Source organism: Saccopteryx bilineata, chromosome 2, assembly GCF_036850765.1.
Source record: "Saccopteryx bilineata isolate mSacBil1 chromosome 2, mSacBil1_pri_phased_curated, whole genome shotgun sequence".
Lineage (NCBI taxonomy): Eukaryota > Metazoa > Chordata > Mammalia > Chiroptera > Emballonuridae > Saccopteryx > Saccopteryx bilineata.
The window spans coordinates 7,170,745-7,447,208 of NC_089491.1; the positions used below are offsets into that span (position 1 = coordinate 7,170,745).

General features: G+C 51.5%; 11 protein-coding genes, 2 long non-coding RNA genes, 2 other non-coding genes and 1 pseudogene across 48 annotated transcripts in view; 10 read left to right on the forward strand and 6 right to left on the reverse strand.

The window, feature by feature from the left end:
* Nucleotides 1–222: 222 nt before the first annotated feature.
* Nucleotides 223–29,481, reverse strand: LRRC8A (leucine rich repeat containing 8 VRAC subunit A). 6 transcript variants are annotated; one of them, XM_066256003.1, is made up of 5 exons: nt 29,337–29,470; nt 26,074–26,160; nt 11,606–12,154; nt 8,972–11,136; nt 223–2,340 (listed from the first exon to the last, which is right to left on the reverse strand). In XM_066256003.1, exons 4-5 carry the CDS (start codon nt 11,126–11,128, stop codon nt 2,065–2,067), a joined length of 2,433 nt encoding a protein of 810 aa, XP_066112100.1. In that variant the 5' UTR covers nt 11,129–11,136; nt 11,606–12,154; nt 26,074–26,160; nt 29,337–29,470; the 3' UTR covers nt 223–2,064. The 6 variants fall into 6 exon arrangements, 5 of the variants coding, with proteins under 5 accessions (XP_066112100.1, XP_066112099.1, XP_066112101.1 ...); XM_066256002.1 differs by having other exon boundaries at nt 26,054–26,160; XM_066256004.1 differs by lacking the exon at nt 29,337–29,470 and adding an exon at nt 28,347–28,371 and having other exon boundaries at nt 26,054–26,160.
* LOC136322723 (large ribosomal subunit protein eL15-like) lies at nt 18,187–18,845 on the forward strand (annotated as a pseudogene).
* A 66-nt stretch (nt 29,482–29,547) lies between the features above and the next one.
* Nucleotides 29,548–59,888, forward strand: KYAT1 (kynurenine aminotransferase 1). Of its 5 annotated transcripts, XM_066256018.1 has the most exons (15): nt 37,048–37,164; nt 37,405–37,438; nt 38,908–38,989; nt 51,305–51,363; nt 53,875–54,022; nt 54,688–54,837; nt 54,918–55,004; nt 55,207–55,335; nt 57,501–57,621; nt 57,930–58,006; nt 58,134–58,223; nt 58,316–58,502; nt 58,582–58,661; nt 59,165–59,251; nt 59,349–59,888. In XM_066256018.1, exons 4-15 carry the CDS (start codon nt 51,311–51,313, stop codon nt 59,412–59,414), a joined length of 1,275 nt encoding a protein of 424 aa, XP_066112115.1. In that variant the 5' UTR covers nt 37,048–37,164; nt 37,405–37,438; nt 38,908–38,989; nt 51,305–51,310; the 3' UTR covers nt 59,415–59,888. The 5 variants fall into 5 exon arrangements, with proteins under 5 accessions (XP_066112114.1, XP_066112111.1, XP_066112113.1 ...); XM_066256016.1 differs by lacking the exon at nt 38,908–38,989 and having other exon boundaries at nt 37,046–37,164; XM_066256017.1 differs by lacking the exons at nt 37,048–37,164; nt 37,405–37,438; nt 38,908–38,989 and adding an exon at nt 29,548–29,689.
* A 4,143-nt stretch (nt 59,889–64,031) lies between these two features.
* On the forward strand, nt 64,032–75,982 carry SPOUT1 (SPOUT domain containing methyltransferase 1). The gene is made up of 12 exons (XM_066256019.1): nt 64,032–64,117; nt 69,391–69,436; nt 69,729–69,854; nt 71,675–71,834; nt 72,051–72,140; nt 72,259–72,308; nt 72,478–72,608; nt 73,635–73,707; nt 73,804–73,902; nt 74,392–74,494; nt 74,660–74,807; nt 75,843–75,982. Exons 1-12 carry the CDS (start codon nt 64,082–64,084, stop codon nt 75,909–75,911), a joined length of 1,131 nt encoding a protein of 376 aa, XP_066112116.1. The 5' UTR covers nt 64,032–64,081; the 3' UTR covers nt 75,912–75,982.
* ENDOG (endonuclease G) lies at nt 75,980–79,811 on the reverse strand. Its single transcript, XM_066256020.1, has 3 exons — nt 79,095–79,811; nt 77,938–78,047; nt 75,980–76,324 (listed from the first exon to the last, which is right to left on the reverse strand). Exons 1-3 carry the CDS (start codon nt 79,611–79,613, stop codon nt 76,042–76,044), a joined length of 912 nt encoding a protein of 303 aa, XP_066112117.1. The 5' UTR covers nt 79,614–79,811; the 3' UTR covers nt 75,980–76,041.
* On the forward strand, nt 79,456–81,179 carry LOC136323956 (uncharacterized). Its single transcript, XR_010729032.1, has 3 exons — nt 79,456–79,592; nt 80,076–80,164; nt 80,964–81,179. It is a non-coding gene; the product is annotated as an uncharacterized lncRNA (long non-coding RNA).
* On the reverse strand, nt 80,202–120,339 carry TBC1D13 (TBC1 domain family member 13). 5 transcript variants are annotated; one of them, XM_066256008.1, is made up of 12 exons: nt 119,738–120,339; nt 101,011–101,084; nt 98,388–98,428; nt 97,383–97,444; nt 97,128–97,227; nt 96,220–96,302; nt 92,882–93,041; nt 87,620–87,830; nt 86,910–87,073; nt 84,738–84,898; nt 84,486–84,543; nt 80,202–83,640 (listed from the first exon to the last, which is right to left on the reverse strand). In XM_066256008.1, the coding sequence occupies exons 1-12, from the start codon at nt 120,337–120,339 to the stop codon at nt 83,575–83,577; spliced, it is 1,782 nt and encodes a 593-aa protein (XP_066112105.1). In that variant the 3' UTR covers nt 80,202–83,574. The 5 variants fall into 5 exon arrangements, with proteins under 5 accessions (XP_066112105.1, XP_066112106.1, XP_066112108.1 ...); XM_066256009.1 differs by lacking the exon at nt 119,738–120,339 and adding an exon at nt 102,082–102,467 and having other exon boundaries at nt 82,110–83,640; XM_066256011.1 differs by lacking the exon at nt 98,388–98,428 and having other exon boundaries at nt 82,110–83,640; nt 119,738–119,775.
* ZER1 (zyg-11 related cell cycle regulator) lies at nt 120,069–153,131 on the forward strand. 5 transcript variants are annotated; one of them, XM_066255999.1, is made up of 16 exons: nt 120,069–120,195; nt 131,829–132,078; nt 136,543–136,693; nt 136,892–137,328; nt 137,649–137,825; nt 139,053–139,167; nt 139,311–139,457; nt 139,810–139,983; nt 142,660–142,875; nt 143,520–143,561; nt 143,719–143,838; nt 144,905–145,020; nt 145,354–145,542; nt 147,367–147,464; nt 149,504–149,606; nt 151,521–153,131. In XM_066255999.1, the coding sequence occupies exons 2-16, from the start codon at nt 131,921–131,923 to the stop codon at nt 151,576–151,578; spliced, it is 2,301 nt and encodes a 766-aa protein (XP_066112096.1). In that variant the 5' UTR covers nt 120,069–120,195; nt 131,829–131,920; the 3' UTR covers nt 151,579–153,131. The 5 variants fall into 5 exon arrangements, with proteins under 5 accessions (XP_066112096.1, XP_066112095.1, XP_066112098.1 ...); XM_066255998.1 differs by lacking the exon at nt 120,069–120,195 and adding an exon at nt 120,344–120,475; XM_066256001.1 differs by lacking the exon at nt 120,069–120,195 and adding an exon at nt 120,441–120,529.
* Nucleotides 153,132–159,004: 5,873 nt separating this feature from the next.
* Nucleotides 159,005–162,336, forward strand: ZDHHC12 (zinc finger DHHC-type palmitoyltransferase 12). Of its 2 annotated transcripts, none has more exons than XM_066256025.1 (5): nt 159,005–159,142; nt 160,609–160,739; nt 161,073–161,150; nt 161,348–161,514; nt 161,699–162,336. In XM_066256025.1, the coding sequence occupies exons 1-5, from the start codon at nt 159,043–159,045 to the stop codon at nt 162,270–162,272; spliced, it is 1,050 nt and encodes a 349-aa protein (XP_066112122.1). In that variant the 5' UTR covers nt 159,005–159,042; the 3' UTR covers nt 162,273–162,336. The 2 variants fall into 2 exon arrangements, with proteins under 2 accessions (XP_066112122.1, XP_066112121.1); XM_066256024.1 differs by having other exon boundaries at nt 161,677–162,148.
* Nucleotides 162,337–162,547: 211 nt separating this feature from the next.
* Nucleotides 162,548–176,241, reverse strand: PKN3 (protein kinase N3). 3 transcript variants are annotated; one of them, XM_066256021.1, is made up of 22 exons: nt 175,835–176,241; nt 173,684–173,915; nt 173,382–173,527; nt 172,622–172,733; nt 172,132–172,259; nt 171,732–171,915; nt 169,749–169,895; nt 169,553–169,662; nt 169,299–169,442; nt 168,821–168,896; nt 168,566–168,734; nt 168,270–168,372; nt 168,098–168,165; nt 167,734–167,797; nt 167,522–167,613; nt 166,949–167,125; nt 165,194–165,256; nt 165,013–165,089; nt 163,314–163,456; nt 163,130–163,237; nt 162,874–162,954; nt 162,548–162,763 (listed from the first exon to the last, which is right to left on the reverse strand). In XM_066256021.1, the coding sequence occupies exons 1-22, from the start codon at nt 175,856–175,858 to the stop codon at nt 162,551–162,553; spliced, it is 2,661 nt and encodes an 886-aa protein (XP_066112118.1). In that variant the 5' UTR covers nt 175,859–176,241; the 3' UTR covers nt 162,548–162,550. The 3 variants fall into 3 exon arrangements, 2 of the variants coding, with proteins under 2 accessions (XP_066112118.1, XP_066112120.1); XM_066256023.1 differs by having other exon boundaries at nt 162,548–162,785; XR_010729033.1 differs by lacking the exons at nt 162,548–162,763; nt 162,874–162,954 and having other exon boundaries at nt 163,314–163,476.
* A 9,758-nt stretch (nt 176,242–185,999) lies between these two features.
* Nucleotides 186,000–191,465, reverse strand: SET (SET nuclear proto-oncogene). Of its 2 annotated transcripts, none has more exons than XM_066256027.1 (7): nt 191,013–191,465; nt 189,458–189,515; nt 188,721–188,863; nt 188,251–188,354; nt 188,032–188,145; nt 186,833–187,003; nt 186,000–186,242 (listed from the first exon to the last, which is right to left on the reverse strand). In XM_066256027.1, the coding sequence occupies exons 1-7, from the start codon at nt 191,083–191,085 to the stop codon at nt 186,015–186,017; spliced, it is 891 nt and encodes a 296-aa protein (XP_066112124.1). In that variant the 5' UTR covers nt 191,086–191,465; the 3' UTR covers nt 186,000–186,014. The 2 variants fall into 2 exon arrangements, with proteins under 2 accessions (XP_066112124.1, XP_066112123.1); XM_066256026.1 differs by lacking the exon at nt 191,013–191,465 and adding an exon at nt 190,279–190,694.
* A 5,392-nt stretch (nt 191,466–196,857) lies between these two features.
* Nucleotides 196,858–200,712, forward strand: LOC136323961 (uncharacterized). 2 transcript variants are annotated; one of them, XR_010729035.1, is made up of 3 exons: nt 196,858–196,990; nt 197,796–197,932; nt 200,442–200,712. It is a non-coding gene; the product is annotated as an uncharacterized lncRNA (long non-coding RNA). The 2 variants fall into 2 exon arrangements; XR_010729034.1 differs by lacking the exon at nt 200,442–200,712 and adding an exon at nt 198,274–198,533.
* LOC136327643 (U1 spliceosomal RNA) lies at nt 199,056–199,219 on the forward strand. Its single transcript, XR_010729823.1, has one exon. It is a non-coding gene; the product is annotated as a U1 spliceosomal RNA (small nuclear RNA).
* A 29,755-nt stretch (nt 200,713–230,467) lies between the features above and the next one.
* On the forward strand, nt 230,468–243,844 carry DYNC2I2 (dynein 2 intermediate chain 2). 3 transcript variants are annotated; one of them, XM_066256042.1, is made up of 9 exons: nt 230,468–230,669; nt 236,633–236,881; nt 239,519–239,628; nt 240,855–241,012; nt 241,527–241,636; nt 242,083–242,253; nt 242,416–242,648; nt 242,947–243,104; nt 243,514–243,844. In XM_066256042.1, exons 1-9 carry the CDS (start codon nt 230,484–230,486, stop codon nt 243,687–243,689), a joined length of 1,551 nt encoding a protein of 516 aa, XP_066112139.1. In that variant the 5' UTR covers nt 230,468–230,483; the 3' UTR covers nt 243,690–243,844. The 3 variants fall into 3 exon arrangements, with proteins under 3 accessions (XP_066112139.1, XP_066112138.1, XP_066112140.1); XM_066256041.1 differs by having other exon boundaries at nt 243,540–243,844; XM_066256043.1 differs by lacking the exon at nt 236,633–236,881 and having other exon boundaries at nt 243,540–243,844.
* A 464-nt stretch (nt 243,845–244,308) lies between these two features.
* The window catches only part of SPTAN1 (spectrin alpha, non-erythrocytic 1), a 79,617-nt gene continuing 47,461 nt past the window's right edge, over nt 244,309–276,464 (reverse strand). For 4 of the 10 annotated variants that reach the window (XM_066256032.1, XM_066256035.1, XM_066256029.1 and 1 more), the window contains 35 exons: nt 276,462–276,464; nt 274,444–274,548; nt 274,031–274,054; nt 272,957–272,992; nt 270,119–270,166; nt 269,266–269,357; nt 268,833–268,977; nt 268,538–268,719; nt 268,047–268,146; nt 267,687–267,884; nt 267,446–267,592; nt 266,631–266,734; nt 266,366–266,528; nt 266,000–266,014; nt 263,924–264,055; nt 263,592–263,729; nt 261,740–261,844; nt 259,029–259,237; nt 258,231–258,351; nt 257,543–257,664; nt 257,080–257,212; nt 255,266–255,364; nt 251,650–251,809; nt 250,957–251,033; nt 250,371–250,580; nt 249,683–249,979; nt 249,152–249,264; nt 248,817–248,834; nt 247,654–247,716; nt 246,374–246,428; nt 245,514–245,710; nt 245,357–245,410; nt 245,120–245,266; nt 244,889–245,036; nt 244,309–244,679 (listed from right to left, as the gene is read on the reverse strand). The exon at nt 276,462–276,464 is cut by the window's right edge and continues 196 nt beyond it. In XM_066256032.1, the coding sequence (XP_066112129.1) occupies nt 244,554–244,679; nt 244,889–245,036; nt 245,120–245,266; nt 245,357–245,410; nt 245,514–245,710; nt 246,374–246,428; nt 247,654–247,716; nt 248,817–248,834; nt 249,152–249,264; nt 249,683–249,979; nt 250,371–250,580; nt 250,957–251,033; nt 251,650–251,809; nt 255,266–255,364; nt 257,080–257,212; nt 257,543–257,664; nt 258,231–258,351; nt 259,029–259,237; nt 261,740–261,844; nt 263,592–263,729; nt 263,924–264,055; nt 266,000–266,014; nt 266,366–266,528; nt 266,631–266,734; nt 267,446–267,592; nt 267,687–267,884; nt 268,047–268,146; nt 268,538–268,719; nt 268,833–268,977; nt 269,266–269,357; nt 270,119–270,166; nt 272,957–272,992; nt 274,031–274,054; nt 274,444–274,548; nt 276,462–276,464 (4,086 nt within the window). In that variant the 3' untranslated portion in view covers nt 244,309–244,553. The remainder of the gene's footprint in view (nt 244,680–244,888; nt 245,037–245,119; nt 245,267–245,356; nt 245,411–245,513; nt 245,711–246,373; nt 246,429–247,653; nt 247,717–248,816; nt 248,835–249,151; nt 249,265–249,682; nt 249,980–250,370; nt 250,581–250,956; nt 251,034–251,649; nt 251,810–255,265; nt 255,365–257,079; nt 257,213–257,542; nt 257,665–258,230; nt 258,352–259,028; nt 259,238–261,739; nt 261,845–263,591; nt 263,730–263,923; nt 264,056–265,999; nt 266,015–266,365; nt 266,529–266,630; nt 266,735–267,445; nt 267,593–267,686; nt 267,885–268,046; nt 268,147–268,537; nt 268,720–268,832; nt 268,978–269,265; nt 269,358–270,118; nt 270,167–272,956; nt 272,993–274,030; nt 274,055–274,443; nt 274,549–276,461) is intronic. The other 6 variants (XM_066256038.1, XM_066256036.1, XM_066256039.1 and 3 more) reach the window with 4 other exon arrangements.
* On the forward strand, nt 273,421–273,496 carry TRNAA-GGC (transfer RNA alanine (anticodon GGC)). Its single transcript has one exon. It is a non-coding gene; the product is annotated as a tRNA-Ala (tRNA).

Below are 276,464 nucleotides of genomic sequence, written 5' to 3' on the forward strand. Positions count from 1 at the left end.
CAAGGGCCTGACCCACAGTAAACCAGGCCAGCAGAGAACGCGCTGGCTGTGGGAGCCCTGGCGGGGTCCACGCCCGACATGTGACAGGTGCTCTTTGCAGCTCCTGTCCACAGGGTGGTGAGAGTTCACTGTCTCGTAGGTACCCAGGAAACGGTCCACAGGCCCAGTTCACCGCAGAGAGCGGGGAGAAGGGTGCCCCACAGCATCGAGACCTCCAAAGACTACTTTCTGTTATAGATTTATTTGATATTTGAACGAGTCTACAAGTTCAGACCCACGTGTAACAGATTGCTTCGTGGTTGTCAGAGGCTAGTGTGCGTTATTTTTCTGAGGATTACATCTGATGACACGACGCAGGAAAACACAAATGGACAAATAGACATAATCGTTAAGACGAGAGACGCTAAAATGTGCCTTAGTGTCCAAGTGATTGAGATAGGGCGGGGTCCCTTCTAAGGCGGGGACCCCGGTGACGGATCTAAAGTGAGGTGGCTTCTCACCACCAGGCGCTGAGTGGGCCCTGCGTGCCAGGCGCCTGGGACAGACACTGGAACAGAACCTGGGGAGCCTGCTCTTCCAGGGACGACCTCCCCAGCCGCGCCCCTGCCTCCCACAGTCTTGTTCTGAAGGACCAGGTGGTGACAAGGCTGACGTAAGCAGCAGAGGCTAGTGATGGCACCGGGCAAACTCATGACACATGAGGTGGGAAAGCAGCGTCTGGGCGAGGTAGCTCCTCTCAGCTCCTTAACACTGTGATGAGGGACAGGACGGGGAGGATGGAGCACCGTTCATCCGGGGATTAGCCAACCCGAGTCTCCTCCCCTCTTGGCAGCTCCAGAACATTCCCTTTGGCCAACAGCCACAGAAAGGAGTGCCTGCCAAGACACATGGAGAAGGAAAACAAGACACCAAAAACAAAACAGAAAAGTCCTCACCGGAGGGGAGGAGCGGAACAAACAGAACTCTGGCCCAAGGTCACACCAGATTTGGAAGACACCCCGAGAAAGGAAACGCCCCGAGTCCTGCTGCTCTGCTCCAGGGGAAATGCACCCACCCTGAGACTCTCGACTCACTGGCCTTTTAGTGTCTTTTTTTTTTAATTTTTTTTTTTAATACCCAAACCCTCAATTTCCAAAGCTTAAAAAATTTTTTTACTTAAAAAAAAAAAAAAAAGTCTGAAACTCATGAGGCAAGCCCCAGGTCTGGCCTTTCTACCTGGTGGCCTATTCTCCCGCGCTATGCCGCCAGAGCCCAGCCCAGCACTCGGGGTGACAGTCCCACAGCTGGTTCACCCCGGGCCACCCTGCTCAAGTCCAGGTGGGCACGAAACGCTGGCGGCATCGCCATTACAGGAAAAGCAGAACAGCCCACCCTTCCTTCACACCCCCAGGAGAGCGGAACTTTCTGGGAATGTGGAAGTTGTCAGAAGGGAGGGGGCGGGAGTTAGAGAAAAATAAATACCAAGAGCTAAGTCGATGTCCCTGGGCGCCTGGCATGGGCTCCACCGCCGGGGCAGGGACAGCCTCCAGCCTCCGGGAGGAGGTTCTGATTGTCCAAACACAGCCTCTGAGACAGATTATAGGTCTCGGATCTCCCCAGCAGGCGCCTGCCCTGCGGGCATGAGTCTCAGGGAGCAAAGGGGCCAGCCCTCAGTACGGTCCTGCCGCCCTGGCCCAGCTCCCATCCACCCTCGGGCTCTGGCCCTGGCCGAGAGGCGGGGCCCGTTGGCCCAGGGTTTCTGGGTGCCTGGGCCGGAGGACCCACGTGGCGGTCCCCCTGCCGGCCGCTGCGGCCAGCCCTGTGTCCGTGGCCCCCGTGGCTTAGGCCTGCTCCTTGTCGGCCCTCCACAGGTGCTCCTTCACCTCGGGGGGCAGCGTGGTGAACAGGTCCTCCCCCACCACCAGGCCGCTGCGGCCAGCCCTGTGTCCGTGGCCCCCGTGGCTCAGGCCTGCTCCTTGTCGGCCCTCCACAGGCGCTCCTTCACCTCGGGGAGCAGCGTGGTGAACAGGTCCTCCCCCACCACCAGGCCGCTGTGGCCAGCCCTGTGTCCGTGGCCCCCGTGGCTCAGGCCTGCTCCTTGTCGGCCCGCCACAGGCGCTCCTTCACCTCGGGGGGCAGCGTGTTGAACAGGTCCTCCTCCACCACCAGGCCACTGCGCTTGAGCAGCGGGCACTCGCCCAGCTCCACAGGCAGGCACTCGAGCCGGTTGCCCCGCAGCTCGATCTGGGTCAGGTTGGTCAGCTCGCCCACCCGCGAGGGCAGCGACTGCAGCACGTTGTTGCCCAGGTGCAGGGCCCGCAGCTTCCGGCACTGGAAGAGCTCTGGGGGCAGAGCCTCGATCTGGAGAGAGAGGAGCAGGGGATGGTGAGTTGGGCATAGCTCAGACCTGAGGGCCTCTGGGTCCAGGGCTTCCCTCCCCTCCCTCTCCCTCCCCTGGGCACTGACACCTTCTCGGAGGCCCATTTCAGCGCCCTTGGGCCCCAGCACCAGCACAATCTGGGCCAAAGTCTGGCTTACTTTCACCTGTACTTTACGACTCAGCTCTGCAGTCATATCCTCCAGGAAGCCTTCCCAGACTGGATAATCAATGGCACCCACGTGCCCCCACCAGCATTGATCTCTCAATGGTGAGACCGTCTGACTGCCTGTCACCCTGAGACTGAGCCCTAGAGGGCAGGTCTGGTCCACCTCGCTCCGCGCTGTTTCTCGGCACCTGGCACCCTGAGGCACATCACGCCAGCCAGCTACCACCACTCCACAGCCCCATCCACCACCCAGGCTCATCAGGAGCAGGCCGCTGGTCCTGTCTGGTGTGAGAACACCTTATGAAAGTAGAGTGGCACCACTGGGAAAGTTCCACGCCCTTACATGTTGCTGAGAACTGGGAGCATTCACCCACAGGAGTGAGAACCCCAGCTGTGTCACTTTCCCTTCCTAGGGCCTCAGTTTCCTCATCTGTCAAGTCACCAGTGGTTCATGAGTGCAGGGAGCCCCATAGTGGCCCTTCGGAGTCCCCTCCTTCTGACTTTTCAAAATTAGAACAACAGACAACACCCATTAGCAGCTTACTACACAGGCAGGCTCACTCTGAGCACTGAGACTATTAACTTTTAACTTTGAAACAATCTGTAAATACTCTGTCAACACTCTTCCCATTTTACAGGTGGGATAACTGAGGCCCTAGAGAAGCTAACTTGCCTAGCAGTTCACAGCTAGTAAGTGGTGGAGCCAAGTTTGAACCTGGCCCAACAGCCCACGCTCTGCTAAGTGTCCGCAATAAGGAGTAAACATGGGGCCCGAGTGGGGACACATTGTCTCCTGGCACACAGGATGGGCTCACTAGTGCCAGCTTCTTCCTTGCCCTTCTGCGAGTGTCAGTTATAAATATGAGTTCCTATTGAGCCAGTCTGTCCTAAAACAACCTACTTCAGATGTGACAGGCAGGAGGAACCTTCCCAGCTCTGAGGTTGCTCTGTCACTGTCCCCATTTTCCTGCCAAAAAGGCTAAGGCTTAGAGAAGTAAAATGCAACGCTGCAAGCTGGAAGGGTCAAGGCTGCTTCCTCTGTCTCCCACTATCATTCCAGTCTGCCAAATAGGGCACCTGTTGGTAGTGTAACCCTGGGCAGAGCCCATTCTCTAACTGGGCCTCAGTTTCCCCATCTGTAGAATGAAAAGGTTGGACTAGAGGCCCTGGCCAGCTAGCTCAGTGGTAGAGTATCAGCCCGGTGTGTGGAAGTCCTGGGTTCGATTCCCGGCCAGGGCACACAGGAGAAACGCCCATCCGCTTCTCCCCCCTCCCCCCTCTCCTTCCTCTCTGTCTCTCTCTTCCCCTCCCGCAGCCAAGGCTCCACTGGAGCAAAGTTGGCCCGGGCGCTGGGGATGGCTCCATGGCTCAGGTGCTAGAATGGCTCCGGTTGCAACGGTGCAATGCCCCAGATGGGCAGAGCATCGCCCCCTGTTGGGCGTGCCTGGTGGATCCCGGTTGGGAGCATGCGGGAGTTTGTCTCTCTGCCTCCCTGCTTCTCACTTCAGAAATATACGGGGAAAAAAAAGGTTGGGGCCCTGGCCGGTTGGCTCAGTGGTAGAGCGTCGGCCTGGCGTGCAGAAGTCCCGGGTTCGATTCCCGGGCAGGGCACACAGGAGAAGCACCCATCTGCTTCTCCACCCCTCCCCCTCTCCTTCCTCTCTGTCTCTCTCTTCCCCTCCCGCAGCTGAGGCTCCATTGGAGCAAAGATGGCCCGGGCGCTGGGGATGGCTCCTTGGCCTCTGCCCCAGGCGCTAGAGTGGCTCTGGTCGCAACAGAGCGATGCCCTGGAGGGGCAGAGCATCGCCCCCTGGTGGGCAGAGCGTCGCCCCCTGGTGGGTGTGCCGGGTGGATCCCGGTCGGGCGCATGCGGGAGTCTGTCTGACTGTCTCTCCCGTTTCCAGCTTCAGAAAAATAAAAAAAATAAAAATAAAAAAAAGGTAGGACTAGAAATGCCTCTTGGCTGAAGACCTTTGGGCAGACTTGGACCTCCACTTAATGGCTCTTGCTCTCTCTGGCCATTTTGGAAGAAGATGCACGTTCTGGTTGAGGAACTTGTCCTTGCTAACAGGGAAATCACTGTGGCTATGGCTGGGCAGAGGCCACACTATGAGGGACACTGTGGCCATTTTAAGACAGACTCTTGAAGTGGGCTTCCAAAACTACCACCCCTGTGCCCAATGGCCAGGATGATTCAGAGCACATGCAAGAGACAACCAGTGAGTGTACAACTAAATGGAACACCTAAGCAGAACAACAAGTTCTCTCGTGGATGCCTCCCTCCCTCCCTCCCTCCCTTCCTCTTTCTTTCTCAAATCATTGGGAAAAAAGATGCCTTCAATGGCTCAGTGCCCTGCTATGGCCACACTGTCCTTTGGACCTGTCTTTCCTCCCGGGGTGTCACTTGTCCTCTGAAGGCTTGAAGTTCTCGTCACCCCCAGCCTTGCTCTCTCCCGCCTCCTCAGGGACCTCAGAGGCGCCCCTACCAGCACTGAAGCAGCCTCAAGTCGACCTGATTGTTGAAAAAGACAAACTCCCAGGAGCCTCTGAGACTGCTCCATCATTCTCCAGCCATCCCAAGCAATATCTAGAAAGACGCCATCTCTCCTTAGCCCACTGTGATCCAGCTTCCGCACCCCACCCCCAGCCTTGACACCCTGGCTAAAGTCACCAGCTGTCACTCCTAATCCACTGGACCTGAACTTGTTTTTCTTACACCTGACTCCCTCGCGCGCCGCGAGCCCACACTCCTGCCTGGCCTTGCTCTGCTGCTCTCCACCCTGAAGGCTTCAGCCAGACTTCCTTCCTCTCCCCTCCTTCCTCTCTCCCTGGTGACCTTGTCAAGGACCCCTCTTACCCATGAGCCCTGCGGCGATGACACCCTGACCTTCAAACCGACTCAGTATGGCCTCTTGGGACATCCTAGGGCCCTAGACACCCAACAGAGGATATACAATCTCCTCTTTGAAAAGCTGTGCCTTCTCCTGTGTCCTGTCTCAATGACCATCCATCTACCGAGGCAGCCAGGTGAAGCACCTCGAATCACCCCAGACCGCTCCCTTACCCCCCCCTCCTCCTGGGCCAACTCAGTGTACATCCTGTGGGTTCTGCCTCCACAGTCTCCTGGAAATCCTGTCTTCCCCTCCCTGGCAGCCCTGCCGGGGGCAGGCACGCCCCTGAGGCTGCACCCAGGTTTCGGTCGCCTCCTGCCTGCTTGCCCTGCCCCTCCTGCCCACCCCTCGCCCCGCAGCAGAGCAGTCTCTAAACTGCGAGTCAGCCTGCATCTCATCCGCTCAGCGCGAGTGCGGCGGACATGCACAGTACACGGAAAGAGCCAAGGTCCTTGTCCTGAGAGTTTACAGCCTGGAAGAAGAGTGGACATGAAACAAACAAAGACTGATCACTGAAAGGGAAGTGGGAACACAGGATGCCCCTCCCAGACCTGGTGGACAGCCTGGCCCTGGCCTCAGGGGAAAGTCCAAACTCCAGGGCGGCTCACTGCGCATCCCCACCGCCTTCAGTTCCTCCAGGGACAGAACCTACTTGGAGCCCTGTTTGCTTCTCCCCCCTCCTCATTCTGCAGGGCCAGGGGAGATGTCCCTCTTCCGGGAGGCCTGCTAGCCCTGGGGTAAGCTGGGTCCCCAGGAGACATAAGCCCCTGTGGAGCTCATCACACTGTACTCATTGTCTTTCTTTCTTTTTTTCTTTTTTTTTTTTTTACAGAGACAGAGAGTGAGTCAGAGAGAGGGATAGACAGAGACAGACAGACTGGAACGGAGAGAGATGAGAAGCATCAATCATTAGTTTTTCATTGCGACACCTTAGTTATTCATTGATTGCTTTCTCATATGTGCTTTGACCGCGGGCCTTCAGCAGATCGAGTAACCCCTCGCTGGAGCCAGCGACCTTGGGTCCAAGCTGGCGAGCTTTGCTCAAACTAGATGAGCCCTCGCTCAAGCTGGCGACCTCGGGGCCTCGAACCTGGGTCTTCCGCATCCCAGTCCGACGCTCTATTCACTGTGCCACCGCCTGGTCAGGCTGTACTCATTGTCTTTCCCATGAGATAGTGGGCTCATGATGGGCGGCCCGTGGGCCTTGTCTGTCCTGTGTCCCCAGCACCTCATTCCACACCAGGAGTACTCAGAACACCCTTGCCAAGGCAACAAATGAATGAGTAATGGACAAATGATCGTCTGCTTTTTTCAAGGTACTCCTGACCATGAGTTTAAACTGGAAAAGCGAAGGTCAAGGGCCTGAGCCGGACCATACCCGGCCCTGCCTTTCTACCTGCAGCCAAGGTGGCTCCAAGGAGCTGTCAGGCCCCTGAGGAGGGAGCGGGGCACCAGCTTAGAAGGAGGAGGCTACTAGGACTGGCCCAAGTGAGCTATTTTCCCTATAAGGCCTCTGGCATTCCAGGGTGGGGACAGGATGTGATTAAGCAGTACAATAAACAGGGTGTCAGGGGGTCTCCTTCCCAGGGACAGTGTGAATGCCTGCGCCAGCTCCTTTCCTGAGGGGTGACCTCAGCCAACAGACGTGACCTAACACGTGTGCTTGGGGTGAGCAGCTAGGGGTGGGGGACAGGATGGGGAACCGCCTGGCCATACCCTCCAGCTGGTAGGAGGGCTCATCAAGCTGCACGCCCCCACACAGCTCCCTGGACGGAGCAGGCTGTCCAGAGTGTCACGGGATGGCCACGTCTGACCTAGCTCCAGGGGCAGCCTGCCTCAGGCTGTGTTCTGGGGGAGCCACCTGGGCCCCCCCCCCCCCACGTTACAGAAGGGGCTGCAGGTTTGGTGCTCTCCAAACATGGCCTCTCAGCTGGAGTCCGTCTTGTCAGTGGCCTGTGCCAGGCTCTGGGGGTCGGTTCTGCAGCGTGAAGCACCCTTCTCCCTTGTCCCCTCTCACAGGTGTGCACAGTTCTAATTTAGGGAAGGGAAACAGGATCTGTCACCATCTCTGATACGCGGACACAGGCTGGTTTGCAGTCAGAGAGGCTTAGGGAAAAGGAGAGGGGAGCTTCTAAGTGGCATGCCTGGACCCTCCCATCTGAGTGACACTGGAGAAGGTGGTCCTTCCCTGGGCAGGGGCATTTCCGGGGCAACTGCCGCTGCGTCTGGGCTGCTGGAAACTGGGGATGCAGGGAACGCCGTGCCCTGCACAGGGCTGACACACAGCAAACGCTCTCTAACCAGCGGGGCCGCTCTATGCCACTACCTTTGGTGGAGGCCGGGAGGTCGTGGCTGAATCGGCCTCTCCTGGGTGTCCCAGCCCTGGGCCCTGGAACTCTGTTACCAACTACCTCACTACGAGTCTTCACCCTGAAAGTAGGGACCCAGCAGACCTGATCTTTCCATTGTCAACCTCCCTGAAGGTCCCCAGGAGGGGTGGCCAGGGGAGGTCCCCCAGTGGCTGTGGCTTTGCTTTTACTGCAGAGGCCTGACCACAAAGCCACAGGAGCACTCTGCCCTCGACCCCACCCACCCGTCTCTGTGGAGGGGCCAGGGGTGGGGGGCTTCCCAGGCCAGCCAAGAGACTGGCAAACGTCTCTAGGGTGTGGCCTCCCACAACACGCCCCAAACCGTTTGCACCATTTCCTCTCCACAGAAGCAGGTGGTACGTCAGCCCTCACCAAGCCCTACACTGCCCTCCACTCCACCCCCCCAAATGCAGCGGGAGAGGAGTGAGAGCAGCACGCCAGGGGTTGTGGAGACGGCCTGGCCTTCCCTCAGGGGGCAGCAGTCACCAACACTTCCTGTTTCTATGAACTCAGACTGGCACTTCAGCTCCAAATCTGGTCTGGGACAATACGTTTAGCTCTAGGTTAAGTCCCAACTCCCACAACCACACCAACAAGAGAGAAGGAGAGAGGGGGGGAGGAAAGGGAGAGAGGGGGGGAGGAAAGGGAGAGAGAGGGAGATAGAGGGAGAGGAGAGAGAGGGAGAGAGAAGGAGAGACAAGGAGAGAGAGAGGGTGAGAGAGAGGGAGGGAGAAAGAGAGAGAGGGACAGAGAGGGAGAGGGAGGGAAACAGAGGGAGAAGGAGAGAGGGAGAGGGGGGGAGAGAGGGCGGGAGAAGGAGGGAGAGAGAAGAGAGGGAGAGAGAGGGCGGAAGAAGGAGGGAGAGAGAGAGAACCAACCACAACAGTTCCTTGGCTCTGCTGCCCCTGCACATCCCTGCATATAAAGAACCTGCACAAAGACACGTTGGGGACAGACTGCACCTGACCACCGTGTCCCTCCTGGCCAGAGAACTCTGTAGCATTCTGTGGGGGAGACAGGCTCCTCCCAGCCCCAAGGACCCTGGTGTGGCAGGTCTGGAGTGGGGCCCAGGAGAGCTGTATGTGTAAAAGCTCCCCTTCTGGGGACACAGGTGAGGCTCCGAGACACTGGGCCTCCCGAGCACCCCTCCCACGGCTGCACGCGGAGCCAGGGCCGGGCCACTCACCCGGTTGGCGGTGACCGCCAGGTTCTGGAGGTTCTGCAGGAGGCCGATGTCGGCGGGGAGGAAGGCCAGGTTGTTGTGGCTGAGGTCCAGGTAGCGCAGCTTGCGGCAGTAGAAGAGCTGGGGGGGGATCTTCTCGATCTTGTTGCGGTTCAGGTAGAGGCGCTCCAGGTTGGTGAGGTTGCCGATCTGGATGGGGATGTAGGCGATGTGGTTGTACCACAGCTTAAGGCAGGTGAGGCGGTGCAGGTGCTGGAAGCTGATGATCTCCTCGATGGTCTTGAGGTTATTGTCCTTGAGGTCGATCTCCTGCAGGTTGTGGAGGCTGAAGATGGAGTGGGGGATGCGCTCCAGGTCGCAGCGGATCAGCTCCAGCTCGGTCAAGTTCACCATCTTCTTGAGGCTGTTGAGGACGATGAGCTTCGTGCCCTCGTTGTTGATGGACAGCTTCTGCAGGTGCACGCCCACGTCCGTGACCACCTGGGGCAGCTTGCTCAGGTTGCTCTTGAGCCGCAGCACTTTGAGGCGCTTGAGCTCCCGCAGCCCGTCGATGACGATGTAGCGGTTGTTCTCGGCGCTCAGGTTGCCCGTCAGGTGCAGCTCCTCCAGCGTCTTCAGGCTGTAGATCCACAGCGGGATCTCCTTGATGTCCGTGAACTTGATGTGCAGCGCCCGCAGGTTCTCGCGCAGAAAGGCCAGGGCGGGGGCCTCGATCTTGGCCGCCGTGTGGTACAGCCACAGCTCCTTCAGGCCCGTGAGCTGGGCGATGCTGGGCGGGATGGTCACGTCCGGGATCAGCTCCAGCTTGAGCACCTCCAGCTCCACCAGGTCGAACACGGTGTCCGGGATGCCGCTGAGCATGAAGAGGTGCAGCTCCAGCTTGTCCTGCGCGTTCTTGGTGAGCCGCTGCCGCAGCTTGTCCAGCGTCCACTCGTTGTTGAGGTTGAGCTGCCGGAGCTTGTTCTCGCTCACTTCTGACAGGAAGACGGCGAAGCGCTTGGAGTAGAGGGGGTCGTACTGGTCGATGAGGTGCAGCATGAAGGCGAAGTCGTTCTTGACGTCGGGGATGTCACTATAGCTGCTCTCCTCGCGGATGGACTCGAACGAGTACTTCTTGAGGGAGCGGCGCAGCATCCACCACAGCGTGTACATGCAGATGAGGCCGTAGAAGATGACCAGGCTGATATAGAAGGATGCCAGGATCTTGAAGAGCGTGGCCAGAGGGTGGGCGCACCGGTAGGTGCGGTAGCCGGTCAGGCTCTCGATGTCTACGGTGCAGTCCACGTCGAACTTGATGTTGTGCACGTAGTAAACGGTGTAGCAGATGATGAGGATGAACTTGATGACCTTGATGATGGTCTGCCGCATGTAGAGGCGGTACACGATGTCCCCCTCCTCCACGTGGGTCCGGAACTTCTTCACCTTCTCAAACAGCGCCTTGGCCTGCTCACCCTCCTTCTTGTCCAGCACCCCTGTCTCCGAGCGGTCCACGATGCCCTGCTCAATCCGAGACTTGGTCCGCTGCAGCATGGGCACGGTGGCCTCCACGTCCTCGCTGACAGTTGACGACTTCTTGTCCATGGAGCCATTCATCTTGCTGAAGGCTGGCTTGGGGTCGCTCTCCTCCACCACCGTCTCTGACAGGGCCCGCGTGGTCCACGGCGAGTCGAAGCACTTGAGCAGGATAGAGACAAAGTGCTCCAGCTTGGAGCTGGTGCGCGGGAACTTGAACCAGAAGTTGCTGCAGGCCAGGAAGATGAGCGTGTGCAGGAGTACCAGGTAGGGGAAGTACTTGGCGAACCAGTGCAGGCGGTTCTCATAGCACACGGCGTCCACGTAGTTGTACTGGTGCCGGTCCAGGTCGTACTTGATGCCAGTGGGGCCCGTGTCAGGGACCGGCAGGATGGTGGAGTTGGGGTAGGTGGGCTCTGGGCTGGGGGCCGCCCAGCCCCGGAAAGAATCGTTGCATGAGTCCTTGGTGACCCACTTACAAGGGAGACAGATCATCTTGTCCTGGGTGACCTGCAGGGTGCCCCCAAAGACCGCGATCATGAGCATGACAATGGAGATGTAGTCGGTGAACACGTCCCACCATGGCTTCAGGATCCGGTATGCTGGCTGTGTGTCCGCAAAATAGCGGAGCTCTGTCACTGGAATCATGGTTCAACCTGAAAGGGACCCACATGAGGGGGTTACTGCAGGGCAGCCTGGCTTTCTGGAACCCCAGGGCTAGGAGAGACAATAGACCCGCTGTCCAAAATTCCACCTCGAGTCTATCTGAGTCAGAGCCTCGCCACACGCAGGGCAGCCCACAGATCAGCTTTTCTCCAGGAATCGTGTGGTCACCGAGTGGCTGGGAAACCACTGTGGGGAAGGCAGGCAGCCTCCCCGCTTAGCAGACGGGAGACTGAGCACTGCGGTCAGGACCCACACTGACAGGTGGCTAATGCGGCCTCACAGGAGCCCCCTGCATTCCAGCAAGATCCCTCAGGACTCTCAGCTCAACCCCAGCCTCTTACTGATAAGACTGACCCCGGTTCACTCGGAAGCAGCTGCCGTGAGGCGCCAGTGACTGGAAGAGATTTCTGCAAAGTGTGAGTAAAGCCAAATGGAGAAGAGGGCTGAATAGGAACTCACTTTCGTAAACCAAATAGGGAAGCTGGGAAACGCCTGTGCGCGCGCATGTAGTTATGCTCATACAGGGTTCCGAGAGCACTGGGCGGGCCGGAGGATGCACACAGAGGAGGCGTGGCGATGAGCTCCCGGGGGAGGGGACCAGAGAACAGGACCGTTCTCTGCCCGAAGCAGGATGATGCGATCGCGAATATGCATTTAGGTAAAATTATCTCTGGCTGTGTCCATCCACGCGTGTGCATAAAGAGATTAAAGGCAGCAACAACAGGTCCTCTCCTTGATGAGTCCCATTCGGCAGGTCCCGGGTAAAGCCAGGAGTCTGAATTTTTAACACGTGGCTTCAGTGACACTAATGATTGGCCACGTTTGGAGAACAGGAGATAAGAAGCCACATTCAGGAAATCCAGCCGGTAACATACAGGAGGTGTGCCACACAACAAACGTGGGTAAGGAATCTCATCTGCAGACGCTCCGCCAAGGTACGGCGTTCTCGTAAGGAGCAGTTTAAGATGAATGGGATGAGGACAGGACTAGATGCTCATGGGAGAATGCCTGGGGAAAAGAAAAAGCGTTAAGAACAGAAGTAAAAGCCCCTGTGAAAACGCCACCCAGGATTGCCCGCTGTTAACTTTTCAGTGAGTACTAAATAATCTTCTAGTGCTTTCTGTATATTTTTTTTCATTAAAATTGTGATTTTAGCCTGACCTATGGTGGCGCAGTGGATAACGCGTCAACCTGGAAATGCTGAGGTCGCCGGTTCAAAACCCTGGGCTTGCCTGGTCAAGGCACATATGGGAGTTGATGCTTCTAGCTTCTCCCCCCTTCTCTCTCTCTGTCTGTCTCTCTCTCCCTCTCTCTCTCCTCTCTAAAAATGAATAAAGAAAAAAAGAAAAAAAATTGTGATTTTACACTTTATTTTTCTATAATAGACTTTAAAAAAAAATTTATTGATTGAGAGAGAGAGGGCCTGACCAGGCGGTGGCACAGTGGATAGAGAGTCGGACTGGGACATGGAAGATACAGGTCAAGACCCCGAGGTCGCCAGCTTGAGCATGGGCTCATCTGGTTTGAGCAAGGCTCACCAGCTTGAGCCCAAGGTCGCTGGCTTGAGCAAGGGGTCACTCGGTCTGCTGTATCCATCCCCCCACCCCCGTCAAGGCACATATGAGAAATCAATCAATGAACAACTAAGGAGCAGCAACAAAGAATCGATGTTTCTCATTTCTCTCCTTTCCTGTCTGTCTGTCTGTCCTTATCTCTGACTCTGTCTCTGTCACAAAAAAAAAAAAAAAAAAAAAAAGAGAGAGGAAGTGAGGGAGAGAGAAAGAGAGACAGCAACGTGGATCTGTTCCTTTACGTGACCTGACCAGAGATTGAACTGGCAACCTCTGTACTTCAGGACGAAGCTCTAACCAACCAAGCCATCTGGCCAGGGCCTAACATAGACTTTAAACCAAGGTTTAAGTACCTATGCTTTGACAAATGGGTCTGTTTCTCTTGGGAGAGAAACAAGAGTACCCAGGTTAGGGACTGGGCCAACTTATTGTGATTACTGATAATATGACAACTGGAATAACCACTTCACAGAACAGGGCCTCTGCAAACTTCACATCCCGTCCTTCTAGGGCATGCTGGGATGGGACGGGCGGGAGGACAGGAGGAAAGAGACACAGAGCCCTGTGAAGGAACTGGGGCAGAGGTGGGTGTGTGCTTGGCACCGAGCTACCCTTACTGTGGGGGCCCTTTTATGGAATTCCTTCAATGCCCAAATGCAAGGCCTCTCTTCAGCCTCAATCCACAGGTGGGGGATCTAAGGCCCAGAGGACAGTCACCTGCCCAACGTCACTCTTATTATGAACTGAGGGCAGAGCCGAGACCAGACCCCAGCATATCTGTCCACCTCCGCGCTAGGGTCCTTACCACCGTTGGGCCTTCTCTCCACCTGCCCAGGGGTCTCCCACACCAGTAGCACCGAGAGACTGACCACAGGAGTCAGCTGCCCCCGCCCCCACCCCCACTGGGTTTCCAGAGCTCAGGTCACCGCAGGGCCAGCAGACACCAGCACTGCCCTGGGCAGGTGGCTGCAGCCCAGGGATCGGCGTCCTGGTGAGGCCAGGAGGCACAGGCCACACACCCCACAGGAAAGCCCAGGCCCTCTAATGACCAGCTGGCTCCTCACACCACCTACACTCCTGAGAAAGTGGCACTCCAGGGGACGGCCTGCTGAATCAAGCAGCCAGCTCACAGCTGAGACGCTGACAACGGACATTTGTCCCTCCCTTCCTGGCTCCCCAAGTCCACATCCAGCGGATACCCAATAACTGGGGACAGGAAGGGAGGAGAACCGAGGGGAGAGGGCCTGAGGGCCAGCGACAGCCTGCCCTGGAGAATCCAGAAGGAGTGCGCCACGGCAGGATGCCAGGCACGGGGCGGGGAGGCAGTTTATGGCCAGGCAGGATGTGGTTGCAACCTCCTGGTTTCTGAGGGGGATCGGGTGTGTCGAGCCTGGAGAACACCGCCCGACAGTGAGGAGGGGCTTCGGCGCCCCTGCTGTCCTGAGCTCTGCACAGGCAGCCGCCTGACTCGGGCACTAAGGTGGGAACTGCTCATAGCTGCATCTCCAGGTGAAGGAGCTGGAGGCTGAGAGGCAGGAAACAGTCCAGTCCGTCTGTCCCAGCATGCCTGGCTGACCCGCCCTCCACGCACACATCTCCAACATCTGGTGTTGAAGCACATCCTGAACTCTGCTCAGCCTTGGCTCGGTCCTATGGGGGCCATACAAGTAACCACGGTAATCCCCTACCTCAGGGGCCTCTGGGTCCAGTGAGAGTGTGTGGGAGAGGGTGAGGGGACACAGTGCCCAGATAACTGGGTCGTGTGCAGGGAGGCACGGCTGCGGCTGCGGCTGGAGAAATGGATGCAGACGTTGTGCTGGGAAGTGCTTCAGAGAGGCGTGCAGCCTCGAGCTCTGCACAACACCAGGGGCAGGACGTCATGCTGGGCTGCTGGAAAGGTGCATGGAACTTCAGGCTTCTACAGAGCTCAGTGCAAAGGGGGGCATGCAGTCAGTCTCGGCTCCTGCCAACTCTCCTCAACCTCTTTGTCACGTGGGAGAGGACCAGATGCTCCTCGGGGACAGGAGTCTTCTGCACACAGTAGGTGGTCAACAAATTGAGAGGGTCTCAAGAGAGCCTGAGATGGGGAGAGGGCCAGAGTGGATGCGGCAAAGGCGTGGGCCGCAGGATGTGGCGTAGAGGAGAGGGAGCCTGTTGCCTGTTTTGAGTGAACCTGGGCTGGCTGGGCTGTGGGGCCAGAGGGGGAAGCTGTCCAACCCTCAGGGCTCGGAGGAAGGGTGGGTCCCCCACAGGCAGGGGGCTCCAGTGCAGCTCCTGCCCCGCCCTCGCCCTCGGAGCGGGGCAACTCAAGGTGACTGCACACTGAAGCACCCACAGTTAGAGCAGCTCCCCACTCCCAGGCTGATGACTGAGGGCCAAGCCCAGACACTTCGCAAGCCCAAAAGGTGCATATTGTTTCAGTGCCCATTTTTTTCTCAAAAATTTTTATTGTATTAAAATATATATAACATTAAATTTACCATTTTAACCATTTTTAGATGTATGGTTCAGTGGCAGTGAGTCCATTCACACTGTTGTACAGCCGTCACCACCATCATCCACAGAACCCCTGTCATCCTACAAAACTGAAACTAACTTACTGAACACTAACTCCCCATTCTCTCCCTCCCCCAAACCCCTGGCCACCACCATTCTCCTTCCTGTTTCCATAAATTTGACCACTCTCTGGACCTCCTATCAGTGGAATCACATACTACCTGTCCTTCTGTGACTGGCTTATTTCACTTAACATAACAAGCTCAGGTTCACCCATGTTGTAGCAGGTATCAGAATTTCCTTCCTTTTTAGGCTGAATAATATCTGTCGTGCCCATTTTATAGACAGGGAAACTGAGGCGCAGGGAGAGAAGTGTGACTGCCAATTTTCCGTGCCTGTATGTGACAGAGGACACCTTCATATCACATCTCCCCCAGGGGGCCCATCCCGTGAAGCAGACCCTACCCGACAGCTGCCCCTGAGGCGCCCTGGGTGTGGTCAGGAGGGCATGGGAGGGAGTGGGGATCCTTTCCTCTAGTTACGGAAAGGCCTTTCCAGGAAGTGTCCTGCAGACAGTGCATTCACCCTCTCCTTGCGCCCAGCCCTCCAGAGCCAACACCTAGCAGAGGTCTGGGAATGGCTTCTCCACCCTGGCCTCGGTTTCCCTGTCCAGAAGGAAGCAGAGAATCTGCCACGGATGTGCCCACGGTTTGTAAAAGGTGGTTAAGGTACCAAGGGCCATGTGGTCATACAACAAATACAGAACTCCCAGAAACATAAGTAAAAGACATTCCAATATGAGAAAAAAATGGCCAAATATATGAAGAGACAATTCAAAGAAAAAAAAAAGCAAGTGCAAATGAATGTATGAAGTAATTCTCAATCTCGTTACTAACAGGGAATGCAAACTGAAATCATCAGATGCCAGTTCACTCCCCTGCACTTGGCAACCATGCTGAATTCCCAGAGGAGGAGTCAGGTGCACAGGTCCTACAATCCAGCAATTTCTCTCCGAGTTACAGATCTCAGAGTCGCTTTACACATACATGTGAAGCCACGGACAGGGATGCTCACAGAAGAGTTGTTCCTAACAGCAAAAACTCAGCAACAAACTAAATATCCTCTAGAGAAGGATAAACTACTCTACTTATAGCAATAGAATAGGAAAGCAAAGAAAGTAAATAAACTGTAGCTACATGGACAAACCTCAAAATGATGTTGAACAAGCCTGACCAGGCGGTGGCGCAGTGGATAGAGCATTGGACTGGGATGCGAAAGACCCGGGTTTGAGACTCCAAGGTCGCCAGCTTGAGTGCGGGCTCATCTGGTTTGAGCAGAGCTCACCAGCTTGGACCCAAGGTCGCTGGCTCGAGCAAGGGGTTACTCGGTCTACTGAAGGCCTGCGGTCAAGGCACATATGAGAAAGCAATCAATGAACAACTAAGGTGTCGCAACAAAAAACTAATGATTGATGCTTCTCATTTCTCTCCATTCCCGTCTGTCTGTCCCTATCTATCCCTCTCTCTGACTCTCTCTGTCTCTGGAAATAAACAAACAAAAAACGATGTTGAACTAAAAACAAGCTATAGACCGAACATATACATTATTATTAGGTTTTCTACAATTATATATCCACATGTAGTGAAGGAGGGCCCCCAAATCAAGGTAAGAATTGCCTGACCTGTGGTGGCACAGTGGAGAAAGCATATAACCTGGAGTGCTGAGGTTGCCAGTTCGAAACCCTGGGCCTGCTCCATCAGAGTCAAGGCACATATAGGAGTTGATGCTTCTAGCTTCTCTCCCCTTCTCTCTCTATCTCTCTCTTTCCCATATAAAATAAATAAAGTTTAAAAAAAAAAAAATCAAGGTAAGAATTTCCTTAGAGGGGGAAGAAAATGGGATTGGGAAATTGTGCCTGAATTTATTTGAGACAGAGAGAAAGAATCTGAAGTCATTATTGCAAAAATTAAGGTCTGACACCCTTGGCCACCTGACTCAGTAGATAAAGTGTCATCCTGGACACAGAGATGGCGGGTCTGATCCCCAGTCAGAGCACGTGTGAGAGGCAAGCAGTGAGCGCACAGCTAAGTGAAACAAGGAGTTGATGCTTCTCTCTCTCTCTCTAATCAATGGGAAAAAAAGTTTAAAAAACAATTAAGGTCTGACAAAGCTAAGTCCTGGATACAAAGACATCTGTTTTAGTTTCATAGTTTTATATAAACTATTTCATACAAAATGTACCAAAACAATCATCCTGGCTGGCCTTCTCTGGTCCTCACACCTGCCAGGCTCGGCTGGAGGCAGCGGCAACTGGACTGGTTGCCAGGGCCGCAGTCAGCTCCTCCTTCCCGCCGGTCTGCTGCTCACTGGTTCAGTGGCCCCTGCGGTCTCTGAGGACCCTGCAGATTCAGTATCACCCCTTCCTGGTCCTGCCCTGCCCCCGGGGAAATGCAGACGCGGGTTGGGGGCAGCCAAACCTTTTCCACGGGGTGGCACACACCTGCTGGCACACACCTGCAGGGAGCAGTGGGTCCAGGTTCCTGCAGCAGGGCTAGACCATCCCTGTTCCTGGGAGTCAGATAAGCAACTCAGAGGCCCGCATCTCCCCTTGGGGGCAGGCAGATCTCAGGGACTGAAAAAAACAAGAGCTTTGGAGTTGTGGAGACACAGGATCAAATCCAGCTCTACCATGAAACTATTCCATGACCCCAGGCAAATAATTTAGTCAAGCCTCTGTTTTTGCAACTTTAAAATAAGAATAATGGCCCTGGCCGGATAGTTTTGTTGGTTAGAACATCATCCCAAAGCCCAGAGTTTGCTGGCTTGATCCACAATCAGGGCACATACACGTCCTCTCTCACTGAAATCAATAAATAAAACTTTAAAAAAGAATACTTCCTGGAGGAGCCCAAAAGGGATTGTGGGAGAAAGGCTCTTCCTTTCCTTCTGGCCGCAGCCAGTGGGTAAGCCAAGATGGGCGCTTACAAGTACACCCAGGAGCGATGGAGGGAGCAGCAGTCCGATGGGACGCGCTCCCTTCTCAGGATGGCCTGCAGTTGCGCCAGCTCTCCGCGCTCCACTGCCCCCCCCCCCCCACAACCTGGCTGACCGGGACAAGAGGCCAGGCAAGGTCAAGTCCTAGATCAGATTCATGTGCGCTGTGGCCACCGCAAACGCCCTGTTCCTAAGGCTGTGACCCACGGCAAGCCTGTCCATATCATGGCGTTAACCAGCTACGTTTGCTCAAAGCCTTCGGTCTGTTGCCAAGGAGCGAGATGGACGCCAATCACTACAGAGGCTCTGAGAGTCCTGAATTCTTCCTGGGTTGGTGAAGATTCCACGTACAAATCCTTTGAGGTTATCCTCACTGATCCATCCATAAGCTATCAGAGGGTCTGACACCCAACGGATCGCCAACCAGCCCAAAGCTCAGCGAGACGCGAGGGCTGACACCTGCAGGCTGCAAGAGCCGTGGCTGTGGGAAGGCTGCGAGTTCCACCTCACTACTGGTGGCTCTCGCCGATGGAGCAGGCACGATTCTTTCCAGCTCCACTGTTACTGCTCATAGAAGTAATGCTCGTAAAACTGTTACCTAATAAACAATTTAGGACAATCGTATCTGCTTGAAAGTGTTCTTTGTTAAAACTAGTTGTCCTGACCGTGGTGGCGCAGTGGATAAAGTGTAGACCTGGAATGCAGAGGTCGCCGGTTCAAAACCCTGCACTTGCCTGGCCAAGGCACATATGGGAGTTGATGCTTCCTGTTCCTCCACCTTCTCTCTCTCTCCTCTATAAAATGAATAAATTTTAAAAAAATTAAAAAAAAAACAACTAGTTGTCCACAGATTGTTTCATGAATGCATTGTCAAATTACGAAAGTTCAAGTGCAATAATGTTTGAGGTCATAAAAAATGCATCATGTGCCTGACGTGTATGAAGAGTTGACCTGGAATGCTGAGGTTACGAGTTCGAAATCCTGGGCTTGCCCGGTCAAGGCACATAATCCTACTATGAGTTGATGCTTCCCACTCCTCCCTGCCCTCGCCTTTCTCTCTCTATGCTCTCAAAAATCAATAAAACAAACAAACAAATCATAATGTTAACTACCCCAGAGATCTGTATACAGTAAACCAAAAGATGTCCAAGTGATATTAAGCAATAAAAAAAGATATGCTGGCGAGCATAAAATTTATGATCAGTGAAAGAAGCCAGTCATAAAAGGACAAACCCTGCACGATCCCACTGATGGGAGGTCCCGAGAGTGTGAAACTCCGAGAAACAGAGGGGAATGGCGCATGCTGGGGGGAGGGAGAATGGGGGTTCGTGTCCCACTGGGACAGAGCTTCAGTTTGGGAACAGAGCGCTCTTGAGAGGGATGGCGGCTGCACCATGTGAGGTAACTTAACGCCACTGAATGGTACACTTAGAAAAGGCTAAGAGACTAAGTTTTACATTGTGTATATTTTACCATAATTAAATATATTAGGGAAAAAATGATCTCATTCTTGTTTTAGAAAATTATATCAATAACAAACTTATTACTGTATGTATAGAAAATCTGGAAAGCTATACACAGAACCATATGTGGTTAAATCTGAGAACGGGTAGGAATTTAGACAGTTGTCTACATTACAGATTCTTGTATTATTAAAAAAAAATTTTTTTTCACCCTGCCCGGATAGCTCAGTTGTCATCACCTCAAAACATAGAGGTTGCCAGTTTGATCCCCAGTCAAGGAACATATAGGAACAGACTGATGTTCCTGTCTCTCTCTCTCTCCCTTCCTTTGTCTAAAATCAGTAAATGTTAAAAAAAATTTTTTTATTAGAGCTGGAGACAGTGAAACAGGAAGGGCCTAGGATAGAAGAAGCAACAGCAGAGCCCCGCGGGACTGCTCTGGCTCTCTGGGAAGTCAGAGAAAAGGGGGCTCGGGACAGGTCCAGAGGGTCAGCCCGGGACCAGCTGCCCACTGCTCCCCTGGTTGCAAGTCTCGAGGGGTCCCTTTAGGAGATGCACACCTGTGGGGGAAGAAGAGGGGGAGGGAAAGGCATGGATATGCTCCCCTGAGGGAGAATATGCTAAATGTGGTTCTTTTATAACTTGAGGAAAAGCGAAAAGGCCTCCCTCGCTGGAGCTGGATCGTAAAAGAGTTTACAAGAAGTACCTGCCATCCACTATGTTAGGAAAAGGTCAGTCCACCCCTGCCTGCCCTACCCAGGTAGAAGGCATATTTCCACAGGGCACAGTCCTCACTGCAGGGAAGCAATGTCTCAGAGTGAGTGAGCTTAGATCCACAACTTTTCCTCTTGGAGCCTCAGTTTCTCCAACTATAAAAGGGGACTATTATGGTACCTATCTCAGAGGCTTATTGTGAGAATTAAAAGACAATGCATATTGTGTCGACCCAATGTCTGGCTCAGAGAGAAGCACGCAATAGTTACCACAGCCCTGCTGCCATGGCAGAAAACACTCCCAGAATTCAGTGGGGAGACACCCAGATGAGGGCTGAGCAGAATCTAGCACACACACCTACAGCCCAGCCCAGACACCCACAGGTCCCCGGACCCTCCAGGACTCCCAGAGTCATGAGCTGCTGGGGCCCCTCCTGGCTCAGGACCCCAGGAACAAACAGAGGGCGGGGAAGAGCTGACATTCTGTTCACAGCAGCACCCCTGGGGTATCAGACCTGGTCGGCTCAGGACCCCAGGAACAAACAGGGGGCGGGGAAGAGCCGACATTCTGTTCACAGCAGCACCCCTGGGGTATCAGACCTGGTCCCATTGTTGATTTCCTGCTGAAGCTTCTTACAGACAGAAAAGGAGTCAAAGTAATGACAGGCTGCCCCTGAGGCTCAGTTCCAGAGGAAGACCACCCAATAAGCTCCAGCCCCACGGAGCCCTACAAAGACTTGGCTTCCACACCTGAGCGGTGGCAGCAGGCAAGGCCGTGGGTAAACAGGGCACAGAGAGCCCTTTGTTGAAACCCGGAGAGGCTGGGAAAACTTCCCAGGCGGGAGGGGAGGGTGAGGCTGGCGGCCCTCCTGTACCCAGCTGGAAAAGCTGTCCCTCCAACACTCTCCCAGGGAAGGGGGCAGGGCCGTTCCCAAGAGGCCCTGAAGAAGACACTGGGTCACTGGTCTTGTCTCAGGAGGGCTCTGAGCCTGTGAATCTGCTCTGTGGTCAGTGCCCCCAGGCCTCCTCTGGTCCCAGAGCCAGGAGGGAGAGGAGGTGGCCCTGTCACATGGTGCACAAGCACAGGACACTGCCCTCCAGGCCCCCCACACCCAGCTACAGTGAGTCAGCGGCTGGGGGCGCTGCCTGGCTCGCACACTCCCTGCAGAGAAGGGCACACCCTTACTTCCTGGGCAAGGGAAAGGGGGAGACAGTCTGGGCCACCGGGGGAGGGGAACAAGTTTCAGCTCCAGACTGCTCTCACATTCGGGCTGGGCCTCCCAAACAGGCTTGTCTTGCAAACTTGCAAGGGCAGGACCTGCCTTCCCAGGTAAAGGGTGACGACAAGGGACACCCACCTTGGATTTCCGCGGCTGTGAGCCAAGCATACAGAAGCAGGAGGCTAAGCTGGAGGTTTGCCCCCCCCCCCCCCAGGCTGGCATCAGAGTGGCTGGTTACCGACACTGCCCTCAGCACTTCCTGTGCCTCAGCTCCCAGTCTGCACGCAAACCAGTAAGGTGGCTAGGTGTGTGACCTCAGCCAAGTTCCTCTGCCCCCAGGGCTCCAGATGCCTCAGCTGTAAAATGGGTGATGAGTACATTCCTTGCAGGGTGGCAGTGGTGATGACAACTGAAGAAGGCCATCCACAGAAACTTTTGGCCCAGTGCTTGCCACACAGTAAGTCTGCAGTGTTAGCTGCTGTTACTAACATGGTTATGTTTCATCAGTCCCTTCAAGGGTCTGAAGCCTGAGGCCCAGAGAGGTTAATTATCTGCCCAAGGCTACAAAAAGCCAGATAGTGGGAAAGATCACCCCAGATCTGACTTTTCCACTGTGCCAAGCCACCTAAAGGTAAGCTGATCTCCTGGGCCGACCCAGGCACCCAGACTTCTGCTGATGCTTCCTGGGACAAGACCTCCTTTCCTCGAGGGGGCACGGAAACAGCCTCTGCAGGGAACCCTTGCGGGCCATACTCAGATGCTTCTGGGTCTCTCGGGTACTGCTGTAAGAAAGGCCCTGGAAGGGAGCCCAGCTCTGGGTTAGGGCCCAGAAGCCAGGTGTTGGGTCTGGGCCTGTGGGGACAGAGAGGCCTTAGAGACAGGGGAGACAGGGCATGATCTGCTATGAATATCAGCACTGCTTTGTGGACAGGTTATAAAACGTGGGCAGGAGCACCCAGGGCAGGCTGTAGATGCACCTTCTGCTGAGATCCCAGGGGACGGGGACAGAGGGGGCCTGGCCACAGGCGAGACGCCTGCTGCTGGGCACTCTGTACTAAAGGGGGCTGCCCCCGGGATGCTAACCCAGGGCACCAGCTGGGAGACATAAAGGCCAGGGTTCCCACGCCACCTCGCCCCGGGTCAGTGCCTGTTGACATGCCAATACTGTCCGAGGGCGTGACTTGGCAGTGGTGCCTCGAGTGTCTAGGAACGTTACTCCAAGCACGAGGCTCTATGGCAGCCGTCTACTTAATTTTGAGGTTTTAAGCCCTGAAGAGACGTTTAAGTGCAGAACTTGCTGAGACGCCGTAGAAACACATCGGGAGAGACAGGAGAGGATGTCTGTGGCTGGAAGCAAAAGCTCTTCCAGAAACCTCAGCCCCACAGATCCTTGCGGAGGGAAGGTTAACGGTCCCCGCACTGACACACACACACTGGAGGTCACTACGCCCCAGGTGTGAAGGGGGCTCAGCCGGCTTCTACATCAAGGGCAGCAGTCCTGGTGGCAGAGGTCTTCTGTGACCAGAGGTGGGGACCAGAGCGGAAAGAGTCATCCGGGTCAGTGTCTCCCAGCGTGGCCTGCAGCCCATCGGCCTCATGAAGGCCTGGGGAGCCTCTTCAGAGTGGTGGCCCAGGGAACAGCACTGTCACCCAGCTCAGAGCAGACTCGCAGGACCCCAGCCTGAGGTCCTGGAGAATAAGAGTGGAAGGCAAGGTACGAGCATGGGTGCCAAGGCAAACAGGACTGTGGTGAGTCCTGGCTCTGCCACTAAGACACCTTTGGGCGAGAGCTCTTGTCCCTCGGGGCCCTGGTCTCCCGGCCTGCAAGGTGGTGAAACTACCTCACCTGGGGCAGGTGAGGTGACAGATGTATGTCATGACGCAGCATGGTGCCGAGCGCTCGGACCATGGCCACGGACATGACCACAGGCCCTGAAGGCCTGGCTGCTGGAAGGAGGGAGAAGGCGGAGGCCAGCCCTTGGTGCCCTCTGCCAGTGTCTCTGCGAGAAGGAGAGACTCCAGGGAGAGGAAGGGAGGGAGAAATGAGGCAGAGGGAGAGGGGCCGGCCACTGAGCCTGAGCACCCCACCAGGTGAGGGCGACTTCGCACGGACAGACCTCGTCTCTGGCCTGAGCCTGCCAGACCACTCTCCCAGCTCCACAGATCCGGCTGCCAGGCCCGAAGTCCCTCCTGCCGAAACCCACCCTGAGGTGGTCAGTGTCCCAACAGAGCACCTTTGGACCCAGGTCACAGGGCAGTCCGTCCACCTTCTCACCTGCCTACCCTCAACGGGCTGAAACCCGCAAGGAGCACTGCAAGGGAATCAAGACCGAGGCTTCTGCCGGGAGCTGCCTGGGTAAACTGAGTCAGGGCCAGGCTCAGGCAAACGGGATCACTCACATGGGTCTCCTCAACTGGCCTCTGCCTCAGGCAGAGCAGCCAAACCTCTCCGGCCAGCCGGGGTCATTCCTCCCACGCCTCCCCTGGCACGGAGGAGGAATTCGCATCTCAGATAGTAGGCCCTGCTGCTTCCTGCTCATCGCTGGCCCGAGACTCCGGCTCAGGCATCGCCTCTCTGCAGGACAGAGTTCTTCAACGCCAACAGGAACCTCCCACAGGGCAGGGCCCTGACTTGCTGACCTTGTCCCAATAAACAGGAGAGTCAACGAAATCACTCAGCAGGCATTTCCCATCCGTCTCTGCTGCCGCAAGTGCCCCACTACCGCTCAAAGCCCCCACACAGTGAGGGAAGGGGGCCACGGGGGTGGGCACCCCAGAGTGTCAGGCGTTCTGACAGGACACACACTCCAGGAGGTCCCCTTGCCTGGGGAGAGGTTCAGAGATGACCATTAACGAGGCAAGAGCAAGCTGTGAACAGCAGCTGTAACAGCACTTGCTTTTGGATCAATAAGCAACTAGTAATAACACATGTGAAAGACTACCCCCCCGTTTCACATCTTTCTCCCTTTTTTAAGCAAAAGAGGGGAGATAGACTCCTACATGCACCCTGACTGGGGTCCACCCAGCAGCCCCCGTCTGCGACCTCTGTTCAAATCAACCAAGCTACCCTCTGTGCATGGGGCCGCCACTCGAACCAACAGAGCCACTGGCTGCAAGAGAAGAAGAGAGGGAAGGGAGGGAGGGAGGGGAAGAGAAGCGGAAGGTCACTTTTCTTGTGTGCCCTGACCGGGGAATCAAACCCGGGGCATCTGCACCCCGGGCCGACGCTCCATCCACGGTGCCAACCGGCCAGGGCCCCATTCACATCTCCTGAGAGGGGCTCATGGGACACTTTCACCTTCTATATGACATTAAAACCAAACATTATAAAAACATAATGAACATTCTACTATGTTGGTAGTTAGAAAAAAGAAAAAATAAGGTATTTATTTCTTTTAAAATCCAGGCTAGAGAGGGCCAGGCCTTCCTTAATAAAAAACAGAGGTAGGAGGTAGATGCAGGGAGGCCTCAGGCATGGAGCAAAGGACCCTGGCCCAGGATTCCAGGATCGGGTTCAAGTCGCAGGTCCTGCCTTCCTTCCTGATGAGTCTGGGTAAACTGCTTCCTCCCTCTTGGCCCAGTTTCCACATCTGTGAACAGGAGATAAAGGCCACTGCCTGCGCTTCCTCAAGTGATCAAAGGAGATCACTGAGAAGGGGGTGTTTTCCCAATTATAAAGCAGTCTATAGTGCACCTGCTGTGACTAGGGAAAGTGTTCGGGGACACACTCAGTTACACGCCTTTCCCCTACGTCAGCATATTTAATCTTCTACAAGGAGGTCAGGTACAGACCCCCTTTTATCAATGAGAAAACAGAGGCTCACAGGGGTACAGTGACTGCTCCACAGTCACTCACGGAGCAGGAGACAGCTGGAACGCAAACCCAGGCCTGACTAGAGTGCTGGTCCTAACGAGCGCACTCTCCTGCCTTTGGGAATCGTTTTCTACAGCGTAAGCCGAGGAACCCCCGTCCTCAAAGAGGTCCATCCACATTATCAAACACGTGTGGGAAACACGACTCGCTGGCTCCCTCTCAGACTCGTCATGCTCACTTCCATGTATTCCAGGCTCTGAGAAGTGCTGTGGCAAGGAAAAGAAGCTGTTTCCCACTGTGACCGAAGTAACTGGTGTTCCACAGAACACACCTTGGGAAATGCGGCCATGAGACAGCATCCACAACCCCGACTGACGAGACTGAGCTGAAGGTGAAAACCACAGGTTGGCAACAAAACTCGACATTCGAGCAGCACAGCCACCCACCACATGCCACTGAAATGGCCACAGAGTTGGCAGGAGCAGGAAGAATTCTGTCCTGCCACCTCTGCCCTAGAGACCCTGGACCTACAATGAGAAGAGCAAAGGACTGCAGAGACAGAGCAGACCCTGCCCTTTGCTCCCCAGGCTGAGGACGGCCGTGGCTGGCCTGCGGGGAGAGGGGTCCAGACCTTACCCCGGGAACGGCTCTGCTACCTGCGTGCTGGCTCTCGGTGCTGAGGCTGGCCCACTTCTGTCTGGGCAGGGTCCTGGCATTTCTTTCGCTCCATGGAAGCTGCCTCCCTACGAGGAAGCAACAGCTACTGTCAGCAGGGATGTGTGTGACTATCAGAGTTACCTGCCGTGCTGCCAACATTTTCTGAGTGCCTGCTTGATGCCAGGTCCTCAGCTGGGCTCTGGGGTGACAAGAGGGAATCAGATCGTCGACTGGGGAGATGCCAAGTCAACAGTTACAATTGGCTCTTGAGGGCTCAGGGCTCTGCTGCAGGGAATCCAGAAGCTATGGGAACATGAGAGAAACACTAGAACTATGCTGATGGGGTCAGGGAAGGCTCCCTGAAAAAGGGGTTGCCTGATTGACTGCTGAGGAAGAGGAAGAGTTGGAGAAAGAGCATCCCAGGCAGAAGGGACAGCATATGCTTGCCCAGAGGAAAGAACACAGCATCTAGAGAATGCTGAGTGGTTCACCTGGCTAGATCCAAGGCTGGGGGCAGGACGTGGAGAGAGGTGAGCTAATGTGGCATGAGCGGATCCAGACAAATCCTTAGCCCAGACACATGACTTTGACTCAAACACAAAACCCAGCCATCCTCTATCTATTAGTCAAGAAGCATTTACTGAGCATCTACTATAGGCCAGCACTCTGCTCGGAAATGTTCACAAGAATGAACGAGTGAAAAAGACAAGCTAGCAGAAGTGTGCTCAGACTACAACAGGGGTGGGGGGAGCACCTAAATCAGCCAGGAGCTGGGAGTGTGGCCCAGCCATCAAGCCAAAGGATAATCAGGGGTTAGCAGGAAAAAGTGAGTGTGTGGGGGGGGGGCCATGCCGTGCCGGCAGACAAAGGAACCTGAACAGTTCTAGGAGGGACGGTGGAGCCTTTAAACAATTTATGCCATGGAGCATTTATCTCACCTCCTCAGTGCTAGGCACTGTGCTGGGAGGAAAGAAGACGCTCTCCAGCCTCACGGGGAAACAATAACCCAGTAATCCCACCACTAGGCAGAAGAACACCTAGAGCTGTGAGGCCACAGAGGCCACCCAAGCCAGCCTCTACCCCAGCCCCGCCCTCCTCAGCAAGGAATATCCACGAGGCAGTCTAGACACTTGCCTATGGCAGATCCAGGACCAGCACTCTGGCCCCTGGACTTCTTGTAACTGATTCTTCTCCTCCTTCCTCTTCTAGGAAACACATAGTGACCAACACCTACGTAGATACCCAGAGCTAAGGCCTCTTTCCTCTCAGCTGCCTCTGTAATATTTCTATTATTAAACTGTATCAATGTTTTCCTGTCTGTTTGTCTTCCAAGACCGCAGCTCAGAGGAGGCCAGGAACTGTGTTCTCTATCGCCATTCCTGGACCAGGCCAGGTACTTACTAAAAGGATGGATGAATGAGTGAGTGAATGAATGAATGAGTCAGGATGGAGTGATAGTGTGCTAGGCTCTAGGGTCCCACATCCATCCTAACTGACTCCTCGCGAGGTAGGTCTTAGACCATTTGCTTGTGCCTCAGTATCCCCTTGTAAAAACCTGGGATCACCTCCACTCTTAGAAAAAGAAGCCAGGAATCAGACTGACTCCTTCTCCGCAACTCCTACACCAGCGAGGTCCAGGCCAGGCAGCAACCCGATGCCCAACAATGTCCTTGAGTTCTAACCTATAGGGTAACCCTCACTGTCCAGCCATTCAAAAACTATAGAGGAAACTGCTTCCTCCTGGGTGTGTCCAAGAAATGGAGTACAAAAGCATCTGGTTGAGTCCCCTATGGGAGTCACAAACATTTCTCAAGCCCCTGCTCTGTGTCCCACAGCCTCCAGAAGACAGAGGGGCACTAGACCCAACACTAAAGAAGCTCTAAAACTGGGAAGACAGGGAGACAGAGGCCATGTCATTCATGTCCCAGCATCTCTCCAAAGCCAGTCCTCCAGCACAAGTCATCTGCCCTGGCCTCCCCTAGTGAGCCAGAGGAAGGCTTGACCTTCACGAAGGCAATGCCAATGTGAATGAGCCATGGGTACTGCCCAGTCCCTCTGAACAAACTCCCACTCCTCCATCTCCTCCTACATAGGAAATATCACCAACAGCAGACCTCCCCTTTCTGCCTCCAGTCTGTCTGCTTAGAGGGCAGATACAGTCTGGCAGGGGTTATAGGGACTTCTAATGGAAAAGGTGAGAGAGGCCCTTGGGAGGCTTTCAGCACCTCCAAGTCCTTGCTCCAAAATTTTGATCCAAATTACTTTCCCTTACCAAGATCTGTGCCGCCTAATCCTCACAATGCATCCTGGGGTAGAGTAGGGAAGAGATATGTCAGGGGAATGTGGTCACCAAGGGCCCCACCCTTTCAGCCAAGTCCCCACCAGGAGGAGGCTGCCAGACACCCCCAACCACCTCTCCTCCCTTCCAAAAAAGGCAGCAGTTGCATCAGCTGAGAACCAGCCCAAACTTGGTTCGCTCCAGTCCAGATCAAGGGGAAGAAGCAGTCAACAAAAGGAGCAGAATCATCACGAACCACAAGGATCCGGGCTATATTTTCCAGCCTGGGCGCCAACACTGTGGATCTCCAGCTCACCCATAGCGGTACCAGCCCGGACCTAATTAGATCTGGCCTTAGGCCCATCTGGATATCCGCACAGGGCATAGGCAGACTCCCGAGCCCCAGACCCAGGACCGGTCTTCCCGGGGACCCCCAGTCCAGACAGTCCCCCAAAATCCTAGCCAGTAACACTGCCCCCAAGTCGGGGCACTGTTCCCGCCGGATCAGGAGGAGGGAGGGGCCCAAGGCGAAAGGAGGGGTCCGGAGCCCAGGAGAAAAGAGCAGGGGGAACCTTTGAAAATGAAAACGAGCTGGCAAGGAGAGAGCCCAGAGGTGGAACGTGTACGAAGGGGGGAGTGTGTGTGTGGAGGGGTGAGGTTCTGGGGGAACCCAAGGGGTGACAAGGGGACCTGGAGGAGCCGAGGCGGAAACTCCCCGTCTGCGGAGTGCAGGGAGGCACGGGGTGCCTGGGAGGGGGCTCGCGCGCCGCGGCGCCGGGGAGAGGGTGCGGCCCCAAGACCCGAGGGATGGAGGACCCGAGCCGGACGGAGGCAGAACAGGACAGCCACGGGAGGCCCCAGGTAGCCGGCCCCAGAGTGCGGAGCCGGAGCTGCCGCGGGGGCCGGGGCAGCTGGTCGCCGGCGTGTAGGAGTGAGTTTTGAGAGGTGACAGCTGGCGCCCCTTTCCCCACCTCACCCACTCACCTGGGCCCGCCGCGCCCGGCCGCCCAGCAGGCAGCCCCTGGGCCCCCGCCGCTCAGACCCGCCACCGGCCGCTGCGCCCCTCCGGCGCCTCCTTTTGTTTGTACCTCACTGCACCACTCAGCCTCCTCCGCCCCGGAAGTGACGTCACCCCCGAGGCGCGAACGCGGCGGCCAGGGCGTCGCCATCTTTTTGAGGGGAGCTGTCTTCGCGTCCTCACCCCTTCCTCTCCCTGCTGATGCCGTGTAGTTTGGGGGCGGAAGTAGCGGAGCCCTGGCTCAGCGCCGTTAAAGAGACAGGAAGGCTCTAACCTTCGAGGAGTCCTTCGTGACCGGGGTGAGGTGACCAAGGCGGAGGTGAGTAGCAGCTCTTGCTGAGCGTTGCTGCCCCGACGACGTTAAGTGCCGAAGACCGGGAGTCTGGTAACGGGTTCCGAGCTGGATTGTGCCAAAGTACTCGCAGCATTTGGTGCTGCTGTGATAGCAGAGTGGGTACCGAAGCGGTTCCTCTCCCGTGGGGATAAATTGCGCGTGCTTCTCGCGCACCCGCACTCTGACACCGGGACCTGCCTGCACGCACAGCCTCTCCCTATCCCACGATACTCCCGGTCGGGGTGAGGAAACCCGAGGTAACTCGGTCAATTCTGGGCAGAGCCGGCGTCAGCCCTGCAGTTTGTGGGTCGCGAGTGCCCTCAGTTCCCAGACTGATAATAATGGTAACCGCAGCCACGTTAATCAGGAATCCGTGCAGTGGCATCCTGTGCAACACTAACACGAGAACTGTTGCATACGCACTAATACGGAACGACCTCCGAGACGCCTTAGATGAAAAAAAAGAAGGGGCAGAAAGAACAGCGTTGATCGGAGCCCTGCTGTTTGTGCAAAAAGGACGTGTGTGGGGTTGAGGTGTCACTGGTGTGTGCACCAGTCGTCTAGTGAGATGCACAAGTTGTTAACTGTAGTGGCCCCGGAGAGAAGAACTGGGACCCTGGGTACTCGCGCATGGGGGAAAAATTACTACCGTGTGTACAGGATGGATAGTTTAGAAATAGGATGGTGAAGGTAATAACAGTTCTCATCTATCAGGTGCTGAGCCAGGGCCCGGTTTCAGCTCTCCTGCGGAGGGGGTCTTACTTTTCCTATTAGAAGAGGAAACGGGCAGGGAGAGATTAGGGACCTTAAGCAATATCTCATAGCCAGCCAGCAAGTGGAGAAGTCGGAATTTGAGCTCTGGAGGATTTTACTGGCCTGCCCACAGTTCTGGTTTATCCATTCCCCGCTGAGAAACTTTTGTTATCAACCCATCCAGCACTGGGCCTGGCACACACAGGTGTCCAGTAACTTTTTTTTTTTTTTTTTTTTATAAATTTTTTTTTTCGTATTTTTTTTTTTAATATTTTTTTTAATTTATTTTTTTAATTTATTCATTTTAGAGAGGAGAGGGAGAGACAGAGAGAGAGAGAGAGAGAGGAGAGACAGAGAGAGAGAGAGAGAGAGAGGAGAGACAGAGAGAGAGAAGGGGGGAGGAGCTGGAAGCATCAACTCCCATATGTGCCTTGACCAGGCAAGCCCAGGGTTTTGAACCGGCGACCTCAGCATTTCCAGGTCGATGCTTTATCCACTGCGCCACCACTGGTCAGGCCGTGTCCAGTAACTTTTTATCATGCGTTTACTGACCGAACAAATGGAGCAAACAGGATGAAGAGAGGCAAACACTGGACTCCGGATTTCAGACTGGAGTCCAAGGTTCGCCCCTTTTCAGCCTTGACGCTGGACCTGGCAAGTTCCTCCCTGGGCTTCCATGTCCCCACCTATAAAATGGACAACCATGGGCCTGGCCGGTTGCTCAGTGGATAGAACGTCAACCCAGTGTGCAGATGTCCCCGTTTCGATCCCCGGCCAGGGCACAGATGAGAAGCAATCATCTGCTTTTCTTCCACTCCCTCTCCCCCTTCTGTCTCTCTTCCTACTCCCAGCCAGTGGCTCAGTTGGGCCAGCCTCAGGCGCTGAGGATAGCTCAGTTGATTTGAGCATCTGCCCCAGATGTGGGTTGTTGGGTGGATCCTGGTTGGGGTGCATGCAGGAAGGAGTATGTCTCTCTATCTCCTCTCACTTAAAAAAAAAAATGACAACTGCGACCTATGGCTGACCCAGAGTGCTCCCATCACTCCTGCTTTGTGCTTTACATGCAGATGAGCCCCATTTTACAGATCAGTAAATAAAGCGCAAAGAAGTTAAGAATGTTTCCCCAAAAGGGTCCCCACAAGGCCTCACTCCCACAAGGCCTCACTAGTCTAGTTCAGGCCTTAGGAGCAATCATGAAGGAAGCACCTCAACCTTTGGTGGAGTTGAAGAGGGCTTCTCAAAGGAGGTCACTTTTAATCTGTGACTAAAAGATGCATCGATATCTGGAAGGAGAAATGATGAGGCCAGAGTAGCAATTTTCAACCAGTGTGCTGCAAGAATTTTTTATTATTATTTATATATTGATTTTACAGAGAGAGGAGGTGGCAGGGGAGCAGGAAGCATCAGCTCAGAGTTGTTTCACTTTACCGTTTTATTTTTATATTTTTTTTTGTATTTTTCTGAAACTGCAAACGGGGAGAAACAGACAGACTCCCGCATGCGCCCAACCGGGATCCACTCGGCACGCCTACCAGGGGGCGATGCTCTGCCCCTCCAGGGCGTCGCTCTGTTGCGACCAGAGCCACTCTAGCGCCTGGTGCAGAGGCCAAGGAGCCATCCCCAGCGCCCGGGCCATCTTTGCTCCATTGGAGCCTTGCTGCAGGAGGGGAAGAGAGAGACAGAGAGGAAGGAGAGGGGGAGGGGTGGAGAAGCAGACGGGCGCCTCTCCTGTGTGCCCTGGCCGAGAATCGAACCCGGGACCTCCGCACGCCAGGCCAATGCTCTACCACTGAGCCAACCGGCCAGGGCCTTTTTTTTTTTTTTTTTTTTAATAGGGACAGAGAGAGAGTCAGAGAGAGGGACAGACAGACAGGAATGGAGAGAGATGAGAAGCATCAATCATCAGTTTTTCGTTGCGAGACCTTAGTTGTTCATTGATTGCTTTCTCATATGTGCCTTGACCATGGGCCTTCAGCAGACCAAGTAACCCCTTGCTCAAGCCAGCGACCTTGGGTCCAAGCTGGTGAGCTTTTGCTCAAACCAGATGAGCCCACGCTCAAGCTGGTGACTTCGGAGTCTTGAACCTGGGTCCTCTGCATCCCTGTCCGACGCTCTATCCACTGCACCACCATCTGGTCAGGCTCACTTTAGTTGTTCATTTCTTGCTTGTTGCTTATCATATGTGCCTTGACTGAGCAAGCCCAGGGTTTTGAACCAGCGACCTCAGCATTCCAGATTGATGCTTTATCAACTGCGCCACTACAGGCCAGGCAAGAATTTTTAAAACATTCAATACTTGACTATTTAGACAGGGGCACTGACTTCTTTCCCCTTGTATTGTCAAAAAAATAACAACAGCCAACACAACAATGTCCATTTGGGTGAATAAGTCAAAATTATATAAAAAAATACATTTTTGGTGTGCCATGGATATTTAAATAGTTTCTTTGTGCCCTGAGATGAGAAAGGTTGAAAATCACCAGCGTAGAGGCTCACACAGAGGCTCGCTCATACCTGCAGGTAACTGACATGATAGGCGATAATGCCAGTTAGAAACACAGTCTGGCTCCCGTGTGAATTTGCTCTTTCTTTCTGGAGAATTACTTCCCCTGTGGCTTCCCACCCTCTACATTTAACCTGCCATATCTACAAGGAATAGGAGTTCCCGATTTTTTATTCATTGGCGATGACACACACTGGAGAGTTAAGAGCCCTGAGGAAGTCCTTCTCACTGATGGCTATCTGCCTTCACTCCTTAGGCCCTCAGAGTGGCAGTCGACTTGCTGACACTCTACCCATGTGAGTGAAAGTGTCAACACCGGAGGCTCCAGGCTGTCTCTGTCTCCCTGGCTGGCTGCGCTCACCTATGCTCTCATTTCCCTGCTCTGAGCCTCAGTTTCTCCATCTGTGAAACCCGTGTGTGAAACTGCCCTGAAAAGTGAGATTTCAGTTTGGGATCTGGGTTCTGTGCAGGAGGAGTAAGGAGTGGGGTACCTACTGTGTGTCTCACTTGGGGTCCCCACCCACAAACGCTCTGCGGGCTGGGAACCTGCAGTCTTGGCTCCAGAGTCATTTCTTCTCTGCCAGTTCCAGCTCCAGGGAGAACTGTGTATAAGTCATTGTGCTTGTTAGAGCTCCTCCGATAGACTGGCCACCTCCCTTGGGAGAGAACCATTGACTCGACAAGTTTTCACCAAACACTTTTATTTTATTTTATTTTTTATTTTTTTATTTTTTTTTACAGAGACAGAGAGTCAGAGAGAGGGATAGAGAGGGACAGACAGACAGGAACGGAGAGATGAGAAGCATGAATCATTAGTTTTTCGTTGTGACACCTTAGTTGTTCATTGATTGCTTTCCCATAATGTACCTTGACCGTGGGCCTTCAGCAGACCGAGTGACCCCTTGCCGGAGCCAGCAACCTTGGGTCCAAGCTGGTGAGCCTTGCTCAAACCAGATGAGCCTGCACTCAAGCTGGCGACCTCGGGGTCTTGAACCCGGGTCCTCTGCATCCCAGTCTGACGCTCTATCCACTGCGCCACCACCCGGTCAGGCCACCAAACACTTTTAGACCCCCCATTCCCACTCTCCCCCTACCCCCGGCAAAAAAACAAACAAACCAGGATTCATTATTTGACAAGAGATTTTGTTATTCTGCTCGATTTACTGATTTTTATGGAAAACCTTATAGGTTTAAATATTAACCGTGCATTGTTATTACAGGCTATTGTGACCAAGATCTGTGCTAAATGCTTTCTGTGGATGATTGCATTGTTACTGTCCCTGTGCCACAGATAAGGAGGCTGAGCTTAGAGAGGAGCAAGGTCCTGTCACTAGTCTCACCGGAGCTGGGATTGTTTTGCCCAACTCCAAGTCAGAGTCGAAGCTCCCATCTCTGTGATTGTTTGAGTAGATTGTTGAGACTGGCCTTCCAGGCTGGCCACGGTACCCTCCCCAGGCCCCTTCTCCAGAGGTGCCATGATTGGTATTTTCTCAGTAACGGGGAAGCCCCTGGCATTTTGAGCCCAGGAACACAATGTGTCCTTCTAGGCACTGGATAGATTGGGCCAGTATGGAACTGACATCCCAAATACCCGGTGTGCTGCTGTTGAGAAATGCTAAAACCAAACATCTCATTGCATGGAGTTGGTTAGGTGATGTGGGGCTAACCTGCAAAGCCAGAAGCTTCTTGCCTGTCCTTTCAAGCTGCCGTGCAGAAAGGAAGCTGGACAAGGCACGGCTCCTGTCCCCGAGGGCTGATGGTCTGCAGGCACGGGAGCAGACAGAGGCAGCTCCTGCAAGAGGGATTTTTGGGGAAAGAGTTTGAACTTTGGAAACAGGCAGCCCAGGGTTTGAACCCCATCTCAGGCTCTCACTGTTGAGTGAGCTTTGTTCTCCTCTGGGGGATAATGGAGGTACTAATGCCTTCCCAGTAGACTGTTGTGAAGATTAGAGTTTAGCACAGAAGTCAGGCGTATGGTGGGTACTCTGTGAGTTCAGAAAAGTTCCCAGGTGGACGAAGACTTCAGAGAGGAGGCAGAGTTGGGGCTAGGCCCCGCCAGGGGGGATCGATTGCAGAGTATGCTAGGCAGGGGTACAGCTTTAGCAAGGGTGGGCGACGTCTATTCAAAAGCAAAAAATTTATGTATTTGGAAGAGGAGAGAACGTGGAAACTGCAAAGTCTGGATTCAGGCCTGCTCCAAAGGCGAGGCTGAGAAGCCTTTACACTTTATCTGGTGTCCATGCAGGCCGCTTGGCAAGGCCCATCTGAGGGGAGGGAAGCTCACATCAGCGCATTGATCACTGAGGCATTTCCCTAGGGGTCATTCTCCTGTTGGTCACCAGACCTGGTGCCTTCTGGCCAAGAAGGTGGACACCTGCTCAGGCTGCTAGAGGCATGTGCTGGGGGAGGACACTGGCCGCTGGCCACCAGCCCCTGTGGCCTGGCAGCAAGGACACCTGGGCTCTCAGATGCCTGGGAAGCTGACTGAGAAGGGGTCCTGAGGGTCACTTGTCGCCGTCCAGGCAGCTTGGCCTCCTGAGCCACCTGCATTGTCGCACTTCTCCACAGACTGTTGTTGAAGTAGTAATAATGATGATGACATTTGTGGAACAGTGACTGCTGGGCACCACGCTGATTGATTTCATATGTGATCTTGTTGACTTCTCGCTACAACCCTGTGACGCAGGTAGTATCATTATTCTCATTTCAGAAATTAGTCTCTGGCCCTGGTTGGTTGGCTCAGTGGTAGAGCGTCGGCCTGGCGTGCAGGAGTCCCAGGTTCAATTCCCGGCCAGGGTACACAGGAGAAGCGCCCATCTGCTTCTCCACCCCTCCCCCTCTCCTTTCTCTCTGTCTCTCTCTTCCCCTCCTGCAGCCAAGGCTCCACTGGAGCAAAGTTGGCCCGGGCGCTGGGGGTGGCTCTATGGCCTCTGCCCCAGGCGCTAGAGTGGCCCTGGTTGCAACAGAGCAATGCCCCAGATGGGCAGAGCATCGCCCCCTGGTGGGCATGCCAGGTGGATCCCAGTCGGGTGCATGCGGGAATCTGTCTGACTGCCTCCCCATTTCCAGCTTCAGAAAAATACAAAAAAAATTAAAATAAAAATAAATAAAAACAACAACAAAAAAAATTAGTCTCTGAAAGAGTTTGTAATTTGCCAAAAGTCACACTAGTAAATGGGTTCAGCCTAATTTCGTTTCCAGATCTTCAGAGCCTTGTTAAAAAAATAAATAAAAAATCAAACTGTATAGAAGTTTATGACTCCAGCCCCACAGAATGTCATGGTTAGTAATGTAGTGGTGTCCCGAACACCTCCTTATGCACAGATGTATACGTCATCAAGCAGCCCTTGCTCTGCACAGTTCTGATGTAGGCAAGTTTCAGGCACCACCATTTAAAATAAATTTGAACTTTAATTTTTTTTTTCTTTCTGAATTTTAATTTTTAATTAAAAAGTTATTATCTTTTTTTTTTTTGCATCAAATGACACCAGACCCTCAATAACTTGGCTTGAACTTCAGCTGCCATGTTCTACTAACCATGAGTACTTGCATGAAGTGTGAATTATGCTGCTTGTTCTTTGGTCCACAAATCGCCATGGCGCAGACGTGCTTAATGATTTGGTGACTGATCACGGCACTTCTTTCAAAGCCTGTCATTGATTGGTCACCATGCCTGTCATTCAGTTCGTGTCCAGACGGCAAAGCATGTGGCTGCATTGCCACCTGTCTCCCAGAGATAAAACCCAGGTGGACATTCTACAGAAAGAGATCATCCACGGAGGGGCATTGGCCACCAAAGATGAATGTGCCCCACAGAAAGGCAGGGGGGTAACCCAGAGGGAAATGGGACTCCAGCGTGAAAGGAGGGCTAAAATAAATAGCCGACTCCTGTTGGAACATGGGCACTGAGCTGTTCCCTGTTCCAGAAATTCTCGACCAGAGAAACGTGGTGCAGGCAGATCTATCAACATCGGTGACGACAGTGGTCCTGGCCCAAAGAATAAAGTGTACAAATCAGTGGCATTCTAGTGTATTCACAGTGTTGTGCAACCACCTCTCTAGTTTCAAAACTCTTTCGTTACCCCAGAAAAACAACCCATACTTGTTAAATAAGCATCCCCCAGTCCTCCCTTCCATTGCCTTATAGCTGCTAATCTGCTGTCCGACTCTATGGAATTGCCTCTTCCGAATGTGTCCTAGGAAGGTAATCACACAATTCGTGACCTTTTGTGTCTGGCGTCTGTTTTTGAAGTTCAGCGTGGATGGGAGCATGTTGCTCTTTATGGCTGAATAAACATTGCATCGTATGGCTGTCCTACAGTTCGCTCATTCATCTATTGAAGGACATCTGAGTTACTTTTACCTTTTCACTATTATGAATGACGCTGCTATTAACATTTGTGTGCAAGTTTCTGTGTGAACCTATGTTTTCATTTCTTTTCAGTATATCCCTAGGAGTGGAATGGCGAAGTCATAAGGTAAATTCAGTGTTTGGACTTCATAAAAACTAAAAACTTTTGTGCATCAAAGGACATTATTGAGAATGTAATCAAGGCCTTTGATTTGTTTTGAGTTACTTTTTGGAGATGGATTGCGGTATAGAGGTCTAACTTCATTCTTGGTGTCCGGGCACCATTTGTTGAAGAGGTTAATTTTTTCCTCCTTTGAATGGTCTTGGCACCCTCGTGAAAAATCAATTGGCCAGAGGTGTCTGGGTTTATTTCTAGATTCTCAATTTTATTCCATTGGTCTATATGTCTAGCCTTATGCCAGTGCCATACTGTTTTGATAACTAGCTTTGTAGTAAGTTTTGAAATTAACATGCATTTTTTATGTAACTTGAATATCTCTTCATGCTAGGGGCAATCTCATTTCTTTTCATGGCTTCCCAATATTCCATTGTGTGGGTAAATCATAATAAGGTTCAACATCTTTTCAAATTGATTATTTTCTTTTTGTGCGAATTTATATCTTTTGTGTACTTTTTTAACCCTATTGAGATTTGGTCTCTTGATTTGTACAAATCTCTTATTTGTTAAGGACTAAGATGGCCTGGATACTTGCTTATCTCCTTAGATTGTGCACGCCTCGAAGGAAAGGGTGGTGGTGTGTCCTATTTATCCTTTCCTACCCGGTGGCTAGCACAGTGCCTAGCACCTAAAGGAAGCTTAATAAATATTTGCCAAAGTGATGTAGAGGTGTGCACCTACTATGCGGCAGGCCCTGAGCCAGGTGTTGATGACAAAAAGATGGAGTTCACAGACTGGTGGGAGTGACACGTTCATTCTTTCATTCATTCAACAAAAGTTTATTGAGCAGCTTACTCTGTGCCAGGTACAAAATGGCCATTGGGAGAGCCAGCCTGCCGGGATGAGAAGAGTGTCAGGATTGTGACTGAGGTGACCCGGTCCCAGTGGAATCGGTTTTCCTCCCTGTCATCAGTACCACTATCCATAAGACGTTAGTGACTGGACCAGATCCTCTCGTTTCCCAGTGAGCCCCCATCGGTCTGTGTTTCTCTGGCTCTTTCTGGAAGTGGGAGTCAGTGGCCCATGGAGCTGTCATGTCACCGCTTAGAGCCTCCCCTTGTCCCACGGTGGCACTGAGTACAGGCTTCGAGGTCAGTCTTAAGTTCAGATTCCAACTCTGCTATTTGCTAGCTGTGGCCTTGGGTGTGTGACTTAGCCCTCTGATGGAACCTTTCTGTAGGATTAAAAGAGATGGAACAACGCTGGCCAGATATCTCGGTTGGTCAGAGCATCATCCCAATGCGCAGAGGTTGCCGGTTCAGTCCCCGGCAATGTTTCTGTCTATCTGTCTCCCTTTCTCTCTCAAATCAAGAAATAAAGTTTTTAAAAAAGTGACGGGACTTACCTGTAAGGTGCATGGCAGTCTGCCTGGCGCAGAAAAAGTGTACAGTAAATAAAAGGCCATTGTCGTTACTTAGAACAGACCACAGGGCTGTAGAGAACTTGGCCAGGGAAGACCTGCTTCTTGGAGGACTGAGACTGAGGCACCAGGAGTTGGAGGTAGGTGTGGCCTGGGAAAGGCTGCCCGCCATGTTCCCCAGGTGAGAGCTCCCAGGTGCCAAAGAATGAGGGTCCCTGGTTCAGCCCCAGTCAGTGGGAGAACGCTGGACTGAGAGGCCAGCTGTCCTGCTTCAAGGTGGGTCTGGACCAGCACACTCGGGCGAACTAGCCCAAGGGTGGCTTTCTCTGCCTGCCCCCTGCTGGCAGTTTCAGGAACTACAGCCCACAAAAACAAGTCCTTGCCTATAAATGCCAGAGTCAAGGATCTGGCGGTGTTGCTGGAGGAGGGCAGCCCACGTGGCCACCTTTGCCCTTCCTGCCCTTTGCTGGGAATCCCAATGGTTTCTTCCTCCCCTTCAAATTCCTGGAAACTGCCCCCGCTACACCCGCATATTCACAGACAGATGTTTGCACATGCCCAAGTGCAAACGCTCATATTTGCACATGAAGTCACAACAACACGTGGTACCCATGGTCAAGGTCTTGGACCTGACCAGTGGCGGCAGAGTGGATAGTGTCAGCCTGGGATGTTGAGGTCCTAGATTCGGAACCCCAAGGTTGCTGGCTTGAGCACGGACTCATCCGGCTTGAGTGTAGGATCATAGACATGATCCCATGGTCGCTGGCTTAAAGCCCAAGGTCTTTGGCTTGAGCCCAAAGGTCGCTGGCTTGTGCAAGGGGTCACTCACTGGCTTGACTTAAGCAGTCAATCTCCTTGTCAAGGCACGTGTGAGAAGCAATCGGTGAACAACTAAAGTGCCGCAACTACAAGTTGATGATTATCTCTTTCCCTCCCTGTCTCTCTAAAAAAAAAAAAAAAAAAAAAGACTTTCTTGGCCCCTTTCTCCATTAAAAAATAGGTAAAAATTTTTTTAAAAAAATAGGTAAAAAAATTATATTTTACAACTGTGTTGGTATATAAATTCATTCAGGCTGAATTCATTATTATATATTCATTATTATTATTATATTCTCTCTTTTTTCTTATTTTTAAAGTAAGTTAAGATTAAAACATTTTTATGGGCGCCTCTAAGTATGGTGGGCCCTTGGCACTATGCCTTCTGAGAAAATCTGGTGGAGAAATCAGCGCTGCCTGCAAGCATGAGTGTGTTCACACACGTCTAGCCCCACGTGCTGTGTTACATTAATTCAATGAGTACTCAGAAAGTGCCCACTCTATTATTAATATCAGTCGTTTCCTGGGTACCTTTCTGTGCCAGGCACTAAGTGAAGTGCTTTCCATGGATTATATTATTTCTCTTCTATAGATGGGAGGGGACTGACATTTGAAGAGGTGAAGTGACTTGCCTCTGATCAGATAGCCAATGTCTGCACAACACCAAAGGCTGTGTCCTGATCACCGACCCCCCGGGTCTGCTTAGATCTGGTCCTGGGGCACGGGGTGCCAAAAGTTCAGTGTAATGCTCACTGCTGTGTGCACAGACTGACCTCGGTACACACACCACCCCTGCCCTGGCAGTGTCCGGCAGCAAAAGCCCGACCCTGGTTCCCACCCTGTCTCGGGGCAGTGAGACTGGTCAAGCACATCCTTAGGCCATCCTTGTCTTCTATGGCCCCAAGAGCTGGCAGTGCCCAAAGAGCGTGAGAGGCTGAGGTTGTGGCAGAGGAGGGGGGAGGGCCACGAGCTGGGATCTTGTCCAGGTGAGTGTGTGTCTGCCTTGTGCGGGCACTGGGTGGTGCAGACCCTCCTCTGACCTCTAGGAGCTCAATGTGAAGATCAGTTATTTTATCGTTTTTACCAGTGTCCTTGCTCACTAACATGGGTGAGAATCTAGGGCTGTTGAGAGGATCTGATGATGTATGTACAGTCCTTAACGTCAGTGCCTGCTGCAGAGTGAGGGTAAATTAGAGCTGAGTGTACTCACGTTACTCCTACCCCTGCAACCCAGAGAGATGATAAAGGTGTGACTGAGGACAGAGGAGGTATAGTTGCTTTGGAGAAAGGACAGAATGGGTAGACGTGGAGTGAAGTGGGTGAGGGTGTCAGAGAGGGTCGGCCTACTGGGCATCTGCAGATTTTGAACCAGGGGTTTACGAGGCAGCAGAGGAGATCCTTGTTGGATTGAGTGTTTCTGAAGGAGTCAGCAGGACATCAGGCCCAGGACAGGAGCAGCAACCCCTGCATTCTCCTAGCCTAAGGGAGCCAGCCACCCCTGTTTGTCCAGCATGGTCCCTGTGTTTTGTTTTGTTTTGTTTTTTGTGACAGATATAAAGAGAGACAGAGAGGAACAGATGGAGACAGACAGACCAGAAGGGAGAGAGATGAGAAGCATCAATTCTTCATTGCGTCACCTTAGTTGTTCATTGATTGATTTCTCATATGTGCCTTGACTGTGGGCTACAACAGACCGAGTGACCCCTTGCTTGAAACAGCGACCTTGGGCTCAAGCTGGTGAGCCTTGCTCAAACTAGATGAGCCTGCGCTCAAGCCCCGAGGCGACCTCGGGGTTTTGAACCTGGGTCCACAGCATCCCAGTCCGTTGCTCTATCCACTGCACCACCATCTGGTCAGGCTGGTCCCTTTTTTAGTACTGTAAATCCCATATCCCGAGGAAGCCCTCTTCTGGGCAAGCAAGCCAGTTGGTCCCCCATGCAGCGGGCTCAGGGCACTGACTGTGGCCAGCACTGGGCTCAGACCTGGCCTTGGGCTTTGAGTCCCCTGGCTGAGTGAGGCTCAAGCACCCCAACACCACCTTCTGACATGACACACTGTGGAATGTCCCTCCTTAGGTGACCATCGCACTACCCTTTGCTGCTCCAAGCTCTGAGGCGTAGCCACAGGGACATCCCCGGGTACTGACTCGATTCTGAGAAATGAGAGAGTGAACTCCAGCCAGAGTAACTGCTTAGTTCCTGGAATCTTCCTCGCTCCCTCCCACTCCAGGGGCCTTTGTACCGTTCTGTCCACCTGACCTGCTCTCCCCTCCTGGACCGAGCATCAAGGCCGCCTTCTCCGGGGCTGAGCAGGTGCTCACAGCGCCCTCTAGAGCAGGCCCCTGACCTTAAATGCAACTTCTTTTTCAGGGCTTGGGCCTGATGCCCTTGGTGGAAAGAGGAAAGAAGGCTGGAAGGGAACATCTGCCTGCAGTGCAGTTCTCAGAAGTTCAGCAAAGCCAGCTGGAGTCCTTGAGAGTGTGTCTCCCAGCCACAGCCGGCCTCGCTGTCCTTCGGCCACTGGCTGGGAGCAGCGTGGAGGCTTAGCCTCAGCCTGAGGGCACAGCTGTCCCCTCAGTCAGGCCCCTGGCATCAGAGAGACACATTCATAAGGCCACCACAAGAGCACTGCCTTTTTTTTTTTTTTTTAACCATAGCAATTTTTAAAAACAGCTTTATTGAGCTATAATAATGCATGCACCATATAATCCAGCCATTTAAAGTGTACTGCTTGGTGGTTTTCGGTGTTATTCATACTTGCGCAGTCCTGACCACAAACTAATTTTAAAACGTTTTCATTGGGCAAAAAGATACCCCAGACCCATTAGCAGTCATTCCTCATTCCCACCCCCACTGAGCCTCTCTCTGTCTCTACACCTTTGTGTGTTTCACGTAAATGGAATCATATCATTTGTACTCTTGTGACTGGCTTCTCTCACTTAGCACAATGTTTCAAGGCCTATCTGTGTTGTAGCGTGTACACCATTCCCTCTTACGGTTGGTTGATATTGATTTACCACATTTTATTCATCTATTGATGTCCATCAGTTGATGAGCATTTAGGTTGTGTCCACTTTTTCTGGCCATTGTGAATAATGCTGCTTTCAGATAGTCACGTGCAGGTTTTTGTGTGGATATGTTTTGTTTTTTGATGTGTTTTTCTTTCTCTTGGGCAGATACTTAGGATAGGGATTGCTGACTCCAGTGGGAGCTCTGTGTTCACGTTTTGAGGAACTTCTAGAGTGTTTTTCATTTTCTACTCCTAGAAGCAGGTATACAAGCATTCTGATAGCTCAGCACCTTCAAAACACTCTTAATTATTCATCTTCTCTGTTATAGCAGCCATCCTAGAGGGTGTGTGGCCATGTCTTAATGTGACGTTTCCCTAATGACGAATGATGTTGAGCATATTTTTATATGCTTATTAGCCGTTCCTATATCTTTGAAGAAGTTCAAATTTATGACTTGCAAATATTTTCTTCCACACCATGGGTTGTCTTTTCACTTTCTCGATGGTATCCTTTGAGGCACAAAAGTTTTTAATTGCGACATCCAATTTATCTCTTCTTTCTGTGTTGCTTGTACTTTTGGTGTTGGATATAAGAGATTATCTTCTAACTTAAGGTCACAAAGACTTACTCCTTCCTGTTTTCTTTCTTTTTTAAAAGATTTTATTTATTTATTTGAGAGAGAGAGAGAAGAGGTGGGGGAGAGGAGTGGGAAGCACCAATTTATAGTTGTTTCTTATATGTGCCTTGACCGGGTTTTGAACCGGCAACCTCAGCATTCCAGGTGATGCTTTATCCACTGCGCCACCACAGGCCAGGCTGCTTCTGTTTTCTTCTAGGAGCTCTATAATTTTAGCTCTTACATTTAGATCTCTGATTCACTTTAGGTTAATTTTTGTGTATGATGTGAGGTAACGTACACTTGAGCACATGGCTACCCAGTTGTCCCGGCATGGCTTGTGGAAAAGGCAATTCCTTTCTCATTGAATTTCCATGGCACCCTTGTCAAATAGCAACTGACCGTGAACGTGAGCGTTTATTTCTGGACCCCCAGTTTTATCCCATTGGTTTATGTCCATCCCTGTGCCAGCACCACATTTTCTTGGTTCTTGTAGCTTTTTCAGTAAGTATGTGCAATGAGTCCTCCAATGTCATTCTTCTTCAAGGCATTCATTCGCCTTCTAAATTTTTTTTATTAATTGATTCTATTTATTTTTTAAGATTTTATTTATTGATTTTTAGAGAGAGGAGAGAGACAGACAGAGAGAAAAAGGGGATAAGGAGAAAGGGAAACATCAACTCATAGCAGTCGCTTCCATATCTGCCTTTTCAGGCAAGCCCAAGGCTTCCAACTGGCAACCTCAGCATTCCGGGCCAGATGCTTTATCCACTGCGCCACCACAGGCCAGGCTATTAATTGATTTTAGAGAGAGAGAGAGGAAGTGGGAGAGAGAGAAACATGGATTTGTTGTTCCACTTATTTATGCATTCGTTGGTTGATTCTTAAACGTGCCCTAACCCGCAACCTTGGTATATCGGGACGATGCTCTAATAAATCAAGCCACCTGGCAGGGCAAGACATTCACCTTTTGAATTTATGTCTGTTAAGTCTCTTTTAATTTCTAATGCCCCAGACTTTTATTCCCCTTGTATTTAATTTGTTGAAGAAACAGGCTCATTTGCTCTGTAGAGGTCCCATCAGTCTGAACCCGTTGGTTGCATCTCTGTGGCTCATTGGACATGTTCTCCTGATCCCTGTATTTTAGTGGTCCAGAGGCCTTACTTGGTTTAGATTTGGTTTTAGCACAAGAATAGTATGCAGGTAGTATGTGTGCTTCCAGAGTCAGAACGTAATGGAGGGTTGACTCTGATGGTAGGGGCTACTCACGATCTGCACCTGGACCAGTTACATTTTTAAATGGTCATCTGGTCACTGGGGTGGGGAAGGGGTCACAGGGTGGTGTGAGGACTGCAGGATAAGCCTGCAGCAAAGCACTTAAGCCTGGTGGCCTCCATCAATATGAGCCCTGATTGCTGTTATTGTTACTAGAACCGTGTGTGTGGCACTGAAGTCCTGGGCTCAGAGCCGTTTTCTGGCCAGGGTGTCTGCTCCCTTCTTCTCTGCCCCCAGAGGAGAAGTCGTCAGTGCCCAAGGCTCTAGGAGGCATGTTCAGGAATTCAGCAGCCACCTGTTTGCACCTGGTGGGGCCCCTCCAGAGAACGAAGGCTGGAGCTTCACTGAGTCGGTGCTTGCACCAGACTGTAAGTGCACTGTGCCGCCTGCCTGCATGACCCAGGGTCCCTGGGATCTACCTTGGTCCTGGCTTCAAACCTGCGCATGAGCCTCTTTCAGGAAGCCTTCCCTGACTGCACCCTGAATGTGGGTCCCTCCCTCGCCTTTGCCTCTAATCTAGAATGTGTAGCTCTGCATCTGCATGGTGGTTTGGTAGCGCTGCCTTCCCACCCCCCTCTCTGCCCAGCCCATGCTTGGTACACAGGCAGGGCTCAGTCATGCTTACTGATGAATACATTATGCATAAGTCCAAGAACAGGCTGCTGCCTCACTTACCCAGGTTACTCCTTTCAGCACCCTACGTTTCTGTGGTTCCCCCATTATTTTTATCTCCTTTCTTTTTTATTTATTTATTTTATTTTTTTATTTTCCTGAAGCTAGAAACGGGGAGAGACAGTCAGACAGACTCCCGCATGTGCCTGACCGGGATCCACCCAGCACACCCACCAGAGGGCGATGCTCTGCCCCTCCAGGGTGTCGCTCTGTTGTGACCAGAGCCTGGGGCAGAGGCCAAGGAGCCATCCCCAGCGCCCGGGCCATCGTTGCTCCAATGGAGCCTCGGCTGCGGGAGGGGAAGAGAGAGACAGAGAGGAAGGAGAGGGGGAGGGGTGGAGAAGCAGATGGGCGCTTCTCCTGTGTGCCCTGGCCGGAAATCGAACCCGGGACTTCTGCACGCCAGGCTGACGCTCTACCACTGAGCCAACCGGCCAGGCCCTCTATCTCCTTTCTAAATTTGTTCACCTCCTTGTTCCTCTCTGTGTCCTGTACGCCGTGACTCTTTCCCACTCAACCCTCCTCATATTTACCCCACTCCAACTTCTCTTGCCCCCCACTGCTCCAGATTCACATTTTGTTTCTTTTTTGTGTGCTGAAACCCGGGATCGAATCAGATTCACTTTTTTAATATGATGCATCTCCAGTTCGAAATGATGCCCTCAACTGTGAGATTCGTTATTGTTTGGACTAGTAAAGGGGAAAATGCTGATTGAACTCGAGCTGTAGATGTAAGACATCCAAATTTAGAGAAGGTGCAGTGTAAAAAAAGCACATATCGGAACCCATTGAACATGGTATGATCTCCATATAAAAAATTTGGAAACAGGCCCTGGCCAGTTGGCTCAGCGGTAGAGCGTCGGCCTGGCGTGCGGGGGACCCGGGTTCAATTTCCGGCCAGGGCACATAGGAGAGGCGTCCATTTGCTTCTCTACCCCCCCCTCCTTCCTCTCTGTCTCTCTCTTCTCCTCCCGCAACCAGGGCTCCATTGGAGCAAAGATGCCCGGGCGCTGGGGATGGCTCCTTGGCCTCTGCCCCAGGCACTAGAGTGGCTCTGGTCGCAACAGAGCGACGCCCCGGAGGGGCAGAGCATCGCCCCCTGGTGGGCAGAGCTTAGCCCCTGGTGGGCGTGCCAGGTGGATCCCGGTCGGGTGCATGCGGGAGTCTGTCTGACTGTCTCTCCCCATTTCCAGCTTCAGAGAAATAAAAAAAAAAACCCAAAAAACAAACAAACTTGGAAACAGAGAAGACACACGTGAAATTAGATCACCTATAATGCTGCCATTCGGAGAACCTTTGTTAACATTTTGATATACTTCCTTACAAACTTTTTTCTATTTGTATATGGTCATAGAAAAAAAATGTATATACTGTATATACAAATATATGCTAGGATACGTTTTTTACAAGAAATGATAGATTACATATTATTTTGTAGCCTGTTTTACTGATACCAGTATGTTGGGCGATTTTGTGTGTTTTTTAAATTATTATTTATTTATTTATTTATTTTTTCATTTTTCTGAAGCTGGAAACAGGGAGAGACAGTCAGACAGACTCCCGCATGCGCCCGACCAGGATCCACCCGGCACGCCCACCATAGGGCAATGCTCTGCCCACCAGGGGGCGATGCTCTGCCCATCCTGGGCGTCTCCATGTTGCGACCAGAGCCACTCTAGCGCCTGAGGCAGAGGCCACAGAGCCATCCCCAGCGCCCGGGCCATCTCTGCCCCAATGGAGCCTTGGCTGCGGGAGGGGAAGAGAGAGACAGAGAGGAAGGCGCGGTGGAGGGGTGGAGAAGCAAATAGGCGCTTCTCCTGTGTGCCCTGGCCGGGAATCGAACCCGGGTCCTCCGCACACTAGGCCGACGCTCTACCGCTGAGCCAACCGGCCAGGGCTTAAATTATTTTTATTTATTTATTCATTTTAGAGGAGAGAGAGAGAGAGAGAGAGAGAGAGAGAGAGAGAGAGAAGGGGGGAGGAGCAGGAAGCATCAACTCCCATATGTGCCTTAACCAGGCAAGCCCAGGTTTTGAACTGGCGACCTCAGTGTTCCAGGTCTACGCTTGATCCACTGCGGCACCACAGGTCAGGCTGTTTTTTTTTTGTTTTTTTTTTTACAGAGACAGAGAGAGAGTCAGAGAGAGGGATAGATAGGGGCAGACAGACAGGAACGGAGAGAGATGAGAAGCATCAATCATTAGTTTTTCATTGCGACACCTTAGTTGTTCATTGATTGCTTTCTCATATGTGCCTTGACCGTGGGGCTACAGCAGACCGAGTAACCCCTTGCTTGAGCTAGCGACCTTGGGTCCAAGCTGGTGAGCTTTGCTCAAGCCAGATGAGCCTGCATTCAAGCTGGTGACCTCAGGGTCTCGACCTGAGTTCCCTGCATCCCAGTCCAACGCTCTATCCACTGTGCCACCGCTTGGTCAAGCAGTATGTTGTATTGGTGGAAAAAAAAAATTTTTTTTTTTTTTCATTTTTCTGAAGCTGGAAACGGGGAGAGACAGTCAGACAGACTCCCGCATGCGCCCGACCGGGATCCACCCGGCACGCCCACCAGGGGCGACGCTCTGCCCATCCTGGGCGTCGCCATATTGCAACCAGAGCCACTCTAGCGCCTGAGGCAGAGGCCACAGAGCCATCCCCAGCGCCCGGGCCATCTCTGCTCCAATGGAGCCTTGGCTGCGGGACGGGAAGAGAGAGACAGAGAGGAAAGTGCGGCGGAGGGGTGGAGAAGCAAATGGGCGCTTCTCCTGTGTGCCCTGGCCGGGAATTGAACCCCGGTCTTCCGCACGCTAGGCCGACGCTCTACCGCTGAGCCAACCGGCCAGGGCGAAAAAAATTTTTTTAAGTGAGAGGAAGGGAGTTAGTAGTATAGACTCCTGCATGTGCCCCAATTGGGACTCACCTGGCAACCCCTGTCTGGGGCCAATGCTCAAGTCGACCAAGCTAACCTCAGCACCCAGGGCTGACACTCAAACCAAATAGAACCACTGGCTGCGGAGGAAAAGGGGGAGCAGAGAAGCAGATGGTCAGTTTTCTTGTGTGCTTTGACTGGGAATTGAACCCAGGATGTCCACATGTCAGGCCAACATTTATCCACTGAGCCACTAGACAGGGCCAATATACATTCTTCTAAAACTTGATTTTTCTCCCACTTTTTTTTTTTTTTTCTGAAGCTGGAAATGGGGAGAGACAGTCAGACAGACTCCCGCATGCGCCCGACCGGGATCCACCAGGCACGCCCACCAGGGGGTGATGCTCTGCTCCTCCGGGGCGTCGCTCTGCCGTGACCAGAGCCAGTCTAGCGCCTCTGGGGCAGAGGCCAAGGAGCCATCCCCAGCGCCTGGGCCATCTTTGCTCCAATGGAGCCTTGGCTGCAGGAGGGGAAGAGAGAGACAGAGAGGAAGGAGGGGGGCGGGGGTGGAGAAGCAAATGGGCACTTCTCCTATGTGCCCTGGCCGGGAATTGAACCCGAGTTCCCCGCACGCCAGGCCGACGCTCTACCGGTGAGCCAACCGGCCAGGGCCTCCCACATTTTTTAATCATTAAAAAAACTCTCAAAAACACTTAATTTAGAAAACTTGGAAAATAAAGAAAATATAAGGAAGAAGAAATATCTATTAAACAACCAGCCAACCGAAGAGAATCACTGCTAACTAACATGTTGATGGTAGCATGGTTTTCCTTGGCAGGGATCTCCCTCATTGCACTTTATCAGTCAGCCCATTGTTCCTCATTGTTCCACTTAGTTGTTCCATTTTGTTGTGTACTCATTGATTGCTCCTCGTATGTTCCCTGACTGGGGATCAAACTCGTGACCTCAGTGCCCCAGGACAATGCTTTATCCGGTGAGCCACCTGGCTAGGGCCAAGATCATCCTCATTTTAAACTATTTTGATGTGTCCTGAGTGCCAGGCCTGGTGACAGGTTTCAGGGACAGGGCTGCCTATGTTGGCAAAGCACCCACTAGTGCCAGTCCCCATGCTGGGGTCTCTTCGAATCACTCGTGTTGGCAGGACTCCCAGGCCATGGAAAAACCTGGTCCATATACAGACAGTCCTCGGGGCCCTTGAGGACAGGGCCCATTGCTAGCAACCCTGCTGTTGCTGCTGCCGTGACCAAGGGGCCTGTCTGGCTCCTCCTCTGACCTTGAGCGGGTTCTTGAACCTCTCAGCCTCACGTCTTCATCTTCAGATGGAGACTCCCACAGCCCCTGTGTTGGGAAGCCGCGGGGACGGAGCAGACCGTGAGGAGCAGGCAGGGCCCACTCCTAGCCACAGCACTCCTGGTGCCCGTGCCCGGGGAGAGCATTCGAGGCCTGGAGCTGCCCCTGCCAGCCAGGAGACCCCAGACCTCTGAGGGGCCACGAGGCTGTGCTCCTGTCACACTGATGGGGAGACTGAGGCCAGGACGAGCTGAGTCACCTGTCCAGTGTCACCCAGCCAAGGCAGGCTTGCGACCCAGGTTTGATGGCCCTCGGGCCTGGCCAGTGCCCCCACACCTGTGGCTGAGGGGGAGCTGTCCTGGAAGGAACACTGGGGAGGGAAGCAGTAGCGAGAGGAGGGCCTCTGAGCCCCCCCCCCCAGAACTGAGCAAGTCCACGCAAGTCAGAACATGGCCTTATCTGGGGCAGGCCCGAGTCTGGGTGTATTTGTTGTGTGACCTGGAACGCAGCCCTCCCCATGCCATTTCCTTTTTTTTTTTTTTGTATTTTTCTGAAGCTGGAAACGGGGAGGTAGTCAGACAGACTCCCGCATGCGCCTGACTGGGATCCACCCAGCATGCCCACCAGGGGGCGATGCTCTGCCCATCCGGGGTGTCACTCTGTCGCAACCAGAGCCACTCTAGCGCCTGGGGCAGAGGCCAAGGAGCCATCCCCAGCGCCCGGGCCATCTTTTTTTTTTAAATAATTTTTTATTTATTCATTTTTATTATTAGAGAGAGAGGAAAGAGATAGAGAGAACAGAGGAGGAGCAGGAAGCATCAACTCCCATATGTGCCTTGACCAGGTAAGCCCGGGGTTTCGAACCGGTAACCTCAGGGTTCCAGGTCGACGCTTTACCCACTGCACCACCACAGGTCAGGCCAGATAAGATTTCTTTTTTTTTTTTTTTTTTAGAGACAGAGAGAGGGATAGACAGACGGAACAGAGAGATGAGAAGCATCAATCATTAGTTTTTCGTTGCACGTTGCAAAACCTTAGTTGTTCATTGATTGCTTTCTCACATGTGCCTTGACTGCAGGCCTTCAGCAGATCGAGTAACCCCTTGCTCGAGCCAGTGACCTTGGGCTCAAGCTGGTGAGCTTTTGCTCAAACCAGATGAGCCCGCACTCAAGCTGGTGACCTCAGGGTCTCAAACCTGGGTCTTCCGCATCCCAGTCCAGCGCTCTATCCACTGCACTACCACCTGGTCAGGCATCGGGCCATCTTTTGCTCCAGTGGAGCCTCGGCTGCGGGAGGGGAAGAGAGAGATAGAGAGGAAGGAGAGGGGAAGGGGTGGAGAAGCAGATGGGTGCTTCTCCTGTGTGCCCTGGCCGGGAATCGAACCTGGGACTTCTACACGCCAGGCCGACACTCTACCACTGAACCAACTGGCCAGGGCCCCCATGCTATTTCCTCATCTGTAACGTGGGCCCTGCCAGCCTGTTCCGAGGAGTGGACGGAGGCCTTAGCCAGTCCTCTGGACACTGGAGCTGCTGCTGTCGTTGCTGCTGGGATCCTTCCCCTTCTCCCCATCGCCCCTGCCACCTGCTCCTCCCTCTCTCCCTGTCCCACGTCAGTCTTCAGCCCGACTGTGTCAGGGCTGTGTCTCGGGACACATGGAGCCAGGCAAGTGGCAAATCGAGGCCCGTGGAATGGGCAAGGGCCAGGCACAGTCTGACAGAGGCGGGCGAGGGTGCTGATGGGCACAGGCTGGAACCCTGCTCTCTGGGAGCCCTGATCTTCGCCTCCTCCCTGGGAGCGGACAGGGTGTTGCAGAGACGGATAGCTGCCCGTCTTTCTAGAGGCCCGAGTTGCAGCACCTCTGACCTTCCTTCCATTTGCTCTGTTTCCAGGGCACCATGGCCAAAATGCTGCGGGCTCGGAGGTTGGATGGGATCGAGCACAACCCATGGTGAGCTGCCTGGGCCAGGGAGGGGGCGCGTGTGTCCCCTCGGATGTGGGGGGCGGGACAGGGCTGGTGGCCCCTGGGTCTGCAGAAACATAGTGGTACCCAGGAGGGTCACATTTGCAGCCACAGCCCATGAGAGGCAAGATCTGAAATGGCAGGCTTGGGTTCCAGTCTCAGCTACACCTCACTGGGCAGTGACACTGGGGCCAGTGACACCCGCCTGGAGCTCTAGGTCCCCAGCTGCAAAATGGAGATAATTGTATTTCCCTGGAACGGCCTTGGGAGGATGAGACAAAATACTATATGATAACAATAACCATCACCGGGCACAGGCTGGGGGCTTTCCGAGGCTGTTTCATTTCACACTTAGTACAGAGTCAGACAAGCGGAGCTAAGAAGGTAAGATACAGGCGGCTCTTGGCTGGGTGCTTGCCAAGATTAATTTCTTTTCTTCGCTGACTTGTTCGAAATACGAAAGAGTATGTGCCCCTTGTCACTGGTGACAGGATGGATGCAATAGGGAGATGTGTGAGGTTTCCTGATCTCTGGCCCACACACAACATCGGCCTGGGGCATAGCAACACCTCTATACTTGAAAAAAAAATTCATCGGCTGTTTATACAAAACATGGGACAATTATTTTTTTTTTTTTTTTTTTTTTTTTTTTTTTTTCCCAGAGGCAGAGATAGACAGGGACAGACAGACAGGAACAGAGAGAGATGAGAAGCATCAATCATCAGTTTCTCGTTGCGCGTTGCGACTTCTTAGTTGTTCATTGATTGCTTTCTCACATGTGCCTTGACCGTGGGCCTTCAGCAGACCGAGTAACCCCCTCCTGGAGCCAGCGACCTTGGGTCCAAGCTGGTGAGCTCTTTGCTCAAGCCAGATGAGCCCGCGCTCAAGCTGGCGACCTCGGGGTCTCGAACCTGGGTCCTTCCACATCCCAGTCCAACGCTCTATCCACTGCGCCACCACCTGGTCAGGCGGACAATTATTTCTTTCAGACTCCCCTCATGTACAGTAGTACTGTGCTTTGAGATCTTCCTCCTCCTCCTGCTCCTTCGATGCTCCACGGGGTTTGGGATGGGGGTGCCAAGGCCAACGCCCTGTAGAGTCTAGCCGGGGTCTAGGTTGGGGCTCCAGGTTCCCAATCCTTAGACTGCCACCCTCTGTCCTCTCTGTGAGGCAGGCTGGGCAGCCTGGTGGCCCATTCTGCAGGTAAGGTAAAGTGCAGCTCAGAACAGGGAATGACAAGGAGACAGTCTCATAGAGGAGGCAAGACTCCTTCCTGACTCATAGACCTGGCAGGCTCTCAAAAGCAACCGCGCCCAAGATTCAGAGGGAAGACTGAGGCCACGAGGGGAGACTAAGTCTTGTTTAATGGCTGAGCAGAACGGGAGCGGGCCTCGGAAGATTACACGGGACAGGAGGAGAGTGTTAGAAGTCAGGGCAAAGAAGGGCTCCAGGTCCCTGCTGACCACGGGTGGTGGCCTGAGGACCAGGACCTGACAGGCCCAACTGAGAGGGCAGGCAGTCTCTGTAGGGTGTTTGAGCCTGGCTCCCCTGTTCTAGTCACCACGGGCATCCACCCCCTGATTTTGCACCTTAGCACGGCCATTAGCTGCTGTGTGACTGGGCAGGGCACTGCCTGTCTGAGCCTCACCAGCTCCATGTGTCTTCAAGTGCATTGCGGGGCTCTGGGGAGAAAACGTTTGTCATGCAAATTTCAGTCAGCCAAGCCCAAGGCCGACTCCTCTGCCTCCAGCCAGCCTGGAGCCCCATACCGCATCCGGCCTCCCCCAGTTTTCCCTGAACAGGGAGCCACCAGGCGGGCCTAGAAGAATGGTTGTCGAGGACCAGAGATGGCAAATGGAAGGGCTGGTGGGGACCTGGTGTGTCCAGGGTGACGGCTGAGAGCAGCAGCTTTGCTCCGGACAGATGTGGAGTCACGGGCAGGCTCTGCCACGCACTAACTGGGCGGGTGCCTCCGGAGGTCAGCTTCTCCATCCCCGCTGTGATTCAGAGACACTGGGAAGCTTACATGAACCAGCATTTCAAACTGGTGCTGACAAGTTGCACAAATGGGTCATGAAATACATTTGGGGTGGGGTGTCGCTCAGTGAGTATTTCCGAAGAACTGAGTAGGAAAGGATAGGATGGCACAGGACAGGACAGGAGTGGAGCTAGATCACAGCAGGATAGTGTGATCCCATGTTTGTGCTCTACAGGCTTTGTGGTATGAAGATGATTCCTCATAATGGATCATGCTCAAAAAGTTTGAAAGTTTCAAAGCCCCTGAGCTGAGACGTGCGGTTGGCACAGTGCCTGACCCACCTACTGGAAAAGCCTGGGGCCAGTAATGAGCCTGACACAGATCCTCAGGCCAAGGCGGGGGCTAGTGGTCCAGTGTCTGTAGAACAAGCCCAGTGCCTTGCTAACCGGCTCTGAAAGGAGGCGGCAGTCCAGGTTGGGGTGGAGGGATGGGCTGGTGCCGAGTCTCCATTTGTTGTCCAGGTTGGAGTTCACCAAATTGGCCAGCGACTATAATGCTGTGAACTTGGGACAAGGTTTCCCTGACTTCCCGCCCCCAGACTTTGCTGTGAAAGCCTTTCAGCATGCGGTCAGTGAGGACTTCATGCTCAACCAGTACACCAAGGCATTTGTGAGTCTCCGGCGCGTCCCAGCCCCTCCTGGCCTGGGAACCGGCCTCTGAGAGGCCGTGGGGGAAGGAGGCAGGAACCCAAGGAGCTCAGTCCAGACATCGATCAGTGTTCACCGGTTCCTAGTTCAGTATGTCCTCTGTTTCAGGCCCTGAGACAGCTCGGGGGCTGGGGAAAGGCAGGCCAAAAAAAAAAAAGAAAAAAGGAAAGGAAAAATCCCAGAAAACAAAGACAGTTGATATGCTGTGATGGAGGAGAATGGGGCAGGAAGAAGGGGAGATCAGGGAAGGCTTCCTGGAGGATGTGACAGCTAAGCTTGAGCCCTGAAAGACAAGCTATTGATTTGATTTGACTCTGAATTCAAACTTTCTGTAAAGTGTCACAGAGTAAATATTTGCCAACCCTTGGAGTAGTCCAGTGGTTCTTAAACATTGGTATGCATCAGAGACCTCCTGGTGGGGACCCCTCCACACTGGGTTCATGTCCCAGCCCTGGGCACTGGGCCTGGCACAGAACAGGGCTTTTAGCAAATGTTGTCAGAGAACTCACCCTGCAGGAGCCGACTGGCCCGGGGCCTGCCGCTGGAAGGTGCTAGACTTGCCTGGAGGCAGCTGAGCCGGAGGGCGGGCCCAGGCCTAGGCTGGCGGCTGACCCTGCTGCCCCGCAGGGTTACCCGCCGCTGACAAAGGTCCTGGCAAGTTTCTTTGGGAAGCTGCTGGGACAGGAGATAGACCCTCTCAAGAACGTGCTGGTGACGGTGGGTGCTTACGGGGCCCTGTTCACAGCCTTCCAGGCCCTGGTGGACGAAGGAGACGAGGTAAGTGGGTCAAGGTTTGGACTGGGTCGGGGTGAAGGGTCAGGGTGATACTGACCCAGCTCATCTGACTTTTGTACCAGGTCATCATCATCGAGCCTTTTTTTGACTGTTATGAGCCCATGACATTGATGGCAGGGGGTCGTCCTGTGTATGTGTCCCTGAAGCCGGTGAGAATGCTGACTGAGATGTGGGTGGGCAGAGGGGTCCAGGGAGTGCTGCGTTGGACCCTAGGAGATGCGAAAGAAGGAAGGAAGTGAAGGAGGCCAGTTTCTCCAGGGTGGGGAGAAGGTGGGGGCAGATGTCTGGGGAGAGGAGGGTCCAATCTCCAGCCTTGAATCAGGTAAGTAGGTATTACCCCTCCTCTTGCAGACGCCCACCCAGAATGGGGAACTGGATTCCAGCAGCAGCTGGCAGCTGGACCCCACGGAGCTGGCCAGCAAGTTCACATCTCGCACCAAAGCCCTAATCCTCAACACACCCAACAACCCCCTGGGAAAGGTACCTGAGAGACCTCCTTCTGGGGACCCCCCCAGACTGGGTTCAAGTCCCCACTCTGTTGCTGATCTGCTGCCTTGGGGCCTCGGCCACCTGTGATGAGCTGTGAGGACGAGGCTCCCAGGGGCCCCAGGGACAGGGGCAGCAGCTCCCAGGGAGGGGAGGAAGGCTGGTGGTTGAGGATGCTGGGGACCTCCCCACTTACTGCCCCATGATCTGAGGCTGTGACTTTCCCTCTCGGAGTGTTTCTCATCTGTAAAAGGGGAACATGACACCCCAGTGTGAAGGAAAGCTCCATCTTCCTTCTGCGGTCTCGAGCCTTCTCAGACTGCCACACTCACAACACTCTGACACCAGATATATGGGGGCTTCACCTACGCAGTAATTCTGTGACACCAGCTGCATATTGCATAATTTAACTCATTGAATTCATTCTGACCCTGTGTTCCTGGAGTTAGAATCCAATCCTACTGGTTAAGGGCTCAGTCCCACAAAACTGCCTCCACCCGCTTCAGGTGCCAGTCTCAAGTCCAAGTTGTCCCCCATGCTGTGAAGCTGAGCTTCCCACAACCCCTTCCTCGGGTTCAGTGAACTTGCTAGAGGAGCGCACGGAACTCAGGGAAACACCTTTACCGGTCTGTTCAAGGGCATGGAAAAGGAGTCCCGTGGACAGCCAGAGGAGCTGCACAGGGCGTGGACCGGGAGGGCCCCGAACACGGGGGTTTCCATCCGTGGAGTTGGGGTGGGTGTGCTCATTAGCCTGGGAGCTCTCTGAACCCCATGCTGGGATTTTATGGAGGCTTCATCATGTAGGCAGCATCAGTCATTGCCTCCACTCCAGCTCCTCCAGAAAAGAGGGGTTGAAAATATGAGCTTCTCATTACAGTTTGGTCCTTTTGGTGACCAACCCCATCCAGGAACCCACTCAGAGTTGCCCATTAAAACAAAAAGTGGAGAAAAAAAAATACAAAAAGTGTTCCTAGTACTTTTTTTTTTTTTTTTTTAGAGAGAGAGATCGGTGGGAGGTGGCAGACAGGGACAGACGGGAAGGGAGAGAGATGAGAAGCATTAAAACTTCATTGCGGGACCCTGGCTGGTTGGCTCAGTGGTAGAGTGTTGGCCTGGCGTGCAGAAGTCCCGGGTTCGATTCCTGGCCAGGGCACACAGAAAAAGCACCCATCTGCTTCTCCACCGCTCCCCCTCTCTTTCCTCTCTGTCTCTCTCTTCCCCTCCCGCAGCGAGGCTCCATTGGAGCAGGGATGGCCCGGGCGCTGGGGATGGCTCCTTGGCCTCTGCCCCAGGCGCTAGAGTGGCTCTGGTCGCAACAGAGCAACACCCTGGAGGGGCAGAGCATCGCCCCCTGGTGGGCAGAGCGCGTAGCCCCCTGGTGGGCGTGCCAGGTGAATCCAGGTTGGGTGCATGCGGGAGTCTGACTGTCTCTCCCCGTTTCCAGCTTTAGAAAAATACAAAAAAAAAAAATTCTTTGCGGCACCTTAGTTAATGATTGATTGCTTTTTCATATGTGTCTTTTTTTTTTTTTAAAGATTTTATTTATTCATTTTAGAGAAGGGGGGAGAGGGAGGAGGGGGAGGAGCAGGAAGCATCAACTCCCATATGTGCCTTGACTGGGCAAGCCCAGGGTTTCAAACCGATGACCTCAGCGTTCCAGGTCAACGGTTTATCCACTGCGCCACCACAGGTCAGGCTCATATGTGTCTTGACCTGGGGGTGGGGTGGGGAGGGCTCCAGCCGAGCCAGTGACCCCTTCCTCAAGCCAGCAGCCTTGGGCATCAAGCCAGCAACCATGGGGTCATGTCCAGTGACCCCACGCTCAACCTGGTGAACCCGCACTGAAGCAGGCAACCTCAGCGTTTCGAACCTAGGTCCTCAGCATCCCAGACCAATGCTCTGTCCACTGCGCTACTGCCTGGTCAGGCTAGGTGTTCCAGGTACTCTTACCATTTAGGCATTTGCAGCGGTTTCAGGAGCTCTGTGCCAGGAACTGGAGGCAGAGACCAAAATATGTATTTTTCTGTGATCTCCCAGCCAACCTCACAGGCTCATTGTTGCAAGGATTCAGGATGGAGCAGAAAAGCCCTTAGTGCTAGGTCGGGCCACATCCTTCCACCTCTCTGAGCAGGCCTCTCGTTTGGGGATGGTCCTCACAGGTATTCTCCAAGGCAGAGCTGGAGCTGGTGGCCAGCCTGTGCCAGCAGCATGACGTCATATGCATCACTGACGAAGTCTACCAGTGGCTGGTCTTCGATGGGCACCAGCACATCAGCATCGGTGAGCCCGGTGGGCCAGGCGGCCCCCATTCCCCTGGACATTTGTGCCAGGGCCTTGGGTCCAGACTGGAAGCCCGCGCAGGCCTGACGATGAGGATGGAAGGGTCTGGAGCCACCCACCCGGGTCGTGTGATTAGGAGTAGTGAGTACAGGGATCACAATGGCGCCTGCCTCGAGGGTTGTCACGAGGACAATCTGGAATAAGTCCTGAAAATAGCTTAGCACGAATCAGAGCGCCACTGGTGTCAGGCAGCACCCTCCCCTGCCCTCCACCCTGTCTCCAACCGCTGCTCTCTTGGCCTTCGGCAGCCAGCCTCCCTGGCATGTGGGAACGCACCCTGACCATTGGCAGCGCTGGCAAGACCTTTAGCGTCACTGGCTGGAAGGTGAGTCGACAAGGCTGGGGGATGACCCCTGACCCCTATGACCCTTGGCAGGAAGGGTGGCCTGAGGATTAAGGAAGCCTTAGGCTGGGTCCTGAAAGGCCGCACCGGCTACCTGCGTCTGACCTAGGTGGGCTGGGTCCTGGGCCCGGACAGTCTCATGAAGCACCTGCATACCGTGCACCAGAACTCGATCTATCACTGCGCCACACAAGCCCAGGTGAGGAGAGGCAGGGGGCCGTGCCTCGGGGAGGGGGCCCGGCCGGCCGCAGGGTCAGGTTACCTGACCTGCCTGCCTCTCCCGCCCTGCAGGCTGCAGTAGCCCAGAGCTTGGAGCGGGAGCAGCTGCACCTCGGCCAGCCCAGCAGCTACTTTGTGCAGTTGCCGCAGGCCATGCAGCTCTGCAGGGACCACATGATGCAAAGTGTCCAGTCTGTGGGCTTGAGGCCCGTGGTCCCGCAGGGCAGCTACTTCTTCATCGCAGACATCTCGGACTTCAGTGCGTGGGACGGGCAGGCTGGGCAGGGTATGGGGCGGCTGGAGGCTGCTCAGGGCTCAGCACGGCCTCTGTCCCCCAGAGAGCAAGATGCCTGACCTGCCTGGTCCTAAGGACGAGCCCTATGACAGACGCTTCGTCAAGTGGATGGTGAAGAACAAGGTGGGCTGTCCCCTGCCAGGGCCCCTATGTGTGGTTTTCCAGGTTGTGCCCTGATCAAGGGTGCCCGACCAAGGAGCTAATGCGTCAGCATCCATCCCAGCCTCTGCCATGGGCCCTCGTACAGGGTTGGATCCATTTCAAGGAATGGGGAGCCTGTTTAATTCACACAAAGGTGCCACGTGGGCCAGCAGGACTGGATTTCTGGCATCCCTGGGCCTTGGTCTTGCCGTCTGTACAGTGAGGAGGTGGCCTATTACCTGAGATCGACCAGCTCAGAGCTGTGATTCTAACATTTCTTCTCCAGCTCTGCCCTGACCTCTCTCTTGGCCTCCATGTCTCTCTGTACACAGGAGGGACTTGGGATGGTGTTCTGGGACTCTTTTCCTCTGACCCTGCATAGCACTGGGAGGGACTGCATTGCAGCTAGCTCTTTCCTCCACGCAATCGTGGGGCCTCTCTGCCTCCCAAGAGCCGAGGCCTGACATGGGCTTCCTCCTCCCCAGGGCCTGGTGGCCATCCCAGTCTCCGTCTTCTACAGTGTGCCACATCAGAAACAATTTGACCACTATATCCGCTTCTGTTTTGTGAAGGTGAGAGGCAGGGCCAGGGGAGGGAAGGCCTCTTCAAGCTTCCCGAGGCCCGCTGGGAGTGTGGGGAGGAGAGAAGGACCAAGCTGTGTTGGTGCAGGACGAATCCACGATCCAGGCCATGGACAGGAAGCTGCAGGAGTGGAAAGATGAGACCAGGGCCTGACGTCGCCCCCTCGGCCCTGCCTCACCCGACTGGTCCCTGCGTGCTCTGTAGGGCTCTTTGTCACGGACTCAGCCACTCCCAATTTGGGGATAGATGTACTAGTGAACCCCTTCTCTGTGACAGAATGTCCCCAGGGAAGAGCCTCCTTCTTAGTCTTGGGGGAGTCAGGAGCGCCTCCCCAGGGCGCCTGCAATCCTGTGGCAGAGGTAAGGGAGGCTGACCTGGGCCTCTTCCTTGTCCCTCCCTGGGGCAGGTCATACGGCCTTGGGTCCCTTCTGATCTCGCCAGACTTGTCTAGCAGTGTACTGGCCCTGAGTTCAGCTCCGGCGCTGGCCCGCACGGGCCCAGCTGTGGCTCCACCAGCTCTTCCTTTCCTGATCTAAACTTGACCTTGGGAAATTGCCTGAGGCTTGAGTACTCAAGCCATAGTTTTTGCTCATAATAAAATTTTAAGTTATTTGTTTGTTGGTTTCACTCTGCTTCCCACTGGTGCTGATGGCTGATGGGGACTGGGTCAGAACGGTAGACACGTCAGTGAACCTCGGATCCGAGCCCCTCTTTGTGCATGCAGATGTGTTGTGTAGAGTAAAATTGAGGCCCAGAGAAGGGCGGGGACTTGGAACTTGTTTAAAGTCACAGTTAATCGTAAAACCAGGTGTAGAAGCCAGGGCTCAGACGGTGTGTTAGTGGTGGTGGTGGTGGTGGTGGTGGTGGTGGTGGTGGTAGTGTGTGTGTGTGCGCGTGTGCGCGCGCGTGCATGCTTAGGAGATGGGGCCTTGTTTGAGTGTCAGACAGGGAAGATACAGACAGTCCCTTTCCACAGGGATCAGAGCACAGGACAGGAGGACCAGGGCTTATACAATTAGAGGAGAAGGAAGTAGCTTATATTTATTGTGGGCCGTTGCGTGCCAGGCACTTGAGTACCCATCATCTCATTAAACAACCCCTGACACGGGAATTACTTCTCCATTTTATTTTATTTTATTTTAATTTTTAAATTCATTTTAGAGAGGAGAGAGACAGAGAGAGACAGAGAGAGAGAAGGGGGGGAGGAGCTGGAAGCATCAACTCCCATATGTGCCTTGACCAGGCAAGCCCAGGGTTTTGAACCGGCAACCTCAGCATTTCCAGGACGACACTTTATCCACTGCGCCACCACAGGTCAGGCCTACTTCTCCATTTTATAAGTGAGGGAACCACTTTGGAGGTGAGGTGACTTTCCCAAGGCCATCTGGCTGGCAATTGGCGAGTGGGATTTGATGGGGGGGGCTGTCATCCTAATGGAAAGCAATGACAGCTCCTGCATTCATTTGAAAGGTGGTGCGAGAGACTTGTCCTGAAGTTGTATTTACCTAGCAAGCCCATGGGTTTTGCTTCTAAATATAACTGGGGGAGCTGATGGGTACATAAATAAAATATGCTAGATCTTTGTCACTGGTTCCTGGCACAGAGCTCCTAAAGCACTTGGAATGTACTGAATGATAGGAGTATCTTTTGCTATTTATAACAAGTCCATCTGACTATGTGATTAGAAGGCGGAACTTCTAGCACCAACCCAGACCCCCAAGGAGGGGGAAGGGGCTGGACATTGGGTTCAATCACATGGCCAATGATTTAACTGATCACGCATCTGTAATAAAATCCCACATAAAACCCTGAATCTGTGAGTCTTAAGGAACTTCAGGTTGGTGAACACATCCATGTGCTGGGAGGGTGGCATACCCAGAGAGAGCAGAGAAGCCATGCATCCCCTGCCCCCAGTCCCTTAGTCTGTGCTACCAGTCCAAAGTCCACGGGCCCAAGGCTCCGACGTGCAGAAACTAAAAACGTCAAGAGTCCAGAGTAAAAAAAGACTTATTGATCAAGAAGCACCCCTTGGCCCTGGCCGGTTGGCTCAGCGGTAGAGCGTCGGCCTGGCGTGCAGGAGTCCTGGGTTTGATTCCCGGCCAGGGCACACAGGAGAGGTGCCCATTTGCTTCTCCACCCCTCCCCCTCTCCTTCCTCTCTGTCTCTCTCTTCCCCTCCCTCAGCGAGGCTCCATTGGAGCAAGGATGGCCCTGATGCTGGGGATGGCTCTGTGGCCTCTGCCTCAGGCAGTAGAGTGGCTGGACGCAACAGAGCGACGCCCCAGAGGGGCAAAGCGTCGCCCCCTGGTGGGCATGCTGGGTGGATCCCGGTCGGGCGCATGCGGGAGTCTGTCTGACTGCCTCCCTGTTTCCAGCTTCAGAAAAAATGAATAAAAAAACAAAACAAAAGGCAGCACCCCTTGAGATTTGGTTGGGTGGCTCGGTGAATAAAGTGTCACAGTGTGTCAAGGCCATGGGCTTGATCCCTGATCAGGGCACATGCAAGAGGCAATCAATGAGTACACAACTGAATGGAACAATGAGTTGATGTTTCTCTATTTCTCTCTGCCTTGCTCTCTAAAATCAATGTTTTTAAAGTTTTTTAAAAAATAAAGCAGTAAGGCCCTTGCCAATTGGCTCAGCAGTAGAGCATCGGGTTGGCATGTGGAAGTCCCTGGTTTGATTCCTGGTCAGGGCACACAGGAGAAGCGACCATCTGCTTCTACCCTCCACTTCCCCTACCTTTCTCGCAGCCATGGCTTGAATGAGCAAGTTGGCCTCAGGCACTGAGGATGGCTCCATGGCCTCACCTCAGGCACTAAAATAGCTCAGTTGCTGAGCAATGGAACAGTGTCCCCAGATTGACAGAACATCAGCCCCAGACAGGCATTGTGGGGTGGATCCTGATCAGGGCGCATGAAGGAGTCTGTCTCTCCACCTCCTTGCCTCCTACTTGATGAAAGAAAGAGAAAGAAAGAGAGAAGGAGGGGGGGAGGGGGGAGGGAGGGAAGGAGGGAGGAAGGAAGGAAGGAAGGAAGGAAGGAAGGAAGGAAGGAAGGAAAGCAGGAGCTATTAGTCTGAGGGCCATGTTAACAACACAGGATCAAACAAGATGGAGTTAGAGACATAAAGCATTTCACTCTGTTACAATCCCCCCACCCTTTTTGTTCATTCCTCAATCTTTTTTTGTGTGTGCGACAGAGACAGTCAGTGAGAGGGACAGATAGGGACAGACCGACAGGAAGGGAGAGAGATGAAAAACATCAATTCTTTGTTGTCGCACCTTAGTTACTCACTGATTGCTTTCTCATATGTGCCTTGACCAGGGAGCTACAGCAGAGCTAATGACCCCTTGCTCAAGCCAGCAACCTTGAACTTCAAGCCAGTGACCTTGGGCTCAAGCCAGCAACCATGGGGTCATGTCTATGATCCCACGCTCAAAGCCAGCAACCATGCAGTCAAGCTGGTGACCTCGGGTTTCAAACTTGGGTCCTCCACATCCCAGTCCGATGCTCTATCCACTGCGCCACCGCCTGGTCAGGCTCATTCCTCAATCTTGAGGGAAGCAGAGCAACTGGGTCCAGGTTCAATCAAGAGGAAGGAAAAATAAAAATAAAAAAGAGGAAGGATTAGCTTATAAAATGGAGCCAGATTTGTCTGCTCATGGTGTCCCTCTTACAATCCCACACACTCACCTCTTCTGCAGGAGTTTCTGAGCCTTAGAGGGGGCTTTCTGGGTATTCAATTTACAATTAGAGACTACAGAAACTGTAGAAGTAGCAGCAGGCCAGGATGCCTACAACCTAACATGAGACAAAGAATAAAAAGTAGCTTTTGTTATTATGTCCCCCAGGACCCTAACCATGATGAGCTGGCCACTGTACAAACTACTCCTTGTTTACCTAACAAGTAATCTAAAGCAATAGTACTATTGTCTATACAGGTTAAATTCCATAACATCGATATTGGATAAGATTTATGAAAACAAAGGTCAATGATAAGAACAAACCATAAACTAGTCTCTGAGTCTATAAGGCTGCCAGTTGAGAAGGCCTTCAGAAGCGAGGCTCAAGGCTAAATTTTTGCTGGCGTGAAAGCAGAAACGGACCATCCAGCAGATTGTCCCCTTCGCCAGTTAGAATGTCTCTGATGATGTCATCAGGCAGTCAAACTCTGTGGTCCACACAACATCAGTCACTGAGACTATACAAGCGTGAGCTGTTGTGAGTTTCTCCAAAGTATACATGATGTTGTCTAGCTGCAGTCTGGAATTGCAAGGCTCAAAAATAAGTTTTTGTTTTCAATTCCAAGACACAGAAAGGATGGGAGAAAAATGAAACACCAGTTAAGAGCAGAGGCGGATTTAACGGTGGGCACACCAGGCCCGGCGCCCTGGGCCCCGACTTCCGAAGGTCTCCGCAAAACCTCAATTTTACACTATTTTCTAATGTAAGGGACCCAATATTTTATTCTGCGGCCGGGATCTTAATCAACCTCAATCCTTCTCTGGTTCAGAGGGTTGCAACCAGACACTTTCACTAGGATAGCTCGTTGTTTAGTGTGTCGGTTGGAAACACTAAGATTGAGGGTTCGATACCAGGTCAGGGCACATACCGGAACCGACCTCTCTGTCTCGTTATCTCCCTTCCCCTCTCTCTAAAATCAATTTAAAGAAAGATCTCCGCTAGAAAAGAAAAATTCAGGATCCAATTCAGTCCCGCGCCATTGCCTCGTCCGATTGGACGGCTCAAAGGAGGTGTGACCGGAAGAGGTGAGTCTGATTGGCAGGGCGTGGCCCACGGATTACGGCATGCGGCGAACATGGCGGAGCGCGGTAGGAAGCGGCCCGGCGGCCCGGTAGGTGGCGGGAGGTGGGAACCACCCCACCCCCAGGGCGGGACAGGGGTTGGGGGAGTGAGAACGAGCAGCGTGGGGGCCCAGGCCGGCCCGCGCTGTACCTCCCGCTCCTTGCGTGTCGCGGATCCGAGGCAGGAAGCCCCGCCGTGCTGCATGCTAGTGGCCGGGCGCGCCTCTGTCCGGATGGGAACCGGATGAGGGAGCCGGGTAACCCGCGGCCGAAGCCCCCTGCGGCTACACTGGCTGGAGCCTTGATTCAGGGAGGTGGGGTCCTGCTCGCAGTCCCAAGCCCTTTTGTGGCTATCTCTTTTTACTCCCAGGGCCCGTCCCGCTGAGCCTCAGTTTCCTCTTCTCTCCAGTGGGAATTTTTTCATAAAGTGACCAACTGTGTTACAATGAAAAGGAGGACAAAAATAAATTGAAAACAATATTGTAAATAATAGAAACATTTTATTCATTGCAACAGTAATACACTATAATATGATAAATGCATAATAAAAACATTTGTAATATTTTATATTGTCATTATGCTTACATGCCTATTAATTTTTAATAATCATTGTAAGAAAAAATGGGTCCAGGTTCAAACAAGAGGAAGGATTAGTTTATAAAATAGAGCCAGATTTGTCTGCTCATGGTTTCCCTCTTAAAATCCCACATACTCACCCCTTCTGCAGGGGTTCCTGCATTTAGATAATATTATCTAAATGAGTACTTCTTCACTGAATAAATATTTTTTTGTCAATGTATCATCTTGTAACAATATGTTGGAAATATCTGAACAAGAAATAGCCTTCGTATTGAATTTTACTGCAAGTGCTGCAGCTAGAGTATCAACATTCAATCTCAATTTCTCACTTGTCCAAAAATCATTAGCAATTAAAAAAACTCTTTCAACTGCTGCATTAGTTCCAGGGCAGCACAATGTAAGTAAATTTTCACATGGAATATGTTCATTTTTGAAATGGCTGAATATTTCCACCCATCTTTTATCAATTTCGATGTGTTCATTTTCCCATTGTATTAGTTTTTCAGAAATTAAATATACATTCAGGCTTCTCATTTCTTCAAAGAGACAATTGTCATCTATTTTGATGTCTGGCATTTCTTTAGAGAAAAGCTCAAGACAAGATTCAATATCTGTCCAATATACTTGTGATGAAGTCAAAAAACACCATTGAAAACTGTTATTTCCCATGATGTTTGTTTCAGACCATTCTTTGATATATTGAAAACATCTGGTAAAAGTTCTGCACTTCTCTGATAAACTTTTCTGTTTTGCCTGGATTTGATTCCTCTAAGTCTGACAATTGTCTTTTTATAATTAAAGGAGAAATTTTTCTCCAAAACGAGATTTATAATTGAAGGATAAAGTCATTCAAAATAAGACTAACTTTTGTAGCTGAAATGTGTTCACCTTCAATCTTTTGAATAGTTTTGTGAAAAATAGGTGCTTGATTATGTACAAAACACATTAATCTCTCAACTATTTTTTTTTATTCATTTTTAGAGAGGACAGAGAGAGGAAGAGAGAGACAGAGAGGGAGAAAGAGGAGAGAGAGACAGAGAAAGAGAAGAGGGGAGGAGCTGGTAGCATCAACTCCCATATGTGCCTTGACCAGGCAAGCCCAGGGTTTCAAACCGGCGACCTCAGCATTTCCAGGTCGACGCTTTATCCACTGCGCCACCACAGGTCAGGCCAATCTCTCAACTATTTTATTATTGAAAAATGATTCCAGGATTTTAGGACATTTGTCTAAACTTTAAAAATATGAATGGAGAGGCTCAAATAATTGTAGAACACGCTTTATAGCAGGTGTTAGAGCAAGCCATATAACTTGAATATCCTGAAAGTTTTTTTGTAGTCAACATTTGCTTCTTCACAAAATTGTTTTAAAGTAGCAACACGAAAGGTAAAATGACTAAAATGCAAATAAGTTGTAGTATTGTTACTTCTACATCAGTTGGTATGGCACATGATGCTGTGTTGATTGCGTTTGAGAAAATATGTGCATTACAACCTATTTCTAATATTTTCTTTTGGAGTAACTTGTAATTTTACATACATATTACCCCTTTTTGTCTTCGCCCACCAAAATTTGTATTTGTATTATCAGCTGTTAGTGCAACAACTTTGGATTTCAAATTGTTTTCATTTATTACTCTGTATAGGTGGTTTGACAATTTCAGAAGTTTTGCCCTCAATGGATTCTAAATTTAAAATTTTTACTTGAATGCCTTTGGTAACATTAAAATATCTTACTATTATTGGATATAATTTAATTTTATTATGATTTGATGCATCAGATAAAATTATTACAAATGCTGCAGTTTCCAAGTCCTCTGTAAGTATTTTGTCACAGTAATTTTTAAATTTTTTTTTGTATTTTTCTGAAGTTGAAAAAGGGGAGGCAGTCAGACTCCCACATGCGCCCAACCGGGATCCACCCGGCATGCCAACCAGGAGGCGATGCTCTGTCCCTCTGGGGCGTTGCTCTGTTGCGACCAGAGCCATTCTAGCACCTGAGGCAGAGGCCATGGAGCCATCCTTAGCGACCGGGCCAACTTTGCTCCAATGGAGCCTTGGCTGCGGGAGGGGAAGAGAGAGACAGAGAGAAAGGAGAGGGGGAGGGGTGGAGAAGCAGATGGGCGCTTCTCCTGTGTGCCCTGGCCGGGAATCGAACCCGGGACTCCTGCACGCCAGGCCGATGCTCTACTACTGAGTCTACCGGCCAGGGCATAGTAATTTTTAAATACTGATTTCAAAATAGCCTTGCATTTTGTCCTGGCACGTGCAAATTTTGCATTGTGAAACTTTTCCAATAATTTAGTTGTACAATCCATACTACGAAAACGTTGATTGTGAATTATGGTTTGAAATGCAAATGTTCTCTCCATTGTAGCCAACTGTTTTTCATCTTTAGAATAATTTGAAGTTTTAAAACAACTTGTATTATTTTCTGCCCAATTTCTGTGATTTCCAACCAACATGAAATGACTATAAAGGGTTTTTTTTAACAAATAAAAAAACCCAACAACTTATTACTTTACAACTGGAAGCTGATGCATTTAATGATTGTTTATGTTTGTTGGTGGTCAAGTGTTTCGTTATCGCTGCTCTCCCCCAACTGCAATACAAAATTCTCTGCTGCAAATATTGCAGAAAGCAATGGTATCTTTCTTTGATATGAGGAATGGAAATTCCTTTTTAAATTTATCATTGAAATGGCATTTTCTCTTTTTTGATTTTTCCATCTCTTAAATGAAATTAAAAATTAAAAATAAAATATAGAGCTACATGAACGGTGTAAGCACATTATGAACTGAAAACATTAGTTCATAATCAACATTACATCATGGTAAATGAATTTTCTGGAAGCTAAATTAACAAAACTAAATATCAAACAAAACTAGTAATTTGGAGTGCTATTCGGGTGTATTTAGCATTTTCTAATTAAAAACCATCTGTTTTATGCAAATATTTATTTAAAAATTTTTTCATTTTTCTGAAGTAAGAAGGGGGGAGGGGAGGCAAACATTCCTCCATGCACCTGACCAGGATCCACCCGGCATGCCCACTAGGGGGCGATGCTCTGCTCACTTCAGGCGTTACTCTATTGCAGCTGGAGCCATTCTAGCACCTGAGGCAGAGGCCACAGAGCCATCCCCAGCGCCCTGGCAAACTTTGCTTCAGTGGAGCCTTGGCTGCAGGAGAGGAAGAAAGAGACAGAGAGGAGGGAGAGGGGGAGGGGTGGAGAAGCAGATGGGCGCTTCTCCTGTGTGCCCTGGGCAGGAATCAAACCCGGGACTCCTGCACACCAGGCTGATGCTCTACCGCTGAGCCAACTGGCCAGGGCCCGTTTTATGCAACTATTTAATCAAAATGCGTTACTAATAGATATGGTTTGAGGTTAGATTTTCACTTTAAAACTCGAATTTTGGGCTTGACCAGGCAGTTTTGCAGTGGCTAGAGCATTGGACTGGGATGCGGAGGACCCAGGTTCAAGACCACGAGGTCGCCTGCTTGAGCGCGGGCTCATATGGTTTGAGCAAAGCCCACCAGCTTGGACCCAAGGTTGCTGGCTTGAGCAAGGGGTTACTTGGTCTGCTGAAGGCCCATGGTCAAGGCATATATGAGAAAGCAATCAATGAACAACTAGGGTGTCGCAACGAAAACTAATGATTGATGCTTCTCATCTCTTTCCATTCCTGTCTGACTGTCCCTATCTATCCCTCTCTCTGACTCTTTGTCTCTGTAAAAAACAAAAACAAAAACAAAAAAACACCTCGAATTTTGGGAAAATACTTGTAAATAAAATTATACGTATTTGGAAATTATTAAATAGATAATGAATTAGTAAAACGTGAATTGTGCTTATCTGTCTATGATTGAATATTCACCGAGAAAAAATAATCATGAGTCGACAGTGTTGTATGTGTCGTGTTGTGTTTCAGTAAGAAGTACACAAAGCCATTTGCACACTTGGTATATCGCGTGCTCTCTCAAGGTCTCCCGTGCGGAGCGCATGCATCTCATAATCACATCTCACCGCACTGTACTGATCCTTGACGAATCGTCATGTCAAATACAAATACGTCACATCACACGCAATGGATTGACTCTGCATCATCAAATACGGACATTTATAGATTAGTCTTCCAATATCAAAAAGGAGGACATGTAGGGGGATACTTTTCGAGGGAGGACGGAACTTACAAAAGGACTGTCCTCCCTAAAGGAGGATGATTGGTCACCTTATTATTCAGCAATTTTTCAAGCGCTTACTATGTTCCAGGCCTGGTCTCAGGCACTGGGGCACAGCAGTTCCCTGCTCTGACGCTCTTTGGGGCAACGGGGTGTGTGGCTGTGTGTTAGGGCTACGGGGTGTGTGTTTTGGGACAACCAGGTGTCTGGGTTTGTGTTGGGGCTACGGGGTGTAGGTGTGCATTGGGGCAATGGTGTGCGTGTGTTTTGGGGCAACCGCGTATGTGGGTGTGTGTTTTGGGGCTACGGGGTGTGGGTGTGCATTGGGGCAATGGTGTGTGTGTTTTGGGGCACCAGGATGTGAAGGGGTGTCGGGGTATGGGTTCCCAGCGGCAGCAGTTGGGGCAATGGGCTGTTTGGAGGGTGTGTGTGTTGCGGCAATGGGGTGGGGGGCACCAGGCTGTTGAGGGGTGTCAGGGTGTGGGGGTGGGTTCCCAGCAGTAGCAGTTGGGCCCCCAATAAGTGTAACCATTCAGCCTCACTCCTATACCTCTTTCCATATTTCCAGGGTGAGCATGGCCAAAGGATCGAGTGGCGGAAATGGAAGCAGCAGAGTAAGGGGCTCCCCCTCCCCAGGCCGCCCCAGTCAGTAGTGCACAACTACCCTTGGGGGAAAGCCATCTGGTGTGCCCCCTGTGGGCCCCACAGCACTGAGGATGGGAGGAAGCTGTTGGGAGCGCAGGGAGGGCCCCCTGGCTGCTGCCCCAGCATCCCTGGAGCAGGCAGGCTGCTGACCTGCGTGCGAACCCTGACCCCACTGAGAGGCGGCCATCTCCAGACGGCTTCAAGCCCCTCCCTCTCCGAGCCCCTCTCATCCCTACCAACCCAGCACATCTTCTTATCCAGAGAAAGAGGAGAAGAAGAAGTGGAAAGATCTTAAGCTGATGAAGAAACTGGAGCGGGAGCGGGTGCAGGAGGAACAGACGAAGCGCCAGCAGCAGGAGGAGGAGGCAGCGCAGAGGGAGGATCGAGGTTTGCGGACGGGCGGGATAGACTGGGCCCTGGGCAGGGCAGAGAGGGCGTGCTGTCAGGGACCTTAGAGACCGGGGGCTCCAGACAACTTGTCCTGATGCAGAAACTGAGGCCCAGAGAATGGGAGAGGCCCAGAAAACAGTCCTAACCTCCTGCTTAGGTAGATTTCAAGCCTGTGGATGATAAGCATCATGTATTATAACTTTATGCCCCCAAAACCTCATCATCGTAATAGTGATTTAAATTTTTTTCAAGATTTTATTTTTTTATTTGAGAGAGAGAGAAGGGGGTGGGGGAGGAAACATCAACTCATAGTTGTTTCTCATATGTGCCTTGACCAGGCAAGCCCAGGGTTTCGAACCAGCGTCCTTAGCATTCCAGGTTGATGCTTTATCCACGCCACCACCACAGGACAGGCTAGTTATTTTAAACTTTTTATTGAGCACTTTCTGTATGCTTTAATTCCATCTTTCATTTGATTACTTTGATTTCATAATAAGAGTGTTCTTTTATTTATTTATTTATTTTTGTCATTAAATAATCTGTGTTCAAAACAAAATACCCCACACTGGCTGGATATCTCAGTGGGTTAGAACATCGTCCAGAGGTTGTGGGTCTGGCCCTGGGTCAGGACACATACAAGAATTAACCAGTGAATGCATAAATAAGTGGAACAACAAGTCAATCGAGCTCTCTTTCTCTCCCCTCCTCTTTCCCTTCTTCGCTTTTTAAAATTACAAATTAAACAACAACAACAAAGAAAACCCAGCCTGCTCTTCCTCTGGAAGCCCAGGCTTTTCTTGTCTTCTTCTCCCTCCAGGTGTGTTACCTTTACCTCCCTCCGAAGCTCCAAGGGCCCTTCTTTTATCTCTGTGACTTCTTTCCTGAGCCCAATTCTTCTACATCTGTGACTTTCTAAATAAACTTTCTCTTATACTTTGAAAGGAACAAGCAATGCAGAAAACCATAAAGAAGAAAGGAAAAAGGCAGCTGCAAAACTTACTCCAAATGTTATGTTAAACCCACTTAAACATGCAGAGAGATGTAGAGATACCATTTTAGATGTAGAGAGACATGTGCTTCTGGACCTGGTTTTTCTTGCCTCAAATTGTGAGCTGGACGTCTTTCCACACCAGTACATGTGGAGCTACCCTAACAAATTGTATCTTTTTCCTTTAGCCAGGCCCTCTGGAGGCTTGAGAACCCTATCATATCCTGTAATCCCACTGTTTAACAGTGATGATGGTGACAGTGGGAACAGCAACTGAGCATGTCAGCTGTTTCAGATACCAGGGAGGCCCTATGTGGGCATTATCGCATGTGGTGGCCCTTCTGGAGCCAGACGGCCTGAACCCGTATCTCAGCTGTCCTGCCTTTTGTGTGACCTTGGGCTGTTTGACTTCTGGGCTGCAGGTCCTGCACCTCTTGATGGGGATCATAGCTCCCTAGGGTTGCTGGGTAAATGTGTACACATAAAAGGCACTACTGATACATAATAGGTCCCCTAATTATCCCATTTGACAGCTGGAGTACTGAGAGTAGGTGATGGAGCCAGGATGGAAACTTAGGCCAGTGCCTCTAACCACACCCCAGCCCTGCTTGGTGGTCCGCCCTGCTCTTGGGAGCCTTAGAGTACACAGGCTGTTTTCTTTTTGGGGAGTGTAAGGCCCAGGGAGGGGAGGTTCAATCTGTTTTGCTAATCTCAAAATTCCTCCTAGTAGGAAAATTCTCTATCTCTGGGCCCTGGAGACAGGAAGGAAGTAGGGGAGAGCTTGGGCCTGGCTGCTCAGACTTACCATGAACACCTCTCCCCTGCCCAGGGCGACCCTACACCCTGAGCGTGGCCTTGCCTGGCTCCATTCTTGACAACGCCCAGACGCCTGAGCTTCGCACCTACCTGGCTGGCCAGATTGCCAGAGCCTGTACAATCTTCTGTGTGGACGAGATTGTGATATTCGATGAAGAGGGCCAAGATGCCAAGTGAGGGCATGCTACAGGGTACTGGAGCTCAGGGAGAAGGGAGGGGCTGCCAGAATTGGCTTGGGCTTGCCTGGGCTGAGAGCCCTGTCTGAAATGCCCCCATTGTAACCTAATGGGTAGAGACGCAAAGCAGGGCCCTGCAGAGGTCAGATTGGATGCACGAGCTTTCAAAGGGAACATAGTAGGCTCTTGAGCCCTATCTCTCTCTCTCTCCAGGACTGTGGAAGGGGACTTCAAGGGAGTCGGCAAGAAGGGGCAGGCCTGTGTGCAGCTGGCCCGGCTTCTGCAGTACCTGGAGTGTCCACAGTAAGGGGTGGGGGCAGACTTCCTGAGCACCAAGCGGGGGAAGCAGGGGAAGCGGACGGGCAGGTCAGGCAGGAGGTGGTCTCCCTGGGAACTTGCTGAGATCCCTGTCTTTTACTAGGTACCTAAGAAAAGCATTCTTCCCCAAGCACCAGGATCTACAGTTTGCAGGTAAGGCTTGAGGGTCTGACCCCCTTCCCCATGGATCACCCCCAGACCCTGAGAAATAGCTGTAGAGTTGGGGAACAGGCCCAGGCAGAGCAGGTCCGTGGACCGGGGTTCCCTGCCATACCCCCGCATGCTTCTGTACCTCCCAGACCCCTGCCCTGCTCCCCCACAGGGCTCCTGAACCCCTTGGACAGCCCTCACCACGTGCGTCAGGATGAGGAATCTGAGTTCCGAGAAGGCATCGTGGTGGACCGGCCCACCCGGCCAGGCCATGGCTCCTTTGTGAACTGTGGCATGAAGAAGGTAGGCATTGGAGTGTGGGCCGAACCACACTGCCCAGATGTACCCTGACAGTGGAGGGCAGGCGGGGCATCTGAGTGGGGAGCCTGGGACCCAGCATCTCTGCCTGCCAGGCCCCCACTGGTGCTGCTTTGGACCAAAGAAGTGGTTAGGTCAGGAATCCGTAGATAGAGCCAGGAGCACATTTACTGTTTTGTGGGTTTTTTTAAATATCCCATCAGTTTTTTGTTTTTTTTTTTTTTTTTTTTTTTCTTTTTTCTGAAGCTGGAAACAGGGAGAGACAGTCAGACAGACTCCCGCATGCGCCCGACCGGGATCCACCCGGTACGCCCACCAGGGGCGACGCTCTGCCCACCAGGGGGCGATGCTCTGCCCATCCTGGGCGTCACCATATTGCGACCAGAGCCACTCTAGCGCCTGGGGCAGAGGCCAAGGAGCCATCCCCAGCGCCCGGGCCATCTTTGCTCCAATGGAGCCTCGGCTGCGGGAGGGGAAGAGAGAGACAGAGAGGAAAGTGCGGCGGAGGGGTGGAGAAGCAAATGGGCGCTTCTCCTGTGTGCCCTGGCCGGGAATCGAACCCGGGTCCTCCGCACGCTAGGCCGACGCTCTACCGCTGAGCCAACCGGCCAGGGCTATCCCGTCAGTTTTAAAAAATTATTTTTATTTATTTTAGAGAAGAGAGAGAGAGAGAGAGAGAAGGGGGGAGGAGCAGGAAGCATCAACTCCCATATGTGCCTTGACCAGGCAACCCCAGGGTTTTGAACCAGCAACGTTAGCGTTCCAGGTCAGTGCTTGATCCACTGCGCCACCACAGGACAAGCCAGAGCATTCCTTTTCTTTTTGACCAGTGACTTGTATAGTCATTTTGCAGGAATGGTGTCCTGTAAGCAAGTCTGGCCCAGGTGTGGCAGCAAAGGTTGACCTAGACCTTGTGGGTCCCTTGTCAGCCACAGAGGTTCCCCCACAAGTGGGAGTGGTGGCCCCTGCTGGTATTCAAGGGAACTGCACCCATTTCTGGCTTCTCTCTAGGAAGTGAAGATTGACAAGAACTTAGAACCTGGGCTTCGGGTGACTGTGCAACTGAACCAGCAGCAGCTCCCAGGTACCTGAAAGCTTCCCCAGCCCGAGGGCTTAGAGCCTCCTCTTTCTACCTCCTTGTCCCTTCACCATCTTCACAGCCTCTCTGCTTTCCCTCCAGAAAGCAAGACCTACCGTGGAAAAGTTGTATCATCTCGGGACCCTTGCACCAAAGCTGGTCTCTACTGGGGCTACACGGTCCGGCTGGCCTCCTGCCTTAGTAAGGACAGAGCTTCCTTCTATGAATCTCCTTCTTCTCTCTGTGTGGCAGGCCACAGGGAGCCCTGCTTGACCCAAAAGTTGGACCAGAGTCCTTGTCCTGCCAACTTGCTCTGTGTCCTTGAACAACTGCCCTTCCTGTTCTAGGCCTTTGTCTCCCTGAGTATGCTGCCTGGATGTTGTTAAAGACTTCTGAGGAAGTCTCTTGATCCATTAATGATGTCTGCTGTGGGCTTAGGAATGGGGGTAGAAGGACCAGACAAGTCAGAGGAGCAGTACATCTTAAGCCCCTTCCTCCCCACCCTCTGCACAACCAGGAGCTGGTTCCCTGGCCTCGCACAGGCGTGCTCTCTCCCTGATCAATCCCCGACTCCCCAGGAGCAGTGGAGTCCCCTGTCCTCCACACCCACCCCACCCAGTATGCACATACACAGCCAAGTAGCTGTGGCTGCAGAAAACAGGACCCGTACTGAGCTGGCCTCGCCCCCAGGTGCCGTGTTTGCTGAGGCCCCCTTCCAGGATGGGTACGACCTGACTATTGGAACATCAGAGCGAGGCTCAGATGTGGCCTCTGCCCAGTTTCCCAGCTTCAGGTGGGCATACCCTGGGGCAGGGGCTGGGGGAAGAAGGAATGGTCATCAACGTTCAGATTACCAATCTGGTGGCAAAACTGGAGACTGGGTGCCTGCTGTGTGTGGGAGCTGCTTCCGGTGTGGCCTTGATGAGCAGTCAGTGATTCCCCCTCCTGTGGGTGCCAGGCATGCTCTCGTGGTGTTTGGGGGCCTCCAGGGGATAGAAGCTGGAGTGGAGGCTGACCCCAACCTGGAGGTGGCTGAACCCAGTGTCCTCTTCGACCTATACGTGAACACCTGCCCCTGCCAGGGCAGCCGCACCATCCGCACCGAGGTGAGCCTGTATACCTCCCCCTGCTCCCAGCCTCAGGCTGTTTTCAAGGTTCAGCCACCAGCCAGGGCCTTTGAAATTCTCCCTGTTGCCTACCCGGCCCAAGGCTGCTGAGCCAGCCTTCTCTTGAGATGGTCGCCTCCTCTCACCACCGCAGATTTGTGGCAGGGACAGGATACGAGGAAGTCAACACTTCTGGATGCTGGTGCCAGTGTAGCTGGTGCCAGTGTAGCTGCTCCCAAGCTGGAGGACCCAGGAGACCCCGCCCACTCCTGCTCTGGGCCTGCATTTCCTTCTCTTGTGTGCTCAGTGGTCCACATTTCTGAGTGTGACCGGGCAGCCCTCTCTGTGGGAGGATGTAGCCAACTGAGAGCCTTAGTCCTGGGCGTCCAGAGAACCTGTGGCCCCGCTTCTAGCTCAGCACAGAGCGCCATGCCTGTGGGCGCTGCTTCATTGTGCCATTAGTCTCAAAGGGTGGTGACTACACAGGTGGCCTACCTCAGTCTGTCCCTGAGGGCGCTGCTAGGACAGCTGCAGCCTCAGTCTGTCCCTGAGGGCGCTGCTAGGACAGCTGCAGCCTCAGTCTGTCCCTGAGGGCGCTGCTAGGACAGCTGCAGCCTCAGTCTGTCCCTCAGGGCTCTGCTAGGACAGCTGCAGCCTCAGTCTGTCCCTCAGGGCGCTGCTAGGACAGCTGCAGCCTCAGTCTGTCCCTCAGGGCGCTGCTAGGACAGCTGCAGCCTCAGTCTGTCCCTCAGGGTGCTGCTAGGACAGCTGCATCCTCCCAGTGGAAACCCCAGCTCCCACCCTGCCAGTACCTCTACCAAGCGCTGAGCCCTTCCTCCCACTGACCCCAGACCCAACCCTGATCCTAGGAGGCGGGTACTGATTACAGTCATCCCTGTTTTACAGAGAGGGAGGCTGAGGGGCGGGCAGTGAGGCCCTTCCTTGGCAGGACACACATAGCCAGTGGCCAGTTGACAGGATGACACGGTCTGTCGGCCTCCCGGGCACCAGCCCACTGCTGCACTTCTCTTCCAGGAAGCTATCCTCATCTCCCTGGCCGCCCTGCAGCCGGGCCTTGCCCAGGCCGGTGCCAGGCATGGCTGAAGGTTCTGTGAGGCACGTGACAGTGAAGAGGCAGTCACCTGGGACAAACACAGCCAAGACTTTCTCCAAACAGTAGCCCACCTTTAATGTGACCCAGCCTGCACACCCTCAGTCTGGCCGGGCTGCTGCCTCACTTGCTGCCCGCTGTGACGGCCTTCAGGCTGCCTGCCCTCGCCAGGATATTCGGCACGAAGAGGAGCCCTGAGGCCCGCTCAATGCTCTCGATGGGCACCAGGAAGCGCTCCAGTGGTATGGCCTCATCCACGGGTGCGTTAGGCATCACATAGGAGCGGAGTTCAATTTGCCCGCCTGCTGCCTCCAGGATCAGCACCTTGAAGAAGTGGGTGGGCACTGCCACATGGTTCTTGCCGATCACCTGGTACTTCACGTAGGACTTCCCGTCGGCCTCCGTCCTGCGGGCAAACCCGCACACATGGCCTTTCAAGGCTCCCAGCGAGTCTGGTTCAACCCAAAGCTGTCACCTCCAGGAAAGCATTCCTTGACCTGACCCCCCAGCTTGTGTCAGTCCATAGGAAACCCCACCCCCCATGAAGCTTCTGTGCTCTCCTTGGCTCCACCAGCCGACTGGGAGCTTCCTGAAGGTACACTCAGTCTTGCCCTGCTGCCCTCGTGCCCAACACTGCTTTAGGCGGAGTGAACACTGCCAATAAATGCTGCTGAAAAAATCCAGCCGCCTTTTTTTTCTTTTTTTTGTATTTTTTCTGAAGCTGGAAACGGGGAGAGACAGACTCCTGCATGCGCCCGACCAGGATCCACCCGGCATGCCCACCAGGGGCAACGCTCTGCCCACCAGGGGGCGTTGCTCTGCCGCAACCAGAGCCACTCCAGCGCCTGGGGCAGAGGCCACAGAGCCATCCCCAGCGCCCGGGCCATCTTTGCTCCAATGGAGCCTTGGCTGCGGGAGGGGAAGAGAGAGACAGAGAGGAAGGAGGGGAGGGGGTTGGAGAAGCAAATGGGCGTTTCTCCTGTGTGCCCTGGCCAGGAATCGAACCCGGGTGCCCCGCACGCCAGGCCGACGCTCTACCGCTGAGCCACCGGCCAGGGCCAAGATCCAGCCTTCTAAACATCCACTATCCAGGTGGATCCGACCGCCTGGCTCTCCCCGTGGAGGGTGAGCACCACGCCGGCAGGGCTGTGACAGCTGGATTCCCTGAGGGCTCTGCCAGTTCAGGGCTGGGTGAAGAGCAGGTGCCCAGACACTGCCCTCCCTGGGGTGACCTCAGGCCAACCCTCAGCAGGTCTGCTCCACTAAAGCAGGCCTTAGGTTAGGGAGCATCGCTCCCTAAAGTTCATCAGTGCCTCCGTCAGCCCATGCTGAGCCCTTATCATGGTGACATCCACCATCCTACTTTGTCCCCTAAGCAACCATGAGGTAGGTAACAGGCATTATCCCTATTTCGTGGGAGAGGATGTTGAGGTCATCTGCCCATGGCACCAGACACTAGGTGACAGGGCCTAGATCCCATCCCAGCCTGTGGACTCCAGAGCCAGCTGCTTCGCCATAACCACTTATCCAGTCTTCAGTGGGCCAGAAAAATCACTGAGCATGCCCAGAGAATTCTCAGGCCCTGCACCTGGGAGGCAGAGCTGCAGGGGACAAGAGTGAAGTCTCAGGGTCAAGAGCAGAGTGTGAAAGGGTGGCTCCAAACAGGAGGGACTGGCGTCGAGAGCCTAGCGCAAGGGACTCGTCTGGGCAGGACCCGGTGTTGGCTGGGTGGGTATGGCAAGAGGTGACATTGGAGAGAAGCAAAGAAAAATTGCAGAGTCATGCCAATGGACAGAGTACGTGCTGTCTAGGTGAGTACATCCCAAAAGTCTCTGGCTCTAGAAGTGAATTCAGCAGTCTTGAGGCAGGGAATGGACAGGCTTACTAAGAAGCCAGATGACTAGCGACTGGACAGGACTGACCCAGAGCCTGGAACAGGCCTGATGGGGTGAGGGGGAGACCCTGATATCCCAAGCCCACCTCCACACCGCCCCCTCCCACCCCCCAGTCTAGCCTTACCTGGGCAGGAAGAGTGGCCCTGTGCAGACATAGACATTTTGGTAGGTACGGGTCAAGCTCCGGCTATACTTCTCCAGGTTGTTCCAGGCGTTCTGGTTGAGGTGGGGTACCTGGGAGCGAGGGGGCTTAGAAAGACTGGCTGGGCCTTTCCTGTCAGAGGGGCTACCCTGGGCCCTGAGGGGTAGGCACTGTCACCAAGCCTGGATTCCAGCGGGGTTGGTGGGGGACAAGCATGCAGAGGAAACTGGTTCAAAGTAACTCCTTTAGGCCACCTGGCCATGAACATAGACCCCAAACAGCTCAAGAGAGTGCTACCCGCCTCACACACAACAGAAGGACGCATCCCCCATCTCGAAGCCCTTCCTCAGCTGCAAGGAGCCACACTAAGGAGAGGGGCACATATTCCTCCTCAGAGGTCAACCCCTGCCCCCCAGGGACTCATGGAACGCCATTCTCAATCTGTCCTTTTCCCCCTTTGAACCACAAGCAGAGCCCAGCCCAGACCATCATGAATCTGCTCCCAATTCCACCACTTGAGTGCTCCCATCTTCGGTACAATGTCCAGTTAATGGGTCGGAGACTATAGCACTGGGAGAGCAGAAGACAGGTCAGAGGCTCAGGCCCCACGGGGCTCACTCGGCCCCACATACGTCTCCGTTCAGTGGGTGCAGGCCCTTGTGGGCACAGGACTAGACTGCTATTAACAGTTGACTGCCAGTGGTATCTCCTTTTACTACTGGAAGGCAGGCAGGGTAGGACAATGGCTGAGCCTACAGCCTGCCCTCAGACTCTTCCCAACGTGTGACAGTGCGGCAGTCACTGCCTCTCTGAGTCTCAGTTCCCTCATGATAATTAATGTTTACTGAATGCCTGCCATGGGCCAGGACGTTTGCTCAGTCCCTTTTTAGCACCAGGTTTATAGCTGCTCAGCGCTAATGCAAAAAAGTAGCTTAATAACTAACACCGCCTTTTACAGGCAAGGAAAGAAGACCAGGGCCCTCGGGTCAGACTGCAGCGCAGGAGCTGGGGCCCAGGGCTCGTCCCCCAGCCCACGGCGCGCCGTGTGATCAGCAAGCACCTGGCCTAGCTCGCGCCCGCGGCGGCTTCCCGGCTCCGCGGAGGAGCGAACCGAGGTTCAGAGAGGCGAGGGCTGCTACCTGGGGCGAGACGTTGCTCAGGTAGAAGGTGTCGTCCATGGCTTTCTGGCTCCAGCGGTGGTTGGCGGCGGCAGCCAAGTGGCCGCGGTCGAAGCCGCTGCCGCGGTAGTCGGCATTGGTGGCGCGGTGGTACACGTGCACCGACTCGTCCTCGCGGAAGTCGCACGAGCGGCGGTCGCCGTCGCCGCGCAGCCGCTCGGGCCGCAGCTGCTCCACGACCCAGAGCGCGCCGCGAGTGCGCGGGTCGTAGCACAGCACGTACGACTCGCGGCTCTTGAGCTGCGCCAGCCCGGGCAGCCCGTACTTGGCCAGCTCGCCAGGGCCGCCGCCCGCCGGGGCCCCGGGCACGGCAGGCACGGCGGGCAGCTGGGCCGCCGCCGCCGCCACGGGCAGCACGGGCAGCCGGCCCAGCAACCCCGGCGCCGGCCGCGCGTCTGCCCGCCGCCGCCGCCACCGCTCGGCAGCCGCGCCCAGCCCCACACCCAGCACCAGGGTCAGGCAAGTACGCAGCGCCCTCATGGTCCGGGAGCGCGGCCGCGGCGCAAGTGGAGGGCCGCCCGCGATACCGACGCGTTACCGCGACCTCCGGGGTCAAACCGATGAGGTTCTTAAAGGGGCCGCACTGGCCTCCCCGGCCCAACGCAGGGAGCCGGCCGGGTGGGGGCGTGGGCGGGTGTACTGTCCGTCCCTTCCACCCACAAAGGCTCGGACGGGCTTAGGTTAGGACTCTTAAACCTAAGGGGTGGGTACCAGGCGCGTGTGGACGACCGGGTTCCCTTTGCTCTTTAAGACGCGGGCCTGAAGGGCGTGGCGATACGTTTTATGATTGAACCCCGCCAGGCCCGCTCCACTCACTCCACCTCCTTGCGGGTCTCCAAGGTCCCTTCGGCGCTTGCGTAGAGAGCTCCTACTTTACGGGCGCCAAGGATTCAGTACCAGTCTAAAGCACTTAAAGCACTACTTTCATTTAATCCTCAACAGAACCTAGAGAAGCAGCTCCTAGTTGGCAGAACAAGGACAAGACCCCAGAGGTGTCTGACACCGGAGCCTATCTTCCCAGCCGTTACACAGTAAGCCAAAAGTTTTAGATTGGCCAAGGTTGTCTTGAACACCCAGGGTGATAACAAGGATGCAGTCGGCCAATCCTAACTGCTGGTTGGAATAAAAACTGGTACAATTCCAGAAAGTAGTTTGGCAGTACGTATGAAAAGCCTTAAAAAGGTTTATACCTTTAAACTCACTTAAAGCACTGAGCTGGGGAAATAAATGGAAATGCAATGATTTCAAACGGAAGCTTCCTCACAGTATTATATTCAGAAATATAAACAGGTTTCCAACACTGTCAGCATATTAGAATAGTACATAACCTACGAGAAAATTTAAAGTTATACAGCAACTTGCTCACCACCCAACGTGAGGGGGTTGACAATACACAAAACTACAGTATCTATCAAGAAGACAATTCTGCATTTCAGGGGATTCTGGGCATGAGATGAGATTTGCAAAGGCCTTAGAGAGGCTGGGCAAGGAAAGCAAGGGCTGTTTGCACGGGACCCTAAAATGTACATGGACTAGATGTCTTTAAGGTTCAGAAGTTGTCCAGCTATAAGTTCATTTGAGTAGCAGACCTAAAGTCAAAACCCTACCATGCCTTAAAGAAAAAAAACTACCATGTTAATAAAGGTATTCATTTGCTTGAAGAAAAAAAGACAGTTATGTAACAAAAGTTCTGTCTACAAAGACATTATTACCAGGGATTGACTCTGGATTGTGGGGTCTGAATGACTTGTTTTATTTACATTTTTGAATTTTCAGTTTTCAATCTAAAAAATAACTTGTGAATCCATGGTGTATTTCCTCCTCCCCCAGCTGCAAATCGAACAACTGAATGCAGAGTTAAACAAATGAGGCTCTTCCAACAAGAATGTCCTGGCCTTTTTCTTAGACAACTTGAAGAGCCTCCTGACTCCATCTCTGCTCAAACCTTTTTTCCTTGCTCTGATATCTCAAAGTTTGCATCCCATTACAGCACCAATGCCCATGGCAAAGAACACATGATTTATTAAAGACAATTTGTCATCAACAGCATCGACTCAAAAAACAAAATTGATTTAAAAAGCAAAACAAAAGCAGACTAATACTCTGACGCTCTGGAGTGAGACCTGCTGAATTCACACAGCCCGATCAGGTGTGTCTGAATCCCTAGGGGCAGCTTCCCGAACAGGAAGCTGGGCGCTCAGGCTGTCTGGGAGCCCCCCTTGGAGGGCTTTGGGGAGAAATTGCCGAGGGCAGGTCCTTTCCTCAGGCAAACCTGGATGAATATGGTCCCTGTGCTTTTGACCTTCATCCTAAAGTCAAGAAGAGGGCACTGTTCTCGGGCTTGCCGCTGAGACAAATTAGATGCACTGGTTCAAGTAGTATGGCCCCAGAAGGGAAGGCAAGGGGACAGGCAAGAGGGCAAAAGATGCATCAGGTGTCCTGGGAAGTGTCTGCTGGCTCAAGGCTGTGGCCCAAGCCTCAGGCTGCGAAGGGGCTCAAAGTTGGAACTGAACAACCAGCCAAGCTCTGGGAAGGTGGGCTAGGCTGGTGGGAAGCAATCTCTCTGCCCCGTGAAGGTATTGGAGTTTCCCTTACACGCCATTCCAGTACAAAGATCTGAACGCTCCTGGCCAGGAGGTACTGGACCACCGACCAGGAAGGTTCCAGAGACAGGGAGAGAGGATTCTTAGTCTGACCTCAGAAGGTCAGTAAGACCATGTTTCCAACTCCTTTCTACCTCCCCAGCCCCCACCCTCATCCTCAAACCAAGCACTTGCCAATCTGCAATAAATAACCAGGAGTCTAAATAAATAGTAAAAATCTCCCAAAAAACTGTGTGTTATGAGGAGGCAAAAAAGGCAAGTGCAGAAAATCCCAGCGGCACCCAAGGAGAGCCTGGTAAAGGGCCATCCGGGAGCAGCTGTTCTCTGCCCATAGCCTGGCCCATGAGGGCAGCAGAACTCCTGCCTGCCAGACTCAGGAAGGCTTTGGGGCAACAGGGCACCGACAGGACGGTCTGAGGAGGATGAAGACCCTTGCTACATTATGCAGCCTTCCAGACCCAAAGCACCTGCCTCCTTATAAACGGAGGGAAACTGATCAGTACAAACCCACTCCTCCCACTACCCAGCAGTGAGTAGCAACAGCTGCAACTCGCAGTGCACCTGCCCTGAGTCCCGGGAGCAGCCTGCAGGTGACCAGAGAAGGGCCGGCACCCCCTTCAGCTTGTGCGGGGACCACCCAGCTTCCGACCCTGACCGGACCCAGGGCCTCTGAGCGCAGCTCTCCTGGCTCAGGGAGGCTCCCTTTGGTCCGTAGCCCTTCATGGGACCCACCCTACTTGGGATGGGCCCTGGAAGCCATGGGAATGACTACTCTTCTGAAGCACTTGGGTCCCAACCCCTGGCACAGCCCCGCCTCCATGTCCTTTTCCTTAGGAGAGATCGGAAGACTTAGCTTTCCCTCTTCTCCCTCCTCCATCCCTGGGCAGAAAGGAGGGTAAGAGGCTCAAAGCTTCATGGACCGTCATTTCTCAGCAGCTTTTGGTTTCCAAGATTTCTGCGGTGGGGAGCAGGTTCAGGGCCCTCTGTGAGGCACTGGGGACCCCCTCTCAATCTGAGGGACTGGAAGCCTAGGGCTGGGCTGGGAGCAGGGTGCTGAGTGAGGCCAAGGCTGACTTCCAGGGGCTTTGCTGTGCCAGACTCCTCGTTCCGAGTTTCACAGTAGAGGGGACAGGGAGGGGAAGAGGCTGGGGATAAGGCACCCCAAGAGGAAGGGCAGAGGGAGAGTAACAGAGAGTAGACAGTCACACAGCCTCTGTGAAAGAGGTGGAGAAAAGGGAGAAGGCGGAGACAGAAGCCGAGATCACGGGGGTTTCAGACACCCTCCCCCCTCACATCCACACAGAGACACCACACGGAGGAGAGTCACACTCAGTGAGGGAGGGACAGAGGGTGTGGCCTGGGCCTGGCAGCTTCTTAGCTCCCTCACAGTGTCCCTTCCCCTGTGGAGAAGCCTAAGCACCAACCCCCAGGAGAAGTGATTTCTGGTTCATTTGCCAAGCACCTCCTCCGGACCAGGGCAGGAGCAGGAGCAGCAGCAGAGTGAGGCAGGGACGGCCCTTTGCCAACCCCCCGCCACCGTGCCCCCGCCTGCCCCAGCCCCAGGAAAGCACTTCAGGAGCCCCAGCCTTGCTCAGCACCTGGGGAAAGGATCCCAGGGGTGAAGAGCGCAGAGGAGCCAGGCGTGGTGGTCAGGAAGAAGCATGACACAGTGTGCCCCCAGTGGGCGCGGCGTAGGGGCGGAGCCAGGTGAGAAGGCCCGAGCAGGCTGGTCCTGCAGCTTCCCCTTGGGCTGTAATCGCACAGGCTCCTGAAGTCCCAGAAGGCAGGGCACAGGGACTGGTGGCTTCTCTCCCAAACCTGGGCCACTTGCTGCCAGGCTACTTTGAGTCCTGGAGTTCCTTGGCTTTCTGTAGGATCTGGCAGACATCTGTGATGGGGTAGTCCTGGGTGTGGGAAAGGCCAACAAGATGCCTCTGAAGTTAGCTCACCCTTTGCCATCTCTGCCACACCTGTGCCCTTCCTGCTGGGACCTGTCACTATGCTGGACCTTGGGCCTCAGAAGCAGGGATCCCAGGTTACCAGACTCCCCCATTCTGCCCCAGTACCCACATGTAGCTAACACAACATTCAGTGTAGCCTAAAGTAACCAACCCAACCAGAACCACCTAAAGGGTCGCACAGCCCTTCTTTAGGCCCAGAACCACCCTGCCTCACCTCTCCCCACCTGGCACTCGGCTGGATGCATTAGCCCACTGGGGCACATCAAAAGCCCAATGGGGGGTTACTGTGATTATGCTTATTTTACAGATCTACTGGATAAAGTTATGAAAACCAACCCCAGCCCAGGTGTTAGGTGAAGAAACTGAGGCCTAGAGAGATTGTCACTTGGTTCAAGTCACATGACTACCATAGCAGAACGAGGATGTGAATCTAGTGCTGTCTGGCCCTGGACCCATGATCTTAACCACTGAGCCCCACACCTTCCTGCTTCAAGTCCGGGCACGATTACCAATGAGCAGGGCCGCCTCCTGGATGCCGCTGTGCTCCAGATACATGACCTCAGGCAGAGCACTCGGTCCACAGGCTACGTCGACCCCTCACGGCCACACCACACTCAAGGTCGTGGTCAAGTCAGGAATTCAAACCCAGATCTGCCTCTGGGGTCTAGACTCTTAAGCACTGCTACACTCCACTGTCCCTGTTCCAGCCTGTCACAGCAGCTGGCACTGGGTGGGTCGTTGTGTCTGCGGATGGCTAAGACTGAGCTCACTGCTCCGAACTCCATTACCTGAAGAAGGCGCATGTTGACAGTGAAGTCCCCCTCCAGCAACTGCTCCCGGATCAAGCTAAGGAAAACAAGCAGCAAGACGCTGGGACCTGGGGCCGCTCTGCATGCAGGCCCAGCTGGACCCCTTTCCATTCTTTCCTCACCACCGACAGCGAGTGGGTTTGCCACTCGCCCGAGGATCCATCCATCCCAGAGGTTCCTTCCAGCCTGGGGAGAGCAGCCCCACCTGCCGTTCTGCTCACGGCCACTCACATGAGCATGGCGCAGCAGACGAGGAGGAGGAAGTCAAAGCGGCTGTCATCAGCAAAGAGGGAGTCCCAGATACGAATGACGTCAGGAAGCAAGAACTCCTGAGACAGCAGCAGTGTCAGCCAGCGGAAGGCGAAGAACTGGGGCTTGATGTTCTGCTCTTGCTGGGGAGAGAGGCGCGGGGTCGGTGCGAAGACCCGTGTTGCCGTGAGACACCATGCAGTCTTCAGATGTGAATTCAGATAAAGCCGCCCGAGGAGGCAGCAGCCAGGGCTGAGTGCCAGGCACACGAGGGGGACGGCGCTGAGCCGCCTGGGCAGCCGCGCTCAGTTAAACAGGCAGCTGCTGCTCGCTGCCAGCACCGCTGTCAGATCTTCTGATTTTTTTAAAGAGAAGCCATAGCCCCGAACTTTTATATAAGCTCTCTAGATTTATAAATGATAGCTCAGAATCATTTAAAACACTGTTCAGATTATACAGAGAGACCATTAAGTAGACACTAACTGCAAACCTGGCCTTGTGCTTAGCATGTTAAATATTTTGTCTCACTGATTTACTCATATTATCTCACTTATTTCCTCCATACAGCAACCCTACTAGCCAATTATTCCCAGCAGAGTTGAGCCCTCTGGTCAGCCATAGTGAATATTAGTAACTGAAAAAACATGTTATAAAACAGCAAAAACAGCTTGGCCTGCAGTGGCGCAATGGATAAAGCATCGACCTGGAATGCTGCGGTGGCCGGTTCAAAACCCCGAGCTCGCCTGGTCATGGCACATGTGAGAAGCAGCTACTATGAGCTGATGCTTCCTGCTCCTCCCCAGCTTTTTCTCTGTCTCTCTCCTCTCTGTAAAATCAGTGAATAAAATCCTCACAAAAAAAAAAAAAAATTTTTTTCAAAAAATAATTTTAAATATAATTTAAAAAAAACAACAGTAGGCCCTGGCCGGTTGGCTCAGTGGTAGAGCGTCGACCTGGCGTGCAGAAGTTCCGGGTTTGATTCCTGGCCAGGGCACACAGGAGAAGCGCCCATCTGCTTCTCCACCCCTCCCCCTCTCCTTCCTCTCTGTCTCTCTCTTCCCCTCCCGCAGCCGAGGCTCCAGTGGAGCAAAGATAGCCCGGGCGCTGGGGATGGCTCCTTGGCCTCTGCCCCAGGCGCTAGAGTGGCTCTGGTCGCAACAGAGCGAGGTCCCGGAGGGGCAGAGCATCGCCCCCTGGTGGGTAGAGCGTCGCCCCCTAGTGGGCGTGCCGGGTAGATCCCGGTCAGGCGCATGCGGGAGTCTGTCTGTCTCTCCCCGTTTCCAGCTTCAGAAAACAAAAAACAAAAAAACCCCAGTAAAACATAATTCCATTTGTTTAAAAAAATCTTTACATATATTTTCTTATTCCCAAAACTGTTTAGTCCATGAAATAAATATGGAATACCACTATCATAATTTTTTAAAATTATTCTTAGCTTTTTTATTTTAGCAGAGCAGGGAGATAGAAAGGAACATCTATCTGTTCTTGTATATGCCCTGACCAAGGATCAAATATTCTTTCTTTTTTCTTTCTTTTTTTTTTTTGCAAGAGAGAGACAGAGAGACAGGAAGGGAGAAAGATGAAAAGCATCAACTCGTAGTTGTGGCACCTTAGTTGTTCACTGATTGCTTTCTCATATGTGCCTTGATTGGGGGGCTCCAGCTGAGTCAGTGACCCTTGCTCAAGCCAGCAACCACGGGGTCATGTCTGTGATCCCACATTCAAGCTGGTGACCCTGCACTCAAGCTGGTGAGCTCCAGCCAGCGATCTTGGGGTTTCAAACCTGGGTCCTCAGCATCCCAGGTGACGCTCTATCCACTGCACCACCACCTAGTCAGACAGGATCAAATATTCTGAACTTTTAAAAATGAAGTTCACCCTTCTTTTCTCAGAGGACGATGGTGAATGCCTCACACTGTGGCTGGCACACAATGGGCACTACATCAACTCCCCTTCACTGCCAGCTTACCGCCTGGTCCCTCGGCACTGGGAGTGCTCCCTCGGCACTGGGGAAGTGCTCCCCAGCAGCACAGCCACTTTCAGTCCCCACACGCAAGCCACAGCTTGCCCAGGACCTGGGATGCTCAGCAAGTCGACCATCCTCTGCCCCTTTGCATCCATCGGCCCTGGCCCATGTGGTCCCGGGGTCCTCACCAGTTTCAGGTAGAGTTCCACGTCCTTATCCTTCAAGGTGGAGTACACCTTTTCCATCTTGTAGGTGATGCCACACTGAGAGTCGTCCAGGCTCTTGATGAAGTTGTCCCGGATCTCAGCCATGAGGTTGGTGAAGCAAAAGAAGGTGTCTGCCTCGGCGTGCTCTGGGCAAGATGGGCAGGGTGAGGGCAGCCAAAGGGAGCCTGTGTCCTCCCAGGTCCCGCCCCGTCTCTCACCTACGAGATCGCCCTTCACCTCTGTCTCACCAACTCACAACCCCACCATGGTCAGGTTCAGAACCTTCTCTGACCTTGACCACTCTCCACCCCACAACTAAAGACATCACTTCCTTCTCCTCACATCTGCTGGCAACACTACTTGCTTAGCAACTGCTCACATGCTCTTCTGATACCATTTCTCATATCGTTATTTATTTAAATTCGTTCTATCATTTGGCTTCCTATATAAACCTCTCATCTCCTCCGCCAGAAATTCAGTTACAAATATCAAGAGATCAGTCCACTTCCAACATTCTAGAAAATCTGAGCCTGAGCAGATCTCAGGGAGGACCCGCTGATCTGATGGAGGGAAAATGGAGGCCCAGAGCGGGCGTGTGAGCTGTACAGCCTGATAAAGACCACTGGCTTTCCTTGGTCCATTTCTTCAGGGAGCTGGCAACAAGGGCTGTGGACAGTCAAGGGCCCTTTTACCTTTCCACTCATTATTGGGGTCTGTGGCAAAGGTATAGTAGAGGGGCCCCACGATCTCGTTCATGCCCTGCACATAAGCAATGCCAGGGTTGAGCTTGGCATAGATGAAGAGGATCCGCTCCACCACTTCCCAGTGGGCCTCACAGCCATTGGGCAGCAGCTCGTATTCATTCAAGGCTGATGGCGCCAAGTTCTTGTGTGGGGAGCTCATCTGGGGAAGAGGAGGAGCCCATTAAGATGATAAATAGCATTATGGACAATATGTCCTCACCAGCAGTGTCTACCACAAACCTACACTTAACTTCCAGTCTCTGGGAAATACAGGACATAGAACGGCCAACCCCACCAGTGGGAAATAGCAGACAGACGAGAATCTGGGACATTCTACAGGACAGCTGAACTACAATCTAATTATGGGGATAAAAGCCAGAACAGCACTTCCCTCAGAGGAGAGGGTACTGGGGGGCAGGGGCGCTTTCTGGGCGATAGAAATATTCTCTCGTTCTGGCTGGCAGTTGCACAGCTATATATACTGCTCATAAAAATGAGGGGGTATTTTATCGCTTCATATTCATTTTGAAATATCCCCTCATTTTTGTGAGCAGTATACATGAGAAAAAGCTCATCTAGTTGTATACCCAAGATTTGTGCATTTTACTGTATGTCAGTTATACTTCAATTTAGAAAAGAAAATTTAAAGTATTTCAAAAACAGACAATTGGCTAAGTCTTCAAAAAGTGAAATGTTGTGGAGGCTGGGAGAGAGTGGAGGTCTGCTCCAGATCAGAGACTAAAGAAATATAACATCCCACTGCAACACAGAAACCTGGACTGGGTCCCAGTTTGGAAGAAAAACAAAAACATTCTTGCCTGACCTCTGGTGGCGGAGTGGATAAAGCGTCGACCTGGAAATGCTGAGGTCGCCGGTTCGAAACCCTGGGCTTGCCTGGTCAAGGCACATATGGAAGTTGATGCTTCCAGCTCCTCCCCCCTTCTCTCTCTCTGTCTCTCCTCTCTCTCTCTTTCTCTGTCTTTCCCTCTCCTCTCTAAAATGAATAAATAAATAAATAAACATTCTTAGCACAACTGAGGACACGTGATCGTGGACTGGATGTTAGGTGTTATGGAATCACTATTCATCTTCCTAGACATGTTCGTGGTTAAGAGGATGCCTGTTGAAGTACTTGGGTGTGAAGGACACCTATAACTACCCTCTATAATACACCAATAGGCAAAATGCTAACAACTGTTAAAATGGTGGAAAGTATATAGGTGTGCGCTGTACTTTTTGTCAACTTTTCTGAATGTTACAAAATTTTCATAAGAAAAAACTGGGAGATAGAGATGATAATCCCGGCTTAAAACTCATGCAATAGCCTGACTGGTGGTGGCACAGTGGCTAGAGCACTGACCTGGGATGATGAGGTCCCAGGTTCAAAACCCTGAGGTCACCAGCTTGAGCATGGACTCATCCAGCTTGAGCGCAGGGTCGCTGGCTTGAGCATGGAATCATAGACGTGATCCCATGGACATTGGCTTGAGCCCAAGGTCACAGGCTTGAAGCCCAACGTCACTGTCTCAAGCAAGGTGTCACTGGTTCAGCTGGAGGCCCCCCGTCAAGGCACATATGAGAAAGCAATCAATGAACAACTAAGGAGACGCAACAAAGAAATGCTTCTCATCTCTCTCCCTTCCTCTCTCTCTCTCAATTTCTCATTAAAAAAAATAAAATGAAATAAAATAAATACTTATGCAATAGCGCAGCAGTCCCCAACACTGGCTGCCTGTCAGGACCCTTAGGAACTCTGTATAGATGCAGGTGCTTGGGGTATAAAAGTGTATAAAAGCGCCATAGGCAAGCCCCGGCAGGAACAGTATCGGAAACTTCCCTGGAAGTACAGGGTCTGGGGACATTCCCTTTCCCATTATATGTACATACATGCGAACACATGCATGTATACGTGACATGCACAGACACACACATATCACAAACATTTTTTGGTATTTTTCTTAAGTTGCAAATGGGGAGGCAGTCAGACAGACTCCCGCATCCGCCCAACCGGGATCCACCTTGCACGCCCACCAGGGGGCGATGCTCTGCCCATCTGGGGCATTGCTCTGTTGCAACCAGAGCCATTCTAGCGCCTGAGGCACAGGCCATGGAGCCATCCTCAGCGCCCGGACCAACTTGGCTCCAATGGAGCCTTGGCTGCAGGAGGGGAAGAGAGAGACAGAGAGGAAGGAGAGGGGGAGGGGTGGAGAAGCAGATGGGTGCTTCTCCTGTGTGCCCTGGCTGGGAATCGAACCCAGGACTCCTGCATGCCAGGCCGACGCTCTACCACTGAGCCAACTGGCCAGGGCCTATCACAAACATTTACCGAGCGCTCTCTCTGTGCTCTGCAAGCATGCCTCCATCTAATGCTCTGAACAACCTACAATGTTCTCTCAACATCACTTTCAAGATAAGAAAACAGGGGCTCCGAAACATTAGGTCACTTATCATGTGTCACATCAAGTGGTGGCACTGGGATTGGATCCCAGACTAGCTGACTCCAAAACCTGAGGTCCAGGCCTCAGGAAATGCCCAGTGTTTTCCAGCTTTCCAAGAATCTGCACACCCATGACCTCATTTCATCTTCCTGGCAATGCAAAGCCAGGCAGGGCAGAGATGATTATGCCCAGTTTTCAGAAGAGGAGATGGAGGCCTAGGAATGGAGGCCCAGTAGTCCATGCCCAGAGTGAAACAGATGATCTGCTTGAACTCAAACTGCCCCACCATGGGCTCAGAAATCTAGGAATAAAGCTTCTGGTCAGGTGCTCTGCTTCCAGGACAAGGTCCAAACCTAACACGGGTAAGAACCTGGCTCTCAGTCCCCAGTGACTTCAGTGAAAGGAGTGACAGAAGCCAGGTCCCAAAGCCAGCATGCCAGCAGCTGGGTGCGAAGGTCGCCCACACAGCACGCCCTGCAGTCACTTAGGCAGGCATTCTGTACCCTCCAGCACACCCCGCTCCGCAGGCACGCGGCACCCCAGGAGCAGCTCTGCCTCCCAGCAGCCCCGGAGCAGGAAGTGGCCGCTCTCCTACAGACACAGAGCCTTGATGAATCACTCCACTTTGGGGCAAAACGCTCCCATATTAGTAACTGTGTCTCACTTTTTGGATGTTACTGAGAAGGATTTCTCCCTTGTTGGGCGGCAGCAAGTGTTGAAGTCAGAGCTCCAGGTAACAAAGCAGTAAGCATAAGAAATAAAATTATGCATCTGCTTGGCTCGAGTGACAGGAACCTACAGAAGACTAAGGTTCAAACACTCAGCACGACCTGGCCAGCACAAGTCCTGTCTCTCAGCTCTATCCCCACTCTGCCCCAGCCCCATCCACTCCTGCATGTACAATGTGGCCACCGCCCAGACACCTTCGCCTCCTCCATTCCTGCCCCTTCCACCACTACCCCCCCAACAGCCATCTTTTTTTTTTTTTTTTTTTGTATTTTTCTGAAGCTGGAAACGGGGAGAGACAGTCAGACAGACTCCCCCATGTGCCCGACCGGGATCCACCTGGCACGCCCACCAGGGGGCGACGCTCTGCCCCTCCGGGGCGTTGCTCTGCCGCGACCAGAGCCACTCAAGCGCCTGGGGCAGAGGCCAAGGAGCCATCCCCAGCGCCCGGGCCATCTCTGCTCCAATGGAGCCTCGGCTGTGGGAGGAGAAGAGAGAGACAGAGAGGAAGGAGGGGGAGGGGTGGAGAAGCAGATGGGCGCTTCTCCTGTGTGCCCTGGCCGGAAATCGAACCTGGGACCTCTGCACGCCAGGCCAACGCTCTACCACTGAGCCAACCGGCCAGGGCCCCAACAGCCATCTTTTATACGAGCCGACCTGACTTGCATCACAGCCCTCTGTAGAGTGAAGGGCACCCAGCCCTCCAGTCAAGGCCCTATGTGGCCTCACCACTACTACCCTGTCCAGGGCCCTTCAACAGCCTTCTCCCCCTTCCCCTCTACCTCTGCCACACTGGACTCTACTCCCTGAATAGACCACGCTCCCTCCTGCCTGACAACTTCCACACATGCCCTCTTCCCCGCCTGGAATGCTCTTTCCTTCTAGCTCTGAGCCTCAGTTTAAATGTCACTTCCTCAGGGAAGTCTTCCCTGATACCCAGACAAGGTCAGCTCCCTACCCATCAGTAACCATCGCACCTGTACTTACTTATTTTTTTGAGAAGGGAGAAAGTGAAGCATCAACTTGTTGTTCCACTTAGTTGTGCGCCCATTGATTGCTTCTCACACATGCCCTGACCTAGGCTCAAACCAGCGACCTCAGGGTCCAGCGGCAACCCCAGGATCAAACCAGCTACCTCAGCACTCCGGGACAATGTCCTATCCATTGTGCCACCAACCAGAGCTTGTAATTACTCTCTGAGAGCTATCCTGCCCTGGCCGGGCAGCCCAGTTGGCTGGAGCGTCACCCTGACACCCCAAGGTTGCGGGTCTGATCCCTGGTCAGCGCACATACAAGAATCAACCACTAAATATATAAATAAGTGGAACAATAAATCAGTTTCTCTCTTCACCTCCTTCTTCTCTCTCTGAAATCAATAAAAATTTTAAAAAGGCCCTGGTCGGTTGGCTCAGTGGTAAAGTGTTGGCCCAGCGTGAGGAAGTCCCAGGATTGATTCCCAGCCAGGGCACACAGGAGAGGTGCCCATCTGCTTCTCCACCCCTCCCCCTCTCCTTCCTCTCTGTCTCTCTCTCCCCCTCCCACAGCCAAGGCTCTCCTGGAGCAAAGTTGGCGGGGGGGGGGGGGGGGGGGGGGGAGACACTGAAGACGGCTCCATGGCCTCTGCCTCAGGTGCTAGAATCTAGAATGGCTCTGGCTGCATCAGAGCAATGCCCCACATGGGCAGAGCATCGCCCCCTGGTGGGCAGGCTGGGTGGATACCAGTTGGGCACATGAGGGAGTCTGTCGGTCTGCCGCCACCCCACTTCTCACTTTGGAAAAATACAAAAAAATAAAATAAAATAATTTTTTTAAATTTTAATAGCCCTCTTCATAACAGCAGGTGGCTCCTTCACTGCAGAGCAGGGACTGCCCCCACAGCCATTACACCCGGCTTTCACCTTGATTCCTGACTTGAAAAGCGCCCTGGCACAATCAAAGGGGCCCTGAGTGACTGCCAGGACAGATGCCCATGGGCCCGGCAGCCAGCAGGAAACAGGAAGAAAAGGCTGTCGTGGGGAGTCCCTGATGCGCCCAGGTTGCCTCTCACATTTGTGACCCCGCTCCGGTTCCGGGCCACTGTCTGGGATTTCAGTGTCGTCTGTTCCACCCGCTTCCGAAGGGTCTCAAACTCATTCTGGGGGTCCAGGATGAGGAGGCACGGGTACTCAGTGGCCCTCTGGAAGAAGGATATATCTGGGCACAACCTCCTGTCAGGAGAGCACAGGAGACAGTACCATTACTCAGTATGGAGGTTTTAGACCATCCAGCGTCACAGAAGACATTTTTAAAATTAATTAATTTGCCTGGCCTGTGGTGGCGCAGAGGAGAAAGCATCAACCTGGAACACTGAGGTCGCCAGTTCAAAACCCCGGGTTTGCCTGATCAAGGCACATAAAAGAAGCAACTACATATGAGTTAAGGGCTCCTGCTCCCCCTACCCCCGCCTTTCTCTCTCTCTTCTCTGTAAAGTCAATAAATAAAATATTTTTTAATTAATAATTTCTTTAAAAAGCAACATAGTTTTGCCTGACCTGTGGTGGCGCAGTGGATAAAGCGTCAACCTGGAAATGCTGAGGTTGCCGGTTCGAAACCCTGGGCTTGCCTGGTCAAGGCACATATGGGAGTTGATGCTTCCAGCTCCTCCCCCCTTCTCTCTCTCTCTGTCTCTCTCCTCTCTCTCTCTCTGTCTTTCCCTTTCCTCTCTAAAATGAATAAATAAAAAATTTAAAAAAATAAAAAATAAAAATAAAAAGCAACATAGTTTTTAAGAGGCAATGTAGTTATAATATATACACCCACGTTCTTTTTTTTTTTTTTCCCTGAAGCTGGAAACAGGGAGAGACAGACAGACTCCCGCATGCGCCCGACCGGGATCCACCCGGCACGCCCACCATAGGGCAACGCTCTGCCCACCAGGGGGCGATGCTCTGCCCATCCTGGGCGTCGCCATGTTGCGACCAGAGCCACTCTAGCACCTGGGGCAGCGGCCACAGAGCCATCCCCAGCGCCCGGGCCATCTTTGCTCCAATGGAGCCTTGGCTGCGGGAGGGGAAGAGAGAGACAGAGAGGAAGGCGCGGCAGAGGGGTGGAGAAGCAAATGGGCGCTTCTCCTGTGTGCCCTGGCCGGGAATCGAACCCGGGTCCTCCACACGCTAGGCCGTACACCCACGTTCTTATGTGTATTTGCAGATAGATAAATACACACACACACATGTGTATTGTGTCCTTATGATCTCATGATCCAACTCGTCCCTTAAACCACAAACATCTTTTCATGTCAAACATATCTAATATGTACAAGAGAGTTAACTGTAGTGTGCTGTAAAACGGTGAAAGAGGTTTCGTTAAGTTACACACTGTACGGTAGAGTATCATATAGCTGACATGGGAAATAAAGTTCCAAGACAAAGGGAGAGGAAAACCAAGCCGAAGACAGTGTCAAGACTAACCAAGTGTTTCGATATATGTATTGCAGGGAATGAACATTGTTCAGACTTCTTATCCACAGCACACTGCAAACTTGCCCTCTGGGAACACGGAACAACACGCTACAACCACCACCAGTGTAAGACAGAACCTGTTTCTCCAGAACTGGGCTCAAGACATGGTTTTTGACTTAAACAGGCCCATTAAAACCCCCTGTGAACAGAGGCTGCCCCGAGAGCAGCCTGAGAACTAAGAAGGCGAGAGCCTGTTCCACATCCTGGCCGGGACACCGGGCCGGCCCACCTGCGGCCGCCTGAGGGTGGACCTGGGCCCAGTGAGCACGGGCCAAGGAGCAGCACCCAGGGCTGAGTGGCCAGGAGCACAGATAAAAGTGGGGAAGGTGGAACGGAAACCGGGCGGCCGGACTCCAGAACCCACGCTCTAACGACTCGGCTCCACTGCGGCCGAGGCCCCCTTCCAGCTCCTCACCAGCCTGCAGGGATCCCCCTGCAGCCACCCAGCAACCCACCAGGACCGCGCAGCCAGCCTCTCCCCACTTCTGTACTGACTGGAAAAGCACACACACACACACACTGTAGCTCACAATTCAAAATAAAAACACGTATCTGACATCGTTGCTCCTGTGCTCAAAACCTTTGTATCGCTGCCTCATATCCCTGGAATCAAGTCCAAGATCCATGTTGTCTCGCCTGAGTGCGGCTTCAACCCCACTGCCCTTCACACTGCTCTCTGAACACACTGAGTTCCGTGGGCTCACAGAGCGTCCCCACAGGCACAGCCCACCCCCACGCCCCCCCACCCCCGGCCCGACCCCCCACATCTCAGCTGGACACCGCTTCCTCGGGCAAGGCGCCCGGGGCACCTGGAAACACCCTCAACTCTCCCTTTGGAGCATTTACCATAAATGCCAACTACACAGAAGATCTCATTTGTTGAACACCTGCCTTCCCATGTTCCTCTCCCCCAAGGTCCTAGTCTAGGTTCCTCTGGGAGAGGGGACCATGTCTGTCTGGTCCTAGTCTAGGTTCCTCTGGGAGAGGGGACCATGTCTGTCTGGTCCTAGTCTGGGTTCCTCTGGGAGAGGGGACCATGTCTGTCTGGTCCTAGTCTGGGTTCCTCTGGGAGAGGGGGACCATGTCTGTCTGGTCCTAGTCTAGGTTCCTCTGGGAGAGGGGACCATGTCTGTCTGGTCCTAGTCTAGGTTCCTCTGGGAGAGGGGACCATGTCTGTCTGGTCCTAGTCTGGGTTCCTCTGGGAGAGGGGGACCATGTCTGTCTGGTCCTAGTCTAGGTTCCTCTGGGAGAGGGGACCATGTCTGTCTGGTCCTAGTCTAGGTTCCTCTAGGAGAGGGGACCATGTCTGTCTGGTCCTAGTCTAGGTTCCTCTGGGAGAGGGGACAATGTCTGTCTGGTCCTAGTCTAGATTCCTCTAGGAGAGGGGACCATGTCTGTCTGGTCCTAGTCTAGGTTCCTCTGGGAGAGGGGACCATGTCTGTCTGGTCCTAGTCTAGGTTCCTCTGGGAGAGGGGACCATGTCTGTCTGGTCCTAGTCTAGGTTCCTCTGGGAGAGGGGACCATGTCTGTCTCCTCAGTGCTCAGCCCTGAGCTTGGCACTGGGACTGCCACATAGCAGCGGCCCTGTATCTATCTGTTGAAGGAATGATCAGATGAATCTGGAAATGCCCGTGACAATAGAAACTAAGGCAGGGAGAGAAAGAGAGCCAGGCCTGGACAGGCACAGGTCCGTCCCCCCCCCCCCATACTCTCACTGCACTCACGAGCCCCGGTAACACTGGGGCCTGGGCCTAAATATCCAGACCACCCACCAACAGCTCCTCCCCCCACCCAACCTCCATGGGCATGGCTGGAGAGGAGGAGGGCAGAACTGGGAACCCCCAGAAGTCCCAGGGCCCGCTCCCAGCCCTGGCACCCTGCTTACCGGACATCTTTGTCGATCTGCAGCAGCACCTCGTTGTCTTTGAAGTACGTGTTCCACCGGCTGTCGGGGCTGGGGTTGAGTGGCTGCGGGGAGAAAACAAGCTGCTGTCTTAGCCTGACGTGCGCCGCAGAGGCAGACGCCAGGTTGGAGGCCTGAGCAGCGGCCTCACACCAGCCACCCACTCAGAGCCCAGCTGCGGTTCTCAGACAGCCCGGGAGCCCCGGGAGCAGCACAGGCCCCTGCAGCCTCCCAGTCCCACCCGAACCCCACAGCTGGCAGCCAGGCCCCGCTGTCCGCTCTGAGCACCTCCCGGCTTGGCAGGACTGTTCTATCTACTATTCTGGCTCTAGAATGCTGCACATAACAGGTCCTCACTAAATGTTGACTGAATGAATGGATAGATGTGGAATCATAAGGTCTCTTCGAATCTAACTCATCAATGCCCTGAGTCAACTGCAATCCTTGGGAGGAGGGAGCGGGGTCTGATCTATCTGCACCTCGTACACCGTGAGGCACACAGGGCAAAGCTCAGGACGGGAGGACCAAATGAGGCTTCCTCCAGGCCCTACAGTTTATCCTCCCTCCCACCCTGCTCTGGCTTTTTCAGCTATCACATCGCAGAACCTTCCTCCAGGAGCAGGGGTGAGGAGGAGACAACACATGCAGAGGACCCGGCTCGGCGCTGCTCGCACAGCGCTCCCCGAGCCGCAGCGACCACCGACGTCACTGACCCTCCGGGCGGAGACGACAGCAGGGACTGAGCAGCCCCACGGGGAGAGGCGGTGCTGCCAGGGCCAGAGGGGACCAACACCAGCTGTGCCTCTCCTCTTGGGGGAGGGGCTTTGCCCACCCCAAAGCCCATCACCCCTCTACTCTGTAGCCTTCATCCACAGCTGACCCCTACTTACATGGTCCTCAAAGGTCACATCCTCCCTGGACACACCCATGTTGGCCTTGGCAATGCCAGGCTGGATAATCATTTCCCTCAGGAACTGAGAATAGAGCTCCCTGTAGGAGAGAAGAGAAGGGAGGGGTGACTCCCAAAGGCCTTGTCCAGGGAGCCCGTAACAGAGAGGCACCAAAAGGAGGCAGCACAGGGTCAGCACCATGTGATCCATCTGATTCAGAAACCCTCCCACCATCTCCCCTTCCCTGGGTCTCACCTCTGCTTGGCCAGGATGGAGGTCCATGAGGCTCTCTCCAAGGGGAGGTAGTTCAAGAGGATCTGCAGAGGAAGAGGAGCAAAGCTCTGGTGACTCACCCCGCCCAACCCTGGACTGTAGACAGAGGCTGACAGGCCTCAGGGAAAACTCTCACAATGCCCAGAGAAGACTTGATGGGCCGAAGCCCAGGAACGTAGGCAGTGGTAGTCAACCTGGTCCCTACCGCCCACTAGGGGACATTCCAGCTTTCATGGTGGGTGGTAGCAGAGCAACCAAAGTATACATAAAAAGATAGATTTAACTATAGTAAGTTGTTTTATAAAGATTTATTCTGCCAAACTTAGCAAAAATCCGACATAAAGTACTTGGTAACTAATTATTATTATATGCTTTAACTTGCTGTAACTCTGCTTTATAAATTTTATAAAGTAAACTTACTTCCCTACTTTATAAATCACCATTACTGTGGAACCAGTGAGCAGTTAGAAAATTTTACTACTAACAGAGATACAAAAGTGGGCAGTAGGTATAAAAAGGTTGACTACCCCTGAACATAGGCATGGGTTGGGGGACGCTCCCCTTTCCTCCACAGTGCCTCCCTCCTCCTGTATCCCAAACCAGGCCTTTCCTCTTCTTTTCCTCTCACAGACTCTTCCAAATGATAAGACCTTGTGCCCAAAGGGACCTGAAACGAGGATGCCACTCCCATGCCACCTAACAGCTTTGGACAAAGCCAAGCCTTTTTTGTCCCGACATGCATCACTTTTACTGCACTGTCTGGGCCAGGAAGCGAGGGCTTCACCAGCACTGCAAAGTGTTCCAGCCCCAAAGGGATCCTGGCGGGGACACTAAGAGGAACTGAAAACCTAGGACCTCCCAGAAAAGATTTCCCAGACAAAGCAAGTACAGGTGCAGAATGGAAAGAAGGGGCTGGGGGTGGGGGCAGCCCATGCAGGAACCCAGGGACTTTCAGCAAAGCAAAAGCCCCACCCCAGGCACACCCACCTTCCAGCAGAGACACCGCAGTCCGCCCTCACAGGGGATGCCTGTGGACACAGCAGGCAAAGGTCACGCCCTAGGCCAGCATCCCAAAACCCCCTAGTCCTCCACCTCAGAGCCAGCTGGCAAAGAGTGGAGTGAGCAAGAAATACTTCTCTAAGAATATTTTCTGCCTGACCAGGCAGTGGTGCAGTGGATAGAGTGTCAGCCTGGGACACTGAGGGCCCAGGTTTGAAACCCCAAGGTTGCCAGCTTGAGTGAGAGCTCATCAGCTTGAGTGCAAGCTTGTCGGCTTGAATGTGGAATCACAGACGTGAGCCCATGGTTGCTGGCTTAAAGCCCAAGGTTGCTGGCTTGAGCAAGGGGTCACTGGCTCCGCTGGAGCCCCCATCAAGGCACATATGACTTCTTTTCATAAAAAACAATCAATGAACAACTAAGGTGCTGCAACTGTGAGTTGATGCTTCTCATCTCTCTCCATTCTCGTCTGTCTGTTCCTATCTGTCCCTCTCTCTCTCTCCCTAAAAAGAACAAAGAAGAAGAATGATTTTCTGCCACAAAGGTTACTAGACTAGATGCTAATCCTGTGTGTACTTCTTTCCATAACCCCTGACCCTGATCCCAGCCCAGAACTTCCTCTGTCTGGAACATTCTTTTGAGGATGACACGTTCCCATCCTGTATACTTCTTCCTCTGAGCAGCTTGTACCAACCACCATCTCTTCCCATCAGTTTGGTCACCCGCTATAAATAATGGCTCTATGACTTCTTCATAGCATCCGTCACAACTCAAGAGTGTATAACATAATGTCTACAATTATTCAACATCTGTAACCCTTACTACTGGGTAAGCCCTAGAAAGACAAGAACCCCATTTGTCTTACATTCCCAGGACCTAGCACAGGGCATGGCACACACAATGTATCCCATAAGTATTTGTGCAATAAAACTAAGCTATGAATGCTAAGTGCTTTGTGCGTTAGAGAGCTAACTACACTTAATCCTCATTACTGTATAACCCTAGTAAGTATGGACGGTCAGTATCATTGTCCTCACCTTACAGATTAAAAAAAACCCTCATCTGTAAGGAAAGAACAAAAAGAACAATCAAGGACTCAAACACAGTTCTGTCTCTAGAGCCCAAACCCTTCACCACTACTTCTGAGGCCTGGCAGATTCTTCAGCTCAGTCCGGTTCCCAGACTCCTGAAGATCTTCAAGGCCTAACCATCACTCCTGAACAGAAAGACAAACTTCTCCTGCAATACTGCCAGAAACCTTGCTAAAGGAGCTGTTGCTATGATATCACTAAGTATCAAGAACAGGAGCTAATGCCCCACTTCAGAATCGGCATGAGGATGCAGGGAGCTACTCAAGAATTCCTCGCTGAGGGCCTGACCTGTAGTGGCGCAGTGGATAAAAGCATCGACCTGGAAATGCTGAGGTCGCCGGTTCGAAACCCTGGGCTTGCCTGGTCAAGGCACATATGGGAGTTGATGCTTCCTGCTCCTCCCCACTTCTCTCTCTCTGTTTCTCTCTCTCCCTCTCTCTCTCTCTCTCTCCTCTCTAAAAATGAATAAATAAAATTAAAAAAAAAAAAAAGAATTCCTTGCTGAAAAAGTGACAAAAGCAGAGCAGTGACAAGACGTACAGAACAAGCCCTGGCCGGTTGGCTCAGCGGTAGAGCGTCGGCCTAGCGTGCGGAGGACCCGGGTTCAATTCCCGGCCAGGGCACACAGGAGAAGCGCCCATCTGCTTCTCCACCCCTCCACCGCACCTTCCTCTCTGTCTCTCTCTTCCCCTCCCGCAGCCAAGGCTCCATTGGAGCAAAGATGGCCCGGGCGCTGGGGATGGATGGCTCTGTGGCCTCTGCCCCGGGCGCTAGAGTGGCTCTGGTCGCAACATGGCGACACCCAGGATGGGCAGAGCATCGCCCCCTGGTGGGCAGAGCCTCGCCCCTGGTGGGCGTGCCGGGTGGATCCCGGTCGGGCGCATGTGGGAGTCTGTCTGACTGTCTCTCCCTGTTTCCAGCTTCAGAAAAAAAAAAAAAAAAAAAAAAAAAAAAGGATGTACAGAACACCAGAGGGCATGTGAAAGGTGAACAAAAACCTCTTGCCAGAAGGTTAACCAGGTCAGCGACAGCACAAACACTGCTGAGGCGCAGCTCCTTTAAGCCCGTGTCTCAAGGCTGACACCAAAGTTCTCTGCTGCCTGAGTAGGCTGTGATCCCAAGCCAGGGAGAGAACCAGGAACTACTCTGCAGCTAACCAAGTCCCACAACACAGGGAGCTTGCTGGAGTGAGGGAAGACCCAGCCTCAGCTCAAGAAGTCTCCTCTCCACTCGCTGCCATCTTCAGTCCTCTCCAGTGACTCCAAGGAAGGAATAAGCATCATTTGGATACCAATCAAGCACCCTACGGTCTACAGGCTAACTAACTGTGGCTGTCACTCCTCGGGGAACCCCCTCCAGCCTCAGGAAAGTCTCTGGTTTTCCAGCTCCACAGGATCTGGAGATGTCCCAAGAGGAAGGCTGGCCCCTAGAACTGAACAGGTATGGCCTTGGGCACCATGCCCTTCACCCCCGACATAACGCGGCTCTACGAAAACTGAAAATGGACAGTTGCCTCTTACCACTGAAACTGAGTTCCCGAAGCTTTTCCAAGGCAATTGTGGGCTCCTTCAGGACATCCTGGAAATCTGCAATCCTAGAAGGTTGTTGAGGGAGACAAGGTTAAGTACAATCAAACTGAAAGATGATATGCCCCTAAAGCCCACAGGCCCTTTACACCACCAATTTCCAACCTGTTCCTCCCACCTCTTCAGGACATCAAGATGGCAAAGCTCAGTCAACGTCCTAATCAAAATCAGCTTTGGGGAGCTACAGAACTATAGATCACATCTTCCTCTAAGCCCAGAAACATAAGAGATACTCTTGTCTAGAGGTTCGGAAACAAGAACCATGAAATCAGACACATTCTAAGATTTACTGAGCTGGCATTTAATGGGCACTTCCTACTTGCCAAGCCCAGCCCACAGCTCCACTATCTGAACTCAATGAACCCTAGGTACCAGGAGTAATTTGATCCTTAGACAGCGGGCCTGTGTAACCTGCACGCAGCTCTCCAGGCTCAGAAATATAACCATGAGAAGACCTCTGGGCCTGTCTGCAGGCAAGAACCAAAGGGTTTTTTTAAAAAAGTCCTGGAGGAAAACTGAAGAATAAGCAAAATTTTGCCAATGCTGTAGGATTTGGCTTGGGAGAGGGGACAGAGCGGAGAATCCAGGTTTTCTAGCATTTCTAGGAAGAAACGGGCATGGTGGACAGAAGCATTTAGAAAGAGAAGGGTACTGAGACAGAGTTAACAAGGGACAAGAACGGGGTTGTTAACAAGGGACAACAAGGGAAACTGGGTACTGAGGCCGTGAATGAGGGAGACCCCAGGGAGAGGGAGACCCCAGGGAAAGGGAGAAACCAGGGGTCCTAGGGAAGGGCGAGAGAGACGAGTGAGTTGGGGGGCGGACAGAAGTGACTCCATTCCGTGCTCTCACAGGCCCACATGCAATGAGGCTGGAAAGTAGGCGCCGGAGCCCCTCTTCCCGGGAACTGCCGGTGCCTAGCCGCATCCGCGCGCCCCCTCCGCAGGGCAGAAGTGGCACACTGACCAGGAGTGGCCTAGCCCGGGTGGCCCCGTGGCCCCTTACCGGCTCTTGTGCAGACTCGACATGGTGTTGACTTCCGTATCCCCCTGCTGCCTCCACCGCCCCCGCCCCCCAGGGACGCGGGACGTTCAGCATAGGCCTCCGACCGGAAACGCGGCCGCTGGCGTGCGCGTTCCGCCCCGCCCCGCCCGGCTCACGTGTCGCCCCCTTTCCCAGTGGCCGGCGGGGTGGGCGGGATAAGAGGCTTAAGACCACGCCCACGCCCCGCCTCTCCGTAGCCTGCGGTTCCAGTGACCAAGTACTAGGACGCGCTGGTGACTTCGCTCGCAAAGATGGTGTGCCTTAGGGCTCGTCCTTGTGCTTCCCTGGGCTTCACGGTCTATCTGCGCAATATACCTGTCCCCTTACACGTTCCTCACCCGCAATAAACTATGCGTCATTGTTTGATGAATGTACTTGCCCTGCTACACTCTACAAGTTTTTTTTTTTTTAATTCTTATTTTTTTTACAGAGACAGAGAGTGAGTCAGAGAGAGGGATAGACAGGGACAGACAGACAGGAACGGAGAGAGATGAGAAGCATCAATCATCAGTTTTTCATTGCGCGTTGCAACACCTTAGTTGTTCATTGATTGCCTTCTCAAACGTGCCTTGACTGCGGGCCTTCAGCAGGAGTAACCCCTTGTTCGAGCCAGTGACCTTGGGTCCAAGCTGGTGGGCTTTTGCTCAAACCAGATGAGCCTGCGCTCAAGCTGGCGACCTCGGGGTTTCGAACCTGGGTCCTCTGCATCCCAGTCCGATGCTCTATCCACTGCGCCACCGCCTGGTCAGGCTCTACGAGGTTTTTTGGTGTTTTTGTTTGTTTGTTTGTTTATATTTTAAAGATTTTATTTATTCATTTGAGAGGAAGACAGAGACAGAGAGAGAGAAGGGAGGAGGAGCAGGAAGCATCAACTCCCATAGGTGCCTAGACCAGGTGAGCCTAGGGCTTCGAACCAGCAACCTCAACATTTCCAGGTTGACACTTTATCCACTGCGCCACCACAGGTCAGGCTCTACAAGTTTTTTTTACTGCAAAATCTTCCACCCTATAGCAATGACCGCACAAGAGCAGATGGCTCAATAAATCCTGGATGGAGAGCAGGATTACAATTCAATGTTTCCGTAACTTTTGGATTTCATGAACATGAAATTTACTATCATATAAGAACAATAGAAAAGAAAAGCCAAGATTTCAGGATCCTTCCTGAGAAAACACAGTTGGCAACCTTACAATGACTTTCTCTACACATGTGTGCATATGTGTATAACCGTCCTTATTTTTTACATTTCTTCACAAACTAGTGAACACTTGTGTCACTGGGCTGTATAACCTCAAAACCCCTTCCAGGTTTCAAGTGCGTGCTCAGCAAAGTCTCCACTGCCCAATGGAGTAGGCACACAGATCTCTCTGTTCCTTTATTCACTCATCCCACAATTTCTATTCCCACTATGGGCTAGGTATTGTGCTTAATGTTTCTGCAGAATACAAAGATTAAGTTCCTTTATAGTAACTGTAAGAAGTGTCCTGGCCGGATAGCTCAGTTGGTTAGAATATTGTCCCGAAGCGCAGAGGTTGCCAGCTCAGGGCACATACAGGAACAGATCAATGTTCCTGTCTCTCTCTCTCAAATCAATAAAATAAACATTTAAAAAACAAAGAAATGAACAAATGTTGACTTAATTGTACAACAGGAAAGGAATATTTTTCCAGAAAAAAAAAAAGAATGAAAATGTTGGTTAGTAATACAGGGAAAAATACAAATGATATGTTAAGAAAAATACAGACTGGCCTGACCTGTGGTGGCGCAGTGGATAAAGCGTCAACCTGGAAATGCTGAGGTCGCCGGTTCGAAACCCTGGGCTTGCCCGGTCAAGGCATATATGGGAGTTGATGCTTCCAGCTCCTTCCCCCTTCTCTCTCTCTGTCTCTCCTTCTCCTCTCTAAAGTGAATAAATGAATAAAAAAAAGAAAAAGAAAAATACAGACTGTCGGTTATCATCTGGAAAAAAATAATAAAGTTCTATTCCTATGTTACATCTGACAAAAATAAATTCAAGATGAATTAAAGTTCTACAGCCCTGGCCGGTTGGCTCAGTGGTAGAGCGTCAGCCTGGCGTACAGGAGTCCCGAGTTTGATTCCTGGCCAGGGCACACAGGAGAAGTGCCCATCTGCTTCTCCACCCCTCCCCCTCTCCTCCCTCTCTGTCTTTCTCTTCCCCTCCCTCAGCCAAGGTTCCATTGGAGCAAAGTTGGCCTGGGTCGCTGAGGATGGCTCTGTCGCCTCTGCCCCAGGCACTAGAATGGCTCTGATTGCAACAGAGCAACACCCCAGACAGGCAGAGCATCACCCCCTGGTGGGCATGCCAGGTGGATCCCGGTTAGGCGCATGCGGGAGTCTGTCTGACTGCCTCCCTGTTTCCAACTTAAGAAAAATACAAAACAAACAAACAAACAAAAAAACCAAAAAAGCTCTACAAGGGGAAAATCTATGGGATTAGAAGAAAAATATAGAGAAAAATGTTTCACTGACCAGGCGGTGGCGCAGTGGATAGAGCGTTGGACTGGGACCTGGAGAAAAATGTTTCTAATCTTGAAGGAGGGAGACACAGACACAGAGGACATGAAAGATAAGACATACATAATTACATAGAAATTTAAATCTCTGTATGAGAAAGTAAGACAAATATCAATAGGGGAAAATGTGTGCATCCTTAATGATAAAAAAAAATGAATGTATCCCTAATATACAAAGTTCTTAAATCAACAAGAAAAAAACAAATACCCCCAAAGGAAAAATTTAACATTCATTCACTCAAGAAAGGTACTGAATGCTGATGATGTACCAGGTATGTTCTAGGAATTGGGAATTTATTAATGAACAAAACAGAAAAATTTCCTGCTCCTAGAAGCATTAGCACTTTAGTGTAGGAAGACATGTTAAATAAAATCAATACATAAACTGAACAGTGTATCAAATGGTGATAAATCCTAAAGAGGAAAATAAAGCAGGAATAGGTATTGGTGCGATGCTATGATTTTATTTTATTTTTTTAAAGATTTTATTTATTCGGTCTGACCTGTGGTGACGCAGTGGATAAAGCATCGACCTGGAAATGCTGAGGTCGCCGGTTTGAAACCCTGGTCGCTGCTTTCCTGACTTGGCTATTTAAAATCATAGTACTGCCTGACCTGTGGAATCAAGTGTCGACCTGGGACGCTGAGGTCGCCTGTTTGATACCCTGGGCTTGCCTGCTCAAGGCACATATGGGAGTTGATGCTTCCAGCTCCTCCCCCCTTCTCTCTCTCTCTCTAAAAATGAATAAATAAAATTAAAACAAAATTTTTAAAAAAGATTTTATTTATTCAATTTTCAGAGAGGAGAGAGAAAGAGAAAGGAGAGGAGCAGGAAGCATCAACTCCCATATGTGCCTTGACCAGGCAAGCCCAGGGTATCAAACAGGTGACCTCAGCGTCCCAGGTCGACACTTGATCCCACAGGTCAGGCAGTACTATGATTTTAAATAGCCAAGTCAGGAAAGCACCTCAGAGGTGACATCTATGCAAAATCTGAAGAAAGTAAGACACAGAACCTTATAAGCAGGCACTTCAAAAAAGAAATAAAAATGCCCCACTGAAACATGAGATGACATTAAATTGGACTAATACTCAAAGGAGTATGAATTGAACAACCTCTCTTGGATTGGTAAAAGTAATTTCTATTTATTACACCCACCATCTCTAGGTTGTGGAGAAAAAGACCCCTCACAAACAGTGTTTAAAGAGAGTTTAACTGGCCTGACTAGGCAGTGGCACAGTGGATAGAGCATCGAACTGGGACATGGAGGACCCAGGTTCGAACCCTGAGGTCGCCAGCTTGAGCGAGGGCTCATCTGGTTTGAGCAAGGTTCAGCAGCTTGAGCCCAAGGTCACTGGCTTGAGCAAGGGGTCACTCGGTCTGCTGTTCCTTCCTACCCCAGGTCAAGGCACATGTGAGAGAGCAATCAATGAACAACTAAGGTGCTGCAATGAAGAACTGATGCTTCTCATCTCTCCCCCTTCTTGTCTGTCTGTCCCTATCTGTCCTGTCTCTGTCACAAAAAGAGAGAAAGAGAGTTTAACTGGTACAGCTTTTATTTGACAAGCACTAATACAATTTTTAAAGTTTGTATTCTTTTCCTTTTAAAAGATTTTTATTGATTGATTTTAGAGAGAAAGGAAGAGAGAGAGAAACATTGATTCTTTGTTCCACTTCTTTATGCATTCATTGGTTGATTCTTGGTTGTGCCCTGACCAAGGATGGAACTCTCAACCTTGGTGTGTCAGGAAAATACTCTAACCAACTGAGCTAACTGCCTGGGTCTCCTTTTTTTTTTTTACTTTTTAAGCTTTTTATTTTGAAATATTATGGGTTCACAGGAAGTAACAAAGATAGTAAAGATAAATTCTTTGTACTCTTCACCCAGTTTCCCTCAGTGGCTTTGTTTTATCTTTTTTAGTGGTTTTATTTTAATACAGTTTTACCAGATTCAAGATATAACTGGCCTGACCTGTGGTGGTGCAGTGGATAAAGCATCAACCTGGAAACGCTGAGGTTGCCAGTTCAAAACCCTGGGCTTGCCTGGTCAAGGCACATATGGGAGTTGATGCTTCCTGCTCCTCCCCCCTTCTCTCTCTATCTCTCTCTCTCTCTCTCTCCTCTCTATAATGAATAAATAAAAAAATCTTAAAAAAAAAAAGATATAACTGATGTTTCGCATACTGCACATGTTGAACGTGTACCTGGCTATAAGTTGAGACATATACACACCTGTGGAACCACCATCACCGCTGAAATCATAAACACACCCGCTGCCCTCAGACACTCCTCCTGTGCTTTTGGATCTCTGCCCTACTCCCTCTTTTGTTCACACCACTCCCCCGACCCAGGCAACCACTCATCCACTCTCCATCCCTACAGACTAGTTTGCTCCTTCAAAAAATGTACACAAAGGGAAACACACACTTTGTACTTGTTTTTACCTGGCTCCTTTCACTTGGCATAGTTAATTTGAGATCTGTGTGGACTGTAGCACACCACTCCTTTTCATTGCTGTGTAGATTCCATTATCTGAACGTGCCATATTTTATCCATTATCTGTTAACAGACATTTGGATTGTTTCCAGTTTGGGACTATTACAATAAAGCTGCTATGAATATTTGTGCACAAGTCTTTATATGAACACATGCTTTCATTTCTCTTAGAGTGGAATGGCTGGATAAATTTTAAATTTTTTAGCCTGAACAGGTGGTGGCGCAATGAATAGAGCATCAACCTGGGATGCAGAAAACCTAGATTCAAAACCCCAAGGTGGCCGGCTTGAGCACAGGTTCACCAGCTTGAGCACAGGTCGTTGTGTTGAGCATGGGATCATAGACGTGACCCCATGGTCACTGGCTTGAAGCCCAAGGTCGCTGGCCTGAGCAAGGGGTCACTGGCTCAACTGCCCCCCCCCATCAAGGCACATATGAGAAAGCAATCAATGGACATACTTCTCATCTCTCTCCCTTCCTGTCTCTCTCACTAAAAAATAAAATATACATATTTAAAACACATCTAAACCATTTTCTAAAATGGTTGTATCAGCCTGACCAGGCGGTGGTGCAGTGGATAGAGCATCGGACGGGGATGCTGAAGGACCCAGGTTTGAGACCCCTAGGTTGCCAGTTTGAGTATGGGCTTATCTGGTTTGAGCAAAAGCTCACCAGCTTGGACCCAAGGTCGCTAGCTTGAACAAGGGGTTACTCGGTCTGCTGAAGGCCCACAATCAAGGCACATTTGAGAAAGCAATCAATGAACAACTAAGGTGTCACAATGTGCAACGAAAAACTAATGATTGATGCTTCTCATCTCTCCATTCCTGTCTGTAGGTTGATCACCTTAATAAAAAAAAAAATGGTTGTATCATTTTATACCCACACCAGAAGTGTATGAGATTTCCTGTTTATCATATCCTCACCAACACTTAGTATGGTCAGTCTTTTTATTTATTTATTTTAAAGATTTTATTTATTGATTTTAGAGACTGGAAGGGGGAGGAGCAGGAAACACCAACTCATAGTAGTTGCTTCTCAAATGCACCTTGACCAAGCAAGCCTGGGTTTTCGAACTGGCAACTCAGCATTCCTGGTCAATGCTTTCTCCACTGCGTCAGCACAGGTCAGGCTATGGTCAGTCTTTTTCATTTTAGATATTCTAGTGGGTGAGCAGTGGTATCTTATTATTGTTATAACATACAGTTCCTTAAAGGCTAATGATTTTGGGTGCTTTTTCATGTGTTTGCCATCTACATATCTTCTTTGGGGGAGTTATCTAAAGCTATTTCCCAATCTTAATTGAATTGCTCTTTTTCTCACTGCAATCAATTTTTAAGAACTCTTTAGATTTTCTGGATACGTGTCTTTTTTTTTTTTAACTGTGTTAAAATATACATAACAAAAATTGCCATCTTAATCATTTTTATTTTCAGAGACAGAGAGAATCAGAGAGAGGGATAGATAGGGACAGACAGACAGGAAGGGAGAGAGATGAGAAGCATCAATTCTTTGTTGCAGCACCTTAGTTGTTCATTCATTGCTTTCTCATATGTGCCTTGACCATGGGCCTTCAGCAGACTGAGTGACTCCTTGCTTAAGCCAGCGACCTTGGGTCCAAGCTGGTGAGCCTTGCTCAAACCAGATGAGCTTGTGCTCAAGCTGGCGACCTTGGGGTCTCGAACCTGGGTCTTCTGCATCCCAGTCCCACGCTCTATCCACTGCGCCATCACCTGGTCAGGCGCATCTTAATCATTTTTAACTGCATAGCTCAGTAGTGTTAAGTACACTTACACTATACTGTAATCCCCAGAACTCTTTTCATCTTTATCCCATTCCCCCTCCCTCAGCCCTTGTCAACCACCATTCTACTTTCTGTCTCTGTGAATTTGACTACTCTAAGTGCCTCATATAAGTGGAATCATATAATATTTCTTTTTGTGATTGGCTTATCTAATTTAGTACAGATAACGCCCTCAAGTTCACCCATGCTGCAGGATGAATCAGAATTCCCTTTTTAAGTCTGAATAATATTTCATGTTTTGTTTATCCATTCATCCATCAATGAATATAAGTTGCTTCTACTTTTTTTTTTTTTTTTTTTTTTTTTGCATTTTTCTGAAGCTGGAAACAGGGAGAGACAGTCAGACAGACTCCCGCATGCGCCCGACCGGGATCCACCCGGCACGCCCACCATGGGGTGACCCTACACCCACCATGGGGCGACGCTCTGCCCATCCTGGGCGTCGCCATGTTGCGACCAGAGCCACTCTAGCGCCTGAGGCAGAGGCCACAGAGCCATCCCCAGCTCCCAGGCCAATGGAGCCTTGGCTGCGGGAGGGGAAGAGAGAGACAGAGAGGAAGGCTCTGCGGAGGTGTGGAGAAGCAAATGGGCGCTTCTCCTGTGTGCCCTGGCCGGGAATCAAACCCCGGTCCTCCGCACGCTAGGCCGACGCTCTACCGCTGAGCCAACCGGCCAGGGCCTGCTTCTACTTTTTGCCTATTGCAAATAATGCTGCTCTGAACATGGGTACAAATTCTCAGCGGCCCTGTTTTCAATACTTTTGGGTATAAAACCAGAAGGTGAATTGCTGGGCTGTATGGTAATTCTATTTTTAATTTTTTTTAATTTAATAAATATGCTTTTTGGTTTTTAAGTTAATAGACTTAGTTTTTTTTTTTTAAGATTTTATTTATTCATTATAGAGAGGGGAGAGAGAGAGAGAAGGGGGGAGGAGCAGGAAGCATCAACTCCCATATGTGCCTTGACTAGGCAAGCCCAGGGTTTTGAACCGGCAACCTCAGCGTTTCCAGGTTGACGCTTTATCCACTGCGCCACCACAGGTCAGGCCTATTTTTAATTTTTTGAGGAACTGCCATACTGTTTTTCTATAGTGGCTTCAGCCATTTTCACCAAAGATGCACAAGGGTTCCAGTTTTTCTACATCTTTACTAACACTTGTTATTTCCTGTTATTTTTGTTGTTATTTTCAGTTTTTATGGTCATAGCCATGCAAATGGGTATGAGGTGATACATATCTTTCTAAGACATGTAATTTGTAAATATTTTCTCCCAGGTTGTGGCTACCTTTATAGTCTCTTAACAGCATTTGAGTAGAAGTTCTTAATTTTCATAAAGTCTGCAATTACTTTATATCATAGCCAACAAACGTCTGCATAACCAATATCATACATATTTTCTCCTACACATTTTATCATTTTAGGTTCTACATTTAGGTCTGTGATCCATTTTTTAAAGTTTATGACTCATTTAGAGTTAATTTCTATAAATGGCATGAGGTATGGATTGATGTTCATTCATTTTCATATGAGTATCCAAATGTCCCAGCACCATTTATTGAAAAAAATTATCCTTTCTCCAACTGAATTGCCTTTGCACCTTTGGAAAAATCAATTGATCTTATATGTGTGGGATCTATTTCTGGACTCGGCTGCATTTCTGTAATCTCCTTGTCTGTCATTTTGGCCTCACAACACTGTATTAGTAGCTCTATCATAAGCCTTGAAGCTCCATACTGTCACTCTATAATTATATAGCTCTATGGTAAGTCTTGAAGTTAGGCAATGTAAGTCCATCAACTCTGTTCCTCTTTTTCAAAGTTGTTTTGTCCTTTGCATTTTGTCCTTTACATTCTCTATGAATTTGATTGATTAATTGATTTGAGAGAAAGAGCGATTCATTGTTCCATTTATTTATTCATTTATTGTATGTGCCCTGACCAGGGATCGAACCTGCAACTTTGATGTATCTGGAGGATTCTCTAACTGAGCTAGCCAGCCAGAGAGTCTACGAACTTTAGAATCAGCTTTTCCATATCTAGAAAAAAACGTTGCTGGGATTATGGTTGAGACTGTACTGAATCTACAAATCAACTGAAAATAATTGATAGTTTAACATTATTTTTGTATTTTTCTGAAGTGAGAAGCAGGGAGACAGGGACAGACAACTGCATGCACCTGACCAGAATCCACCTGGCACGCCCACTAGGGGCGATGCTCTGCCCATCTGAGGCGTTGCTCTGTTGCAACCAGAGCAACGCCCCAGATGGGCAATTCTAGTGCCTGAGGCGGAGGCCATGGAGCCATCCTCAGGGCCTGGGCCAACTTTGCTCCAATGGAGCCTTGGCTGCGGGAGGGGAGGAGAGAGATAGAAAGGAAGGAAAGGGGGAGGGGTAGAGAAGCAGATGGGTGCTTCTCCTGTGTGCCTTGGCCGGGAATTGAACCAGTACTTGCACAGGCTGGGCCGACACTCTACCGCTGAGCCAACTGGCCAGGGCCCAGCCAGAGCCAATAGCTCAACATTATTAAATCAACATATCCGTGAACATAATATAGCTCTCCGTGTATTTAGGTCTTTAATTTCTCTTAGAAAAATATTTTGTAGGCCTGACCTGTGGTGGCGCAGTGGATAAAGTGTCGACCTGGAATGCTGAGGTCGCTGGTTCAAAACCCTGGGATTACCTGGTCAAAGCACATATGGGAGTTGATGCTTCCTGCTCCTCCCCTCTTCTCTCTCTCTCTCTCTCTCTCTCTCTCTCTCTCTCCTCCTTCTCTCCTCTCTAAAATGAATAAATAAAGTCTTAAAAAAATAAATAAATAAAAAAGAAAAATATTTTGTAACTTTCAGTGTATAGAACTTGTACATAATTGATCAGATTTATCCCTAAGTATCTCATTTTTTTTAGTATTATAAAAAATGCTATCTAAATATATATATATACACATACACACACATATGGCCTGAATAGGCGGCAGTGCAGGGGATAGAGCGTCGGACTGGGATGCGGAGAACCCAGGTTTGAGACCCGAAGGTCATCAGCTTGAGTGCAGGTTCATCTGGTTTGAGCAAAGCTCACCAGCTTGGACCCAAGGTCGCTGGCTCGAGCAAGGGGTCACTCGGTAAACTATAGCCCCCTGGTCAAGGCACATATGAAAAAGCAATCAATGAACAACTAAAGTGCCACAACGAAAAAAAAATTGATGCTTTTTATCTCTCTTCCTTCCTGTCTGCCTGTCCCTATCTATCCCTCTCTCTGACTCTCTCTGTCTCTGTCAAAAAAAAAAAAAAATATATATATATAATTTTTATTATTATTATTATTTTTTTTAGCGAGGCACAGAGAGAGACAGACAAACAGGAAAAGAGAGAGATGAGAAGTACCAACTCATAGTTGCATCACTTTAGTTATTGTTTGATTGCTTCTCATATGTGCCTTGACTAGGGGCTACAGCAGAGCTACTAACCCGGTGCTCAAGTCAGTGACCTTAGGCTTCAAGCCAGAGACCATGGGATTGTGTTGATGATCCCACATTCAAGCCCACAACCACCCCCTCTCAAGCTGGTGAGCCTGCGCTCAAGCTGGAGGAGACAACACTTAAGCCAGTGACCTCGGAGTTTCAAACCTGGGTCCTCAACATCCCAGGTAGATGCTCTGTCTACTGCACAACTACCTGGTCAAGCTATTTTTAAAATTTTCAATTTCCAACTGTTTATTACTGGAATACCAAAAAAAGGCTTTATATTAGTCTTTATTATTTATAATAAAATGAATTTATAATAATTTAATAATAAAATTATTGTTTTACTAATTATTTTTAATAAGTTATTTTAAATAGCTTTTATTAGGTCCTGGCTGGTTGGCTCAGTGGTAGAGCGTCGGCCTGGCGTGCAGGAGTCCCGGGTTTGATTCCCAGCCAGGGTACACAGGAGAAGTGCCCATCTGCTTCTCCACCCCTCCCCCTCTCCTTCCTCTCTGTCTCTCTCTTCCCCTCCAGCAGCCAAGGCTCCATTGGAGCAAAGTTTGCCTGGGCGCTTAGGATGGCTCCATGGCCTCTGCCTCAGTCGCTAGAATGGCTCTGATTGTGGCAGAGTGATGCCCCAAGATGGGCAGAGCATCGCCCCCTGGTGGGCATGCCAGGTGGATCCCGGTAGGGCGCATGCGGGAGTCTATCTGACTGCCTCCCCGTTTCCAACTTCAGAATAAATAAATAAATAAATAAATAAATAGCTTTTATTGATCTTGCATCCTGAAATCTTGTTAAACACACTCATTATTAGATTGAGAAGCTTTTTTGTATATTCCATAGAACTTTCTATATAGATTATTTTGTTACTATCCTAGGACCTCTGTAACAAACTACTATAAACTGTGTGGCAATTTATTCTGTTAAGAATTCAGTTTAGCCTGATCAGGCGGTGGCGCAGTAGATAGAGCGTCGGACTGGGATGCGGAAGGATCCAGGTTCGAGACCCCAAGGTCGCCAGCTTGAGCGCCGGCTCATCTGGTTTGAGCAAAAAGCTCACCGGCTTGGACCCAAGGTCGCTGGCTCCAGCAAGGGATTACTCGGTTTGCTGAAGGCCCACTGTCAAGGCATATATGAGAAAGCAATCAATGAACAACTAAGAAGTCGCAACTCGCAATGAGAAACTAATGATTGATGCTTCTCATCTCTCTCCGTTTCTGTCTGTCTGTCCCTGTCTATCTCTGCCTCTGTAAAAAAAATAAAAGAGGCCTGACCTGTGGTGGTGCAGTGGATAAAGTGTCAACCTGGAATGCTGAGGTCGCCAGTTCGAAACCCTGGGCTTGCCTGGTCAAGGCACATATGGGAGTTGATGCTTCCAGCTCCTCCCCCCCTTCTCTTTCTCTGTCTCTCCTCTCTCTCTCTCTCTCTCTCTGTCTGTCTCTCCTTCTCCTCTCTAAAATGAATAAATAAAAATAAAAAAATTAAAAAATTTAAAAAAAAAAAGAATTCAGTTTAGCCCTGGCAGGTTGCCTCAGTGGTAGAGCCAGAGGCAGATTTAACAGCGGGTGCACCAGGTGTGCACCCTGGGCCCTGACTTCTGAAGGGCCCCGCAAAACCCCAACTTTACACTTTTTTTAATGATATCAAGTTTGGTTTCATATGTGCAATTTTTTTTGTGTGTGGCAGAGACAGGGAGAGTCAGAAAGAGGGACAGATAGGGACAGACAGGAAGGGAGAGAGATGAGAAACATCAATTCTTTGTTGCAGCTCCTTAGTTGTTCATTCATTGCTTTCTCATATGTGCCTTGACCATGGGGCTACAGCAGACCGAGTAACCCCTTGCTCGAGCAAGCGACCCTGGGTCCAAGCTGGTGAGCCTTGCTCAAACCAGATGAACCCGTGCTCAAGCTGGCAACCTCGAGGTCTCAAACCTGGGACCTTCCACATCCCAGTCCAACACTATCTGCTGTGCCACCGCCTGATCAGGCTCTCTCTCTTTTTTTTAAGGGGCCCAATATTTTCTTCTGCACCCGGGGCCTCAACCGACCTTAATCCACATCTGGGTAGAGCATCAATCCAACATGTAGATGTCTCAGGTTCAATTCCTGATCAGGGCACACAAGAGAAGCATCCATCTGCTTCTCCATCCCTCCCCCTCTCACTTCTCTTCCTCTCTCTCTCTCTCTCTCTCTCTCTCTCTCTTCTCCTCTCCTCCTACAACCATGGCCTGACTAGAGTGAGTTGGTCTTGGCGCTGAGGATGGCTCCATGGCCTCCACCTCAGGCGCTAAAAAATTGCAACCTGCAAGGGCTCCAGACTGGCAGAGCATCGCCCCCTAGCGGGCTTGCTGGATGGATCTCAGTCGAGCACATGTGGGAGTCTGTCTCCATCTCTCTTCCTTTCACTAAAAAAAAAAAAAAAAAAAAAAGAATTGTTTATTCTGTACTGTACTCATTCTGTTAAAAATTCTTTTAAGAAGTTTTGCATTGCCTGACCAGATGGTGGAACAGTGGATAGAGTGTCAGACTGGGATACAGAGGACCCAGGTTTGAAACCCCGGGGTTGCCGGCTTGAGCACAGGCTCATCTGGCTTGAGTGCAGGCTCACCAGCTTGAGTGTAGGATCATAGACATAACCCCATGGTCCATGGCTTGAACCCAAGGTTGCTGGTTTGAGCAAGGGATCACTCGCTCTGCTATAGCCCCTGGTCAAGGCACATATGAAAAAGCAATCAATGAACAACAAAGGTGCTGCAACAAATAATTGCTACTTCTCATCTTTCTCCCTTCCTGTCTGTCCCTGTCTGTCCTCTCTGTCTCTGTCACACAAAAAAAGAAAAAAAAATTGCATTTATATTCACAAGGGATATTGGTCTGTAGTTTTATCTTCTTGTCATGTCTTTGTTTGATTTTGTTATCAGACTAATGATGGCCTCATAAAATGAGTTGGAAGGTCATCCCTCCTCCTCAATTTTATCAAATAGCTGCGTAGAATTGGTATTACTTATTCCTTTCAGTGGTAGTCAACCTGGTCCCTACTGCCCACTAGTGGGCGTTCCAGCTTTCATGGTGGGCAGTAGTAGGTTGTTTTATAAAGATTTATTCTGTCAAACTTAGTAAAAATCCGACATAAAGTACTTGGTAAGTAATTATTATTATATGCTTTAACTTGCTGTAACTCTGCTTTATAAATTTTATAAAGTAAAGTTACTTCCCTACTTTATAAATCACCATTACTGTGGAACCGGTGGGCGGTTAGAAAATTTTACTACTAACAGAGACACAAAAGTGGGCGGTAGGTATAAAAACGTTGACTACCCCTGCTAAATGTTTGGAAGAATTCATGAGTGAAAGTTGTGAAACTTTCTTTTCTACCTTTTTTTTTTTTAAGATTTTATTTATTGATTTTATCGAGGGAGGAAGGAAGAGAAGAGGAACGGTGATCTGTTCCTGTATGTGCCCTGACTCGGAATCAAACCGGAAACCTCAGTTCTTTGGGATGAGGCTCCAACCAACTGAGCTATTTTTCTTTTAAATTTATTTCATTGACTTCAGCAAGAGAGGAAGAAAGAGAGAGAGAGACAGGAACATCGAGATGTTCCTGTATGTACCCTGACTGGGGATCGAACTGACAACCTCTGTGCTTCAGGATGATCCTTTAACCAACTGAGCTATCCAGCCAGGGTAACTTTGGGGGTTCAAACTGGGAACCTTATCATCCGGGGTCTACACTCTATCCACTGCACCACCAGCAGCCAGGCTATGCTTAACTTTTTAATGAGGAATTGCCAAACTGCTTCGCAAAGCAGCTATAACATTTTATTTTCCCACAAGCAATGCAGGATTGTTCCCATTTCTCCACTTCCTTGACACTACTTGTTATTGTCTATCTCTTTGATCATACCCACCCTAAGGACATGAAATTGTATCTTATTGTGGTTTTGATGTGCATTTTCCTGATGACTAATGGTGCTGAGTGTCTTTTCACGTGCATCTCTGATGTTTGCATATCATCTTTGGAGAACTGCCTGGTCAGCTCTTCTGCCCATTTTACATTGGGTTATTAGCTTTTTTATTATTTAGTTCTTTGTACATCCTGGATTACTGCTCTTTATCAGATATATGATTTGCAAATATCTTCTCCCATTCTGCAAGTTGTCCTTTCATATTCTTGGTAGTGCCCTTTTTTTTTAATTTTTTTTACAGATACAGAGCGAGAGTCAGAGAGAGAGGGATAGATAGGGACAGACAGACAGAAACGCAGAGAGATGAGAAGCATCAATCATCAGTTTTTTGTTGTGGCACTTTAGTTGTTTATTGATTGCTTTCTCATATGTGCCTTGACCATGGGGCTACAGCAGACTGAGTAACCCCTTGCTCAAGCCAGCAACCTTGGGTCCAAGCTGGTGAGCTTTACTCAAACCAGATGAGCCTGTGCTTAAGCTGGTGACCTCGGGTCTTGAATCTGGGTCCTCCACATCCCAGTCCGACGCTCTATCCACTGCGCCACTGCCTGGTGCACAGAAGTTTTTAACCTTGATGAAATCCAGTCTGTCTATATTTTTCTCTTGCATTTGGTATCATATTAAAGAAACCATTGCCTAACCCAAAGTCACAAAGACTTACTCCTATGAATAATCCTAAGAATTTTAGTTTTAGTTTTTACATATACATGCATATTTTTAAAGGCCTAAGGGGTTTATGCACCAAATTGTTTAGAGTGGTCATCTCTGGAGAAGGGCAAGAAATTGAGGTTAGGTTAGGTTTGATGGGGATTTTTTTTTTGTATTTTTCTGAAGTGAGAAGCAGGGGGTGGGGGGGCAGCAGACAGATAGACTCCCACATGTGCCCAACCAGGATGCACCCAGCATGCCCACCAGGGGGCGATGTTTTGCCCATCTGGGGTGTCACTCTGTTGCACCCTGAGCCATTCTAGCACCTGAGGTGGAGGTCATGGAGCCATCCTCAGCACCCGGGCCAACTTTGCTCCAATGGAGCCTTGGCTGCGGGAGGGGAAGAGAGAGACAGAGAGGAAGGAGAGGGAGAAGGTGGGGAAGCAGATGGGCGCTTCTCCTGTGTGCCCTGGCCAGGAATCAAACCTGGGACTTCTACACACTGGGCTGACCCTCTACCACTGTGCCAAACAGCCAGGGCAAAATTAATAAACTTTTCAAAGGATTCAAAATTGTACGTAGTTAAGCTCTGGCCAGGTAGTTAGTTGGTAAGAGTGTTGTCTCCATATAAAAAGGTTGTGGGGCCTGACCGGGCAGTGGCGCAGTGGATAGAGCGTAGGACTTGGATGTGGGGGACCCAGGTTCAAGACCCCGAGGTCGCTAGCGTCGCCAGCATCTCCAGCTTGAGCACGGGCTCATCTGGTTTGAGCAAAGCTCACCAGCTTGGACTCAAGGTCCCTGGCTCAAGCAGGGGTTACTCCATTCTGCTGAAGGCCCATGGTCAGGGTACATATGAGAAAGCAATCAATGAACAACTAAGGTGTCGTAACAAAAAACTAATGATTGATGCTTCTCATCTCTCTACCTTCCTGTCTGTCTGTTCCTATCTATCCCTCTCTCTGGCTCTATAATAATAATAAATAAATAAATAAATTTTTTAAAAGGTTGTGGGTTTGACTGCTAGTCAGGGCACATACAGGAACAGATAGACATTTCTGTGTATCTCTCTCCCTTTCTCTCTCTAAAATAAGTCAATAAATCTTTTTAAAGTTAAAAAAATTTTTTTAATTGGACATAGTTACACATGGTCAAAAACTAAAATTTGCTATGCATAAAGAAAAAAATCCACAAAGTTAGTTATTAGAATTGAGTTGAGGGTTGTTAGTTATTAGAATTGAGTTGGAAAAAAAAAAAAAAAAAAAAGACCTGACCTGTGGTGGCGCAGTGGTTAAAGCGTCGACCTGGAAACGCTAAGGTCGCCGGTTCAAAACCCTGGGCTTGCCTGGTCAAGGCACATATGGGAGTTGATGCTTCCTGCTCCTCCCTCCCCCTTCTCTCTCTCTCTCTCCTCTCTCAAAATTAATTAAAAAAAAAAAAAAAAAGAATTGAGTAGAGGGTTGTATCAAGATAGGATTCCTGCCTGGCTTGTGGTGGCACAATGGATAAACCATCAACCTGGAGCACTGAGGTTGCCAGTTTGAAACCCTGGATTTACCTGGTCAAGGCAAATATGGGAGTTGATGCTTCCTGCTCCTCCCCCTTTCTCTCTCTCTCTCTCTCTCTCTCTCTCTCTCAACCCTCTAATGAATAAAATCTTGCCTGACCAGAAGGTGGCGCAGTGGATAGAGTGTCAGACTGGGGCGCAGAGGACCCAGGTTCGAAAATCCCGAGGTCACCAGCTTGAGCTCAAGGTTGCTGGCTTGAGTAAGGGGTCACTCACTCTGCTATAGCCCCCCAGGTCAAGGCACATATGAGAAAGCAATCAATGAACAACTAAGAAGACTAAGGAGCTGCAATGAAGAATTGATGCTTTTTACTCTGTCCCTTCCTGTCTGTCCTATCTGTCCCTCTCTCTGTCTCTCCCTCTGTCTCTGTTACAGAAGAAAAAAAAAAATTCCTCCAGAAAGTAGTTTCTAAACTGAGACCAGAAGGTGGAGGAGTATGCTGGATATAGATGGGAGCATGAAAAGTGTTTAGTTCGGAAGATATTGTTTGAGACTTTGGAAGAGAAAGGGTTCTTTTGAAAGATAATAACAGCCCTGGCGGATAGCTTAGTTGGTTGGAGTGACGACCCAATATGCAGAAGTTGTGGGTTCTAACCCAGGTCAGAGCACATGTCTCTCTCTCCCCCTTCCTCTATCTCTAAAATCAATCAATAAAAACATTTTAAAATTAATAACAGTAACACTCTACACTCTCTGGATTGGAGAATGGGGTGGGGGTGCAAGTAAGGAGAGCTGAACAAGAGGCTGGAGAAGGAGACAGAGGACAGATAACTTTGCCGTCTACGGTAAGAGTTGTAAGCAGGGGAGTGCCCTGATCGGAATTGTTTTGGAAAAACACTAGGACTGTAGAGAGAATGAGGGGAAGGAGCAGGAAATCCCATTAGGAGGCTGTTCCAGAAATCCAGGAAGAAACGATGGTGTGCGGAGTCCGGGACTACTTGGTTAGGAGAGAAGGGACTGGATTTGAGTTTTCCTTAGGACTTGGCGACTGGACCAGGAACTGAGGAAAATGCAAGGGCCAAGGCCAACCCCTAACTTCCCACGTGAGAGACGAGTTGCCCGGTGGCCCATTACCTAGCCGGGGAAGCAGCAGGGCGTTTGGGAGGACACTGATGACTGTGTTTGGATGAGTGGGTGTGTTACCTGTGGAACCAGAGATGGTGTTCAATAGGGCTCTGGGTGTAGGGGCTGGCGCTGCTAGAGACGTCGGTGCTGACGGGGAAAGGTGGAGTCAGTCCTTCCCTGGGATCTGGTGAGCCGCAGGACGGAGTGAAACCCAAACCCCGGGTCACAGGAGCGGGACAGGGACAGTCCCTAAGGCACGTGCTCACCACTGGGTGGGGGCCCCATCCGCACCCTCCTCCCCCTGCACACGGGCTCGGGGTCCCGGAACCTTCTGCCGCCGCCGCCCGCGTTCGCCGCGGGACACTTCGGGGACACTGGCCCGCTGTTGCTAAGGGGCGGCCCCGGAAGTGACGCGCCCGGGGTTTGTTGACAGCGGAGGCGGCGGCGGCTTGCAGGCTCCGAGCCGTAGGAGCCGGATCGGGGGAGGGGCCGGGCCCCGGAGCCAGCACCCGGCTGCCTGAAGCCCTAAGGGCAAGGTAACGGCCACGGGGTCCCCCCGGCGCGACCCCCTCCCGCCCGGGGCTCCAGCCTCCGGGATCCCAAGTTCCGCCTCGGCGACCCGCGTCTCCCCCAGACCCCGGCCCTAGCCTGACGACATCCCCTGCCGGCCCCGGCCGCATCCTCCGCTCCTCCTCGGCCGAGGAAGCCTCTCGTCCGTTCCCGGAGCCAGGGGATGTATCTGCGTCCTACCCCTTTTGCTCCTGCCTCCGGCGCCTCAGCATCGCCTCAGCAACGCCGCTGCACCCACTTGCACAGGTCCATCTCGGCCGACGGTGGGAGGGCTTCTTCCTCCTCTGCCCCTGCTGCCAGGTCTGAGAAACGTGCCTTTAAAACTGAGCTCCCTTCCTCCAGAGAGAAAATGACTCCCTGGTGGATGCCCCTGCAAAATGGGGGATGGATGTAGGACTGAAAGGGCTCACCCTTGCCCCTCCTACCTGTTGGATGAACTTAAGTTACCCCAAAGCAGTGCTTAAAAGCTCAGGGATGGCTTGAATTCCGGATCAGCTCCTAAAAGGGATGACCAGGTGCGGGGAAACCCAGCAGGGTGGGAAAGCTCTGGGTTGGGGTTGCAAACCTGAGGAGTAAGGAGCGGGGTAGGTGAGCTGAAACAGACGGACTGTGCTGGCCATTGTAGCTCGGGGGTGGAATTTGACTTGGGTGCTCTTTGGCCCAAGGTGCCCAGGATTTCCAGTCTGTGTCTGTGCCTGCCAGCACGTTTGTTTTTTCAGGGACAGAGGGATGCCTGATACCTCCATGGGAAAATCACCCTATATGGTCTTTCCCACAGAATGTTTCTCTTTGTGGTTCAAACTGGTTAGAATGAGCGTTGAAGTCGGCTTTGAAAAGGGCCACGGGAGACTACCCTCAGAACAGGAGGTGGTAGCCAGGAGTGAGGAGCCTCTCTGTTTTGGTTCATTCATTCGTTCAGCAAATAATAAACATAATATGTAGGGTGGCCATGGAGCAAAACAAAGCAAGGGCCATGGAAAGAGCCAGGCACCTTTTCATAGAGGGTGGTCAGAGAAAGTGTCTAATTGGTTGATATCTGAAGGGAGTGAGGGAGCAAGCCATACAGGTCTCTGAAGGCAAACCATTAAACAGCAAGTACAAAGGTCCTGAGGTCATGTACCTAATGATTTTAAGAAACAGCATAAGGATGATAGGGTGGGAGCAGAATGAAGGAGGGGAGGGGTAGGTGATGAAGTCAGAGAAGAGTGGGGACCAGATCATGGTGGGGAGGATATCAGGGACTGTCTGTGTGATGCAAGGTCACGAAGTGGCTGATGGGATATCTTTTCAGAACTGTACTAACTTGAAGTGTCTGGTCCTTGGAGAAAATACAGATTTGTTTTATTTGTTTTAGGTGATAGCCATTATACTCTAGCCTTGAGTTGTAGGTACCCTTTTTCCATCTTTGTAATGGTTGTTGATGGAATAAATACAAAAAAGACAGCCATAGAACACTAGTTAAATCAGGTCATACCACTACTTCCTGATTGTGAGATCTTGGACAAGAGATCTTTTCTTCACCTCAGTTTCCTCATCTATAAAAAATAGTTCTTGGGTTAAATGAGAGGTCACACTGAAGTGCACACATTAAGAACTCAACATGTAGCAGTTGTGATGATTATGACAATGATGAGAAACTGTTTGAATGTGTCTACCTGAAACTCTTTCTTTTTAGCACCAGCTGGTGATGTGATCCCTGAGCTAGTAGAATTTTGGGAAAGAGTGAGGAAGATAAGGTGGAAACTTCCTGTCACGTCTCAATGGGAACAGAGAGGGTGGTAGCATGGTCCTGGCTTTTTGACCACAGTGGAAGGTGATGGGGACATTTTTAAAAAGAGCTCAGCAAAACTCCATCCTGCTACATAAAATAAGCAAAATTATGGTGTTGAAATAAATATTACATGAAGACAAGTTGGAAAGGACAGTACATGTTGGCCTTAGATGCATGGTTGGGGTGTGTGTGGCTGATTTAATGATGGGCATTGTCCATTTCAGAAGTGTCCAGCAGAGGAGCCGGATTTTGCAGGTTGATCTCCCTGCTCACTCCCCAAGTCTGACCGTGGCATCAGGCCGGAGTCTGAGCAGCTGAGCAGGGCAGTTGGGCCAGAGGATTTGAAAATGAAAAGGCAGAGCACTTAGATGCCGAAAGCCAGCATGTTGGAACAGGCTGTTGTGGCTAGATCGTCAGACTAGCAATCTATGAACCTGGGTTCAAGCCCAGCTCTGCTGCTGGCTTACTTTGTGTACTGGGTCAGTCCCATCCCATCTGGGCCTCAGTTTTCCTGTCTATACACCAACTCTGAAGGCTATTGGGAGGATGAAACGAGACGAGGTTCTGAAAGAATTAGGTGCGTTCTAAAGCTCTACGAAGGTAAAGAACCATTCTTATTAGCATAGCCAGGATTCTTCCGTCATATACTGGGGCCCCCCCGAGCAGAGGGCCTTAGTAACTCAGCTGTTCTTGACTCCTAAAATGCAAGTTCAGAGTCTCCCCTACAGTCATCTATTTTGGGGTCACGAAGCTTCAGGAATGACCAGATTTTTAAGCTTCAAAAATGAGCAGCCTGACCTGTGGTGGAGCAGTGGATAAAGTGTTGACCTGGGAACGCTGAGGTCACTGGTTCAAAACCCTGGGCATACCTGGTCAAGGCACATATGGGAGTTGATGCTTTCTGCTCCTCCCCTTTCTCTCTCTCTTTATCTATCTCTCTCTCTGTCGCTCTTCTCTCTCAAAAAAAAAAAAAAAATGAGCAGAAGGTCTATCCAAACATCGTCCTTAGGAAATCGCTCCATAATTATTGGTTACCACCTTCTTGCCATCATTTGTGGCATGTCCTCAGCAACCCCATGAGGTAGGTACATTTGCAACACATTGACAGGTCAGGACCCTGATGTATAGTGAGGCTATAAATATTCCCTGGGCATCATGTGGAACTATGTCTCTTTCCCCCACAACCAGCCATACCTCATGTGTTATGGGGACCCCCAAGATCACACAGGGTCCCTGCCTCAGGAAGCTTCCAGTCCCGTGGCAAACAAGTGATATGCACACAGGATGTTTACCAGTGACATCCAGTCATCTGTGCTTGGTGCCCAACCACACTCCAAGTCCTAAGGAGGCAGTGACATCTCATGCTGCAGAAGGGAGACCTGAGGCTTGGAGAACCCGTAGCATAATGGTAGAGAGAGCCAGGCACTTACTGGGGGAGCTTGGGCAGGTCATTACACTTCTTTGAACCATAGTTTCTTCATCTAGAAAACAGAGTTATAATCTGTATGTCCCTCAAATTATTTGTAGCTTCAATGAGAGCATGCAAGGGAAGCTCAAACCGTGGGTCTGGAACTAAGGGATACATGTGTACATGTCGGTATGTGCACCTGCACAGGCCATGGCAGCCTACTCCACCGCTCAGAGCCTCAGCTGTCTCAGCTGTAAATTGATTATGATTCCTGCCTTGTGTGGTTGCTGAATTCTCAGAGTTCTGGAATATAGTGCTCAGTACGGGTGTGCTCATTAAGTCTCATTAGAACCCAAGTGTCCCCAAGACCCCTCTGCCACCAGATTGCACCTGTGAGCAGTGATGAACATTCCTCCCTCACTCCTTTTCCGCATCTTCCTGACATGGCCCACCCTGCAGACTTAGACTGTGCGGCTGTCCCCTCCTGGGATGCTCTCTGATCCTCACTGGGACCTCTGTTTCCTGGAGTCCCCGGACCCTTGCCCTGACTCCTCTCCCACAGACTCCTACCCCCAATACCGGGCCAGGGATCCATTCCCTCCTGGAAGCTTCCAGCCCCTGTGAGGGCTGTTTGTCTGCCCCCCCCAGGGTAGGCGCTGCTCCAAGGCTCAGAGCTTCCGGCTCCCCCAGCCCTGTCGTCTGATTGTCAGGACGCTGGTGGGGTCCCCTGCTCCCTCCTCTGGACCGCAGTTTCTCTTCCTGCTATTGGATGGATGGAAGACTGAAGAGTGTGCTGAGACGCACAGGCTTGCTTTAGGGTTGTGTCTCACTTGAGTCAGTTGTGTGACCTCGGGCAAGGCTCAGGGTCTTCATCAGAGAAAGGTAACACCTCTACCTTGTGGTGCTTTGCTGCGATGACTCAAGTGGAAGCAAACGTGTATTCCGTTGGTGCCGGGTCCTGGCCGGACACTGAGGATCCAGGACCATGCAGGCAGCCTGGTTTTCTTTCTGTCCTCTCCTCTTGGAGTTCAAGAGCCCAGGAGGGGTCATCAGACAACTTGTTATGCAAATGATGAATTACCTGCGAGTACAGCATCCTAGGGAATGCTGTTGTGTTGGTTAAATAGGAAACTCTATGAAATAAGCCTGGAAGGAGCTCAGTGCCACGTCTGGAAGCCACCAATGTGGAGGTGGCTGCCACTGCTGTTCTCTCTTCCCTCTTGCCCCACTGTCCCCCCACCTCCAGGATATTACAGTCACATAATGGATCTAGTTTTAAAGAGAGACCCTGCAAGAGAGGGATGGAGAAAGACAGAGTTGTTCTCGCCGTGTGGTGTTGTCACGATCAGAGTTCCTTCTGTCCCCAGTTGCCAGAATCCCGGGTGACCAGTGCCTGCCTCGAGAACAAGGAGCTGGGGGGGCACCTCTGGCGTGTGCCAGGCCTGCAGCTGGACGCTGCATAACTGGCCAGGTACCCCAGCCCCCAAGCCTGTCAGCCTTGGTGCCAACATGAGGATGGCTTCATAGTCCTCCAGCTCGGCCGCCCCGGGCAGCAGGCGCAGCACTGCCCGGGCTGTTAGCACATGGTGCCCTCTGCCTGCTTTGACTTTGGCGGCAGACTGGGTGGCGTTTCTTCCTCCTGAGGAGCAGAGTTAGGGCAGAGCAGCTACCTGGTGGGTAGGAGGGTGATTGGGCTCAGACCTGCAGGAAAGGCAAAGCTCTCTCTCAGTTATAGTCCCGAGGGTGCCTCTCTGGCCCCTGGGTGCCTGGCACTGTCCTGAGCACAGTTGGCAGGGAGGATACGAGAGCATGCCTTGCCTCCTGGCTTCCATGGGTGGCACAACCTGCAAGTCCCTCATCGTCCCTTCCACAGGCATCTGTTGACACCCTACTCTTTGTCCAGCCCGCATGGGTGTCCGGCCCTTCTCCTGTCCGGCAAATAGTCGTGGAGTTGGGCCATGGTACCAGTGCCCACACCGTCTGTCCCTTCGGCCTGTGCAGATTTTCCTGGAACACCTTTCCCTTCTCTGCCCACCACCAGAGTTAAATATGACTCATCTTTTGGGTCGCAGCTAAATGTCACTTCCAAGGAAGTGTGCTCAGTGCAGGGTAGGTCCCTGGCATGGCACCCAGAGCTCCAGGTACCTCCCTTCTTCAGAACACTGGTCCGAGCTCTGTGGGGTGGGTTTGGGCAGTACCTCAGGCATCTGGAGCCAGTGTGCCCCACGAGGACAAAGCCTTCACCTGCTTTTATTTATCTTTGGATGCATGATGCTCACTAGATAGTTACTGAGTGAGTAAATCAACGACCTAGGCTAAGCCCAGGAATGCAATGCCAGACAAGACAGTCTGGTTCCTGCCCCCACGGAGCTGGCCGCCGGGCAGGGAGGCCAGATAGTTAAACTAGTATCAGTACCAAGTGTGAACTATTAGAGTATGGCCTTTCGAGCCCACAGCAGTTGCACCTTGGCAGGTCAGGGAAGCTTCCCGGAGGAAATGATGTTGACACTAAGACCTGAGGGTACTTAGGCGTCAGTTAAGCAAGGAGGAGAGTTCAAAGGTGGTATGGGCTAGAATGGTTGGTGACACTTCCTGGAGGAGGGAGATGAATGTATATTTGGGGGTGGGAGCAGTATTTGGTAGAGAGTCGAATAGTAGGTTGAATTTGGCTGGTTCCAGTTGAAAGAGAACCGGCGAAGCAAAGGTCTAAAGGTGCCTGTGTGATGGCCTATTGCCAGTGCAGTGAAGGAGGCCAGACCAGCTGGAGGAGGGGGTTCATGGAGCCCGGGGTGGCCAGAAAGCTGGTTCTGATTCTGGAGGCCTTGAGTGACTGCTTAAAGAGATTGGACTTGTCGGGTTCCAGCGAGCACTGCCTCTCTGCCAGCGTGCTCCCTCTTGCTCCAGTTTCCCAGGCAAGAGAGGCTCCCGGACTCTTGAAGACCTGAAAATAAATGAAGGCAAAAGAAGGCCATGCCCAGGGCCCAGGCAGCCCGTTTATTGTACCTTCCCTCAAAGATGTCACATAGCCGGTGGGACAGCTGGCACAATGGACCCTGTGGCAGGAGACTCAGGCCTGGGGAGCATAGACCTGAAGCTGGCCAGGAGCACACCCTGTTCTGCTTGGGTACCAGGACAGGTGAGAGAGGCGACGGTGATGATAATAGTTACTTTTTATTGAGCAATTACTACATTCCGGTCACCATGCTAACTAAGCTCGTTCTATTATCGTCCGTGTTGTTTTCACAACGCACTCCCTGTTTCGGAATAGAAATGGAGGCACACAGAGATGCAGAACGTGGCCGGTTTACCTGTGCTCAAGCAGCGGGGCTGAGACTGGATGCTGAGCTCTTACAGCACACTCAGCAGTCAGTGGTGGTACCGGGAACTTAGAACTGGTGATTCTGAAGGGCACAGTACTCTGAGGTCGTTCACTGGATTTCCTGAGCAGCCTGTGAGAGTCAAATATGGATGCAGAGGCCCCAAGTAGCCAGAGGCAATGCTGGGCCCTAAACTCCAGAACTGAGTCCAAGCGATAAGGCTCACATCCCAGTTTGGACTAAGCAGCTTCTCTCTGAGCTTGAGTTTCCTCACCTGTTTGAGGCTTTTGTTATGCACGTAGTCATTTCAGACCTCAAACTGAGCATTTTCCTGACCTCTCTTATTACTCCATCAGTGATGTGAAGTGTGGGTTATTATCCCCATTTTCCAGATGAGGAAACTGAGGTCCACAGAGGTTAAGTAAATTTACCAGTGAATTGTGGAATTGGGTTGAAACATAGATCTGTCTGAGCACAAAGCCTGCACTTTTAAAAACAAGTGTTTTGTTTGTTTGTTTGTTTTGTTTTGGGGTTTTTTTTGTGTGTGTGTGAGAGGGAGAGACAGAGAAAGATAGGAAGAGACAGACGAGAAGTATTAACTTGTAGTTGCAGCACTTTAGTTGTTCATTGATTGCTTCTCATACGTGCCTTGACCAGGGGCCTCCAGCCAAGTTGTGACCCCTTGCTCAAGCCAGAGACCTTGGGCTCAAGCCAGTAACCTTAGGGTTCATGTCAATGAGTCTACACTCAAGTTGGCAACATCGGTGGTTTCAAACCTGGAACCTCAGTGTCCAGGACAATGCTCTATCCACTGCACCACCACCGGTCAGGCATGGTTTTTTTGTTTAAGTATCACATAGATAAGGAAAGGCCCACAAAGTGTGGGCAACAGTCTGATGAATACCCACACGGGAGCATTCCTGCCCCAGAACTCCCAGAGGCCACCCTGTCATGTTCTAATTACTGCCTCCCTGAAGAGGTAATCACTACCCCGACTTCAAATGTTGTAGGTTAGTTTTGCCTATTTCCCCCCCCTTTTCTGATACAGACTTTGTTAGGAAAATGGTTTGGGATTATTCCTGTCTTCAGTTCTGTAAATGGTTGGTTGTTTTCTGTCTCGTTCACATTTGAATGTGAAGGTTCAGTTTTCATTCTGTTAGCCGCTGTGGAAGCTGAGGATGCGCTCTCAGATCATCACTTCACTGGACCCCAAACCCTTCTAACCATGGACCTCTTCAGTATCCAGGCCATTTTCTTTTTTTTTTTTCTGCACTTTTCTGAAGCTGGAAACGGGGAGAGACAGTCAGACAGACTCCTGCATGCGCCCGACCGGAATCCGGCACCTGAGGCAGAGGCCAAGGAGCCATCCCCAGCGCCCGGGCCATCTTTGCTCCAATGGAGCCTTGGCTGCAGGAGGGGAAGAGAGAGACAGAGAGGAAGGGGGGAGTGGAGAAGCAAATGGGCGCCTCCCCCATGTGCCCTGGCCAGGAATCGAACCCGGGTCCCCCACACGCCAGGCCGACGCTCCACCGCTAAGCCAATTGGCCAGGGCCCATTTTCTTAACTTCTTATTGAACTACATATAACATACATTTTTAAAGGTACACCCATCATGATACACAGCTCCCTGAATATTCAAAGTGCACACACCTGTATGTCCACCACACAGATAAGGGAGTGGAGGCTTCTCAACACACAGCCAAACCCCCAAAGTAGCCACAGCCCTGACTTCTACCACCACAGGTTAGATTTTCTTGGGGTTTTTTTTCTTTTCTTTTTTTTTTACAGGGACAGAGAGAGTCAGAGAGAGGGATAGATAGGGACAGACAGACAGGAACAGAGAGAGATGAGAAGCATCAATCATCAGTTTTTCGTTGCGACACCTTAGTTGTTCATTGATTGCTTTCTCATGTGTGCCTTGACTGTGGGCCTTCAGCAGACCGAGCAACCCCTTGCTCGAGCCAGCGACCTTGGGGTCTCGAACCTGGGTCTTCTGCATCCCAGTCCGATGCTCTATCCACTGCGCCACTACCTGGTCAGGCAGATTTTCTTATTTTTTAACATAATGGAGTATTCGATTCCTGGTCAGGGCACATAGGAGAGGCGACCACCTGCTTCTCCACCCCTCCCCCTCTCTTTTTTCTCTTATCTCTCTCTTCTTCTCCTGCAGCCATGGCTCAGTTGGAGCAAGTTGGCCCCAGGCACTGAAGATGGCTCCATGGCCTTGCCTCAGGCCTTGAAGTAGCTCAGTTACTGAGCAGCAGAGCAGCAACCACAGATAGGCAGAGCATTGCCACATAGGAAACTGGCCAGGTGGATCCTAGTCAGGGTACATGCAGGAGTCTATCTCTCTGCCTCCCTACTTCTCACGAAAACAAACCCCTAATGGAGTAATACATAAATGGGTTCATACAGTATGTGAATAGGTACTCTTTTGCATCTGGCTTCTTTACTAAACTGAAAGTCATCCAAGCTATCGTGTTAACAGTGGCTTATGCATTTTCCTTGCTGTGTAGTATTTATTTATTTTATTTTATTTATTTATTTTTTTGTATTTTTCTGAAGCTGGAAACGGAGAGAGACAGTCAGACAGACTCCCGCATGCGCCCAACCAGGATCCACCCTGCACGCCCACCAGGGGGCGATGCTCTGTTGCGACCAGAGGCACTCTAGGGCCTGGGGCAGAGGCCAAGGAGCCATCCCCAGCGCGGCCCTCTTTGCTCCAATGAAGCCTCGGCTGCGGGAGGGGAAGAGAGAGACAGAGAGGAAGGAGAGGGGGAGGGGTGGAGAAGCAGACGGGCGCTTCTCCTGTGTGCCCTGGCCGGGAATTGAACCCGGGACTTCTGCACGCCAGGCCAACGCTCTACCACTGAGCCAACCGGCCAGGGCTTGCTGTGTAGTATTTAATTGGTGAATATATTGTAATTATTTGAATATCAGTGGACCTTCAGGTTCTTTACTGTTTGGGGCTGTTATGAATAGTACTGCTGTGAACATTCTGGTCTGTGTCTTCTGGTGAACATTTGTATGTGTGGACTCAGTGGAATCGCTGAACATTGAACATATATGTGTCTTCCCCTTTAATAGGTAGTGTTGCACAATATTCCAATTACACTCCCAGTTGACACATTTTACATTCCCACCATCAGTGTGGGTACATCTGTTGTTCCCTGTCTTCACTGTAATACAGACTTGGTGTTGCCTGTCTTGTTGCTGTTGTTTTCAGTAGAGCCGTTCTGGTGGGTGGGCAATGGTATTTCATCGTGGTTTTACTGGCACCAGCGAAGCTGAGCCCTCTTCCGTGTGCTCTCCGATCCCCTGTCCTTCATGAAATGCCTGTTCAAGTCTTTTCCCATTTTTAAGTGGATGCTATGTCTTTTTTTAAAACACTGCTTTATAGAAATTGTTTCTATTTTCTGAGTCCAAGTGCTTTGTTAGATATATTTTTGGAAATTCTTCTATTCTGACTTGTCTTTTCTTTTTCTTAATGATATCTGTTGATGAAAAGAGTCTTAAGTTTTGAGGAAGTCCAGTTTATCAATTTCTCTTCATTGTTTATGTCTTTTTATGACCTATTTAAGAAAGTATTGCCTACTCGAAAGCCCTGAAGATATTCTCCTGTTTTCTTCTAGAAACTATTGCTTTACTTTCACATGAAGTCCAAGGTCCGCCTTGTATTAATTTTTATGTATGTATGAACAGTTTTCTTCACTTCAGTGCAGATAGGCTTACCAATTTCTCCCTTATGAGTCCTACTTAAGAAATCTTTACCAACCTCGATGTCGTGAAGATAGTAGGAGACTTCACTTTTTTTTTTTTTTTACAGTGACAGAGAGAGAGTAAGAGAGAGGGATAGACAGGGACAGACAGGAATGGAGAGATGAGAAGCATCAATCATTAGTTTTTCATTGCGAGTTGCAACACCTTAGTTGTTCGTTGATTGCTTTCTCATATGTGCCTTGACCGCGGGCCTTCAGCAGAGCTAGTAACCCCTTGCTCGAGTCAGCGACCTTGAGTCCAAGCTGGTGAGCTTTTGTTCAAACCAGAAGAGCGCACGCGCAAGCTGGCGACCTCGGGGTCTCGAACCTGGGTCCTCTGCATCCCAGTCCTACGCTCTATCCACTGCGCCACTGCCTGGTCAGGCGAGACTTCACTTTTTTAACAACGGTTCTATTGAACCGTAATTCCTATATCATACAATGCACCTGTTTAAAAGGATAACTCGGTGGTTTTTTGTATAGTCACCGAGTTGTGCAGTCGTCACCACAATCAATTTTAGAACATTTTCGTCACCCCAAAAAGAAAACCACAAACTCATTCGCAGTCACTTCTCATTTTCCCCCAGCCTCCCAGCCCGAGGCAACCCCTGGTCTCCCCGTCTCTGTAGGTTTCCTGATTCTGGCTAGACGTTCTTACAAATGGAATCATAGAATCACATGTGTCCATGGTGCCTTTTATGACTGGTTTCTTTCACTTAATACAATGTTTTCAAGGTCCAGTGCTGTAGCATGTGTCTGTACTTCATTTTTTTTTATGGCTGAATAATATTCTATTGTATGGATAGACCTTTTTTTTTCTGGCCCATCAGTTGATGGACATTTGTATTGTTTCTATTTTGGGGCTGTTATAAATAATACCTCTCTGAACATTAACGTACAGCATTTTATGTGGACGTATATTTTTATTTCAATTAGGAGGAGCCTTCATTCTTAATCATGTATAATGAGATTTAGTGATAACATTTCTGTAAAGCCCTGGCACATACTGAGTGTTCAGATAGGGACAGCTATATGTGGGTTATATTATACAGCTAGAGACACCCAAATCTCCTGTGAGCCCTACCCAAGCATCCGTCCACAGACATTGTGAAGGCATAGAAATGCTTGGACAAGACCCCTGCTCTTTGGAGGTCAGATCATTCACAGATGGTGGCACAGCAAAGAGGGGCAGGGCGGGAGTCAGGAATCCTGGGACCTGGCCTGCAAAGCTGCTCATTTGAGTGTGAGATCTGGGGCCTCAGTTTCCCTACTCAAAGGATAAATATGGGGCAGCTGGTGCTTCTGGCCCTCATGTGGCTCACTTAGCTTCTTTCCCACCCCCTAGGCTGTGGCCCTGCCAATGATCCTGTGAGTGCTGGGGAGTCACTGTTGGCCCTGGAGTCCCCGCCCTGGAGTAGCCCACCTTCCTGCCCCAGCATGGCGTCCGACACTCCTGAGTCCCTGATGGCCCTCTGCACCGACTTCTGCCTGCGCAATCTGGATGGCACCTTGGGCTACCTACTGGACAAGGACACTCTGAGGCTCCATCCAGACATCTTCCTGCCCAGCGAGATCTGTGACCGGCTTGTCAATGAGTGAGCAGGCCCAGAGCTGGGGCAGGGGTGCGAGTCAGGATGAGCATGTGTGGGGAGACGGGTACCACTGTGTGTGTGCCGCATGTGGTGATGTGATTACAGACGTGTGTGTGCAGGCACATGGCTGTTCATGGGTGCAGAATGCTGTTGTATCCCTAACCATCAAGTTGTATGTGTGCAACCCCAGCCAGTGGTGCAGTGAATAGAGCATCATCCTGGAACACCAGGTTGCCGGTTTGATCCCAGGGTCACGGGCTCAATCCAAGGACACCAGCTTGATCCTGAGGTCCCTGTTTGAACCCCCATCAGGACATGTATAAAAAGCAATCAATGGGCGCACAACTAAGTGGAACAGCAAGTTGATGCTTCTCTCTCTCTCTCTCTCTCTCTGTCTCACTCTTCCTCCCTTCTTCTCTCTTCCTCCCTCCCTTCCTCTCTCTCAAATCGATGGGGGGGGGGAACGGCCCTGGCCAGTGGGTGGCACAGTGAATAGAGTGTTGTCCTGGAGCACCAAGGTCACAGGTTTGATCCCAGGGTCACCAGCTCGTGCCCAGGGTTGCTGGCTCAATGCTGATTCAAGCCCCTGTCAGGGCACAAATGAGAATAATCAGTGGATGCACAGCTAAGTGGAACAACAAATTGATGCTTCTCTTTCTCCTTCCCCACCCTTCCTCTCTCCTTTTCTTTCAAAACAATAGTTATATGTGTGTATTGGTATGTGCATGGAGAGCGTGCAGGCAGAGTAGTGGGCCAGTGTACACATGGGTGTGTTTGAGTGTGAAACTGCATGTGGTATATTGGTATGTGCATGGAGGGCGTGCAGGCAGAGTAGTGGATCAGTGTACACATGGGTGTGTTTGAGTGTGAAACTGCATATGGTATATTGGTATGTGCATGGAGGGCGTGCAGGCAGAGTAGTGGGCCAGTGTACACATGGGTGTGTTTGAGTGTGAAACTGCATGTGGTATATTGGTATGTGTATGGAGGGCGTGCAGGCAGAGTAGTGGGCCAGTGTACACATGGGTGTGTTTGAGTGTGAAACTGCATGTGGTATATTGGTATGTGCATGGAGGGCGTGCAGGCAGAGTAGTGGATCAGTGTACACATGGGTGTGTTTGAGTGTGAAACTGCATGTGGTATATTGGTATGTGCATGGAGGGCGTGCAGGCAGAGTAGTGGGCCAGTGTACACATGGGTGTGTTTGAGTGTGAAACTGCATGTGGTATATTGGTATGTGTATGGAGGGCGTGCAGGCAGAGTAGTGGGCCAGTGTACACATGGGTGTGTTTGAGTGTGAAACTGCATGTGGTATATTGGTATGTGCATGGAGGGCGTGCAGGCAGAGTAGTGGATCAGTGTACACATGGGTGTGTTTGAGTGTGAAACTGCATGTGGTATATTGGTATGTGCATGGAGGGCGTGCAGGCAGAGTAGTGGGCCAGTGTACACATGGGTGTGTTTGAGTGTGAAACTGCATATGGTATATTGGTATGTGTATGGAGGGCATGCAGGCAGAGTAGTGGGCCAGTGTACACATGGGTGTGTTTGAGTGTGAAACTGCATATGGTATATTGGTATGTGCATGGAGAGCGTGCAGGCAGAGTAGTGGGCCAGTGTACACATGGGTGTGTTTGAGTGTGAAACTGCATGTGGTATATTGGTATGTGCATGGAGGGCGTGCAGGCAGAGTAGTGGGCCAGTGTACACATGGGTGTGTTTGAGTGTGAAACTGCATGTGGTATATTGGTATGTGCATGGAGGGCGTGCAGGCAGAGTAGTGGGCCAGTGTACACATGGGTGTGATGGGTGTGAAACTGCATGTGGTATATTGGTATGTGCATGGAGGGCGTGCAGGCAGAGTAGTGGATCAGTGTACACATGGGTGTGTTTGAGTGTGAAACTGCATGTGTGTGTTACAACAATGAGAGGGTATAGAAACCTGCATATAAGTGAAGGAGTTATTTGCTGTCCTGTATGTGTTTGTGCGCACCTCTGCCTGTGAACACGTGTCAGTGTGTGAACATACAGGTTTACACACCAATGCTCAAATAATGGATGATCCATAATCAGAAATAGAATCATTCAGAAAATTATTAAGTGGCCCCTCCAAGGGACTCCCGCTAATAGAGGCCCCTGGGAGCGTGATGTGTGTTCACTGACCTCTGGGAATTCAGTCGAGATGCCCAGAAGAGAAATTGGTAGACCAGACAGTTACATATCAAAGTGGGGCCCTGTCTTCCCTTCCTCTCTCTGCAAAGAAAAGAAAAGACAAAAGTGAGAACGTGGCCTGACCTGTGGTGGCGCAGTGGATAATGTGTCGACCTGGAAATGCTGAGGTCGCCGGTTTAAAACCCTGGGCTTGCCTGGTCAAGGCACATATGGGAGTTGATGCTTCCAGCTCCTCCCCCCTTCTCTCTCTCTGTCTCTCTCCCTCTCCCTCTCTCTCTCCTCTCTAAAAATGAATAAAGAAAAAAAGAAAAAAAAAAAAGAAAAAAAAAGTGAGAACGTGTGTGAACAAAACACAGAAGCCAACCTGTAATAATGTTCTGAGCATGACTGTGGGTCGGGCAGCGTCGGGTTGAACGTGTGGCCCAGAACTGTGATCGCTTTACTGATGGAAAAACTGAGGCTCATGGACGTTCAGTTACTTGTATGAAGTTGCCCAGGTAGTGAATAGCCAAGCTGGATTTAGATCCTAGAGCAAGGGTCTCCAAACTTTTTACACAGGGGGCCAGTTCACTGTCCCTCAGACTGTTGGAGGGCCAGACTATAAAAAAAACTATGAACAATTCCCTATGCACACTGCACATATCTTATTTTAAAGTAATAAAACAAATGGGAACAAATATAAGGTCTACCGGAAAGTTCTGTCCATTTTTGGAATAAAACAAAATACAAATTTTTCTTACCATCAATAAACTTTATTAAATAATATAATTGCGCCTGACCAGGTGGTGGCGCAGTGGATAGAGCGTCGGACTGGGATGCAGAGGACCCAGGTTCAAGACCCTGAGGTCGCCAGCTTGAGCGCGGGCTCATCTGGTTTGAGCAAAAGCTCACCAGCTTGGACCCAAGGTCGCTGGCTCAAGCAAGGGGTTACTCGGTCTGCTGTAGCCCCCCGGTCAAGGCACGTATGAGAAAGCAATCAATGAACAACTAAGGTGTCGCAGGGAAAAACTAATGATTGATGCTTCTCATCTCTCTATGTTCCTGTCTGTCCCTGTCTATCCCTCTTTCTGACTCCCTCTCTGTCTCTGTAAAAAAAAAAAAAAAAGAAAAAAAAATAATATAATTGCCATTATCATTAATGATTTCTTGCCAGCGTGAGGGCAATTTGTATATCCCATTTTTGAAAAATGTTTTATCTTTTGATGCAAAAAATTGAACCAGTGCTTGTTTGATATCTTCTTCATTTTTTAATTTTTTGCCCTTCAAAAAATTTTGTAAGGACAAAAACAAGTGATAGTTGGAGGGTGCTAAGTCCGGGGAATATGGTGGATGAGACAGACATGCTTCTGTAGCATTTCTTCCTTGTTGAAATTCGTAAAAATTACAGTGGCGTAAATGAACTTTATCAGTAGCCTATGGGTACACTATCGCTTCACACATAAGACTAACGTGAATCAACTTTGTTTTAGTTAATTTGCTACGTCAGTATGTATACACTAAGTGATAAAAATAGAGAGGCACACATGCACCAAATAAACATGTGCTTACGTGTCGAAACTTGTTGTGATAGAAACGGACAGAACCTTCCAGTAGACCTTATACAATATTTAAAATAAAGAACAAGTAAATTTAAATCAACAAGCTGACCAGTATTTTAATGGGAACTATGCTCCTCTCACTGATCACCTATGAAAGAGGTGCCCCTTCCGGAAGTGCGGCAGGGGCGGGATAAATGGCCTCAGGGGGCTGCATGTGGCCCGCGGGCCATAGTTTGGGGACCCCTGTCCGAGCGTGTTTGACTCCAAAGCCTTTCCCACCAAGACTAGGATTCTGCATGAGCTGGTATCTCAGCAAGGTTTTATCAAGTGCTTGCCTGTACCTAGCTGGGAACTCCAAACCCTTTAACTTAATCTTCCTGTTGGAAATGGTCCTCAAAGGGGCTGTTCTAGGAACCGGAAACTGGTTTAAAGAAGATGAGTGTGGACATGTATCTTGTTATAGAAGTGTCTGTGGTTTGGGGGGAAGAGCTTGGGATTTGCTGTTGATAAGAGGTCCCTTCATCACCAGGATGAAGTCTCCCTTTGGACTCCTGGTTCCTGGGGCCACCCTTAATCTCACCAGTAGGGCTGTCAAGATCCAGCCAGTTACTATAGGAAGAAGAGGAAAAGGAGGAGACAGAGGTTGCTGCCAGGGTGGTCAGAGAAGGCTTCAGGGAGGAGAGGGCTTGTGCTGGGTCTTAAAGGAAGGAGGAGAGTGGCCATGCCCACTCCCTGAGCCAGGCCTCTTTCCTGCCAGGTATGTGGAGCTGGTCAATGCCACCTGCAACTTTGAGCCACACGAGAGCTTCTTCAGCCTCTTCTCGGACCCCCGCAGCACACGGCTCACCCGCATCCATCTACGCGAGGACCTGGTGCAAGACCAGGACCTGGAAGCCATTCGCAAGCAGGTGAGGCCTGTGGCACCGACACAAGATGGCCTGGGAGGCTGGCAGGGCCGACCCTCCAGGGCACGGTTCCCGAGGCCCTCCAGTGCTCTCCCCACTCGTGTAGAGCCCTCCTCGAGCTCACGGGGCAGGGGCCGGGGCAGGGGCCGGGTCCGGGGCGGGGGCCGGGCCGTGAGGATGACGGGCTGTGCCTCCTGCCAGGACCTGGTGGAGCTGTATCTGACCAACTGTGAGAAGCTGTCCGCCAAGAGCCTGCAGACGCTCAGGAGCTTCAGCCACACCCTGGTGTCCCTGAGCCTCTTTGGCTGTGCAAACATTTTCTATGAGGAGGAGAACCCAGGGGGCTGTGAAGATGAGTGCCTCGTCAACCCCACCTGCCAGGTGCTGGTCAAGGACTTCACCTTCGAGGGCTTTAGCCGCCTCCGCTTCCTCAACTTAGGCCGCATGATCGATGGGGTCCCTGTGGAGTCCCTGCTGCGGCCGCTCAGTTCTCTGGCCGCCCTGGACCTCTCGGGCATTCAGACCAGTGATGCAGCCTTCCTAACCCAGTGGAAAGACAGCCTCGTGTCCCTTGTGCTCTACAACATGGACCTGTCGGATGACCATATTCGTGTCATTGTCCAGCTACACAAGCTGCGGTGAGCAGCCGGTCCAGAGCTCGCTGGGGTGTAGGTGGGGAGGTTCACGTTGTCCGTCCCAGAAGGTTCGTGAGCCCCTGGCTAGGCAGAAGGTGGGTATGGAAGAGACAGTCCCATTCCTTAAACCCATTGTGTCAGCTGGATCAGGGCTGTTCCGGGCACCTGGGTCCCAGCAGGATTTTCCCACAATGCCCTGCAGCAGTTGGGGCAGGGATGGGCCCTCCCCTGCCATGGACTGAAGGAGCAGGGGTCTACGAGGCAGGCCCAGTCTGTGTCCAGCTCCTGACCTGTGCCTCCCCCCCCCCCCCCGCAATCTCCAGACACTTGGACATCTCCCGAGACCGCCTCTCCAGCTACTACAAGTTCAAGCTGACCCGCAAGGTGCTGAGTCTCTTTGTGCAGAAGCTAGGCAACCTCCTGTCCCTGGACATCTCTGGCCACATGATCCTAGAGAACTGCAGCATCTCCAAGATGGACGAGGAAGCAGGACAGACCAGGTGGGGCCCACCCACCATCGTTGCTGCGGGGTATCATTCAGCAGGCATTTACCAAACGCCCTTCCGCCGAGGGCTGTTCTGGGTGCCATAGATAAAGAAATGAGCCAGGCCCTGCCCTCTCCAGTCTGGGTGAGCTAGTGGGGACAGACAAGTCATTATTAGGACTGTGGGGGAGAAGCTCCGGGTTGTCCTGAGGATCAGGAAGGAGGGCAGAGGAGGAATAGTATCCAGGCTATCTTGAAAATTCATTCTGAGTTTGCCAGAGGAAGGGTGTTCTAGCAGAGAGAACAGCATGTGCAAAGGCTAGAAGATGCAAGCCCCAGAAGTGGGTGGGAAGTTATGACACTCAGACCGGCCAGAGGCTGGCAGTGTCTGCTGCTCATTTGGTGTTGCAGCAGATAGGCTGGCTCTTGGGTCGGCTGGTTGAGAGCCCCGATTCAAACCCATCAGCTCTAACTGGCCATAAGCCCTATCTTTCCCCAGCCGTACTTTAGTGGGGTTTGGTTGATGGGCATGTCCCTTTATGACTGTTGGTGGAACCTAAAGATGACACATGCTCACTAGAATGGCAGATAGTATTTTCCAAACTATAGCCTTATCTCCCATCCCACACATGACCTTACCACCCTCCCATCAAAAGGTAGGTCGGCCCTGGCTGGTTGGCTCAGCGGTAGAGCGTCGGCCTGGCGTGCGGGGGACCCAGGTTCGATTCCTGACCAAGGCACATAGGAGAAGCGCCCATTTGCTTCTCCACCCCCACCCCTCCTTCCTCTCTGTCTCTCTCTTTCCCTCCCGCAGCCAAGGCTCCATTGGAGCAAAGATGGCCCGGGCGCTGGGGATGGCTCCTTGGCCTCTGCCCCAGGTGCTAAAGTGGCTCTGGTCATGGCAGAGCGACACCCCGGAGGGGCAGAGCATCGCCCCCTGGTGGGCAGAGCATCGTCCCTGGTGGGCGTGCCGGGTGGATCCCGGTCGGGCGCATGCGGGAGTCTGTCTGACTGTTTCTCCCCATTTCCAGCTTCAGAAAAATAAATAAAAATAAAAAAAATAATAAAAAAAAGGTAGGTCTATGTTCCCACCCCTTAAAAAGAAACAAAAAAATAAGAGCTGGAGGGCCTAAAAGAGGGTCCCTAGTAAAGCCCCAGGCACCCCCAGGAGAGGCCTGGCTTTGTGCCGAACCGGGGCCGCCCTGGGCCCCAGGCCACTGACCTCAGCACCCTCCACCCCTAGCATCGAGCCTTCCAAGAGCAGCATCATGCCATTCCGGGCTCTGAAGAGGCCACTGCAGTTCCTTGGGCTCTTCGAGACCTCCCTGTGCCGCCTGACGCACATTCCGGCCTACAAAGTGAGAGGGGTGGAAGGGAAGGGGAAGGGCTGAGGGTCCAAAGGGGCCTGCCCTGGGGCTGGAGACGGAGCCAGGATCTGAGGACACCCCCCCCCCCCCCCGTTGCCCTCTTCCTGATTGTTCTGAGAATGCTTCATCCCTAGGTAAGTGGGGACAAGAATGAGGAACAGGTGCTGAACGCCATCGAAGCCTACACGGAACACAGGCCTGAGATCACCTCACGGGCCATCAACTTGCTCTTTGACATTGCACGCATCGAGCGCTGCAACCAGCTCCTGCGGGCTCTGAAGGTCAGCCCCAGCCCCAGAAGCAGTGGAGGGGCCCTCAGGCTCCCATCCACTCCCGCCTGGAAGATGCTAGACTTGACTGTGCCCAGAGCCCCTGTCCCTCTTCTCATCCCCTCATCCCCAGGACACCAGCAGCCCTACCTCCCAACCCTGGGCCACAGTGCCTCACCTGCCCCAGCACTGGCTTTGTCCCAGCACCATGGCCCTGCCCTGCTTTCTGCTCCCCGACCCCCACATCCACCCTCAGAACAGAATCAGAGGACCTGTCCCAGCCCCGTTGAAGAGCCCTAGGCCTCTCCCCGCACAGCTTTAACAGGGCTTGCCAACCTGGACCCCATACCCTGTCTTCATGTAGCTGGTCATCACAGCCCTCAAGTGCCATAAGTATGACAAGAACATTCAAGTGACAGGCAGCGCTGCCCTCTTCTACCTAACAAATTCCGAGTACCGCTCAGAGCAAAGCGTCAAGCTGCGGCGGCAGGTCATCCAGGTGGTGCTGAATGGCATGGAGTCCTACCAGGAGGTGACGGTGAGCCCCCCTCCTGCCGCGGCCCTGCATGCTCTAGCCCAGCCCCCTCCCTGCCTGCCCTGTGGCCCAGTCTCTGGGGGCTGTGCTTGCTCCCACCCTTTCTTGCCAGGCTCTGCCCTGCCCCACCCCCACCCCCTTCCCTACAGTACCAGCCCCAGACTCTGGACCTGGCATTCAGGGCCCCTAACCCAGCTCCACCTCCCCCGCCGCCCTCCACCCAGGGCCTTCATGCTCCTGCCTCTGGGCCTCAGCCGATACTCCCCAGCCCTTCTGCCCAGTAACATTCTGTTGGGGGCTGTTATTTTGAATAGCTGCATTTCTTATAAAAGCAATAATGATTCCATTGTAGAAAAATTGTAAATAAACTATAAAGAAAAAAAAAACCCACCCACAACCCCATCCCCCAGAGATAGCCACCCAACACTGGACCTCTCTGGTTTGGGATTTTAGCCTGTGTGTTTATTTAGAATATGGGCAACAGTGTCTTGTGAATGCACACCTCTCCCATATCAACAAACATTTTGCAACAAAATATTTATTTCCTGATTACGAAAGTAAGACACTGAATGCTTAGAAAACAAATTCAAGCAATATGAAAATGTATTAACTAGAAAGTAAAAGTTGTTCACAGCCCCAGCTCTCCTCCCCAAGACAGCTGGTTTTCATGGTTCCTTTCATAGTCAGTGGTGTCAGCCTAGAGCTCAGTGTCCCCATCCACGAGGGGCCACAGGAGCGTGACTGTGTGCTGGGTCCCGCCGAGGGGACCAGAAAGGTGCCCCTGCGTGCCTGGGCTGCAGTTACAGAACCACCCCCCACGCTGGAACATTTAGGTTGCTTTTTGATTTTTTGCTATTTTAATAAGGCTTTGCTGACTATACTTAATCGATTTCCATTTTACTGCATGTCAAAAGTAGACTTGCTGCCTGACCTGTGGTGGCGCAGTGGATAAAACGTCTACCTCAAAATGCTGAGGTCGCCGGTTCGAAACCCTGGGCTTGCCTGGTCAAGGCACATATGGGAGTTGATGCTTCCAGCTCCTCCCCCCTTCTCTCTCTCTCTCCCTCTCTCTGTCCTCTCTAAAAATGAATAAATAAATAAATTAAAAAAAAAAAAAAAAAAAGTAGACTTGCTGAGCCAGTGGATGTGAGAAAGTAATCAATGACCAGCTAAGGTGCCTCAGTGAAGAATTGATGCTTCTCATCTCTCTCCCTTCCTGTTTGTCCCTTTCTGTCCCTCTCTCAATAAAATGAAATATAAAATAAAATAAAATAATAAAGCATTGATATGTCTCCCCAAGTTGCCCTCCAGGAGGCTATGGTGGGAATGCAGCCTCTGCGGGAATGAGAGGACCCACTTTCACATTGCCTGCCAGCTCCATACTTGACCGTAGCTTTCTCCACATTGAGATCAATTTTATGATCACGTAAAAGAGGCATCTATTTTTAATGAAAAATAATGCTTGCCTGACCTGTGGTGGCGCAGTGGATAAAGCATCGACCTGGAAACACTGAGGTCGCCAGTCTGAAACCCTGGGCTTGCCTGGTCAAGGCACATATGGGAGTTGATGCTTCCTGCTCCTCCCCCTTCTCTCTCTCTCCTCTCTAAAATGAATTTTTAGTGCTCACTTCAACAGCAATATACTAAAATGAATTTTTAAAAAATATTAGAAAAGAATTGCCTGGCCTGTGGTGGCGCAGTCGGTAAAGTGTCGAACGCTAAAATCGCTGGTTCGGAACACTGGGCTTGTCCGGTCAAGGCACATATGGGAGTTGATGCTTCCTGCTCCTCCCCCTTCTCTCTCTCTCCTCTCTAAAATGAATAAATAAATAAGAAAAATAACACTAAAAGCCTGACCAGGCAGTGTCGCAGTGGATAGAGCGTCGGACTGGGATGCGGAGGACCCAGGTTCGAGACCCCCAAGGTTGCCATCTTGTGCGCAGGCTCATCTGGCTTGAGAAAAAAGCTCACCAGCTTGGACTCAAGGTCTCTGGCTCAAGCAAGGGGTCACTTGGTCTGCTGAAGGCCCGCGGTCAAGGCACATATGAGAAAGCAATCAATGAACAGCTAAGGTGTCGCAACAAAAACTGATGATTGATGCTTCTCATCTCTCTCTGTTCCTGTCTGTCTGTCCCTTCTATCCCTCTCTCTAACTCTCTCTCTGTTCCTGTCTGTCCCTTCTATCCCTCTCTCTAACTCTCTCTCTGTCCCTGTAAAAAAAAAAGAAAAGAAAAAGAACACTAAAAAAAAAGAAAATAATAATAATAATGCTTGAAGACACTAAAATGAATTAATAAATTCTGTCAAAGAAATGGACATTAGCCTGACCAGGCAGTGATGCAGTGGATAGAGGGTCAACCTGGGACGCTAAGGACCCAGGTTCAAAACCCCAAGGTCACCAGCTTCAGTGTGGTCTCACCTGGCTTGAGCACATGGTCGCTGGCTTGAGCCCCCTTAGTCAAGGCACATCTGAGAAGCAACCAGTGAACTAAAGTGACGCAACTACAAGTTGATGCTTCTCACCTCTCTCCCTTCCTGTCTCTCTCGCAAAAAAAAAAAAAAAGAAAAACCTTCCTGGACTACCACAGCTCTAGATAATCTCTCCCCTCTAGAGAGCCCCTCAAGTCCAGCTCCTGAGTCGGCCCCTGACTGTGCTCCACTTGTCTCCGTCTGGCCCAGGTCCAGCGGAACTGCTGCCTGACCCTCTGCAACTTCAGCATCCCCGAAGAGCTCGAGTTCCAGTACCGCCGGGTCAACGAGCTCCTGCTCAGCATCCTCAGCCCCACACGGCAGGACGAGTCCATCCAGCGCATCGCCGTGCACCTGTGCAACGCCCTGGTCTGCCAGGTGGACAACGACCACAAGGAGGCCGTGGGCAAGATGGGCTTTGTTGTGGTGCGTGCGGGCGGGCTGCCCCGCCCTCATCCATAGCCTCGCTGCTCATGAGGTCAGGCTAGACCCAAGGAGAAATCTACCAGTGGATGTTGCTTACAGTCCCCTAGATTTCCTCTCCCTAGAACATTCTGTCTTCCTCTCCCTCCATTTGCCCATAAGGTCCCCCTGTACAGATTCCTCCTGCCTCAGACCAGGCGTCTTGAAACATCCTCCCAACTGGGATTCAGTAAGGATTTGAGGGACGATCTGTGAGCCCCGTGGGCAGTGCTGCATTGCTCCTTTTGTCGTTACATCCCCGGCACTTCCCAGATAGGGCCTGGTGCCCTGTGGGGAGACTGTGAACGTCTGCTGGAGAAGGGCAGGAAAGGATGTGGAAGGAACATCCAGTCTCCTTCCATTTTCTTGCTGGGGAGGCTTAAGTACCGGGCGCGGGGGGCATGCCCAAGCCGCACAGGAAGTCAGGGTCGAGCCGGGACTAACACCCAGGCCCCCTGATGCCAAGTGCCAAGCCTGTGGGCTGCACTTTCTCACACAGGCTACCAACTGGCCTTGTCAGGACGGACAGCGGGGGTAGAGCAGGGCCACGCGGGGGGTGGGGGCGCTCTCGAGGCCTGGCCCCTGCATGCTCTCTCCTCTGCCTGCAGACCATGCTGAAGCTGATTCAGAAGAAGCTGCTAGACAAGATAGTAAGTCGTGTCCTCACGGAGCCATTGTGCCCTCCCGCAGCCCTTGGGGGACAGGTTTGCCCCAGGGATGCCTGTGCCTTGTCAGGGCCCCCTCCCTGGGTGCCAGGAGCCATGGGGCCTGGTAGGCGAACCTTGCTGAGCTCCCCCCTGCCCTCAGTGTGACCAGGTCATGGAGTTCTCCTGGAGCGCACTGTGGAACATCACAGACGAGACGCCCGACAACTGTGAGATGTTCCTCAGCTTCAACGGCATGAAGCTCTTCCTGGACTGCCTGAAGGTAACGGCTCTGCGGCCCCTCCCAGGCCATCCGCACAGCCCCTCTCTGTCCCCAGGCTCCCCGCTGACCAAATCCGTCGGCACCCCCGCTCCTTGTGGTTGGTTCCCACGGGAGGGCAGTGGGGCCCCACTCATGGGCCTGTCAGCCCAGGATTTGCTACAAGCAGGAGCTCCAAAGACCTTCTTCGACCCAGATGGCCTGGCTGAGCCCTCCCTAAAGGGGAGACCCAGCCCCACTTTCCCACAGTGCCTTCCTGGACTGTCCTGTCTGGCTGGGGTCCATTGGGATATCAGCTGAACAGAATTCTGTCCAGTAGAAAAGCCTATTATTTTAAAACTCATACTTTGTTGCCTGACCAGGTGCTGGTGCAGTGGATAGAGTGTTGGACGCAGAGGACCCAGGTTTGAAACCCTGAGGTCTCTGGCTTGAGCACAGTTTCACCAGCTTGAGCACAGGGTCGCTGGCTTGAGCGTGGGATCATAGACATGACCCCATGGTTGCTGGCTTGAAGCCCAAGGTCTCTGGCTTGAAGCCCAAGGTCGCTGGCTTGAGCAAGGGGTCACTCGCTCTGCTGTAGCCCCCTAGTCAAGGCACATATGAGAAAGCAATCAATGAACAACTAAGGTGCCGCAACGAAGAATTGATGCTTCTCATCTCTCTCCCTTCCTGTTTGTCCCTGTCTGTCCTTCTTTCTGTCCCTCTCTCTCTATCACAAAACAAAACTCATCCTTTGTTTTCTTGCTGTAGTTTCTAAGGGGACCCCATTAAGCTAGTATTTTGAGCTTTGGTAAATAGAACCGTCTCTATCCCGTTTACAATTTATAGGTCCCATCTCCACTCAGTCTTTGATTTTGTGGCAAGGAGCCCCCACCTTTAATCCCTTACAGTGTGTACGCAGCACTGTCCTAGGAGCATGGGAAGGTAGAGGGCAGCATATTGCACCCCTGTTTGTCCAGCTGGAATGGCCAGACAGATGCTCATAAAGCATCTAGATTAAGAATACTAGACACTAATTAACTGATTGATGTATTCATTGATGTGGCCCTAATGGCTCTTCTTTGGCCAGGAATTTCCAGAGAAGCAGGAACTGCATCGGAATATGCTGGGACTCTTGGGGAATGTGGCAGAGGTGAAGGAGCTGCGGCCCCAGCTAATGACTTCCCAGTTCATCAGTGTCTTCAGGTTAGTACTTCTCTCCTTTACCTTTTTGCCTTGCTACCGGGATGCTCAGAGCTCTAGTCTGTGCTTAGCAAAAGCAATTGCTCTTAGACTAGGTTTACGTTATAAATGTTACCTTCCCTATAGTGTGGTTTCTTATTCTTTCAACCCTCCATAAATGATCCTCTTGTAGCTATATCTTAACATTAGTGACCTCATAAGTCATCTGGGTATGGCTCTTAAGGGGTAAAGAGAGCAGTAGTTCCTCTGACATTTGGTTTGTGTTGGGGTCCAGCAGCTGGTATCTGAAGAGGGACTTGGAGGGAACTGGACTCCCTTTTTCTCCCTTCTTGGCAGCAACCTGCTGGAGAGCAAGGCCGACGGGATTGAGGTGTCCTACAACGCCTGCGGCGTCCTCTCCCACATCATGTTTGATGGGCCTGAGGCCTGGGGCATCTGTGAGCCCCAGCGGGAGGAGGTGGAGGAGCGCATGTGGGCAGCCATCCAAAGCTGGGACATCAACTCACGGCGGAATATCAATTACAGGTGCAAAGTGGGGAGGGTGGGGTGAGTACTGGGGCAGGACGCTGTTCCCAGCACGGTCTGGTCAGAGCTTCCCTTTCTTCCTGTCCTCTGTCGGGCCTGACTCACTGAGGCGTGTCCACAGACAGCACAGAGCAGAGGCCCACGTCTCAGCTGCACAGCGTGGGGCACATGTCCGCACATCAACACTTGCATGTACTCAAAGCCTGCTGTTTGCAAACATCTGATACACATTTATTTGTGGGGGAAAAAATACAGATATATGGCCCTGGCTGGGTGCTTCAGTGGATAGAATGTTGTCCAAGTGCACTGAGGTCGCAGGTTCGATCCCAGGTCAGAGCACATATAAGAAGCAACCATTGGCCTGACCTGTGGTGGCGCAGTGGATAAAACATCGACCTGGAAATGCTGAGGTTGCCGGTTCGAAACCCTGGGCTTGCCTGGTCAAGGCACATATGGGAGTTGATGCTTCCAGCTCCTCCCCCCTGTCTCTCTCTCCTCTCTGTCTCTCTCTCTCTCCTCTCTAAAAAAAAATGAATAAAAAAAAAAAATCAGTAAAAAAAAAAAAAAAAAAAGAAGCAACCATTGAGTACACAGCTAAATGGAACAACTAAGTCAGGGGTCTCAAACTCGCATGTGGGCCGCAGAGCAAGATCACAGCCGTTCGGCAGGCCGCATTAGGTCTACAAAAGGCAACTGTTACGCAACACTTTTCTCACTGCAGTTGAAAACAAAAAAAAATCAGTACAAGCACAATCATACATGCAGTTTACTCAGTGTCACAAAACGACCAGAAACTGTAGTTCGCATCACAACTGCTGTTAACTAAGCTAATATCTAGCTAGGATGCTAGAGAAATGAAAAATACAAGTAGGCCCCTAGGCTTACTTAATTTTATCCAAAATATTTTGAACTTCGTGGATTAGTCCGCGGGCCGCACAAAATTGTTCGGCGGGCCGCGAGTTTGAGACCCCTGAACTAAGTGGAAAAGCGAGTTGGTGCTTTCTCTCTCTCTCTCAAATCAATGTAAAAAATACAGACATGCACTATGAAACAAAACAGAAACCTTCTATTACCTCACTCCCTGACAGAGAACCCCACTAACGTGCCCTGTCTCCCCACGAGCGTGCCTGTCTCCCCCTGCTAACATGTCTCTTCCCCGCTGACGTGCCCGTGGCTCCTCCCACCGACGTACCCGCGTCAACATGCCTGTGTCCCCTTCCTGCAGTTGTTCTGTGCAGATTTACTTGCAGTCCAGTTGGCATCTAGACTACTACTATCTTGTGGCTTACTTTCTAGCCACATGTGACTCCTCATGTCGTGACTGGGTCACTTTCTATGTGCAGACGGCCCATCCCTTGACACTGACGTTGAAAGCCCGTGTCGGGAGGAAGGGGCGCACACTTGTGGTCTTGCTGATGCTGAGTTATTTCCCTCCCACGGGGAGGAGGCGGAGTCGCCGGTCCAGGGGCTCTGCACCTACATTGTGGGGATTTTGGACATGGCTGCAGATGGCCATGAGAAGTGTAGTCACACTTTCTTCTGCTTCCCAGTGTACACCACCCCCATAAGCTGGGTCTTTCCTCCTTGCTAAGGCCCCCAGTTCTGTACTCCCAATCGGTGTTGTCCCCCTGCCTCCCTTACTTTTGCATGCTCTTGACCCCTCGCACAAGGGAGCTGCATTTCTGGACCCTGGGGTGGGCAACAGGGCCCGAAGCCCATGTCCCTTGCATCCCACCAGTCTGCTCACCCTTCCAGGAGGAGAAATTCCAAGATGCACTCCCCTCAGCCCCAGCACCAGAGTGACCTTGATTTCTCTTCCTACAGGTCGTTTGAGCCAATTCTTCGCCTCCTTCCCCAGGGTATCTCCCCTGTCAGCCAGCATTGGGCCACCTGGGCCCTGTACAACCTTGTGTCCGTCTACCGTGAGTACCCACTCACCCTTAGTTCAGACACAGGGACACACCTGGCCGAGGGCTCACTTGCCCCAGGAAGTGTATAATCCAGGTGGGGGGCACTAAGAGAGCTGCCATCCATGTCTGTGCCTCAGAGCACAGCCCTCCTCCACTCTGTAGCACTTGTGCGACACCAGCGTGACGGCCGGCCCCTGTCCTGTCGTCAGAATAGGCCTGGCCGGCGATACGGCCCGTCCAGAGTTCCCGGACAGCTTCCTTATGTTTCCTGCTCCCTATGAGCGAACAGTCAGAAATCTCCATGCCTTCTGTAAGACAGTGTAAGACCCACCCAGACGAAGAACTAGCCCATTTTCCTGGAGGAAACGGACATCCAAGAGAACAGGAGAGAACCTTACAGCTATTCTAACTCATTTCCTCAAAGAGGCCCCCATCCCCTCCCACAGAAGAGCCTGAACTGTCCTCTGCTCAGTGGCTTTGGGGAAGAGGAGGAAGAGGGGTCCTCACTAAGAGACTGATGGGAGACCAGGTGTGACCCCCTAGCTCCCCCCCTTACTGGTCATGTGACCTCAGGTGGGTTCTTGAACCTCTCTGCGCCCCAGTTTCCTCCTATTGAAATGGGGATAGCGGTAATACCTACTTCATAAGATGGTGTGGAGAGAGCCGACAGGAGTGCCGAGCCGGGGCTGGACATCGCTCAGGCCTGGTGACCACAGAGGGGATAAGTGTGCGGGATTGAAACCTGCCTCTATTTGCTGTTTTACTTTGAGCAGGCTTCTCAACCTCTCTGTGCTTCAATTTCCTCATCTTTAAGGTGGGATAACAACAGCACTTACCTCATGGGATGGCTGTGAAGTAAGACATGTCTAAGCGCTTAGGACATTATCACATACCAACTGTCCAATAAGCAGGAATCGTTTTAATTATCATTTGAGGTTAGTCTTACTAAAAAAGTAGCACCTTACTTCAAAGAGGCCGCGTAGCACAGAGGACAGAGCCCTGAGCTGGGACCCCCCTCGGACAAGCATCTGGAGGGGCGGGGTGAAATACTTCAGCTCTGCGAGCCTCCGTTCTTTCCTTTGTAAAATGGAGATAATAAAAATAGCTCCATGGCCCTGGCCGGTTGGCTCAGCGGTAGAGCGACGGCCTGGCGTGCGGGGGACCCGGGTTCGATTCCCGGCCAGGGCACATAGGAGAAGCGCCCATTTGCTTCTCCACCCCCACCCCCTCCTTCCTCTCTGTCTCTCTCTTCCCCTCCTGCAGCGAGGCTCCATTGGAGCAAAGATGGCCCGGGCGCTGGGGATGGCTCCTTGGCCTCTGCCCCAGGCGCTAGAGTGGCTCTGGTCACGGCAGAGCGACGCCCCGGAGGGGCAGAGCATTGCCCCCTGGTGGGCAGAGCATCGCCCCTGGTGGGCGTGCCGGGTGGATCCCGGTCAGGCACATGCGGGAGTCTGTCTGACTGTCTCTCCCCGTTTCCAGCTTCAGAAGAAAAAAAAAAAAAAAAAAAAATAGCTCCTACTTCACAGAGCTCCTGAAGGTCCACTGCAATGCCCATGTTCTCCATGGGGTGTAAAGCCCTGGATACCAAGCACTAGAATGTTCTTTGTTGAAGTGAACCCTGAGACCACCCAATAGAAAGGCATGGTGATTCCGACCCGGCTGGTCACCAGAATCGCCTGGTGATATTTTGTTATAAACACGAATAAATACTGGGGCCTGGGTCTGTTGAATCAGAATACCCAAGGACAAGGCTTAGGAATCTGTATTTTACAAAACTCCGAGAACAGAAGCCACCAGTTTCTTGGGTGAGCTCTGGGGAAAACACACTGCCTGCCATGGTGGGTAAGTGCTTCTCCCAGGCTGCTTACTGGCCAGTGCTTCCCCCAGGTGGACTCCGGGCAAACAGGGTTCATCCCAGATTACAGCCCTCCCCTGGCCGGCGCCTCTATACCACCCCTCTGGAAGGGCGGTCCTGGCGGCAGCAAGGCAGGGGTGGAGGCTGAGAGAAGGCCCACCTGATCCCCTGCTGTCTGCCCCTCCCTACCCCACAGCGGACAAGTACTGCCCCCTGCTGATCAAAGAAGGTGGGATGCCCCTTCTGAAGGACATGATTAAGATGGCCGCTGCCCGGCAGGAGACCAAGGAGATGGCCCGGTAAGAGATGGGCCGCTTCTGCCGCAGCCTTGCCTTGGGGGACTGAGGGAGTCAGTGGGGCCCCCTGGTGGTCGGGAATGGCTGCGACTTCCCAGGAGCCTGAGTGTAGTGTGGAGATGGACAGCCTTCCGATGTCTAGCTGGGCCCTCCCTGAGTGTCATGTTGACAGTGTAGCCAGAAATTAGAGGATCAAGCTGTGAATGGAGCATTATTGCCCTTATTTTTAAACTTCATTTTCTTTTATTCCCAACAATTTCCATCCCCTCATCACTAGGCATCAACAAGTCAAGGTTAGAAATTTTCATTCTTTTTGGCTAAAAACATTCCAACTAAAGAGAGGAAACAGTGTGGTGAATACATCCTAGAGCTCAGGCAGGGCAGAGTGCGAGCAAGTGTGTGAGTGCGAGTGCGAGTGAGTGCGAGTGCGAGTGCGAGTGCGAGTGTGAGTGAGTGCGAGAGGAGCCCATGCGGCCGGCAGGCCTTGACTGTGCGGTTTCCACGGCAGAGTCCGCAGTGTGACGGGCTTCCGCCTCAGTCATCAGCGCTCAGGAGACTCGGGGGTGCTGCACGTCACGGTCACCAGGAATGACCGTGCTTTCTCTAGGACCCGTGCTCCAGTTTGCCCCAGGTCTAGACACAGTGTAGACTAGAGGGCCGTGGAGGAGCTCCCAGGACATGACTGGGCCGGACAGCATTGGCTGTTTCCGCAGCCATTTTTGGCAAAAGGCATTGCTGAAACGTTAATTGACAGATTTGCTGAATTTGAGAATGGTAAAACGAGTGGCTCTCACACTTAATCTCCCTAAAGAATCATCTGGAAAGACTTGAAAATGTCCAAGCCCATTCCTAGGTTTTCTGTCCCTGTGGGCACGGAGGTGGGCCTGGGAGCATTCATTGTCGACACGGGTCCCGGGAGGTTTGAGATGCACTGGGTAGGACTGACCTGTGACCTGTCCCGTCACTGGGAACTTGGCAGTGAGACCCGAGGCGTGCGGTCCGAGCTGGCCTGTGTGACAGCAGCGGGGAATGATAGAGGGCACTTGGGCAAAGTCACTCTGCCCCATCACACCTCTATCCCTTTCCTGGCGTCCCTCCTAAAATGTTTTGGGGGTCCTCCTTAGCACATAGAGTCCTCAGTCAATACTATCCACATACAGAGGCCTTGTGTGGAGTGGGAAGGCCATCGGGGTCCAGGGTGACACCTGATGGCAGTGGGCAGCAGGTCCCAAGGCCAGGCCAGAGTGGGTGAAGGACTCAGTATCTGAGCACGAGCGGTGGTCCCAGAGGCTGCAGGATGTCTGGGGTCCTGTGCGGTCTGGTGCGCAGCCGTCCAGCTGGGGACCATTAGTAGACTTTGGGGAAGAAAAAGTTCTGCGTGTGCAGAAAGAAGTGAAGAAAGAAGACAGTGCTAGAGAAGGGACCAGAGGGTTTGGAGGTCAGGTCTGAGCTGATTCAGGGAGCCCCCAGCTACAGCTGCCCTGAGGCCGAGAGGGGGTGCGCGGCCTGGGGAGGAAGGCAGAGAAGACAGGGTGCTGATGGAACTCATGGCCAGTGTTCTCCAACCGCCCACCCCTGATGTTGTATGAGGATTATAGACCCGATAATGTTAGCTGAATTTGATTATGCTCAAGGTGACTTCTGCCTTAGTGGTCCCTGAAATAATTCTATTTTTCACTGGTCCCCAAATGGAGAAATGTTGAAAACCACCACCACAGCCACAGGTAACATTTCCTGGGTGCTCCGCACACAGGCCATCCCGCGCCATCCCGCCAGCCACTCTGTGCATGTCATCTCAGTCAGCATCACTATTAACGTGTGTAGGAACAAATTCAGCGGCCTGATCAGTGAGGAGGGACATGGCCTACCTAGGCCACGCCCCCTTCCCATCCTCTCTCTCTCCCCCCTTCTCTCCAGAAAGGTGATTGAGCACTGCAGTAACTTTAAAGAGGAGAACATGGACACGTCCAGATAGAGGCCTCGGTGCCCTGGCCGCCACTGCTCTGGACCACGAGGCTGGCAGGCAGCGCTCCGAAGCAGCCCCGCCGGCAGACCCCTGGCCCGGGAGCCTCCCACTGGACGACGGGACACAGGGGGACTTTTGCACAAATGACGCTTTTCCTTAACATTAGTGAGATATATATATTATATATATATATTTTTTTTTTTTTTTGGTTAGGAAGTGTGAAGTTTTGTGTATATGATTTCTGTACAAAAACAAAAGACACACTCCCTGAGTCCTCGCAGCCTCCTCAGCCGTTCTGCAGCCCTCATTCAAAGCCTTCATCGCTGCCACACACCCGAATGCTCTCCCCAGACTAAATGCCTCTAATATTGTGAGTGTGCAGTCCTTCCCCGTAATCTCAGTCCCCGGCCTCGCTCCCTGTTAGGAGAGGCAACAGGCTGTGACCAGCCCCCTCTCACACCCTAACCCACCCTCCAAAGCCTGAGAACCCCACCTGGGTTCCTGGGGGCAGCTGATGAGGTTTAGGGACTAGAACTCACACCGCCGAGTCTCCTAGCTGCCTTGGTGCTCCCAGCTGTAGGCCATCCAGAGCAAGGAAGTGAGTCGTGCGGGCCTCGACCCAGGCAGCCCAGCCCCAGCCCAGCCCCAGCCCCGCCCCAGCCCCAGAGGGCCCTCAGGGAGCCGGGCTCACAGGGGCCCTGCTGCTCTTGGGCCAGGCCTGCCTGAGGCCACGCTGCTAAGGAGGCTGCCCCAGTCTCCCACCAGGTCCCAGGCTGTTGAGGGCCCAGTCCAGGGCTGGGCCACTAACCCTTCTGCCAAACATATGGAACCTGCCCTCAACCCTGGAAGCCAACACCTTCTGGGACCAGGGGCTCACTCACTCCCCAGCCCTTCATCTGCCCACAGCACCCAAGGTGCCCGGACACCCTCCCAGCAGAACTGAGCCTGCTTCATTCGCCACCGCCCGTGGGACCCCGCGGGACCCCGCAGGGCCCCATGCCTCCCTGGGCGGGAGCTCCTCACACTGGCCTTGCCCATGGCAGCAGGCGCAGCAGGCGGAGCCTGACCCGCACTGGCAGGGCCTGCAGGGGACACCGTCTCGCCCCGCCCACGGCTTTACCTTGGAAACCTCTGGGCTGAGTTTCAGAGAAGTGTGAGCCCCAGATGTATCAGAATATCCTGTGCTCCCTCGACAGAACTCCAAACTGCCTCCATCGTGGACAGGCGGGGCGAGGCCCCTCCAGAACAAGGAGCAGGACTGACTGCAGAGTCCTTGGGGCCTGGCTTTTCCTCCCTCCTCCTTCCCTGGGCCTGGCTTTGGATTCTCCCAGCCTGTCTGCCTCCAGGCAGAACCGGCTGGAGGAGCGGCCCAGGGAGAGGCACGTGGCCCTTTTCTCCTGGAGTCTCCCCCAGCTCACAGATAAGCCCCAGTGGGCCTCCCTTCCTGCTCAGGTGGCCTGAGCCAGCCCTGTAGACAGAGCTCGGTTGCATTGTGTCACCACCTGGGGCCGGGTGAATGTCTGTAATTTGGGATGTCACAGAAATACATTTTTGTGCAAAGTGGAGAAGAGCAGAGTGTCTTTTTGTGTGTGTGAAGGGGGTGGGGTCAGGAGGGAGACCACATTCTCTCGGCACCCGTGCCCAGACAGGGTACAGCTGGCAACGGACACACCCCCGCCCAGGGTGGCTCTGAAGAGACAAATGTTAGGTGCAAGGTTACAACCCAGGGTGGGACAGGCGGGAAGAAGGGAGGGGAGAGGAGGTCCCAGGAGTTGGTGGGAGTGTGTAGGGGGTGGGGAAGACTGGAGTCAGCTGGGCCACGGCGGGAAGAGGCCTTGTGGAGGCCAGAGGCAGCGTGTGTTCCTAATGCCGTCAGGGAGGCTTCTCACAAAGGAGACTGAGCTGAACGCAACGAACGATGAGGCTGCCCAGGCAGAGGGCAGTGCTGGGAGAAGGGCCCTGCCCTGAGGACCATGAAGCTCCGTGTGGCTGCAGCAGACTGAAGGGACAAGGGCGTGAGCACCAGTCACTGGGGCCAAGTCACGAGGTGACCAGACTCTTGCTTTGCTGAGGACAGTCCTGGTTTACCCCTGTTGTCCCGGTGTGACTATCAACAGTACCCTCGGTGCCCCTGAGATTGCATCCAACAGGGGAGGGCTATTCCCCAAAGAACAGGCTGGGTGCTGCTACCAGATGAAGGAGGACCGTTCCCACACATGCTAGGCGAGGGTGTGCCTAGTGCCCAGCATCCAAGGAAAAAGGTTTCCTCTTTGACCAAATTGTAGCCAGACTCCTCTGGGCCCTCATCTCCACGAGGTCTCAGCCTTGACCTACAAAACTGCTGCTGGCCTCCAGCTTGTGATTTTGTCTACCTCCCTCCCCCATGTTAAAAGAGTTAAAGAAACACTAACAGTTCCTAAGAGCTCAAGGTTCCATCCCTAGGATGACCCTAGCCTCCTTTAAGCGCCTGCCTGAGAAAACTCAAGGCTGCTAAAAGAATTCGGTTTGTTTTAGCCACTACCTGACAATAGACCCCACACTGCACCCTGTCTTTTTTTTTTTTACAGAGACAGAGAGAGAGAAGGATAGATAGGGACAGACAGGAAGGGAGAGAGATGAGAAGCATTAATCATTAGTTTTTCATTGCGACATCTTAGTTGTTCATTGATTGCTTTCTCATATGTGCCTTGACCGTGGGCCTTCAGCAGACCGAGTGACCCCTTGCTCGAGCCAGCAACCTTGGGTCCAAGCTGCTGAGCTTTGCTCAAACCAGATGAGCCCACACTCAAGCTGGCAACCTTGGGGTCTTGAACCTGGGTCCTCCATATCCCAGTCCGATGCTCTATCCACTGTGCTACCGCCTGGTCAGGCTGTACCCTGTCTTAAAGCATTTACTGAAGGGCTTGTAATTGTACGTCCTTCTGTCCCTTTGAAATGTATTTGTAACTTCTGCAACTGAGTAGTGCTCTTCTCAAGGACCTGAGAGCCATTCCTTTGAAATGTAATCCTCAGACAGAGAGGAGAACACCATGTGAACACAGGCAGGGGTTAGAGAGATGCATCCACAAGTCAAGGAACAGGAAGGTTACCAGCAACCACCAGAAGCCGGAGAGAGGCACCAGGGATATATTTTTTCTCAGGGCCTCTGGAAGGAACCAACTCTGCCAACATTTTTATTTTAGACTTTCAGCCTCCAAAATGTAAGATAATAAATTTTTGTTTTAAGCAAAACAAAACAAACAAAAAAACTGAAAGAAATGTAATCCTCAGGAAGGATGGGGCCTCTGTCTCCTAGTCTCTGGTCAGGACATACTGTATTTTTCGCTCCATAAGACACACCTGACCATAAGACACACCTAGGGTTTTACAGAGGAAAATAAGAAAAAAAAATCTGAACCAAATGGTGTGTTAAAATATTTAATAAGGGGTGGGGCATAAAAATATTTACTAAAATGCCATATTTTAGGGAGGATAGAACCCTAACTTCAATATTGCCAGCTAGCAGACACAGTGGACCAATGAGCCTTTACTTTCACCAACCTTTGTTTCACTCCCCCGAGTCTGTTATAAGCCCCTACCATTTCCTTCTCTTTAAGATGCCCCGTCACTAATTGCTTTTGGCATTCTGGCTAAGATCAAGTATAGTGTCTGTCCCTTTTTCTTTCTTTCCAAATTGTGTGTCCACCACCCACAGTCAAATTGTCTTTTGTCATCCTGTATTTGGCCCCTGTAAAACCAGTGGCCATTGCCATGGCCATGCAGGTTCATTGGATTCGGGCAGACGGTAAAAGAACTGTGGAGCCAGAAACTAGTGGGCCATTCCATTTATTAAAGTCTCCTAATGGCGGATGAGCAAACAGGCAGGGAAGACTGCTTCCCCTTCTCTCAGGGCTCCCACACCCTGACTCAGTCTGTGGTTCCACAACCCAGACTCATTCCCCAGATCCCCCCAAATTTAGAGGCCCCCACCAACTTCAGCACTCCCCAGCCAAACAGGCAAGGTCAAAATATCAGGGCTCCCAAGCCCCCTCAGCATTCCTGCTCTTTCTCTCTCTTTCTCTCTCTCCCTCTCTCTCCTCTCCAGCCAAAACAGGCTGGGGGGAAAAACCCATCTCCAGCAAACAATCACAAAGCATTGCCCCTCCCAATGGCAGGAGGCAATTTGCAATTTTCAATCTGCTGCCCTGTGGGCAAGCATCTGCAGCCTCCCATAGACTATACACACATGGCGCTCCCCCAATTCGAGCAAGTTTACTTGCTAACTCACTTGTTTACTCAACAGCCCCCTTTTCCCTTTAACTACCATCTCTACTCCCCACCCCCCACCCTCCTGTCAGTTCTTATCAGCTTAAAATGCCCAGTTGGCCCTGGCCGGTTGGCTCAGTGGTAGATCGTCGGCCTGACGTGCAGGAGTTCCGAGTTCGATTCCCAGCCAGGGCACACAGGAGAAGCGTCCATCTGCTTCTCCACCCCTCCCCCTCTCCTTCCTCTCTGTGTCTCTCTTCCCCTCCCGCAGCCAAGGCTCCATTGGAGCAAAGATGGCCCGGGCACTGAGGATGGCTCTGTGGCCTCTGCCTCAGGCCCTAGAATGGCTCTGATTGCGGCAGAGCGATGCCCCAAGATGAGCAGTGTATCGCCCCCTGGTGGGCATGCCGGGTGGATCCCGGTCGGTCACATGCGGGAGTCTGATTGCCTCCCAATTTCCAGCTTCAGAAAAATACAAAAAGGAAAAAAAATAAATAAATAAAATGCCCAGTCACTGCCTGACCTATGCTGGCGCAGTGGATAAAGTGTCAACTTCGAATGCTTAGGTCATCGGTTCAAAACCCTGGGCTTGTCTGGTCAAGGCACATATGGGAGTTGATGCTTCCTGCTCCTCCCCCTTCTCTCTCTGTCTCTGTCTCTTTCTCTCCTATTTAAAAAAAATGAATAAATAAAAATAATTTTAAAAGAAAGACCTCATTGAGGGACATAAGTAAATAAATAAAATGCCCAGTCACCTCTGTACAAACTAAAGTGGCACTCAGTTCATGCTGGACCCTCTTCCTTACAAGTGATTGAAATCTGTCCTTCCCAGTTTAACTAGTATCCGAGTTTGTTAATCTTTGACACCAGCCCGTCACCAAGTCATGGAAGCTTCAGGATTATTTAAGTGGAAAATGTGCTAGAGTTCTCACTCAGCTAAGTCATACCACATTGCAGTAATCAAAACTGAATTGGATCAGAAAAATGAAAAAAAAAAAAAAACTGAATTGGCCTGACCTGTGGTGACGCAGTGGATAAAGCGTCGACCTGGAAATGCTGAGGTCGCCGGTTCGAAACCCTGGGCTTGCCTGGTCAAGGCACATATGGGAGTTGATGCTTCCAGCTCCTCCCCACCTTCTCTCTCTGTTTGTCTCTCCTCTCTCTCTCCCTCTCTGTCTCCCTCTCTCCCTTTCTCTCTCATCTCTAAAATGAATAAAGAAAATTTAAAAAATATATTATAAAAAAACCCCAAAACTGAATTGTAGCCAACTGGAGCAGTGGGTACAGCGTCGGACTGGGAGGCAGTGGACCCAGGTTCAAGACCCCAAGCTTGCCAGTTTGACCGCAGTCTCATCTGGTTTGAGCAAGGCTCACTTGCTTGAGCAAGGGGCCACTCAGTCTGCTGGAGCCCCCCGGTCAAGGCACGTATGAGAATGTAATCAATGAACAACTAAGGTGCCACAATGAAGAATTGATGCTTCTCATCTCTCCCCCTTTCTGTCTGTCTGTCCCTGTCTCTCTCTGTCTCTGTCACACACAAAAACAACTGAGTTATAAGTAACAGACACCCAACTCAAATACCTACCCAGGTTAATCAAAGGTAGGAGGGAATTTGCTGACTAATGCAAGTGGGGAACCTAGAGCTAATATCCGCTTCAGACAGAGCCGGACGTAGGGACCCAACGTCAAGACTGTCTCTCAAAGCCCCTTTCAGTGCTGCTTATCTCTGTCTCTTATAAAAGGGCCTCATTCTCTCCTGCCAGGCTCTCTCCACATCGTGTAAAATCAGCTGCCAGTTGCCCTTACACCCTATTCCTGCTTGAGATCCAAAAGAATTCTCCTTTCTCTCTCAGCAGCTATACAGTACTCTCATGGAATGATTCTGATTAGCCCTGCCTTGTTACATGTCCACCAACTAGGACCAATTAACGGGGACAATGAGATAGGGAATGTGTTTGGCCTTCTAGAGTCATATGCCCACGATGACTTCCCACCACCCTATGGAGTGAGGGATAGAGTTCCTACAGAATCACTCAGGATGGGGAAGAGTCAGTTCCCCAGCAGAAAAAGGAATGTTGAGCTGACAAAAATAACAGATGTCAGAAGTGGATTACTGGCCTTGACCGGGTAGCTCAATTGGTTAGAGCATCGTCCCCATACCTCAAGGTTCGGGTTTGATTCCCAGTCAAGGTACATAGAAGAATCAACCAATGACAGCATAAATAAGTGGAACAACAAATCAATGTTTCTCTAAAATCGACTTAAAAATAAGAGGATTACTGGAGGAGCTAGAAGGGGGTCAATCTGATGGTGAAAGAAGGCGGACATCGTATTGAGGTGGGGTGGGGTGGGGTTGCAGGTGGAAAGGCAGAGCTAAATGAGGAAGGCCCTGGGCATACAGTAGGAGTGTGAGCAGTGAACCACGAAGCCTCAGGTTGGGCAAGGCAACCGGGTGTGGGTGTCGGCTTAGACAGACCTGTGCTAGACGCTGTGCTTTCATTATCTAATCCTCCCAACCACCTTAGGAGAGGGATACTATTACCATCTCTATTATAGAGACTGAAAACAGAGCTCAGAGTGGTTTTGTAACTTGCCCAAGCTCACTCCCACAGCCAGGAAGGGGCAGTGCTGGTATTTCTGACCCTGACCCAAGTTGGGCCCTGATAGCTTGAATCCGCACTACCGACCTCCACGTTGCTCTCATCCCGTTTGCAACAACTGTTAATATATAGCAAGGAGGTAAGAATGTCACTACGAAGCAACCTTGGGCAAGTGCTGCCCCCTCTCGAAGCCTGTCATCACATCTTTGAAGCGGGCACAATTCTGCAACCTGGAGTCACAACAACCACCTGGATCTTTGAAGTGTCTAGGGCTCAGCTCGGAAGCGCGAGGCCGTGGGGTTGGGGAAGAGGGTGGGAGTTCAGTGGGGCGGGGTCGAGACTCGCGACAGCTACAGTTTCCGAAAGTTACCTGGCTGGTGGAGACGAGACGGACGGGGCTTGGGAATTACCGGCTGCGCGCGCGCCGGCCCCGCCCTCAGCCTTTTCAGGCACCTGTTGGCTCTAGGACCTACTCGGCCGCAGCTGCCACCCAATAGACAGCCTCTCTGGTCCAATTTGGCCCCGCCTATCTCCAAGATTCACCAATCTCCGGGCAGCCGTGGCTCCTATCCCTCAGAGGGCCCGCCCCTCTGGGCGCTTCTTCCGGGTGGGGCCCAGGGCGGAGGCTATGGCGCCCTGGGCGCTGCTCAGCCCTGGGGTCCTGGTGCGGACCGGGCACACTGTGCTGACCTGGGGGATCACGCTGGTGCTCTTCCTGCACGATACCGGTGAGCCGCACCCCGCGCCACCTCGGACCCACCCGATCCCCCGTGGCTCCCCAGACATTTAGATCTCACAGGGTCCCCTAGCGAAGCCTCAGAGACGCTGGGATTCAGCCCATCTCCGCCAGCTCCTAAGGCACCTTACCCACCTGTCATTCCAAGAGCTTTCCGCCTAATACCCTGACGATCCCTAATTAATCCTAGCATCTTCCTGATCCCTGCCAGGTGCCTTGTCCATCTCAGACCCATGCGATGGCCATCAGATCCGATGACGGACTCGAGCCCCCATCTCCTTTGATCCCAGGACCCACCGGATCCCTTCCAGAAATTGACTCCTAACCTTTCCCCCCTAAGATTCTAAGGATCAACTACTAGATCAAGGACTGGCTTCCCACCCAGCCCTGTGGCCACTGGCTGCCCAAGTCCAGGCTCTCCAACCTCAGGCAAGAGAGCACCTCATAGGGGAGTAGCCTGTCGTCTCACTGTCATCCTTGCTTCTTTCCCTAGTAGCCCCCATTCACCCCACCCCACCCCCTTCCATCCCTCCCTTTTAGTCGCCTCAGGTCGCTTCCAGGCCAAGTTCTCACCCTCCCTCACTCCCACTCACAGCCGTTCCCACCCCTCTCTCCTTGCTTCAGCCTCAGACCCTGGACAGGGTTGGAGAGGGGGTGTCTCACTTTTCTCCAAAGACCTTCTCAAGTCTTCTCCACTGTCTTCACCCTTTAGCCTAAAAACCTGCTCAGTCTCTCCATCAGAAAGGATCCCCAACCCCCCTTCCTTCTCTGCTCCCTTTTACAACTAAGGAGCATCAGAGTTGTCCACTCTGCTGTCTGGCTATTTCACGCTCTTCACATCTTAGCCCCCCCCCCCACTCTCCCCCAAATACTGAGTTACCAACATGGGCTGGACCCTTCCTGGTCTGAACCACCCTTATGGTCCTCTTTGCCACATTTCATTGGCCAAGCCTGCTGGCCCCACCCTCCTCTGTCTCTGTCCCAAGGCATCTCAGACCTGGCTGGTCTCTCCCCTGGTGGGGCCACAGACAGGGACCCCTCCTTCCTCTTGCCTACATCCAGTCAAGTCTGACCCCTTCACCCCTTTACCCCCATCTGCCCATCCCCTTCTCTCCGCTCTTCTACCTGTGCCTTTGTCCAGCCTCTCCCTCTTCCTAGCCCTCTGTGCCTCAAGGCTTCCCCTCTGATCCATCTTCTCTCCACTGGGAAGGTTTCCAGGAACAGATCTGACCCTATAACCTTCCATGATTCCATCGCCCTCCAGGGAGTACAGATGAACTGCCTTTTTTTTTTTTTTTTTTGCTGGTCCTGAACTTCCGTACCCTATGCAGGAAATAACCTGACCTCAGCCGGACCACACTCCCCACATCCAGCTGTACCCACCCATGTATCTTCCCCAGCACCCCCCCCGCCCCACCCCCACCCCCCAGCCTCACCCTCCTCCTCTCGCCTCTCCAGCACTGCGGCAATGGGAAGAACAGGGGAAGCTGCTCCTGCCCCTCACCTTCCTGCTCCTGGTGCTGGGCTCCCTGCTGCTCTACCTGGCCGTGTCGCTCATGGACCCAGGCTACGTGAATGTCCAGCCCCAGGTAACCAGTGGGCCCTGCGGACCTGAACCCCTCCTCCCACCAACAGAGGACCCAAGGCCCCAATAAATCTCATGCCAGGCTCTGTGTGGAGAGCTTTTCTGGGGCATCTCATGAATCCTCTTGCCAGCCTTAGAAACCCAACCTACAGTGAGGAAATCTCCAAGTCCCAGAGAAGGAAAGCAACTGGCAAAGTTCACACAGCCTCACTTGGTTCAGGGCGCCCTGTCCCACTCTACCACCTCCATTACACATAGGATAAGCCTTAAAATGTGCCCACCAGTTCTATCTGCTTCCCAAGGGGACAGCTTCTTATGCCGTGTCCCCCATTTCCAGGAGGAGGCCAAGGAGGAGCAGACGGCCATGGTTGCTCAGGCCATCCCTCTTCGGCGCTGCGGACACTGCATGGTGCTGGTAGGTGACGCAGGGACTTCCTGAGAGGGGTCAGGAGGAAGGTGGAGACTCTCACCTCCTCCTGCCCCAGTACCTTGGCCTTACTCTTCCAGGAAGGCCTCCTAGATCCAGGCCTCAACCCCCCACCCTCATCTCTTTCCTCACTGTTGGGTCCAAAGGGTAGCCAGCATTGAGCCCAATTCTCTCCCTGCCCACAGCAGCCCCTACGGGCCCGACACTGCAAAGAGTGCGGTCGCTGCGTCCGCCGCTACGACCACCACTGCCCCTGGATGGAGAACTGCGTGGGGGAGCGCAACCACCCGCTCTTCGTGGCTTACCTGGCACTGCAGCTGCTCGTGCTCCTGTGGAGCCTGTACTTGGCCTGGTGGGTTCCGCCCCGACCCCGTTGTGTGGGGGGAAGGTGTGTGCAGCCTGGGCTCCCCCCTCAGGGGCCTCGGACCCTCTCTCGAATGGCCTGCCCACCTGGGTCCCTGGGGAGCCCCGGCCCACCCCTGCTCTGGGCCACCATCCCTGTGCTGCCCCGTAGGTCTGGCCTCCGGTTCTTCCAGCCCTGGGGACTGTGGCTGCGGTCCAGTGGGCTCCTGTTCACCACCTTCCTGCTGCTCTCCTTCTTCTCGATGGTGGCCGGCCTGCTCCTGGCCTCGCACCTCTACCTGGTGGCCAGCAACACCACCACCTGGGAGTTCATCTCCTCACACCGCATCGCCTACCTCCACCAGCGCTCCGGCAACCCCTTTGATCGGGGCCTCGCCCACAACCTGGCCCACTTCTTCTGTGGATGGCCCTCGGGGTCCTGGGAGACCCTCTGGACCGAGGAGGAAGAGGAGGCAGAGGGCCACAGCCAGGCTGTTTAGGGTCGCAAGAGGCAGAACCACCATCTTGCGTCTGAGAGCAGAAGGCCAACCCGAGGGCCTGGGGCTCCTCACTTCTGCCCACACCTCCCGGCCTCGGAGCAGAGCGAAGGGCAGAACCCTGCCTGGGGGCAGTTCTGCCTCCCAAGGAAGAAGGCAGGAAGAGGACCTGTGTGGGGCCAGGGCACCAGTGTCCGGGGCTTCTGAGACCACCACAGCCCCAAGCCAGAATGCCTCTACTACATACTTTTATAAATTTAATAATCCATAAAGCAAGTCAAGTATTAAAAAACAAACCAGGTCACTCCTCGCTGTGCCACCCTCTCTGGTCCAGGTCTGACAAGGAAGCGGGGGAGGCGGAGGGGAACACCCTGCCCAGTGACAGAGCCAAGCGCAATAGCAGCCCCACAGCCACCAACTCGAGTGCACAGGGCTGTTATACACCAGGCAAGGCCTGGGCCTCCAGGGTGGGGCAAAGGGCTGCACAGACAGCTGGCCAGTGAAGCTCTAGCCGCCTGGGGGGCAGAGGGCAGGCACAGGGAGAGGTCCTCACGGCTCCAGGAGCCGCTCAGACACAAAGTCGAAATCCCGGAAGGCAGCCTGTTGGCGGGCAGAGATGGGGCTGCGTGGGTCAGGGGGGGTCAAGGCCGGCGGCAACCCCGTGAACTCGCCCTCGAAGTAGCGCAGGTCTGTGGGGCCGCAGAGGGTGGGTGCAAAGGGGGGCTGGACAGCGCGAGCGAGCAGAGCCTGCCAGTTGGTGGTCTGGGGACGAGGGCAGAGGTGCCTGAGATGACCGGAATGGCAGTCCATGGGGTCCCTCAGCACCTCCCACTGTGCCAGGTGACAGGAACCATGCGGCTGTGACCACTCACCCTGAAGAAAGGCTGAGCCTTGATCTCCTCGGCGTCCTGCTCTCCTGCCCCCAGGCGCCTCTCTGGGCACTTCTGGAGGAGCTGGGCAAGAGGACAGGTGCTCACCGAGGGCACCTGGGCCGGCACTGCCGCCTCCCCAAGTGTCTCTGCCCCCTCCCTGAGCTGGGCCACAGCCCCCCCCCAGGGTGGTCAAAGGTCAGCCGGGAGCCAGGAGCAGCTAACTGCCTGGCCTCGTCCTGGGCCCTGCGGTGATTACCTTCTGAATGAGCTCGAGCCCTTGCACCGACAGAAAGCGGGGATATGGCGCATCCGCATTGACGATGCAATCAAACACTTCCTCCTCAGTGTCCCCTGGGAATGGGCACTGCGGGGAGGGGGACTCAGTGGGGTGCTGGGCCACCCCGACCGAGAGGTCCCGGCAACCCAGGCCCAGCACTCACCTCTCCCACCAGCATCTCATAGAGCAGCACGCCCAGCCCCCACCAGTCCACGGCCCGTGTGTAGGCCTCCTGGGTCAGCACCTCGGGGGCCAGGAACTCTGGGGTGCCGCAGAACGTGCTGGTCCGATCCCCAAAGCCGATCCCTGCAAAGCAACATCCACACCTATGCCAGTTCAGTGTGTGTGGCCCACACTAGCCTCTGCGTTTGTAAGAACCAATAGCTGGCCTGACCAAGCAGTGGCGCAGTGGATAGAGCATCGGACTGGGACATGGAGGACCCAGGTTCAAAACCCTAAGGTTGCCAGCTTGAGCATGGGCTCATCTGGTTTGAGCACAGCTCACCAGCTTGGACCCAAGGTCACTGGCTTGAGCAAGGGGCCACTTGGTCTGCTGTAGTCCCCCCCCCCATCAAGGCACATATGAGAAAGCAATCAATGAACAACTAAGGAGCCGCAATGAAGAATTAATGCTTCTTATCTCTCTCCCTTCCTGTCTATCTGTCCCTATCTCTGTCTCTATCACACACACAAAAAATAATAAAACACAGCCAACCCTTATGTCCCTGGGTACTGGACCTGTGCCAAGCCCTATCCCTACTCTTGGAGGTGGTAACATTTTTTTTTCTTTTTCATTTTTCCAAAGCTGGAAATGGGGAGGCAGTCAGACAGACTCCCACATGCGCCGGACTGGGATCCACCCTGCACGCCCACCAGGGGGCGATGTTCTGCCCCTCTGGGGCATCGCTCTGTTGCATCCAGGGCCACTCTAGCGCCTGAGGCAGAGGCCACAGAGCCATCCCCAGCGCCCGGGCCATCTTTGCTTCAATGGAGCCTCGGCTGCTGGGGAGGGGAAGAGAGAGACAGAGAGGAAGGAGAAGGGGAGGGGTGGAGAAGCAGATGGGCACCTTTCCTGTGTGCCCTGGCCGGAAATCGAACCCGGGACCCCTGCACGCCAGGCCAACGCTCTACCGCTGAGCCAACCGGCCAGGGCCAGGTGGTAACAGTTTTAATGCCATCTGACAGAGGAGGCTGCTGAGTCTCACTCAGCCCAGGTCATAAAGAAAGCAGAACCCAGTCCCTCCCTCAGCTTTTTTTTTTTTTTTTTTTGGTATTTTTCTGAAGTTGGAAACAGGGAGGCAGGCAGACTCCCGCATGCGCCCGACCGGGATCCACCCGGCATGTACACCAGGAGGCGATGCTCTGCCCATCTGGGGCGTCACTCTGTCGCAAGCAGAGCTATTCTAGCGCCTGAGGCAGAGGCCACAGAGCCATCCTCAGCGCCTGGGCCAACTTTGCTCCAGTGGAGCCTCGGCTGCGGGCGGGAAGAGAAAGACAGAGAGGAAGGAGAAGGGGAGGGGTGGAGGAGCAGATGGGCTCTTCTCCTGTGTGCCCTGGCCAGGAATCGAACCCGGGACTCCTGCACGCCAGGCCGACGCTCTACCACAGAGCCAACCGGCCAGGGCCTCCCTCAGCTTTGAGCATAGGTTGTCCCTTGGGCCCAGGGCAAGCCAGGGCTATTTAAGAGCTTATAGGTCTGGGAAAGAAGCAGCAAAGTGTCCAGCTGGTCCCTGAAATAAAGCGGGGGGGGGGGTAGGGGGGCGGGGGCATTTCCTGGAAGATGCCGCTTGCCCACCATCCTGCTGGCCTAGCCTGGGTGAAGAAAGCCAGAGGACACAGGACCCTGGAGAAGAGACCCTCACCTTCCTTACAGAGCCCAAAGTCCGCGATCTTCAGGAAACCCTGTGCATCTAGCAGAAGATTATCCAACTTCAGGTCCCTGAAGGTGAAGGGGGCAGGTCAAAGGGGCCCCTGGGACAGAGGCCCGGGAAGAGGGCAGCATCTGCTCCCTTGCCTCTCCCTTACAGCTCAAGGACAAGTTACCTGTAAATGATCTTCTTTTCGTGTAAGAACTGCAGCCCCAGGACCACACAGGCCACGTAGAACCTGGAGGGGAGTGCAGACAGAGTTCAGGCCCAGGAGTATGCGGGAAGGGCAGGGAGGCATCAGGATGGCCATGGCCGGGGGACCCTCAGTTGTCCCAGCTAGAGTCAGAAATGGGTGACAAGCCTCATGCTGGGGGCTCCTCCAGACAACAAGCCCCCAAGGTTGTCCTGTCCCAAGGTTGCTGCCAGCTAACAGCCTACCCTTCCTGGAATGTTGGCTTGTGCCAGGGAGGATGCCGATTCTCATGTGTTATTCTACCAGGCTCCTCCCAGCAACCTGCATGCCTACTTTTCAAATGAGGATCTGAGACTCCAGGTAAGTGACAGCCTAGGGTCACACGGGTAGTGGCAGAGGGGATAATGAGCCCGACTCCAGAGCCCACACTCTGGTGGACAAGAAATAACTCCAGCTGCCAGTCACTACTAGTCATGGTCCCTCTGCCTGGCAGTTCATAAATGTTACGTTCCTCTGTGCAACATGCCTACGAAAAGTGTAAGGTCTACCGGAAAGTTCTGTCCGTCTTTGGAATAAAACAAAATACAAATTTTTCTTACTGTCAATAAACTTTATTAAATAGTATAATTGCTATTATTATTAATGATTTCTTGCCAGCGTGAGGGCAATTTGTATATCCCATTTTTGAAAAATGTTTTCTTTTGATGCAAAAAATTGAACCAGTGCTTGTTTGATATCTTCTTCATTTTTTCATTTTTTGCCCTTCAAAAAATTTTGTGGCCCTGGCCGGTTGGCTCAGTGGTAGAGCATGGGCCTGGCGTACAGGAGCCCCGGGTTCGATTCCCGGCCAGGGCACACAGGAGAAACACCCATCTGCTTCTCCAGCCCTCCCCCTCTCCTTCCTCTCTGTCTCTCTCTTCCCCTCCCGCAGCTAAGGCTCCACTGGAGCAAAGATGGCCCAGATGCTGAGGATGGCTCCATGGCCTCTGCCTCAGGTGCTAGAATGGCTCTGGATGCAGCAGAGCAATGGCCCAGATGGTCGGAGCATCACCCACCAGGAGCATCGCCCCCTGGTGGGCATGCCGAGTGGATCCTGGTGGGCTCATGCGGGAGTCTGTCTGCCTCCCCATTCCCAACTTCAGAAAAATAGAAAAGAAAAAAACAAACAAACAAACAAAAAACAATAAAAAAAGGATCTTAAAAAAATTTTTGCAAGGACAAAAACAAGTGATAGTCAGAGAGTGCTAAGTCCGAGGAATATGGTGGATGCGACAGACATGCTTCTATAGCATTTCTTCCTTGTTGAAATTCGTAAAAATTACAGTGGCGTAAATGAACTTTATCAGTAGCCATGGGTATACTATCGCTTCACACATAAGACTAACGTGAATCAACTTTGTTTTAGTTAATTTGCTACGTCAGTATGTATACATTAAGTGATAAAAATAGAGAGGCACACATGCGCCAAATAAACATGTGCTTACGTGTCGAAACTTGTGATAGAAACGGACAGAACTTTCCGGTAGACTTTATATTATTAACCCAACTCGTAACTCCATAAACTAAGGCCTAAGGCCACAACTGCTGTGAGAGTTGATAACCAGGATTTGAGCCGAGGCCTCCTTGACTCCTTGCTCTTCTGGTGACGGGTGCCTGGGGGGCAGCAGGGTGAGGGTCCTGGGAGGGGGAACCAGAGAAGGATTGTGGGAAGGGGCAGAAAAGAGGAGCAAAACCCACCGGGCCTGGGGCTCAGGGAAAACGTCCTCGTGGATCTGCATCATGAGGTCGCCCCCCGGCGCAAACTCAGTCACAAAGCAGGCGTGGCTGGAGGTCTGGAAGCAGGCGAGAAGGGACAGCAGGAAGGGGTGCCCCGTGCGGCCCACAGCCTCCAGGATCCGCTTCTCACAGTACAGGCTGCAGGGAAAGGTGTGCATTCCAGAGGGAAGGGAAGCCGCACTGGCTGCGGCCTGCCACCCACAGGACACCCCGAGCCCATGGCCCCTCCAGTCCAAGCGCCAGGCAGCTGTGGAGAGTGACAGTTTCTATGTATCAGGGGCTCACATGTCATTTACTCCACACAACCCTCAATGTCCCGTTTTACAGATGAGGAAACTGAGGTGCAGAGATAAAAGGGACCCTGCCCGAAGGCATACCGTTACTGCAGGTGCTACAAAGAGAACCCAGAGCTGGCTGCCCGAGAGTCACCACTTCAAAGCCCCAGGAGCACTGTGCTGCCTTCTGATGCCAGCAGCCCAGGCCAGCCGTCCTGGGCACCTGCCAGGGCAGGCACCCCATGGTATCACTACCCACCTCTCTATCTCATCACGGCTCAGCACCTCCTGCTTCTTCAGTGCTTTGATGGCATAGTATTTCCCTGTCCCCTTGAACTGCACCAAGAGGACCTGGGGACCAGAAAGAGGCTGGACTCCAGGTGGGCAGTGCAGGGCGCCTTTGCTCCCCTACCCACTACCTATCACAGCTGAGGGCTGCCCACCCCCACGACACCCTCCTCAATCCACTACCTTCCCGAAGTGTCCCCGACCCAGCACAGCCAAGCAGCGGAAGTCCTGAAGCCGGGGGGGTTTCCTGCAAAAGAGAGGGCACAGGAAGCCCCCTGGGACAAGGTCTGGGCCACTGCAAACCCTTCTGCCCAGTCCTGGCCTGTCCCCACCTATGGGGCTGGAGCGCCTGGATCAGAGCTCTCGGGACAGCAGTTGCCTAGAACCTGGCATACAGCTGGGGCGCAGTCATGTTGCTGCGGAGAGTGAGAGCCTGGAGGGGCCAGTGAATGCGTCCAGGAGCTGACAGGTGATGGCTGAACGGACCCCGGGGATGCCCCGGGGGGTGGTAACATCTCAGACAGGAAGGTGAGCCCGAAGGGGGTACCTGAAGGCTGAGGACGGTCCAGACGGCCCGAGGCGAGGCCTGGAATCCATGTGGGGGCGTTTGGTGCGCTGTGAGGGCAGAGGGGCTCAGAGCAAGCAGGGCTTCCTTCCTCTGCCCCTCCCGCTCTGCCACCCACGGCCCAGCACCCCCAGGGCCACCAGTTCCCCCTCACCGGCGTCTCTTCGAGGGTTGGCTCCCGGGGCAGGTAGAGACGAGGGGGCTTGGGTGGGGGCCTCATCTCTTCTCCCAAGGGGGTCTTCTTGGGCGAGAAATTACTGTGGGAAGGAAGTGGACGCGTGCTGGGGCACAGGGAGACCAAGCAGCTGGGGGGATGAGCACACGTCCATGCTGAGAGATGGGCGGAGGGTCAGAGGGTGAGCAGCAGGGCCAGAAACACAGACGCTGACAGCGCCCGGAGAGGCAGACACTGCAGAGGAGCAGGCAGTCGGGGGCGGGGTGGCTCCTCACCTGGGCGTGGCAGGGCTGGCAGCCCCCCAGGATGGGGCCAGGGTCTGGGAGCACCCTTTGGGAGGACTGACGGTGCTTGGGGAACTGCAGGGGGGCAGGAGGTTCATGACCAGGCGCCCCCAGGCTGCCATGCTGAGGTTCATCTGGGAAGCCCTCAGGAAGTCCTGACCTAGGGCAGAAGGGTAGCTCAGTCCCAAGCCCCTGATGCCCCTGCTCTGTGTCCCCCCTCCGCACACAGCCCTCTCCCATCCATACCCCTGCGTTTAGAGAAAATGCGCTTCTGCCTCTGCAGCCGGGGCCTCCTCTCAATGACAGGGTCACAGAAGGTTACCTGTGGGGTGGGGAGCAGGGCTGAAGACGAGTCCCCTCCCACTGCACCTGCCATAGGCACCTCCCCAGCCTCCAGGATCCCAGCCTGATCCCCCAGTGTCAACCATGCAAGAGCCAGAAGTAGCCCAGAGAGATGGATTCTACGTCTTCATTGGTACCAATGGGGAAACTGAGGCCTGGAGAAGAGAGACTCTTGTCCAGGGTCATATATGAAGCAAGCTCACAGGTCTCAAGACTCCAGTGAAGTTCTCAGAGACCATCTGGAATCTACTCTGGGAGACCTCCACCCTCCGGGTCTCACTGCCACTCCTCTGAAGGGGCGGGTCAGACAGTCTCAAAGGTCCTCCCAGCTCTGATGGAGCCAGGAACCCCATGGGGTCAGAAGGCAGAGGTCAGTGGGCACCTGGGCAAAGAGCAGTCCCTGTGGCACCAGGCTGAGGGTGAGCTGGTGACAGGCATTGTCCAGGAAGTCCTCTAGCCGCAGGAAGGCCACGCCGCACAGCTGTCGCCAGTCCCGCCAGCGCACCCCAACCTCCAGCTCTCGGGCCTGTATCAGAAAGGCCAGGCTGACAACAGGGCACGGCATCAACTCCCACCTGGTTGACCTTCCACACCGAGGCCCAAGGTCACTCCTGGCTTTTCAAGGGCCAGCCTCACCCGTTCCAGGGGGATTACAAAGTTCTGGTCCCAGGACTGCTTGGCCACGGGCCCCCAACCTGTCTGGCCCACGATGTGATTGTCCACCTTCAACACAGCCAGCACCTCACCTGCATGGCCAGAACCAGGGCTCAGGGCTAGCCCAGAGTGGGGGTCCTCTGCTGCCCCCCACCGTGCCCTGCAGCCCCCTACTCACTAGCCAGCTCGCCTCTGCCACGCTGCTGCCTGGCCCGGCCCCGAAGCCAGCCCTGCGAAGGGCTCCCGGCCAGAGCGGCCACTGGCGAGCGGCCGGGCACGGTGGTCAGCAGCTGCTCGCAGCCCAGGAGCCGGACCTGCAGAGTCCCTGTGGCGAGTGCGGGAAAAAGGGGCATGTCATTAGGTGCCATCATCCCACTGCCACCCCAGCGGGCCCCTGGGGCCCCGGGAACACTACCTTCTGCAGGACATGCTGGAACCCAGAGCCCGCCCCCACAGGCCTCAGCAGCCACCTGCCACCCTCCAGGCCCGCCAGCAGGTTCTCCCCTCCTGAGCACCAGCCACGTGTTGGGAGCAGCAGGGACCCAAAGGCAGAAGAGCGAGACTCAGAGCTCGGTCAGGCCACATGGAGCCAGAGCGCACGCTGCCGCGCTGCCCAGGGCTCAGGGCCTGGGGGTACCATGGCAGAGACGGAGCTCGGGGAGCAGGAAGCCTGGCTGCTTGTCCTATCCCCTGGCCTCCCTGGCCCTCGGTTTCCCCAGCTGTCCAGAGGAAACGAGTCCCAGCTCGGTCCTAACTCCCACAAAGGGTACAAACAGTGCTTTGCCAACCAAGTGGATTCATTTTTAGGATCACTAGACTTTTGTTCCCTCAAAGGGTAGAGGAAGCAGAAGGGCCCCAGCAGTTTTTGAGGCAATAAACGAGACCAAAGAGCACCATTTAGGGAGTCCAGGCCTGGGGGTTATACTCTGAGGGACATTACATAAAAGGCAGTAACCGGCCCTGGCCGGTTGGCTCAGCGGTAGAGCGTCGGCCTAGCGTGCGGAGGACCCGGGCTCGATTCCCGGCCAGGGCACACAGGAGAAGCGCCCATTTGCTTCTCCACCCCTCCGCCGCGCTTTCCTCTCTGTCTCTCTCTTCCCCTCCCGCAGCCAAGGCTCCATTGGAGCAAAGATGGCCCGGGCGCTGGGGATGGCTCTGTGGCCTCTGCCTCAGGCGCTAGAGTGGCTCTGGTCGCAATATGGCGATGCCCAGGATGGGCAGAGCATCGCCCCCTGGTGGGTAGAGCGTCGCCCCTGGTGGGCGTGCCGGGTGAATCCTGGTCGGGCGCATGCGGGAGTCTGTCTGACTGTCTCTCCCCGTTTCCAGCTTCAGAAAAATACAAAAAAAAAAAAAGGCAGTAACCAGGGTTGGAAGGTTACCTTGGGAAGAACTAAGGTATTTAGCCAGGACATAGGATGCGAAGGGCCCCTTCTCCAAGCTGTCCATTTGGCCAAATCCCACAAACCTTTTAAGGCCAAGCTCAAATACCATCTCCTCCGGGAAGTATTCCTGATTCCCCAAGGCCAGATGAGGCGGCCCATCCTGCCCCTGTACTTCCCCGTCTCATCTCTGGTGGTCACAGTGGGACGTGGCCCAAGGACCCCTGCACCAGCTCTGAGCAGGAGGGCGCCAGGCTCTCTAGTTGGTACTGTGTCCCAAGTAGGAAGCTCAGGAGGAGCTTGGAGTGCAGGCAGAGGGTCCAAAGCCTGCACTCCAAGATTATTTACTGATTGCAATGCAGCTGCCACTATAAGGAGACAGATCCAACTCGGGATAAGAAAGAACTCTGTCATAGTCCGAGCTGCCCAGGACTGGAGACCAAGGCCTACAGGGCTGTGAGCTCCCTAACAGTGAAGCTTTAAGCATTACCGTGGTTACTCATTTAAACAATAGCTTCACTGATAAAAGTGCTAAGTGTGTCCCCACACATGCAACAAATACCTCATTGAATTTTCACAGCGGCCCCACAAAATAGGAGCTATTCTCAACCCCATTTTACAGATGGATAAACTAAGGTGTGGAGAAAGGATATCAACACTCCAAGGCAGCAGAGCTAGGGGGTGGCGGGGCCAGGGTTCAAACCATTCTCCAAAGTTCTTCCCTACTGTCTTTCAGAGTTCGTTCTGAAAGGGAAGGGAGCTCTGAAGGGGCTCCCGGCTACCTGTCATGGCAGTGGGCTTTACGAGCATCCCCGAAGGCTGGGGGTTCCCGGACGCCGAAGTCTGCAGCTCCCGGGCCACTCTGCCACGCAGGGGGTGGGCAGGGGGCAGTCCCTCCAGCAGCTGCTCCAAGGCCAGCCGCAGAAGGTCCAGTTTCTGGGAGGACTCCTGGAGCTGGGCCTGAGCCTGCAGAGGGGACATGGGCCCATGAGATATGGGGTCATGGGGGCACTGGCCAAGGCCACCTGTGGACACCCCGATCATGTCTAGACAGAGGGGCCTTTTGTTTCCTAGTTGCCACCCCGCCCAGTCAGCGCACAGCGCCTCTGCCACCGCAGAGGGTGGCACAGGAACAGGAAGACCCTCCAGAGGAGCGGCAGAGGGAGGGGACAGCAGTCTGACCTCAGCCAGCACCTTGCGGTCCTGTGTTCGCCGGCCACCCAGCAGCTTCACCACGTTCTTGGCCCCCTCGGCCACGGCGGCCTCGATGCGCAGTCTGTGCCTCAGCTCCTCGGCCAGCAGCTCAGGGCCTGAGAAGAGAGGGCGAGCCCTCAGGCCCATGCCCCGCTCTGCCCTGCCCACCCCGCATCCCCTCAGGCCCGTGCCCCGCTCTGCCCTGCCCACCCTGCATCCCCAAGCCCGTGCCCCGCTCTGCCCTGCCCACCCTGCATCTCCAGGCCCGTGCCCCGCTCTGCCCTGCCCACCCCGCATCCCCTCAGGCCCGTGCCCCGCTCTGCCCTGCCCACCCCGCATCCCCTCAGGCCCGTGCCCCGCTCTGCCCTGCCCACCCCGCATCCCCTCAGGCCCGTGCCCCGCTCTGCCCTGCCCACCCCGCATCCCCTCAGGCCCGTGCCCCGCTCTGCCCTGCCCACCCTGCATCCCCAGGCCTCACCTGGCTCAGGGGACCCACTGGCCTCCAGGCTGCTGATCTTCATGCGCAACAGGGCCACCTTCAGCTGGCTGTCTCGCAGCATCTGCTGGGCAGCTGCCAGCAGCTTCCTCCCCTATGGGCCATGGCATATGCTAGCCCAGAGCCTCCCTGGTCAGACCAGGGACTGGAGCCAAGCCCCCCCCCCCATTCAGACCACAATGGGATCCAAGCCCACCTCGGTAGGCCAGATAAAGAGCTATGCCTCTCTTATTAGATTAGATCTGGGACAGAACCACCCCCACCAGACCGCATAAGGGCTGAGGTCAAGCTTCCTCCAATGTATCTGGACCAAACTGCCCCCCATCACGCCAGGGCAGGGGCTTGGGGGCTGGGGACTGGGGGCCAGGGGCTGAGGACTGGGAGCTGGGGACCGGGGGCTGGGGACCAGGGGCTGGGGATTGGGGGCTGGGGACCGAGGGGCCGGAGGCAGGGGGCTGGAAGCTGGGGGCTGGGGGCGGGCCTTCCCTACAACACTGGGAACTTGGGTTGGGATTCCCCATTAGACCAAAGTTGTGCCTTCTCCGTTTGACTGCGGGTTTGAGCCTTGCCTTCCGCACAAGCTGGGATTTGGGACTATGCCTCCCCTATCCAGCTAAGGGTCAGAGGGGGACCCTCCCAGGGTCAAAGGCTGGGTTACATCTCCCTTTCAGAACAGAGGCTGGAACAGCACCTCCCCGAGCAACCTGAGAGCCAGACCTCCCAGCAGGGCCAGGACCCTCACCTTAGGCGTGCCGCTGGCATACGTGTGCGTCATGTTCTCAGCCCCCTGCTTGACCTTCAGCTCCACCTGCAGCTGCCTCTGCAGAGCCTCCAGGTGCCGGGCCCTCGGCTGCTCGGCTGGAGGCCGGGGTCCCGGGGCCACAGGTTCTGCGCACGAAGTGTGGGGCACACAAACCCTCACCGACGGCCCAGCTCTCTCCTCACTCCCCTCCTGGCCAAGGGCTACCTGAGGAGTCTCCAGGCTGACCTGGGGCTGGCCTGGCCCCTCTCGACCCCAGGGCTCTGCCCAGACTCCGCACTCACCCGCTGGGGGGCCGGGCAGCAGGATTCGGGCATGCAGCTGCTGAAGCTCCCCATGCAGCTGTTCCAGGCGGCGGTTGGAGGCTCTGAGCAGCTGCTGCACGTTTCCCAGGTGGCGGCGGTCGGTGGCCACCCGCCGCAGGTTCTCCACACCCTCCTTGATTTTCAGCTCCTTCTGGATGGCCCGGCGGATCACCTCTCTCTCATCCTCCGGGGGCTGCTGGCCCGGCCCAGGCTGCAGAGCAACAGGGGTGTGCCGCTGAGCACCTGCCTCAGCTCACCATGGACAGCGGGGGCGCGAGGCACAGATGGCACCCAGCACGCACACACGGGGTCTGGGAAGCAGCTGACTGCACAGCTAGTACCCCTCAGCCGGGCGGAAACCCGAGGCTGTCTGTCCAGCCCAGGACTAGAGAGAAGGGTGAAGGAGAACACTGTGAATGTGTATGTGGTGCTGCCGGGTCCTAGGGTCTGTTCTCAGAGCTTTGAATCCGTTCATCTGTCAATCCTGACAACACTCCACGAGGTAGGTGCAGTTATGGTCTCCATTTTATAAGAGAGAAAACTGTGACACAGAGAGAAGTTAAGTCATCTGCCCAAGGTCACAACATGAAGTAGATTCCTCTTGGGCCCCAGCCCCTACCTAGCCAGCTTCCTCAGACTGCCTCTCTAAGGCTGGGGTTCAGGCTGAAATCTGGGGCCTGAAAAGAGGCTAGAGATTCACTCAATGTCGGAGGGCAGCCGGAGGCCTGAGTTGGGGCCAGGGCTACGCCTTTGATGCCTTGGGTGACAGAACAGGGACACACAGAAGAGTTTGGAACGTCTCAGGAACCCACTCCCAGCTCAGCTCCTGGGAGGAAGAGGAAGGCTTTCTCATGACTTCACCCCAGGTTGGAGCAGGAGGAAAACCTCATCCCCAGAGGCCATTTCAAACCAGTGCAGCCAAAGCTGACGTCAGCCCAGGCTAACTAACCCATGGCCCTCCCAGGGACTTCTGAAGGGCTTCACCTTACCTCTCGGCTCTCCATGTCCTGAGCCCAGTGGAAGGGTGGCCACCCCGGGTCATGGACCCCACCCCCACCCCAGGCCTCTGTGCCCCACTGGCCCCGCAGTCCGAGGGCAGGGGTGGGGCTCAGGAAATCCTTTGCTGGCTCTAGGCCGCTCTAGGCGAGAAGGCCAGAGCCAAAGGACTGAGCAAACAAAGATCCCATGGAGCTGGGGGCCCGGCCACCAGGGTCCTGAGTCACCCAGCTGCCATTGCTGGGCGGAGGTTCTCAGGAAATAGGAAAATGTGTACAAGTCACCGCTGGAACAGGCGGAGGGACCTCCGGAGGAAGGGGGTTGGGGGGAGACGCAGACCCAAAGGCTGCCTAAGCGTTGGGGTGGAGGCCACCTCGCCCTTGAGCACAGCCCAGCTTCGAGTCTGCTCTGGGCTAAACTCCTGCCCTGCACGCACACACGTTTGCTCTGGACTAGAACACTACCTCTCCCTCCCCAGTAACAGATATGCACACAGCCTCAGCCCCTGTGCCCACGGGCACTACTGCCAGCTCTGGCGGGAACCCGAGCCCCTCACTCACTATCAGGGCTGGAACCCTCCGTGTACTCGAAGGTTCCCGCCCAAGCGCTGCCCTGGGCCCCTCCCTCTCATGACCACATTCCTCGCGTGCCCATGTGCTCCGGGGAGGACCCCCTCTCCTCAGTGCGCGGGGGCTGGCCCCCTCGCTGGATCCCTTCTCCAGGGGCACAAGCATTCCTCTCCCCCCGGGTCGCTCCCTCGCGTCCCTTTGTGGACCCCTCCTTTGCTTTCCCCACCGATTCCCATCGGCCTTCTAAGAGTCCTACCTGGAAGGACGGATTTTAGTAAACTTTGGGGCCCACCCTGGTGGCTCCGACTGAGGATTCAGACGAGCTCAAAGGCGGGCCTGCCTGGGGGTTCTGACTCACTTGGAGGTGATTTGTGGACGTTTCCAGGGGACATGAACAACTTACCCCCGGTGCGCATTTATGCCCTGCGAAGGGGTAGGAGGGCCCGGGGCAGGGGCAGGGGCAGGGGCCGGGACCGGGAAGGGACACGGGGCGGGGCGGGGGACAGCGCCGGAGGTGCCCCCCGCCCCCACCCCCCGCAGCCCGGCCTTTCCCCGCGCCGTTCACCTGCGGCGGTGCCCCCTCCTCCATGGCGCCGCTCCGACCACTCGCCCCTCCTCTCCACCGGTCGGGTTCCGGAAGCCCCGGCCCCTCCGCCGAGACTTTCAAAACTTGAAACTTCCCGGGAAGCGGCGCCGGAGCCGCGGGATCGGGCGCCCCCTCCCGAGGTCCGCTGGCCCTTCGGCGACCGGGGATCAGCGCCGCCTCTCGGCCGCGCCAGATCGGCGCCCTGGACTCCACTCCTGAATCCGAGGCCACAGCGCTCACCCCCGGACCCGACGTGCCTGGGATTTGGGACCCAGCGCCCCTTCCTGTGAGGTCGCAGTTCTTTCTCGGTGACACTGACCCCCGTCCCGGGATAGAAAAGCAGGAAGGGGCATTTCCCGGCCTAGGGTTTTCTGGTTGCCCCGCCGCGTGCTTAGAGGGGCGGGTCCAACTGGAGACAGCGCCGTCTGTCGGCTGCGGGGCGCTGCCTGTGTGGCGAGGCTTCTCTGGCCGGGTCAGCCTCCTCTTCCTCGGAACCCCACCACGACCTGGCTCTGCCCCTTAATTTCTCTTCCTCTCTCTGATGTCATTGGTGTATAAAGGGCTGATCCTAAACCTGACGCCCCTACTAAATCTTGGCCCTGTCTAGAGTGATTGTAAGAACGTATGCTTCTGAAAAAAGGTAAAGCCTCACGAAAATTATGCCAAATTACAAATCACAGATGAATAAACCAAAATGTCTCCATGTCCCTTTCCACTTGACCCAACTGGAGCTTTCTGGTTCAGCCAGAGCCCATATCTCACCTGTGTCCTGAAGAGTCCATCTAAAGAGAAGACACATTTACACCCTGGGAAACGATCACTATCTCAGGAAAGTAATCAGCCTGCACTAGACGTCCTGGTAATGGCTTGCCCGCATAGAAAATCTGGGCTCTTGACCACCTAGCCTAGGGCTGTCTAGCTACTTCTGGGACCCTGTGCTTACCTGCACCTTGCGCCAGGGCTTCACGACGAGCCATGTCTCACAGGTCAGAAGTTATGGGCCGAATATTGAAGGTAGCCTATTTGCTGACTTGGAATAGGCATCCTCCTCCAGTGCGCTTTTAATAGGGGGAACCATGTCAATTCCACCTTGCTCTGAACACCTGCCTCACAATGGACTGAAAAAGGTAAAATTGGCAAGCCATGGACAATTCCGGGTAACTGCCCTACAATAGGAAATCAACCAAGAGGCATGACCAAATGCAAAGGCAACTTGGGTCAGTGTGGGACACACCTACACTTCATAATCAGAGACAAGCGGGGACACTTGGGGATTTACATATGAGGGAGCTGTTGAGAGATCGACTTGAACACATAGCAGAGCTCTTTTAAATGGAGCTACAATATATTAAGCTATGCTATCCTGAGCTGAATGTAATCAAGAAGCAGACTATCAGCTTCTGACTGCAGGTCTTAGGCTGGGGGGGGGGGGGGGACGGGGATCAGATCAAACTAGCAAATCTTCCCATTTGAAAAGGGTGTTCTATTGTATTTCCCATCCTAAGGAGCATATCCACTCTTGCAACCAGGAAGCTGACCTATGTTGAAGAACTCAAATTTATTTTCAAAATTTGCTTTTAACTTACCACTAAGGGAAAGTTCAGAAGTAGAATCCATCTTTTTTTTTTTTTTTTAATTTTTTATTTATTCATTTTAGAAAGGAGAGAGGGAGAGAGAGGAGAGAGACAGAGAGAGAAGGGGGGAGGAGCAGGAAGCATCAACTCCCATATGTGCCTTGACCAGGCAAGCCCAGGGTTTCGAACCGGCGACCTCAGCGTTTACAGGTCGACGCTTTATCCATTGCGCCACCACAGGTCAGGCGAATCCATCTTTTTAATGAACTCCAGGCTGGACAAATCTATGGGGAAACCTGTTGGAAGTCTGACCAGATAGCTGCACTGTATGTCCATGAGTGATAATTCATGAAATTTTAATTCTTAGCAAAATTAAAGTGTACATTCAACATCCATCATATAATGAGCAGTGCAAACCAAGTCTCCAGCTGTTAAACTGTACACCTATCAACCCAAAAGGAACCTAAATTCCTAGCAGGGTATATAAGGAAGTATCTTTCCTTTTCCTGGTCAAGGCACATATAAAAAATGACCATTAGCCCTGGCCGGTTGGCTCAGCGGTAGAGCGTCGGCCTAGCGTGCGGAGGACCCGGGCTCGATTCCCGGCCAGGGCACACAGGAGAAGCGCCCATTTGCTTCTCCACCCCTCCGCCGCGCTTTCCTCTCTGTCTCTCTCTTCCCCTCCCGCAGCCAAGGCTCCATTGGAGCAAAGATGGCCCGGGCGCTGGGGGCGGCTCTATGGCCTCTGCCTCAGGCGCTAGAGTGGCTCTGGTCGCAATATGGCGACGCCCAGGATGGGCAGAGCATCGCCCCCTGGTGGGCAGAGCATCGCCCCATGGTGGGCGTGCCGGGTGGATCCCGGTCGGGCGCATGCGGGAGTCTGTCTGACTGTCTCCCTGTTTCCAGCTTCAGAAAAATGAAAAGAAAAAAAAAAAAAAAAAAAAAAAAAGACCATTAAATAAGTGAATTGGGCCCTGGCCGGTTGGCTCAGTGGTAGAGCGTTGGCCTGGCGTGCAGAAGTCCCGGGTTCGATTCCCGGCCAGGGCACACAGAAGTGCCCATCTGCTTCTTCACTCCTCCCCCTCTCCTTCCTCTCTCTCTCTCTTTCCCTCCCGCAGCGAGGCTCCATTGGAGCAAAGATGGCCCGGGTGCTGGGTGCTGGGGATGGCTCCTTGGCTTCTGCCCCAGGCGCTAGAGTGGCTCTGGTCGCAACAGAGCGACGCCCTGGAGGGGCAGAGCATCGCCCCCTGGTGGGCGTGCCGGGTGGATCCCAGTCGGGCTCATGCGGGAGTCTGTCTGTCTCTCCCCGTTTCCAGCTTCAGAAAAATACAAAAAATAAATAAATAAGTGAATCGACAAATTGATTTTGGAAACATCAATTTGTCGTTCCACTTATTTAGTGGTCATTTTTTTTTACAAGTCTTTATATTCCTTTTTATTCTTCATGACTATTTCAATTTCCAATTAGGAATTTTAGATATTCACTTTAAAATGTCATGTTGTCAAGTAGTATCTTGAAATTCTTATTAGACCGCTGGGTATTGGGTGCTCATTGATGTCAGGAGTCTCCTCTTCTGACCTCTTGGCTTAGCCTTATCTTCCCTCTGTGCTACTGTCGGTCAGGTGAGCTTTGCCTTTAAGGAAGCCAGATGAGCACCAACAGTCACAAGTTCATATCACAGCCCCTCAGCTCTCCAACGGAAATAGAACTTCTCTTCTCCCAGGATTCCATCCAGCACAAGGGACCGACTCATGGGAAATGACTGGTCACATCCATTCTTTTTTTTTTCTTTTTTTTTTTTTTTTTTCATTTTTCTGAAGCTGGAAACAGGGAGAGACAGTCAGACAGACTCCCGCATGCGCCCGACCGGGATCCACCCGGCACGCCCACCAGGGGCGGTGCTCTGCCCACCAGGGGGCGATGCTCTGCCCATCCTGGGCGTCGCCATATTGCGACCAGAGCCACTCTAGCGCCTGAGGCAGAGGCCACAGAGCCATGCCCAGCGCCCGGGCCATCTTTGCTCCAATGGAGCCTTGGCTGCGGGAGGGGAAGAGAGAGACAGAGAGGAAAGCGCGGCGGAGGGGTGGAGAAGCAAATGGGCGCTTCTCCTATGTGCCCTGGCCGGGAATCGAACCCGGGTCGTCACATCTATTCTTTTATGTGCCCTGATACATATTGAATCTGTAACCTTGGTGTTTGGGACACTTTAACCGAGGTACCACCTGGCTGGGATCCCCTTTATTCTTGGCTTTGCTATCAATTCATCTACATTTACATTTGCCTTCCTTGGGTAGTATCTGAACACACAATGTCACCAACTAATGAAGTTGGCACACCACCCTCCTTTTAAAAAGTTCTATTCCTGTTCTAATCATAAAACCCGCAGTCTTTAATATGTGTAACAGAATTTCATTCTTTAATAGCCAGAGTTGCCTGACCTGTGGTGGCGCAGTGGATAAAGCGTCGACCTGGAAATGCTGAGGTCGCTGGTTCAAACCCTGGGCTTGCCTGGTCAAGACACATATGGGAGTTGATGCTTCCAGCTCCTCCCCCCTTCTCTCTCTCTCTCTCTCTCTCTCCTCTCTAAAAATGAATAAATAAATAAAAATTAAAAAAAAAATAGCCAGAGTTCATAGAGAAATTGAAAAGGGCAGAGAACCCAAATCTCTTTCTGGGACCAAGTTGAAACCATGAAACCACTTGTGTTAAAAAGCAGTAATGAGGCCCTGGCCGGTTGGCTCAGCGGTAGAGCGTCGGCCTAGCGTGCGGAGGACCCGGGTTCGATTCCCAGCCAGGGCACATAGGAGAAGCGCCCATTTGCTTCTCCACCCCTCCGCCGCGCCTTCCTCTCTGTCTCTCTCTTCCCCTCCCGCAGCCAAGGCTCCATTGGAGCAAAAGATGGCCCGGGCGCTGGGGATGGCTCTGTGGCCTCTGCCCCAGGCGCTAGAGTGGCTCTGGTCGCAATATGGCGACACCCAGGAGGGTCGCAACATGGCAACGCCCAGGATGGGCAGAGCGTCGCCCCCTGGTGGGCGTGCCGGGTGGATCCTGGTCGGGCGCATGCGGGAGTCTGTCTGTCCCTGTTTCCAGCTTCAGAAAAATGAAAAAAAAAAAAAAAAAAAGGCAGTAATGATAAAGACTTCCAGACCAATTCAGGTCAGGTAACCCTCTGAAGCCCAAAAGGTACCCCAAATTCCCGAGGCAAAAAACTCATACGTTTTATATCCAAACTAACTTATGTGGCCAGATGTAAAGCAAATTTGTCAGCCTAGTCCTCAGTGGATCCTTTACATCTTACTTTTTAAAAAAGATTTTATTTATTCATTATAGAGAGGAGAGAGAAGGGGGGAGGAGCAGGAAGCATTAACTCCCATATGTGCCTTGACCAGGAAAGCCCAGGGTTTTGAACCCGCAACCTCGGCGGCGTTTCCAGGTTGACACTTTATCCACTGCGCCACCACAGGTCAGACTACATCTTATTTTTTAAAGATTATATTTATTGATTTTAGAGACAAGAGAGGGGGGAGAGAGAAATCAGAAGCATCAATTCATAGTAGTTGCTTCTTTTGTGTGACTTCACAGGCAAGCCCAGGGTTTCGAACCAGTGATCTCAGCATTCCAGGTCAACACTTCTATCCACTGTGCCACCACAGGTCAGGCTAAACTCCAATTTAGAGCCAGAGTTGGGTGAACTACTAAGGGCCTGTCATAAAGGTCAGGGAATAGCTCAATCTTTTAGAAGCCAGGACATCATTGGAGAAACCAATGTTACTTTCTTTTTTTAAAAAAATTTTATTTATTTATTTTATAGAGAGAGAGGGAGAGAGAGAGAGGAGAGGCAGGGGGGAGGAGCTGGAAGCATCAACTCCCATATGTGCCTTGACCAGGCAAGCCCAGGGTTTCGAACCGGCAACCTCAGCATTTCCAGGTTGATACTTTATCCACTGCGCCACCACAGGTCAGGCCAATGTTACTTTCAACTGGAGAGGATCTAAAATAGAACACCCTTAAGATTCTGAAATTAAAGCCATAACAAGCTACTGTCTGTTATGCCCGAATTCACTATAAGTTACCCTCATAAACTGAGCATATTACAGCTTGGAAAGAGGATGTCCTTGTCCCAAATTAAACAGCTATTTGCTCATCTTTTTAAATATCCTTGTATCAAAGGAGCTTTGAGTCCTTCATCTAGCATTTTCCAATATATACTTGCCCAAGGGCCAGCCTCAGAACTCCCCTTGTAATTGGGAGTTCACAACACACACTAGCTACTCTGTAACCACTTTCCAGCATATAAAGGTTGCCACTTCGGTTTCAAAGCCTAGCCAGCACTCTTGCAAGATTTGCAGGCACAGGGGGAGGATCTGAAGGGCCATCTCACTAGTTAGAAGGAAATTACTTTTAGAAAAATATCTTTTACCACATTCCCAAAGTAAAATCTCATAAAATCCTATTTCGGCCCTGGATGGGTAGCTCAGATGGTTAGAGCACTGTCTTAATACACCAAGTTGCAGGTTTGACCCACTAGGGCACAATACAAGAATCAATCAATGAATGTATAAATAAGTGGAACAAATTACCCTCTAAAATCAATTAAAAAAATAACTCTTGCCTGACCTGTGGTGGCGCAGTGAATAAAGCGTTAACCTGGAAACACTGAGGTTGCCGGTTCAAAACCCTGGCTTGCCTGGTCAAGGCACATATAGGAGTTGATGCTTCCTGCTCCTCCCACTTCTCTCTATCTCCCCCCTCCTCTCTAAAATAAATTAAAAAAAAAAACAAACCACATGTAAAAATAACTCTTATCTCAGGTGACCTATAACCTAACAGTGCCAGGATCTCACCAGCACATAAAAACCACTTTGGCAAGCTGTAACTTTGTGAAACAATAATCACAGGCTTCTTCAGTGTGTATTAACTCAAGTGATTCCCCCCCTCTCAGGAACTTACTGTTTCACTTATAAGAGTATTTTGTATGTCTTATGTATACCTTTTGGTGTACGTTACCTGTGCTATTCTTAAGACTTCCCACACTTTCCCATAACGATGAACACAACAAAACAAAAACTCACCATCTAAACCCAAAAGCAAGAAACACTTCTCTACAAGACAAGGACAATGACCCCAGTCAAAAAAAAAATCTTTATGTTCCTTTATTGGAGCAAGATTCCTGACCAGTATACAGTGATGTATTTACTAAACAGAGACCTGTGCAGAAATTACATACTATCCATCTAGATAGGTTTCCATTACACTTTGCCTATTGATGGGATAGTTCCATTTATAAAGTTTTATACATCAAAGAGCTTTGAATCTGACCAGGCTGTCCATTAATCCATCTCTGAGAAAGTTAAGTGGCATTTAATTTCAGCTACTATATTTTACAGCATTAAAAAGCTTAGGCATTAGGTAGCTTCTCAAAATGTTGTTCCCTGCACAGTGGCATTGAGCAGACGGAGCACAGTCCCACATCTCGCCCAGAATCGCACAGAAGGGTCTTATTTGAGAACAATACACTAAATAGCTGGTACTTAGAAACAAAAGTACTCCTGAGTTTCTTAACCACCAATACGAGCTTCTTACTCTGAGCCTGTCTTCTCGGCCATTTTATAGTGCCAATAGAGACTCGCCAGCAATAGCCCCATTGTGTAACTCGGCAGTAGAGCACCAGGTCTGTCTGATGGTGGTGGCAGGCACTATTGTTCTATCCAGGTAAATACAGACCCATTTTTTTAAATGCCAATTTCAAATACAAAATAAAGGGTACAACATACTCAGAACTGAGTTTTGAGCAATCTGGTATCCCAAATGATTTAAAATTGATAGTAAATTGTACTCATGATGTTTCCCAGCTATGGAGACATTAATACATTGATTCAAATCCCTTTACTCAGTCTACATAGCCCTGAGGTCATCCTGCAAAGTGCGTATAAAAAAATATGGAGTTAGGCTAACCAAGTTTGACAGTATGTTACACAAGTCAAACTTGAAATCTGTACTGAGAGAAAAGCATCAAACCCTTTGTGTACACATTTAGTTTTATTGTAACAAAGCAACTTGTACACTTTGAACGTTTAAAACTGAGCATCATCTTTCCTTTCCAGTGAAACAAAAAGAAAATTTAAAAATAAACAGGAACAAAATTACAATAGAGCAATGTCAATTCTGAATAAGATCCTACAGGTTCTGCTGATTCTCCCATCGAGTGGCAGGGCTCAAGTCATCATTAGGAGAGAATTTTATTTTAAAAGTGTCATCTTAAACTGCAAGGATGTCCGTTAAACATCACAATTAAACATGCCAAAGGAGAAGCCATGTTGTCAAAATGCCCACTTAACCCACCCAAACATCTCAAACCCACCCTTTGCTGACCTTCTATAACCCCCCCCCATTTTTTTAGTTTTTTTTTCTTTTTTTAAACAAGAGAAAGTAGACAGATACATGTTGGTAAATGCTAACTGTCCATATTCACATAGAGACACAGTGTAATCTCTGAGCCCAATATACAGAGAAAGGAGGAAAAAAGCTAGAATTCTATGCACTACTACACAGGGGCCTAGCACCCTCCAGCTTCCAGCAGAGCTAAGGGAGCGGAAGGTTTTTCTTTTTTCCCACAGAGCACGGTGGTGTTGATTTTATGAAGTTTTTGTTGAGACAGGAAGGGATAAAAATGAATTTGGAACAGAAAGTGGCAGAGATTCTTTTCCCACTGTATTCGCTTAAGGTACATTCCCCTCCCCAAATAAGGTGAGAACCATGGTGTGTAAAAGAGAGAAAAGAGACCTCAAAAAAACAGGGCGACTGAGCACAAGAGGGGGGGAAAAAAAAAAGACTGCAACTTGCTCCCAGGGACTGGAGAAAATTAAAAAAGGGGGTTGGAATCCATCAGTGTTCCATTAGTCATCTTCTCCTTCATCTTCCTGTAAGAAAAAGTGGGCAGTTAGGGTTACTCCTTTCAAGTTAATTCTAAAGTCATTCCCCAACATTCACAGGCACTATAATGGATTCCACAGAATAGGACATGCTACTAGAACATCTAATTTTATGAGCCTATATATCACAAACTATGCATCAAACAAAACACCAGCTGAAGACCCAGTGATGTTATTTCAGACAATTTAACTTATAGCACTAACCAAATAGCTGCATGTCTTCTAGACCAAATTATCCAAACCAAATCCAATCTGTCAGAATTTTAGTGTGTCTAAAGCAAGTAATCAGTGCTGGCCGGATGGCTCAGTTAGTTAGGCTTTGTCCTGAAGCTCTGAGGTTGCCAGTTTGATCCCTTGGTCGGCACACAAAGAAACAGATTTATATTCCTGTCTGGTTTTTGTTGTTGTTTTCATTTGGGGGTAGGGAGGAGCAGGAAGTATCAACTCCCATGTGTGCCTCGACTGGGCAAGCCCAGGGTTTCGAACCGTGACCTCAGTGTTCCAGGTCAACGTTTTATCCACTGCACCACCACAGGTCAAGCTCTATATTCTTGTTTCTTATCTCTTTCTTACTTTTCCTTCCTCTCTAAAATCTCTCAAAAATTTTTAAATAATTAAAGTGCAAAGTTGTTATTTGGGAGATGTCTCAGAATTTGACCAGCTGCATTATCCCTATCACATTCACGAAGGACTGGTTAGGTAAGGACAAGATTGAGTCGTCATAAAAACTAAACACAGCTGACATATGGAGGCGCAGTGGATCAAGTGTTCACCTGGAACGCTGAGGTCACCAGTTCTAAACCCTGGTCTTGCCTGGTCAAGACATATACAAGAAGCAACTACGAGTTGATGTGTCCCACCCCACCTTCTATCTCTCTACTCTAAATATCAATAAAATCTAAACCCCTCAACACACACACACACAAAAGGTAAGAAAAATGTGTAACTGACCACTTTAAAAAACAAAACCACGGCCCCGGACGGCTGGCTAAGCAGTAGAGCATCGGCCCAGCATGTAAAAGTCTCAGGTTCAATCCCCAGCCAGAACACACAGGAGAAGCGCCCATCTGCTTCTCCACCCTTCCCCCTCTCCTTTCTCTCTCTACTGTATCTCTCTCTTCCTCTCCTACAGCCAAGGCTCCATGGGAGCAAAGTTGGCCAGGGCACTGAGGATGGCTCCATGGCTTCTGCCTCAGGCGCTAGAATGGCCCCATTTGCAGCAGAACAAATGGGCTGAGCTTCGCTCCCTGGTGAATTCTGGTTGGGCGCATGTGGGAGCCTGTCTGTCTGAAACCTCCCACTTCTCACTTCAGAAAAATACAAAAACAAACAACAAAAAAAACCCACACAACAAAAAACACAACCACAAAAGACACCTAGTTAAATCGCTGATACTTATCAAAATTTCTTTCAATGGCCCTGGCCAAGTAGCTCAGTTGGTTGAAGTGTCATCCCAAAATACCTAAGTTTTGGCTTTAATCCCCAGTCAGGGCACATACAAGAATCAATCGATTAAGGCAAGAATAAGTGGAACAAATCAATGCTTTTCTCTCAAAAAAAATCAAGAAATAAAAAACCCAACTCTTTCAATATTGGGCAACAAAATAGCTTATCTTTTTTATAAGATAATTAGATACTGAGTCAGTTCCATCTTAAAAGATGTATAACCTCCAAAGTAACATGGTGAATTCTATAAAGATTATCTTTCTGGACTTCACCAAATTTTCTTTTACCTCTCCTTCCTCCCCCTCATCATCATCTTCATCTTCTTCACCTTCATCCTCATCCCCTTCTTCATCAATATCTTCCAACCCTTCTTCTTCTTCATCATCATCATCATCTTCTTCTCCTTCCCCTTCTTCATCATCCATGTCAGGAACCTAAAAAAAAAACCACCCAAATTACATTAAGAAGTCATTGTCAGGGGCAGGGGGAGTACACTGAGTGGGTCACTGGTCATGTCAACACAGTAAATTAAAAATAAAAAAAGAATTTTCTAACAAATGAAACAAATGTAACTTTGAATAAAAAAAAAATATTTCTCAGCCCTGGCTGGTTGGCTCAGTGGTGGAGCGTCGGTCTGGCGTGCAGGAGTCCCGAGTTAAAATCCCGGCCACGGCACATAGGCGAAGCATCCATCTGCTTCTCCACTCCTCCCCTTCTCCTTCCTCTCTCTCTCTCTCTCTTCCCCTCCCGCAGCTGGGGCTCCACTGGAGCAGGGGATGGCCTGGGCGCTGAGGATGGCTCCATGGCCTCTGCCTAGGGCGCTGGGGTGGCTCTGGTCACAGCGGAGAGGCGCCCCAGATGGGCGGAGCATCGCCCCCTGGTGGGCATGCCTGGTGGATCCCGGTAGGGCTGTAGGGCGCATGAGGGAGTCTGACTGACTGCCTCCCCATTTCCAACTTCAGAAAAATACAAAAAACAAACAATCAACAACAACAACAAAAAATACAAAACATTCTCAACTTACCAAGTAGTACTGTAATGGATTTGGCCAAATATCATCTTTGATGACTTCTCCTAATTCATCAGCACCTGCATCAGAATGGTCAGTAAACCAGGTAAAGAAGCTCTCTGGTTCCTCATGCTGTCTCTTTCTGCTGGCTTTATTCTGCGTTTGACTTGAACGTTTCGTCAAATCCTAAATGGAAATGGAAGAATTTTTTATATAGGCTCTTTATACCTATACTCCCTAGAATTCTAAACCTACAAAGACTGTTCCAAGTTTTTATGACAAACTTTTCCTAAAAAGGTACCATCTAAACTTGGCTTTTTCATAAAATTAGTTCTACTTTTAACAACCAGTCTGAAAGTGTAATTTAAAATATGGCCCTGGCCCTGTCAGGTTTGGCTCAGCAGTAGAGTGTCAGACCAGCATGTGTAAGTCCTGTGTTCAATTCCCAGTCAGGGCACACAGGAAAAGCACCCATCTACTTCTCCACCTCTCCCCTTCCCCATCCTCTGTTCCGCAGCTTCAAATGATTCGAGCAATTTGGCCCTGGGCATTGAGGATGGCTCCATGGCCTTGTCTCAGCACTGAAGTAACAGCAATGGAGCAGCAGCCCCACATGGGCAGAGCATCGCCCCCTAGTGGGCTTGCCAGGTGGATCCCAGTCCAGGTGCATATGGCAGTCTGTCTCTGCCTCCAAGCCTCTCACTGAGTAAGTAAATAAATAAAACACATAAAAAATTAAGTAAAATATGCCCATATGCCCCTGGCTAGATAGCTCAGGTGGTTAGAGCATCATCCCCAAACACCAAAGTTGTGGGTTTAATCCCCGGGTACAGCACTTACTAGAATCAACCAATTAAAGTGTAAATATAATCACTAATCAATGTTTCTCTCTCTCTCTCTCCCTTCTCCTCTTTCTAAAACAAGTAAAATTAAATAGACACACGCTAAGAAAATACACCTATAAATGGGATTTTGGAAATCTGCATGCCATTTAAAGACCTTGGTCACCAATTGAAACCATCTAAAAACTAGTCCATTTCTTTAAGAACATTCACTGTTTGACTTGAACACACTAAAGTTCTTTTTTTGAAATATTTTAAGAGTTTGCAAAAAAAAAAAACACAACAAAACACTATCAAAGAGCCAAAAATTAGTAAATGATTCAACTAAACCAAAATATACAAAACAGTTTCCCCCAATAATTATTCAAATACCTTTCCAGATTTCCATTTGATTTCAGTGGACTTTGAAGATGGATCACCACTCTCATTCAGATGGAATTCTTTGGAGAGAACTTTATTTTCGAAGTAAGGATTTTCATCAAAATACTATAATAAATGATTAGAAGATTAGAAATCAATACAAACAGCTCTTTCTAACCAAAACTTGAGCTACCATTTCCATGGTAGCAAACAAGAGTTACTGATACTCACAAAATCTATTCTGTAACCTGATTTAATATCTTCAAATTCTGTCACTTCAACTCTTGTCAAATAATGCAGCGCCTCTTCATCCTCTTCCCCAAGCAGTGCAGACACTAGACCAGCAAATTATAGGTCAAGAGAATGTTAAAGACAAGGATTAAGCAGCAACTTAAGTGCCTATAAAAAGTACTTTAAAATTTTCCCCAAATTTAGTGGCCATTTCTGGTTTCATAAATACATTATTAACTGAAAACCAAATGGCTCAGAGTATCAGAGCTAACACTATCTTTTTAACAAATTAAAGAAAATCCTCAGAATACAGGTTCTTTAAAATAGATAGAAAACATTATTACAATCCCCTGCCTGTTTCTACCTCTGTGTTTAACCAACATTTTGGACTAAATCCTCAACCAAGGTTCCTCTCAACCTTAACAAGTAGACACCCCACACGCAATTAACAATACTCTGACATAACATACCTTGTGGATGGTTGACAAATGTTGTTACCCAAAAATTTGGGATTTTGGCGATCAATTCTGACCTCTTCTGAAAAAATGGTTGGCGGAGTTTGTTATATTTCTGTTCTACTTTCAAAATCTCCTCACTGGCTTGCTCATTAAGTCTGAAGCAAATGAAAATACACATTGACAATGACAGTACTTTAAGAAATACAAAAATCTTTAAAACAATGCAAAGTGCCTATTTATAATAATGTCATCTAGATTTTTAACCTATAAACTTAAGTAAAAACTAAGATGTAAATTTGATCTGCGATGTATTCAACAAGTTTTTAAACCAAAGTGCCCATACTACGAATTTTGGCAACACTGTATATTTACTTCAATTACTCTACTACCAGGCTTACTTCAATTCTGTCTCCCTCAACAGGAAAAAGACTGCTAATAAAGTAACATTTAAATGGAAAGTCAGAGCAACAATGATGCCATAATGTGCAACTGTCACAAGTCCATGCGCTACAATTCAACTTGTACCCTTTGTAAGCAAACCCAATCTTTTATCAGGTCAATGTACTTTCATCAAAAGCTTTTTTGACTACAAATATTTCACTGAAAAATAACACTGACACTTATTTCCAAATAGGTTGTAACCACCTCTACTTAGTGGACACACATTTGACCAGTTTCAAAGATGACCAGACAGACCATAAGGTACATTTCAGAAAACTTCTCCAAAGTAGATTGAGAAAAACTTTTACCTGTCTATTTCATTTTGTACTTCATCAATATGTTCAATTGCTTCTTGCTGTTCTTTTTCTGCAAGAAAACGGTGCATAAAACTCAATACTTCTTAGAAAATACGTTTAAACAAGCTTTCCTGAAGTTAACACTGTCTGGTAAGTTGTATCATTTAGCTGCTTGTAAAACCAAAAGATAGTGCCTACAAGGCATGGCCTCCACGTGTTCAAGCACAAAGCTGACAAACTACTTAATTCAAAGACTACTCACAAATCATGCCATCTGCTAGGCTATTCAAAATGTTTGCAGCACTTTGAGAGTTACATTACAAAAAAGAACGGTTATTAAAGTTTCTATTATAAAAAATGAATAAACCTAATTCAGAAAACCTTAAGCGATTCTTCTTTATATTATATACCTGTAACACACTAGTACCAGCTGTTAACCAGAATACAAAATTAACCTAAGATTTAAAAACCAAGACACCACCGATATCAATGGTTTAATCACTCTTTCTAGAAAGATGAAAATGACAGTACCTACAATTAAAACACCAGACACGCCTACTACGACAGAGAAGGGTCCCAAAACTACCCCGCTATCGTAAACACTCGGCTTTATCTACTTAAAAAACGAACCCCCAGATGCGTATCTGACATTTCTCACCCCTCTAACCCAATTTCAGGCGGACTGATCTCAAATGCGGCCCAACGCGATCTTGGGGCACACTCACAGGGAACCGAGCATTAAGTCAGAAAACTACTAGCCACAGAAAAGAGAGGTACGGGGAGAGTGCTATGCAAAAGGTGCCCTTTTGTCCGGCAGAGACGGCAAAACCTACGAGCTAAGTGGGCGTGCAGGGGCCTGGACGCGCGGCCCATTTCCGGTAAGCATCCCGGGGTTCGCAGCCCCCCTGCCGAGAAAGCCTCGCCGGAAAAGGCAGGTTTTCGGCAAGCAATTGTAAAGCCCCTCCGCCGCCACGGCCGCCGCGCCAGGCTTCCCAAAGAGCTGGCGCGCGGGGCAGGCCGGCCCACGTGGGGGGCGCCCGGGGATGCCGGAGCATCCTCCGAGGCGGCCCGGGCCCCGCGCGCGGCCGGCCGCGTGCTCCCCCGCGCGCCCACCCCGTCCGGGCTCGAGGCGGCGGGCCGCGCCGGGGCCGGCCTCCAGGTGCGGGGCCGGGGGCGCCGCCCGCGGGCCGGCCGCGCCGAGGGAGCCGCGCCGAGGCCCGGGCGCGGGGCCGCGGCCGGCCGCACCATGTGGCGGCGACGGCGGCGGATGGGAGCGAGGCATCATGGCGGAGCACAATAAAGAGAGGCTGCTCGGGAGGGAGGGAGGGGGAGGAGAGCGAGGGAGGGGGGAGAGGAAGGGGGGGTCTCCTCCGCCCGCGCGGCCCAGGCCCGGCGCCCCCGCCCCGCCGCGCCGCCCGCCGCCCGCCCGGCCCCGCGCGCACAAAAAGGGCGCCGAGCCGTCCGCCGGCCCGTCCGCCCGCGACCCCGAGCCCCGCCGGCGGCCTGCGGGCCGGCCGGGCGGCGAAGATGGCGGCGCGGGCCGGCCCCCGCCTCGCCTGCTCCTCACCTGAGGTCTCGTCGGCCCCGTCGTGGTTGGAGTTGAGCTCCTTTTTACTGACTTTGGCCGCCGGCGCCGACATGGTGCTGCTCCGCGGTCGGGGGGGGAGCGGGGAGGGGGAGAGAAGGGAAGGCAAAGGGGGCGGGCAGCGGCTTCCCCTCACGCCAGACGCGCGGGCGCTCGCTGGGTCCGGCCGCCTCCTTCCAGCGCCCGCTCGCTCTCCCTCCCCCTGGCTCACACCCGCTGCCCTCGCAGCCTGCGGACGAGGGAGGGGCTGGGGCGGCGTGCCGGGCCCGGCCCGGGCTCCTGCTTACGGAGGGGAGGCGGCGGCGGCGGCGGGCGGGCGTGCGAGCGGCTGGGCTCCTTCACTCACGCTCCGCGCTCTAGCTCGCTGCTGGTTCTCCCCGAGCCGCCTCCTCCTCCACCTCCTCCTCCTCGCGGCGAGGGGCGGGCGGCAGGGCGCAGGCGCGCCAGGCCCCGCGCGCATGCCCCGCCCCCAGCCGGAGAGGCTCGCGCCGCTCCGCCATAGGCTGGGGCGCCGGGCCGAGGGGGTGGAGCCTCGGCGAGGAGACACAGGGCTTGCTGAAGAGGCGGGAGGAAGGAACGCGGCGACGTACGAGGCCGGCCCCCCCGCGCCGTGCTCCCCTCCCCCGCTTTCCCCTTCTCCAGCGCGACCCGGGACATTTGCGCGCTACGGCGCGCGGAGGCCTGAGAGGCGGGGCCTCGCCGGGCTGCGCGCTGGACCCCGGGAGGATGCATCACGTGGTGGCGGAGCGGCTTCCCTTCTCTGCGAAGAACTGTTCGCAGTCCCCAAAAGTGCAGGCCTTGTAGTTAATGTTGGGACCCATAAATATATCCATCCCCGGTTCTGCGGCCTGGGACAAGGCTGGGGCACCTCTCTTCGTGGGGGAAGGAAGACGGCACCTCCATCCTGTTTTCAGGATGGGGCGGTAAGCCGCTATCCCGACTTACACCAGCTTGTTTGCAAAGCTTGAAGCTGTCCAGCCCACAAGCTGTGTGCCCTTGGGCAAGTCACTTTCCCCCCCTCTACCTATATACTTTATAAAACTATAAAATGCAAAAGAGCCCGACAAATGGGAACATTTGGTCAGCTGTGACATTTAAGCTGGACCAAAATGAAATGTAAGTTCTCTGAGGGCAGGAAGATGGGTCCTTTTGCCCCATTTCAGTGCCTAATGCTTGCGAGAAACCCTACCTAGTGCTAAGCAACAGACTTGGCAACGCGCAGCTTGCGCCTCATTGAGGCCACACAAACTGACTAACCGGGTAGAAAGATGTTAAATTCGTTTTGCCCTGTCAGAGATGACCCGACCAACAAAGCCTGCTTTAGAGGCCAAGTCTTAAACCATTAAGTAGGGCCAAGTATTTCCGTTCAAATAATGCTTTCCAGGTAATACAAATGCATCTAACTCTACTTCCTCCATGGCCCCAAGACAAGGACCTCAAAAAGTTTCCCTGAGGGTTTATGACCAGAATTTAAGATTGTGTAATTTACCTTCCAGCAAGCACATTTTACAGTGTCTTTATTGTTCAAGACAGTGCTTGGTAAGTGATTGATAAATGTTAAATAATTAGCATCCAGTCTATGGATACAGAATACAAATACCTTCGGGGGACTTGCCCCCAAGCCCAGAAATTCATCTCCTGCCCCTCCGAACCTGATTCTCAATAAAGTACAGCTCAATCCCTACCTATCTCAATTGCACAGGCTTGAAGAATTCGTAAATGTTTGACAACCAGCTCCCAAAAGAGAAAAAAAAAACACCAAAAACCCTGATTTGTAACATTTGCTGATTTCGATGATGTATAAATAACTCACCATGGCCAATTTCCGGCTACCACTGTGATATCACTGAACAGAGTTGGAAGAAATACCAGGCACTAACACCACTGAAGCATGTACCATGGGCCACAAGCTGTGATAAGCACATCATTTTCTCATTTAATCATCATGAAATACAAGGTAGGTATCAATATAATATCCTCATTTCACACATAAACTTTTTTTTAATGCAAGTGGCAGAGTCAAGATTCTAAATCAGGCTAGTGGCGCAGTGGATAGAGCCTCGGACTAGGATGCGGAAGGACCCTGGTTTGAGATCCCGGGGTTGCCAGCTTGAGCGCGGGCTCATCTGGCTTGAGCAAAAAGCTCACTAGCATGGACCCAAGGTCGCTGGCTTGAGCGGGGGGGGGGGGGGGGGGGGGGGGGGGGGGGGGTTAACCAGTCTGCTGAAGGCCCGCAGTCATGGCACATATAAGAAAGCAATCGCCTGACTTGTGCTGGCGCAGTGGATAAAGCGTCGACCTGGAAATGCTGAGGTTGCTGGTTCAAAACCCTGGGCTTGCCTGGTCAAGGCACATATGGGAGTTGATGCTTCCTGCTCCTCCCCTTTCTCTCTCTCTCTCTGTCTCCTCTCTCTCTCTCTCTCTCTCCTTTCTAAAATGAATAAATAAAATAAAATAAAAATCAAACCCCCGGGCTTGCCTGGTCAGGGCACATACAAGAATCAACTACTGCAATTTGATGCTTCCTACTCCCCTGCCTCCCTTTCTCTCTCTAAAGTCAATAAATAAAATCTTTAAAAAAATAAATAAATAAAAAAAGAAAGCAATCAATGAACAACTACGGTGTCGCAATGAAAAACTGATGATTGATGCTTCTCATCTCTCTCCATTCCTGTCTGTCTGTCCCTATCTATCCCTCTATCTGACTCTCTCTGTCCCTGTAAAAAAAATTAAAATTAAAAATAAATAAATAAATCAGGCTAGTGGACAGCAAAGCCCCTGACCTAAGGCATTTTTCCCTTTTTTTTATTTTATTTTTTTACATGACCTACCTAAAGTAGAGGTGTATTTGACATCAGGATCCGGTGCTCAAGTACAGTACACACAAAACAATGCTTTACCCTTACTAAGTATAATGTGACACTTAAGCTTCTATTTTCTTTTCTTTCTTCTTTTGATTTTAGAAAGAGAGGAAAGGAGAGACAGACAGAAACATCAATGTGTTTTTGTGTGCACCCCAACCAGGGATCAAACCCACAATCTTTGCATATCAAGACAACAGTAACCAAGATTTCTGGTCAGGGCTATTTTTCTCTTTCTTTCTTTCTTTCTTTCTTTTCTAAAGATATTTATTCATTTTTTTAGAAAGGGGGGGGAGAGAGAGAGAGAGAAGGACAGGAGCAGGAAGCATCAACTCCTATATGCCTTGATCAGGAAAGCCCAGGGTTTCGAACCTGTGACCCCAGCACTTCAGGCTGATGCCTCATCCACTGTGCCACCACAAGTCAGGCTATTTTCTTTTATTTAAATGCAGGGTTTACTCCACTAAAATGATTTCGTGACCCACAAAAGGATGAAACATTCTGAAAAACGCTGTGCTGAGGGGCTGCTTCTACACAAAGCCTGCTCACAGTGACCCACAGCATCTCCTAAGTGTCCGCTCTACCTGTGTTTCCCATGCATCTGCAGAAGCTCCAGAGAGCCCTTCCATAATCCCAGCCCTTAGGACCATCCTGCTCCTCTTTCTAACCTTTCCCACAACACTCAAGTGAATGCCAGGAGCTCACACTACCGAAGTGGAAGAGAAAGAGAAAGCAAAAGGGCAAGAGTTTTAGTAAACAAGGGAGTGGCATGGACACACCAAGAGATAATTCACCCACTGCCATTATTCACTGCGGTCTCTTCCTGGCTCCAGTATTCTCTCCATGGCCTCTTACCTCACTCAGAATTCCTCCCTCTTGGCTCTGACCAGTTGGCTCATTGGTAAGAGTGTCAGCCTGGCCTGTGGATGTCTGGGATTCGATTTCGCATGGGGGCACACAGGAGAAGCGACCACGTGCTTCTCCACCACTCCTCCCCCTTCTCTCTCTCTCTTTCCCTCCTGCAACTTTGTCTTTATTGGTTGTAGTGCATTCCCCCCCACCCCACCCCGGGTGCTGAGGATGGCTCCCTGGAGCCTATGCCTCAAGTGCTAAAAATAGCTCGGTTGGGAGCCACAGATGGGGGTTGCCGGGTGAATCCTGGTTGGAGCACATGTGGGAGTCTATCTCCCTTCCTCTCACTTAGGAAAGAATTAAAAAAAAAAAAAAAAAAAAAAGGAATCTCTGTCTCCTCTCCTTCCCAGCTTTCTTTCAAGGAAGAGAATCCCACAGCTTAAATATTGAAGAAGAGAGATGTTGGTGGTGGTGGTTTCCTATGGTACAGCAGTGTCCCAAGATGACCAGGAAATCTAAGCTAGGACGGCCCTCCATACACACATGCACACCCATTTCTCTCTCTCTGAGCCTTCTTTATCTGATCTGCAAAATGAGGGAGGGTGTTACAGCCTGACCCTTTGTGGCACAGTGGATAGGGCTTCAGCCTGGGATGCTGAGGTCCCAGGTTCAAAAGCCCGAGGTAGTCAACTTGAGCACAAGCTCATCCAGCTTGAGCACGGAGTCACTAGCTTGAGTATGGGGTCATCAACATGATCCCAAGGTCGCTGGCTTGAGCGAGCAAGGGGTCACTGGCTCAGTTGGAGCGCCCAGGTCAAGGCACATACAATCAATGAACAACTAAAGGGCTGCAACTGCCAGTTGATGCTTCTCCTCTCTCCTTCCCCACCCCAATCCCACTTAAAAATAAATAAATCAAAATAACATGGGGCCTGACCAGGCGGTGGCGCAGTGGATAGAGCGTCGGACTGGGATGCCAAGGACCCAGGTTCGAAACCTCAAGGTCGCCAGCTTGAGCGCGGGCTCATCTGGTTTGAGCAAAAGCCCACCAGCTTGGACCCAAGGTCGCTGGCTCAAGCAAGGGGTTACTCGATCTGCTGAAGGCCAGCGGTCAGGCACATATGAGAAAGCAATCAATGAACAACTAAGGTGTAGCAATGTGCAACGAAAAACTAATGACTGATGCTTCTCATCTCTCTGTTCCTGTCTGTCTGTCCCTGTCTATCCCTCTCTCTGACTCTCTCTCTGTCTCTGTAATAAATAAATAAAATAACATGGGGTTACTATCCACAGCATGCTGCTGTTGTGAAGGCTGACTGATAGAAAAGTGCTTAGCACAGTGCCTGGAAGATCAGTGCCCAGTGAATGGCATGAATTGTTATCTGGTGCACCGTCTGGTCCCATTAATTCTCTCAGGAAGCTCAATGGAAGACCAGGAAGACTCATCCACATGTTGCTACTCACAGTCAGAAGAAACTTATTACCCATCTCAAAACCAATTGCTGTCTCAAGTGTTTATTTCTCTTTAAGCCTCACAGTAAGCCTAAGAGACAGGTACTGTTGAGCCCATTTTACAGAAGAGGTACGAAACACAGGCTATGTCACTTGCCCAACAAGTCACACAGCCATACAGAGCTGGATTCCAAAGCCTGGGCTTCCAGCTTTACCACACCGGGCCATCAGCTCGACAGGAAGTCTCTGTATCCCACTGGACTAAGGCCAGGTGAAAACAAGATTGTCAGTCACCCAGCACATCTCTAGGTGCACTGCGATGAAGACTCCTTGTTCCTTCTATCTCAGCCAAGTCTGCAAATGGGTAAGATTCACAACCCCCCAAGCCCCTCTTCCACTGAGCCAGCCAGCCTGCTGTCACATTGTTCCAGGCCAGGCAATGCTATCCTGCCTGCCATCTATCCAAACCCAGCCCACATGAAGGCCCTACCACATCCCCACTCCACTCTAGCAGCGGGTCCTGGTCACCAGAACAATCCACTTTGTGTCCATTTCCAAGCTATGTGTCTGCAAAACGCCGCCCTCACCTTCCAGTTAATGGTTAGTGGGCGGGGAGAAGCAAACATGAAACAATTACAAAGTAATGATGTAAGGGCCACATTGGGGTGGCTCCGGGCGCAGCGCGCGAGGGCAGAAGGGGAGCCAGCAGCTGCAGCTCAGAGGAGAACGTGTGCTTGCGTGCGTGCAAGAAGTGACTTTTCAGCAGAGAGCTGGAAAACAAGGAGGTACGAACAGGTAAGGAGAGGGGAGTGATCAGGCAAAGGACAAGTGGGTGTCCAGGTCCCTGCTGAGAGAGTAAAGACAGCCCCAAGAGGTAAACAGAGGTAAAAGGTGCTAGAGGGAACATCGACCTGGAGAGATGGGCAGGGACCAGGTGGCCGGTCCCCCCAAAAATCTCACTCCATACCTGAGGGCAATGGGAAGGCTAGAAAGAGGAAGGGGTTTAAGCCAGGGAGTCACGTGACTGGCTTTGCCCGGGCTGGATGGGAGGAGGAGGAGGAAACTGGAAGCTAGCCGAGGAGGAGGTGACCAGAATTGTGACCAGGCAGCAGCAGCAGGAAATGGGTGGGGGGGATATGAGAGATTGAGGAGGCAGGACCACCGAGATTTAAAGATCTGAGGCGGTGTGGAAGAGAAAAAGAGAGGAAAGGGGTCACATGTGGCTCCCCAGCCTCGGGCTGGCTGGTAGTGCCACATACGAAGATAGGGAAGCCACAAGAAGTGTTTAGGGGCTAGGAGACAGACTCAGGGTAGGTGTTGGTGTGGGGGCAGGGACGAGTTCGCACGTGCGCAGGTCTTTCCATTTCCCCGCTTCATTCTGCCTTCGCAGAAACCTCACCCACTCACACTGTGCTTAACACCCTCCGGGGGAGTTTGGGGTCACACCTCAAAACTCCCAAAACAGACTAGAGAAAAAAACAATCCTTCGGCGTCAATCCTTGCAAATCCCTTAAATCTCCAATAAAATGTAATGTAGGGACGGACATACCTCCTTTTGGCAAGTCCTGAGAGACTGACTTCTTCTCCGGCTTGGGGGCAGGAGGCAGTCTCGGTTTCTTCGTCTGAGATGGGAGCGAAGGCTGGCGTTTGGGAGCCATGCTGTGAGGAAAGTCCGAGAATCCGACCGAAGGGAAGTTGCAAGGCTGGAAGAAGCTCTAGGAACTGAGACCGCCCCAGGTGCGGGAGGTTTAAATCAGCCTTGGCTGCCCTGCCTGGAGAGGATATTTACATGACAGTGGGACACACACCTCATTTCCCCCCTCCCCCAGCCTCATCCCTTTCACTCACCCTCCAATCAAGATCAACTTCTTTTAGTTTCTCCCTGCACTCCTCTGGGGGCCTTCTAGGCATTGAGTGGGCGGGGGAGGTACCGTATTTCCTATGGGAAGCAGTCCCGGCTCTCTAGGACCCTCCCGGTCTTGACTAGAAACACCAGCAGCCCAACCCCCAGTCCTTTCCCAAATCCCCTGGGTAGGCAGTGCTGACAACTTCTCTTCTTCTTTTCCTTTGGCTTCCAGAAAACTTAAATCTGAGCTTGCCTTATCTCAGCCTGGAACATTCTCTAGTCCCTCTCCACCCCCACCGCCTCCAGTCCCGCTCATTCCTAACCTCCAGGTCTCAGCTTGGAAGGATAAGTGAATAAAGGACTCCTGATCAAGAATCACAAAGGAAGCCTGGTAGCTCAGTTGGTTAGAGCACCTTCCCAATCTATCAAGGTTGCGGGATCAATGCCTGATCAGGACACACACAAGAATCAACCAGTGAATGAATAAATAAGTGGAACAACAAATCGATGTTTCTCTCTCTCTCTCTCTCTCTCTCTCCCCCTTTCCTCCCTCTCTTTCTTCGCCTTCTTCTCTCCTCTAAAAATTAAAAAACAAACACACACACATAATGAAGGAAAGATGGGAAAACAGGTACCCTGGAGAGCAGCCATTCATTATTCTTCATTCCTTTCAGAAAGGGATAAAATGTTAGGAGTTCCAAGAACTTGTTGCAGGTATCTTGCTTGTCTGGGAGTCACAAACCCCAATACCTTTTGGGCCCTGTCAAGTAATAATTATGAGAAAGGCAAATGAGTGGGATTTGCAAGAACTAGTGGAAGGTGAATTGGTACAACCACTCTGGAAAACTGTCCCAGCCCTAATCAAGTTGAATTCCATGCTGAGTCACTCTGTCTGTCCCTCAGCAGTTCCATGATGGGCTATCTCCCCAACAGGCATGCATACCTCTGTGTACCAATACCATATGGAAAATGATACCATAATGAATAAAGATTGATATAAGAATGAAGTGTTTCATACTTACCTGGCAGGGGAGATACCATGATCACAAAGGTGGTTTTCCCAGGGCGAGGCTTATCCATTGCACTCCGGATGTGCTGACCCCTGCGATTTCCCCAACTGTGGGAAACTTGATTGTATAATTTGTGGTAGTGGGTGACTGCGTTTGCACTCTCCCCATTAAAAAAAAATAAAATGAAGTATTTCACATATAACTGGAAACCTACTTTTGTCCCATCCTATATGTGCGATTAGTCTTAGTGTGAGTGTAGCTGGGAGACTCATAAAAGCCAAATTGGAAACAACAGAAATGTCTTTCAATGGTCAGATGAATATATTGTGAGATTTTGATATAATATGATAGAACAATGAAACAAATGAATTACACCTCTCTGCCATGCTGTGAATGCAGCCTGCAATTTAATGTTGAGTGGAAAACGTAACACAAAATAGGACAGGTGGTATGATTTTATTCATGTAAAGTACAAAAACAGGCAAACCTAGCCTATGCTGTTATATTCTGAGTGTGGTTACCCTTGCCTTGGGGCAGGATGTCCCTGGAAGGGGGCACCAGGGGCCCCTGGAGCCCTGGCCATGTGGTTTCTGGATCTGATGCCTCCTGTACCTGTGTAACTCATGAACCCCATGTGGCCAGATCTGATTTTTTTTTCTAAAGAGAAACCAGAGATACACATTTTTAATGAGAAATCTATGGATTTTTTTTGAAATTAACAATAATTTGCCTGACCAGGCGGTGGTGCAGTGGATAGAGCGCTGGACTGGGATGCGGAGGACCCAGCTTGAGCGTGGGCTCATCTGGCTTGAGCAAAAAGCTTACCAGCTTGGACCCAAGGTCGCTGGCTCGAGCAAGGGGTCACTAGGTCTGCTGAAGGCCCGCAGTCAAGGCACATATGAGAAAGCAATCAATGAACAATTAAGATGTTGCAACAAAAAACTGATGATTGATGCTTCTCATCTCTTGCTGTTCCTGTCTGTCCCTATCTATCCCTCTCTCTGTCTCTCTGTCCATATATATATATATACACACACACACACACACAACAATAATTAATAATTAAACACTTTAAAAACATATTTTGTGGATTAAATGAAATATGTGTCCAGGCTACTTCTAGTCTATGGGCCATGAGTTTGCAACATCTGAGATAGTACAGTGATTTTCCTTTTTTTTTTCTGTTTGTTTTTCCCATCAATTAGCCTCCTAACAAAATAAATATCAGGCATGAGTCAATGATGTTGATACCGGTAAAAAGCTGGGTTCTCCCTGGTGGAAGAACTCCGCCATCGCATCTCGCTCCCCTCCGTCCCGCCCTTCTTTGTTTCAGAGGGACTTGGGGCTCCTGCTAAGACATTTTGAAAGTCACGGTGTCTTGGTTTTACAGATGGACAAGCTGAGACCTGAGAGAAGTGATTTGCCTCAGGTCATGAGGAAAAGAACTGAGTGACGGCTGGAACGAGGACTGTGGGATTTCTCTCATAGAGGAGTGATCAGCCCGAAGTCTCAGAGTTGACATCTGTAACATGGATGATAAAAACACCTGCCTCTTTGCTTTAGGCTTTTCAATTTGAGGGGAAAAGGGTTATTTTTTCCCAGTTTTCCACCCCAGAAATTGGCCAAAAACAGAAGTGAAAACTCTCTTAGTGAAAGTGGGAGTCAGTTAAACTCCAGACCACAGAAGGTCTAGGTGACAGGCGGTCAATGAGAAGGAACAGGATATGTACCAGAAGACAGAGCAGATGTCCTGGCTATAGATTTCTGGGCGTATCAGCCAGCTTCTAACTGAGCTAACCTGACAGGGCAACAAATACTATGTTTATTTGTGGTTTTATTCTTTAAATTAAAAAAAATATTTTATTGATTGATTTGATGGAGAGAAGAAGGGAGGGAGAGAGAGAGAGAGAAAGAGAGAGAGGAACATCCATATGTTCCTGTATGTGCCCCGAATAGGGGATCAAACTGGCAACTTCAGTGGTTCTGGACGATGCTCCAACCAACCAAGCTATCTGACCAGGGCTGAATTTTGTAATTATTGATTTCAGAGAGCAAAAAGAATTTGCAGGGATAAGGAAACAGTGATTTGTGGGTTTTTTTATTTTATTTATTTATTTATTTCATTTATTCATTTTTAGAGAGGAGAGACAGAGACAGAGAAGGAGAGAGAGGAGAGAGAGACACAGAGAGAGAGAGAAGGGAGAGGAGCTGGAAGCATCAACTCCCATATGTGCCTTGACCAGGCAAGCCCAGGGTTTCAAACCGGCGACCTCAGCATTTCCAGGTCGACGCTTTATCCACTGCGCCACCACAGGTCAGGCAGAAACAGTGATTTGTTGTTCCACTTATTTATGCGTGCACTGGTTGATTCTTGTATGTGCCTTGACTAGGACTCAAACCCACAACTTTGGTATATGGGGACGATGCTCGAACCAACTGAGCTACACAACCAGGGCCCTAAAATTTTTTTCTTTAATGCAAAAACACATAACTTTGACCCAGAAATTTCATTGTTCCACTATGAAATGATACCCATACAGCCTGACCTGTAGTGGCGCAGTGGATAAAGCGTCAACCTGGAAATGCTGAGGTCGCCGGTTCGAAACCATGGGCTTGCCTGGTCAAGGCACATATGGGAGTTGATGCTTCCAGCTCCTCCCCCCCTTCTCTCTCTCTGTCTCTCTCTCCTCTCTCTCTCTCCTCGCTAGCTAAAATGAATAAATAAAATAAAAATTTTAAAAAAATGATACCGCCTGACCTGTGGTGGCACAGTGGATAAAGCGTCAACCTGGAATGCTGAGGTCGCCGGTTCAAAACCCTGGGCTTGCCTGGTCAAGGCACATATGGGAGTTGATGCTTCCTGCTCCTCCCTCCCCCCTCTCTCTCTCTCTCTCTCTCTCATTCTCTCTCCTCTCTAAAAATTAATTAAAAAAAAAAAAGTAAAAAAAAAAATGATACCCATACAAGGTAATTCATCGCAACATTGTAGAAGCAAAAGAATGGAAACAACCTAATTTCTTTAGGCTTCTGAAATACTCTACAATCCACAAAACAAGTAGAGAACCAGAGCTATGATGAAGTAAAAAAAAAAAAAAAAAGTCCTAAATCAAGTAGCTAACATTACTATTTGTATAAAAGGAGGATAGAAACAAAATACACTTTCCCTCTTTTCCCAGTGAACCTAGGGCGCAAGCAATTAACAGAAGGACCCCTAGGAAGGTGCCTACCCCGCCATCCCTGGGGAGGTGACTGGGTAATGAGAAGTGAGAGGACAGGATAGAGGGAGATGTTTTACTCTTTACCCTGCTACACAATTTGAATTTTAAACCTTATGAATATATTACATTGTGGGTTTTTTCTTCTTTTTTTTTTACAGAGACAGAGTCAGAGAGGGATAGATAGGGACAGACAGGAACAGAGAGAGATTAGAAGCATCAATCATCAGTTTTTCATTGCGACTCCGTAATTGTTCATTGATTGCTTTCTCAAATGTGCCTTGACTGTGGGGCTACAGCAGACCGAGTAACCCCTTGCTCAAGACAGCAACCTTGGGTCCAAGCTGGTGAGCTTTGCTCAAACCAGATGAGCCCGCGCTCAAGCTAGCAACCTCAGAGTTCGAACCTGGGTCTTCCGCATCCCAGTCCGACGCTCTACCAACTATGCCACCACCTGTCAGGCTATATATTACATTGTTTTAAAAACTACCCGAGACCAGCCTGACCCGTGGTGGTGCAGTGGATAAAGCGTCAACCTGGAACACTGAGGTCGCCAGTTCAAAACCTTGCACTTGCCTGGTCAAAGCACATATGGGAGTTGATGCTTCCTGCTCCTCCCCCTTCTCTCTCTCACTCTCCTCTCTAAAGTGAATAAATTAAAAAAAAAAAACAAAAAAAACACAAAACTACCTGAGTCCAGCCAGGTACCTCAATTGGTTAGAGCAGTGGTTCTCAAAGTGTGCACCAGGGCGCATTGGTGCACCCTAGAAGATTTCCAGGTGTGCCCTATGGTATTTCAGAGAAATATGTGCCTGTTGGGGACCAAAAAACCAACAGGGTTTTTGAAGTTTAGATTTTTGGGGGACAGAGAAGTGGGGAATTGGCTGTAAGCTGACAGTGTGCCCAACCCCCCACCTCACTTGCCTGATTAGGTTGCAAAAGGTTGTTAAACTGTGTTGCTGGATTGTTTAAACTACCCCCCATGTTCCCCGGAAAGACTGGAGGCAAGTTTCTTTTATCTTTTGTTTGGTATAAAGTTAAGATGATATGAATGGTAGGGATTTTGGATTGATGATTACACATAAGGAATTGTGTCTTGAAGCCTTTTGGATTTTTATAAAAGAAGAATATGTGGCACCTGGCCAGGCGGTGGCGCAGTGGATAGAGCGTCAGACTGGGATGTGGAGGACCCAGGTTCGAGACCCCGAGGTCGCCAGCTTGAGCGTAGGCTCATCTGGCTTGAGCAAAAAGCTCACCAGCTTGGACCCAAGGTTGCTGGCTTGAGCAAGGAGTTACTCGGTCTGCTGAAGGCCCACGGTCAAGGCACATGTGAGGGAACAATCAATGAACAACTAAGGAGTCGCAACGGCAACAAAAAACTGATGATTGATGTTTCTCATCTCTCACCGGTCCTGTCTGCCTTTCCCTGTCTATCCCTCTCTCTGACTCTCTCTCTGTCCCTGTAAAAAAAAAAAGCTTTGAACATTTTACTACAATTTTCAACATCCTATTTATGTGAATTAGGATTTTCTACACTCAACACAATTAAGAGTAAAAAGAGAGGAATTCTTCAATGTATTGACGAGGAAATGTGAGTTTGCCTTTCAAATATTTGCCCAAATATTTGAAGAAATTGCTAGGACACATCAAGCTCATGTTTCTCATAAACACAAGAATAAAAAAACTTAACACATTTGCACCAGGACCTGCCGAATTTACTAAATCTTACTAAAAATGTGTGTGTGTGTGTGTGTATACATATATATATATATAAGATAACTTTTTGTCATTTTATTTTTTAACCCCTCTTTTTTATGAATTCTAAAAAGCATAACTCAAAAAATGTAACAGCCTGACCTGTGGTGGCACAGTGGATAAAGTGTCGACCTGGAAATGCTGAGGTCGTCGGTTCGAAACCCTGGGCTTGCCTGGTCAAGGCACATATGGGAGTTGATGCTTCCAGCTCCTCCCCCACTTCTCTCTCTCTGTCTCTCCTCTCTGTCTCTCCCTCTCCTCTCTAAAATGAATAAATAAAAAATTAAAAAAAATTTTTTTTGAAAAAAAAAAATGTAACAGCCTGATCTGTGGTGGCTCAGTGGATAAAGTGTCAACCTGGAACCCTGAGGTCGCCGGTTTGAAGTCCTGGGCTTGCCTGGTAAAGGCACATATCAAAGTTGATGTTTCCTGCTCTTCCCCCTTCTCTCTCTCTCTCAAAATTAATAAATAATATCTATCTAAAAAAATGTTTAAAAAATGTAACAAAATGTTTTGTTTTTGTTTTTGTTTTTACAGAGATAGAGAGAAAGTCAGAGAGGGATAGATAAGGACAGACAGGAATGAAAAGAGATGAGAAACATCAATCATCAGTTTTTCATTGCGACACCTTAGTTGTTCACTGATTGCTTTCTCATATGTGCCTTGACTGCGGGCCTTCAGCAGACCTAGTAACCCCTTGCTCCAGCCAGCGACCTTAGGTCCAAGCTGGTGAGCTCTGCTCAAGCCAGATGAGCCCACACTCAAGCTGGTGACCTCGGGGTCTCGAACCTGGGTCCTTGGCATCACAGTCCGATGCTCTATTCACTGCACCACCTCCTGGTCAGGCACAAAATGTTTTTTTGTTTTGTTTTGTTTTGGGTTTTTTTGTATTTTTCTAAAGCTGGAATCGGGGAGAGACAGTCAGACAGACTCCGGCATGCGCCGGACCGGGATCCACCGGGCACGCCCACCAGGGGGCGACGCTCTGCCCACCAGGGGGCGATGCTCTGCCTCAATCAGAGCCACTCCAGCGCCTGGGGCAGAGGCCAAGGAGCCATCCCCAGCGCCCGGGCCATCTTTGCTCCAATGGAGCCTTGGCTGCGGGAGGGGAAGAGAGAGACAAAGAGGAAGGAGAGGGGGAGGGGTGGAGAAGCAGATGGGCGCCTCTCCTGTGTGCCCTGGCCGAGAATCGAACCCGGGACCTCTGCACGCCAGGCCAACGCTCCACCACTGAACCAACCGGCCAGGGCCCACAAAATGTTTTTTAATGTCAAAATAAATTTAATTTTGCCTTATTTATTTTGTTTAATTACCATTAAAGCATGCTTGGACTTTATATTTTTTTCTTTAATGTTTGACTTAATTATTATAACATATTTTTCAGAAATTTGTATATAGTGCACCTACAATTATTTGTAGGATTTTAAATGCACCACGACCTAAAAAAGTTTGAGAACCACTGGGTTAGAGCATCATCCTGAAGCACAGACGTTGCTGGTTCAATCCCCAGTCAGGGCACCAACAGGAACAGATGTTCCTGTCTCTCTCCTGCTCTCTCCCTCCTTAAAATCAATAAAAATAAACATTTAAAAATTTTTACTTGCCTGATCAGGCTGTGGTGCAGTGGATAGAGCGTCAGACTGGGATGTGAAGGACCCAGGTTTGAGACCCTGAGGTTGCCAGCTTGAGCACGGGCTCATCTGGCTTGAGCAAAAAGCTCACCAGCTTGGACCCAAGGTCGCTGGCTCGAGCAAGGGGTTACTGGGTCTGCTGAAGGCCCACGGTTAGGGCAGATATGAGAAAGCAATCAATGAACAACTAAGGCAGGGTCCCCAAACTTTTTTTAAAAATTTTTATTTATTCATTTTTAAAAATATTTTATTTATTGATTTTTAGAGAGAGAGAGAGAGAGGGAGAGAAGGGGGAGGAGCAGGAAGCATCAATTCCCACATGTGCCCTGACCAGGCAAACCCAGGGCTTCGAACCGGCGACCTCAGTGCTCCAAGTCGACGCTCCATCCCACTGCGCCACCACAGGTCAGGCTATTTATTCATTTTTAGAGAGAGAGGAGAGAGAGAAGGGGAAAGGAGTAGGAAGCATCAACTCCCATATGTGCCTTGACCAAGCAAGCCCGGGGTTTTGAACCCGCAAGCTCAGCATTCCAGGTTGACACTTTATCTACTGCGCCACCACAGGTCAGGCAGGGTCCCCAAACTTTTTACAGAGGGGGGCTGTTCACTGTCCCTCAGACCGCTGAATGGCCAGACTATAAAAAAAACTATGAACAAATCCCTGTGCACACTGCACATATCTTATTTTAAAATAAAATAAAAAATGGGAACAAATACAATATTTAAAATAAAGAACAAGTAAATTTAAATCAACAAGCTGACCAGTATTTCAATGGGAACTATGCTCCTCTCACTGACCACCAATGAAAGAGATGCCCCTTCTGGAAGTGCAGCTGGGGCCAAATAAATGGCCTCAGGGAGCCGCATGCAGCCCATGGGCCATAGTTTGGGGACCCCTGAACTAAGGTGTCTCAACGAAAAACTGATGATTGATGCTTCTCATGTCTCTCCGTTCCTGTCTGTTCCTATAAATCCCTCTGTCCCTGTAAAAAATATATATATTTTTGGCCTGACCTGTGGTGGCGTAGTGGATAAAGCGTTGACCTGGAAATGCTGAGGCCGCCGGTTCGAAACCCTGGGCTTGCCTGGTCAAGGCACATATGGGAGTTGATGCTTCCTGCTTCTCCCCCCTTCTCTCTCTGTCTCTCTCCTCTCTCCCTCTCTCTCTCCTTTCTAAAAAATGAATAAATTTAAAAAAATAAATAAATAAAAAACATCTTATCTTAAAAAATATATATATATTTTTTTACCTGAACTCCAGTATCTATCTATTGATTGATTGATTGATTTTGTGTGTGTGTGTGTGTGTGTGTGTGACAGAGACAGAGTCAGAGAGAGGGACAGACAGGCAGGAAGAGAGAGAGAGATGAGAAACATCAATTCTTTCTTACGGTTCCTTAGATGTTCATTGATTGATTTCTCATATGTGCCTTGATCAGGGGCGTTACAGCAGACCAAGTGACCCCTTGCTCAAGCAAGCGACCTTGGGTCCAAGCTGGTGAACCTTGCTCAAACCAGATGCTGGGTCCTCCGCATCCCAGTCCGACGCTCTATCTACTGTGCCACTGCTGGATCAGGCTGAACTCCAGTATTTAGACCTAGGTACAGATCTACATGGCAATATTTTAGCTTAAATTCTACACACCAGACCCTACCTTTCCATTCCTCTTCAGCTTCCAAAATTGTTAATTTTCTGGAGTTCCAGAGGGGTTACTAACAACTGTGCAACTTGGCTCCATTCTAGAACCTGCCACGGCCAAGGTGGAGCACAGCAAACAGTCTCCTCCCACCCCACCCACAAGGTCACAGGGTCAGGAAGCTCTGTGGCCCTCGGGCCAGGCAGGCTGCCTCTGGGAACAGAAGTTTCCAAAACAATCAAAATATGGTGTTGCCTTGGCCGGATGGCTTGGTTGGTTAGAGTATTTGCCTGATGTACAGAGGTTGCAAGTTCGATCCCCAGTCAGGGTACATGCAGGAACAGGTTGATGTTTCTGTCTGTTTATCTCTTTTAAAAAATTAAATTTTTTCGTTGTGAGAGGGAGAAAGAGAAAGAGAGAGGAAGGGAGAGAAATGAGAAGCATCAATTCAGAGTTGCAGCACTTTAGTTGTTTACTGATTGCTTCTCATATATGCCTTGACAGAGTTGGGGGGGGGGGCTCCAGCTGAGCCAGTGACCCCTTGCTCAAGCCAGTGACTTTGGGCTTCAAACCAATGACCTTTGGGCTGAAGCCAGTGACCATGGGGTCGTGTCTATGATCCCACGTTTAAGCTGGGAACCCTGCGCTCAAGCTGGTGAGCCTGCACTCAAGCTGGTGACCTTGGGGTTTCAAATCTGGGACCTCAGTGTCCCAGGTCAATACTTATCCACTGAGCCACCACTGGTAAAGGATAAACAATTTAATACACCTGAAATAAAATTTTTAAAAAGTACAAATAAATAAAATTGCATTCATCTACATCTCCCTCACTGTGCTCTACTTAAAAAAAAAAGAAAGAAAAAAAATCCTGTCTTGTTCCCTCTGTGCACTGAAGGATAGCTGTAAATAGCAATCATTTATTAAGAGCATTAGACGTCTGAGAGCATTCAGTAAGTATCATCCTTTTGAAAATAGTATTATAGCCTGACCTGTGGTGGCGCAGTGGATAAAGCGTCGACCTGGAAATGCTGAGGTCGCCGGTTCGAAACCCTGGGCTTGCCTGGTCAAGGCACATACGGGAGTTGATGCTTCCAGCTCCTCCCCCCTGTCTCTGTCTCTCTCTCCCTCTCTCTCTCCTCTCTAAAATGAATAAATAAAATTAAAAAAAAAATTAAAAAAAAAAAAGAAAATAGTATTATGTCCTTATTTTACACTCAGGAGAATCAAACAAAATAAAGAATCCATAGTTAAAGAATCTTGCCCCCAAATCAAAATAATGGAAGAGTCAGGATTTGACCTGTCTTTCTGAGCCCATTCCACCACTTTTGGTCTTAATATAATACACAAAGGTTGCTATCCAGAGCCTGACTGCCAGGTGAACTCAGAACACACCAACAGTTTTCTCTGAATCTCACGGAACCCTGGGAGGTCATCTCCGGCCAACTCCTGGCTGATTTCCTTGGGCACTTCTCAGCATAGAGGAGGCTCTAGGGCAGTGGTCCCCAAACTACAGCCCGCGGGCCACATGCGGCCCCCTGAGGCCATTTATCCAGCCCGCCACACTTCCGGAAGGGGCACCTCTTTCATTGGTGGTCAGTGAGAGTAGTAAAGTACAATGTCGCTCACGTACAGTACTACTTCCGGTTACATGGAACGTATGCGTCATGGCTCCGGAAGCGCATCCTATCACTTGTTCGGGCTAGCAGTGACAAATATGGATCTGGACATTGACCATCTCATTAGCCAAAAGCAGGACCATAGTTCCCATTGAAATACTGGTCAGTTTGCTGATTTAAATTTACTTGTTATTTATTTATTTTTTATTTTTTTATTTTTTGTATTTTTTGTATTTTTCTGAAGTTGGAAACGGGGAGAGACAGTCAGACAGACTCCCGCATGCGCCCGACCGGGATCCACCCGGCACGCCCACCATGGGGCGACGCTCTGCCCACCAGGGGGCGATGCTCTGCCCCTCCGGGGCTTCGCTCTGCCGCGACCAGAGCCACTCTAGTGCCTGGGGCAGAGGCCAAGGAGCCATCCCCAGGGCCCGGGCCATCTTTGCTCCATTGGAGCCTTGGCTGCAGGAGGGGAAGAGAGAGACAGAGAAGAAGGAGGGGAGGGGGTGGAGAAGCAAATGGGCGCTTCTCCTATGTGCCCCGGCCGGGAATCGAACCCGGGTCCCCTGCACACCAGGTTGACGCTCTACCGCTGAGCCAACCGGCCAGGGCCAATTATTTATTTTAAATATTGTACTTGTTCTCGTTTTGTTTTTTTACTTTAAAATAAGATATGTGCAGTGTTCATGGGGATTTGTTCATAGTGTGTTTTTTTTTATAGTCCGGCCCTCCAACGGTTTGAGGGACAGTAAACTGGCCCCCTGTGTAAAAAGTTTGGGACCCCTGCTCTAGAGATAAGACAACCTTTGTTTTAACTGGGTGCCAGATCCTGAAGTTTACTGGGTTCCTTTTTTCTATTGCCCCCACACTGTGCTCTAGCTCCTTAGTAGTCATTAAAAAGTTATAACAGCCCTGGCCGGTTGGCTCAGCGGTAGAGCGTCGGCCTAGAGTGCGAATGACTCGGGTTCAATTCCCGGCCAGGGCACACAGGAGAAGCGCCCATTTGCTTCTCCACCCCTCCACGGCGCCTTCCTCTCTGTCTCTCTCTTCCCCTCCCGCAGCCGAGGCTCCATTGGAGCAGGGATGGCCCGGGCGCTGGGGATGGCTCTGTGGCCTCTGCCTCGGGCACTAGAGTGGCTCTGGTCGCAACATGGCAACGCCCAGGATAGGCAGAGCATCACCCCCTGGTGGGCAGAGTGTCGCCCCTGGTGGGCGTGCCGGGTGGATCCCGGTCTGGTGCATGCGGGAGTCTGTCTGACTGTCTCTCCCTGTTTCTAGCTTCAGAAAAATGCAAAAAAAAAAAGTTATAACAGCCCTGGCCAGTTGGCTCAGTGGTAGAGCGTCGGCCTGGCGTGCAGGAGTCCTGGGTTCAATTCCCGGCCAGGGCACACAAGAGAGGCGCCCATCTGCTTCTCCACCCCTCCCCCTCTCCTTCCTCTCTGTCTCTCTCTTCCCCTCCTGCAGCCAAAGCTCCATTGGAGCAAAGTTGGCCCGGGTGCTGAGGATGGCTCCTTGGCCTCTGCCTCAGGCGCTAGAATGGCTCTGGTTGCAACAGAGCAACTCCCCGATGGGCAGAGCATCGTCCCCTGGTGGGCATGCCAGGTGGATCCTGGTCGGGCGCATGCGGGAGTCTGTCTGACTCCCTCTCCATTTCCAACTTCAGAAAAATAAAAAAATTAAAAAAAATTTTTAAAAGTTATAACAATAACATTTAAAAAATTTTAAATAAATGTATTGATTTTAGAAAGAGGAAGGGGAAGCGAGAGAGAGATACAGGAACATTGATCTGTTTCTTCTTTTATTTTAAGATTTTATTTATTCATTTTAGAGAGGGGAGAAAGAGAGAAGGGGGGAAGAGCAGGAAGCATCAACTCCCATATGTGCCTTGACCAGGCAAGCCCAGGGTTTTGAACCGGTGACCTTACTGTTCCAGGTCAACACTTGATCCACTGCGTCACCACAGGTCAGGCCATTAATCTGTTTCTGTATGTGCCCTGATTGAGGATTGAACTGGTAACTTCTGCAAATCAAGATAATGCTCTAGCCTGACCAGGCGGTGGCGCAGTGGATAGAGTGTTGGACTGGGACGCGGAGGACCCAGGTTCGAGACCCTGAGGTCGCCAGCTTGAGCATGGGGCATCTGGTTTGAGCAAGGCTCACCAGCTTGGACCCAAGGTCACTGGCATGAGCAAGGGCTTAGTCAGTAGCCCCATGGTGAAGGCACATATGAGAAAGCAATCAATGAACAACAAAGGTGTCGCAATGAAAAACTGATGATTGATGTTTCTCATGTCTCTCTGTTCCTGTCTGTCTGTCCCTATCTATCCCTCTCTCTGACTCTCTCTCTGTCTCTATAAAAAATAAAATAATAATAATAAATAAAATAATGCTCTAACCAACCAAGCTATCCAGCCAGGGCCCCTGTGACATTTTTCATTGCTGCATTGTTTGCTATTGCAAAAACGTGCTATAATTTATTTAATTTAAGATGTTCCTACTATTTTTTTTTCTTTTCATTTTTCTTTTTTTTTTTTTAGAGAATAAATCTTTTTTTTATTTATTTTATTTTATTTATTCATTTTAGAGAGGAGAGAAAGGGGAGGAGAGAGAGGAGAGAGAGAGATGGGGGAGGAGCTGGAAGCATCAACTCCCATATGTGCCTTGACCAGGCAAGCCCAGGGTATCAAACAGGCGACCTCAGCATTTCCAGGTCGACGCTTTATCCACTGCGCCACCACAGGTCAGGCTCTTTTCATTTTTCTTAAGCTGGAAACAGGGAGAGACAGTCAGACTCCCGCATGCGCCTGACCAGGATCCACCCGGCATGCCCACCAGGGGCGACGCTCTGCCCACCAGGGGGCGATGCTCTGCCCATCCTGGGCGTCGCCATATTGCGACCAGAGCCACTCTAACGCCTGAGGCAGAGGCCACAGAGCCATGCCCAGCGCCCGGGCCATCTTTGCTCCAATGGAGCCTTGGCTGCGGGAGGGGAAGAGAGAGACAGAGAGGAAAGGGCGGCGGAGGGGTGGAGAAGCAAATGGGCGCTTCTCCTGTGTGCCCTGGCCGGAAATCGAACCCGGGTCCTCCGCACGCCAGGCTGACGCTCTACCGCTGAGCCAACCGGCCAGGGCCCTACTATTTTTTTTTTAGTATTCCTGCTGTTTGATTTCTATTTTATTTATTCTTTTTTTTTTTTTTTCCAGAGAGGATAAAGAGAGGGAGAGAGAGACAGAAGGGGGGAGGAGCTGGAAGCATCAACTCCTATATATGCCTTGACCAGGCAACCCCAGGGTTTCGAACTGGCAACCTCAGCATTTCCAGGTCGACACTTTATCCACTGCGCCACCACAGAGCAGGCTAGGTGTTCCTACTATTTTGACATTATAAGCAATGTTGTGATGACCATCCTAGCAACTGAATCTTGGTACACATTCATGGTTATTTTTTTAGGATACATTCCTGGAACTACAATTGTTAAGTGAAAAGGAATGTAAAGTTATACGGGGTTGTTGTTTTTTTGTTTTTTGGGTTTTTTTTTTTTTTTGTATTTTTCTGAAATTGGAAATGGGGATAGACAGACAGACAGACTCCCGCATGCGCCCCACCGGGATCTACCCGGCACGCCCACCAGGGGTGATGCTCTGCCCCTCCGGGGGGTCGCTCTGTTGCGACCAGAGCCACTCTAGCGCCTGGGGCAGAGGCCAAGGAGCCATCCCCAGCGCCTGGGCCATCTTTGCTCCAATGGAGCCTCGGCTGCGGGAGGGGAAGAGAGAGACAGAGAGGAAGGAGAGGGGGAGGGGTGGAGAAGCAGATGGGCGCTTCTCCTGTGTGCCCTGGCTGGGAATCGAACCCGGGACTCCTGCACGCCAGGCCGATGCTCTACCACTGAGCCAACCGTCCAGGGCCAAGCTATACGGGTTTTTAACGTGTTGCCCAATCGTTCCGGTGGGTGCTCTCCTGCAGGGTTGGTGTCTGTTTCACTGAACCCTGCCTCATTCTTAGAATTTCCTACTTGGTAGGTGGGTAATTTTACCTTGAAGTTGGTATTACTACTAGTAGATAAAACAGTTTTTCATATGCTTCTTGACTGATAGTATGTATTCTTCTGTAAATTGCCCATTTGTGTCAATTTGCCAATTTCTTATGGATATATTTCTCTTTTGTCAGTTTATAAGTATATTTTACATATTAAGCATATAGCCTTCTCTCTTCTGTAATGTAAGACATTTCCCCCTCAGTTATTTGCTTCTCATTGTCTTTTTTTTTTTTTTAAATTTATTTATTCATTATAGAGAGGGAAGAGAGAGAGAGAGAGAAGGGGGGAGGAGCGGGAAGCATCTACTACCATATGTGCCTTGACCAGGCAAGCCCAGGACTTCAAACCGGCTACCTCAGCGTTTCCAGGTTGATGCTTTATCCACTGCGCCACCACAGGTTAGGCACTTTTCATTGTCTTTTAACTAGTATTTTAATTTTTGGAGAGACTTACTAATATTTTATTTTTATACAGTGAAGGGGCTTGAATTTTTACTTTTCTTTTTTTTTTTTTTTTTTTTTTTTTTAATTTTATTTATTCATTTTTGGAGAGGAGAGAGAGAGGGAGAGAGAGAAACAGAGAGAGAGAAGGGGGGAGGAGCTGGAAGCATCAACTCCCATATGTGCCTTGACCAGGCAAGCCCAGGGTTTTGAACCGGCGACCTCAGCATTTCCAGGTTGATGCTTTATCCACTGCGCCACCACAGGTCAGGCCTTTTCTTTTTTTTTAATGTTTTCTCTGTTTGGTGATGCTTAGAGAAAACTCTTGCATCCCCAGATGATATAAATGATCACATGTTTTCTTCTAATAATAGTTTATGTCCCTTTTATTTTTTTTTATTTAATTGATTGATTGATTTGAGAGAAAAAGGAAGCGGGGGGGGGGAGAGAAAGACAGAAACATCAATTTATTGTTCCACTTACTTATGCATTTATTTCTTGGTTCTTGTATGTACCCTGACCCACAACCTTGGTGTATCAGGACGATACTCTAACCAACATAGCAACCCAGCCAGGATGATTATATCTTCCTTTTTTTCTTTTTTTTTTTCAGAGACAGAGAGAGAGAGATAGACAGGGACAGACAGACAGGAACAGAGAGATGAGAAGCATCAATCATTAGTTTTTCGTTACACATTGCAACACCTTAATTGTTCATTGATTGCTTTCGCATATGTGCCTTAACTGTGGGCCTTCAGCAGACCAAGTAACCCCTTGCTGGAGCCAGCGACCTTGGGTTCAAGCTGGTGAGATTTTGCTCAAACCAGATGAGCCTGTGCTCAAGGCGACCTCGGGGTCTTGAACCTGGGTCCTCGGCATCCCAGTCTGACACTCTATCCACTGCACCACCGCCTGGTCAGGCTATATCTTCCTTTTTTTTTTTTTTTTTTATAGAGACAGAGAGAGAGGGATAGATAGGGACAGACAGACAGGAACATAGAGAGATGGGAAGCATGAATCATCAGTTTTTCATTGCAACACCTTAGTTGTTCATTGATTGCTTTCTTTTTTTTTTTAATTTTTTTAAAGTTTATTTATTTTAGAGAGGAGAGGGAGAGACAGAGAGAGAGAGAGAGACAGAGAGAGAGAGGAGAAGCAGAGAGAGAGAAGTGGGGAGGAGCTGGAAGCATCAACTCCCATATGTGCCTTGACCAGGCAAGCCCAGGGTTTCGATCCGGCGACCTCAGCATTTCCAGGTTGACGCTTTATCCACTGCACCACCACAGGTCAGGCTCTGATTGCTTTCTCATATGTACCTTGACCGTGGGCCTTCAGCAGACCAAGCAACCTCCCACTCGAGCCAGCGACCCTGGGTCCAAGCTGGTGAGCTTTTTTTTTGCTCAAGCCAGATGAGCCTGCGCTCAAGCCGGCAACCTCGAGGTCTCGAACCTGGGTCCTTCCGCATCCCAGTCCAATGCTGCGTCCACCACGCCACCGCCTGGTCAAGCTATATTTTCCTTTTTTAACATTACAAGTTATAACCTATCTGAATTCATTCTGGAGTGTGATGTGAGGCAGGGATACCATTAGACTTCTTTATTTATTTAATATTTAGTTTTGAGAGAGAGAGAGAGAGAGGAAAGGAGATAGATGAGAAGCATTGACTTGTAGTTGCAGCACTTTAGTTGTTCACTGATGGCTTCTCATATGTGCCTTGACCCCGGGAGCTCCAGCTGAGTCAGTGACCCCTTGCTCAAGCCAGAGACATAGGGCTACAAGCTAGTGATCTTTAGGTTCAAGCCAGTGACCGTGGGGTCATGTCTATGATCCCATCGTCAAGCCAGTGACCCTGCACTCCAGCCCGTGAGCCGGTGCTCAAGCCAGCGACCCCAGTGTCCCAGGTGGACACTCTATCCATTTTGCCACCACCAGTCAGGTCATAATTAGACACTTTTCCCAAATGATTGGTCAGTTGATTCAACACATTTTAATTTTTTAAATTTATTTCTTTTTTCTTTTTTTTAAATTTTTATTGATTTTTTTTTTAGAGAAAGGAAAGGAGTGAGAGAGAGACAAGAACATTAATGTGTTCCTGCATGTGCCCTGACCAGGATCGAACTAACAACCTCTGTGCTTCAGGACCATGCTCTAACCAACTGAGCTATCCAGCCAGGACAATTTTTTCAATTTATTGATTTGAGGGAGAGAGAGAAAGGTAGAGAAAGAGACAGGAACATCGATCTGTTTCTGTGTGTGCCCTGACCGAGAATCAGACCCGCAACCTTTGTGTATCAGGACGGTGCTCTAACCAACCAAGCCAGGGCTGATGCAACACAGTAAAAAAAATCCAATACATATAAATTCTTTATGTGAAAGCTCCAGTAAAAAGTGATGACAGCCTGACCTGTGGTGGTGCAGCGGATAACGCATCGACCTGGAACGCTGAGGTCTCCAGTTTGAATCCCCTGCTTGCCTGGTCAAGGCACAAATGGGAGTTGATGCTTCCCCCTCCTCTTCCCTTCTCTCTCTCTCTCTCTCTCTCTCTCTCTGTCTGTCTCTCTCTCTCTCTGTCTCCCTCTCTCTGTCTCCCTCTCTCTCCCCTCTCTCTAAAATGAATAATAATAATAAAAAAAGATGACAAATGGCCCTGACTGGATGGCTTGGTTGGTTAGCGCATCGTCCTGATACACAAAGGTTGCGGGTCCAATCCTTTCCTCTCTTCCTCCCTCTCTCAAATCAATGGAAAAATAAATAAATAAATAATGAAAAAAAATAGCCTTGCCTGGTAGCTCAATCAGTTGGAGTGGCAGCCCCATAGACCTAGGTTGCAGGTACGATCCCCAGTCAGGCAACATAGAAGAATCCACCAATGATGCATAAATAATTGGAACAACAAATCAATGTTTCTCTCTCCCCCCCCTTTTTTTTTTAAATTATGAGATAGTAGATACTATTTTTTTAATTTTTTTATTTTATTTATTCATTTTTAGAGAAGAGAGACAGAGAGGGAGAGAGAGGAGAGACAGAAAGAGAGAAGGGGGGAGGAGCAGGAAGCATCAACTCCCATATGTGCCTTGACCAGGCAAGCCCAGGGTTTCGAACCGGCGACCTCAGCATTCCAGGTCGACGCTTTATCCACTGCGCCACCACAGGTCAGGCCTCTCTCTCCCCCTTTTGCTCTCTCTCTCTCAAATCAATAAATAAAATCATTTAAAAAATAAATTTTGTTTTAAATTTTATATTTAAATGAGAGGAGGGGAGATAGAGAGATAGACCCTTGCATGTGCCCCAACCAGATCCACCTGGTGACCCCTATCTGAGGCTGATGCTCTGCCCATCTGGGGCCCATGCTCACAATTGAGCTATTTTTATTGCCTGAGACAGAGGCTCCATGCCACCATCCTTAGCGCCCAGGGCTGATGTGCTGGAATCAAATAAGTTATGCTGTGGGAGAGGAAGAGAAAGAAAGAGAGAGAGAGAAAGAGGACGGGGAAAAGGAAGAAAAGCAGAGAGTTGCTTTTCCTGTGTGTGCTGACCAGGAATTTCATTTTTTTCAGGAATTTTGTGTGCGTGTGTGTGTGTGTATGTGTGTGTGTGTGTGTGTGTGTGAGAGAGAGAGAGAGAGACAGGGACAGAGACAGAGAGAGGGACAGACAGACAGGAAGGGAGAGAGATGAGAAGAATCAATTCTTTTAACTTTTTTAAAATTTTTATTTATTTATTTTTTTTTTTACAGAGACAGAGAGAGGGATAGACAGGGACAGACTGGAACGGAGAGAGATGAGAAGCATCAATCATTAGTTTTTCATTGCGTGTTGCGACACCTTAGTTGTTCATTGATTGCTTTCTCATATGTGCCTTGACCGCAGGCCTTCAGCAGACCGAGTAACCCCTTGCTGGAGCCAGCGACCCTGGGTCCAAGCTGGTGGGCTTTTTCCCTCAAACCAGATGAGCCTGCACTCAAGCTGGCGACCTCGGGGTCTCAAACCTGGGTCCTCTGCATCGCAGTCCGACACTCTATCCACTGCGCCACCACCTGGTCAGACAAGAGAAGCATCAATTCTTCATTGCAGCTCATTAGTGTTCACTGATTGCTTTCTCATAGGTGCCTTGACGGGGGGTGGGGGGGTGGGGGGGAGCTACAGCAGACCGAGTGACCCCTTTCTCAAGCCAGTGACCTTGGGCTGAAGCTGGTGGTGAGCCTTGCTCAAACCAGATGAGCCCACGCTGAAGCCGGCAACCTTAGGGTTTTGAACCTGGGTCCTCCGTGTCCCAGTCTGAGGCTCAATCCACTGTGCCACCGCCTGGTCAGGCCCCTGACCAGGAATTGAACTTGGGACTTCCACATGCCAGGTTGATGCTCTACCACTGAGCCATCCGGCCAGGGCCCAAAAATAAATTTTAAAATATTTTTAAAAATCAAATCCATCTTGCCTGACCAGGCAGTGGCGCAGTGGATAGAGCATCAGACTGGGACGCAGAGGACCCAGGTTTGAGACTCCGAGGTCGCCAGCTTGAGCGTGAGTTCATCTGGTTTGAGCAAGGCTCACCAGCTTGAGCCCAAGGTTGCTGGCTCGAGCAAGGGCTCACTCTGTCTGCTGTGGTTCCCTGGGCAAGGCACATATGAGAAATCAATCAATGGACAACTAAGGAACTGCAACAAAGAATTGATGCTTTTCATCTCTCTCCCTTCCTGTCTGTCTGTCCCTATCTATCCCTCTCTCTGATTCTCTCTGTCTCTGTAAATGAAAACAAACAAACACTGAGTTAAAGTGTAGCCCCAGAACAAAATACATCATAACCTTATAAGGTAAGATTGAAGAGCACTTCCTGTGTAAGTTTTCATTTGCTTCCTAAAAACAAAACATTCTTTCTTTCTGAGCCTTGGTTGTTATCTGTATAATGGGGACTGTAACACCTACATCTTGGAATCATGAATACCCACTTGTTTTAATCCCACTATCCATCTGTATAATCACACCAGCTTCAAACACAAAGAAGTAGTGCGGAACAGGTACTTTAATGATGGCTCCTGCTTATTAAGCTCTTTCAGGTGTCAGATGCAGGAAGCCTTCACAATGACCAGGTGTGGCAAGCATTGCTATCATCCCGCAGTCTGCGTACTCATTCACGGTAGGCACCCTCTTGAGGCCAAGGAGACAATGGTTCCAGCACATGACAGAGTGAGAATACTCACACTGCAAAGCAGGAAACAGTGAACGCGTAATGCCAAATTGAGATGCCACCAAGAGGGCAGCCCATCAGGGTGGAAATGGAGAATGACAGGAAGGCCTCTTTCCATCAGGTCTTCAGAGGCCTGAGAAGATTCACCTCAGACTTGAAAAAAAAAAAAAAAGATTTTATTTATTGAATTTTGGAGAAAGGAGAGAGAGAGTAAGGAGAGTGGTGGAGGAGCAGGAAGCATCAACTTGTACTAGTTGCTTCTTGTATGTGCCTTGACCGGGCAAGTCCAGGGTTTCAAACCGGCGACCTCAGCATTTCCAGGTTGACACTTTATCCACTGTGCCACCACAGGCCAGGCAAGAGGTGTAGGCCATCTTTCTATTTTATTAAAATACATTTTAGCCTGACCTGTGGTGGCGCAGTGGATAAAGCGTCGACCTGGAAATGCTGAGGTCGCCGGTTTGAAACCCTGGGCTTGCCTGGTCAAGGCACATATGGGAGTTGATGCTTCCAGCTCCTCCCCCCTTCTCTCTCTCTCTCTTCTCTCTCTCTCTCCCTCTCCTCTCTAAAATGAATAAAAAATAAATAAAAAAATTAAAAAAAAATACATTTTACAAAAAAACAAAAAAAAATACATTTTAGAGAGAAGAGAGGGAAAGGAGGAGAGAGAGAGAAGAGGAGCAGGAAGTATCAACTCCCAAATGTATCAATACCTTGACCAGGCAAGCCCAAGGTTTCAAACCAGCAACCTCAGTGTTCCAAGTCAATGCTTTATCCACTGCACCACCACAGGCCAGACTACCTCAGACTTAAAAAAATAAAAAGGAGACAAGGCCTTTCAGAACCAAAGAAACTGAGGCACAGAGAGGGACAGGAAGGGCACAGGTAACACAGCACCTTCTCAGAAGAGCCAAGATTTAAAAATTTCCTGCCAGACACCAAACTCCTGTCCATGACATTCTAATAACCTGGTCATTAATTGGCCTATCGTGGGCTCACACGTAGCTGGTCCTTAGAAAAATCGTTCTTGCTTGATCCCGGGTGGGAGGCTGGCTGCCCGAGGAGGCCTGGGAGTGCTGGAGAGGGGCTGACCTTCCTGGGCTCCAGCTGGGAAAGGGCAGGGAGTTTCATCCCATTGTCTTCCCTTCCTTCCTGTTCTCTACCCTCTAACTCCAGGGCAGACAAAGCTGTTTTAGTTTATTAAGGTTCTTTTGTCTTTGGTTCACATTTGAGCTGGGGCCTTTCCGGGTAGGTAGTGAGTAGGTCGGGGGCAGAGCTGGGCAGAGACAAAGGCTGAGGGGCAGAGAGAGAGCAGGGCAGGCACTTCGGGCCTGGAGGGACTAAAGAATTCGCCTCTCAAATGTTACCTTTTCCTGGAGTGTTCCCTTCCCCTCCTTTGTTTTTCTTCTGGTCCTTGGGTCTTAGTCAGCATTCAATTAATATTTGTTGAATAAGACAGTTATTTGTGGTCTGACCAGGCAGTGGCGCAGTGGATAGAGCGTTGGACTGGGATGCAGAGGACCCAAGTTCAAGACCCCGAGGTCTCCAGCTTGAGTGCGGGCTCATCTGGTTTAAGCAAAAGCCCACCAGCTTGAAACCAAGGTCGCTGGCTCCAGCAAGGGGTTACTTGGTCTGCTGAAGGCCCATGGTCAAGGCACATATGAGAAAGCAATCAATGAACAACTAAGGTGTTGCAACATGCAATGAAAAACTAATGATGCTTCTCATCTCTCCGTTCCTATCTGTCTGTCCCTGTCTATCCCTCTCTCTGACTCACTCTCTGTCTCTGTAAAAAATAAAAAAAATTAAAAAAAAGACAGTTATTTGTGCTCTTCTGTGTGAGAAGCATGGGGTTGGACCTGTTAACCACTTCCTTTCTACTCCACTCTCCGTCTCCCCAGTAGTGACCATATCTTCACCATAATGACCAAGAATTTTCCAAGCCCTTTTCACCCTGTAATTATGTGCACAGTGTCAATGCTCAGAGTGTAAATTCCAAGAAAGCAAAACTGTCACCTGCTCCCAACCACGGCCTCTGACCCACAGAGCCACTCAGAAGGGAGAATCCCACACAGTTCTGAACAGTAGGCAGCACCTCTGAGTCACACAGGCAGGCTTCCCAGCTCAGCCCTGGGAACCCTTACCAGCTACTCATTCATTCATTCATTCACTCACTCACTCATTCATTTTTTCACTCAGCCTGCCTGTGTGACTCAGAGGTGCTGCCTACTGCTCAGAACTGTGTGGGATTCTCCCTTCTGAGTGGCTCTTATTTCACTAATACTGCCTTGACTCCAAATAATTCTGGAATTCTCCTTGAGTAACTGAGTCTAAGAGGACAAAAAGATGGCCAGGGAAATTCTAGAACCTACCTTAGAGACCATGAATTAGTAGGTCTGTTCCGGGCTTTGGGACTCTCCTGAGTCACACTCTACTCTCCACTCTGCAGCCAGGCTCTTCTGAAAATAAAGCCAATTAAGTCACTCCCTACCTGAAAACTCATCAATGGTTTTCTGGAGCTTCAGTGATAAAGTTCAAACTCCTTGTCCCTTTAGTACCTGTGTGATCTGGCCCTGACCACCTGCCACATTGAGGCACCAGGTTCTCTCTGTTCTTTTTTTATTTTTTTTTTAAATTTTTTTTTTAGATTTTATTTATTCATTATAGAGAGGAGAGAGAGAGAGAGAGAAGGGGGGAGGAGCAGGAAGCATCAACTCTCATATGCGCCTTGACCAGGGAAGCCCAGGGTTTCGAACCAGCAACCTCAGTGTTTCCAGGGTGATGCTTTATCCACTGCGCCACCACAGGTCAGGCTCTTTTTTTATTTTTTATTTTTTATTTATTATTTTTATTTTTTATTTTTTTCTTTACAGGGACAGAGAGAGAGAGTCAGAGAGAGGGATAGATAGGGACAGACAGACAGGAACGGAGAGAGATGAGAAGCATCAATCATCAGTTTTTTGTTGTGACACCTTAGTTGTTCATTGATTGCTTTCTCATATGTGCCTTGACCGTGGGCCTTCAGCAGACCGAGTAACCCCTTGCTTGAGCCAGCCACCTTGGGTCTAAGCTGGTGAGCATTTTTTATTTTGCTCAAGCCAGAAGAGCCCGCGCTCAAGCTGGCAACCTCAGGGTCTCGAACCTGGGTCCTCGGCATCCTAGTCCAACGCTCTATCCACTGCGCCACCGCCTGGTCAGGCTTCTCTCTGTTCTTGTAGACTTCTTCATGATGCAGTTCCTTCTACTTGGAGGGCTCTCCCAATCTTCCCATCTTTTTTTTTTTTTTACAGGGACAGAGAGTCAGAGAGAGGAATAGATAGGGACAGAATGACAGGAATGGAGAGATGAGAAGCATCAATCATTAGTTTTTTGTTGTGACACCTTAGTTGATCTTGATTGCTCCCATATGTACCTTGACCGGGGGCCTTCAGCAGACCGAGTAACTCCTTGCTGGAGCCAGCGACCTTGGATTCAAGCTGGTGAGCTTTTTGCTCAAGCCAGATGAGCCTGCGCTCAAGCTGGCGACCTCAGGGTCTCGAACCTGGGTCCTTCCGCATCCCAGTCCAACGCTCTATCCACTGCACCACCGCCTGGTCAGGCACTCTTCCCATCTTTTAAGGACCTGTCTCCCTTGTGTAGTCTTCCTAATCTCCTACAGCTTGGTGTTAATAATTATTTTTAGTTAATAAATTAGTTAATAAATATTTTTTCCTTTTTGGTATTTTTCTGAAGTGAGAGTGGGGAGAGAGAGACAGACTCTTGCTTGCACCCGACCCGGATCCACCTGGTATGCCTAGCAGGGGGCGATGCTCTGCCCATCTGGGGCATTGCTCCGTTGCAACTGGAGCCATTCTAGTGCCTGGGATGAAGGCCATGGAGCCGTCCTCAGCACTTGGGCCAACTTTGCTCCAATGAAGCCTTGGCTGCAGGAGGGGAAGAGAGAGACAGAGAGGAAGGAGAGGGGGAGGGGTGGAGAAGCAGATGGGTGCTTCTCCTATGTGCCCTGGCTGGGAATCGAATCCTGGACTTCCACATGCCGGGCCGATGCTCTACCGCTTAGCCAACTGGCTAGGGCGATAATAATGTTAATAATTAAGAAGTTTGGGCCTGATCAGGCAGTGGCGCAGTGGACAGAGCATCGGACTGGGATGCAGAGGACCCAGGTTCGAGATCCCGAGTTGCTGGCTTGAGCGCGGGCTCATATGGTTTGAGAAAAAGCCCACCAGCTTGAACCCAAGGTCGCTGGCTCCAGCAAGGGGTTGCTCGGTCTGCTGAAGGCCTGCGGTCAAGGCACATATGAGAGGGCAATCAATGAACAACTAAGGTGTTGCAACGCACAATGAAAAACTGATGATTGATGCTTCTCATCTCTCTCCGTTCCTGTCTGTCTGTCCCTGTCTATACCTCTCTCTGACTCACTCTCTGTCTCTGTAAAAAAAAAAAAAATAGCCTGACCTGTGGTGGCGCAGTGGATAAAGCGTCAACCTGGAAACACTGAGGTTGCCGGTTCAAAACCCTGGCTTGCCTGGTCAAGGCACATATGGGAGTTGATGCTTCCTGCTCCTCCCCCTTCTCTCTCTCTCTCTCTCTCTCCCCACTCTTTAAAAAAATGAATACAAAATAAAAAAATAAAAAAATAAAGAAATACATATAAAAAATAAAATAAAATAAATAAATAAATAAAATTAAAAAAAAAGAAGAAGTTTGGGCCCTGGCCGGTTGGCTCAGTGGTAGAGTATTGGTCTGGCACGTGGATGTCCTGGGTTTGATTCCTAGTCAGGGCACCCAGGAGAAGCACCCATTGCTTGTTTACTCCACCCTCTCTTGCTTTCTCTTTCTCTCTCTCTCTTCCTCTTCTGCAGCCATGGCTTGTTGGAGTGAGCTGGCTCCCGGCCCTGAGAATTGAAAATGGCTCCACAGCCTTGACTCACGTGCTAAGAAGAGCTCAGTCGCTCGCAACCGAGCCACACCTCAGATGGGCAGAGCATCGCCCCTTTGAGGGTTTGCTGGGTGGGTCCCAGTATGGGCACAGGAACTCTGTTTCTGCCTCCCCTCCTCTCACTGAATTAAAAAAAAAAAAAGAAGTTAAGAAGTTTGTGCCTGACCAGGCGGTGGCACAGTGGATAAGAGCATCATCCCGGGATGCAGAGGACCCAGGTTCGAAACCCCAAGGTTGCTGACTCATGCGCGGGCCCACTAGCTTGAGCATTGGGTCGCTAGTTTGAGCCATGTTTCTGTCTCTCTCACACACTTTCCCACCCCATGAAATAATAGTGAATGTCAATTGTAATTGAAAACTAAAATTAAAAAGAGAAACATTGCCTGGCCTCTGGTGTCGCAGTGGATGGGCCATCAACCTGAAATGCTGAGGTCACTGGTTCAAAGCCCTGGGCTTGCCTGGTCAAGACACATAAGGGAGTTGATGCTTCCAGCTCCTCCCCCCTTCTCTCTCTCTCTCCTCTCTGAAATGAATAAATAAAATCTTTAAAAAAAAAAAAAGGAGAAACATTGGCTTGGCCTGTGGTGGTACATTGTATAAAGCGTCGACCTAGCCTGACCTATGGTGGCGCAGTGGGATAAAGCATCGACCTGGTACACTGAGGTCGCTGGTTCGGAACCCTGGGCTTGCCTAGTCAGGGCACATATGGAAGTTGATGCTTCCTGTTCCTCCCACTTCTCTCTCTCTCTCTGAAAAAAAATTGAACAAATAAAGTCTTAAAAAAAAAAAATAAAGCATCTACCTGGAACACTGAGGTCGCCACTTCAAAACCCTGGGCTTGCCTGATCAAGGTATATATGGGAATTGATGCTTCCTGCTCCTCCCACCTTCTCTCTCTCTCTCTTTCTCTCCTAAAATAAATAAATAAATAAAAATTTAAAATATTAAAAAATATATTGTAGCCCTGGCCAGTTGGCTCAGTGGTAGAGCGTTGGCCTGGCATGCAGGAGTCCCGGGTTCAATTCCCAGCCAGGGCACACAGAAGTGCCCATCTGCTTCTCCACCCCTCCTCCTCTCCTTCCTCTCTCTCTCTTCCCCTCCCGCAGCCAAGGCTCCATTGGAGCAAAGTTGGCCCAAGTGCCGAGGATGGCTCTGTGGTCTCTGCCTCAGGCGCTAGAATGGCTCTGGTTGCAACAGAGTGATGCCCCAGATGGGCAGAGCATCGCCCCCTGGTGGGCGTTCCGGGTGGATCCTGGTCGGGAGTCGGGCGCATGCTGGAGTCTGTCTGATTGCCTCCCCATTTCCAACTTCAGAAAAATACAAAAAAACCCCAAAACAAACAAACAAACAAACAAAAAAGATATATTGTTATAAAAAGAGGATATACTGTATGTAATTTGCATTTTATAAAAAAATTTAAGCCCTGGCTGGGTAGCTTAGTTGGTTAGAGTGTTGTTCTGATACATAAGGTTGTAATATACCCAGGTTGCCCTAGTCAGGGCTCATAAAAGAGTCAACCAACAAATGCATAAATAACAATTAACAAGTAGATGTTTCTCTCTCTCCCTTCCTCTCTAAAACCAATCAAGCACAAAACAAAACAAAAAAGATTAAACAGGAGGTATATTTTAAGGTCAAATTACCCCCAAATTAGGTTTCACCAATTTACACTCACACCCACTTCCTGTGTTTAGCTTCCAATAACGTTCATTATTTTCTCTACAGAAACCGTTGTAGCAAGTTCCCACTACTCTGCTGAAATTGCTAAGGCCGCCAGATATCATCTAAAATGCCAATTTTAGCCCTGGCTGTATATATAGCTCTGTTGCTTAGAACATTGTCCTTATATACAGAGGTTGCAGGTTCGATCCCCCATCAGGGCACATACATAGGAACAGATAGATGTTTCTGTCTCTCTTTCCCTTCCTTTCTCTCTAAAATTAATTTTTTGTTGTTGTTGTTGTTGTGACACCTTAGTTGTTCATTGATTGCTTTCTCATATGTACCTTGACCGGGGGGGGGGGGGGGCTACAGCTGACCAAGTAACCCCTTGCTCGAGCCAGCGACCTTGGGTCCAAGCTGGTGAGCTTTGCTCAAACCAGATGAGCCGAGCTCAAGCTGGCAACCTTGGGGTCTCGAACCTGGGTTCTTCCGCATCTCAGTCCAACGCTCTATCCACTGCGCCACCGCCTGGTTAGACTAAAATTAATTTTTAAAAATTAAAAACAATAATAATAAAACACCCATTTCAGTAATAGATCTATTTTCTGGCCTTATCTTTATTGACCTGTTTGGGGCATTTAATACCTTGGACCTGACTGACCTGTGGTGGCTCAGTGGATAAAGCATCAACTTGGAATGCTGAGGTTGCCGGTTCGAAACCCTGGGCTTCCTTGGTCAAGGCACATATGGGAGTTGATGCTTCCTGCTCCTCCCTTTCTTCTCTAAAAATCAGTTAATAAAAAAAATTTAAAAAGAATACCTTGGACCTTACTGACACCCTTCTCTTCCTGAAACATTTTCTTTTTTTTTTTTCTTTTCTTTTCTTTTTTACAGAGACAGAGAGTGAGTCAGAGAGAGGGATAGACAGAGACAGACAGACAGAAATGGAGAGAGATGAGAAGCATCAATCATTAGTTTTTCATTGCGCGTTGCAACACCTTAGTTGTTCATTGATTGCTTTCTCATATGTGCCTTGACCGCGGGCCTTCAGCAGACCGAGTAACCCCTTGCTGGAGCCAGCGACCTTGGGTTCAAGCTGGTGAGCTTTTGCTCAAACCAGATGAGCCTGTGCTCAAGCTGGCGACCTCGGGGTCTCGAACCTGGGTCCTCTGCATCCCAGTCCGATGCTCTATCCACTGCGCCACTGCCTGATCAGGCCCTGAAACATTTTCTTTGTTTGGTCAGGTAAAGCAGATCTAGTCTTACTAGCCTCATTTTCTGGGAGGTAACAAGCCTCAGAGGCCATATAGCACTTAGACTTCAAACTCACTTTCTGAGACCTGCAGCCTTGGATTTCTTCTTTTTCTAAGATTTTATTTATTGATTTTAGACAGAGGAGTGGGGGGAGCAGGAAACATCAATGTGTAGTAGTTGCTTGTGGTACGTGCCTTGCCCAAGAAAGCTCAGGTTTCGAACTGGGGACCTCAGCATTCCAGGTTGATGCTTTATGCACTGTGCCACCACAGGTCAGGTCCTGAACTTCTTTTTTTTTTTTTTTTTTTTTTTTTTTTTACAGAGACAGAGTCAGAGTGAGGGATAGACAGGGACAGACAGACAGGAACGGAGAGATGAGAAGCATCAATCATTAGTTTTTTGTTGCGCATTGCGATAACTTAGTTGTTCATTTATTGCTTTCTCATATGTGCCTTGACCGCGGGCCTTCAGCAGACCGAATAACCCCTTGCTCGAGACAGCGACCTTGGGTTCAAGCTGGTGAGCTTTTTGCTCAAGCCAGATGAGCCTGCGCTCAAACTGGCAACCTCAGGGTCTTGAACCTGGGTCTTCCGCATCCCAGTCCAACACTCTATCCACTGCGCCACCGCCTGGTCAAGCCTGAACTTCTTTTTTAACTTTTTTTTTTTATTTTTTTGAAGTTGGAAACCGGGGAGGCAGTCAGACAGACTCCTGCATGCGCCCGACCAGGATCCTCCCGGTATGCCCACCAGGGGGCGATGCTCTGCCCATCTGGGGCGTTGCTCTGTTGCAACCAGAGCCATTCTAGCGCTTGAGGCAGAGGCCATGGGGCCATCCTTAGCGCCCGGACCAACTTTGCTCCAATGGAGCTTTGGCTGCGGGAGGGGAAGAGAGAGACAGAGAGGAAGGAGAGGGGGAGGGGTGGAGAAGCAGATGGGCACTTCTCCTGTGTCCTGGCCGGGAATCGAACCTGGGACTCCTGCACACCAGGCCGACGCTCTACCACTGAGCCAACTGGCCAGGGCTTTAACTTTTTTTTTTAAAGACTTTATTCATTTTATTTTTATTTATTTATTTTTACAGAGACAGAGAGAGAGAGTAAAACAGAGGGATAGATAGGGACAGACAGACAGGAACAGAGAGAGATGAGAAGCATCAATCATTAGTTTTTCCTTGTGACATCTTAGTGTTCATTGATTGCTTTCTCATATGTGCCTTGACCGGGGGCCTTCAGCAGACTGAGTAACCCCTTGCTCGAGGCAGCGACCTTGGGTCCAAGCTGGCGAACTTTGCTCAAACCAGATGAGCCCGCACTCAAGCTGGCAACCTTGGGATCTCGAACCTGGGTCTTCCGCATCCCAGTCCAACACTATATCCACTGCGTCACCGCCTGGTCAGGCAAGACTTTATTCATTTTAAACAGAAGAGAGAGAGATAGAGCGAGAGAGGGGGGGGGGGAGGAGCAGGAAGCATCAACTTTCATAGGTTCCTTGACCAGGCAAGCCCAGGGTTTTGAACCGGTGATGTCAGCATTCCAGGTCAAGGGTTTCTCCACTACGCCACCACAGGTCAGGCCTGAGCTTCTTTTTGAGTTTGATTTCTGGAATTCTTGGTGATGTTTACAAATTCTTCTATTGTTCGGAGGGCTTCACAAGAAGAATTTTGTCTGGTTCTTTCTTTGTAAGAAGAAATTTCTATAGCATTTTATTTTTAAATATATATTTTTAAAGATTTTACTTATTGATTTTTAGAGAGAGGAGAGAGAGAGAGAATGAAAGAGAGGGAGAGAAAGAGGGGGGGAGAAACAGGATGCATCAACTCATAGTAGCTGCTTCCTGTATGCGCCTTGACCGGGCAAGCCCAGGGTTTCAAACCAGTGACCTCAGTGTTCCAGGTCGATGCTTCATCCACTGCATCACCACAGCTCAGGCATGTAGCATTTCATTTTTAGCAGTGTTCTTATCTAATCAGTCCTCAAGTCCTCGGCTGAAACAGTTCTAATGAGGAGCCAGCCATGGCGGAGCAAGGGCCCCTAATTGGGCAGGTTTTCATCCCTGGGAGTTTAGGGATGGGAGAAAAGCAGTCCAGCGGACCTGGCCAGAGGACTCCTGCCAGGAGGCTCAGAGCAGTGGTTTGGGTTCAAGCAGTGGTCGGTGGGTGTCATGGGAAAATGTCACGGAAGCTTCACTGGGTGACCTGGGGCAATCACTCTGACCAGCATCACTTTCATGTGACATTAACATTTACTTCTTCATAGCGTTGTTTTGAGGATTTAGTAAGATCAACACACATAAAGTTCTAGGTTCTTTGCCTGACACACGATACACAGTCAATAACTGGGTCTTTTTTTTTTTTTTCTGACAGATTGTTGGTCAAATAAGTTTGTAAATATGATGTATGTTTGCTCACTTATAGTTTGCATTGGGTGTGGAGAACAGGCTATAAGCAGGCAGGGTCATTTTAGTCTTAAAACTAAGCCTTTCCTGCCTGACCTGTGGTGGCGCAGTGGATAAAGTGTCAACCTGGAAATGCTGAGGTCGCCAGTTCGAAACCCTGGGCTTGCCTGGTCAAGGCACATATGGGAGTTGATCCTTCCAGCTCCTCCCCTCTGTCTCTCTCTCCTCTCTAAAATGCATAAATAAAATTAAAAAAACCCAACTAAACCTTTCCCATCCTTTTAATACTAAGATCTTCTCAACACTAAGCTTTTCCCCACTCCCTTGACTGTTGCATGATGGGGGGTGGTGCACTCTCATGTGGAATCCTATTATGCCTCAGATAAGTGACTTTGTATCAAAGACTTCCTTGTTTGTATATTGATTTAAAGGTTTTGATTTCTATACTATAGACTTAGAGAGAGCAGAGAAAGGCCACGTGGAGGAGAGGAGAAGCAGCCAAGATGGCAGAATGCTGAGGGAGAAGCCAGTTTGTGCAGAGAGCAGCAGATAGGGAACAGAGGTGAATAAGGCTGGTGAGGTAGAAACCTTTGATTTTAGGAAACTCAGATAAGTCAGTGGCCTTGGGAGACCTGAATGGAAAGGGAAGTGTTTTCCCATTGTGTGTATTTCTTGCCCGCTGGGTACAAGCTAGGATTAAACTAATGGCCCACCAGTTCTTGGCTCCGTTGTTTCATTACTGTCTGTCCGAATCAAATGCAAACCTGCACGGGCAAGGCGGCTGTGATGGTGACCGTGGCTACTGGCTTTACACAGATAAAGAGAGACAGAGAGAGGGACAGATGAGAAACATCAATTCTTCGTTGCAGTTCCTTTGTTGTTCATTCATTGTTTTTCACATCTGTCTTGACCAGGAGGCTACAGCAGACCAAGTGACCCCCCCCCCCAAGCCATTGACCTTGGGCTCAAGCTGGTGACCTCGGGGTTTTGAACCTGGGTCCTCAGCGTCCCAGTCCGATGCTCCATCCACTGTGCCACCGACTGGTCAGGCAATATAACTGGGTCTTTTATTTTGATTCAACAAGGCTGATTCTGTAGACAACTTCATTTGGACCTTCCAACTATGCAATCACACTCTGTATCCGCATATGGATATTTCAAATTACCATTCTTACGGGGCAGAAACTGAAGATCAGAGGTAGAGCGCTTGACTTCAGGATGTCTGCCCACTGGAGCGGCGCGGTTCTCGGCTCTGCTGGGAGGACCCGGCGACCCTGAGGGTCCTGGGCCCGCAGGTCTTAGAAGACACCAACCTGCCGAGGCCCCGGTCTCGCGCTCGCCTCTGCGCCTAGCGGCTCACCGCCATCTTTGAGCCTGGCCGGGAGACTCACTTCCTCACTTCCCTTCCCTCTGGCGTAGCCGCGCATGCCCCAAGCCTTCCCCTTCTAGGAATGAGTGTATTCAAAACTAGTTATGACTGTAGCACCTGGTTAAAAAGAATACTTTATCTCCTTTTTCCGGGGCAGGGAGACGGCATTCTGACCAATTCAAAAATGGCGCCGATAGCCTCACTTTTCCAGTTTTCAGCAACGGAGACGCGGGAAGAAGGTCGCGCTGGACTGCGTCCGCACAGCGGAGGCGGGGAGGGGGGAGGCGGGGCCGTCTCTATGGCAACCCGCGTGCAGCCCAGGCAGCTTTGCCTGGCCGGAAGCGAGGGTGCTGTGGCGCTGGCGACAACCGGGCTTGCGAGCGCCGAGGGGCGCGGGCGGCCGGGCCCGCTGCAGGACGAGAGCCTGGGCGTGGCGTCCGTGCCTTCGCAGTGGAGGGGCGTCCAGGGCATCCGCGGGGAGACGGTGAGGGCGCGGCCCGGGGTCAGGGCGACGCGAGCGGCAGGGCGAGGGGCCACGCAAGGCCGCAGAACTAGGTTCTGGCGTCCCAACTTTTTATTTTATGTTTTAATACACAGGAACTAGCCTTTGGGATACTCGTCCCAGTTTCCTCATTCTTTGAACAGCAATATAATATATATGTAATTATATATTTAATTATACAGTATATTAAATATATAACTAATAATATGTTTATATATATATATATTTTTTGTATTTTTTGAAGTTGGAAACGGGGAGGCAGTCAGACAGACTCTCGCGCCCGACCGGGATCCACCCGGCATGCCCACCAGGGGGCGATGCTCTGCTGGAATCAGCCATTCTAGCGCCTGAGGCAGAGGCCACAGAGCCATCCTCGGCGCCCGGGCAAACTTTGCTCCAGTGGAGCCTTGGCTGCGGGAGGGGAAGAGAGAGACAGAGAGGAAGGAGAGGGGGGTGGAGAAGCAAATGGGCGCCTCTCCCATGCGCTCTGGCTGGGAGTCGAACCCGGGACTCCTGCATGCCAGGCCGACGCTCTACCACTGAGCCAACCGGCCAGGGCCAGTGTTTTTAAAGAAACCTCCTAAGACCCTACGTTTGGAAGGATTTTGTGTGAGCTGCAGTTTTTTGGCATTTCGAACTACCTTTTGTTTTGAAAACTGACTAGACTCATCTCCCCCCCCCCCCCAAACTGGAAACGGGGAGAGACAGACAGACTCCCGCATGCGCCCGACCGGGATCCACCTGGCATGCCCACCAGTGGGCGATGCTCTGCCGCGACCAGAGCCACTCCAGCGCCTGGGGCAGAGGCCAAGGAGCCATCCCCAGTTCCCGGGCCACCCTTGCTCCAATGGAGCCTCGGCTGCGGGAGGGGAAGAGAGACATAGAGGAAGGAGAAGCAAATGGGCGCCTCTCCCATGCGCCCTGGCCAGGAATCGAACCCGGGTCCCCCGCCCGCCAGGCCGAGGCTCTACCGCTGAGCCAACCGGCCAGGGCCTCTCCTTTCCCTTTGAAGAACTATTACTAAGTAATTTTAATTTTTTTCAGAGAGAGAGAGACAGAGAGAGGGATAGATAGGGATATATAGGCAGCAAGGGAGAGAGATAAGAAGCATCAATTCTTCATTGCAGCTCCTAGTCTTCTTAGTTGTTCATTGATTGCTTTCTCATATGTGCCTTGACCGGGGGCTATAGCAGAGCAGTGACCCCTTGCTCAGGCCAGCGACCTTGGGCTCAAGCCAGTGATCTTGGGCTTCAAGCCAGTGACCATGGGGTCATGCCTAGGATCCCAAACTCAAGCCAATGACCCTGAACTCAAGCTGGTGGCCTCTGGGCTTCGAACCTGGGTCCTCTGCATCCCAGTCTGATGCTTTATCCACTGCGCCACTGTCTGGTCAGGCACTAAATAATTTTTAAAAATAATTTAATTTTTTCACTGTGCCACCACAGGTCAATAGTCAAAGAGATATAGAGTGTATGTTTTTGTTTGTTTGTTTGTTTGTTTACAGAGACAGAGAGAGAGTCATAGACAAGGACAGACAGACAGGAAAGGAGAGATGAGAAGCATCAGTCATTAGTTTTTCGTTGCGCATTGCGACACCTTAGTTGTTCATTGATTGCTTTTTCTTTTTCTTTTTTAATTTTTTTTAAATTTTTTTTTACAGAGACAGAGAGAGTCAGAGAGGGATAGACAGACAGGAACGGAGAGAGATGAGAAGCATCAATCATTAGTTTTTCATTGCGCATTGCAACACCTTAGTTGATCATTGATTGCTTTCTCATATGTGCCTTGACTGCGGACCTTCAGCAGACCGAGTAACCTCATGCTCGAGCCAGTGACCTTGGGTCCAAGCTGATGAGCTTTTGCTCAAACCAGATGAGCCCGGGCTCAAGCTGGCGACCTCGGGGTCTTGAACCTGGGTCATCCGCATCCCAGTCTGACACTCTATCCACTGCGCCACCGCCTGGTCAGGCTAGAGTGTATGTTTTTAATGAGAAAGGGACTGTATTCTACTTATGACCTTGAAGTTTGTCACACCACATTGATAGCCCTTGAATGGATTTCTCTGGCTGAACAGTGTCTGGAAGACTGGATCACGCATGGGCACCTTGACCCTAGCATCTTAAACCTTGGAGGCTGAGGTGGGGAAGAGCGCAGCCCTCTTAGCACACCCTCGAGGCCACGGTCGCCCAGGCCTGCAGGCAGGTGGCTAGTCTTAGGATCCAGCCAGGCCATTTCGAAACTGTCATGATACAAGTGTCCTGGAAATTGGCCGGCCAGCCCTAGAGGTCAGCTGGAGACCCCTCATTTGAGAAATGAGGCCCTACAGGGTGGTGGTCTGGGAGTCAGGAAGCCCTCTGGTGTATAGGCTGGTTTAGGACTCGCGTAGAGGAACAGAACCCATCCCAAACCAGCTCGTGTCAGACAAGTTTCTTCAGGGTGAGGAGGTGGCTCCTAGATCTCAGCGTGGAGGTGCGGCTGGTCCTAAGGAATCTAAAAAGCTTCAGGGGACCTCCCTGCATCTCAGCTCCGGTTGCCAGGCATCCCGAGGCCCGTCTGCCTGTCTGCTGAGTGCCGTGGGCGCCTGGCTTGGCGTCTGCGCCCCCCCGTTTCCAGGTCGCAGTGCTATGCACGTGCCGACTGTCTTGTCAAATATCTTTGGTCAGTTCGGAATTTCCCTGTGAGAACATGACTGGCCCCACCTGGGTTCGTGTCCACTTCTCATCCACTCAGTAGCCACAGTCCTGGTGTTGGGGCTCAGCCTGTGGCTTCGGTAGGAGGTTTTCTAGGAAACGGGCCCTTGTGGGGTGGGCAGATTCTCCAGAGGAATCTTACCTCTGGGCCGCACTGTCCCTTATTGGTAGGACCCAGGAGTGCTGATACTCTGCGTGCCTGCAGGCTCTCTGGGGAGGGGCATGAGCTGCGCCCCACCCCGGGCTCTGCACTCTGGGTCCTGCCACCTTCCCACTCCACTGAAGGCTGCTGGAGCTTTAGACTGGTGAGCTTGGTTTGGGAATTGCCCTTGACTAACCGTCATCCTGATCTCCTGCTGTGGTTAAAGTCCGGTCCCAGCCAGTTTGCTCCTGCAGCCCCTGACTCCGAGGTGTGGGATTGGGACTCTGGCTGTGGGCCCAGCATCCCCAACACCCATTCTCAGCGCTGCAGGGATCCCACTCACCCTCACACGCTCCTCTGACTTCTCAGAGACCTTGTTATGGGAGCCTGGCCTGGAAGGCGCCATCCTCTACCGGGTGGCCTTGGGCAGGCCCCTCCCTTCTCAGGGCCTTGGTCTCACCCCAGACAGATCAGGGTTGGGCCAGATACTGGGATATAGAACCTTGGGAGGAGCCGACTTGGGTGTCCCAGAGCAAAGAGAACAATGGTGGTTGCCTGCTAGTTCACAGAAGGAAATTGTGGGTGCAGTGTCATTGGGTTTAGGTGTTTTTATTCCATCATAATTTCTCCTTAGTGTTTTGGCGTTTGTTACTGGCTTGAATAAGAAGCAAGCAGCTAAGGAATATTAATAGAAATTCCTGAAAAGAGCTTGCCATCTCTGGAGAGACACACGCACGCACATACATACTTTGTGAATATTTTTGTTTGTGGTTGTGATTTTGCATTAATTTTTACATTAAGATGTGTGGCCTGGCCAGGTAGCTCAGGTGATAACGTCCCGCTATGCCAAGGTGTTGGTTCCTGGTCAGGGCACACACAAAGAATGAATCAAGGAATGCATAAATAAGTGGAACAAAGAATTGATGTTTCTCTCTCTCTCCAAATAAATTAAAGATGTGTAACATTCTTAGGAACATTATTCATCTGATCTGATTAGTGGCCAGAATTTTAGACTAGGAGAGAACGCCAAGACTAAGACAGTTTAGTGTCATGGGTCACACTGCCTCTGGGTTCAAGCTCCATTGTAATCACCTCCTTGCCGTGTGACCTTGGGTGAGTTAACTTTTCTGTGCCTTAGTTTCAACGTTAATAATGCAAAAAAAAGTTTGACCAGGCAGTGGCACAGTGGATAGAGTGTCAGACTGGGATGCGGAGGACCCAGGTTCGAGACCCCGAGGTCGCTGGCTTGAGCGCGGGTTCATCTGATTTGAGCAAAGTTCACCAGCTTGGACCCAAGGTCGCTGGCTCGAGCAAGGAGTTACTGAGTCTGCTAAAGGCCCACGGTCAAGGCACATATGAGAAAGCAATCAATGAACAACTAAGGTGTCGCAATGAAAAACTGATCATTGATGCTTCTCATCTCTCTCCGTTCCTGTCTGTCTGTCCCTGTCTATCCCTCTCTCTGACTCTCTCTCTGTCTCTGTAAAAAAATAAAAATAAAAAAGGCAAAAAAAAAAGGATTTAGACTTGACCTGTGGTGGCACAGTGGATAAAGTGTCGACCTGTAATGCTGAGGTCGCTGGTTTGAAACCCTGGGCTTGCCTGGTCAAGGCACATATGGGAGTTGATGCTTCCTGCTCCTTCCCCCTTCTCTCTCCTCTCTAAAATGAATAAATAAAATCGAAAAAAAAATTAAAAAACCAAACCAAAACACATTAACAGGGGTTTACTTCAAAGTATGGTTGTGAGGATGAGTAAGGTGATACGGGGGAAGCTTTGGGGACAGTGCCCGAGTTAGCACTTAGTCACTGGCACTGTTATCATCATTATATCTTCTAGGACGTTAGAAATTCACCTGCAATCTCTTAACATTTTGTCTCAGCATGTAAACACTCTGCTCTTTGTGCCTGTCCCCAAGTTCCTCACTGTGCACGCCCCCTTGGTGAGCTCCTCCAGGCCTGTGGCTTCTTATGCTGGAGGAGCTCACAGTTCAGTGGAGATGGACAAGCCGGGAGAGAGTCTAGAATGTGAAGGGGAGTGCTGAGAGCTGCCCCTATGTGGTCCTAGCCCCCTGCCTCCCTGCTCACAAACCTGGCCTGGTGCCTGGCCCTGCCCCCCAATCCTGAACAGGGGCTTATGGGGGCCAGGGCTTGTCACTGGCCTGTGGGTGCAGGTGCCTGATAAGTGAGGAGAGCCTCCTAGGTGACAATAATCTCAGGAATATAGGGCCCCTCATTTGGTAAAGATTGGTCATGATCGTAAGAAAGGCAGGCTGGCAGTTTCTTCCCTGATCTGATGTCTGTCCCTGTGCCCAGCGAAACAAGGGACAAGGAACTTGAGACAGATGGCAGGGTGGAGAAAAGGGCAGCTGGGAAGTAACCTGTCTTAAACCAATGACCTCATCCTGGACACACGTTTTTCCTTTGACCATGGGGCTACTTGGAGGGTACGCGGCGGGAGAGGGCTGCCTGCCAAAGGAGGGAGAAGCTGGAGGGTGTTCTGCTGGTGGCCAGAGGTTCTGGTGTGTGCTGGCTAAGATGGCCACTGTTAGCTCCAAGGTTCCAGCAGGTCCTCAGATCAGGTCATTTCATTATGATGTTGATGGGAGGCTGTAGGAACTTAATATCGGTTAACCTATGATAAAGTTGGTTTTCTTATATGTCACATGTTTAAAGTTGTTAAGTGACTTCGAGTTGTCAGTACCTCCCAAAGGGCACTTGTGAGTCCTCATCAAATGGTGTCAACTGAAGTTGTGGGGCAGGCTCTTACTGGGTCATCTAGCCTCTCTGAGCCAATCACTGTGGCTGGGGGCGGAACCCAGTGTTGTGATTGGTTAGTTGAAGTGCTGTGTTTCCCCGAAACCTCAATGAAGCATTGGAGGGTTGAGAAATCATCTTCACTCACATCAGGCAGATTCAGTTAGTCCTAAAGAACGATGGGCAGTTACACGAGGAAAGGGACAGACCTTGAGCAGACAGAATGAGGAGAGGTCCATTAGCTTGAGGGTAAACAGCCACAAGAAGGTGAGTTGTTCAGCAAAGAGGGTGTGAGTGCCCTGGGCAGGTGTGCTGGGAGTGCGCTGGTGGTGACCGCGGACTTCTGCTCTTCTCTAGAAAAGTTGCCAGACGTCCCGCATCGCCACTGCTGAAGCGTCCGCCCAGACCCGGAGGCGTGCAGAGGCTGCGGTGCAGACCGAGGCCCCTGTGCCAGTGCGCGCGCTGCCCGTGTTCCCGCACGACAGCCCCCGGCTCGCAGCCTTTCTCCGGAGGGTGGAGGCCATGGTTACCCGAGAGCTGAGCAAGAATTGGCAGAGCCATGCGTTTGATGGCTTCGAGGTGAACTGGACCGAGCAGCAGCAGACGGTAGGGACCGAGCGGGCCTGGAGTGACCCCTCTTCTGCCTCAGATCAAGCCTCTACTTCGTTTTCAGGCCATCTTTTGCGCCACTCAAATACCGATCACAGTAACAGCCTTCTCTGAGCTCTCCCCGCCAGGTGCCGAGAACCCGTTGTAAGAGCATCAGCAGGCGTTCGCTGCTGTCCTGGGCGGAGGGGCATCGGGCTCTTTGATTCCCAGTCAGGGAAGTGCAGACTCACAGTTGCAGGAACTTTTCCAGAATCGCACTAAGCTGGTAGCTGCAAGGGCCGAGTTTGAACCTGGGCAATTTGACTCTGCAACTTCCTCTCCCCACCACCCAGCTGTGTCCCCAGGCCCTGTGGGTGAGGGCCATCTCTGCCGCCTCCTGTGCTCCTCAGGACAACTGTGTGAGTGCTGTTTTGATCGCCATGTTATAGAAAAGGCTCAGAGAGGCTAAGTGACTTATCCAAGGTCACACAGGTATATCCGGCCAAGCTGGAATTTGAGCCCTGGCTTGTCTGGTTTCACTACTGTGCTCTGGTGACTTCAGTGTCACCTATAAACTCAGATGTCCAGCTGGACAGACAGCCTAGGCTTTGAGATCAGGGAACCTCTGAATGAATGAGGGCTCTTGGCTTTTGCTCCACACGGGGCTGGACCTCAGTCTCCCCAGCGTGTTGCCTGTGGACTGGCTGCTTGTTGAGGGCTCTGCCCCCGTCTGTAGAGCTGTTTGCATTCTGGTTCTTTTTTTATAGTGTTTTCATCCTTTAGTAGCTGAGATAATTCTATATTCAAAGGTCTTCAACCCTTTTCTTGCCTTCTTCTCCTGTGCCTTCCCTCCCTCTGTTTTCCAGTGATAACTGCCCTTCTCCGACCAAATCATTGGTAGGTACGGGAGTCGATTTATGTGAGAGGAATCCTGAAAATCGCTCTGAGAAACAGTTGCCAAGGCCACACTAAAGCATGGAGTCATTGCATCTTTTTATTTTATTTTATTTTTTGTATTTTTCCGAAGTTGGAAACAGGGAGGCAGTCAGACTCCTGCATGCGCCGACTGGGATCCACCTGGCACGCCCACCAGGGGGGGATGCTCTGCCCATTTGGGGCGTCGCTCTGCTGTATTCAGAGCCATTCTAGCACCTGAGGCAGAGGCCACAGAGCCATCCTCAGCGCCTGGGCAAACCTTGCTCCAATGGAGCCTTGGCTGCGGGAGGGGAAGAGAGAGACAGAGAGGAAGGGAGGGGGAGGGGTGGAGAAGCAGATGGGCGCCTCTCCTGTGTGCCCTGGCCTGGAATCGAACCCGGGACTCCCGCACGCCAGGCCGATGCTCTACCACTGAGCCAACCGGCCAGGGCCCATTGCATCTTTTTAAATGGGACACGAGAGAATGTAATGAACATTCAAATCTGAGTGTGTTCTCCCCTCTCCCTCTTCCCCCTCTTCCTCTCTCCCTTTTTGGAATCGCTTATGCCCCATCTACAGGGGCATTCAGAGGGTTGAGTTTTTGTTCTTTATTATTAGGCTTTTCCACATTTCTATGGGTTAGTTTGGTCCACATGTGTATTACTTTATCCTCTCTTATTTTTATTTAAACATTGGTATTGGGAGGGAGAGAGCGAGAGAGAAGCATCAACTCTTTGTTTCACTTAGTTGTGACTTACTGGTCGCTTCTGTTTTTTATTTTTTTATTTTTCTGAAGTTGGAAACGGGGAGGCAGTTAGAGCAACCAGAGCCATTCTAGCGCCTGAGGCAGAGGCCACAGAGCCATCCTCAGCGCCCGGGCCATCTTTGCTCCAATGGAGCCTTGGCTGTGGGAGGGGAAGAGAGAGACAGAGAGGAAGGAGGAAGGAGAGGGGTGAGGGGTGGAGAAGCAGATGGGCGCTTCTCCTGTGTGCCCTGGCCAGGAATCAAACCCGGGACTTCCGCACGCCAGGCTGACACTCTACTACTGAGCCAACCAGCCAGGGCCTTGTTTGTTTTTGAGAGGGAGAGAGATGAGAAGCATCAACTTGTAGTTGTGTCAGTTTAGTTGTTCATTGATTGCTTCTCATACGTGCCTGGACCAGGGGGCTCCTGTTGAGCAAGTAACCCCTTGCTCAAGCCAGTGACCTTGGGCATCAAGCTAGCGACCTTTGGGCTCAAGCCAGTGACCATGGGATCATGTTTGTGATGTCATGCTCAAGCTGGCAAGCCCGCGCTCAAGCCTAATGAGCCCTGTGCTCCAGCCAGCAACCTCGGGGTTTTGGACCTGGGTCCTCAGCATCCTAGGCCGAAGCTCTGTCTACTGCACCACCTCCGGGTCAGGCGAGTACTCACATTATTGTGCAACCATCACTGCCATTCAGCTCCAGAAGCCACAGCTTTTGAAACTGTGTGTGGAACTCATGTGAGCAGCGAGTCCAGCTCTGACCAGGGCCTGTTGTCTGTCTCGGCTCACAGGGTCCTTCCTTCTGGGTTTCTGGAAGCATCCTCTTACAGTAGATGTTGGAATGAAGACGACGTTTTCCACCGGGGATGCAGAGTGGACTGGATAGCTTTCAGGGCTTTGGGAGGCGCAGCCCGTGTGGTTTTTGTTCGGAGGTATTGAAGCTGTCTGCTGAGTGGCTCCCAGGCTTAGGGCTGGGGATGGTCTGTCTCTTGCAGGGGACCTGCCTGCACAGCCTGAGCTACCCTCCAGCCCAGGGGCAGGGTCTGCACGTGACCAGTGTCTCCTGGAACAGCACAGGCTCTGTGGTCGCCTGTGCCTATGGCCGGTGAGTGGCGGCAGGCATGTGGGGGTGGGGGGGGTGGATATGTGGGAGGCCCTCAGACCCTCATCTGTGCCTCTGTCTCTCTGTCTGCAAAGGGTTGACCTGTGACAGGTTGGTCCAGACGTTGGTCATTCTGGGACTTTTTCCTCAGGGCTTCCCGGGCAGCAGAGAGGGGCTTAGAGCTCAGAACTCACAGTGCCCTCTGGCCAGCACTGGGCAGTGAGCCCTTGTCCTGCTTTGTATGCTCCATGAGCTGTTTCCTGATATGAGGGTTCCCCTACTCCACCATTGTGTGGACCCATCCTTGGTTCCTAGGGACAGTTTTCTAGAGAAAGTCATGCCTTTGGGTGCCATGGAATGGCCTGTGCCACTTTGATACCAAGTACGGTGTGTGGGTATGTTGGGGACACAGGCCAGGCTTTTAAAAAAATTTTTATTTTTATTATTATTATTATTATTTTTTACAGAGGCAGAGATAGACAGGGACAGACAGACAGGAACGGAGAGAGATGAGAAGCATCAATCATCAGTTTCTCATTGCGCGTTGAGACTTCTTAGTGGTTCATTGATTGCTTTCTCACATGTGCCTTGACCACGGGCCTTCAGCAGACCGAGTAACCCCCTGCTGGAGCCAGCGACCTTGGGTCTGAGCTGGTGAGCTCTTTGCTCAAGCCAGATGAGCCCGCGCTCAAGCTGGCGACCTCGGGGTGTCGAACCTGGGTCCTTCCGCATCCCAGTCCGATGCTCTATCCACTGTGCCACCACCTGGTCAGGCTTTATTATTTAAAAAAAATTTTTTTTTCAGGGACAGAGAGAAAGTCAGAGAGAGAGGGATAGATAGGGACAGACAGACAGGAACGGAGAGAGATGAGAAGCATCAATCATCAGTTTTTCGTTGCAACACCTTAGTTGTTCACTGATTGCTTTCTCATATGTGCCTTGACCACGGGCCTTCAGCAGACCGAGTAACCCCTTGCTCGAGCCAGTGACCTTGGGTCCAAGCTGGTTAGCTTTTTGCTTAAGCCAGATGAGCCCATGCTCAAGCTGGTGACCTCGGGGTCTCGAACCTGGGTCCTCCGCATCCCAAACCGTCGCTCCATCCACTGCGCCACCGCCTGGTCAGGCAGGCCAGGCTTTTTGTGTGTAGTACGGGGAGTGGTGGGGACGGGGTGGGTGGGGTGACACCCTTGGCCCAGGAGCAGAGCCAGCTTAGGCATGACCACGTGCAGGTTGGATGATGGGGACTGGAGCACGCTGAAGTCCTTCGTGTGTGCTTGGAACCTGGCCCGGCGAGGCCTGAAGCCTCAGCAGCCGTCAGTGGTGGTGGAGGTGCCCAGCGCCGTCATGTGCCTGGCCTTCCACCCTACACAGCCATCCCACATTGCAGGTGAGCCGCTCAGCCTGCCTCGTGTCTGCTTCCCACCCTGCAGAAGGTGGCCAGAGGGGAGCTCTGCACTGGGCATGGGGAGGCACAGAGCCCAGGTCCTGTGCTGAGGTGAGAATGCTGAGTGGGACTGCGCAGGCGCTGAGCTCAGGGCAAGAGGAGGCAGGTCGTTGGCTGAGTCTTGAAGGGGTGTGGGCCGTACAGAGGGGCAGCCTGGTCAGGACAGAGCAGGACAGAGCAGGCAGTCATTGGTGATGGGAACCAAGCATTCTGGGGAAGGAGTTTTGCCAAAAGGACTCTCTGTGAGCCTGGGAGGTGCTTCCTGGGATGGGTCACGGGAGGGTGGAATGTAGGCCTGCCTGGGGGGCTCTGCCTGGTGGACCGGGGCTTTCCCTTGTCCTCAGGGTGGTTTCGGGGAAGCGGCTCCACATCCTGGTCCAGTGGGTGGGAGGGGGTGCTTGCAGGAAGCTCTGCTGCTGGGCATGGCCAGCTCCTGCCCGCCCACTTGGTCCTGCAGGTGGCCTGTACAGTGGCGAGGTGCTGGTGTGGGACCTGAGCCGTCCTGAGGACCCACTGCTCTGGTGTACAGGCCTCACAGACGACACGCACACAGACCCCGTGTACCAGGTCAGAGTAGTGGGCTTGGGCTGGGTCATGGGTCAGGGAGGCACCTTCCCCTCCTCTCCCAGCTGGGCCTCCTGTCACGGGCCTGTTCTTGAGGCAGAGCAGGAAAGAGTGCCCACTTGGCTCCATGGAACAAGGTCACCAGGGAGTTGGCAGTTGGACAGCTGCCTTCAGCATTCCTGGAGCTCCGAGGGCATGAGTCACACCCCAGCCCCTAGCAGGAGCCACCCCTAGGGCCATTCCTGGCCGCCTCCCACTGTCCTGGCACCTCGGAACTCTCCATGGGGGCCCCTGGTGGGTGAGGCGGCCCCCAGGCTCAGGCCTCAGAGTTTTTTTTTCCCTGGAACAGCAGGGGAATGCTGGGTGGAGGACTGACGATTGGTTTTGCTGGGAGTTGGGAGGCAGGCCCAGGGGCCCTTTCTTGACTGTGCCCACACCCTTTGTCCCAGGTGGTCTGGCTCCCGGAGCCGCACCATAGCCATCGCTTCCGTGTGCTGAGCGTGGCCACGGACGGGAAGGTGCTGCTCTGGCAGGGCGCGGGGGCGGGGCCCGGCCCGCTGCAGCTGGCGGAGGGCTTCGCCCTGCTGGTGCAGCAGCTGCCGCGGAACACCAAGCTGAAGGTATGTGGGGGCCGAGGCTGGGTTGGGCGGGCCTGGCACCAGTGCCACCGGCTGAGCCAGGACTTGCTGTGTGACCTTAGGCCACAGCGTCCACTCATGCCTGGTCTCCGTTGGGATACTGACCATCCCCTCAGCTCTGCCCAGGTGTCTGTTTCTCCACAGCCTCACCGCGGGGAGACCGAGGTGGGGACCACGGCGGTGGCTTTCTCCAGCTTTGACCCTGGCCTCTTCGTTTTGGGCACAGAGGGCGGCTTCCCCCTCAAGTGCTCCCTGGCAGCCGAAGAGGCTGCTGCCACACGGACTGCCAGCTCTGTGCCCCTGCGGGCTCCGGCACAGTTCACTTTCTCTCCCCACGGTGGGCCGGTCTACTCTGTGAGCTGTTCTCCCTTCCACAGGTGGGCAGGGCCTGGCTGGGGTCGTCCTCCATCCGCCACAGGGAGGTCAGGGAGTCCTGCCAGGCCTTGTCACAGAACTGCTGGAAGGACCTGCAGTCTGGTCTGGGCCCAGGCCTTCTCTAGTTGGGCTCTGGTGTCTGGTCCCAGGGAATTGGTCCCTCTCTTCCAAAACTCGGGTTTGGGTGTCCAGGGAGGCCTTCGGGGGCCTGAGAGCGCAGAAGTATGGAAGTCCCCAGCCATGCGTGGACAGCCAGCACTCATCGGATTGCCTGGCTTTTCTGCCCTCCCCCTCACCTAGGAATCTCTTCCTGAGCGCAGGGACTGACGGCCACGTCCACCTATACTCCATGCTGCAGGCCCAGCCGCTGACTTCCCTGCAGCTGTCCCACAAGTACCTGTTTGCTGTGCGCTGGTCCCCAGTGCGTCCCTTAGTGTTTGCAGCAGCTTCTGGTAAAGGTAGGAAATGGGACACCAGGCTTGGATTCATTTAAGTGACGTGGGCCCAAGCCTGTCCTGGAATTCTGGGTTGGGGTAGACTGGACGAGGGCCGGTGTCTTCCATCAGGTGGGAAGGAGAGCTGAGCCGGACGACATTCTTACTGTGGCTTGAGAGTTTCTCTTCCCAGGGGCACAGGGAACTTGGAAGAGGCTCAGGGCCTCTTCTCTTTTTATTTATTCATTTTTAGAGAGGAGAGAGAGAGGGAGAGAAAGAGACAGAGACGGAAGGAGAGGAGAGACAGAGAGAGAGAAGGGGGGAGGAGCTGGAAGCATCAACTCCCATATGTGCCTTGACCAGGCAAGCCCAGGGTTTGAACCGGCGACCTCAGCATTTCTAGGTCGACGCTTTATCCACTGCGCCACCACAGGTCAGGCCCCAATCTCTTTCATGAAGGTGATGTGCAGCTGTTTGATTTCAAGAAAAGCTCCCAGAAACCCACCGTTTCAATCAAGCAAACCGAGGATGAAAGTCCTGTCTACTGCCTTGAATTTAATCACCAGCAGACTCAGCTCCTGGCCGCAGGCGATGCCCAGGGCACAGTGAAGGTGTGGCAGCTGAGCACCGAGTTCACCGAACAGGGGCCCCGGGAAATGGACGACTTGGAGCAGCTGGCCGCAGAGGGGGACGCCTGAGGACACCAGAGCTGTGGTGGAGTGTCCCTAAATACAGAGACCACTGGGTGAGGTTGCTTGTGCTGAGCTGTGTGTTGTTTTTTTTCTTGTGGGAGAGACAGAGTCAGAGATGGACAGATAAGGACAGACAGGAAGGAGAGAGATGAGAAGCATCAATTCTTTGTTGCGGTTCCTTAATTGCTTCCTCACATGTGCCTTGACCGCGGGCCTTCAGCAGACCGAGTAACCCCTTGCTCGAGCCAGCGACCTTGGGTCCAAGCTGGTGAGCTTTGCTCAAACCAGATGAGCCCGCACTCAAGCTGGTGACCTCAGGGTCTCAAAGCTGGGTCCCCCGCATCCCAGTCCGACGCTCCATCCACTGCACCACCGCCTGGTCAGGCTGAGCTGTGTGTTTCTGATGGAAGCTGAATGAAGACAGTTTTTTTGAGGAGAGTCATTTATTTGTCTTTTACATGAAAACAGAATTGTGGGGGGAGGAATAGGGAGAACAAGGGGAAACTAGCCTGCTGCTTAGATTTTTCTGACGTCGGAATGGGGCAGCTGGCTTCAAGACAGGAATCGGTCCCCGCTGCAACATGGCGATTTTGACCGGACCCGAAGCAGTTTATTGAAGCACCATTTTCTACTAAGTTTAATCCCAAGCTAAGCAGGTCTAAAGTTACATCGGAAAGTAACATTGTCTGGAATAGTTTTAAGAGCACAGAGATGAGTTGACATGCAGCAAGGCAACGGCAGGCAAGCAGCTCGGGCCGGGCTAAGCTAGGAGCAGAGAGGGTCAATTCACAAAGAGCGAGCGGGTAAACTCGACGTAGTCAAAAGCTGTGGGGAGTTCACGGCCCTTGCCATCCACATAGGGCTTCATGTGGGAGACACAGTAGTCAGCTTGTTCCCGAGTCAGGTTCTAGAGGAAAAGACAGCACCTGTCAGCCACACTGAGGGCAGGGGGTGGAAGAGGAAGGGGTAAAGGGGAGAAGAGGGGGCTGTGGGGGGGGGAGGAGATGATGGAAGGAAAAGGGGGTAGAGGGAAGAGGGGAAGGGAAAGGTGAGGGGGAGAGTGAGAGGGGAGGCAGGAGAAGGGGAGAGGGCAAGCAGGTGGAAAGAGCCCCAGACCTGGTACAGCTCCTCCTTGGTCACATAAGGCTTTCCCTCGGAGCTCAGGGCCCGGAAGGCGCTCTCGATCTCCTCGCTAGACTTGACATTCTCCGTCTCACGGCTGATCATGAAAGCCATGTATTCTTGCAGGGAGACGTGGCCGTCCCTGGGGAGGGGCAAGTGCAGTGAGCAAGAGCGGGGAGTCAGTGGCTGGGCCCAGCTGCTTCCACTGCCTTCCCTGAGGCTCACCGGTTTGGATCCACAGTGTCCAGAATTGCCTCGAACTCCGGGTCAGGTTCCCCTTCCTCCACCATAGGCAGATCGTAGCCCAGGGAACGCAGGCAGGATTTGAACTCCTGGTGATTGAGGCGGCCAGATTTGTCCTTGTCAAAGTGTCTGCAACACAAAGCCAAGGGTGGCTCAGCACACAGGCCCTGCTGCTAGCCCCCACCCTAGCTGAGGGTGTGTGTGTGCATCTGTACTCACTTGAACATCATGCTGAACTCTTTGAGGGCTTCTTCAGTCACCCCTGTCGTGTTCCTGGAAGAAAACAGAATTAGGGAGCAAGTCCTCCACCCCACGCAGCAGTACCTGACTGCTAGACGCTGGTGACCATTCTTCACACAGCCCTCGGGGTAGGCACCTGGCTTGGATCTGCTGCTCCAGGTTGTGCTGCATGCGCATGCCCAGCTGGTCGAGCTGGTCCCACTGCTGTGCCAGGCCCACGGTGCTGTGCTCCGTGTACTTGTTGTCCAGGATCAGGGCTTCCTCCATGGCGGCCCCCAGGTCCTCAATCTTCTTCAGCTGACTTCTCATGGCTCGAATCTCCTGGTGCTTACGCTGCAAAGGTGGGGAGCAGAGGAGTGTGGGATGGGGCTTTTGCCTCAGTCAGCAGCCCCAAGAGCCTGGTCAGTGGCCCTGGCCTTCGCAGCCAGAGACCAGCAGAGCCATCTGCAGCGGGCAGTGTGGACCGGGGCAGAACCCTGGGGAAGCCCAGACCGAGGCCCAGGGGAATCTCTACCTTTTCAAGCAGGGTCTAGATAGTATCATCAAAGACAAAGACTGTGTGTGTGTGTGTGTGTGTGTGTGTGTGTCTGTGGCAGAGACAGAAAGAGGGACAGATAGGAAGGGAGAGAGATGAGAAACATCAATTCGTCATTGCAGCACCTTAGTTGTTCATTGATTGCTTTCTCATATGTGCCTTGACCGGGGGGGCTACAGCAGATTGAGTGACCCCTTGCTTGAGCCAGCAACCTTGGGCTCAAGCTGGTGAGCTTTTGCTCAAACCTGATGAGCCCGTGCTCAAGCTGACGACCTCAAAGTCTTGAACCTGGGTCCTCCGCATCCCAGTTTGATGCTCTACCTACCACGCCACTGCCTGGTCAGGCGACAAAGACTTTCTTTACAATGATGGTGCCTTGGGCTGCTTTAAGCCAAGTAGCCCACCTTGTGCCTGAGGCAGGCCTGCTGAGGTAGATGGGCTGGGAGCCCTTGGGCACTTACTTTGGTAGCTTCAAGCTGGGATTCCAGGGTCCCGGACTCCTCCACCATGCAGGACCTAGACACGGAAGCGCGGTCAGGCCGAGGGCTCTGACCGTGAGCTCGAGGTCAACCACCCTTAGACAAAACAGTGCCTGCAGTCTCGAGTTCCTTTTCGTCGGGAACAGAACCTAGCTGCTATTAGCTGTCTTTTCCAACATGGCCCTGGAGCAGGGCAGGTAATAGTGTTCCCGTTTCAGAGATGGGAAGCTGCCACTCCGTGTGGCCAACCTGCCCAAGGTCAACTGACAGGCCAGGACTGGGCCCTAACCAGCCTGCTCCTGGGCCAGGGCCCTTGTGTGGTTTCTCAGGCCCAGCCAGGCTGTGAATGGTCAGTGACCCAAGCTAGGCCCTCAAAGGGTACGTCAGGAACTGACTTTAAAGTTCCCCCATGGGAACAGAGAGGGGCCATAGGCCTTGTTCCCCTCTCTGCAGTCACAGGGGAGAGATGCCCCATCCAACCCTGCCACTAGCGGGGAGACCACAGGGAGGAGGACCAGCTGACAGCCACCCCGGAAACCCCTGCCGTCTCCTGCAGGTTCCTGAGGAAGGGAGCCGCGTTCTAAGGGGAGATGCAGTCAGACGACCCCTCAGACACACAAACTGGGTGCTAAGCGATCATGACAAGAGAGAGGTTTTAAAATGGTTCTAATTCTGCCCAAAGGTTGGGAGGTAGCTGTGACTCAGCCCCAGATTCAGGTTTCATGATCTAAAGACCCAGTGCCAGAGGTGCTTTCCAGGGCCAAGTTCTAAAGAGCAGGGGCTGTTGGAGCCTCCATCTCCCTGTGAACACAGTGCAAGGTCATAGAAGGCTGCCGGTGAGTCAAGACGACAGGTTAGGGTCACGTGCGGGGACAAGTCACACCGTGCGCGTATCCTTGGTGGGATTTTAGCCCAACTTCCCCTGTACCCACCTTTGCCCCCACCTACCCTTTTAACACCCAGTGAGCCAGGGTTAGCTCTGAAATCTCCCCAACTTCAAAGTGTCTAGCAAGGCAAGGCACCAGGCTTCCTCCGACCCCAGCAGATCAGACTCACAGTCACGCCACGTCCCCCAGGGCAAAGCACACCCCCAGGATCTGGGGGTGGGAGGCTGGGTGCCGGTGCAGGGGGAGGAGGACAGACCCCTCTGTCCCAAGCGGCCGAGGGCAGTGGGTTAGTCAGAAAGCGGAGCCGCCTGGGGAAGTCAAGAGTGCATTGGTAAAACCACAGTGAGGTAAGAAGAGAAATAAGAGGAGAAAAACCTTCCAGACAGATCATCCCCAACTTCATACTGATAGACACGAATGACCCGACGATATGCTATGCTATTCAAAAAAAGAAACCAAATGAATACACCAGAGGAAGGGCAAGGAGAGCATTCCGAGACAGACACACGCCACAGGGCCCAAGCTGGCAGTACACAGGCAGGGCAACCTGGCGCCCAGGAGGGGCCCTGGCAGGAGAGCTGAGGCCCAGCCTGGGAGGACAGGCAGCCTTGGGGCAGCTCACACGGGCTGGGCAAGATGGACAGGGCTGGGGAGGAGCCACACAGTAGAGGGAGCACAGCACCTTATAGAGACAAGACAAAGACCAGCAGACATGTCCACGGGGGCCCGGGAGGAGGAGACGCCAGGGTGGCTTTTGAGTCCAAGCTATAAACTGGGATCCCTAAAAGCTGACCCAGTCTGCCTTCAGCCTGTGGGGACAGAGCCGGGCGGGCCTGTTTCTCCCTTGCTCGACTGCCTGCGGCAGGGCCTTGGGAGAGCCACCCCAGGACACTGGGAAGAAACGCAAGGATGGCCAACCCAGGCAGAAGCCCTGGTCCGGGGGAGAGGCCCCTACTGAGCCTGGTGCGATGGCCCTGCTCCTCCTGGGCTCCTCCCAAACCCTGTCTCCATCACTCAGAAAAACTGGGCACTTAGGGTAAATGACACCTGTCCCTCCTCCCCCCAGGAATGTTGGGGTTGCTGGGGGAGGGGTCAATGGACAGCTGGGGACTCACTGAACCAGCCTAAGCACCCTAATGTCCTGCTTTGTGCCCATGGCCCTGAGGACTGAATACAGCAGCCCCACTGCACATGTGAGTAAGAGAGGAAAAGAGGTGGCCAGTACTATCCCACAGCTGAATCAGCATGGCAATGCCCAGAGGCCTGGGCCTCCTGGCCTGGTCACATTCCTTACCAAGGGGCCCTTGGAATTAGAACAGGGAGGCAGAGGCAGCTCCCCTTCCCAGACAGTAAGCCGTCAGGGACACTGGGCTGTGGGACAAGGCACACTCCTTGGAAGGAGATGGGGACAGGGCAGGAAGGTGCAGGAAGGCCCATCCTGGGATCCTCTGCAAGCCAGGCCACAGGGGGACAGAGGGCAGAGGGAGCACACAAGACACCACCACACCACGAGCCCAGAGAAAGAAGAAAATATTAACCCATCGAGGAGATACGTTCTGTGGCGATGGGATCCAAGCAGCAGCAAGACAAGGCGATGTCCAGACAACAGCAGTCGGGAGGTGGCGGACAGAGAGGGAGACAAGAAAGAAAGGAAAAAAAACATCAGTACCCACCCTGCACTCAACCCCATACCATGTCACCAAGTCTGCCCGTGCTGACCGGGACCATGCCCAGTCCCACCCAACTGGGAAGAGTACCTTCAAGAACACATCTAATGTGGCCCGCCCTCAGGCTCCCACGCTCCCAGCCTGCTTTCCTGACCACCTGGCATGCCTGCGGCTCTCCCGTGAGCTCCCCAAGGCCCGGAGCACACCTGGTCTCCTGGATCCACTGGTGGAAGGCGTTGGCATGCTGCGCAAACTCCTGGCGCAGCTTGTCGTTCTCCTCCTGCCGCCGCTGCTCCTTCTGCAGCTCCAGCTCCCTCTCCTAGGGGCCACAGGGGGGCAGAGGCCACGTCACCCTGGCCCCTCCCACGTGGACAGGCTCGGGATGGGGATGGCCCTGCCCTCAGGAGTGGACCACTGGCCTTAACATTTGAGAGGAGCAGGAAGTTGTTTTCTGATGCTGAACATGACAAGAAACCATGGCCCAGGGGTCAGGGACAGTAGGGAGTCCGGGAGACATTCAGGGAGCTCACTGGGTGAGCTGGAGCACTCAGGAATTCTCCAGCTGCTCGCACCCCCCCCCCCCCCACTGTGGCAAGGTGGGCTGTGGACGGGACTGATGACTGATTAACGAAAGCACACTTCCTCTGCCCACGTCTCACTGCTCCCGCTGAAGGAGTTCCTCTGCCCAGGTCCCCACGCTGAGGGCCGGGAAAAGGTGCGGGGCATAGGAAGGGCACCTTGATGATCTTCTGCAGGTTCCTCCAGGTCTCCTCCAAGGCCTCCATGGTGAACCAGGTGTAGGGGTTGGAGGCCACGCGGAAGCTCTTGATCTGGCGGTCCAGCTCGGCCAGCTGGTTGAAGTCGGCCTGGGCAGAGCTGAGGGAGGAGCGGAAGGCGTCATGGGCCTCCCGCAAGGCTTTGATTTCCTCCAGGGAGTTGCAGCGCACGGGGTCTGTCAAATCCTCCTCTGCGTTTTCAAACCAGCTGTTGAAGGCAGAGGCCTTTTTGGCAAAGGTCAGGAAGAGGTCCTCCACCTGCAAGCATGGAGGATGCAGTCAGGACGGTCACCAGGGCTGGATATACTAATGGGCAGGGTGAACGGCAGGTGTGGAGCAGGAACAGCCAGGTCGTTCTCTGTGTCAGGGCTGAGATGGCACCTGGCTGGCTTGGCTCTTTTCTCCCACTTCCGGAAGCCCTCCAGCTGTCTCCACGCTACCCCTGACCTTGGGGACACATGAATTCAGTCTGTCCTGGGTGTCTCTAAAAGCAAGCTCGTGGAGGGGAAGGTCCCAGTGCCTTGCTTTAAGCCGAACCCATGCCCCTGTGCAGGGCCTTGTGCCAGGCCGATGGCAGGGCACGGCCAGTGCCAGGCGGGTTCGCCGGCCGGGGTGCGGGGCCAGCTGAGCTCTGTCTGGCTGCCCTCACCTTGCGGAAGTGACTCTGAGCCTCTAGCAGCTTCTTCTTTCGGGTGGCCGAGTTGGCCAGAAGCTGGCTCCATCTCTTCATGAGGGAGGCGTGCCGTGCCTCAATGGCCTTTGATTGAATGTGCTTTGCGGCCAGCAGCTGGTCTTTGAGGGCAGTGATGTTGGCTATGCCTTCCTGCTGGAAGGCCTGCAGGCCGGCATCAAAGGTTTCCTGGAATAGGAGCCGGGAGTCAGTCCACAGTGGTAGCCTTGAGACCTGAACTCGCTCTCTGTGGTGCCTCGGCCTGACTACTGGCCTGCAGTCCCGCCCTGTCTGGCCACTTGGTCATGTTCTCCAGACTGTAGATGACAACAGCAGTCCCCTCCCGCCCCGGCCCCAGGCAGACTGAGGTCAGACTTGGGGTGTAAGCGCACAGAGCCCTCTGCAGCGCTCCCACTGTTAGGACTCGATCTTGTTTACTGCCAAGTCCCTGAGGACTACCGTAAAAGAGTCAAACGTCTCAGTGAAATATGATGACCATCACTGATCTACTAGGAAATACTGGTGGAGTAAATTCAATCAACCCACCGGAGGGCCCACCACAGACCTGTTTGGTAAGGAGAGTCTGGACAGAAGACAGATCGCGGCCATAATCATCCGTCTTCAAGCTGTTCTCCTTTTCACCTGGAAAACCAAGCGTGGGAATTACACTGCTCCCTCTCAGCGCAGTGATATTAATTTATTTTCTTATATTTAAATTTCAGTATTACCAACAGCAGTCTCTGAACCCACATTAGCTGGCTGCTCCCTGTACCCCAGACCCCCGTTCTCCATTTGTGCTGTGAAGAGCTGTGGTTCAGCCGCTACGTAGGTGTTAGCAATTACCATGGCTGTGTGGTCCCAAAGTCAAAGTCTAGTTCCTCCTCCTGGGGAAGCTGATGGCACCATGAACCATGTAGCTAGGGGCAGTGCCAGCGCGGTGCTGGCTGCTGTCTCATTCTATTCCTGTTGTGACATCCGCTGCTTCTTTCATTGGCCAAGCCCCCCTTCCCCACCTTTTCTTTTCTTTCTGGTGAACCCATGTGTTCGTCTAGTGCCGAACACTGCCAAGGCCCCAGCCCTCTGGGTCAAAACACTGGCTCCATCTGGCTGGTGCCAGTGGTCTGGCCAAAAGGCCCACATTTGATTAGCTTTTTCTCTGTAGAAGAAAATTCACTGCAAAGGAAAGAGACAAGCTGGGGCCCGGGACAGTCCTGCGGGGTGGGGGTGAGGGCCGTGGGCCTCACCGAGCAGGGCTTACCGATCCAGGATTCGACCACGTCGGCCTTCCAGTTGAACTGAAGGAAGGCCGAGTTCTCGTCCAACTTTGCCTTCCTCTGGGCGGCCGCCTTCTCCAGGTCGGATACTTTCCCGTTCAAGCCCCTCATCTTGGAAGAGATGTTCTCCTCGTGGTGATTGTTCTAGGCCATGAAAAGAAAGCATGCTCTGGTCAGCCTCACCTGCTGCAGCTACCTGATCTGTGTCCTCCTGGCCTGGGAAGGTCTCGATTTCTAGAAGCTGGGCCATGTGTGCCACCCACTGCCAGGGGGAAGGAGAGTCGGTGAGGCTTCTAAGCAACACAGAGTAAAAATCTTAGAAAAACGAATACTGGCAACTCCACTTAAAGGAATTCGTTAACTCTAAAGGAATAATGAGGAATATATTGAAATGTTAAGTCACAATGATGTATCTGTCAGAATTATTTGGATAGTAAAAAACTGGAAAAAGCCTAAATATTACCACTTAGGCCCTAGCCAGCTGGCTCAGTGGCAGCCAGTGTGTGGAAGTCCGGGGTTTGATTCCTGGTCAGGGCACACAGGAATCAGTTTCTCCACCTCTGTCTCTTCCCCTTCTCTCTTTTTTCTCCTCCTGCAGCCATGGCTCAAATGGTTCGAGGAAGATGGTCCTGGGAGCTAAGGATGGCTCCATGGCCTCACCTCAGGTGCTGAAATAGCTCAGTTGCTGAGCAATGGAGCAGTGGCCCCAGATGGGCAGAGCATCGCCCCATAGGGGGCTTGCTGGGTGGATCCCGGTCAGGGAGCATGCAGCTGTCTGTCTCCCCACCTGTCTGCCTCCCTGTCTCTCAGTAAGAAATAAAAAAATAATGGAAAAAAATACTAAAAAAAATAAATGGAAAAAAAAATACTATATACATCCAAAGAATAACTATTATACATATTCGATAAAAAAAGTGGTTCGCCCTGGCTGGTTGGCTCAGTGGTAGAGCGTCGGCCTAGCATGCAGGAGTCCCGGGTTCGATTCCTGGCCAGGGCACACAGAAGCGCCCATCTGCTTCTCTACCCCTCCCCCTCTCCTTCCACTCTGTCTCTCTCTTCCCTTCCCACAGCCAGGGCTTCATTAGAGCAAAGTTGGCCTGGGCGCTGGGGGTGGCTCTATGGCCTCTGCCTCAGGCACTAGAATGGCTCTGGTTGCAACAGAGCAATGCCCCAGATGGGCAGAGCATCGCCTCCCTCCCAGCTGGGTGAATCCCAGTTGGGCACATGTGGAAGTCTGTCCAACTGCCTTCCTGTTTCCAACTTCAGAAAAATACAAAACAAACAAACAAAAAACCCCCCAAAAACCCAAAAAAACCCAAAACATCACCCCCCCCCAAAAGTGGTTCAACCCTGGCTGGGTAGCTCTGCTGGTAGAGCATTGGCCTAAAGCACAGAGGTTGCCAGTTCGATCCCTGGTCAGGGCACATACCGGAATAGACTGATGTTTCTATTTCTCTCTCAAATCAAGAAAATAAACACTAAAAAACAACAACATTTCAGGCCCTGGCCGGTTGGCTCAGCGGTAGAGCATCGGCCTGGCGTGCGGGGGACCCGGGTTCGATTCCCGGCCAGGGCACATAGGAGAAGCGCCCATTTGCTTCTCCACCCCCCCCTTCCTCTCTGTCTCTCTCTTCCCCTCTCGCAGCCAGGGCTCCATTGGAGCAAGGATGGCCCGGGCGCTAGAGTGGCTCTGGTCGCGGCAGAGCGACGCCCCGGGGGGGCAGAGCATCGCCCCCTGGTGGGCAGAGCGTTGCCCCTGGTGGGCGTGCCAGGTGGATCCCGGTCGGGCGCATGCGGGAGTCTGTCTGTCTCTCCCCGTTTCCAACTTCGGAAAAATACAAAAAAACCCACAAAAAATAAAAAACAAAACAAAAAACAACATTTCAGAAAACTGTTTTGACATTGTGGAGACCAAAACCTACGAAGCCTAGGAAGGCTCAATCACTGATTCAATCTTGGTTAAAACTGTATCTGAGCCTTAGCCAGGCTCAGTCGGTCAGTGTGGTCCCAATATGCCAAGGTTGAGGTCAGAGCACATCCAAGAATCAATGAATGAATGAATAAATAACTAGAACAACAAACTGATGCTTCTCTCTCCTCTCCCTTCCTCTCTCTCTAAAATCAATCAATCAAAAAATAAAATTTCCATTACTTAAAAAAATACTGTATTTGAAAATATGCTCCCTGAGTCAGCATAAAGTTTAAAGGGAAACTTTGGAAGGAAGCAAGGATTACTGACGAGAATTAAGTGCTGGCCAGCCTGCCAGCAGGCTGAAGAATAGTCACAGACCAGCTCTGTCCGGTTTAAAAAATGGAGGAACAGTATCCAGGGGGTGTATATGTGGTGAGTCCTGCACAGGTGGTCTCTCCATCTTAAACCGTCCCCCTGGAATTAGTTTCATGTTAATTTATTTGCCCTCAAGGGCAAGGAACAAAACAGGACTTTCAGTACAGTGTTACCTCCTATGGAACAAATCTTTATTTTTTATTTATTTATTCACTTTTTTTAGAGAGGAGACGGAGAGACAGAGAGAGAGAAAAGGGGGGGAGGAGTTGGAAGCATCAACTCCCATATGTGCCTTGACCAGGCAAGCCCAGGGTTTCAAACCGGCGACCTCAGCATTTCCAGGTCGATGCTTTATCCACTGTGCCACCACAGGTCAGGCCTATGGAACAAATCTATACCTAGTCTTGTCTCAAGTTCTGACCTGGAGCAAAATCTACAATGAGACATCTTTTTTTTCTTTTCTTTTGGTGACAGAAACAGACACAGATAGGGACAGATAGGAAGGGAGATGAGAAGCATCAATTCTTCGTTGCAGCTCCTCAGTTGTTCACTGATTGCTTTCTCATATGTGCCTTGATTGGGGGGGGGGCTCCAGCAGTGTGAGTGACCCCTTGCTCAAGCCAGCAACCTTGGGCTTTAAGCCAGGGACCTCTGGGCTGACGCCAGTGACTATAGGGTCATGTCTATGATACCGTGCTCAAGCCAGCAACCCCATGCTCAAGCCAGATGAGCCCACACTGAAGCCGGCGACCTCGGGGTTTCAAACCTGGGTCCTCCACATCCCAGTCTGATGTTCTATCCACTGCGCCACCGCCTGGTCAGGCTTAACTGATTTATTTCTAAATGTCCTGTATAGCAGCCAGGTTACAGATAATTTTATGGAGTGATGCAATCCAGTTAGACGGGTGGGTATCTTTCAGCTGGGGGTAGCTGTACACGTGGAGAACAAGTCTGGAAGGTTGAGCCATCGGTGGTGGCTCGATGAGTGAAGTTCATGATTTGCTTACTTGCGTTTCCTACTACCGCTATAAAGGGTTTTATCACGAGGACCAGCAGGGGTGCTCCTCTGCTTAATCTGGGCAGTGAAAATGAATGCTACAGAGTAACTGTACTGATTGGCTTCAGAAGGGGAAAATAGCCGACTAATCACATCATCTTCCTCTTTTTACGAAACACAGGAATGGAACTGCTATTGGCCCCATGCAAGCCTTTGGTGACTCTGCCTGGGGACGTGTGCTGTGGGAGAACCAAGGTGTTAGCACGTGGGCATCCTGACACTGGACACCAGGGGCTTACAGTCGGGCTGGGCTCACCTTCTTGACGAGGTCTTGTCCATTAGTGCAGACGTCATTCACGCGGTCCTTGTGCACAGTGAAGTCTGTCTCAAAAGCTTCATGTTTCTTCAGCAAGCCCTGCAGGGGAGGCAGCAAGGCCGGCACTGAGCACCTGGCCCGTGCCACTGTGCCGGATATAGGTCAGAAGTGACTAACCAGGCAAGTGTGTGCCCTCACGCACGCCAGTCCAGCTGTGGATGATGGCAGACAGGTGTAGAGATAAACAGGTAATTGTGAAGGCAGTAAGCCAGGGTGCAGCGAGAGCCACCGTGGGGGCTGGCTGTGGGAAGTGAGGCCAGGGAAGGCCTTTCTGAAGGGGTCCCTGCCAGGCAGTCAGTACAGCGTCCCCCTACCCCTCCAGGAGAGTACGGTGAAGAGAAAGTCAGTTTGAGATAAACACCAATGAATGACGACACTCATCCTGAGGTTTGACCTGAGCACACCTCCTAGGGCAGTGGTCCCCAACCCCTGGGCTGCAGACCAGTACCGGTCCGTGGGCCATTTGGTACCGGTCTGCAGAGAAAGAATACATAACTTATATTATTTCCGTTTTATTTATATTTAAGTCTGAACGATGTTTTATTTTTAAAAAATGACCAGATTCCCTCTGTTATATCCATCTAAGACTCACTCTTGACGCTTATCTTGGTCACGTGATACATTTATCTGTCCCACCCTAAAGGCCGGTCCATGAAAATATTTTCTGACATTAAACTGGTCTGTGGCCCAAAAACGGTTTGGGGACCTTTCGAGTCTCGTCTTTTCCTCGGTACAACGGAAATGCTGGCGACAGGGCTGCACCCCACAGAGCAGGACAGCACTCACTCCCCTAAGCTCCACCTCCGGCACCCGCAGGCCCCCACCGTGAGGGGTGTGGATCAGGGCCACCCTAACTCTCGGGAATACAAGCTCTGCCTCTGTAGCTGGTGGCACACATTCAGGAACATTCTACTGTAACGTGCAGCCCCTCCTATCAAGAGGGGAGTCTATTTATCCACTCGTGACCCGGGGCTGCCTTGTGACTGCTTTGACCAGCAGAAGGCAGTGGGACAATGCTGTCACATCTGAAACTAGGCCTGAAGACCCCTTGCACTGTCGGGTCCCGGAGCTCTGCCCAGCTGCCCTCAGCCACAGTGAGCCATGAGGGAGCCTCAGGGAAAGCAGCAGAGGCGATGGCCCCCAAGTCACAGAATCACAGGAAACTGAAACTGCTGTTTTTAGCGTCAATACAGAGCAATCGTTAGCCAATGTATTTGGAAAGTCTGTTGTGTGCTGAACTGTGTACTCCCCAAAAGATATAAAGTCCTAACCCCTGGCACCTGTGAATGTGGACATGAGGTCTCTGAAGAGGGTATCAAGTTAAGATGATGTCATTAGGCTGGGCCCTCATCCCACGACCATGTCCTTATAAACCAAGGGACATCTTGCCAAAGGTACAGCCAAAGAGGATGCCACAAGAAGACGGACATTGAAGGACAGCCGCTGGAGACAGAGTCCGAACGAAGTGACGCTGCCACGAGCCAGGGAATGCCCGGGACCACTGGAAGGACCCTCCCCTAGAAGTTTTGGAGAGGAATGTCCTGTCTACCCACTGATCCCAGACCTCTCGTGCCCACTCCGCCTACAGGGGACACCGTCTCTAGCATAAGATCTTGAGGGCAACAAACGAACCCACGAGCCACTGGCTCTAAGCTGCCCTGGTTGGAGCTCGGCCACTGGACAAAGCACAGGGACACAGGGCCTGGTGTGGCTTCCTGAGAAATGAAGCAGGCGGCATCTTCGGGCTCTCTGACCTGGATGGCAGCGAGTGTGTCTCCGTAATCTTCACTGGCCACCAGGGTCATCTTCTCATTGATCCAGGCTTCTTCCTCTTCCACATTGGCGACAAACTGCTGATATTCCAAGGACTCCTCCAGCCGCTGGCCCCTAATAGCAGACAGAAGAAAAGTCAACCACGACCTCTCCTGATTTTGATTCTGACAGTTAACACACGCTTACAAATATTGACAAGTGTGGGAGGTAAAAGGTTTAGTGAAGCTTTCCATATAATACTGAGTAGAAATGGTGTTGGGTGACCAAAAATCCTGGGACCATCCACCGGGTCCAGATTCACCTAAAGGAACCAGCTCAGCACAGGCCTGGCGCAGGCGGCTCCGGAGCAAGCCAGTCGCAGCCCCTGCACAACCAAGGAAAGGGCCCAGGAGGCGGCAGGTGGGCCTGCAGCCCTACATGGCCGGTCCGGGCCTGGCCGCTCACCGGGCTGCCGCCAGCTGCTTCAGCTCCTTCCAGTGCTCCACAAACTGCGCCAGGCGCTGCTGAATCTCCTCCTTCCCGATGGTGTTATCATCCGACAGCTTCTTTCCCGTGTCCAGGACACCCTGACGGGGAACCACAGGCAGGTTAACAGCCAGCTCCTGCTTCTAGATGCTTCCAGGAAAAGGCCTCAGCATCAAGTTCAGCTCTTCCCAGTTTGGGGTGAGGGTTAAGAGATACTGGAGACCTCAGTGAAATGCACAGAATGTGCACGTCATTGGGGCCATGCAAACCCCGCCCTTCAGCCAGCAGGGTCCCCTCAGCTAGGAGAGCCCCCTCAGCCAGCAGGGCCCCCTCAGCCAGCAGGGTCCCCTCAGCTAGGAGAGCCCCCTCAGCCAGCAGGGCCCCCTCAGCCAGCAGGGTCCCCTCAGCCAGCAGGGCCCCCTCAGCCAAGGGAGCCCATCAGCCAGCAAGGCCCCCTCAGCTAGGAGAGCCCCCTCAGCCAGCAGGGCCCCCTCAGCTAGGAGAGCCCCCTCAGCCAGCAGGGTCCCCTCAGCCAGCAGGGTCCCCTCAGCTAGGAGAGCCCCCTCAGCCAGCAGGGCCCCCTCAGCTAGGAGAGCCCCCTCAGCCAGCAGGGCCCCCTCAGCCAAGGGAGCCCCTCAGCCAGCAGGGCCCCCAGCAGAGCCCTCACCTGAATGGCAGGCTCATGAGCAGCCAACTCTGCCTCCAGCCGCTTGTGCTTCTTCCTCAGGTTCTGAACGCCCGTCAGGTCCCGGCCGTAGTCCTCGGAGCTCACCAGCAGCTTCTTCTCCCTGCAGCGCACGGGCAGTCAGTCCCCACACCTCTGTGTTTTCACCTGGAGATGTCTGGTTAGAACTGCTGGGACATTTACAGTCCTCGTGACGCACTTCTCCTATACATGCTCCAATCTCCCCAGGAAAACCCTGTCAGTCTCCTGGGAAACAAAAGCCTCTACCTGTTCCCTGGCCAGGACCTTGGTTAGTTAGTGTCCTTCTGATGTGCTGCGTGTGAATGCAGAAGTCAACCAGTAAATACGTGGATGAGCGGAACAAACTGCTGTTTCTCTCTCTCAAACTCCTTTCCTTCTTTCTCCAGGAGATCAGACCGTGTTTTCCAGGTAGGAGCTGACCAGGGACCTCAGGGAAGGGTCTAACCCAGGTCTAGTGTAACTATCACCTGTCACTACCATTTGGAGGCCACCGCCGACCAGTATCACTACACACACGAGTATCAGCAGGAAACCGAGGTGTGAGTGTGCGGTGGAGCGGGGCCCAGCACAATGTGGCTGCTGAGGTCATGCCCTTTCTGCCAGGCTTCCGTCTCACTCCCACAGTGCAGGACAGACCAAAACCTCATGGCCCGGTGGCCTGGACCTCCCGGCTCTTACTCAGCCCCATGGTTCCTACTGCCACTAAAGGCACAGGGCTGTCCCAAAAGGCCCGGGGCCTGAAGTCCCAGGAGCACGTACTTGATCCAGGACTCCTCATCATCCATGTCCCGGAAGAACTGGTGCAGGCGATGGGACTCGTTCAGCTTGGCTCTCCGGGAGGCGGCCATGCTCTTGATCTTCTGGAAGCGGCCGTTGATGGTGTCCCGCTTGTCCTTCACTTGGGAGGTGTCGAAGGCACTGCTGGTCATCAGGCTGTCAGCCTGGCTGTTCAGGTCTTTCAGGCGGTCCTGAGGTGGGGAGGGCAGTGGGCGGGGTCAGGAACCCAGGTCTCCAAGAAGACCCGCTGGAAAGTCAAAGCTCAGGACATCCTCGCTGACAGGCTGCTTTAAGACCCAGTCAGTGTGGAGTGCTGGTATTTTCAAAGTGTGGTATGTGGACGCCTGGGGTTCTATAAGGTCAGGACTATTTTCATAACACAAAGACTTTTTAGCTTTCCTTTATTACTGCGGTCATTTGCACTGATGGTGCAAAAGCAACGTGTGTGTGTCCTGATGCCTTCGCTCAGAGCCAGGGCAACTACAATACAGAAATTGACTCTCTACTGCCCTGCACTCCCAGTAAAAACGCTGTTGCACAACCTTCAAAAAACAGTAAAAGCTGATAATTGTACTAAATATCCATCCTTGAGTAGGACAGTTAGTGGCCTGAGTGATAAAATGGGAAACGCACTCAAGCACTCCGCTGCCTCCAGGAAAACCCCCGGGTGCAAGCTCGGCACCCATCTCCACGGACCACCAGTTTTACTTGAAAGGAAAACCAACAGACAAACTTAGGGTCACTCAGACTTCGGGATCTGACAAATACTGTGTTGAATATTTAAAAAGAGAACCTGCTACTTTAAGAAAAACTGCATTTGGCCTGACCAGGCAGTGGCCTAGTGGATAGAACGTCAAACTGGGATGCAGAGGACCCAGGTTTGAAACCCCGAGGTCACTGGCTTGAGCGCGGGGTCACCAGCTTCAGTGTGAGATCACAGACATGACCCCAAGGTCACTGCCTTGAGCGTGGGGTCACTCGATCTGCTGTAGTCCCCTGGTCAAGGCACATATGAAAAAGCAATCAATGAACTAAGGTGCCGCAACAAAGAATTGATGCTTCTCATCTTTCTCCCTTCCTGTCTGTCCCTATTTGTCTCTCTGTCTCTGTCACACAAAAAAAAGAAAACCAGAAAATTTAAATTTCTATGAGAAAATCAGAACTTTGGAAAGTTTCAATCCACCTCTATGAGCCTGACAGCTTTCCAATGGGCAATGATTTTTGTGTCGAGGATGGCTGTGATGAATGAACATAGAAGCAAATGTGTCCACAACCAGAAGAGCTACACAGCTCAGAGAACCAGTACCTCCCAAATGCTTCTGTAGCCTCCTCATGCGGGGTATAGATCTGTTCCAAGTCCAGCACGGCCCAGGGGATGTTAACAGGAGAGACTATAAAATCTGGCTGACAGGGCTGTAGGGCCCACTCCGCAACTAACTTTTTTTTTCTTTTTTCTGAAGTTGGAAACGGGGAGGCAGTCAGCATGAGTCCGACCGGGATCCACCCGGCACACCCACCAGGGGGTGATGCTCTGTTGCAACCAGAGCCATTCTAGTGCCTGAGGCAGAGGCCACAGAGCCATCCTCAGCGCCCAGGCCAACTTTGCTCCAATGGAGCCCCAGCTGCGGGAGGGGAAGAGAGAGACAGAGAGGAAGGAGAGGGGGAGGGGTGGAGAAGCAGATGGGCGCTTCTCCTGTGTGCCCTGGCTGGGAATCGAACCCGGGACTCCTGCATGCCAGGCTGACGCTCTACCACTGAGCCAACCAGCCAGGGCTTTGCAACTAACTTTTAAGAAACAATACCACTTACTCAGTTTGGCGTAGTATCCAATATTCATGTTAATTATCTGAAGTAAAATACAACTGTCTCCTCGAAGTACCTGTGTGAGGCTATGTTTTCAGATGGCACACAACACACTGCAATCGCAGCCATGAGAAGCCGGCTGGCCTTTATCGAGCTGAGCATGAAAAAGATCTGCAAAGATGTGACTGTCGCCACGCCGCTTGCTCAAGTTTTGTTTTTGAAGAAATTTTGTTATACTTCATAAAAACACTACTTATGTTAACTTGCAATAGGTTATTATTATTTTAAATGAAGCAATAAATTTCCAGTCTCACACGAAGTTGCAGAAACAGCACAGGTTCTGTGCACCCTCCCTACGGGTCCCCCAGACCGCCTGCCTCCTACAGTGCAGGGTGGAAACCAGGAACCCAGCCGACGCTCACCACAGACCCCTTCACAACCGCCCCTTTTCTGTGTGCAGTCATTTGTGCGTGTCTCTGTGAGCGTGTTGTGTAGTTCCATGCAATTTTACCAAATGTGTAGACTGGTATAATCACCACCAAAATCAAGACACAGACATTGTCCTGCTAGCAGAGGAACTTCCTTTTATCTTTACAGCTGCACGCCCACCCTGCCCACAATCCCTAGCAACCATTCATTTGTTCTCCACCTCTGTAATCTGTCATTTCCTGAATGTTATATGAATAAACTCATGGAGTATGTAACCCATTAATATTGACTTGTAAAATTTAACTTTTATAATTTATTTTTAATAATAAATACTGATAACTAAAACCCACACACTCTTTGGGGCCCCTGTGTAATAGTTCAGAGGGTCCAGTGGTCCTGAGACCATGATGTCTGAGCGCCGTGCTGTGGCGTGACTGACGCCGGCCGGGTGCCCCGCTCACCTCGTGGGCAGAGATGTCCGCCTCCAGCAGCTGGTGTTTCTTTAGCAGGTTGTTCACAGAAGCCAGGTCTTTGCCGTAATCCTCTGATGCCAGAAGGGCCTCCACCTGGCAGGGAAACGCAAGAGCTGAGGCTGGCACGGTACGCGCCAGGAGCTGGGGAGGCCGGCGGCCCGGCTGCTGTGCCGGGTTTGGAGGGCGGTACCCTTCTTGGCCACCAGTTCCCGATACACCTGCACCAGCCTGAGATGGTCTCTCTTTCTGTAGATCAAAATCTTAAGTGCCCATGAGTTTATATTTTTACTTTTTATTTTACAGCTTTCCTACAACAGAGGTATAAATATTATATTAAGATACGATTATTTTCAACTTTTTTTTAAAATGTTATTTATTCATTTTTAGAGAGGAGAGAGAGGGGGAGAGAGATACAGAGGGAGAGAGAGGAGAGAGAGAGAGAGAAGGGGGAGGAGCTGGAAGTATCAACTCCCATATGTGCCTTGACCAAGCAGGCCCAGGGTTTCAAACTGGCGACCTCAGCATTTCCAGGTCGATGCTTTATCCACTGCGCCACGACAGGTCAGGCTCAACTTTTTTTTTTTTTTAATTAAACTTTACTTATTCATTTTAGAGAGAGAGAAGGGAGGAGCAGAAAGCATCAACTCCCATATGTGCCTTGACCAGGCAAGCCCAGGGTTTTGAACCAGCAACCTCAGCGTTCCAGGTCAAAGCTTTATCCACTGCGCCACCACAGGTCAGGCTCAACTTTTTTGCTTTTTTTTAAAAAATATTTTATTTATTGATTTTTTTTTTAGAGAGAGAGGAGTGAGAGAGAGAGAGAGAAGGGGGAGGAGCAGGAAGCATCAACTCCCATATGTGCCTTGACCAGGCAAGCCCAGGGTTTTGAACTGGCGACCTCAGTGTTCCAGGTCGACGCTTTATCCCACTGCGCCACCACAGGTCAGGCCTCAACTTTTTTTCTTGATAGTTGAATTTACTGGGGTGATACTAGTTAACAAAATTACACAGGTTTCAGGTGCACAATTCCATACCACATCATTTGTACACTGTATCGATGTTCACCCCCCTCCCCCGTCAAGTCTCCGTCCATCACTGTCCCCCCATATCCTCCTCCACCTCTCTCTACCCGCAGCGCCTATGCATTTAAACACGACAGCTAAAGGCCCGGTCACCATGCCTCCAGAGTGATGTGACGGCACCAGGCGTGGGAACCCCACTTCCAGGCAGCCCAGGTGGGTACAGTGCTAGAAGCGCGGGCCGTCGGTGCCCTGGACGTCTGCTGCAGTACCGCGTGCAGCACCCACGCCCGGAGGACCTGACTGTCCAAGCACACGGGAATGGTTTCTCCTGTAAAGGACCCCAGCAGCTCTCAAATGTGTAGGAAGAATTTCTAGTGACTTGGGAATAACACTCCCAATATACACTAATAAAAATTGTGTTGTGAGCTCAATTATATGTAAAAATATAGCTGTACAAACATTCACGGAGATACGCACAGACGGGATATATACTATAGAGTGGCGGACCCCGCGTTCCCACAGAGCGCACGGCTAACTCTAGCCTCCTGGCTTGCTGGTGTCTGGTTCTACCCGCATTCCCCAGGGAGGAGTGAGTTGTGGTCCACAGCCCACCAGAAATATGCTCTCTTTTCCACACCTTCCTTCCCTCCACTTCTGCGCTCTGCACAGCACACAGCTCACACTCGACAATGAGGATTTCTGCTAAAGGGGTCCCTGGAAAGCCCCAACTTTCCACGGCTCTCGGAGAGCGGGCTGACCCCAATACCCCCGTGACGCACCAGCTCCGGTGATGGGAAGGGGGAACCTCCTGGCATTACCTCAGACAGCCAGAAGTCAAAGTCCTTGATCCCGGTGTTAAAGTTCTGCTGCTTGTTGGCTTCTTTCAGTTTCTGGCTCTTTTCAGCTGACTTCTGTACCAGGAACTGCCACTGGTCAGCTAAGGCAGCCAGCCGGGCCTGGGAAAGAGAAGGTAGCCGCTAGAGATGGGGACACTGTGATTGAGCCACTCCGCTGAAGCTGACCTGTCACTCGAGAGGGCGATCAGGGACACTGAGGGGAGCCGCTCCTGCTCGTGCACGTCTGTGCATGGCCTGGAGCCCTCTGACTGGCTGAGCCCTCTGCCCCTGGGCCTGAGCAGAGCTGGGCCTACCTTCACAGCATCCTCGCTGCCGGCACAGGCCCCGCGCTCAATCAGGGAGTTGCCTGTGTCGATGACACCACGAATCCGATCAGCGTTGGCATGCAGCTCTGCTTCGAAGGCCTGGTGCTTCTGGTGCTTGCTCTAAAAACACCAAAACCACCTTTCAAAACCAGCTCCTGCACTTGACATCTTTTCAGGGGCAAGGACTCTCAGAGGGAATGGTAGTAAACTTACAGATTGGGGTCAAGTGTCAACATCTTTTTTTCTTTTCTTTTTTTTATAGGGACAGAGAGTCAGAGAGAGGGATAGATAGGGACAGACAGACAGGAACAGAGAGAGATGAGAAGCATCGGTCATCAGTTTTTCGTTGCGACACCTTAGTTGTTCATTGATTGCTTTCTCATATGTGCCTTGACCGCGGGCCTTCGGCAGACCGAGTAACCCCTTGCTCGAGCCTGCAACCTTGGGTCCAAGCTGGTGAGCTTTTGCTCAAACCAGATGAGCCCAAGCTCAAGCTGGCGACCTCTGGGTCTCAAACCTGGGTCCTCCGCATCCCAGTCCGACGCTGTATCCACTGCACCACTGCCTGGTCAGGCAAATGTCAACATTTTTAGAGAAGGCAATCACAGAATTTATGTGATATTTTAGGGGTCAGTTTGTTGGGAGTTCAGCATAAGGGCTGGGCCAGCAGAGAAGAAATGCACCAGCTCAGGAATAGGTGAACCAAGTTAATTCTTAAATCAGCAAGACTGGCTCTTTGGGAGATAAGTCCTAGAATTACCCACTAATGTTCTGCAGAAGGCTGCAATGCCCAGTTGCAGTTTTGAATCTACTTGAACATCAGTTTATACCCACAGCTTCCTCCTTAGTGGAGAAAAGCTCTCACAATGACACAGATTTCTCATTATCTCAGGCAGCCATCACCAAGAAGCAATGGCTCAGATGGCAGGCCGACCGTCAAGGATGGAGGAGATGTCCACAGTTGGTGCAGATCGTGGCCTTCTCATTTGGTAGCTGTCATTATCACAGCTCCTGGATATTGTTAATATCCAGGCTTGAATCCAGGTAGAAACGTTTTTGCTAAGAAGAGAGAGGATCGGGAGAGTGATGGGCTCCTGACCCTGGGGCCTGACAGGGACTTTCAGAATCTACGAAGGAGCAGGGGGCATGGGAACACGAGAGACAAGTGCGAGGATGTAGCTGGGGCACAATTCCGGGTGTGAAATGCAAGTTCTCGGGAAAGAGCGTTATTTGGGGGGGAAAGAACTGAAAGAAAAAAGCAGCACAGATGGTGAAGAATTCTGTATTAAATGTTTCATTTCAGGGGCAGCAACTGGCAAAAAAGGGAGCCCGCTGGCTGAGCACAGCTCTGGCACGGGGTGTCCCTGCCGTGCACCTGGCACGGGCACCTGCACCCGCCCCACGAGAACAAAAAGGTCTCCAATTCCCCAAACCCTGACCAAGACCAGTCACCTCTTTCTGTTCTGACCGCTCTGGTTTGAATCCCATCTGTTCTATTTCATCTCTTCACCCATTTAAGCATCTTCTGAGCTATATCTGGGTGGGAAAGTCCCTTCACCAGCCCTTGGGCGACACCCACATTCTTCCAAGCCCCCCGCCCAGCTCCTCTTAGGTTTGGCAGCAGACCACCTGTCTCTCTGTGGATTTCCTGCTGTCCCACTCCTGTGACCACTATGAAACCATCATACCCCACTAGGCCTCCTGCTTTAGGCCACCAAGGACCATGAGCCCACATCTACACAGAAAAGGCTGATTTTTTCATTTTTTAAAAGCACCACCTCTGGAAAGCAAGCAGTCACTACTGCCCCCCAAATCAAACATTGCACAGAACTTGCTTACATGATAAACTGGGAGAGGGAATGGGGAACGAGGGGTTGTAGCTGATGACAACAGAGAAAGCCACATCCCGCAGGGACACTTGGAGTGTGATGGACGATTAGAAATGAAAAGACGGATGGAGAGACAGCAGCAGACTGCGTGTGACCACGATAACAAGAATCTATACAGAAGAACACAGACACTGGAGCTCATGTAACTAAAGCTTTTAAAGAACAAAAAACTTACCAGCAGCTTGGAAAGCTACAAAAATAGATTGAAATAACAAGAGTTCAGTACACTGATGTGAATATACAAATCAGCTATTAAACAGAAACTCACTTTGCTGTCATACTTCCCCTGGGAAGCTCAGCATTTGGGGACAGCAAGCAGAGGGGACTCTACAGATTTTTTGTAGCAGATACGGACAATCTTAATGGCGAGGAAGCAGTGAAACCTTCCCACCAGCTCCCCTCAGGGTAATTTTCACTGGCTTCCCCATGGGCACAAGGAAACTGTTTTACAGGTATACCCCTTTTAAAGATGCCACGTTTAACACAATGGACTCAAGAACACCGCCTGCCTTGGAGAGAACAGCCAACCCGAGCAGCTCACCTGAATGTTGGTCGGGTCCTTATAGGACTCATCACTCGCAGTCTGTAACTTCTCACTGATCCAAGCCTCGATCTCATCCACGTCCCGGCTGAACTGCTGCAGGGTCTGCGATTCTCCCAGTTTTGACCTCTTTTCAATCATCTGGGCTTTAAGACGTCGCCACCTGAGCGAGTGAAACCGAGACCAAGTGTGAGCGCCCCTCCAACAGGACTGGCCAGGGCTCACCCACGGGTGCGGTGGGGTCCGCCAGCACTACGATACCCACCTGTCCAGAACCTCATTGCGCCGGCTGGCAATGTCGCCCTTGGCATAGTGGCCAGCGGCGATGAGCTGGTCGGCAAAGGACTGCAGAGCAGCGATCTTCTCCTCCTGCGGGCGAAGGGAGGCGTTAGGTAGAGAGGGGCAGGCGGCTCTGCCCCCCCTGGCCTGCACATCTAGAGCCGAGAGCGGTTATTTTAGGTGACCGAGAACTAGCTGGTGGCAGGATCACAATACACCGACACTTTAGAAGTAGTAGTGTAAAAAGCCAGAAGCAAGCTTGATTTCAATCATTACTAGAGTGGAGTTTAACTCAAGATTCCAGGTCACGCTGGGGTGGGACAGGGGCTAGGACACCAGTAAATGTCACATACAAAAGCAGGCTTCACAGGAGAGAGCTGTCAGATTTTCAACAAAGTGGATTAGAAGAAACCTAAGTGTTTCACATCTTCCTGATTTCTGTTCATGTGTTTCCTTACCTACCCACAATTTTGTTTTTCTTCCCTTTCACAATAATTTTTACCCCAGTGGCATCCCCATTATCCAAACTTCAAAATTTGTTTATAAGGATAATAAGATTCCTTCTGTCACTTGTTTTTCCTAGACTGCACGGTCACCCTGGGAGACGCAGTGGGGACCACGCTGCTCCAGTGGTGCAGACACTATTGCAAGCTGCGATGCGGGGCAGCTGCCAGGGCTCTCTGGCTGAACTCATCAAGCCAGTAACAACTCTTTATCCGTTGTTAACAGAGGCAAGAAAAAGCCAATGAAGATGTCAACTGAGGAAAATGCGGTTCAGACTCTCAGGTCGAAGGGCCTCACCTGGACATTAATGGCTTTGTCAAAGTCCTCGTGCTTTTTGATGAGGGCCTCGACACTGTCCAGCGAGTCCCCTTTGTCTTCTGTGTTCAAGAAGGCCTCCCGGGCGGCCATCCAGTTCTCTGCCTGCTCACAGTCCCGGTGGAACAGCTAAGGAAGGGCGAGGCAGGTGAGGAGACTTCGGCAAGGAAACACCTGGTCAGAGACTCGGCAGCGACAGGAAGCCGCTGCCTAGCACACGTACCTGCAGCTCCAGGCACTGGTCCAACATCACCCTGCGCTGCACCCAGGCCTGCTCCAGGTCTGCACGCTCCTGGTCTAGGACATCTAATTTCTCCCTGATCTCCGGGCTGGCATAGTGCCCATGAGCCAACAGCTGCTGCCCAAACTGCTCAAACGCCTGGAAGGTGCCAGCCCTGGCATCGATTTCTGTCCGGTGTTCCTGCCAAGAGGAGGAAAGGGATAAGGTAACTGGCAGAAGATACCCACTCTAATGTCAACCCCAACTCACAACAAAGGGTGGCGGGGGGGGGGGGCACGATGAGGTCTTCCTGGCCCAGCAGAGCAACCAAGTTTCCGATACTTGGCAGGCAGGCTTGCACACCTGGTGTCGTTCCAGCAAAGCTTCAGCTCCAGTGACATCCTTGGCTAGCTCGTCTGAGGACACCAATCCTCGTATTCCATTGATCCAAGACATGAGGTCCCTGGGAACCAGAGCCACAGAGGGACAGTCATTATGTTATCTGGCAAGGAGGCTTTTTGCCCAGGAAAAGAGAGGATGACATAACTCTTAACTCAGAAGTCTATTTGGGGCTAACCTAGTAAACCTAGTAAATGGGACTAGATCACTGGGCAAGGTTATTTCAAAGCCTCTAGTTCGTCAACTGACATATTTTAAGAAATCAAAACTTTCTCAGAGGAGCCCTGGCTAGGTGTCTCAGTTGGCTAGAGCACTGTCCCTATATGCTAAGACTGCAGGTTCGATTCCCGGTCAGGGTATATGAAAGAATCAACCAATGAATGGATAAATAAGTGAAACAAAAAAATCAATGTGGGTCCTCTGCCCCCGAGCTGAGCGAAGGCACGGCCTCGCACCGGAAGTCACTCAGGAAGCGCTGCAGGTCGTGCGAGTCGCCCAGCTTGGCCTTGCGCTGGTCCGCGCGCTTCCCCAGGCTGCTCCACGCCTGGTTTAGCTCAGTGCATTTCTCTTGCAGGTCCTCCGCTGACTCAGGGTGGGACTGGATCAGGCGCTCGGCTGTGTCCCCAAGGGAATTCACCTAGGGAAGAAGTGAAAGCAAGCAAGAAATGAACTTATTTCTCTGCTCCGTGGAACTGCAGACCTAGCTCTGCCTGAGACAGAAAAGCAGAAGAGGACTCCGCATCTGCACACCTTGTCGCCGAGAGCCGCGAGGTCCCTCTCAAAGCCCTCGTGCTTGCGCTGCAGGGCTTGGACGCTGGCCAGATCATGGCCGTAATTGTCTGTGTTTAGAGCCTGATTCTTCTCTTCAATCCATTCTTTGGTTTCGTCAGCATCTCTATGGGCAAGACACACAATGAGGTTAGTAAACGCTGAGCACAGCTGCCGACAGGACACACAGGACTATGTATTAGGGGCGCCCATCAACTCGCCAGGCCTTAACACCCACAGCGCCATGCACAAACACATGTCCACTCACTCAGCAGCCTTCCTGACCACCCACCGTGTCAGACACGGTCCCGAGCGCCAGAGCACAAGCATCAGCGGGCTCTAACCGTTACTGTGAAATGCTGGCAGGTTTGGGGACAGCCACAGCGTCCCCTTTCCTGGCCCCTGCGGCCCTCACCTGTGGAACCTTTGCACCTCGTGGGCACTGCCCAAGAGCTGGCTCCGCTCCTCAGCCAGCTGCTGCAGGGACCGCCACCGCTCATTCAGCTCCTGCAGGACAGCCAAGCATCAGTTCTGGGCAACCACCCTCGGGTCAGGCCCAACCCGGAATCTGGGAAAAGGGCCAGAGGACTGCTGGTTTCATGTGAATGAAAGAAAAGGGCAGGACACAGAGACCATTCTCTTTCCAACCTTCCTAGCGAAACACATTAGTACACAACTACAGCAGAAGCCCAGGTGGTCAGAACCTCGCCCAAGCTAGCCGCGTCTGACGGCGTGAACACTCCAATGCCTGACCTGCAGTCAGCCTGAAAGCAGCAGGGGAGATGCATTTCCCTCGTCCTCACCCTCAGCTCGCGGCCCGCGAGACAGCGAGTGCTTCATAAATAATAACCGCCCAGGGCACACAGCCCAGGCACGCATTCCAGCATCCATGGCCTCCAGGCACAGAACCCACTGCGCCACCGCCAGGCCCCAGAGGTAGGCGAGCACTACAGACCTTGTACGCCAGAGACAAGCCTCCCCAGGTCCAGAAATGAAGGCCCGGCCTCTCCCGTGAGGAGGCGTGAGAGGCAGCCACAGCCTCCCTGGAGGTTCCTGGCCCTACTGAAACCGAACTGGTAAGACCTGGCAAGTTGGCGGCTGGAAAAGTCAACCCTGGTGAAGAGTTAGTATTGGTCCAGGACCCCCTCGGTGCCAGGAAATGACGTGCTACAGCTCACGGGTTAATTAGGACAAGAGCTCCACGGAGACAGGAGAAAGAAGCTGGTGAAGGCGACCTGGAGGCAGGGGAGCTGGCCATGCTTTCTTACCTTGATGGAATTAAAGGTGGCCACGGTGTGAACCATCAGGCGAGCAGACTATGTAAGGGAGGGAAGCAGAAGAGCAAAACTAATCAAGTGTCTGTCAATCAAGGGAAAGAAACCTGAGATTCAAGTGCCATTCATTCATTAGTTTCCAATTGTCAACCAAAATTATCTTAAAGGGAGACTGTTAAAGGGAAACTGCAGAAGCATTAATAAAAGTATCAACTACTAGAAAGTCATGAAAAAACCCAAGTGCACAAATAGACCAAACTTGAGGACTAATTTTCCTTGATGAAGAGTAAAAAAAACCCCAAAAAACAAACATTAAAATCTGTTGGACAGCCTGACCAGGCGGTGGCGCAGTGGATAGAGTGTCGGACTGGGATATGGAAGGACCCAGGTTCAAGACCCCGAGGTCGCCAGCTTGAGCACAGGCTCATCTGGCTTGAGCAAGGGGCTCACCAGCTTTGACCTGGGTCGTTGGCTCCAGCAAGGGGTTACTCAGTCTGCTTAAGGCCCGTGGTCAAGGCACATATAAGAAAGCAATCAATGAACAACTAAGGAGTCGCAACGCGCAACGAAAAACTAATGATTGATGCTTCTCAACTCTCTGTTCCTGTCTGTCTGTCCCTCTCTCTGACTCACTGTCTCTGTAAAAAAAAAACAAAAAACTGTTGGACAGAAAACCCAGTTAATGAGTTTCTTTTTCTTGTCCATAATCAAAAGAACAGTCCAGAAAGCATGTTCAATTTAACAAATGTTAGCAATTAAGACCACTTAACAGTCAAGTAGAGTAATAATTCAATTGCTAATCATGATTATTGGGTTGCTGTTCCTTTTAAGAGTGTCCCCTTGACCTAAGGGCAACAACTTTGCCTGATGGAAAAGAATGAACCAACAGAATTAGCCTTCTTCCAGTCAACGTATTACTTCTTGTAAAAAGGGCACGTAGCGCCTGACCTGTGGTGGCGCAGTGGATAAAGCGTCGACCTGGAAATGCTGAGGTCGCCGGTTCGAAACCCTGGGCTTGCCTGGTCAAGGCACATATGGGAGTTGATGCTTCCAGCTCCTCCCCCACTTCTCTCTCTCTGTCTCTTCTTCTCTCTCTGTCTCTGTCTGTCCCTCTCCTCTCTAAAAAAAAAAATGAGTAAATAAAAAAAAAAAAAAAAGGGCACGTAGCCCTGGCCGGTTGGCTCAGTGGTTGAGCGTCGGCTTGGCGTGCAGAAGTCCCGGGTTCAATTCCCGGCCAGGGCACACAGGAGAAGCGCCCATCTGCTTCTCCACCCCTCCCCCTCTCCTTCCTCTCTGTCTCTCTCCTCCCGCAGCCAAGGCTCCATTGGAGCAAGGATGGCCTGGGCGCTGGGGATGGCTCCTTGGCCTCTGCCCCAGGTGCTACAGTGGCTCTGGTCACGACAGAGCGATGCCCTGGAGGGGCAGAGCATCGCCCCCAGGTGGGCAGAGAATGGCCCCTGGTGGGCGTGCCAGGTGGATCCCGGTCGGGCGCATGCAGGAGTCTGTCTGATTGTCTCTCCCCGTTTCCAGCTTCAGAAAAATACAAAAAAAAAAAAAAAAAAAAAAAAAAAGGGGGAGTGGCCTGACCAGGCAGTAGTGCAGCAGATAGAACGTCGGATTGGGACGCAGAGGACCCAGGTTCGAAACCCTGAGGTCGCCAGCTTGAGTGTGGGTTCATCTGGTTTGAGTGCAGGCTCACCAGCTTGAGTGTGAAATCATAGACACGACCCCATGGTCGTTGGCTTGAGCACAAAGATTGCTGGCTTGAGCAAGGGGTCCCTCGCTCAGCTGGAGTTCCCCGGTCAAAGCACATAAGAGAAAGCAATCAATGGACAACTAAGGTGCTGCAACGAAGAATTGATGCTTCTCATCTCTCTCCTTTCCTACCTGCTGTCCCTATCTCTGTCTCTTTCACACACAAAAAAAGGGGGGGGGGTAGAATTTAAGGGAAAAACGCAACCTCCTTCCCTAGTCTGGATCCTGGAGTCAGACCCGGAAGGGGGAGAAGGTGGGGAAACATGCCCCTCCCGAGGCCCTCTGACAAGGAAACTGAGGAGAGAGAAGCACCCACCCAGGAGGGCTGGTGGGAGGAGACTTGTTTTTAGGCTTTCCTGCATTCTTCACATCCCAAGAAGGTGCACTTTTAGAAAGCAGAAACCCGCTCTGTTTAACCTGCCTGCTGACAGCTCGACGTGTCCCTGCAGAGCTGGTTCAGGAGAGAGACCAGGCATCTAGGACTGCGGCAGGCAGTTCCATCATCGCAGCTGTAAACACCCATGGAAAAGCTTTTCCCCGTGCTCCCGGTCGGGCCACCCCAGGTCTGTCTGGAACAATGTCCTCTGCAGCTGGTACACGGCTCTCCCCCTCCATCCCTGCCCAGGATGCCCTATCTTCCAGGTGCCTTTTCTGAGGGCACCGGAGAGAGCAGTCAGGCAGACGATGAATGAAAGTTTCCTCTCTTCCCTTGTTCATGTCCTATCCTTCTGGACTACGACACCACTGGTGGGACCACGCCTGAGCATGCCACACCACCTCTGCAAAGCACATTCTGGCATGACGTGGGTAACAAATGCAAGCTAACCAAATTCATCCTGAGCATTCACAAGGGAACACTTCCAATCTGTAGTATTCAAGTGTCACATTTCAAGAAACTTTACAGAATATAAGGCCAGGATCAGAAAAAACCAGCCCAAGCAGTCCGGAAATGGCCAAAAGCTCCAGACAAGCCGGGATACTCAGTAACGGGCACGCCGGAAAAGGACACGGGATATGTCGGTTCCCACAAACTTCTGGAAACAATGATGTGCAAAGCAAGGACAAAGGAGCTCTTACCTTCCACGGGGAGGCCGTCTTGGAGTCAGCATCATCCTGTTCAAAGAAGAGGGAGGAGTTTAAGCGGCCATGCAATTGCCACAAAACCCACCCACACTTCCCTTTACCAGAGGGAAGGTTAACTGTAGGTAATGAGCTATTATTCTACCTTTCTTTGGGGGAGAGAACACAGTGTTTTAAAAATGTGATTAAATTTTAATGCCAGCCACCATGGGAGAAAAAAAAAAACTCCAACCATGTTGATGAGTTATAAGACTACTTTTCACAGAGAATGAACCAAAACAGCATTTTCTCTCTGTAATTTACAGCTTCTCTTTGGCTGGTAGTAAACTGCAAAGCTACTTGAGGAAAATGAACAAATAGAAGAGAAACATTATGATTTTTGTATGCAGTAGAAATGGGGAAATTGAATATGCAAATGACCAGCTTTTCTTTCATAGAGTTTTTTGAAAAAGGGCTAATAGGCCCTGGCCGGTTGGCTCAGTGGTAGAGCGTCAGCCTGGCGTGCTGAAGTCCCGGGTTCGATTCCCGGCCAGGGCACACAGGAGAAGAGCTCATCTGCTTCTCCACCGCCCCCCTCCTCTCTGTCTCTCTCTTCCCCTCCCACAGCCGAGGCTCCATTGGAGCAAAGATGGCCCGGCGCTGGGGATGGCTCCTTGGCCTCTGCCCCAGGCACTAGAGTGGCTCTGGTCACAGCAGAGCGTCGCCCCCTGGTGGGCATGCTGGGTGGATCCCGGTCGGGCGCATGCGGGAGTCTGTCTCTCCCCGTTTTTAGCTTCAGAAAAAGAAAAAAAGAAAAAAGAAAAAAAAAAGAAAAAGGGCTAATAAAATTATTTTAAAAAACGTTTTCAGAAAACTGGAGAGAGAAAATTTTTGCTCTTTTCGTGAAGGACAAATAGAAACCAATGTTTGCTATTTCTTTCCCAGATTTTTACACACAAAAGGCATCTCTGAGGTTCAGAAACAGAAATCCTTAGCAGGTTTTAGACTTCATATTCTTCCTAGGGTCTATTTCTGCTCACGTATAAGACGTGAGTCCATGTGCTCAAGACCCACTGAGTCCCCGGGACTTACCCTGGGCATCATTCCGTATACCTCCTAGAAGAAGAAAGGGAAACCAGGTTTATAATTAGAGGAAACACACACCTCCCATTACCACTCACTCCTGTCAAACCTGGGCAGACAGGAGAGAATTAGAGAGTACAACAGGCCACAAGAACTCCTTCGAGTGCACTGGGGAGACTAAGTGTTTCTATGCAAAGCCCTTTCTTTAAGGAATACAGGAGTTTATTATTACTTAAGGGTCGCTGTTCCCCTGCAGAGGGAAGGTAATGGATACTGGCCCATGAAAGTTAAACAAAATGTTCTCTGCACCCCGGTCACAACTCTGCACGAAACACTGCTTGCTGGGCTACGGAAACGTGGGAGGGGCCCGGCGGCTCCCCATGGCACCGGAGAGCCACTTGGCGCCGGCCCTGCGCACCCACCTGCTGCTGCACTGCCTGGACCTCCTCGGCCATCAGACCTTCAGACTCCAGGTCTTCAGCCACCTTGTTAATGTCCTTCAGCCGTGACTCATTGGCCTTCAGATCCTTTAAAGAAAAAGACATAATAATCAAGACCCACAAAAGCCATGCAAAGAAGGAGGGCAACAGAGATTCATGAACTACAGTTTGTATCTACAAACTTCTGCTCAACATGTATCCTATGAATTGGTTTTTCAATAGTGACATAAATCGGTAAACCCTGACTGTCACTATCACGGAGATAAGAAAATAACTGGGTACTGGAAATAGTTCTCAAATTTACTTAATTAACTGTAATGAAATGATCTATTATTCTACCTTTCTTTGGGGGAGAGGACAGACACAGTGTTTTGTGTGTGTGGCAGAGACAGAGAGAGGGACAGATAGGGACAGACAGAGAGAGATGAGAAGCATCAATTCTTTGCTGCAGCTCCTTAGTCTCCTTAGTTGTTCATTGATTGTTTTGTCATATGTGCCTTGACCAGGGGGCTGAAGCAGAGCGAGTGACCCCTTGTTCAAGCCAGCGACCTTACGATTCAAGCCAGGGACTTTTGGGCTCAAGTTAGCAACCATGGGGTCCTGTCTATGATCCCATACTCAATCCAGTGACCCTGTGCTCAAGCTGGTGAGCCTGTGCTGAAGCCAGCGACCTCGGGGTTTCGAACCTGGGTCTTCTGCGTCCCAGTCCAACGCTCTATCCACTGCGTAACTGCCTGGATAGGCCACACACAATGTTTTAAAAATGTGATGAAGCCTGACCAGGTGGTGGAGCAGTGGGTAGAGCATCGGACTGGGATGTGGAAGGACCCAGGTTTGAGACCTCAAGGTTGCCAGCTTGAGCGTGGGCTCATCTGGTTTGAGCAAAGCTTGCCAGCTTGGACCCAAGGTCGCTGGCTCAAGCAAGGGGTTACTCAGTCTGCTGAAGGCCCGCGGTCAAGGCTCATATGAGAAAGCAATCGATGAACAATTAAGGTGTCACAACGAAAAAACTAATGATTGATGCTTCTCATCTCTCTGTTCCTGTCTGTCCCTATCTATCCCTCTCTCTGACTCTCTGTCTCTGTGTAAAATAAATAAATAAACAAAAAAAATTAAAAATGTGATGAAATTTTAATACAAGCCACCACAGGAGAAAAGCATCCGATCCATTTTGATGGGTTGTAAGAATACCTTTTTTTAAAAAATTTATTTTAGTGAAAGAGAAAGAGAGGGAAGGAGGAGAGCGAGACACAGGAAGACTGATCTGTTTGTACATGTGCCCCGCCCAGGGACCAAACTGGCAACCTCTGAGCTTCTGGACAGTGCTCTAACCAACTAAGCTGCCTGACCAGGGTATAAACTGAGGGGTAAATAAACAGAATGTGGAATTTGGGCACAAAGGAATATTATTCAACCACAACAAGTGGTAGAATACCAATATCATGCTATATGGACGAGCCTTGAAAGCATGCTCTATGAAAGCAGTCAGTCACAAAAAGTCACATAATATACGATCCCACTCTGTAAAATATCCAGAATAGGTAAACCCACAGACGAGAAGCACAGCTGTGGGTTGCCAGAGATGGTGGTGAAGGGGAAATATTGCCCAATGGGTACATGGCTTCCTTTTTGAAGTGATAAACATGTTTTGGAACTAGATAGGGTGATGATTGAACAACACTATGAATGTACCAAACACTCATAAATCATATACTTTAAAATGGTTATCCACAAGTTATGTGATTTTTACCCCAATTAAAGAAACACTTCTATACAGCTTTGATTTTAGGTTTAGAAAAGCTCTAAAGCAACATGTAGAAAAAAACTGCACGTATTTCCTTGTAATTAAACCGATCCAAGAAAAGTTTGGGTTAAAGGCATTTAAAAATAGCTATGTGGATGGCAGAACATAATTTATGTCATTTTCATTCTAATAACCTGTCAAAAATCAAGAGCACCGAGTCCTCAAACAACTTGGCTTGGTGGCAAGCCTTCCGTACCTT

Coding starts and splice junctions, on each gene's coding strand:
- ZER1 (XM_066255999.1), top strand. CDS start 131,921: ATGGCGTCCGACACTCCTGAGTCCCTGATGGCCCTCTGCACCGACTTC. Junction 132,079..136,542: donor TGTGACCGGCTTGTCAATGA/GTGAGCAGGCCC, acceptor CTTTCCTGCCAG/GTATGTGGAGCTGGTCAATG. Junction 147,465..149,503: donor CAACCTTGTGTCCGTCTACC/GTGAGTACCCAC, acceptor CCTACCCCACAG/CGGACAAGTACTGCCCCCTG.
- ENDOG (XM_066256020.1), bottom strand. CDS start 79,613: ATGAGGGCGCTGCGTACTTGCCTGACCCTGGTGCTGGGTGTGGGGCTG. Junction 78,048..79,094: donor TGAGCAACGTCTCGCCCCAG/GTAGCAGCCCTC, acceptor CCTCGCTCCCAG/GTACCCCACCTCAACCAGAA. Junction 76,325..77,937: donor GGGCCACTCTTCCTGCCCAG/GTAAGGCTAGAC, acceptor GTTTGCCCGCAG/GACGGAGGCCGACGGGAAGT.
- TBC1D13 (XM_066256008.1), bottom strand. CDS start 120,339: ATGCGGCCGGGGCCGGCAGGGGATGTCGTCAGGCTAGGGCCGGGGTCT. Junction 87,074..87,619: donor CCCCAATAATGAGTGGAAAG/GTAAAAGGGCCC, acceptor CATCTTGCCCAG/AGCACGCCGAGGCAGACACC. Junction 84,899..86,909: donor TGGAACTCTACCTGAAACTG/GTGAGGACCCCG, acceptor CTCTCTCCCCAG/CAAGAGCAGAACATCAAGCC.
- SPOUT1 (XM_066256019.1), top strand. CDS start 64,082: ATGGCGGAGCGCGGTAGGAAGCGGCCCGGCGGCCCG. Junction 69,437..69,728: donor GCGGAAATGGAAGCAGCAGA/GTAAGGGGCTCC, acceptor CTTCTTATCCAG/AGAAAGAGGAGAAGAAGAAG. Junction 72,141..72,258: donor CAGTACCTGGAGTGTCCACA/GTAAGGGGTGGG, acceptor GTCTTTTACTAG/GTACCTAAGAAAAGCATTCT.
- PKN3 (XM_066256021.1), bottom strand. CDS start 175,858: ATGGAGGAGGGGGCACCGCCGCAG. Junction 167,614..167,733: donor GTCGGGGACACTTCGGGAAG/GTAGTGGATTGA, acceptor TCTGGTCCCCAG/GTCCTCTTGGTGCAGTTCAA. Junction 162,955..163,129: donor GGCTCGAGCTCATTCAGAAG/GTAATCACCGCA, acceptor CCTCTTGCCCAG/CTCCTCCAGAAGTGCCCAGA.
- ZDHHC12 (XM_066256025.1), top strand. CDS start 159,043: ATGGCGCCCTGGGCGCTGCTCAGCCCTGGGGTCCTGGTGCGGACCGGG. Junction 159,143..160,608: donor GCTCTTCCTGCACGATACCG/GTGAGCCGCACC, acceptor TCGCCTCTCCAG/CACTGCGGCAATGGGAAGAA. Junction 160,740..161,072: donor ACGTGAATGTCCAGCCCCAG/GTAACCAGTGGG, acceptor CCCCATTTCCAG/GAGGAGGCCAAGGAGGAGCA.
- SET (XM_066256026.1), bottom strand. CDS start 190,693: ATGGTGCGGCCGGCCGCGGCCCCGCGCCCGGGCCTCGGCGCGGCTCCC. Junction 189,516..190,278: donor CCTGCACGCCCACTTAGCTC/GTAGGTTTTGCC, acceptor GTTTTCTTGCAG/AAAAAGAACAGCAAGAAGCA. Junction 188,146..188,250: donor CAGGTTACAGAATAGATTTT/GTGAGTATCAGT, acceptor CATTTATTATAG/TATTTTGATGAAAATCCTTA.
- DYNC2I2 (XM_066256041.1), top strand. CDS start 230,484: ATGGCAACCCGCGTGCAGCCCAGGCAGCTTTGCCTGGCCGGAAGCGAG. Junction 241,013..241,526: donor ACAGCCATCCCACATTGCAG/GTGAGCCGCTCA, acceptor TTGGTCCTGCAG/GTGGCCTGTACAGTGGCGAG. Junction 243,105..243,539: donor TGCAGCAGCTTCTGGTAAAG/GTAGGAAATGGG, acceptor TCTTTCATGAAG/GTGATGTGCAGCTGTTTGAT.
- LRRC8A (XM_066256003.1), bottom strand. CDS start 11,128: ATGATTCCAGTGACAGAGCTCCGCTATTTTGCGGACACACAGCCAGCA. Junction 2,341..8,971: donor TGGCGGTCACCGCCAACCGG/GTGAGTGGCCCG, acceptor CTCTCTCTCCAG/ATCGAGGCTCTGCCCCCAGA.
- KYAT1 (XM_066256013.1), top strand. CDS start 44,839: ATGTTCAGGAATTCAGCAGCCACCTGTTTGCACCTGGTGGGGCCCCTC. Junction 44,935..51,304: donor GTCGGTGCTTGCACCAGACT/GTAAGTGCACTG, acceptor CTCTGTTTCCAG/GGCACCATGGCCAAAATGCT. Junction 51,364..53,874: donor GGGATCGAGCACAACCCATG/GTGAGCTGCCTG, acceptor TTTGTTGTCCAG/GTTGGAGTTCACCAAATTGG.